The sequence below is a fragment of the Acyrthosiphon pisum genome, chromosome A1 (genome assembly GCF_005508785.2).
Source record: "Acyrthosiphon pisum isolate AL4f chromosome A1, pea_aphid_22Mar2018_4r6ur, whole genome shotgun sequence".
Classification (NCBI taxonomy): Eukaryota; Metazoa; Arthropoda; class Insecta; order Hemiptera; family Aphididae; genus Acyrthosiphon; species Acyrthosiphon pisum.
The window spans coordinates 44,364,802-44,567,891 of record NC_042494.1 but is presented as its reverse complement, the minus strand read 5'-3'; the positions used below and the strand labels follow the sequence as shown (position 1 = coordinate 44,567,891).

Below are 203,090 nucleotides of genomic sequence, written 5' to 3'. Positions count from 1 at the left end.
TGAATGTTAATTAATGTTTGTAATTAATATAGTTAGAGAAATATACATTTTTTATTACATTTTATTATATTATTAATTATTATTATTTTTTTCGATAATATATATTTTGAATTCTTTATCACATATTTATGTACATATTTTTATTGTATAAATACATATATATCCGAGCCCTACTTATAATAGTACAGATTTTTCCTGTAATAATTATTCTTCGTGATCACGAAGTAATATTGAATAAAATCCAAATTTTTATTAAAACTGTGTATTTATAAGTGTAACTTTATAAATAAAAAATATATATAATTATAATTATTGAAATTATCAATTTATATTTCCTGCAAGAAAAACTACGATTTACCATATAATACTATGAAATATAAATTACCTTCATATATAGAACACATTCATCTTATAGAGAGAGTCTTCAACACATTAAAAATATCTGAGTAGTATATTATAATTTCATAACCAAACCAAAACCTTACAAAGAAAAAAAATGCACTACATGGATCAAAATATGTACCAGAACATATTATTTGCGTAAAAAATTAGTTTTTTTTTACTGTTCATTTACAGACGAGTTTATAGAACATTTTTAGTATATCAAACCAACTATTATGCAAACCTTGCGTACGTAGGATTAATGTCCTGTGGTTAGATTTTTTACCTAAAAATATATTAATCATAGACCCGCGGGTGTTGTCACCTCATCCCATTATCTAATTAACCAAACTAATAAATAATGCCGACATAAAATTAAAAAAAATTAAAATATATATATATATTATATTTACGTATTTCTCTTAATTCTAATATTTTATATTTAATCTTCAAAAAATAACATATTTAAAATATGTTAATAATATGTAACATGTTTATAACCAACATACGATAAATCAAAAAATAATAAAAAATGTTGTTTAATCTGCCATGTGAGTAAGTGTATGATTTGATTATAATTATTAATTAAAATCATAAAGTTATCATCATTATAACGTCGAATTGGATAAACTATAATAATTTTCTTACAATATAATAATAACTAATAAGTAATTAATTTGTTGTGTACTTGTGTTTAGGCGACGTCTTGATTTAAGCAGATAAAAGTAAAATGTTTGTCTATGGATCTGAGTATCATATTAAGTTCGGTAAACGCATATTATAAAAACATTTGGTTTAATTTAAATATGACTTGAAAATTATATAGTTTTTGAAATCATATTTGTTTTTATTATTGTGTGATTTTACTATTTATTTACATATAAATATAAGTTTTGGAAAAGAAGTAAGCTTGTTTAACTCACAAAATAGGAGTGTTATATGAATATTGGAGACATAATTATATTTTTATAATTTATTTTATAAATAATAAACAATATTGTGTTTGCATTGGAAGCAACAGACTGTAAAATTACTTTTGACATGAGTCACAAAGTTTCAGCACCTTGAAACAATTTGTAAGTTGTTCTTTATTTTCGAGTTAAATGATCGATATCTTTCTTCAGACTTCATTAGGCTAGTAGGTTTGATTTACGATCCACTTCTCTCAAAACTTACAAAACCAATAGAAAAACTTTTAGGATCTAAGTACATTATCGTATTTTCATTACTTATTTGATCTGTAACATTTCACATTTTACCCATCTGTTATTTACTTTATAGTTTTAAATTTAATTGTTTTGTTTATTATGTACAATTTTATGGAATATTTATTAAATTTATTAAAGTTAAAATGTTGATTTTTTTTTTTAATGTATTTCAATACTGATTGAATAGCATAAACCATTGACGGTAAATTATGATTTTTTTCACTATACCATATATAATATATAGGTACAATTGTTCACTCTTACGATTATAATACAATTTAACTGAATTTGTTTATTTGAAATAATAATACTATTGATTGATGATAATATTATTAATTCCACAAAAAAACCGGTAACATAAATTGTTTGAATATATATAAAAAAAAATATTTACTTTTGACGTCCATGCAGAAAATATGAGTAAATAGTTAGGTACCTATCGCATGCGCATCACAACAGACACCACCCTTCGGGGGGAGGATAGATTATAGAAAACGTGTTCGGCAATAAATAATGCATACGGTGTGTTATTTCACTTCCGTTTTTATATTTTTATTTCTTTGAATATAGTATATTCTAAATGTGTATTATACATTCACACGAATACGACACTTTTATGTTATACCGTATGGTTCAAAGTGACAATAATAGTGCACTTACCTATGAGTTCAATTTGACGACGTGCATTATAGATTACAAAAATATGGGTAGATATTGCACTAAAGTAGTATGCATATTATTGAATGTGTATATAATATGTATGTGTGCACTGTAAGCATAATACTCGGTGTTCACGACATATTATTTTGTGTAATGTTTCAACGTGTAGGTATATATTGTTCACCTTCCTATTATGTTCATTAATATGATACTTATTGGTACCTATATACTATAGTACAGGTTAACATTATATTTATAAATAAACATATATTTAATGTACATTAATGCATGTTAAATATTTAATTAGATACATATTTGTATTAATAAATGTGTTAATAACACGCATACTTCTATAAACTACAGCACCTATTGTCTATTACCGAACCGCCTCTATATAATTGTCATCATAAAGGACTAAATTAATAATGGGTACCGACCCCACAACCGTATTATGTGTGGTTGTAAATAACTTCCACATAGACATTCCAATTTTATCTCATTGGATTTATTTTAATATTGAACAACGATAGTTTTATTGGGTTAGAAAGTCTCAAGAGACTAAAAGTTTTGACCGAACGAGCTTATGTTGTTTTTACCTTTATTAGCTGTTGTTGCTATTTGGTCCGAAGAAAAGTAAAGGTTATTTTCTTATCTTGATTTAGAAAGAAAAATATTACAAGTTTAAATTCAATTCCTTTATGGAGTTTGTTTTCATGTTCCACTTTAACCTTCATCTGACCACATTATAACGACTTTTATATTTTTTTATTTCTTCTTGAAACATATTATTGCACGGGACACGCAACATAATCATTTTATTATAATTTAGAAATTATAATACCTACAATGATTAGTATGGATACATTTTCATATAAAACTCAAAACTAAGTATACATGGTAAATAGTTACATAATTTTTGGATACATATTATTATTACTACGATTTATAATGCAATGAGTTAATTATTTTCATATATCTAAATGGGAATAATTTGTGTGTATAACCTAAGTATAGGTATTACAATTCACAACGTTGAACGACTTACTCGTCATTTACTTAAGAGAGGGAACAATGACGAGCGCCTCTATTCGATTATTTGTGTTTGTTTGTATACATTTTTTTTATATTTGCGAAATTTGTATAATATAATGTTAGTATTTATTTTATGGAAATATGTATTGCATAATGTATATTTTTTTTACTTTTTATATGATATATGAAATCCACAAAACAATAAGCTGAACGATAAGCATACCTACATGATATTGGAGGAAAGGAAACATAAGGAAGCATTAGTGACTTGAAGAAAAAGCCGCCCCCAACCGACGATAGGATTTTAACGCTTTGGTACGATTTATTTTTACATTATTGATATAAGTGAGATTTTTGCGAGGGTTGTAAGATGATTTTTTAAGAAATTAAAGTACAGTATATGATAATGAAGCGCATTCTTGTTTTGTTTTCCAAGTGAAAGTCCAAGTGAGAATGCTTAAATATTATGTTTTGTATACCTATGTAGCTTGATTTTTTTTTAATATTTATTTTTTTTCATAGCTCTAGATTTGGAGACCGTGTGTACATATTATAGGATTTATTATAAGTTTGTATTGCTTTAGCTTTTTACTTTGGAATGTTTTTTAGTTAGGTACCTAACCAAAATATAACAAAAACAACAAAAATATATTAATTTGGTACCTACTGTAAATTCACGTATACGTAAATTCTGAGATAAGTGACATTATATTATTAGTTGGTCATTACACTACAAATTATGACTCAAGTGTTTTCGAAATATCAAATACTGTAATTTCCTCGTAAACTCGTGTTAATAATAAACTTCATCACCGCATTATCCTTAAAATATATTGAAAACATTGAGTTTAGTTGAAACTCGACTTTGTTTTCTAATAATATATGCTTTCAAGCCATCAATAACAATTTAAATCCCCATGAAACGTTCCATTGAAAATTATGCAATATAATATGTTTTTCGGTTCGTAAATAGAAATTCAAACACTGCATTATTACTATTTCTGAATTACTTTTCATTTCTCACTTATTATCCACTATTATAGTACACTCGATTCCTATTCATTTTGTTGATGAAGTGACGGGACTACAGTGGAAGTTTGTCAGTGTGCAACTCTACACGCGTCCCCAAATACCATTATCGGTATTATATGATAATTGCATAATATGATATTATGAATGAAAGGAAAAATGGCCGCGACAATGGTCGTGTTATTGTAATGACGTGTAACAGTTATTATTATTTTGGTTATTATCGTTTTGTTTGTACGCAAAAGGGTCGTTTCGCGTGTCTATATATCCCGCAAGGGTTGGGCTATAGTGTAGTAGCATATAGGACATTGACAGTGGTGGTGATGGAAATAATTATATTGAAATCGTCACACGCGCAACGGAAAATGTTCGCTCTTTACAATAAATAACGTAATTAACGTCGACGTGTTTGTGTGTTCACATCTCCCCCACGGTGATCGGTGATAGTATATTATCTTATTGTATTATAAACGGTGTTATTGATTTACGTTGTATTTTTAATCTCACCGAATATTTACACGTGTAAACAAGCCCTCCCCCCCCCCCGCAAACGCGTGTGCGATATGTTTTTTCAAAAGGCGTACTCATAGGGATGATGCTTTTTTCCCGTCGAACACAAAATCGTTTTTCTCGTCTCGTTTTTATCGCGATACACCTGCATATTAAATATTCACTGCTCCCCTGGCTTATATATTATTTACAAACAATTTTATAGCTCCCGAATAGTAATGGACGTGAAGTTTGTGGAGTAAGAAAAAAAAATTTAGGGCATTTGGGAGCAATAAAAATATCGAAAAGCATAGGAGTATATAAATATATATACAATATACATAGTCTGGGGTGGGTGGATGCGTTTGGGAAGTGCCATGTTATTGCAGTAAAGTCTTCACGATGTCTATAGGTAGTAACTACTTGTAGATAAAAAAAAAAATAGCTATTGCATTTCTCCTGCAATACCAATTAATGACTTTTTTTTAATGCCGTTATTTCTCGTTACATAAAGTGAATTTTTAAAATTTCACCGTGCGATAAATGTTTTAGTCTTAAAGGTTTAAATAAGTTAAGGTTTTTTTTTTAAAAAACTCAATGTATACATAATATACAAAGTAACTTTTTATAGTATCAGCGAGAATGCATCTTGAATAATATTCATATATTTTACTATTTTTTTTTTTTTTTTTATAATAATCCTACCTACGACGAAGCTATTATCATATTATTAACTAAAAGAGTAGGTATTAAATTTAAACTTTCAAATGCCAATCAACTACACAATTGGGAAAGTCCCTCATTAAATTATTGTAATGTTTGGGTTAAATTTGAATACGAAAAACGATTCTGAACGTAGACCGTCAGCTAACTTATTTTTCAATAAGGGTAGTTTATTATATTCAATATATATTGCTATTAGTAATTCATTATCCCGTTGGTACCTAAATATAATATATGTTTTTTTCCAAAAACACATCGAATATTTGTTATATTATAACAAAAGATAAAAATTATAATATTATTTCAAATAAGCTACTACCTATATGTATAGCTAGTTACTAGCTGTTATTTACTTATAATTCAACACTGACTAAAACGTGTCCGTAAAACAGTGTTAAGTTTCGTGGCACAAATATCTAGATTGAAATGAATCACAGTATTTTTAAAAAATCATCGTGTGTAATAAATAATAATATGCGTAGTGTCAAAAAATGTCATGGCCATACGAATAATATTTTTCAAGTTACAACAAAAGAACTTAAATCGTTAATTTTCGTTAATACATCCAATCGCATAATGTATAAACAAAAAAAATTACATATACTTATATTTTTGAGATTATTAAGTTTCTGCAAGAAAAACTTATGGGAAACTTTGCACTGAATTCTCATTGTTCATGACTAAGCTATTATAGTTAAACATTTTATGCATTTTTAACTACTAAATAATATTTTAGTGATTTTGAATTTTGTTTAAAAGAATTGTTTTTATACATATTTGATATTTTTATTGTGTTATGTACAATTTATGAATAATTTGTACTAATTTTTCAAATGATTTTCTTTAGTCTTCCGTAAAATAAAAAAAAACTAAACAATTTTTAAAATTCATGGTTCTTGTGCCATAAGTATTCAATCACCTTCCTCGTTAATTTAGGTTAGGTTAGTCTAGCTCCGCTTAGCATATTAATAAAAGAAAAATAATAAATATTAAGAACATACCACGCTATTATAGTTTGAATTACAATTATGTCAAATTCATTTGTTTATGTTCAATATACATTATCTACAACATTAACAATTTGTTGGTGTTTTCGAGTACCTATCAATTATTTTAATAGGACCATAAAATGGCTGTATTTAAAAAAAAAAAATTGAGCAATTTAAAGTGACACAGCTATAAAATACATTATCTTTAAAGCAATTAATTACTAAACATGAAAAAGTAAAATTAAACATGATTAAAATTAATGAAAGTATCAAACTATATTATTTTGTTACTATAATAACTCATTCAGGGAGATATTGATAGATACATAAAACATTATACTACCTATATTATTATTTATAAGGATGCTAAAAACAACATTTTTATTTGATAAATTATCAATAGTATATAGATAAGTGATCACTTTATAGTCTATAGTTTTACTTAGAAATGTATAACATAGAATTGAAGTCGATTGAATTGATTTAATATTTTACGAGTCTTTGAAATTTCTATAGCTAGTAGAAAAAACTTAAAAACTCTGTTCATATAATTATAATTATAATCGATTGAAAAATGTAATACTGTTTTGTACTTTATTGTATAATGTCTAAAAATGACTAAAAGTGAAATATTTTTAAATGTTTACTGTTGCTTCAACATTTAATGCTACAATAAATTATTTATTGATCATATATTGATATATTTAAATTGATCGTATCCCATAGGTATAGAATAATTAGTATAGGTATTTAAAAATATAGTATGTACTGGTAAACTGCGCATAATACATGTGTACTTATAGGGATTCCATCACATCCGTAATTGTTTGTATTTTTTTTTAAATATTTCAAATAACCCCCACCATCCCCACCAAAAAAAAAAAAACAAGTTTTTGTTTACGCTTGAATTGATATTATATTATGGGTCATAATATGTTGGTCTATAACGTATTATAGAATTATTATAATTAATATTAAGGGTGTCGGTGCCAGTATTTCCAATTTTCGAAATTTCTATGCTATTTGAATATTATGTCTTATATTTTAGTTTGTTTATTGCCTTAATTATAATACTTTTCCACTAATTTACAGCTCGATACTTATTTAGAAGGGGTCCATATGGTGTATTATATCAACGAAACGGGAAAAACTCTCATGCCCTGTAGAATTATCGGATTTTGTTAATTTTTTTTTTATCTGAAAGACGAGAAGTTTCTACAGGTCGGATCAAAGCTCGATTTTTTTATTTTACTTTGAATAGTAGTGTAACGAGCTGTGACTACGTAATCAATTAATATATTTAAATACGCCAGCTAGTGGCATCCATTAATAGGAATAATATATCTAATTGCTACAAAAAGCGCCTAACCCCGGCGGCGCGCATAGGTGGACATAATAGTAATAATACAATGGTACCGCACGACGCGCTACGAAACACGTGATAGGTATTCCATGGTAGATACGAATATTCTAGGAAAACCTAATCGCTGAGCAGTATAAAAATTATGGTTTTGTACAAAATAATATAATCTAGAAATAGTATGATTATTTGAATGACGTCCGAAATGACCTCAGGTGTATGCGGCACGTAGGTACACCATTTGTATACTAAAAATGCCATAGTAGGGATTTAATAGAACTACCCGACGAGATACGTCGATGGACAAGTGTCCATCAGACGAGCAGCCAGCCTTAACTCGAACAGACATCTATTGTAAATACGCAGTCACATCTCGTTTACTATAATTTAAATAAAGTGAACTTAGAAATTATTATAATATTATTTTACTGAATTAAATAAACTTCAATTTATTACTACTTCGGTTTGGTCATTCCAAAATACATCCTACTTTGCAACTGTTGACGGTGGCTCGTTACAGTAGTAGAAAAATACGTTTGAAAAAGGACAAATATTATGCATTTTTCAAATGCATATTCCAGTTTCTATAATTATAGTTTTCAAAATTGGGCTTTCATCCGACCTATAAAATGTTCTCTACTTAAAGATAAAAAAAAATTAACGAAATCCGACAATTCTACAGGTTGTGAGAGTTTTTCCTGTAAGACATATTTTTGTACCAACAAATGCACCGGCACCAACACCCTTAAATATTTTAACTATATTAAAAACATACGTGTACCTATTAAAATATAAAATTTTGTTATCAAATGACCTATAAATGGAAAAATAATTGGAAACATATTTAGTTTAGAAATTGGTTCTGTGTAGTTATAAAATATTAAAAAATGTTTTCATTATACATTATAAAGTATCCATGCATTTTTTTTACCGTGTTCGTTTTTATTTTAGTGCATCATTCTAAAATGTAGAGGAATTTGTATCATACATTTGTAATAAACATCATTACAAAGGTAAGTGTAATATTTTAATTATTGATATTAGTACAATAATAATTGTTATAAGAGCTGCGAAGTACCTATTTAGAGGTTCTATTGACAACTGTTTTTAATGAAGTATAAACAATCCCGTTGGTAAAAGATAATAAATAAGTTAAAACACAAATACCAAATTATTTGCATCGTAACGTCTTTTTAAGATGTAAAATACATTGTGAATGTATTGTATCAATATTAATAAGCTCAATTAATATTATAGGTATTCTAGAAATTCATTCGCAATACTATTATTTAATTAATATGTTGAATACCTATGCATTGTGCATACTATTTATGTAGTATATAATATAAATACAATACGTTCTTTTATACAATATATTTAATATTTATGTAATGTCAGTAGGTACATTGATTAATAATTTAACGAATTTACAATTATTATTATGTATTATACATAACGTCATTACCATGAATAAATATTCGTAATTTGTAGTCATTTCTTATTAAACGTCAAAAATACATTTGATTTACCTGACCTATTTATTATTTAAATTTTGAAAGAAATTTTAATTGAATTTATATTTTACTAGATTTAAGTCTACAGGCTATACCTAGACGAAATAAAACTGGACGCGTACGTAATAAATTGTATTTCTTTAAACATAATAAGTATCTGTACTATTGAATATTTAATATTTTAGTTTATCTTTTATACAATACAGGTAGGACATAATCAAATATTTTTTTTTTTACCTTTTTTGTACTCTTAAAAAAATGACTTACTTTATTATTCATGAAGACATTTATAATTGTTGATAGGTAATGTAAAAATAAAATTATGTTTACGTTCAATTGGTATGATAATCGATAAAACACTAAGGTATTTTGTTTGGTCAGACTAAATTAATTCGTTTTACCCAATATAAAATTCCATATAAAATTATAAGCACATCGAGCCTGATCTTGGATTACAAAGAGGATTAAAGCAAACAAAAACAACAACAATAATAATAGTTATAATCTTGCAAATATTATTATAAAGTTTTAATCGAAAATCCATCCTTTGTTTATTTTTAATTAAATACCTAATAAGTATTTTGGCGGTTACGGTCTGTTTGTTATCAACAGTCGTCGGTCGTCCAAACGTGTTTGATAAATTGAATAGGGTGTGCGCCATAATTTGAATACGTCCGTGTCTCAACATTGCCGTTACCCTAACGGTCTGACTGAAATATTAAACGTCAGTAAAAACTAATAACAAATCGTGTGTTCTCCCAAACAATCGTAACTATGTAATATTTAAAAGTTAGCAATACTCGTCACTGTCTAGTTAGCACCAACTGAAATATAGAGGACTGGAAACGATATGATGGGTGGGTGAAAGGAATACGAAATTGCCTCGGTACCTTATGCCCTTCCCTCCCCAAATTGGTACACGGCTAACATGTACGCTATCTGCTTGGTAAAATATCAACTACTTGCATTTTGATTTTTCATTGATTTTTATTATTTTCATTCTTATCATCATTAAACTTTCCATCCAGCCACTGGGTAGCGTTAAACCCAACTTATGTGCTGCGGAAATCAGCAGAGGCACTTTGGACCCGTTAGAAATTTGCTCGTTTCCAGTCCTCTCTATCTCAGTTAGTCGTCAAACGTGAGTCCTGAGTTTGTGTATTTAGCGTAAAATTAATATATTTTTTTTAATTTCGTCGATCAGTGAATTACAAGTACCTACCTATTACAATTGAAATGTTTGCGTTACTCTTGATTTGCAATATTATATGATATATTAGGTATAGTACCAGCAGGTATTTAGTAAAATATTGTTAAGCTTATGTAATAATATCTATACGAACATGTTCATTAGGGCCCATTATCTTCTAGGGCTAGTGGTATTTCAAATGTTGATACCGGTATCTGGTATTTGTTTATTACCGGTATCTACGATATTACCGGTTATACGGTATTACCGGAAATATCATAGGTACTTCAACAAATTTGTTAGTGATTCAAAGTTTCGAATGTTAATGCATCATCATATAGAACAATCGAAATAACCTCGGTTTGATTGAAATTACTCGTATTATCCTTAATAATATAAGTTAATGGATACACGTAATCAGGTCAATACTATAACGATTTTAAAAGCACTGCCAGGATTTATGATATCCTTAAGGATTCTATAAAGTGCTTGGTCGAGTGCTCAACTGATTGACATTTGAAACATGTCTAGTGTTGTAGGTACGTACAACAATATTATAAAAGAATCGCAACTATATTTTCGATTCAACGAAAACCTACCGGTAATCAAATAAGTATCAGTTTGTATTACACAAATGACGACGGTCCATTCTCAGGATAACTTATCACGATTCATCGTATTTCTCATGAATCGAAATTCCCGTATGACCTTTTTCGCCAATGGTATTTTCACCAAAAGTCCATTAATCCGATAAAAAGGATTTTCCCGAAAGCCTTTTCTTCAATGGTTATTGTTTCCGAAATGAAAAAAATTCAAATAAAATTCACACGAAGTGTAAATACATAAGGTAAACGAATGTAACAATATTTACTCCACGGCTGAGGTTGTTTACGTCAGTTAGCTGTCAGTTTATTTATTTGATGTAATTATCATGGTTGAATTTTTAATGTTCACAGTGACAAAACCATGGTAGTTTATTTACACGTGCTTTAAATTACCTACTGGTAAATCCCAAAACATATTGGGAGTGTCCAACATTACGTAAGGAAGAATGCTAAGTGACAATTCTTATGGTATAAATGACATTTTTGTTTTATAGTATTATTTGAATAAACATTTTTATATTTTTATATTTTGTTGGTATAAATCACGTAAGTCGAAACTATAACTCACTATCAATGAAATTTATTTTGGTCTAAACTCTAAACATTTTAAGTCGCATTATATTGGATACAAAACACGTATGTCTAGTTAAGAATTGAGAATCTGACAGAAAAAATGGTCTTAATATCTTAAGTCAAGCTTAGTAATAATTTTAAATGCATGCCCTAATAGCGTAAGTCATATGAAATAAATATCCAATTATCTTAATGTCAGCTTAAAAATATTGAAGAATTGATTTTAAATTTCTACTTAATAGCAAATAGTTCACATTAAAGTTGGTACATTGAATATTAAATTAAATTAATTATCAGCCCAGACACTATTGTCTACAATTTTGAATGATTTTTAAATGTTTAATCTTCCTGAAAACTATAGTCGTTTTTGACTTAAGAAATTTATACTATACGCCAACGAATTATCACTGTGTTTGATATTAATGAAAATAAAGATTATTTTGTATGCATTTTTGGACGATCTCGATCATGTTCCTAACCAGAGTGTGAGGTAGATATCATCAAATATTCGTTAAAGCGGAAGGCTGAGTAGCAGCCATAGTGAAAACCTGCTCAAATATTACATGGAAATAGAACATGATGCAAACAGCGTGGTGTTCATGGCATAGTTGCTGCTGTGTGATTTATGTTCAGTATGCCCCTGCCCTTATAGAAGTACAATATTATTTTGACGAGTACAGGATCTCTAGTGCACCGACTAACATCACGACTCTGATATGAGCCTATGAAGAATTTTTTCCAAACTCACCTCTCAATTGTTACTTTTTCATCTTGACTAGTAAATTTATCGATAAATTCAGTCTGCCGGACTTCAAGCAGCATACTGCAATGATCTGATGATTGTTTATTGAAAGTCTATACTCATATGATGATATCGTTGGCATTCGTGTCTTTGACGAAAATCCATGGAATTTTCTTTCTTTTGGAGGATGATGCACCTCAAGATCTTCTGACAATTTTTGATCATTTTGAAGAGTATTTGGTTTTTGGGATGCCAGCTCGAGATTAAAGACTTCCACGTTACCCACCAGTAATTTGAAGCTAGCAGAAAATAGTTCTTATTGGTTTGCATAAGACTAATAATATGAGCAAGAGGTGGCTTAATTGCTTTCAGTTCGGTATTGACAAACATCAACCTGACCTTTACTTTGCTCTTGCTGAATTTTAAAAGGTGCAAACGGGTGCAGAGATAATGATCGCAGAACTGAGTCTAGGACAATATTTATGAGCTCAGCCAAAAAGTAAATGGCAGTATTTTAGAAGGAGAATTATGTCAATTACTACTGATTTTGACATTTACCAGGAGTTAGAATTTTTGAGAGCAATTGCGTATATTATTGTTTTGTAAATTTACAATGAATATTTTTTACTTTACTGAATTTTTTTTGAATTTTTTTTTCAACAATTTTGAAAAAGTGTTTCGAGTTTATTGACTTTTAGAAAATAATACAATTTGGAAACAAGCCGTTCGGAACTTTTCAATTTTGAAAAAGGATCTTTCATATTGATTCGGTAAAAGGGGGGGGGGGGTGTACCACTTATTAGTTATTACTAAACTCAGCTGAATAATTTTTATTTCGATATTATTATAATCATAAAAAAAATAAATTCCAATGCATTCTTATCGTAAAATTATAATCAAAGTATATTTACATGGAGTTGTAACTTGTAGAATGTAGATGGACTACTAAGTTATGTTTTCTGATAGGTATTATGATACTTTATGTATCGTGTTGTAGATTTTTTCGTTAATTCACGATGAGATAATTATTTATTAATTTTCAGGAAACCGTAATTTATTTTCTAATACTATAATATATTTAATGTAAATATGTACATATTTTCAATGAAAACAATACACATACGTATATTTTTAACGTTGACATTTCAATGGTGGTTGTAGGCAGTCTCGACATTCATATTACACTATAGTGTTGTTTTGTATATGTAATGTAAAACTATATTGTACGTGTAATAATTATATGGTATTATACTGCATGCGGTTGCGGTAGTTAGGTACCATAATTAGGTATATGTATAAAAAGTCGAAATAATAATATTGAAAAATAATGATAACACGTGTGGTAGTACAGTAAAATATACTTTACACATTTGATAAGTAAGATCATGTAGTATGAAAATTTACCGTAAAAATATTTACAACGCTATTCATGTAGCATTTTGTTTGTAAAATAAATTGCGATATTATCTGATATATACCATTTATGAAAAATAAAATATGTTTATGGTCTGTAGAAGGTATTGAATGTGTGAGGAAAAATAAAAGTAAATATGTCTGGATTACAAGATTATAGTACGTAACGTATTATGTGTGCCGTGTATTATAGACTTTTTAAACAGAGAGCGTTAGAAACTTTTTGAGTTCACCGAGATAGTAGGGACGTTTTCACGTTAAAAAACGATCAACCTGTTTAATAATAACGCACGTGTAAAAATATCACAACCAACGATATTATAATAATCTAGGGTAGTGTTGAAACTATATAGGTGGGTTAGGTTGTGTACTCTTGTTTGTTCGTAGGTTTTTTTTTATCTCGTCGAAACAATATTTAAAAAATATATACATATACGCGTACGGGAAACACGGGATTTACCAAGCGGAAGTGTTCATTTTTTGGGATCACTGGCGGAAATTGATAAAATATATTATTTCAAACAACGGGATTTCAACTCACAACAGCTGTGTTGAGGACGACGGCGGTGACCGTTCCTGTCCAGGACAAAAAGGCTCTAACACGAGTGTCAACTTAATCCAACGAACTTTTATACCCGTTAGTGTTATGACCAGTTTATATATATATGTATTAAATACCATGCACGAAAGGTATATTGTGACTGCTATACTCATTGCGACGCTGCGCTGCATTCGGGAAGGAGGCTAATCCGATGTGACGTTTGTTGTTTTCTAACCCATTTGTGGATAATATAATTTAATAACAGCCGTCATGATATCGTTCTTACTCTTGACACGGTTAAACGGAAAACGTAATATGTACGACGTGCGTGTATCATCACACGAGCATTGTTTCACACAAACAATAATCGAATGTCTACAAATACGTTATCCGATTTCGTGGGTTCGTGTTACGGATTGAGTACCTATACAATAGTGCACTATGTTTACTTGTGTGCAGTGAGTGACACATTCGAGTTTCAAATATTATGTTTATATATAGTCACCTTTCACCGCACGTCGTTGGCGATGGACATAGCGGTAACTGCGTATTAATTTCCTCTGCAAGTTCCATATATTATTATATCGAGAGCATTACTTCGGGCGACAGTTACCAGTTCGAATATTTTAGCTCGGAGGTCATATTGTGTTCGAATGCAAACTGACCGAATGGTCATATTATAATGTTAGAAATGTTTAGTGTACGAGAGATCGAGTGTTAAAAATATAAAAATATTTAAAAGATGTTTGTATTTTTGTCAACCTTAAAAATTAAACATTAGGTATTTCGAAATTTAAATTTGAAAATTGTGGTCAATCTTAAAAAAATCTACATTAGGAATTTACGAATTTAAACTTAAATATTAAAATATTAAACATTTAAATGATGTGATTTAAATGATGGGTGATTGACACGCAAATATTTTAATGTATAGTAATTTTTATTTAAAAGATTATAGGCATGAATTTATTTTAATCTTAAATTTGATTCTATAATTTATTTTCTTCGTTTTTTTTGTTCTTCGTCCACAGGCACAAACTAACATCTCTATATTGTCACTTCAGTTTGCATTTGATATTTTTGCAATATTGTGGTATGCATTTATCATTTATGTAAACATAAAAACAAATACAATTAGAAAAATGCCTGAATTTATGCATTCTATTTATCTTTCTGTGACTATCTATCGTATTTATCGTTCTATGCAAATCTCGGATTAATCGTTCTGACACTGACCACATTTCTGGAGGGAAGATTGGTGGGTTGTAATTATTGTATAGTCTAGGTTTTCCTTTCGTTAGTATCTCCAAAAAGTGTTTTAAAAATAATCAGTATTTCTTGAACCTAACCAAGAAATTAAAATAAAATAATCTATACCTAACAATATATATTTAATTTTTCTTTAATATTTTCTATTTATATAATATATACGCTTAACCTTTTTTATATACATAACTAACGGGAAAAATGCCATAGCTGGCAAATGTGTGGGAAGTAAATTAAATTCTACGAAAAAAAAAATTAAAAAGAAAAAGACATTTATTCTTACTGAAAGCCCAATTTCTTGAATTGTTTGATGAATGTTTTGAGAAAATTGTAAAAAAACTTGTTGAATGAATTTAAAATGGAAAAATGTTATCTATAGAATTAATTTCTAAATTAAATAAATTAATAAATTTCTAAATTTGCATTCGTTGTTACATTTATATTATTTTGTGTACAGTATACACATTAATAATTAATGAAAAAATTTGCGTATATAATTCTTGATTTTTCACGGTCATCAAGGCAAATACTAGAGGGATGAATATTTTTTTAATCTGTACTTGATAAGAGAGTTTTGGACATACTTTAAACAAGTAGACAAGTTGAAGTGCCAGCAATATTGATGTTGGTAATCGGAATCACGTGTGATCATTTTTATTTTTATTTAATTTTTTGACCTAAGCTACAGGATCAGAACCATGATAATGTTCAGGTATTGAGCAGTATTTTTCAAAGATATGTTTTCCATCACGAGACTTGATAATTTTTATTTTAGCGCCAAACATATATTAACACATTTTTCGAATAGATTTTTCTAATTAGGTACCCACATTTTTATTTTTATACATATTATGACAATATTTAAACTTAAAATAATACTTTAATTAATTATTAGGTTTAATTTGAATACTGTCAACACTCGTATTAAATAAGATTAAATTAATTTTTTACAATAAATAATATAAATCAAAATCAAATGATATAGCAATACATTTAGAACACAATATCAAATAAACTGAAATACTTATGCAAGGATACTATTTGGTCTCCGTTTAGAATCTTTTTTTATGACGTCCATTAAATTATTTTGAAAAATGTTGTTGTTGAATGATAATTTCTGGTGCCATAATAGCACATTTACTAGGTTGTCATTTTGAAACGAAGAAGTGGAATATATACACCTTTAACTTTTAAGATAGTAATCTTTCAATTATATTTATGAGGAAAATTCGTTATGTTTTAAAAAAAAAACAATATAAATAACCCCTGCACGGTTACACACCAAAATACTGAATAACAGCAATGAATCTAAAAAATATCACCAAGGTTGGGTTGGAGGTAAATATAATACATACTTACGTTAACATATAACGAGTGTTTAGTGTTTGCAAACTCAAATTATCATCAAATTCAAATGGTCCACTGAAAACATTTATGACGGTAGTTTAACTGAAACGATCCCAACATTTACATTTCTTATCTTTGTTTTTCACACGCTTAGCAGAGCAAAACGATATCTCGTGTAAGTACATAATACTATTATAGTTAACTTTATGTTAACGTTTATGCTGATTAAACAATTTTTAAATATAAAGAGAAAAATGTATTCCAATATTGATGGTGAATACCTATCATATTTTTATAAATGGCTCTTAACGATAAATCAAAAGTAAATTCTAGTCTTTATTTTTAAAGTTTAAAAATAAATTAATACTAAATAGGTATTTATATTTAAAAATGAAAGTATGTAATTAATACGACTTGATTTAAATGATTTGATTAAGTAGGTACAACCAAAATTATAAAATGTACTTTAGGAGAACCTATTGTAATTATTAATGACTAATGCGATATATAATTTAATAGTATGACATTTTAAATGAATCATTTAAAAAAACATTTAAATACAATTTTCTTAAATACATAACATTTAACCAGAATATTAGAGTACCTGCTCATAATATGTTAATATAATTTTTAAATAGCATAATAATATTCCAGTGTTTAAATGTCGAATAAGGGTTTCACCGTGATCTATAATATAAGTATGTTATGCAATTGTTTAACTCGTTGGACATCTCTCTCTTTCTCAACAATGAAATTTTCCATAAGTGTCAAAGAGAGACAGCTAGAATTAATTATATATTAAATATGTCTTCGTCTTCTTGTGAATCATAATTTAATTTATTTTCTATGAATTTGGGACTTTTTTATAATATAATAATATTTAAATAATTTTATACAAATGGTCTTAGAATTGTCATTAAAAAAGTTTATAGAAACCATAAATTGTTAATACATATTTGTTAGGTAGGTACTGTGATATTAATATATATATATATTTGTTTAAGTAGCCTATAAACATTGTGAATGTGAAAAGGTAAAATACTAATCTCTTTCGACTGATCCTGCAAGAAATTAATCGTTGGTAATCATAAATGATTGAAATCCAAAGATGTTGCCGGGAACCGTTTGTCGGTTCAACAAACGTATTCACGGGGTGTCAAATGGGTAACTTCCGGGGATGTGCCTACGTTTTATGCTATCAGTATAATGATAATGTGCAATATTGACTGTAATACCTTTGATAACGTTTCTACGTAGTTTAGAACGAATAAGAACAGAATAACGGATATTCTCATTTGGTCCACGAAATCCCACCGGGATAGTCCATTATCTATTTCCGCATGAATTTCGGTTGTGTTGTTAATACTATTAAAACCTAAATGGATTATGATGTAACACTGTAATGTTGTTTAATAGTGTATTTGTATTTCATTTATAATCAAAGCATTATGGCAAGCTCATTCTTATAATAATTTATTTATTTAATGTGAAATGTTTATTTCTAACAAATTACGCACAATAAACAAGTTTAACACAATACTAAATAAGCAACTTTGCAAATTAATATTTCCTCTTAGGATAATAAATTAAATAGAGTATTAACATTTTGGTTTTTTTGGACTTAACATATTATAATATAATATTAACCAAAAATAATGGTAACATATACATTATACATACAATTAGTACTTTAAAACATTCACAGAGTCATTCAATACCAGGAATGTTGATAAATTGATGACACTGGGAACATTCATTAAAAATCTGTCTTTAGTGTCTTATGCCAATGAAAACTCTACTCCGTTTTCTACTTTAAATTTTTAAATTTTTTATACAATAATACAAAAATTCATATTTATCGTAATCCGTTGACTTTATTTGATAAAGCAAAAATGAGGTTACATTATAAGTTATATTAAATATAATGTATTAAATTTAAACAATAAATTGTGCATATTAATAATATTCTTGAGTTACACATTTTGTTTAAGCAATCTTCGAATTATATTGATAGTAAATACACAGAGAAATAATTGCTATTTTAACAGTAATAAATATTATTTTATCAATATATTTAATATTAGATATTATTTATTTCGAAAAGTATTTGCTTTTATGAAAGGTATCGGTGTATCACAATTTATAGTAACACGATGTAGTTTTCAGACAAAACAGTTATAAATGTTATTAGTAAAAGTTTGTTGAAATGGATTCAGCATAAACGTTGTGAATAACATGAAATTGAATTTATTTTACTAAATTAGAAATTCATATAACAATAGCTCATTGGTTCGCGATCAACGAAAATGTCTCCTTTATGTCTCGCCGTATACTCTTCGGTTGAACTTTCCTTTCTTTCCAGCGCACTACTCTATTCGGCCTTTTAAATTCATACAATTTTCCAACCACTCTATACCTTGTATTCGGTACCAACTTGATACTGAACATGTAATTAATTACATAAACTCTTTAATTCTGGAGACTGGTATTTCTATTAAAATTTCTTATCGTTCTGTTACACTGATGTACATTTATAATTTTCTATTTGTGTACCTACATATTTGTCTTAGCTTTATTTAAATTGTATTGTATAACAAACCATTGTACTATATATTGGTAAGAGTTTAAATAAAACGGATTTATTAGAGTTAAAATATAGAATAAAGACTCGTCTTAAATGTAATATTTACAATAATATTAAAACTATTATATATTTTTGTGGAAATCAGAAATGTTATTGCATTATAGTAGGTACATAAATTATTATTAAGTACAAACTGATACTGATTTACGTGTTTGCCATGTTATGTTTTGTGGTTGGTTAAACGAGGTACTCCAATATTAATATAATTTAATAATTAAATGTAGAGTAGGTACCAACCTATATTTTTTTCTGAAATATATTATGTAAACAATATAATATGAATGATATAATATATTTGTTGATTTTTTTTTCTACCGACATTTGTAATATTTTAAGATAAAATGCCATTATTACTTCAAACACAATTGATAAATAATTAAATATCTTATATCAGGGTAAATACAATGTTACTATAACGTATAATGTATGTATTCTAAGCTTAAAATCTGTTCACGGAACTGAAATAAAGTCATGGTGGAACACGGGTTGTATTAAGTAACCCTTGCTTCACATAGTTAAGACTAGACTGCAGTTGAGTGTATATGAAATATTTACTCTGTATAATAATGAAAACATTCAGCATACACTCTTTTAAATAAGGGTGTATCGTGTATAATATCACAACATCACATACTATTGAATGTACCTAAATAAAACAAATTGAGCGACCCATTACCCGACGAATCTTCAAGTGATTATTTTTTGATGGTTATCGGTCTCGATGTTATCGGATTCATGTATAGGTACTTTATATTATAATATAGTTCAACATTAAAATATAATATATACATTCAGACGGAAAAAACACAATGTTCACTATTGTCGATTCGTTATAAAAATAACAGACTGTTGACAGGCGATTCGAAAAAAAACGATAGGCTTAGTAGAGCGTATAAAAATATATATACATATAATCGTCTTGGTGAGGGTGCTACTTTTTTTTTTTTTTAACAATTCCGATTGACACGGGACATACGTACGAATTTATATATACACATTACATAAATACAGTATATATAATATATATATATATAAGAAACATGGGGTTTTTTTTCAGTCCGTTTATCCAGACGGACAATGATAGAGGGGTCGTGTGACTTGAGCGCCGCCACTCGGGAGCTAAACAACCCTCCGCGGTATCGTTGGGCCGCGCGAGTCGTCAGCCCGCGCACACGCCGCGCACAGTTACGTACCGCACGCCGTTTCGCGACAACGCATCCGCCAGACGTAACGAGTCCGGGCTTGTCGAAACACGACGTCTCGCACGCGCGAAAATCGTAAACAATTATTGTAAACCGTTTTCGAAAAAAAAATTTAAAAATACCTAACACGCAGTAAGTCTGATCGTATTACAATTAGGTACGCACCGTCCCATTGCCTTCAGGTGGTGACACAGTTCACCCGCGACACGATGTCCGTCTCGTAGTAGACATCCCGTCCAGTTTTTTGAGAACGACAAACAATATCGTTTTCGAATTAATTTTTCGCTCGAAATCTCTCCGGGCCGTCGCCCGCGCTTCGGCTGCTACCGGTATAGGAGACCGCGCGCGCCATGGTCGGCTACCACCACCGCGTGTCACGTCCGTAACCGACAGCGACCGTGGACGCAACTCTGCTACGACAGCTATACTACTCGCCGTCGCCGTCGAAGTGAGAATAATATTTTAATAATATAAATAATAATATTAGATACCATAACACTATATTATTAAATATTAAGATTTATCGGTATATTATTCGTGCAGTAGTTATTATTTACGTTGTGTGTGTTTGTGTGTGTGTGTGTGTGTATGTGTGTGTTGAATACAAGGTCTTGTCGATCACAGGAAAACCATTATTCGATTTCGATGTTCTTCGTGACGACGACGATGGTGTTCTATTTGATTCACTTATTTTGTAAAATTATAGATGTATAATAAATTCAGCTACATGCCTTATAGTGGCTATATGATATTCGTGCTCAACAAGCATTGTGACAATATACCCGATGCACCACACTATACATATTGGAATTAAATTGAAATACATCTAATTTAAACTTGAAATATAGGTTTAATATTAATTGTACATTAAACCTTTAAAATCTTTGTCCTCAAGAACACAATTTTAATAACTGTTATTTTATAAGCTGTAAAACCAATAAAATTCAAAATTTTACTTTCAGAACAAAATGTATTACATAATCAATATATTTTGTTTAAATATATAAATGCGTTTCTTCAGATTTGATTACATAATATTAATTGATATTTTAAATTTAAATAGATTCATTATTATTATTTAATACAAATAAAAGAAAAGTATAAATTTTAATTTTAACAAATTAGCGTTTTATTTATTTTGTTACTTAACTTGTTTTTACCTCTTAATTATTGTCTATTTAGTGAAACAAAATGTATTTGTGTGTATTTGAATTGACTTAAAAAAAAATAAACCAGATAACTAATAAAACTACATTTATAACTTAAATAAAAGTAAAACATTCAATACATTTATTAGAAAATTCAGGAATCTAAAACTGTTAATAATTTTTTTTCCATCTTGATTTTGAACTAATTAAGTACCCACACCACAGTTATGAATCGGGTATGAATTTATATGATAATTTATAAGGACACTTGTATTAACTTAATGATTAATGATATTAATTTTGAAATAGTACATTTTATGCAATTCTAATTTATTTATTACTAGCTGAACCCGTGCACTTCGTTGCCCATTAAGTGTACCAACTATATGTGACTCAAAATTTGTTCAATTCGTTATTTAATATTCGGTGTATGGTTTCAAAATTAATCTTAACTTTTCCTAGCTCGGAATAAGAATTCTGATTCGCAGCAGTACATTATCATTTATCAGGTAGGCAATCTACCTGCGGTAGATCACGGACCCTGTGCTGTATATACGTTAGTGTATAATTTAACTCTAAAGTATCAAAGTTACACCAAGTTTGTCGTATTCTGCCTATGGTGGATTTATATACCTAATCAATTAATACAAAATCTTAACTTAACCTAACCGTACTAAAATCAGATGAATAAAAGCAAACGCATACAAAAAATGCATTCAAATCGGTCTAACCATTTAGGAGGAGTTCAGTCACAACACACGTACAGTAGAATTATTGCGCTTAGCAACACATTCTGCGATTCATTTTTATATTATATGAAATCAACAAACATGCCCGATTAACCAATATCATCCAATATAATATAATGCACTGTTGCGCCACTGTTGTATTTTTGACATACAGATTTGAGATTTCCTACCTTTCCGGTGGATTTTCCTAAAATTTTATTTCGTAAAAACCTTCTCCTAGCAGTTACGAACATCTTAAAAAAAATTGGACCAGCCGTTTTAGCGTTCTCGATTGATGAACTGTTATACATTTTTGCACTTCGTTGCCCGTTAAATGGTACCTACTCTATATTACCCTAACTTTGTACAATTCGTTATTTAATATTCGGTGTATGGTGTTCAAAATGTATCTTAACTTTTCCGTTTCCCGGAATAAAAATTCTGATTCGCAGCAGTATATTATCAGGTTGGCAATCTACCTACGGTAGATCGCGGACAACGTGCTATTTGTACGTAGGTATGACTTAACTCTAAAGTGTCAAAGTTTTACCAAGTTCGTTGTATTCCACCTTTGGTGGATTAATATAATCAATTAATACAAAATCCTAACCTAACATAACTACTAATATCAGATGAATAAAAAAAAAACCAAATCTAACCATTCCTAAATTAGTATGTCTTCTTTCCTGAGGTTTAATCTACACACAAACATTCATACAAAGCTGAACCCGTGCACTCAGTTGTCCATAACAAATTCCAACTTAAAAAAATTATGATTGTTCAACTGTTTTTGAGTGTAACTTGCTGCAATGTTCAATAATTTGATTTAGTGCTAGCTTGTACCTGATTTGCCCAAATAACCAATGGAAACCAATAATAAATAAATACTAATTTCTACTGTAGACTGTAACCAATGGCAACTATTTAAAAAATAAAATTTCCAATTTCCATCGTGAACCTCAAGATCCCTGTTTGAGCACCTCTTTAAAATGTGAATTTCGAAAAATCCTTTCTTAGTGCGCCTATACATGGTAATAAGTACATTTACTAAAAATTTCATAACCATAGCTTCAGCAGTTCCGGCTAGGCGATGATGAATCACCCAGGACAAGTCTTTTTATATATACAGATAATTCAGAAAGATTGATAAATTGAACATATATTATAGTGTTGTTACTTAATGGTATTATTTGTATCTGTTTTATATAATATAATATAATTAATAATTATTGGTGAATTCAAGTTGTTGATATTTTTGTTGATTTATACTTATACAATATTGCTGTAAGTATACCTACTAATAATGTCAATAACATTGTTTATTGTCGTGGATGCCTACTGTAATATATTATAATGTTACATTTCTTATAGTAAGTTTACAATATGTTTGAACATCTGGTTCAACTATTATGTAATACATAATTTTTCTTATATTTTCTGAATGGATTTCTTTTACATGTTTACAATTATTATAATGAGCAGGACGCATTATTCTGAATTCTATCTAAATATCATTAGCACTATTAGGCCAACGTCAATTTGTTCGACTAACAGACCAAAAACGTTAGGTTATGATAAAGGAAAAAAGTGTCAACTGTTTTAACTGTCTTCAAATGTTTTAATAAATTACATAATAATTAAAAATATGTGCAATTCAGTTGATAGATATAATAGGTATTTTATTTATAACAATTATATTCTCAACGAACATACTATATTATTATATTCTCAATTATTCATCAAGAATAAAACTATTAAAATATATACCTATGTCCTATATAAATATATGAAATATAACAAATATACCTACTGATAAATTATCTAAAAAAAAAAAAATAAAATCGAATATAGGTCTATGAATTTATAATATATAATAAGTTCAATAAATAAGTTGATGAAAATATTTTAGGTATTGAATGTTTTTGTTTAATTATAAATTGGCAATAATGTATTTACAATAATGTTCTATATCGAGCTTAGAGAAATCAGGTGTACAATTTGTCCAACTTCAATATATAAACCGTGGTACCTACTTGTATTGAATAGGTACTCTTCTTATTTTCTTAATGGTATTATAATTAATATAATTACATAATTTAAGAAAAATAAAGTTTTTAATACATACAATTTACTTGATAATTTGTTAGAATTTTGTATTTTTATGGATAATAAGCATATTTTGACAATCATTTTTGGAAATGATTTTTTTATGTAAGAGTATTCAAAATGTATAAACATGTTTTAAAATTACACTTTGAAAATAATTTATACGATTTTATTCAGAGCGTAAGTCCTGATTTTTAACGATTTGTTCATTTTTAGAATACATTATTTAAATATATTACTCAGTTTAATAAATGCCTGAAATAATAGTAGACTAAAATTACAATGACTTAAATTAGCAATTATATACTAAGCTTTACACCCGAATACGTTCAGGAATTCAAAACACTCGTTTATTGTTATTTATTAGTATTATCAGTACTCAGATTTTAGTCATTTATCTTGTTTCTTCGAGTTTAGACCGTTTGAAGTCACGAAGACTAATGTATCTGCTACCCAACTGTTTGCTAAAAGTAATCAAATGTCAAACGTGTTTAAAAGTGTTTTTACTTATTATTGGATTATTAATGAGCTATTGTTCTTACATACTTACGTACACACGTTTCAAATTATTATGTTTATGTAATAATAAAATATTAATTATTTCGTACACTGTTTTCACTGATTTCATTATAAGTCTCCAACTCGGAACGAAAAAGGAAATCATTTTTAAAATAAAAATTTTTAAATAGTTTATGTTTTTTTTTATAATAAGTTTTTTGCTTTGTGTTCATGTGATTGTATTTGATTGAGTGCACAAACATAATATTATTATACGTCTGTTGTACCTATACTTGTACACGCTTTTATATAGACATAGTTATAGGAGAAAAACAAATTTATAAAATTCGCATATTATATTGCGTGTAGGTATTTTATATTTGTTCCGTGAATAGCGGCAATAAGGACTAGGTGGAGAAAAATAACTTATCGCCCCCCCCCTCCTACCCTGAAAAGTGTGACAAATATGCCACTAGTTGCGGTTTACCATTATGACATGGATACGGACGAGCACCGAAACTTTATGAGACTGTATCATATAGGTAGTAACCAAGTTAATACAACCATATAAAATATCGATTTAACTTTTACACTATACACTTATTTGTATTTTGGATCGTAAAAATATAATACAGTTTACAATAATAATAATAACGATGATGATGTCACCATTATTGAATTCATTCGTATACTAACGTTCAAATCATATTCATATAATATAAATTTTCTGATTAAAAATAAAATGTTTGTTATAATATTGTTGATGCTACACATTAAATACAGTTATTTTGCATCTATCTAAAACACGCACATTTGCATGATCTTATAAAAGTTTTTGTCAATTATGAGATTGTTTCATAAATGTATAACTTTCATAAAATTTGCAATTAATAAACATAAATAATATTACATAGGTATAATAACAAAAACATTTTTTTCTATAAAATCCAAAAGTGTATTATTGTATTATTAAAATAGGGTTGTTTAGCAGGTATGATATTAATATTAAACAAATACCAAATTATCAATTTAAATTCATATTTTGAACAATTGAAAAATGCGATTTCATAGAGGAATTTTATTCAAAAATTACTTACTTTGGTTAGCTCACTTTAGATATATTTTTGAGCAAAATGAGAAGAATAGATTTACTATTTAGTCATGGAGTTTATATATCTTATGAGTTTATAGAATATAGAGTACAATATGTTAAATTGATAATAATATTTAATAACTGAACCTAACCTAACCTAACCTATTGAATACAATGACATGTAGCTTAATTATTAGTGCTTTTTGTATTTTAATACAATATATTATTTATCCGATACATTGTAATAAATGTCAGTACAGATAAAGCAAACAGACATTTATCTGATATTTTATATTTATTAAGCTACAACAGCTACAGTATAAATTTAAGAACATATATTATATATTTTAGGGATTTTAATCCTAAACAAACACGTCGAATCGATCGTGTTGATATTTTCTAGCGATTTTCCTCTCCGGACCTGTGCATAATGTGTATAAGATATTATGTTTCGCGGACGATCCTAAATAATCGTTTTGACGTTTGACGAACCGAAATCTGGAAAACATAAAATAAAAACGTGGCGATTGTCCGTTATATAATATATAATACAGCAATGATTTTGTCGATGGTCGGTAAAAGGACTTCGCACAAGACAAAGACCACATTAAATCCACAGGTACAATACGTGGATTCACACCGAAATCCGTACAATATTATCAGTGGCAGGATCGCAGTCCCGGGTAGCCAAAAACTTCACGTGGGTGTCGAGTGATAAAAGTATATACCTATATAATATGTATGTATCTCTGTTTGGACTCTCGAATACCGCCGCCGCCACCGTTACTGATAACATCGTGAAAGTTGGCACACATTCGCCTCCACCAGGCCTAATCATGTACACTGGTATTAGCGGGTACACTGCAGTACGTATTAATGTATTATACTCTCGAAATTTTTTTTTATAAAATCATTGGTGCAATACGTCTTGAGCAATTTGCGAGTAAAGAAGTCGTTAAATCGTTAAAACAAATCTGAGCCGATGGTAACATTAAATCTCGTCCGATCGTGTCGACTTTGAAATGCAGAAAATAATAGAATGAATCTGCTTTGAAAAGTTTAATATATTTTATCGTTTTTCATGAATTTCATATAGAAAAATAATTTAATTTCAATTTTATTTGTAATCATTAACAACTGTCTGGCACCTCTCCGCTTCATAATATAATATTAATCATGAAAAAATTTCACGTTTTTAAGTCGACTTGGTATGATTACAAACAAATTTTTTTGGAAACATTGCTGCCTATAGGTATTATATCATTATTATGATAATAACAATTATTATTTTTATAGTCATGCAAATCGGATAGATTTTATACCGTCGTCGTTCCAAAAATCAAAATACTACAGAAAATAGCATACGCCAAGTGTCGACGAAACTTTTTTTAATGGTCGTCAACGGTCGACTCAATGGAATTTTAACCTCTTTATTTTACCCTGAATCCTCGTCGTTCCTGCTGCCACACCGCCCGAACTGTGCAGTGTCTGCGTAACAGTATGTTTTTGTCCTATCTACTTATTATAGGTCTATACAGTGTTATAATTTATTTTATTATTTTATTCACGGAAATTAATAAAAACTGCGGTAAAAGGGGAGGAATTAAAAATAAAAGCACCGCCGAAAGAAGAATTGAAATATCTACTCGAGCCAACGAAGGGACCGCCGCCACCGCCGCATCCACGACATAGGAAATTAATATGTTTATTAATTTCGTCGTTTTTCCCGCGGTTAATTGGTGCTCGTCTGAAGTTCCGTATACATTATATATAAAAATATATGTATACGTCTATATAATATATTATGGCCGACACCACAGTTTCCTCTTTTGTTTATGGATAATAATGTAGGGGGGGGGGCGAGTCTGAGAGACTGCCGAGGCGCGGTGCGGTCTGCTCATGTCTCGCGAGCGAAAATTGTGTATACAAGAATAGCGGCGGATCTAATTAAAACACTCGTTTTCGCGCCTCTGCCATGGTGGATGTGTACCCAGAAAAACAAACGGCCGTTTCCGAGGACAGGAATGGTGGGTGATAGGGTAGTCATGGAGGGAAAACAATGTGTACCTATACAATAAAATAATAATAAGCGTGTGTAATGGGGAGCGCGCGCACGCACTCTGTGGTTCGAGTGGGTATAGAGGCGAAGTCGTCGACGACGGATGCTAATTGAAACGGTGGCACGGTGGGTGATTTTAATTGTGGCGTTTAAAGAGCTCAGAATTATTTTGGGTCAGCATATTATAATTTTAGAGTTCGCAGATAGGCGACGAGAAGGGATTTCCGTGGTACCTACAAGGACGACGTGCGATATCGCAATTATGGTGTGGGCTATATATGTGAAATAACATAGTATTATTATATTACAATACTCGTACGAGTGACGTGCAAGTGCCGAGGTGTAAAAGTGTCTGTCCAGTCAAAAGTAATTATCATTTTTGTGTTCCCCGGAGAGACGGATAATTATAACCGACCGTTCAGTTTAGTCTGTCACTCATATCTTAGTCCGTAGGATTTTGATATTATTTAAATATAATACGCTGCAGTCTTCGGACTACTGATTTTTTTTTTAAAATCAAGACGGTTTCCTAGTTCCAATACGAACTATAGACAGATTATACGCGGCTAAACGACTAAACACCTAACCGGAGATGCACACCTCTCGTATTTTTTAAGGTATAGTATATAAGTCCCGTCTGCTATATTTCCGATCAACCTCGCCATCGTATACTCTGCGTCCGTCCATCGCAACACAACCGATCCTTTGATCGAGACATACAAATGGTTTCAGGATCCGTATATGTCTATTGTTTACTCACGAACCGTCTGTAATAGGTCGATTGATTTATTCACTTTATATATTATGCACCAAAGAAGCAGATGATTGGCTTATAGTGTCTATACGATTGCCGGCCGAAGTACGGTTTGTCGCGTGTCAATACAGAATTAAAAGCCCTTATTATATTATTGATAACTAATCCCGAAAGCTCTAACTAGCGTTTAGTATTTAAATATAATTAAAAACCCACGAATGCACAATATCTAAAATAGACAATGCATATATAATACATAACCAGAAAACGGTAGATACTTATTATAAATTAAAATACAACTTATTCTACCAGTTAGTCGTGTTAGCACCAATATGTGACGACTGTTGTATACCATGTCATACCAGTTATTTTATTTTACAATAAAAAATGTTTTGATACATATCAGCAAAATGGACTGACGTATTTTTATAATTTCACTGTTGTATGTCTACTATATCGAACCTTTGGAAATTCGCTTTTCTAAATCAAACGCCACTGTTTGAATAATTGTGAATTCATTAACTACATGGGTACACTATATTATACACTGGCAACAGCCTATATGTACACGGTCACGCTTACTGTAAGTAATAACGTAGGATTTGGTCGAATTAGTCAAACATTCGTGTTAAACTTCTAAGTTGTTTTAATTACACGCGTTACACGTCAAATACTTTACAACAAGTTTATTTAAAACACGTTTTACGGTGCACACACGGGAATCGTTTGCTGTTGGGAAAAAGTTCATTTTAATATTTATCATTCCCACTGCTGCCGAGTTCCTCGAACGTAATAAAAAGAATAAATCATCGCAGTTTTTGCAAATATGACAGGTTAAGGCAATATTCAAAGATTTACTTTTTGGCTGCCTTAAATCCAAAACCATTATCCATTTTACTTTTTGTTTCTCTTTATTTATTTATATTTTTTTTTAACTACCGACCGAACAGACAGCAGTAGATTGATGTGATCGAATGAGCTAACTGTAATAATAATATAACCCACACGCATTCGAACGAATCCCTGTAGAATATTTTAATACCGCCTTCGTGTGTTTTTGACAATATATTTTTTTCGGACGAATATTCCGTCGCATTGCGTTCAGCCTGAAATAATATTGCTGTTACATACCAGCTACCACATACGCGTACGATAAGTTAAAAATTATAATATGTTGTTGTTGTTTGAAGCATACTAAAGCTGCAGCGCGTGTGTCCGGCGCACTACGCGTATTTCGTGCATGCGCGTATAGTACGCGAAAGCCAGAAAGAGGCGGTAAATCGAAATTAAATTTTTCGCACACGCGCCCTCCGCAAACGTTTCCGGTTCTGTTGTAGACGGTTTTCGGTGTCTGCCACGACTTCCGGTCGCGTGTGTGCGCATCTTGCAGGTTCCTCTCGCGCCGGTGCATATCAAATATATAATATAGCAATGATAATAAAGTCGTTGTTGCAGTGGTAGTAGTAGTAGTTACCTTAGTAGTTGTAGCTTGTAGCAGTTGCAGCAGTTGTAATTTCACGGGCAACCCCTCTTGTCAACATATATAGTGACGGCGACGGCTGCGACAGCGGTAGCTATAGGTATATAATAATATGTAATATAATATTACAGGGTCTCTCGCGTGCGGTCTTTGGCGAATAAAGCCGTGCACGAGCTCTTGGGGTGCATTCCGCCGGCGGCGCTTAAATCTGCGGCCGGTTTTATTATGTATGTGTATGTACACTTATTGGAAAACAGAAATTCGCTTCCAAGACGTTTTATTAAATCTCCATTATGAGAGAGAATGACTATATATTCTGCGTCACGTCGCCCCACCCCTGCATCGCCGACTATATACACCGTGTATGCAGTAAGCACACACACATATGCAGCTATGGGGTACACCGTACACACACAACCCACACTGCACAAACTAGATCTCATATATATTGAACGCGGCACTCGCGACCCCCCCCTCCCTGGACATATTGTGTACCTCGCCACATCTAGAGTGCGGGATGTAAGAGCCTTTATTATGTGAAGGAGGTAGAGGATCAGCTAAACGCGCGTGGTACCGTTTCCACGGGAAATTGTGTTTTAAATTTTTTATCCGTAAACGTTTTCGGCAACAGATCGCACAGCTCCACACCACCGCTCTTGCCATTTCGACGGAATTATTATTTTCATTTTTACGCCAACCTCCCTTTCACCCCCGTGTGTGTGATGCATGTATTGTGTAGAGCTAATATAATAACAACAACGCGTGGTGTCCTCTTTAATACTAATGTAGCGTAAACCATTAATTATTACGACACGTGATTCTATTTGCGTTTTATTCAATATATTGACAATGCGTGTTGAAACCCAACAGATTTTCAAGTATTTTAATATTCATAATTCTTTTCAATATTATTATACTCTATTCGGGCATAGTGTCGGTTTGAATTTTAAATGTACATGGGTTGAACACATGGAAAATACCAGCTATATATAGTATCAATATTTTGTAACTAATTTTAAACTGATTAAAGTATATTAAGCTGTTTACCAAAAAGCTGTCTTCTTTCTTCTATCCTATTGATTTTATATTATATTTTTAAAAGTATAATGGCGTTAATACAGATATAAATAATTTACAGGATTACAGGATGTTTGAAAATATGTATACCACTGACAAATGTTTCTAAATTTCCAATGTTGAATATTATTAAAAACCAAAGTCCCAAGTCCGTTGGAACACCAACTATGTACAAACAATTATACATTTACCGCTCCACTACAAATTTAATAAATTGATTATTTGATAGGTACATTAAACTATTTTAATCATGGCTTCATGTATATTTCGCATGACTAAAGCTTTCAATTTTTAAGTAAGTATACCTATGCATTTAATAATTTTGATGTCAATATAGGTACTCCAAATTCATGAATGTATATTGTATATAATGTAGATTTTGTCGACCACTTTTTATTAGACCTTGGGCTTATGTAAGCAACTTAATTTTATTATTCTAAACCTAATATTATAATTGATTGAAAATTTCTCTTGTAGTTATTAACTGACTTATAAGTGTTTATAGCTATAAACAAACAACTATAACAACTATAATATTTTACTATTGTCTTAAATATTGATTAGCTCCATTTAATAAATGAATAAATAATTGTTATTATTTTTATAAAGTTAACTACCAACTTTATTACGTTTTATTCAAAGTAATAATATCATATTATTATTACAATATTCAAAATATAACATTATATTATTTTATATAGGTATTTTACAACCTAACAATTCGTAGTAACAAATGACGTAGGTATATTAACAATTTTCATAAATAACACGCAAATAGGTTATTATTATTATACTCATGAAGCAAAGTTAGGTAGGTAGGTACTTTACGCATTACCTTCTATATCCTGATGACATTACCTATATCATGCGATTATATTTAATTTACATCGATATATACATAATAATATATTGTATAATGTTATTATATTGTGCACATCGTGTACAGTTAAAAAGCGAGATTAAAACGTATTTATACTCGAATGGAGTCTTAAAACAATGTTTCTCGGTAATTTATATTGAGTTGTTTTAATTGGTACGTAAAGTGCCAACACAACAAACGTCTGCACTGTACATTTCAGCCATTGCGACCACACATAAGTATGGCGATGTTCTATATTCGAACGTCTTAAGTTAAAACGACCACGTACGAAAGTTTCGTATCGGAGTTCGGGAAACTGTATTATTATGGTCTCGGAGGGTTTCAAAGAAGTGATACATAAACTTCAGTGGAGTCATTTTCGAAAAAAAAACACGTTAGTTTGGCACTTCTGCCAACAAAAACTTAGCGATGCTGCTTTAGTATTTATGCACCGAAACATATTGAAACTACGCGTGCAATTTTTTTTTTATTCGACACGAGTTTCATGGTAAATAAGAGTGGACGATATTCGATGTAGGTAACATAATAACGTTGGTACGGCAATAGTTTATTTCATTGGTGTTTGAATTGCGTTTTAAAATCGTTCTACCTATATGACATCGATATTTTACGATGATTTTTCGACCTTCTTGCAGGGGGTATAGTGATTACTGTAAATCATATTGTACGTCATATTATTATAATACGTCTAACTGCATAATCGTGTAATGGGACTATATACATATACATATTTATGTATTTGTTCGGGCCGTCCCTAGAGCGCGATAAATTAAATATAAATTACTTTAACGATTCGTGTGTTATAATATTCATAGTTTTCTTTGTGATTTACCGCAGACAAGGTGTATAAAAAATAATGTATTTTGGTATACAATATTATAGTGTATTATTTCTGTGGATTGGAAAGAAAGTGAGAAATGTAATAATATAAGTTAATACCTAGTTAGTTGTTATTGATTAGACTAATAAATTAGTGTTCATATTGTCTTTTTTTTTCGTTGTTTATTGTTAAGGTATTGATTTACCATAAACAATAAACATGCTTATACCTAATACGTTTAAATGCATAATGTATATTATATAATATGTAGTATTGTACATTTAGTTTGAAAATACGATATAACATTTAAAAGTGTTATTTTTACTGTTAATAATTCGATAAGAGCATCGTATTATAATTTCAAATTTAACTGCGTTTATAAAACACATATTTATTGTACAAAATATTTCTACTACCAATTTGTAAACACATTACGTTTTATAATTGTTGGAAATGTTTTCAATAGTGTTGAAATACTTTTACGAATTTCTGTGTTAATTAGTTTTGCATGCATTTGTAGCGAACTAAACATTCAACTGCAATAAAAGTCAACAAATATGTGAAATATTATCTCGCCAAAATCCCGTTACCACATTGTGTCCCCCCCCCCCCCCCCCACTTGATTAGATGAACAACGTTGCATTTCGTTTAAAATAAATGGTCCGAAAAAAATGTGCAACAGCTCGTAACTAATCGAAATTATATACTTTTTGTCGTTCTGAAACTAATTAACATATTAATTGAAATGGAAATGCATGAGGTACCTAATACAGGTACCTACTAGTATTTATTGTTTAATGGTTTTCATTCCTCTCTTGAGCATAAGATTACTTTTTATATAAAATATAATTGTGTAGAACACACATTTCGTATAATAATATTCAACTAATTACAATTTGATTTTTTTTTTAAACGTATTTATGTTTACGAACATTTAAAAATATAAGAAAACCACGTTCGATACTTTAGGCACAATGTAATCGGACATTTATTCAGGAAAATTATTGTATTAATTGATAAAACGTTTTTATAACAAGTTTTCTAACCTTAAATACTACAACTGTAGTTACGAGAATAGTAAGCGATCATCTTTGTGAGTTTCTTCAGCATCGCCTGCATATTCGACACACGCAATGAAATATTATTTCCATTGCATTTAAAACTATTTAATATGTTGTTCCTACAAGAAAGCTATTTAAATAAATGTAGACCTAAAGGCCTAAAGGGGAAAATTGTTATTCTTACACAGAATGATGGGATTTAAACCATCCAAAAATATATGAGCTTATATATAAGCTTTTTTTCTAGTTATTTGAGGAAGTAGTTTTTTTAAATATTTTTTAGAAAAAAATACGAAATACCACCGATATCCATAGTAAAAACTAAAAAGTAATATTAGTAGAAGTATTGGTTAGTAGTAGTTGTAGTTGTAAAATTGTAGCTATAACAAATAAATGTACATTGGGTGGTTCTGGAGGGTATATTCCTTGTAGTCCTTTCGGCCAATCTACGAAATCGTCCCTTACTTACCTACCTACCTAAACCTACCTGTTGTATTTCTCCTTAGCCCGTTTTCGGTTGAGACTTGGGATATGCAAATCCTCTCTCGTGGAGACAAATCCCGGTAATCAAATACCGACAACAATTCGGTTCCCTGTGCCTGCGAATCGTTGATCCTCCTTACACCCCCCATTGTGCACGGACCAAAGCTACTCTGACAGTTCCTGCGTAACCCTCCTACGTGTAGCTGACGAAAACCTGAGGATTTTACATCCTATTGTGGTGTTGTTGACCTCGGAAGCTACGTCGTTTGTAAGGATTTACTTGCATCCCTTCTTAGTTCCTACCCGGACCAAGGATGTAAAGGCCCCGTCGTCGAAAACGTTTGAAGGTTACGTGTATAACATGTCCAAACAATCCAGTTTTTACGTTTACTGAAAAATAATTATATTGTTATAAATTATAATTCATAATTCAAAATTAATTATTTATTGTATTGTGTAGGTAATTAATATAGTTGTTTAAAATTAGTCATTTTTGTACGATTATAATAATACTTTTTTGGGTTAAAATGAATTGTTATTTAAAGAATACTATATGCTGTAAATTGGAAATTCGAAAGTATAATTTGATACAAAATATGAAATATTAAATGAGAGATTACTGTATTTAGTTTTAAGAGAATATTGTTTAGTTATTTCTTTATTTGAAAAAATATGTACACAGGTAAGCAATATAATTTACAATTAATAAGCTATTTGCATTCAGCTTATCAAAACTTTAAGATGCATATTTCATATAACCATTTTAACAAGTAGATTGTGCTTGCATTAATCCGTCTCTTAAACCATAGTTACAAAAATAATTTATTTTAATTAAAATATTTGTTTATTTATTTTTAAACTTTCAAACACTTAAAAGTTAAAACTTATTTTACTTTAATTAGAATATCTAACTTTTTAAAAAGAGTTCTGTGAACCGTTCTGAGTTTCACCTGTTTGAGTTGCAAATATATTCTATTTGTTGTATTTGGAATTAATCATAAATCCACTTTAAGTTATGCTCTGTGAGCATATTTTTAAAGCTCAAAGTGTCTTTAAAAACAACATCAAATAAAATTTAAAATCATAACATCAAATGGGGAACGTGTCATAACTCATATAGTCATTTTTATATCTATATTTCATTAAATTATGCCACACATATTATATTGTCTAAATTATTGAAATCAAAACATACCTAATATTTTCTAAAATACACATTTAAAGATTGGATGTGGGAATATGCAGAATGTATAGGTACTAAAATGTATTAACAGCTTGATTATTTAATTAAATATTTCTCTAATTATATAAAAAAAATGAAGTATGTACTAAAATATATTTAAGTTATAATATTACCACCCACATGGAATTCATTCAGAAAAGTGTTGTAATTTAGGGCAGCTAATTTATATTTTATATTTTATTAAAATCCATCATATTATTAGGCTAATGAAACCATTTGCGGTTTAGTATATTTTATCTCTTGTTAAATCATTTCAAAAATAATAATATGAATTTATACATTTTTTTTTTGTTTGTACTTTGATTGTTTTTCTGTTTTGCGTTTTCTTAAATTATGTATTTTAAGATAACTATATTATATGTTGTACAGTGACCAAACTTATAATTTATAAGTTATAAGCTATACTGAACAAAGGGGTAAAATTATATGGTACGTTTGAAAAATCTAACAAATATCCTGGAGCAAGTAGCTATTATCAAGCAATATCTGAGGACTTCGAAGTAAATTGTTATGGCTAAAAATAAAATTGGTAAATTGCCAGAAAGTTTACTGACTATTCTTAAGGGTTATAATCCATATAGGCATACGAATTTAAATCAATCCAGTTATTTGTTACTCGTAAACTGCGCCGAGGGTGGTGAATTTAATATATGTGCAAAAAAAAAATATATTTATAAATTCAACAAACTTCTTGAGAAAATGTGCCAACTTTAAACAACGACATGCCGTTAAATCATTACTTGAAAAAAATGTATGGACAGTTCACCAATATTTAAAAAAATTTAATTAATGCTAATTAAACATTAATATATAGGTATATTTAGTTATTTTGATGAGTTTTCTTGTTAAATCAGCTGTAGTATTATCTATTTTTTATTTGATTTCAGAGTTATATAAACCTAAATCCTAAAATGTTTATAAAAAATATTTTGATGATTTGTTTTTATCATTTATAAATGTTTTTAAGTCATAAACTATATATACAGACATAATGTTAGTATTTATTTATTATTGAATATATTCTGTAGATACATATTAGAGGTGGATCAGGTTTTTTGGTATTGAACTAAAAATTGTAATTTATATGATACATAGGTACCTACATATACAAATTAACTAACTAGCTACACCAAAAAAGTACTATTTTTTTTTCAAATTAAACATATTTATACATTTTTGCATAGATATAATATCTTTTTACAATCGTTGAAACGCATTCCTTAATTAATTATAGCAACATGTTTATGTATATTGGTATATATATTATAACCTAGTGTGTCCCACCCAAGTTAACCACTATTTATTTTTTATTATATATAATTAAAATGGAATATGTCCGATAAAAATGTCGCTTTTAATGAATAATGGAGGAATAAAAGTTTAATTACGTAAAAAGTATAAAATTGAATATATATTATATATATATTATTATGTAGGTAGGTAGGTTCATGTATTATATTCAATTGACTGTTCGCGAAATAAATATCCGCATTAACTAAATTGCTAATTTAGCGAGGAATTATATTAATAAATTCTATACATTTTAGAGTTATTTCGTTATAGAAACTATAAGCAGTAGTGATGGAAAATAATATACTATTTTAATACTAATCAGCAAAAAGTTTAGTGCATTTAAGAGTATGACTGTCATTCAATAGTAACGCGTGTCAAAAATGTATTTGAGAGGCATTTTTAGTTGTTATTTCAGCCACGGAAATAGTTTCCGTAAGTATAATATAATTTATAATTTTAATCATGTAAAAAGGTTCGTGTTAGTATACCAACAACACCCCATTTTTGATTAGGTATTCACCCCCTTGCCTCGTATGTACACCCTAACCGTTAAGGTGAATAATAATAATAATAATAATAATAATAATATGGTAAACACAAATATTGGACAAGACCGGTAAAACGAATTCCGTACAAAATAATATGATATAACAAAAATTGCTTATGCCGTGTTTCCTGCGCAGTATCTAAATAAGGGATACGGCGTTATCTATATATCTATGTAGAGTAAGTCGAGGTGTACCGTGGCAGAAGGACAACCGGTGCTGATGCTGAGGGGTTTTCCGAAGCAATGTTGTCCGAAGCCAAATATTAAAATAATTTAATATTATAATACACCCACGATCCACACGTACACCCACTCACACCCCCCTCCCCCCCCCCACACACACACACACACACACACACACACACACAAATTCACCTTGTACGATGTTCATGTACATAACGCTGGTTCTATATATACGAGAAAAGCACTTCATTAAATTTACACGGCCCGTTGGGTGCTAAACAATCGACCGCCTCCGTGAATAATTTTTTTTGTACGTACAACAACAACTGCCATCGCCACTGCCATTACTGCGAGAGACTTTTGCAGACGGTAAAACAACACGCGAAGCAAACATTATACGAGTGCCACCGATGTTTTACGTATTTATATTTCCACTCAGATCCGGTTCCTCTGATTTCGCCGCGTTTGTCGAGATCAAACATGCACAAACTCGTTCAGTGTCTGTGAAAAATTAATTTGCGGCATTTCGATGAGAAAAAAAAAAAAAAAGTAAAAAAAAGTAGAAAATTTTTTCCGAGTTTTTAATTTCTCTCTCTCTACATATATTTATATTTCAACCTTTGTATTTATTATTATTTTTTTCCAGTGATACGAGGTCGACAATCGTTTTTCTGTTTGCTCGTTTCCATAATTTTGTTTGACAAACTAAACGGTGATAACGCGTATTTTAACGTTTGACGTACACCAGTAAAACAGTACATAATATATATATACGCCACGCATAATTTATGTTTAAATAAATACACCAAAATATGAAGAACTTGATAATTTAAAATATTCAATAACTCTGCAACGACAAACATATTATAATATCATAGGTACGCATAGCATTTTCTCTGAATATTTCACACCATGGATGCACACAAGTGTGAATTCGATTGGCTTTCCGATACATTTTATATTGTTTTTGATATTATTTTTTTTTAATGTTCGATATTCTATAATGATGCCGTATCATCATTTATATAAGATACGTTATCTTTCAAAATGCTTTGTGGTAGGGATATTTCAATAAAATTGTTATAAAATATATAAATGTTCAACCATATGACTGGTTTGTACATTATATAATATATTACAAGTGCTACCATGAAATAAAAACGAGACATTTTAAAAATTATTTTTCACAATATAAAATTATTTATAGTTTGTTAAAAAAAAAAAGGAAAAACCATAAACATTCTCAATTGTCATAGAATAATAATTATTATACAACACAATATAAATCGAAATTCGTGTACAATATAATCATAATATGTTACATTATCTTTAATACAGACATACAGCAGTGGAGGTTATAATTCGAACGAGAATGAATGTTTTCATAAAATATATTTACTAGAAATATATAAAGTAATAATTTTCTTGTTCTTTTGGCATGGTTACGCAACCAACACACACGGAAACAAACTTAATATCGAATTAGTCAGTATTTCGTATACTTCGTACATGTCGTGTCTGATAGTATCAATCCCATTATTTTTAAATAACGTTAAAATGAAATAATCTGTAAAATACTATTTATAAAACTCTCGAGCTAAAAACGTGTTTCTATCATTATTTCAATCGCGTAACACTATAAGACCGTATTGTTGAAAATTTGATTAGGTTACTCAAAGAGTGTCCGATTTTTATATTACTTTAACGTTCTTTTGCACACACGTACTACACTATGGAATTTTACACAAAAACGTATGCGGAGGAGTCCTCTTCTGTAAACTGGACAAAATAATACTATCCTTCAGCAAAAGCAAAAGAAACGAAAACAAATAAATATTAAAAAAAAAAAAAGGGAATGCGAGTGAACGTGAGTATTTTCACTAAGACTTCCATTAGAAAAAAACACGTCTCGCAGTCACATATCAGCTTTGCACACTTTGAGAATATGGTCTTCGAAATATTTATAGCACTGGAATAAAAATAAATAATAATAAAAGTTATATATATTTTAAATAATCGACGACAATCCGTTCCCTTAAAATATTTCAGTTATGCGTTCTATAATACTGTGAAAACTATAACTCAGATTTTATTTCACACTGGACGGTTGGATAAATATTACACATATGACTACCACTGGAAATTATATGTTGTGGTTCCTCGTCAGCTTAAGATAACGTTACCAACTATATTTAACGTCTTTAATTCGTCCGATACGCATGGACTATGGACTGTATGAACCAAATAGGCTGAATAGACTCGAATTAATGTTATTCGATAAAGCTTTTGTCTAAAGTAAATTGTGTGCTTCACAGATCGAGTGTCGCTTTAGTTAATTTATTCTGGGAAATGGTCCCGTTTTCACGAAGGCGTCACAATTCAACTGGGGATGACTAGAATGACTTATTGTACTATATTCAAATATATGTGCAGTGTGTACAATACATGCTAACGATAATATCCATATTTAAAATCTTTCCCTCGTCGTTTAGTAAAGTAATTGTTTCAAATGTCTAATAATATTATGTTTTGACGTTTTCGACCTGCAATGATGTATTGTAAATGTATAATAATGTTAATTTTCTCAATTGATTTTCCCATTTTGAAATAATTCATGTGACTCTCTCAAAACAATACCAAAACAACTTACTTAGAAAACGATCATTGTGATTAAAATATTTGTTTGATATTTCCTCAGTTTATGCGATAGGTGCATATGACATAATAAAAAATAAACCGGCAGTAAATTTAATGGCATGCAGAAGATTTGTGTAATATACAATATACAATATAATATTATATTATGTATTTTATAATAATATGTGCACATATTATAAAGTAATACTTCCGTATTACTGCAAACTTTTATAAGTTTTCCTAGAAAACGTTCCAGCAATATTGAAATTTCTTCATCCATCCAATAATCTGAACATTATTTTGTTCGTCATCGTTCTTCCATAGTATTCAATTATAATCTATGATGTCGTATTCTCAGTACTAAATATTATAGGTGCTATTCCAAACAATAAACTATACCTTTGTACCTCTTATAATACCAAGTATATAAACATATATTTTGGATTTCGTTTTCGAAATTAACTTTTGATTCAATAATCATTATTTTACATAAATTATTATAAATTATTTTACATTCTCTGAAATTGTTCATCGTTTATTAAAACATAACAATATTAAGAACAATGGTGGAAGTAATGTATACATTCAAGAGCTAAAATATTAAAAATCGTTGATGAACGATAATAATAAAAAAAAAAATCGATTTTAAAATTGTTTATTAACTAGTACCTCTCTAAAAGAAATACAAATCGTGGAAAAAATCTAAAATCGCGAAAACCGACCGAGGAAATGACAGTGAAGAATATCGCGGTGTACAATTTTTTGTATTTTACACCAAGCTTTCGGTGACACGAATGAAAGTTCAATTTTTCCGACAAATTATTCTTTTGTCCCGACCGAAATAATAACTATCGTCGGACTTGGTCTCGAGCAATTATATGCGGGGGACACGATGAAAAGTGGCGACGGCGGTCGTGGCGGTGGATGGGGGTACGGTGGCGATGGCGGTGGCGATGGTTTGCACCCTACCCCTAGACACTCGGTGTTTACAGTCCGAGAGAGACCCATGATTGCTGTCGTAATTAATCTGTGAACTTGGCGGTCGGGGTGTGTGTGTGTGTGTGTGTGTGTAGGGGTCGACGAGGTCGGCGGCGTCGGCGAATCGGCTTAATCGTCCGGTTTTCCGTGTTGCTGCGCTTTTGTGCCGGCGTGCGTATATGAATTAATTTTAATATCTCCTTTACATCTCTTTCCGTCGAGGCAACGCGAGACCATTGTGCGCCCCGACGACGCCGTAGAGTTTTGTGCGGGCGCTTAACGAGTCCGGCCCGACCGTGCACCCACGACCCCCCTCCCCTCCCTTAAAGTCTGCTCAAAACCCACCACCCTATCTGGCCGAGCAGCTGGTGGTGGTGGTAGTGGCGAGGAATAAACAGGTCTAATTAATCGCTCGCGACGAAAAGCTTACGGCGTGGAGGTGGTTATACATAGTTTTACGAACGGTATTGTTTGTTCTGTCGTCCCCGCATATAATAATATATTATTATTATACGTGTGTGTGTGTGTGTGTGTGTATTTTCCGCGGTCGGTGGGCGGCTGAGGCGAAACCGTACATACAATACATACGCGAGTACCTACACATTAACGTGTATATATTTATACATGATATATATATATATAACGTTTGAGTGTAGTGTGTGTGTGTGTGTTTTGTGTGCTGGCGAAAAAATAATATTTATTCAAATGCCCTTCCAGTTGACGAGACCTCTGACGACATGTCCGCACGCCGTCGGGAATATAAACGAAAAAAAAATATATAAAATATATACCGCCCCCCCCCCCCATGCACGCTTAGTGTTTTGTCTACTACTCCGCGACTTTTTCTCTTATCCGAGACATTCCGCGCGGAATTACGTCTCTCCCGGAGCGTAACTCGAAATCGGATCCGTTTACACGCGACCGAATTCAATAATACCGTCGCCGTATGCTCTCTTCAGCCACTTGTGCCGCCGCCGCCGCCAGCAAACACAGCCAACGGTTACTATATACACTCCGAACGTGCACGTGTACACACGATATCGTCTCGCGAGTTGTTAAAATATTTTATTTTCGTGTCCTATATATATATTTATTTTTTATACGTCACACCATATCTGCTACGGTATACATATTATTATAATGTATATAGAGTGACTACGTGACAAATGACGAGTCAACCTACACCCCGCCGAACGGCGCTAATGGTGAACAAATTTATGCAAACCCAATAATATGCCCCGTAAGAATGTATACATGGTTTGTGTTTATGGTTTATTTGATTTTCCAGGTAGTCGAGCTCAAACAAATGTAAATTCCCACCCCTGTGTTTCTTCGCCGACGCACCTACCTGCACCCCCTTCAATCGACGTCGTCGGGCCGAACACGCTCCCCTATTGATTTTTTTTTTTTATGTTCTCATCACAATTGAACGGCACATAGGTACCCCGAGGTCATGGAGGTAGGGAAAAAAAGAAATAATACTGAATAACTAATTGAAATCCATCCGTCGTTCCGTTTTATCAATACGACCACCGACTGTTTTCAGAACAATGCACCATGGTGAAGTAGTTCGACGAACGACGTTCGTTTGACGTTTAAAATTAAAGCACAAGTCGACCATTATAATATTATTATATTACGCTTAACATCAGTTCCGACAATGAAACTTGTAATAGTGCGTCATGTACGCTGAAAAGTTTAAGGAACGGAACTGAACGGTTTCAGTTCTCCGTGGGGTCTTCATTCAAAACTATTCCAAACAGAAACCGTTTGTTTATTTTTACTTATATTATAGCTACAAGTATGAACACTATTGAAGCACCCTTATTAAAATTATGCAAACAATTTTGGGATTACCTATGTAAATATCTCGTTATAATTTAACGGTGTACAGTAAGTAAGTATTGCAGACATTGACAACAAAGTTACTACGAATGTATATGACCAGAAAGCCGATTACGGCACTCTAAAAATATTATATAGGTAATAGCCGATAATAGTAATAACATTAACTGGTCCTGTTAATTTATTCGTTTCACCAAGGCTTGTTTATCAGAAACATGATATGCTTATATATACTTTTATTGGATTTAAGAGTTAAGTATTGGTTATACGATCCATAAGACACATATAACATTTTGCGGCGCTAGCAAAACGACGGGGACTCGTGGGGTAGGTTTTATATCCGGTAGCCGGAAAAAGGCCACCGTAGAGATAATGGTTTTTCTGTCTTATTATTATTATTATTATTATTTTTTTTTTTTTTGAAAACGGTGGAAATAAATGTTTATAACGGTGGCTGTGGACCACAAGTACGTACGGGCTGAGTGTGGTAAAACAGCGGTTGATTGGATTACGAACGGACAGAAATCGATACGGAATTCTTTTCCTCTCTTCTTTCTCGTCCATTCTGTTTGACCACACGATAATTTCGAAGAGGAATTTTACCCTCGGACGCAATTTTGCCCACACACAGGACCACTACCTGTACATGCTTGTATGTACGTGCGTAAGTGTGCGTCGTGTGTGTGGTTTTCGTTAGGAACAGCCACGGCGTTCAAGACCTGAATCTCAATTAATGCCTTTTGATGGGATTGTTTAAGTGGCGGGACCCGGTGCGAAACAACACTACACATCCAACAATACACCCTGCCACGGTGTGCCCTTTCGCGATTTCCTTGTGTTTTTACCCTAGAAAATAACGACTGCCGGGAACATACGTTTTACTTCGGCCCTTAATGATTATTAAAAACCGACCCTTTTGCACGCGATTGAAATAAACGCCTCCTTGATACGTTCCTGAGGGGTAAGGTGTGGTCGACTACGTGGTGTATGGAGACTCACCACGCAATCAACGGGATTGCATTACAACAGAGATAAGAGATTGATTAAATTTCTCTCGAGTCTTGGGAGTTGGGAACAGTCATATCCGCTGCATCACTCTGCACCGACGGAGCTTTCTGTCTTTTGCCTTTTTCCACCACATTTGCACGACGTGTGACGACTTAAAAGGAAAACGAGCCGTTGAATAATAATAAATAATACACAGGCACAGACACACATACACGCGCGCACACGTACCTACACATATATAATATATTATATAATAGGGTGATTTTTTTTTCATATACGTTAATACGTTATTATAAGGATACGCAATATATTATAATTTTTTTGAAGAATAATAGGTTCCAAAAACGAAATTACCTTGGAAATTATTTCATATGCCACATTAGTTTAATCTTCATGATAAATAAGATGTGAGCGCCATGTAGGTAAAATTATAAATTATAATATGAAATAATGTATTAATATAGGTAGGTACGTGAACATTATTTTAAGTCACATTGAATGTTTTCTGATTAACTGAAGAATAATATTATATAGAATAGATGTTATAAATGTATATTGTTATTAATAGTGTTGTGGCAATATAACTATTCAGTGCCACTACGGTTAAAATATATAATAATACTTTCCACCATATTGGAAAAATATTTTTCCGAATATCACTGAAATAATGTGATCCAAAATAATAATGAATATGTATATTATATTCTTTAAATTACAAATAATAAATTCTGGATCGACAATTTAAGTAAACATTTTAGTTACATAAATATAGTTTACTTGGATTTTGTAACCAAATTCTTGTAAATCAATTACATATTTGAGTATTGGATTTATGTATCTACAGAAATTAATATAATATATATATATTCACTATGTGGGTGCACTCTAATTTTATTAATACATAGTAGCTAATTAATTTCATAAAAACATTATAGGCATATTATGTATAAATAAACGAATAAAATATACTCACAAACAAATATATACATTATTTAACACACAAATATTACACAATAATGAAAGCCTAAGACCTCATTTCAAAACCAAATGAAATATCCATGATGAATAATTGTAGTCGAGGTTTCAGATATTATGAAGTCATGGATATCAGTAATAAATATAATAACAATTAATTGTGTACAGTATAACATTATGGAATAAAATAAGAAGCAATAGAGTTTTCAGAATATATTTTACTTATAATATAGATATTCGGTGTGTAATGCTTTCACTGTTTTTTAATTTTATAACACTATGAAAACAAAATTCTCTCGACACCAGAGTTTACTTTGCACTTCACAAAACGCGTATAATATAAATAATATAAATATTGTAATATAAAATGTGTCAAAACCACTAGAAAACTATATTATATATTATTTCCACTACTTCTAGTGTTTAATGTTACATAACTTCATACAACGTTATCCTTTGTTATATACATATATATATATTTAAATAAACAATTTAAGAAAAGTATGATTTTATAATTACCTAATGGTTCTTAAAAGTTTTAAAAATAAGTGTAACGATGCAATGTATAAATCATTTTTATTTTATAAAAAAAAAAAAAAGAGTTCAGTAGAACTAAAATACAGTCTATTTTAGGTCAAAATTATTATGAGTTCACCAGCATATTATATTTATACTAACAAATAAATTTTGTATTCCCGCGATTTCTACATATTACATTATTTTAAAATTCTTTTGATATGATAACTTTTTTATAAAATGATAACTTATGAATTGATATCAAAATATATATTATAATATTACGCTTACATATTATATTACAATATATTATAATAACTACTGTAGTTAAGTCAATGAGATGGACTATTATTTGTCTGTATGATTTGTTAGGTAAGTAAAAATACCAATTTATCAACGACCTATTTTACAACATCGACTTGGTCAGTCGAAAGTTTTCATATGTATATATATATATATATATATATAATGTACGGTTCTTAGACAGCAGGTGTATCTATATCTACTATGTGTGAGAGGGTGCGGGAGTCAGTGGAGTGCGAACGTCGAGCGGTGAACAAGGCGAGAGCGAGAGAAACGGAGAGTCTCTGACGACGCGTCGTAATCGCAATTCCTATATATAGTGACGTTAATCGTTTCTCGAATCGCGAACGGGTAGCGAGGGATAGGGTAGTGGACGACAAGAACAAATGTGACAAAAAAAAAAAGAGAAAAAAAGACCAAAAGCAGTCGATTTGTAGATGGACGAGGTAACGGCGTGGCACGCGTGACGGTAGTGGCGGATTCATTTCCGGGTACATAGTTTCCGGTGTGGCGTGTCGTCGGGGAAAGAATAAAGTCTCTCCCACCGTATAGTCGTTGTCCCGGTGCCGGTGTTGGTGCTGCTGTCCACATTCGGCGGATTGATTGTCGAGTGATTAGACACGCGGGGACGTAATCGCGATTAAATGCACACTGCAGAGTTGTTACCAGGACACATTAATCTTCTCTTAATTCCCGGGTAAGGCGATTTAGCGGTGGGAGGAGCGGAGGTAAAATTACAGACGAGCAACGAACGGCAATTTGTCGCCGGTTTGAATTTGACAATATATATATATATATATATATAGTGTTTTAGCAGCCAGCTAACCTCCTCAATCGTTTTCTATCCATCTCTATCTCTCCCTCTCTCTCTGTGTCTGTTTGTCAGTCTCTCTCTCTCTCTCTTTGTGTCTGTCATTCTGTTTCTTTATTTTTTCTATCTCACACTCTTTCGCTTTCTTCCTCTTTAGATATTTTCTCTCTCGTTTTCGCCGGTACCATAATATCTCTTTTAACCGTATCTCACGCGTGAGGTGTTTTGCGTGCTCAGTTTGTTGTCTTTTCCCATTCACATTTATCGATACATTATTTATTTTACAATAACAATTCGTACATCGTTTTAAAAAAATATATATAACATTTATATTTTTATTTTTACCGTTTGTTCCGGACTGCTTTGTAATGTTTATCTAAATCGGTTTTCGGTTATAAAGCGATGTCGTCGATTTATGTTTATAATAATAATAATAATAATAATAATATGTACGCGTAATATATAATCCTATACCCCGGTCGGTCGTTTATCGTATGTTTTTAGAAGATTTTCAGGAAATGTCGTTAATAAATAATTCGATTGGAACCCTACTCTAACGCTCTCTCCGCCAACAGCCCACCCCTCTTATATTTCCGTGTGCATGTACCGTAACCGAATACTGTGGACTTATATATTTACCATTTCTACATTGAGTTAAAATTCACTTGAAAATATCGCTGAGGACCGTGAAGCGATAATATTATTATTGTTAAAATTATAATTCGTCTCAGTCTTTGCGGGAAAATAAGACTTAGCTGTTATAACCGCTTAAACTCGATTACGACGTTACGGCGTACCTAAATTATAACGTGTAAGACATATATTCCATAGTAGTACTGAACATCATCTAATTTGTCCACGTGCCACTGTATTGCAATATTATAATAATATTATATTGTACACCACGATGGGTTGCGTTTTTATTGATTCGCGCCCTTTCTATAGGGTCTCCATTAACGGCGGCAATTTGTTCAGAGGGGTTAGTATATTTTAAGGGGTAAAGACCTTGTCAGGTGGAAGGAGAGGTTGTGCAGATATACCGTTGACGGTCAAAACGGCAACCGGCTACCGATTCTTACGTGTGATAACGGTCGCAGGGGGGTAAGTGGGCGGAACACGACGCAGACCGACACGCAACAACGGACCGGACGAATTCCGGTGAATGTTATTTGTTAAGGGCGGCGGGAAAAATACGTAAAAAATAAATATTATTTTAATAATAATCTAGTGTAAAAAAAAATAAACATAATATATACATCGATAGGTAGGTATGTTAAAGATTAAAATCCATAGAAGTAAAATATTATAATAGTCCATATTTTAAGTTGTTTTCTCGATGGTGGTTCTAAGCCGGCGTTTCGGTTATGCAATTTCAGTACACTTCAGAATTCCAACGCCGAGCACCGGCGAGTGTAATAATATTATTATACTTTCCCGTTAAAGTTTCATATTCTTTATTGCAGTTGGTGATAATATCATATTTTATTTATACATTTAATATTAATATATATATTTTTAATAAACAGTTGAAAATAATTTTATATTATTATATTATGTTTTTCTTTATTTTTATATTACTTTTTTTATACCATTCCGATTTTAATTCAAACTTTTTAAATTATTGGTTCTACTCAATTTTTTCGCATAAAAGAATTTTAGCGCCAAACTGAATAAAAAATTATGTATAATGTCTGGACGAATTTTATTATCTCACAATTATTTTTATATTTATTAAGTTATTATAGATCACATTATTATATTATAGTATATTTATTTAAAACTCCAAGTAAAGTTTCATAAATTACCACAAAATATTTCACTATACTTTCACTTTTGGTAAATTATAAATTACATTTTAACATTTAAAATACTGTTACAGTATTAAAAAAAAAAAAAGTATTATTCAAAGAGACCCGGTATTAATAAATACCTACATGGCAGTGTAATTTACAAAAATGATCCATTATAACAACGGGTATTTTATTATTGTGCAACAAAATAAACTTTTTAAACATCCTATGTACTTATTATACTAATGTAAACAATATATTATAATATAAAGGTACCTATATTTAAAAATACCAAACAAATAAATTTAAAATATCTCAATTGATTCGCAACTGCTCTAATTAAAAAAAAACAAATGGGTATAAAAGCAACTGAAAAATACAGCGATAAAATTTTACTTGACCTGAATCACACGCAATATAATACGTGACGATGTATCATGAAGGTATTGCTGCAGTATAAAAAATGCTTACACTGACGTATCCAGTACGCTTGCAAAACTCAGGAAATTTTGTGAGTGAAAATAAATTTCAATTCAAGGCAATTGAAAAAGCAGCGTATTTTTTCACGATTTAGAAAACTCTGATAAAATAACTTCTACGTACCTAGACGAATGTCATCTAAAATCTGTAAAAATTGTTTATTATTTTTAATTTATTGTGTGAAAAATGTTGAAACAGTGATTCGAAAATTAATTTCAATAAAAGTCTGGAAATATTTTCAATGAGCAATTAACAACTTCTATAGAATTGAAATTTTATTTTAAGTCTGTGTAATTTTATAAAACCATACTTAGGTCTAAAATCATGTCTAAAATAATTTAAGATAGTTTCTCGTAGGAACAAAATATTTGTTTTTTTTTTAAATATATTGATGACATAATATATGGTACGCTTGCCAAATACGGACACTGAATCAAATTATCGTTTATTCTCTACACAACTGCAGTACTATACTACGAGCGTTAAAACAGATGTATGTGTAATATTCTTAAGAAAATGTGCATATCCCCAATGAGTAGTTATATTATATAACTTGACATTTTTACTGGCCAACAATATCACTTCTGTTACCGTAAAATTAATATGTCTGTAATTGGGTTATTAGAAATGGTAACGATTACCGCAGATCACTCTCGAAAAAAGCTAAAAATACGATTTTTTTCTCATCCCATCGAATAATAAATGTATTTATACATAGGTATACTTCCTACGCGTATTATTATTTTTATAATTATACTAAGTAGGTTCAACTACAAAATATTTTCGGTTGGACCGGATATAGATGAGATTTTTATTTCGTATCGAAATGCATCGATTAAAAAATCTGACATCCGACGATTTTGGACGGTATACACGTATATATTTTGTAATGAGAAAAGCGGAAAGAACCTCTACACGACAACCACGCGTGTGAAGTGTAATATGAATTTCAGTGTTTTCCTATACACACACATACACATATACATATATACCGAAACGACGTTCTAGTTAGGGCGTATAATATAACAATAACGATATATAATATATATGTGGCCCAGTGTAATGTACCGATTCGTATTTTGTGCAGACATTATCAACCGATCTATTGATACGTTCACTGCTCGTACACATGTACGTGTATGAAGCTGGGTATACACTATATATATAATATATATAAGATACGGTTGCTTTCGAGTACAACTTACTGGATGAGTGTTTGTTTCGACCCTATTTACAGAGTAGGAAAATAATATTGTAGAACTACGATTGAAGTTAAATACATTGTAAATATCGTGATTAATATTTTCTCGCACCGATGGGAAATAGACCTTGGCCACGTCGATCGAATAATATTTGAGTATATTATAATACTATCACGTATATTATTTTATCAATCACTCGTATCACGACACCACATGTAATTGATGCATAATATCACACCTGATCTCGTTTGTCTTATAGGTCACGGTCCAAAATAAATAATAATATAACCATTAACACAGGCGTAGTGGGCTGCGGGCACCTCATATTGTTATATTATTACAGCTTGCCATAATTGCAACGATCGTATTCGCGAGTTATATGTGTGTCATTCTAAAATAGGTACTGCCACATCTGTCCTATATTATAATTATACGTAGGTACGATCTAAACCAGAGATGGTTAACCTTTTCGTATAGTTGTACGTAAAATAATATTATTGTATATTAAGTTGTAATTTTTTTTCCAGCTGCGCGGTACTGTCTGTATAAAATGAATATTTATAAAAAGAAATATAATACACGTTGCAGCCTTTTTCCACCACGGTGCTCAAAGTATAGTCGGCCGTTGGCAAATGGAAAAACAATTTTAATAAATCTTAGAAATTAGAAATTATTGGATAGTAAAAATAATTAAATTTCTTGAAATTCAGTTTGGCAAATCGTGCACGATTCACGGATTCCCCATCCGCCGCTGCTGTGGATATGTTCACCCTATCATGCGATGTTGGCTGTAATTAATTTGAGCACATAATATCAAATACATAACATTATAATCGATATACGATATTATATTGTTATAGAATGGGTGGGCGCGTGTGATTCCGCCGACGCTGAACGGGTCCGTCATAAATTGCCCAAGCCAATGTGTTTTCAATCGGTTTCTATTAAATGACTGTGTTGGCGAAATCGCCTAATGGGTTCCGGTACGATGATTTTTTTCCTCACTTTCGTCGCATATATATATATATATATATAAATGCGTGTGTGTGATTCGCGTGCCGTTTTATCAATTTTTATTTATTTATTTATTTTTTTTTGCACAATATACTGACCCCGTGCGAGAACGACGACTGGAATTCGTTATTACGGTCCATTGGTTTCCCTTATTCCCGCACAACTGCAGCGCAGTATATAATATATACGCCTCGTCTCTCCCATGCGAGCCTACGCCCCCCCCCCCCCCCGACCAGCCACTCTCGCTATATACGCGTCTACGAGCGACCCCGGAACGGAGAGAGCTTATATTATTGCCGCCGACAAGAATAACCACAATCAAAATTTCCAGTGAGTTAATTGCTGCGGTTTTTGACTCGAGTGGCAATGAGGGCGAATCTCGTACGGAAAACGAATTATATCGTTGATACCCATTTTGACATGTCACCGCCGCACAGCTGTAGGAAATACGGCGGGGGGAAAAAACACAAACATTGTTTAGCCATCATGAGTTAATTGCTAAGCCAATTGATTTAATTCCGGTTTGTATTTCCGTTTGTATTCCAATAAAAATACGTATAGACAAGTGATATAATGCAATGCAATTATTATTCTGCTAAAGATAAGACTAAAATTGCTTCGGGGATTATTGAATGTATTATGACGTACATTCTACTTGAAACGTTCATCTGTGAACATATATAGACACACAGTGAATATTTGAATACGTCATACCCAGCCATTGAGATATATGAATGTTTTATAATAATATTAAATATTAATTGAGTTAAAATCAGAAAATGATTAAATTGTTTGCATTCATTCGATGGTAATTTATTTATTTTCATTAATAAAATTACAAGTAATATTAAGCTTATAAGGAAGTTAATAAACAAATGTGTTTTTTTTTTCAGATATGTCACCAACGATAAAATTTCAATGCGTGTAAAATATTGACACTTCAAAGTTATCGAAAAGTCATAAATACATATTAAAGTACGTATACCTATTTTATATTATTTCATTTAAAATTAAATATTAAAATAAAAATAGAATAAAGTTGGAGCTTTATATGAACGGTTTTAATCTACAACAATTTTATTATTATACATTAAATTATGTTTTAAAATAAAAAAAAATTAACAGTTGAATTTTCATCATATTTTATTAATTAGGTAATGAAACTGCACATAGGTAACTTAAGTTTGTATTAATAACTTATTTATTAACTGAGAGTTCTAAGACTTTTTTCTTGAGAACAATTTAAGACCAAAAGATTCTTAAAAGAAGAAACATAAATTACACGAATTATAATAAAATAAGAAAGTATTAGTTAGTTTTGGTACTTAAAGGTAACTTTTTTATTTATTTATATTTTATTATACACGATATTAAAGTAAATAGTAGATTTAAATTGTTTATACTTCTATAATATACTTCTAATAAACTATAAAATTATTAATATATAATTAGAATAATTAAAAATAACTTGTAAATATATATATACTGGTAATTCAGTTCCTATACACTCAGTGTATTACACTGTATAAACAACGTAAAAAAACACTAAACTAAATTAGAATATAAAAAGGTGCATCTGTATCCCAATTACATTTCTATTTTAACAATTAATATAACATTAACGTGTTATCATTATTAGATTAGTAGGTAACGTACATTTGCAGGTACAATAAAAAATATTTTAGAATACATTGAAAATATAAAAACAATTTAGTATATTGTACCACTAAATGGTACCAACAATAAATAATGTAATTTTACGCGTTGATAATCTAATATAAATACCTAATTACAATTTATTTAAAAACCAAATTATTTACATACACTGATGTTTTCAGAAAAAAATTACAAAAAATAAACACACCCCGGTATTATAGCCTAAGGACAACTCACACAGTGAAATAAAAGTCCATGCGAGTGCCATATAGTAATATTGTAGGTATATTTAGGTAAAGGTAGTATGATTTTTTTATTATTTTATAGCTAAATATTCTTTTGGTTATACCGTAAAATTGAACATTATTGAACTTTAGAAGTAAGTACTGTTTACTACTCGAACTACCAAGTGAACACTATATAGTGTGGCAGTACATATTTTTTAATACTAAAATTCCAATTTTAAAGGATGTACGATATTATTATAACTTTTAATAAATTGCATTTTTATAACCCCACTGTGATAACAATTTTGATGTTTTGACTGGTTTGAGCAAAGTAAAGTTTACTTGATTTATTTTATTAGTTATCTACATAGATATACTTGTATCTCTTAGTTGCTAGATAAAAGTCGCTGCACAGAAGAATATTATTATGTATTGACTTGTACCTTGTAATTTAGTTTTTAGGTCACTATACGTATTGGATGTATATATTTCAGCGATAAAATCTTGATTCCTTAGAGCAATTTAAATTAAATTTAAATAACAATATTCTACAAAAATATTATTCGGTGGATGGGTTTTTTGTTCCGTGGGCTTTTTTTCCCGTGTAAATATTTTTCCGTAGGTTATTTTCCTTGGGTTTTTTCCGTGGAAATTTATTCCACGATTCAATAATTTCAATTTCAAATATAGACATCTCCCTTATACCAACTGCACATCCATAATATATTCGAACATAATATGGTACGCCGTAGGCCAATATGTACATAAACTCTTCATCACCGAGTGGGATAATTATGTTCGCAATATAGTAGTATCATTAGGTTTCAGTGTTTGATCAGGCGATGTCAGATATGTACATAGTCCAGAACGGCCTTCAACTGATGATAATATTGTTTTCAGGGCCAAACCCAAAGCCAATATTATATAATATATTATGTGTATATGTATATATATTTAGGGTAGATACACTCTCTCTCTATATGTATACATTAAATTATAATTTTCACGATTTTCTCGTGACTGGTCTGAATAAAAAATAAAAATAATAATATACATTGTTTACGCAATAGTAATATATAATAATTTATTATTATACATACTTACTATACATTTGCGATTAGGTGACCGTAACTAATGGCCGTCTAGATAGTAATAAATCAATTGAGTTAAGTCGTACATAACAATATAAATTAAAGAACAAAATATACATTTTTCAATTCACCAAAATCTTGAATTCTCTTAGGTATATAACCTGTGTTATTTATCCATTTAGACCATCGAATGCCTCTATATTATTTAAGACTAGTATTTCAACGGTTCAAAATGTTCTGCGACGCCTTTTGGACGTAAGTAAACTGGGGACCGAAATTTCCCTCGCACCGGTGTCCAGTTAATTTTGACTTTTTCCATTTGCGTAGTGCAGTGTGCATACGACGCACCCTCGGTAGTCATCGTCCCTCGGTCCTACCCGAAGGTTCTTCGTAATAATGATATAATAGTATGGCTATTATACTATAGTATAGTTTGAATCAACCATTATTTTATTGCGCACTTAGACGATTACACACACACACACACACACACACACACACACAAACACACACTAATAATCAGTGCCTGGACTTCAATGTTCTAACCATATGTATGCAGTTATGCACTTAAAAGCTCAAAGCACTACACCCATTCTAGTTTTGGATTTGCATGTTTTTACATCGATCATTATAATTGGTTATTAAATAGGTTACTTTAACTAGGTACTAAGCTATTCACGTAATCTATAATCAATACTTGACATTGTAAAATAAATTTATCATAACAAAGGTTTTATATAATGTAATGCTGCGAAAAACACAAAAATAAAAGATATTTCAAATTCAAAATAATTCATATTTAGTTTAATAAAACGTTGCATGCTGTATGAATAGACTAAATAGTTTTAATTTAATACTAATTAATGAAATGATTATAATTGGTATAATTTCATTGTAATTCGCAATTTTTATGCTTTGAAACGTCAAATGTCATTCATATAAATAAATAACAAACTTTCAATGAGGTTGTTATTTAATATTTATGGATAATTAATAGTATCAAATAATAAAAGTTCTGGTTTATGGCAAATTCCGGTTGAGTACCGTAAAATAAAAATGTTAATCGCATTACAAATTTACATTAAAAGCACGTGTTGTAAACAAAGTTACCTATATAAGTCGTATTGTAATAAGATCGAAGGTTCAATTGTATTACAATTCAAGGGTTCTATTGTTTTACTGTTTTGAATATAAGGCAAATTCAATCAAGTTTTTTGTTATAGAACATTAAAGTAGAATACGTGCAGAGGTGCAAGTACAACTATAGCTAATTTTATTTTTGTGTATTATAATAAATTTACGTTTACAATAACAATAACATAAACAAATAATCAACAGTGTTTAAAATTTAATTTAAATAAAAAATTATATGTCTTTCAAATTATGTAAATTATATTTTTAATATATCGTAATTATTTAATAAATAAATTGCCAACACCTCTTTCAATATTAAATACCTAATCAACATTTGATAAAAAGTCTAGCAGCTCAATATTATTTTTAGCCAATAGTGCTTCATTGAAGTAAACATATTTCGTGACTTATAATCCATTTGACCGTTTACCATCATATATTTGGCGATCCACTCCAAGATCCTACCTAGATGCACACAATGCACGTTTGAGTCTTTGAATTAAAATTTAACTAATTTACTTGATACAATTAAAATTAAATCTTCAGCATTATGAAAGTTAAACCAACAATACAAATCGGTGTCAGATAAAAAAAATATAGGGGTACTTTAATATTTGTTTCAATATTTTGATATATAGATGCGTTTGTGATAACAATCATCATAATACCAAATAATATGTATAATATTGCTAAATCGTCAATTATTACTTGTTTATGATGCATATTTATGTTTATTGCAGGCACGGTTATTTAAAACTTATTGCATTTAACATAGTGTTAATCTAATTAAATGTTTTGATTTTTTATTACTAAAAAATGTATATTTTTTTTTTAAAATAAATTGAAATTAACTATATAAATATATATTATATACAAACTTAAAATTATCCTTTTATTTGATTTAATAAATAATTCTTGAAATATAGTGTCAACGAATTGTCCAAGGGGAGCGGACCAAGCGTAAGTGCATTATAGAATAAAGTATTCCCCAGGCACAAAACAAAATATAAATAAATAAAATAATATCACGCATACATGCTGAGTTTTATCTTCAAGGACTGTAAGCAAATTGTACATGTATAATATGGTAACCATGTTTTTGCCTCATTAAAACTAAAATCGTTAAGCAAATACTAAAATGTAGAAATGTTAACCGAGCATAGACATTAAAAAAAAATAATATTTTTTGTGGGTAAAAAAAAATTGTAAACATAATTATTTTTAAATAAATACATTTTTAAATATTATAGAGTTGCTTTCATATTTTAATGTACTCATTTAAAAATTATTCTTTCTCTTACCACCTTTTGCAGATTTACCACGTTTTAGTACAAACTCCACCACGCCCTGTAAAATTATGATTTACTTGCGCTCTCGACAAAATGGTGTTTTTGTCGTTTAATTACGGTGAATAGTACAATTTAATAAATTATACTCTTTCAGTTCATTGTAGTGACAGTAATATTTGAGGGGTGTCCCAATATGTTTTGTTGCGGTTTCAATGACTGTATTTTTAAAATCATAAAGTGGACAACTTGTTTTTAAAGGTGCACCGAGGTTTTTGTTGGTCGAATAACAGTGTAGCTATAAATGTATTTTTCGTTGGTTCTTGTTGAAAACACTAGTGGAAAAAAAGACGTCTGTGCTGCAGGAATGCATTTGATAGATGACTTTTGTTTTATGGAGTATGGGAGGGGGTGTAAGTGAGAGGTGAAGAAAACCTAGGGTACCCAAAAAGGTCCTTATGGAAATAAATATTTCTTTTTCTCTTATAATATACATATTTATATTTTATATTTATACATATACGTTTTTTTTCTCATCCACCGGCCATAGAAAAAACGGGGTCGCGTCATTTCAATACTGCGTGCACGCCATTTGGCCAAGTTAATAAAATACCTCTAAGTAGAATGTATAAAGAAACTTCTGAACAACTCGTTCTCTACGTTTAAATTTATAGAATTTTACGTGGAACGAAGGTTATAATCTTATGACATTAACATGGGCCGAAATATCTAACGCATTAGAGTCGCTGGATCTATAACAGGATTAGTCTTTGAATAGGTTTCCATAAGTTATTAGCAAGGTATGAATTACCATATTTGATGTGGGCGTGAATTAAAATTGCATAGTTTTGGAAACAATGAATTTTAAACTAGAAAGTGCTTCACCGCGTCTATCGCCATAACCATTCCAGTCACACGAACGCCACTTTAGCTTATAATTTATGAATGGGCCATCTACCATTTTCTTCTGTGTATATAATGTATTTACGTGCACGTGTACGCATTTTAGCGAAAAATGTTGTTGTCTATTTCATCCATTGCCGTCGTTGCATTCCCGTAAAAGCTAATTCAATTGTGAAAAAATGTACATTTAATCCATAATTTTGCAGCGTCGTATGAATTGTCTACTGTACAGAAATCTCTTCAAAGCAAAAAAATTGTATTTTTAAATAAAATTAATGACGTTCTCCGGTTATGTTATATTTTCTCAGTACTTAGTTTTTTTCTTTTTATCTTAAAAGGTTGCAATAGTTGAGCATAAAAGATGTGTCAAAATACGTTTACTGTTGTTTAACAAAAGCTTCTTTTTTCCATACTGCACTGACCCTTATGCCATCACCCCCTTTACTTTACTACCACCGTCTGTCTACCGATCAACCCTTAATGCCGTCTGATCCTTTAAAAGGATGTGTCCGCAAAGGATGTCGGGATGGTGTAATGGGACCACCGATGTCCTTATTCTTTTGACTATAATGTGAGGCCAGGAAGTCATAATGACGGCATGCTTTTATTTCCTTCACATTGAATCGATCTCATTGCTAAATGGTTAAATCACAATATAAAATAAGTTCGAAATAAAATGGTAATATTATTAAAACACATGCAAGCAACACAGTAGTTATAGCCTACTTATAGGTGGTATAACATGCATTATTGTTGAAATCCGAATAATAATACTGTTACAAAATATAAAATATAAAATATACAACTCACGCAGAAGTATAGATATCGATAATCACAGTTTCCTGTGAAAATCACTTATTGTTATATGCATAACAAATCCATTACACTCGTCAGATTTCCATTATATCTAATCTGTAGCGCGTTGATTTATTTCCCTTCGATTTCCAACTTATGATTGAATAGGCTTTTTAATATTTTATATTGACTTAAGATAAACCTCTTAGCTTATAAGAATATAAGATTATAGATAGATAATAATATTGAATAATATACGTATTCTTTTGTATCGAACACTCAAACTGATCCATCACAATAAATGGTTATGTACACTATACACACATCGTTTATCACACTTTAGGTAGTATAATAGTGTGAATGTATAAGGAAAATTCAAATTTTTATGCAATTTATTTAAATCAAAATAATTTTGATGTGTTGTAAGTATTATGATTATATTTGATTGAAGAAGATGTACGATATAGGTATCTATAGAAAACAAAATACAAGTCTTTCAGATGCGTGGAATGCACCTAAACAATTGTCTGAGGTTAAAAGTTAATCAATACAATACACTGAGAATATATAAAATATAATAGTAAGAAAATATGTTTAATGAGGCAAAAAATTTTTTTTAACTCTACAAATATACATATACCTAATAATAGTAATAATAAAATAAATCAAACTGTATTTTGTTTTAAATAAATAATGAACCAATATAATAAATTATGATTTCAAACATAAGTTTAACTATCTTATCATTTAACACATAACGTGTTATGTTATCTGTTGATGTGTTATACCTATATTTAATAATTTTTGAAACTCTATCGTGATCGAATTCCCTACTATCATCGTCTATTTTTACAGTTTGAACAATTGTTATCTCACGTTAATCTTTGGTCGTTTCCAATTTCCTCCGACAAACAGTCCCAGGAGAAATTACTGACGATCTGACCAAACTTGAATGGCACTCTGGCATCTTCAATTCGTAGACCATTCTGTGGTTATATACTTGTTTTATACTGACTTTTTTTCCACGAAATCGATATTAAACGAACGCCATTATATCTTTGGTGAGCTTTAAAAAACACTTGAAAATTCGTCATTTTGTATTCACATTATTAGTTATTCCAAATAAACTTTTTAGTTATTCATATTTATTGGCAGGTATTGAAGTATTTTATTAATTTTAAATTTAAATTTCTCCAATAATTAAAAATTTAAAAAAATGCATACTCTTATTATATTCAGTATTTCAGTCATTTAAACAAATATTGAAATATATATAGGTAGTTTATAAAAAGACAATTTAAAAACCGTATAATTAATGTTTGAATTTTGTTGACTCCCTCTACGAATTACGAGTTTACGAATGCCTTAAAAGAAATAAATCACTTCGTTCTCGGTTAGTCATTAAATTTATGAATTTACAAAATTAAATAATACTGAATGTATGCATACATATTTTATCTGTGAATAAATAAATTTCACAGAAATAAGCCTATTTACGAGTGTAATTAACCGAACGTATTACTTACGGATTTATAATGTCTGAGATGATTTAGAAACCAATGAATGTAAAAATGCATACCTATAAACCTATTTTATAAAGCCAGGTGAACAAATATAATATTCTAAAATAGGATGAATAATTTCCGGTCAAAACATATATATCACAGTAAATAGTGAGACACATATATATATATATATTATACAAATATAAGCAAGCTTATGAAAAAAAAAGTCAACGTTATTTGGTTCAGTTAAAGTGAAGTTGTAATTTAACTAACTCAACTCTAAAAAATCTTTAAGTAATAATTATTTTTAATTAGATAGGTACCAAGTGTTTGTACAATATCCAAAAGGTTTAAATAAGACATGAATAAATTATTATTTCGTCAAACATTAATTTATTTTCCACAATAATATAACCTATCTTAATATTATGTCTGTGCATTAATCTTACAATAGATGCATACAGCTGTAGTGCAGTAGACAGTGGTTAGGCAATTACGTGTTAGTATATCAAATAAATTATTTAATCGATAAATATTAATCGGTTGATTTAGATTTAAAATCATTAAATTGTACAACATGATTAGATACAAAAAAATATTAAATGCATTTTTAATTTTAACTAAGGTATGTAAATTGCGTATAAATATGTGTAACCTATACGTATAAATATGAGTTCAATATTATGATATTTTCATATCATTTTTCTAATAAGGCGAATGAAAAAAAGCAATATTTCGATGGAAACTGTAATCATTTATACACAATTAAAACAGCCACCTTTATGTATTTGTTCTATTGTACATACAACAGTATATATATACACCTAATACTATGTACGTCATTACAGAACGTGTGGAAAGTCTGAGTACGAGGCTATCCTGTACTTATATTGTTATATAATATAGTTATGGTATATATTTTGTTTCATGTATATAATATATTACGATACTGACACGTACACAAAAAAAATCGGGGGTGGGGGTGGTCTATATATATAAACAATTTACACAAATATTAATTTTCGGGGGGAGAGGGTTGAACCCCCAAAACTCTCCCCTGTATACGTGCCAGTTATGATATGTGCCACAGTCGTCAGTTACATTACATGTGATATAAATATTCATCATCCGCGTCTGCATTTTTTCGCGTAGAAACGCAATATGATATTATTTATTTTGTTATTATTATTATTATTATTATTATTATTATTGTATACCCAAATATCAGAGAAAACCGGTGACTGTGCCGGCCTGATGGCTATAATATTATTATGTTGTATCGTTCAACGATGTCTGCAGTATGGTCTGTCGTTTATATAATAATATATATATAAATGTATAAAAAAATGTATATTATTATTATTATTATTATTATTATTGTACGAACGCTGTGTTTTTGGTTTTGCAGTATACACACGCTGGGACAGCAAGACGACGAGGGGAGGAAATAAAGGATATAATATACGAATCACCACCGCACAGCCATCATGCGACGCGGAGGGGTTCGTGATTTTTCCATCGTCCTGGCCGTATTCACCGCTTGTTTTATCGGCCAACTGACGCTCGGCATCCACATAAGTAAGTCGTATATAACAATATTATATATTACATCGGTACACCTCACCGTCATCGCCGCAGTACGGTATATATAATATAACGTCGTGAGAGAGAAGCGGTCCGAGTCCATCTGGCGAGAGATCGTCATCGTTCCCCGCGCGCTTTATTTGCCGCGACCACCATCGTCGTCGTCGCCGGCTGTTGGCCACCCCTTTGCTCGCTCAATCGCAATCTCTCTCTTTTCGTCCGTCTCGCTCACTTCTCCGTATAGGTTAATAACGAAACAATAAAAACTTTTCCTGCGCGAGTGTGCGGTGTCGCTATATATGGGTAGGTGAGCGTACGGCGAGAGGGTGGATTTTTCACGTCCAAACGCGCCCGCGGACGATCGTTGTCCGCACGCTCTATATACCCTGCACGGCACACGGTTCCGGAAATCCGATTTCGGGGTCGGTCGGTAGGTGGTGAAATTTTAGCGGTCTCCTCTCCCCTTCCCGGAATAATAAAGCCGTTTTGCTCCCGTAACCATTAAATCCAAAGTGCACCACCGTCGTCACCGTAGTGCAGGATATCGTATAACGCTCTGTATATATATCCCCGACCATTCCTATATTATGTATTAGGTAAGCACTCGGCGTCTTATGTTATGCTATACCTACGCTGAGCGTCGCGTTTTGGTGAACGTCGTGGTCATGATCGGCATGCGTATTTCGTTTTATTTTTCTTCTCAGAAACGACCGGTTCAATATGGACCATGAAAACTGCATGTAAGAAAAAAAAATGTCCAAAAAACACACCATACTAAATTAATATCAACCTAATAATGATAATTTTCAAATATTTACGACCAACCATAATTGTTGTAGCCACTATCTGTAGTATAGTATACTCTTAGTACTGTCGTGGTTAAAATGTTCCATGTATCGTAAATTATATTATTATTTTAAACATGTTTTGATGTTCAAATTTTAAAAACTATATAACAGTTAGCTTATCTATTATAGTTCAAAAACTATAATCCATAAAATAATGGTAATATACTAGTAAAATAATGAAACATAATTTCCTAACTACAAAATATCATCAGTATAATATACTATATTATGCATGTTGTATAATGTAAATTGTAAATATTATTATATTTACAACTAATCAGAGGAGGACTGAAATAATATACCTACACAATAGTTTCATTATTTAAAAATAATTCACATCAGCTGATGATGGCTAGTAATATATATTTATTTTAATTCAAAATAAAAATAACACTAGGCATCTTGGCCATTGAGAGTTCATTGTTTTTAAAAAAATATTTTGCGTTATTGGTGTGGGTAACATTTTTTTCTCTATATAATAAGAATACTTTCCTTCCCAGTTCATATATTTTTTTTTTTTTGCTTCTGAGAAGAGCGATGAGTGCTTTGTTCGGATTTTTAGGCAATGGTCTTATAAAACAAATTGCAATGTTAGATGATATTCGTTTCAAATAAAAATTATGATATATCATTTATTTTTATCACAAATTTGATATTATTGAGGATAATAAAACGAATGACGACGGTTTATTGGTATATTACGTCTTATACCTACCCTACCGGAGTGACTGTTGTGTTTGATTAGGTATTTTATGTGGAACCGTAAAAAACGTTGAACTGATGTGGTCGGAAAACAACAAATATTATCGGTGTGAGAATAAAAAAAATAAAAAAAAAATAAAGCTCATCCGAGCCGCGGTGTTCCCAATAAGTCGGTTTGTTAATTATTTAAAACATCCTGGGCGACGGCTAGACTATAGCAGGGACCGTATAGGATGATTGTCCGGGAGGACAACAATTCCGAATAATAAGCTTATAACTCTTTGCCAGGATTAAAATTAGGGTCCTTCGAAGGGTCGTGTTGCGAACGGACACACAGCACACGTATATTATATAGTCACACATAATGGATTTCCGCAAACACGAGTTAGTTTGTGAATATGCGCGTGCGTGCGTGAACGTGTGTAGTGTGTGTGTGTGTGTGTGTGTGTGTGTGGGTAGGTGTGTGTAGGCTATGTTTCGCTGCGTTTTATATTATTATCGCCCGGGCGGCCTTTGAATAATTTAACCGACTTCGTTATTACGGCCACGAGATATACAAGTGTCCGTTAATCTGATCGCATAAGAGGATTTCGGATTATATACGAAACGCACGCGCGCGTGTGTATATTATATTGTTTTTAAGTCTGGGAAAGAGTAAGAGCGGGAGGACATATGTAAATGGACACAAAGGCGATGGTGGGGTTTTATTTACAAAGTATATGTATAAAAAAAAACCAAGGGCCCTCTACTTTTATTATGCGTACGGGACATAATGAAATATATGATGGAAAAAAATGTATACATTATGCACTCGCTTTATTTGCTGCGCGAGTATTTTTTCACGCGTTTTCCTTCCTTCGGGGCACGGCAACTGTAGACGGGTGGAAAAAATGCTGAGAGAAAATCCCTTCAGTAGCAGCTGGACGTTCAAAAGCGACTCGGCGTGTGAGGGATGAAAAACACTGCAGCAGAAGCAGTGGTGTTGGTGATGATGGTAAGGGTGCAGGTGGCGGTATAAGTATAACGGAATTGGTAGTAGTAGTATTGGTTTGGCTGGTTTGGGCATTCAGTGCAGTTTTCTAAATGGTTTTTCACAAATTTAACGTTCAAAATGGTTTATGCGTAGTACCTAAACTGCCTGTTTCGGTTTTTTTTTCACTATTTTTATTTCAATTATTATTATTATCTTAAACGAGAAATACATATTGGGTTTACTGGAGAACTCGATAATTCACCACGTGGGTAATTGAATTAACCACTCGACTCTAAAGGGCCTTGTGACACATGACCCGAAAAAATATCTGCGGGTGGATGGACGAGAAGAGAAACGCCGCCAAAGTGCTTTATCTTAATAGTTTTCTGTCACCCTCGAACATTGTGTCAACTTACTGATAGTAGCCACGCACAACCACCATAGCTAACGCTGTCTCTCCCAGCATAAAAAACCCTCAAAAGCAAATTTCCCCGCCAAAGATTTTCGAAACAAAAAAAACTCAACTAAAACTTTTAGTTTTTAATTTTTCCAATTTATTGAACCGCGAAATTTGAGTGGGAAACCGAGTGCAGCTGTCGTACCATTTACTAATTAAGAATGGGGTGGTTCACTAGTACAAAAAAGTGACATAAAACTTATCATCTTATAGTCTATTTTAATGATTTCTCATACCCGGCTGTAATTTTTAAAAAAATGTGTGTCTTAAATAATATAGTTGTATTTTTTCTTCAAAAGATATTTTTGTTGACGTTTTTTGTTACAACATTAATTCGTTTAAACTTTAATACAGCTTTTTTAGTTTCAAAGCGAATTGAAAAATTTATTGATTATAAAATAATATGTGTTTTTTGTATTCACCATCACATTTTGGAGCATTAATATTTTTAACTTCAACTTTTAGAGTGGTTTCTGGCTGCTACTTAGATCTAATTGATACTTTGGGAAGTAAAAAGTAAAGAATTCACCGTAAGTATTAATAATAGTAAAAAACTAAAAAATATTTTAGAGAAAGATTAACTATTAAAATATTGTGCTGCTCCAGTTTTTTACTGAATTAACTTGAATATTTTTATATTAATTTAAAAAAGAATAACTGTAGAGACTAGACATTTTTACCAAATATAACATTTTCTAGACATGATATAAATTTCAAAATATTTTTGTTTTTATTAGATACTTATAGACATCCTTATGAAATATTAATAAAACCTTAAACTTTTTTTGTAGTGAATTTTAATTAATTTAATAAAAGAACTGCAGAGCGACTCCCTTAGTACTATTTTGTATTTCAAACTGCCATAAATTCTTATTTTTAAATTTCCATAAAAATAATCTACAAAAAATAATTTTTTATAAATTGTTTATAGATAGGACTCGTTTGGATAGGTAATTAAAACAGTTCTCTAGTATTGTAATAATAAATCTCGTTTGAACAATAGCAATATTTTGAACGATCAGTGAAAAAAAATGTTCCGGTCTAGTTTCCAAAACTTACATTATTCCACGTTACGCCACAAATTACGTATAGGTAATACCTACTCTATGCTACCGATGACGAGGTGGTATAGCTCGTTGCAATTCTTGTGGCAAAAAATATCTATTTTAAATAACGAATCGATGTGGCCGTGAGTAATACGTCATTGTCATAATACTATATGTAGAGCAAAAACGTGGGATGGCATAGTACGTGATCCAGACATCCGGTGTTAGTGATGCAGATTTCAGACAAAGCTGCGCCGAAAGCGGTAGAAAAAGAATTTTTTCGAGACTATGTTGTTAACTGGCAACACAACACTAAACATAAATTCACACTCGACAATGGTGACGTGAAATCAGTTTTTTGTCGCACTGCACGCGGAGATGTGAACGCCAAAAAGCAAAATCCAAAAAACCTATACCTACCTTCTAATGGAAAACAGACGAAAACTGTGTAATCGAGACGTGACGGCGGAGACGGATGCTGGAGACGAACCACTGCGGTATAAAAGAGCGATACCAAACATGAGTTCCACCACACCATGTCGCGTTCCGTATATTATTATTATGAGCGAGTGTGATTAATACGCAGGACACACGCGTTACCTACGAGTCAAGCATATTCGACTTTACATATTACACTTTACCGGTGTAATATGTTACGGCTTCTGCGAGCTCAACTGCAGCACATTGGGCTAACTGTCCAAACTCATCGTTTTCACAGTGAAAACGCCTTTCCATAAGTCGGAAGAGCCGGCTGGATAACACCGCGAAAACGGTGTAATCGAGGCGTGACGGCGGAGACGGATATTCTGAGAAAACTAACCGCGGTATAAAAGAGCGATACCAAACATCGCGGTTCCGCGAGAATTACCATAAACCGCTGATGGTTTCCACCAAACCGTGTCGCGTTCCGTATATTAATATTATGAGCGAGTGTTATCAATGCGCAGGTCATATATTATACTTTACCGGCGTAATATTGTATGGAAACCCGTGACTTCTGCGAGCTCAACTTCAGCACGTCGTGCTAAATGTTAAGACCCCCCCTCGCAGACCTGCACTGTCCGAACTCATCGGTTTCACCATGAAAACGCCTTTTCATAAGTCAGCAGAGCCAGTTCCGACTATGCCGACCATTATACTATGTTGTACGACAATCGTATATATATATACCTCGGTGCCCGTGACCGCGGTAATCGTTTTTACGAAATAGTCGAAGTTTTTTTCCGAGCCCGCTTCCGAATATTCTCAACCGAAATCGTTTAAACTTCTGTCTGATTTCCGCGTCCGCTCGTGATACGTACGTGCAGTAGGTGTACACGATTCTGGTCGGAAATATCGATCTCTAACCGACGACCGTTGTTGCGTCTGCCAGTTTATTTATTTAGTGATGTTGTACACTACTATAGTAATATGTGACAACGTTTCTGTGAAACAAGTCTGAACCACCATATTATTATTATTATTATTATTATCTCCTGCTGGGCGTAACGCGCTATTCGTTTTCTAAAATGTACGCCACGGGCTGCTTGTGTAAAGGTAGAATATGCACATCAGTTACCTACCTATATTATTCACAGGTTCCTTGTACTTACTTTGTAGTCATAGCGACGATGTGATATTATGCCTCTATGACGCTAATTTATAATGTATTACATTTACGTACACTTCACGTCATATATTTTAGAGATTTAGAAAATAGCCTTGTTAAAATAGCCACGTGACAGATATAATATATTAATTATTATTATTGTGCACTATCGCTGCTTCGTATTATTCATATGCATAATAATATATTGTGCGTACTATAGATCTACAGCGTTATTATAGTAACGTTATAGGCTGTATAGCAGTACACTCGGATAGAGTGCGAATTTCGTAGGCAATAAGATTTTATAAGGATCCTCCAGTATAGTCGTTTACTATTTTTAGATAATAGTGCAACTTTGTACTATCTGTCCACTTGAAATAACTTTGATAGGGTATGTATCTACTTATACATTTCCGATCGAGGGATAGCTTTTTTTATGTATTAATTGTGAAAAAAAATAACTCACCGTGTGTGTATCATGCCTGTAAACAATACGCATATCAATAATATTTGATAACAATCAACGATTAACAGACAAAATATAGTTATTTAGTTAACTAAATATTATAAATATTTTCCAAAATAAATAATTATTGATAATCCTAGCGAGTTGCAATTATTCAGTATGATTTTTTCAAATCGGCCTTAACTTTGCCATATTTTTTTTTTCTTACAAAGTACCTATATTCGGAAAAACTGTTTGAAATATTACAATGTTCTTTATTTTTCTTCAAAAAAAAAAAAAAGAAAAGAATGATCACTTTGCATTAAAAGGATATGGTATCGAAAAACTAGAAGGAAAAACCCAATAGTTGTATATATATTATGTGTGTCCATCATGATTTTCTTTAGTAAGAGTATTTATTCTAAAAAAAAAAGAAACAAATCACTCCAGTGTGCGCACGTAACTGGCCATCTCTGTTGATGCATCGTAAATTATTATGTGAATTGCTTTTTACTGAGAAAAATAATATCCATAATATTCTCTCGCCGTAGCTGTTTATCAAATAACGCTCCGGTATAATATTTTTGTTTTATTATATTATTATTAAGTTAAAAAATCTGTCTGATATACCAAATAATATTGAACGAATTAAAAATTACGTTGGGTGGCTTTAATTTTTCTCGAAGAGTTGAACCATATTTGAACGTATTCCCTGTACTACACATATTATTGGAACAATGTTACAGTATACATCTCATGTAAACTACATAGTTTTTCAGTTTAAATTTGTATTTGCGCAAATAAATTACCATTATCTTGTATGATTTATGTCGGGAAGATGTATTTCGATTGTATCAGAAAAATATCCGAAAAGTATTGTTTGATCGCCGTCACTTTTCGTGAAGAGGTCATACGCACACTTCTTCGTCGTTTTCGATTTATTGTTTACACGACGAACGAACCACCTTCCCGAAATATTGACCGAAGCAGATTGTTTACAATTTATTCTTCGCTGTTATACTCAGCGTGTTTGTTTAGCTGATTGACAGCAGGCGCCGTCTAAGTCGGCGAGCTCCATCCGTCCGATAAAATGCAACGACGCGTTCGACGGATGTGTTGAGATTTTGTATTTATTTGGTTCTATAATTCGCATGACTAACGAATTTCGTTCCAAAAATATTTACGTTTGAACTTTTTAAATACTCCGATACTATAGTAGAAATTGTTTGAAAACTATTACTGCATAGTAGCAGTGTAGTAGTTATTGTAGTTGTAACGGATTTACATAAGTAATTCAATGATTTCGGTTAATTAATCATTAGCTTTGACTGAACAGAAACATAACTATTTCGGAATGTTTGAATATAGTTCTATAATATGAGCGCTCGTGATGGAAAATGATAATTTTAATTTTGATATCTCTGCGCAAGTTTACCGTGACTCGAGTCACAAATACATTTGGCGGGAAGTTTATATAGCCAAATATTATTATATAATATTATCATTCTACTGAGTTCCTACATTATAGTAGTTTAAACTGTACCTACTCGATTATTTCGCAGAGTAATGGTTATTATAATATATACAGTGCTGTTTTGTAGCATTGTTACGCGAGGTATCCAAGTTTGAGACCACAATATATATAATTCATTGGTATGTGTTTTAAATACTTAGAAAAAAAATGCAATAATTTTTGCAAATATTAATTTATCCTGCGCGAATATACTGATTTTAAAATACAGACCACAAGCAATCATCGTGACGTATGAGATTCGTTTGACGTAATAATTAACTTTAACTAAAAGATAAACAGACAAACAGTGCACTGTTAAAATATTAACACAGAAGTACTTGGAGATTTATATTTCCTACTAGCAGAACCTAGAGTTATATTCATTATTTTGGAAATGAAAATTTAACACACCCCAGAGTGATTTTAGAAACTTTGATGACTTACTGATGGAAACCTCTGGGACGTTTTGTTGTTGTACAAAAGTTTCTAATTAAAATTACTACGTAAATTATCATACCCGAGTAGGTAAAAGTGCACACGGTACGCTTTTCAGTGACGTTTATGATGATAGAAATACACGTGTGGCCAATTTTTCGTACTGCGACTGCAGCAGGTGTACCTGCGGCATGAAAGTATAGGTATGAAACAAAACGTTAATAGTTATTAATTATTATTATGACGTTAAAACATTATGAAATTTTAAAAGGAGTAGCGGTTTAACACAGCAGTATACGAGTTAATTTAGCTTTTTGCCGAATTCCGTACGGTATAAATGAAGTGCCACCGTGTATATTGTCTTCTTGTGTTAGGTTAAGTATCGATTGTTGACTGTAACGTCCAACAGGCACGCTACCCGTAATCACTTGTTCGCACCGACATGGGAGCAGGGGGATTATTTATTGTGCTCTAACGCCGAAGAGAGAAACAATTTTTTTCGTTCTTTTTTTTCAATTATTGCTTCAACGAAATGTACGCCTCTCTTGTCGCGATGCCTTTTTCTTTTCTTTTTTTTCTGCTGCTTTCTTTTATCACCTCAGACACGAATACACAACACCCCTCCACGTTTTTAGTGTCAAACGACCTAGAGATAAATAATCTACCCTGTTTTAAAATGCTCATTCGATTTATCTAAATTGAGGTTGTTTCGTAAACTAGGGCCTGGAGAAGGGTCAGAATTGACGATTTAATGTATTAGATTAAAAAAAAAGATCCTCTTTTGATGTTAGGTAGGTACTTGTAAAAACACAATAAATCTAGGTGACAAAATCTTAGGTTGTGTCCAATGATCGTTTCTTTAACAATTTAAATATTTTTTTTAAGTTAATAAGGTATTTCATTTAATGGAAGTTTTATAAAGATACATTTATTTTCAGTATTCAATATAATTAAATGCAATTTACGTTTAAAATTGTGAATTTATAACGTAGTAATTTATTCAAAAATCAATGTCGACAATAATCGAAAACACAAGTTGTTTTTCTGTTTATATAAATTATTATAATATTATATCTGATCACAAATATGGTAAATATTTAAATCCATAAGATTATTTCTTCAATAATCAAGGGACTATGAGCCCTAAATACTGTATTTCAAAATATGCAAGACTCAAAATAAACACGTAATTTAGTAGGTACCTAACGATGATCGTATTTATTCTCATATAAATGCAGTTAATTATATTATACCCAATGTCCCGATAGCTCGAAGATTTGTCGAAAGCAACTAGGTACGATATAGGTACTATATAATATACAAAATAACGTGTTCCGTCTTCGGCCGATATATACCGACACGTATTCTCGGTTACAATGGGGTGCAGCTCAACAATAGAGACTTTGTTCGAGGATTCAGACAATAATAATAATATTATACAACAATTATTATTATCGCTGGTTATAACAACTATTATAGTTATACGCGCGCAAGTTGCACTATAGGTGTATTGTTATGCGAGTTCGGCAATAATATACCAACCGTATGCAACGCTCGGCCGATTTGAATTCGAGAACGTTTCCGATTTTTCACATTGCGACCGGAAACAAAGGAGATACCAGAGTAGATACTGAAAAGCTGCGCGCTTGGGTGGGTGGAGAAGCGGAGGACCTGTTAATGACCGTATACCGGATTCCTGGCGAGACCCATATATGGTCCGCACCAGACGTCGAAAAGGCCGCCGTAGGATGGTTCGCATAGTTTTAACGGAATTCCGTGGTTGTGGCGGGCGCACGCGTAAGTGTGTGAATGTGTGTGAGTGTGTGTGTTTGCTTCTATACGATATCGTCCTATGGCGTACAGTTTATATTATATCGTATACAGTTCCACTGCAGCAGTGTTTATAAGAGTGAGTGGCCGCGTGTACGGAACCTTTGCGGGGGGCGGCACATAGTCGCACGGTGATAAAGATGAAACTAAAACGCCGACGATGAAAACTCGGAGAACGTCGTCGTCGGCCCCTTTGACAATGAAATCCGACCAGCGGCGCAAGCAAGCAAGAGGACTCGGGCATTCCACCAAAGTTGCTACGGTCGCCGTCGTCCGCGGTCCTCCGAACCGGAAACACGGTAAACCGCACTCGCGGTACCTACGCACTCATATACCTAATATATACCTACTTTGTTTTCGGGGTCCGACCGGTGACCGCGGGGTTAACGCAAACAAATCAATTGAGCGGTCTCCATTTTCAGTACGTATACGCAACTGTTCTTGCGGGGGTTTCAAACTTTCGAAAACGATGGCATTATAAGTCCTCTTTTATAGCTGGTTGGTAGGCACACCCGGAAGGTTACACGACCCTATATACGTGAATATACTTAGCACCCCCAACGAAATGTTCTAGAAAATTGTATAGACATTTTGACTTTTGTATAATAAAATATTAAATTGATAATCAAACCTAATTCATTGAGACTAGGAATCTAGAAATTATTCACTCTTATACTCTAGCAATGCCATATAAAATGCACTATGAATTGCAAAAAGATTAAAAATGTCAAAACATTCAGTATGACGTCGTGTACCTACTCCTGTAATATATTACATGTAAGTATTCATAAGAATAATAATTTAAAAAATATAAAACCCGGAGAAACTGTTTTATATTAAAGATATTATTAATTGAGTACCACGTCCGTACAGAACGTGTAGAATATTTATATTTATAAAGACGAAAATTAAAATAATAATTCATAAATTTTGGTGTAAAAAGTTTTAATTGATGGAAATTATTAAGAATATAAAAAAAATAATAATAATAAAAACCATAAAATGACACAAAAAGAATAAAAAATATCTAAAAATTAAAAATGTCAAAATTGCAAAATAAAAGTTTCAAAATTAAATTAATTAGTTCCTAATTCAAACTTTTTGTTAAAAAAGTTTATTGTATGCTAAAAATAATGCATTTTCTACAAATCCTCAGCATAATTTATCACTATTTTATTATATTATTATCAGCTATTACTTATATATTGTGATTGTACTGTAAATCACTAACTGACAATAAGTCCACATCTACATAATTAAATATGATCAGTTTGATAGTCAAATTTAACCACATATTATATTAAATACTCTTTAAAATTAATATTTTGCACTGTAGTGTCTTTGAGAAAGTTTAATATAAATTACTAAAATGATTCCTTAATCTATTCTATAATAAAAAGAATAAAATTTACCACTCCAGTGGTTGAATTTAAAATGTAGGATATATAATTTTCAGAAATTAGCAATAACAATAGGTAACTACAATATGTAATTACATTATGTTATTTGTATAGCCAAAAAATAGTCATATGTTTTTAAATTAAATTATAAAAAAACAATTTCTTCCGGAGGAAGGTCAGGCAGCTAGTAATATAATAATTTTTTCAAGTGTGTCTCACGAACACAACTAAAATATAGTATCGGAAATTGAATAACAATATTATTATATTATTAGTTGTTTTCATTTCAATTTTTATTATTGCATAATTTTGTATTTTATACAATATTATTATAATATATAAATCACGCACATTAATCGTTACAGGTACTTAAGCTAGGTACCTATAATCGTTTATTTTAGTTTAATTAATTTTGTTGATAAAACAATGTTATACATACATGTATAGGATTTATTTTTGTGAAACAATATCGAAATATCCAAGTTTTAATTCTCGAGATTCAGGAATGTTTTGAAAGTTTAAAAGCGTCCGAGTTATTGTATTTTCAATATAGGTAGATAAAAAAATGTATTCTTCATTTTTGAATTTTAAAATAAAAACTAAAACTATTTTCAAATTTTATTAGTGCTTTTGCCTTTCATATAATATGTTAGTTTTTTGATAACTGTGAATAAAACATGGCGTAGGTGCAATTAATAATATTTATTGTACCTTTTAATGCTCGATTTCTTTGTTTTAGTTAATAACTTGTTCATTTTCTTCCGTCTTCGCATATTATATTGTAAATTGTATATCTGTTATTAATAACATTGGTGGAAAAGCCCTATTATGTTTTATATTTTAATTATATCAAGTGTAATATAAAATCACAATTCAAATCAAAATCAATAGATGGCATCAGTCTATGATAATTTATTTATTATCATCAATCTACAATTGATATCTATGGACTACTTGTGTTACTGATATTATAATATATACGTTTCTTTGTTATGTTTTGCTCAAATCTTGTAGGTTATGTTTGTACACTTGTACCAACTTGCATCAACATTCATTAAATCGTAATATTTCAATTTAGTCTTGTTATCAACTCAGTGATTTGAGGATGATTAAAAACAATTAAAAAACAACATTTAACTAAAATATTTATTCAATAAAATAACTTTAAGTAAAATAATACATTTTGTTCCTTCTAAAATTGTATTTTTCTATTATTAAATATTATTTACTTTTACTGTAAAAACCTATAAAATGATTCGTTTTACTATTTATTCAAACTAATAACGATAATGTATAATTACTTACTATTAGGTACTATAAAACTATAACAATTATTTAATATATTTTGATTTTTAATTAAAAATAACGAATAGCGCACTTTCGTAAAAGAACAAAATATTCAATCTACAAAGTACAACAATATTCTATAAGTACTTTCTGTATTTTACAAACTGCAAAATATATCTTACTACAATTTTGACATTGTAATAATTGCTCTATTATCTTATAAGATATTAAATTCATTAAACGATGTATGTCGTGCATTGATATTACAGTGATGAACGTAATGGAAAATGTTAATACCAGATTAATTTATATTTTATGATAAAATAATATTATATTGTGATACATCAAATAAGTTTATATATACATATTATCAATACGACGAAGTGAAGCCTTTTTTTAAACCTTCTTAATTGAATCTTGATGTTACATATTATTATATTATAATATTCAAGCTAAAGGTACTGTAAATATTTAGTTTATTTTTTTTAATATTGATAGTTATATTCTTATATTCAGTTTTTAGAATATATAATACTTAACATAATTTCGCGCTCTAATGTTTCCATACTTTTAACACGAGATATTAAAATATTATTAAGAATAGTTTTGTAAATTAAGCTTAATATTTTCCTATTAACTTGTAGTTTTGTATTAAGTAAGTTATTCATAAAATACCTATTTCCATCTTCTATAATATTATGTTTGTGTAACTGACACGTTTACATTTCAGTATGTGATTCTGGATGACTCAATCATGTATTCGTGTGTACAAAGACACAGACCTTTCTTGGTTTAGACACCTGTATGTTCTAAAAAAAAAACAAATACAAATAAATTTGATACTAGGTACTGTGTACACATTTTAAAGGTGTCAGATATCTCAATTGGATTTTGTGGATCTTAAGTTGAACAGAGAAATTCGTTTATTTAAACCGTTTACAACTGGGTAAACATATCTATAATGGGACTCACTATTGTTACATTCATATACAATTCAAGACTTGTGCGTAAATAATGTGTTCAAATGATCAAATTAAAATTAATATAATACGTAGAATTGTTAAAACTTGAAATTACGTAAATAACGCTTCGTGAAATGTTGATTTACACCTAAGTCTAATTTAGTAGTGAGTGTTAATACATAATATAGTAAATTTAAATAGTTTTCGAGAGCTTTCTATGAGGTACCGACAAGATAACTCCGAGCACTCACTGTTGCACACTTTAATGAGCTTATTCAACCTACTCGTATAAGCTAATGTGAATATTTTTAAATTTAAATGTTGAACATGTATTATAATCTTTTGGTCGATAATTCTCTAGAGACTTAAATCTGTGAGTAAATAAACTTTAAAACCCGTATTATCGTAAAATACAACAAAATAATATTTTTTTCCCTCAAAAAACCAGAGCAACATGGTAACCTATTTATGATAATGCTTGCATCGACTAATGTAAAGAAAAAAATCAAGTTCCGGACAAATATAACACCTATGCCAGCTATATAGAATAAAAATTAGAAAACGATATATTTTTTCTAAGATTCAGTTGTATAACTTTTCAAAGAAAGTTATATCGTATAAACGAGATCACCAAATTTCGTTTAACTGCCCATGATTTGACTCGATTATAGGTATATACATTGCGTAAAATTAAAAAAAAAATAAATTAAATAGGTATTCTTCTTTCGTCGTAGGTAATTCCAATAAATTGAATGCATTTTGAATAATGAAATAAAAATAATTTTCATATTACGACTTATAAATAATTTTTTTTTCAAAACGAAAATTGAATAGACATTACTGAGATTGATCGTACAATAATATAGTATGGTCGTTCCAGTTCAACGAAAAATTTAGCTTCCGAGAGATGTTTTACGACAGGCCCCAAATAGGTACTCTAAACCCAACGAGGTGAGTTGAGAAATTAAGCATTAGCGGGATCGAAACAATACAAATGTTTGGAAACTTAAGCCATACGTGCAGAATTCGCAAAAAGGTAATTCAATTATATCGTACTCAACCCGCACAGGTCCACAGCTGTCTGTTACCACTTACCGTGGCCGTATTTTTTTCAGAAATTTGTTTTTTATACAATATTTTACGAAAACAACATTTTGACGATTAAATCTAATGACTTGCTCGGTCATTTTTTTATACCGTAAGTCTAGACTCTAGAATTTCAACTACGTGGTTTTTATCTTATGCATATATTATGCCATTAATACAACCGGATAAAATGTGCACCTACAAACAAAACATAATTTAATAGCGGACATGCTGTACACAGTTGTGTAAAACGGCCCTAAACATTCAACGAATGAATATAATATTATGCGGGTGATACAATTTAAAATTGCGGTAATTTTCCCAGTGACAATCAACGTTTTGCAGCAAAAAAAAAGATGTTTAAAAAAATGAAATTCAATAGTTAAAACATAATATTTTTCTCGAACGTAATTAAATTTTCGGAAATATGTATTTGTTATCAAAACAAAATAATATCATCTGTTACGAATGTATAATACACAAAAATTAAAATGTAACTTACAAATGAAAACTTTGTTTTATAAAACAGTGTTTATGATTTTTCTGAAATCATTCTTTAGTTAACTCGGTCAAATTTCTCGTTCGGGTTCAACGAATTTCTCTGTTATATACTTGTATAACGTCGGGCCCAGCAGGTTAAAAGTGACTAATTGCAACTGTTCCGGGTTACGAGTTGGCTTCGTAATTAAAGGTCGTTTTCGCAGAAACAAAATCCTTTCACCTTTTTTTTCTTTTTTTTTTGTCCCTCATACTGCGCGCACCCACGGCCCACACACATATACCTCGATTCGTCGTCACGGTCCAAAGACTTGTGGTGAGCCCGTTAGTTCGGCCAAGTAATTGCTTAGGGGACCATTAGCCATTGAATTATCTGACCTAAATCCGATATCTGATTCCTGTAATCTTGTCGCCCAAATCGTTTGTGAAAAAAATTATTTCTGGACGGCACGCATTATTCCTTGATCGCCGCATAATATACTAAAGACGTCCAGGCATACAATCACAACTTTACGATTTGCGATATTATTGTAAACCGTTTTGGTATTTTGAGACGTGATTAATACACGGCATTGCTCTGGAAATAATGTCGAGCGTTAAGTTTCCGCGACATTCAAATTACGAATTCTCGCCCGTACAGACATCGACGACTAATTATATTGTTTGGCCGTAAAATGCGCCGCTTACATTATTGTACAAAATAATATAACTTTAAACTCACTGCAGTAGGTACTCAAAATATAACTTTAGGATTAATTATAGTACAATGCGAATATCGTGAAGTATAGTAGGCAGAAGCAGTTAAAAAATGTAGAATCTATAATATTAATGTGCAAATATTCAAATAATATACAATTGGTGTAGAAGGTGTTTTTACGTAAAATATTATGATGTGAACTATATTGTTTTTCCTTAATCGGAAATTCAACGTATCTATAGTGTTTTCTTCGAAATCTATTACAGCACCACTGCTATCGTGTGTTAATCGTATTTTATATGGCACTATCAGAGAACGCATTCCCCCTCGAAAATATCAACTATTCACCCTCGTCCACTTCGTAAAAGTAGAAAAACGTGTCGAATTCCGATGCCAAGTGTACGTTGGAACTTATATAGTACGCCCTCCCACCGAATTGGTTTACATCGTCGAGTTCTTTACGGTACAAAATAGAATAGATACAGGATAAACGACCCAAATAGAAAAATCAGACCAAAGTTCTCCTATAAACTTTTACCCGTTACGATCCATTCCCCTGAGAGTTTAAATATCTCGGAAGTTGAAGCAAAAATATATTATATATTTTTTTTTTATTATTTTAACGTTGTACGCTATTGAATTTATAGAACACGCACGTTGGGAATACAAAAAGTATGAGTAATATATCAAAATATTTCTGTAAATAAAATATACTATCATATCAAAGCCATTGAATAAAAAATGTATTTATAAAGTAACGAGAAATATTATGAAATAACTAATTAACATTATAGCAATAACTAATAATTCGTTCTTAAATGATGATATTTTTATATTGTTTTCATAATTTTTACCTATATATTGTATTGATTTATAAAATTATAATTAAAATTTAGATTGGTGAATAATAATCACTTATACATTGGTTATATATTAATTATTATCTGAATAGATTATCATCAAAGAAAATAATGGAAAGTATAATATAGTATCTAATAAACATACTCACGTCTCACACATATATCTATATCGTTTATGAGTTATGATAAAAATATAAAATATACAATAATAATTTATAATATCACCCACGATTTATACTTGTAATATGATTTCAAGTAATTGTAATTGCCTATATTGTAGTTTCGTACTTGACCACTTGTTTAAGAGTTTTGATAGGACTTCCGTCGTTGTAATCCACGATAATAATATTATTATGTTCGTAGAGTGCAATGGTTAGAATAGGTAGCTAATGGTTGTGGTGGAGAGGATGAGAACAATATTGTACACGTCATATTATTAACATCATTGTTATAATACCTATGTGGTTGGACACTCGAAATCGGTGAGCGTGACTAATCATCTGGTTATCAGTGGAAGAGGTTTGAACCACTCCACGACATCATCACCCCATCTAGACCTGGATCTCTGCAGTGTATTTGGCGTCAAGGTTGATGGGTTTTGAATTAGTTTGCACATAACGCGATGATGGCCTTTGACGTGGGTTTTCCTCTTCCGGGAAAGGTAGACGTTTCTAACGTGTCAAGTCGTTTGTGTTATCACTTATAATAGTATGGACTCCATACGACCGGACAATAGTGTGTTTATACACAAATACAATATAGGATGCCTGTTTTCAAGAGATCCGTTCTCAACAGTGGTGTTAATGAAAAATGCATATTAATCCCTTAGGGTACGAGAAAGGCTGGGTCATTCACAATTTCCCAATAGAGCTTAATTATTTTAAATTGAATAAAACTGGTACCTTTCTAAAATATAATAAATAAGAATTGTGATAACCTAAATAAATCTACGAACAATACATAAATTAATTAACCATAGCAATATGATAACAAAAAATAGCAATTTAAGGTCGAAACAAGTTAAACATACGCCATACAGTATCTATTTCACTTAAATTTAAAGACATTCTTGACTATAATTGATTATATTTTAACATAACGTCTGAATAGATAATATAACGTGACAGATTAATGATGAACAATAATAAAAGAAAGCTATTTAAATCAAAACAAAAAAAAAAACAATATTATCATGCCGATGCGCAATCAAAACAAGAGCAGGAGTCATTTAACATAATTCCAGAAACGGAGAGACCCTCCCGCCGCCACAGGCCGCAGCTAACGATAATCCCCGTCGACGGTGGAACAAGGTCTACTCGTACATGACCGCTGCTGCAGCTGTATTGGCCAGCGAGGAGTCGTTGTCGCCAGGAGGGAAATTATTATATTATTGCGTGTGTGCGTTTGGGTGTGCGTGTGTGGCATGCGTATACATACGGGTGCTGCGAGTATTATATTAATCCGATAAAGGCTTCTCACACGCATGGTCGCCTTTGCACACGGTAGCCGCCGGACACGGTATACCAATTAAATCTGTACGTCCGAGCCCGGTAATAATCAACTTAACGGACCGGCCACTTCACTCTTCGGGCGGTGTGTGTGTTGTTTTTGCGCCGCACACACACGTCGCTCGTGTAGTCCATTAGTTTGCACACAGAGCTGGCAGGACGCGAAAGAGAGTGGAACGAACATACAACAACTATATTGCCACCCCCTCCCGTGGGCAATAATACGCTTATTTATACAGTGCCGCCGACAGACCTCGAGGCGCTCGTCCCGACCGTCGCCGCGTGAATTTCCTACGCCGACGGAGTCTACTCATCGAGGCCGTCGGCGCTTTTTGTTCGTCACGACCCCGATCCGCCGAGACACTCGCCGCAGCGGTTGTTTGCGGTATGCTCTGTGGTATACCGTGCGTGAGTGAGTTCGCGGGGGGAGGGGACCAAAATACTGGCTTTCGTCCCCGTCTGTTTTGTTTTCGAATTAGATATTTGGCTTTATTTTCGCCCGCCTCGACGAATCCGAGAGTATTTACTAGATATTCGAAAGCATAACAAATAACTACAGTACCTACCTATTGTTCATTAACGGAGTATAGCTATAATAATTGCCGTGTTGACATATCATTTGACTTTACCCGATATGACATATCATCATAATATAGTTTTATCGTAAAATTATTTGCGCTTATAGTTGTGTGGCATATACGTGATTATTTCAGTCAACTATATTGGTGTATAATAGTAAGCCGATCTGTGAAGTATAAATTCAGTGTTATCCGCCCACGATAATTAATAGCCAATAGATTAGTAATAAATATGTGTTGTTGAGTGTTGTCAAACGATTCGGAATCAAAAGGAACAAGCGGAAAAAAATGCGCAATTCCTCTCATAATTTTTTAATGTGTACAATATACACGTGCATTTAAATACAAATCAAAAAAACTGTACTCTAATACCTACTATAAAACTGGTTCACGTAAATATAGTTGGCTAATTTGTATGAAATTATATTAAAAAATTGTATAGGTAACATTTAATAAGTGTTCTCGATGTAGTTTAAAAATCAGTATGTTATTAAATATAATAATAGACTAGGTATATAAATAACACTTATTATTCGTATATATATATATATTAATATATTTTGTCGTATTAAATAAACTAAACAAACCTACTATAATAAAATAGGTACTTTATTTTGAGACTTCTGATACCCAACTGATAAAATAATCAACGCTAAAACCTAACATCACAAACTTATTTGACCTGCGTTTTTCAAATCATTAAAACTTTTATTTGTTCAACGGAAAAACGAAAATTACAAAAAATCGTTATTAATTTATTATTTAAAAGTGTTATAAGCTTTAAAAGGTTTTAAAGTTCTGACCCGGAGAATTACAATTAGTTATACTAGTAACATGGTAAAAAACTTTTTGTTACGATTATTCTCAGTAGTTTTGGCTCACAATGAACTCTGACAATGAATTCAATCTGATGGATCATAATGTCAGGTATCCATCAGTTTCTACAGTATACCTAAGTATATTTGAGTAATATACAAAGATTTTAACGAACGCTTTAGAACATGATCAAATAATTATAAAAACTATTTAGTCAGCTGACAAAGTCAATAATTCCGATTCAGTTTGTTTTAAATTCTTATACACTGCAATTTTTTTTAAATAACAGATATTAAGTATAGGTATTGCACTTATTAGATACTTAAAATTATCAATGTAAATCTCATTTTATTTGTAAATGTTCAGTGAAAATAACACTCCCGAATAAAATAATACCTATACTATATTGACTTATTCCCTGTGATGTTAAAACGTTGTTTATTATAAATTTGACAGGCGGTTTTGCGAATCGAACTATCAGACGATTACATTTCTCGTATCAATTTTACGATTTTCCAAGTATAATTTAAGATTTAAAAGTCGACGCAATTCGAAATTGGCGTTAAATAAAAAATATAAATAAATAAAATAATAATAAAATAGTAATTGCGTTCGGAATTTGGTTTTTACAAGTAGGCGAGCGGTGTCGAACATGATGAGGGGATAAACGATAAACAAGAAGGAAATGAATCGGGTGCAGAGGAAACTGCAACGGCTCTCTCTGTCTCTGTCTCTCACTCTCTCTGTCTCTCTCACACACTATCGTTCCTTCCCCTTTCTGTCTCTTAAGACAGTCGAGCTGGGTAGGACACACGCGTATAAGGTATAAATATATATATTATGTACTCGACAAATTATGTGCTGTCCGATCGATTTTTCACTGGTAGCGCCCCGAAAACTGTATATACACACACCCATCCTGCCATCCCGCCACACAGGTGATATTTTTAGTTTAAGTTTTTCCAGGAGCGTTTTCCGCCCGGCACGTAATAATAATATACGTGTCCGTTATTGTGTATGTGCGTCCGAGATTCGACCCGATTTTGATGGGCGCCGGTGCAAATAGATAGGTGTGTGTACGTATATATATTATATATATAGGAATATTTGTATTCAACTCTCGCGTCGGCCCATTTACTGCCGCTCTAGAACGCGGGTGAACTTCAGTGCCATCGTTCGGGTGGTGTCAGTGGTAGTGGTTGAGGCGAGGGATGTGGAAAAAAAGGTCACATTCCTTTAAAAATAACGTTGATGAGTGGGAAGGGTTGGGGGACCGGTACTCTGCTATCATACTTCGTCTCACCCCTCCCCCCCCCATCCTAACCAGCTAGCAGCAACACCAAGAATCTACACACCGCTCCCCTACACCGGAAACGCAACGCGTGAGTGTTTTTATCAACGTTCGGGCACCGCCGCCACCTCTGCCGGGCGTGTTTGAGACGAGACTCGTGTTTTATACTCGGCCCCCTCACGAAACTGCATCGCTCGCACCGCCGCCGCGTGATGGATAGCGACGCGCCGGTACTTCCGCCGCCTCGTCCAACCCCCGCCACCTGATCGTTTCAGTCTTATCGGAAATATTTCACGAGACCGTCTCCTCCCCTGACTTTGCCGCTACAACCGCCTCCACCCAACCACCACCACATATTATCCCGACTGCCACGCCGCGTCGATCTACCATACGCCACCAACCCCCCCCCCCCTAACACCCACCAAACGCGAACACCGCGCACCATTGCAGATTGTTATGAGAGCCGCCTGCACCCGCGGTGTATAGTGTGATTGATGCGAAAGCAGTGGAAGTGCACCGCCGCCGCTTAGTCCCGAACTGTATAATAGGTACTATGATGGTACACGCGCACCTTGCGAATGCGATTATCGCGGTCGGCTACTTTTTTTTTTTATCACTCTAACACGTAAACGATATGGTAGTTTAATACTGTTGTACGCGTCAAAACGACGGTAAATTAAGATGATAAAATGCGTTTTAAAATACGACCTAGAATAACAGACCGTTTTGACGCTTGAACATCATTTTAAACATAAAAATCGTGCGTATTATTATTGAAATATTTAGAACATCTCGGAAAAAATAGTTTTAATAAATCACCCAAACTGCTGAAAGATGAATATTTACGACGACTATTGAGCACGTTATATTTTTCAAAACTACGATCAGTATCGGGTATAATATAATATAAGTAGGAAGATTACATAGTGGTTATTATGTAAGTACTATAATACATTCGTTTTATAAGGGTTCTTTCTCACATGAATATATTATTTTAAGAACCAACTATGTGCGCATTTGATGGGTATACTGTATAAAACAAAATATTATTTTATATTTTATCGAAATGATTCAGCATAAATTAAATTGTGAAAATTGTCGAAAGAATATTACATTGTTTTTGATTTTACTTGATATTTGTGCATAATTCAATAAATAGGCCGAAAGAAAAATATCCAAGTAGTATCAAGTATAGGTACCTACTTCCTATTATATTGCTGACAGAATATTGAGAAATATTATTATTTATTTTGAATATAATTTGGTGTATCGACCAGGCATGTAACGTATCAGTGGACAATCGTCAACATAAAAATTAATTTCTCAAATATACTTTTATTTGGTATATAAATATTTACCCTCTCAAATTAGTATTTTCATCCTATGCTAAAGTATAAAGTATATGATTTACTATTCATCTAGTCTACGGTATTCTCAAAAAAGCACACCTACACCTAAATATAATTTGATGTATTCTTTGATCATAATATCTAAATTATTGAATTTCAAATTGTAAATATTATAGTAAATATTATGAGCAATATTAATTTACACAAGTTATATATTGTTATTGAGGTTTCATATTATATAAATTAAAAATAAAAATGTCATGTTGGACATTCTATCTTGAATCATTATATTTATTATTTTTTTACCAATATTGTACAAAAATAATTACATTTTATAAATTTCATAAAATACTGAAATCAATCAATTATACACTATACATATTTAATATATTATATTATACACGTATTGTATTTCATTAATGTGTTACTAATGTGAATTTAATTAATATTTATACTGAGCATAATATAGTATTTTTTTTGATTAGTTATTGTGATTGAAAAACGATTTATACGTTGAGTTCAAATACTAATGTAAGCTATTTTTTAATTATACCGAAAAGTTGATTTGGGTTTGAAGTTCAATCAATTTATATTCAAGAATAAATATTGTATATACCATTACCTATTTATTATTAATTTTACTAATTCTGATTATAGGGCAAAGGGGAAAAAATCAGCTATCAATAACATTTTAAATTAAAAATTGTTCATAATATTTTGTTTGCAATAAAGTATATCGACACAATTTATACTAAATAAAAGTATAAAACATCAATGGGACGTACTGGAAATACTAAAGTCAGTACGTGTTTATAAATAATAAAGCAAAGTTCCGCCTTAACGAGATTATTTCTAAGCAATATTATTATTTTTATTACATGTGACGTAAGTATAGAAATCATTTTATTGGTAATTATAAATTTATTCCTTCTGTGATCTCGGTGAGTAATAATATTATTCAAACTATCTAAGCAACGACCGAATTTCATCCAATCTCATTTCAAAGCTTTTTTCCCCATACTACCACGACAAACATGAAACTACCTGACCATCTGTGTATATTATAATTATAGTTATAGTTTTAATAGTATAATAACGAATTATTTATAATTTTACAGTAAGTACTTACATTTTTAATAGGTAATTACAATATTAAACTTTCGATACATGCTGTATTGTCATCGGATAAGCATTGTATTACATTTTTAATTATATTAATTGCTTACGAAAACATTTGTTATTCTTTTACAGCTTTGTACCTATTTCATAATGACTATTGTGTTCTGATTGTCGTCACTCGTCAGTGTATTGGTCGTTAATCATAACTTAATGTTATAATATAAACATTACACGTATAAAAGCAACTGACAAAAATTCGACAAATTTATAGAAATCGTATGATACTCTATAGTTCTAAACCTTGTGTTGTGAATCGATTGGTAGTGTATTCGTGGTTTGTTTGAGCCGTGCAGGAAAAGACGATTTTTGTTTAATTTACGTAAAACGCACCAACAAACCAGGATATCTTTTGAAACATTTTCTATTTTCTCCACTATTTCTCTATACACACAACCGACCGTATTTTTCTCTTTTAACTCTGGTTGACGATATCCTCGGAAGACGGCGGCACGGCGAGCCTTTTTGTGCACAGATGCTCGTTACTAATCAAGAATATTCGTCAAAGCGTTTCACTTCAGAGCTCCGGGGTTTTAATCACGGTATACCGCCTGTACCGGCACAGTATTCTTAAAAGGACCTGGAAATGATTAGAAGCGAGTCTCTCTGCCATTAATGTATTTGTGTGTGTATGTATGTGTATACATGATTTGCGCACATCACGGAAAATCTGTTTTCGCAGTATTTCTAGAAAGCTTTTTGGTCCAAAAACCATCTGGATGTAGATCGAAGGTGCGCCTGGTTGCGGTGGTGAAGGGTTGTCTTTTGAGCTGTATCTACCGGTGTTAGAGTGGGTGTGGTGTGGTAGAGGAGACGCCTTGACAATCTATCATTTGGCCGACGGACCGACAAATGGACCCGACAAAAGCGAAAAGTCGGGCGACATTGCAGAAAAAAAAATAAAAAACGAAATAAATAAATAAAAAGACTAGAGGTATTTTTCCTCCTCGTCTAGAAATACGAGACGTGCACCTTCACTTCCCCGGCACTCCTCCGGGTAAACGATTATATGTGACCTTTTTGGTGCGTAACGAACCTTTGCAAAGGGTCCGTGGTCGTCGTCGGATACCCTATACAAAATAAACGCATTAGTCATCACAGCTGTACATAATAATAATAATAATAATACGATGACGCGATATTCCCTTATAATTCTTGTCACCGGACACATTTTTTTCCCCGTTTCTTTCTTATATTATATTAAATAACATTTGCCACCGTTGCCTGTTGCTAAAAGCGTCGGTTTCTCTTTCACGAGTTTGCTGCCTCCTAGTCGATTCGTAATAATTGTAACCCCAACAAATATTCAACAGACCCAGAAACGAAAAAAAAAGAATAAATGGAGTGTATATTATATAGTCACTATCTATCGCGACTTATCGGCCTGACCGATATGTTTTTTTTTTTAAATCGGATTCCGTCACGTACACGACGGCGAACGTGTTATTATTTATTTCGACCAATCAGTTTTATTTTTTTTCAACTTCGTGTCATTAATATTCCTTTACGTTCGGATTGCAAGTACGGTTTACAAATGATTTTTCATTCTTGAGTAGTGCGCGCCGCCGCGAGAGAAAAAAAATATGACAACCACCCGTATAATACTGTTGCTGCTTCTGCACCAGCTAACTAATGGACGCCGATTTGTCAGCACGCAGTTTTGACTCTTCTGACGAGATGACTCTTTAACAAAGGACCTTTTGAATTATTACTCGGCCCAACTTCCTCGGAATTCCGATGTTCACCACTGCAACCATCAACGACGAAAACTCATTGAATTTTCAACGCGTTTTACGTTTTCTCTATTGAAATATTGAATGATTTTGGTCACACTACGTTGAACGACTGTGCCAATAAACTTCAATTACAAAAGTCTACGTAAAAGTTCACACAATTTTCGAGGCGATTGGGATTTCACATGGGAAATCTCAAAACTCTATATGTAATCAAATTTAAGACAAAAGTAAACTTAATGTAATTCTCACCTATATTATTACTTGATTTTATATTACATAGTGTACATTGTAATATACGATGAAAATATATATAACACATATTATAGTGTGAAAGTGTTGATAGTCAACTTGAATCTAATTATATTTCAATACATAATTTTTAAATATTGTAATTGTATAGACAAAATGCATAGATGACAGGTATTTATTTATTTATAAATTGACTAGTAAGAGACATACATTTATTAAACATTAAAAATATGCATATATTTACATAGTTATTTAATAGCAATTTATAGTTTAGCAGGAGTAGGTAACTCAAAAGTTGATTTGAATGATTTTCGTAGGTACTTATTATAATATAGTATACTATATATTATTGTTCGTTAAATATTCGAATGACACCTTTGAGAATTCTATACAATTATTTTACCTTATTTTATGACCCACAGTCAATACTTAAAATAATTTTAATTATCATTTGGAAAAATCTACATATTTACCCTGTAAATTGTTATGCTTTTTTCCCAATTGTCGAGGACATTTTATTTTATCGTTTATTACTCAATTCATCAAATTGTCTCTAATTAACTTCCTACAATTTATTTTTAGCCAATATAAAATAAGTAATTATTAGTGGTCTGCCTATAGTTTCAATTATATTGAAATGATGTAGTGAATAATATTTGTATTTGTAGTACCTACTAATATTCATCAACATACTCTATAGTTTTCATAGAATCTGCATAATTTTTACAAAACAATTCTATAATATGTTATATTTATTGTAATTGTCGAACTATCATAGTTTTTACTAATAGTTCTAAAGAAAAAAAAAAAGAAAAAAAATATGTTATATTTCGAAATCTAATTTGTCTGGATAATAATTTATTTGAAAATAAAATTATATTGGACTAGAATTATAGCCATAGTATTATAAGTTAATTTTGTACAACAGATAACTACAAATTTAAATCACGCCTTTTAAATTGTTTATTATTGTAATACAATTATCATGCAAATACTTTTAACTATTTAAATATAATAACAATAATTTAATAATTGTAAACGTTTTAAACATAATATATCCGATAAATTGCCTAATTTATGATGTCAAATAGTTCGCGTTAAGTAATTTTAATACATACGAACGCTGCACGTTATTGTTTGACATTACAATCTAACTGCTCAGGAGATAGATGGGATGAAACGTATTAACCGACCATATAAATTACTATCAATAATGATTAGGAGGTGCCTTTAATAAAAATTAATAAACTATGTGTATTATACCTACTCTAAGAATAGACTGCAATTATTAATGTAGAACGTGCTCGGGACCGACAGAACATCGACATCGCGATTTACAAAGTGAATAAATTGTAGATCAAATTTACGGAAGTCTAATGTGTACCATTAACCCAGTGAAAGTTCATTAAACGGTAATGGCACGTAATGGTAGCGGAGGTAAACGCGTCCGTGGTGGCAGGGTAAAGTGTAGTTTCTCGACGTTTACGGTTTACATAACAAATGCGTTTTGTGTTTTCACCCGGCAAATGTGAGAGTAAAACAGTTTCAAGTTTTTGGCCGGTTTTTTGGTTGTGAAAGGAGGTTTAGTAGTAGCAATAAAAATCTTTGTCCAAACATGAGCTGCATACCGTGACCAGGTTACCGAAAAACCTTTAACTGCATGTGATCGATAAAAAAAATAATAATTTGAAATGCTCAATAACAGCTGAGCAATTTTTTACCCGGAGTATGACGTCAAGGTTTTTATCTGATTTTAAATGATTGTATAATATGTTAACGGTACGCCATAATATTATTCATTATATTAAACACATCGTATTTCAACTCTATCAAAAATAAAATCATTATTGGATTGGCTAATATGTCAAAATGAATGGTAAAATACTTACAAACAATTTTGGAAGCTTATTGTGGAGCATCCAACAACAATACAACATCAACCCACAATAGTGGCCGTTGATATTGCAAGTATTTAACTTATTTATGAACGATAAAATAAACTTAGATTTTTGCATGAAATAACGCAAAAATGCAACAATGTATTTTATATTTACTCGTATATTCAAGTAAATTATATTTGAGTGTTTATTTCAAAAATCATTTGTAATAATTTACTTTTAAAAAGCGTAGTTATACTGCTATTATGATTCCTGATAAAATATCCACCCATATGCTTTTACAATTTTACGAACTCAAATAGATTTTAAAATTTGTAATACGATTTTAAAACGAGTAATTATTGGAACGTCAATAAATAATTAATTGAAAATCGAGATAAAATAATATATTATATTACCTAAACCGGTATAGTTTTAAATACGATGTAATCCCTGTAAATTGTATTGCTCTAGCTTTCGAGGATATATTTTTTTTTAAATACATTTGAAATTAATCCCTGTTTGTACATTGCAAAGCATTAATCATTTTGTCGATTCCCATTTAGGAATTTTAAATCCGGCTTTCATAAAATTAATTTAAAGTTTGAAATAAACTTTAAAATAATATCAGGATTTTGAGTTTAACATATTATTATTATACTGATATAATCTGTCTGAGGTACGTATTTAATTACAACGTGAAATCAATGCGTTTCCGTGCAGAACTCATTTCGTTCAACGATCCAGTCGATAAATCTAAAACGGTATAGACTTGAAGTGGATTTCTTCGAGACGTCCTAACAAACTTAACTCGTGATTTAAAATTAAACTTGACGAGCTGCGAGACGACAAGACTCACTCGGTCTGGATAGACATTGGGTTTTTGGAGTAAGCCTACCAATATATGGTGTATATGTGATCGGAAACCGGCGTCATTATTCACGTTTATACTATACATTTTATACGTTATTTATTATATTTCGATTTCGATCACGCATGAGACGACGTCATTTCCCGAACAAGTATATATATATATATACATCAAATCAGTTCAAAAATATCACGAAGACGCGAGTTAGAAATCTCGACGCGAATAAAATTAATATTATAATATATTATATATTTTTATATACTTATATATGACGGGAACGGTTGGCCTTTTCGCATTCCCACTCCACGATGCACCTACCTATATATATATTATATTATGCATGGTGAAATAAGCGAAGGCGAATCTCTCCGACCCAAATGCCATGGCGTGTATCCCATCACTCCCCCCGCCCACACGCACCACCACTCGTCACCGCCAACGGTGCCAAACCGCCTCCGTTCGATCATTCAACGTACGATCGTAAATCGGAAAACCCGCCGGGCGTAGCCGGTTTAACGTGAGGCTATTTTTCGCAAGACGGTCGTATGCGTGCAACACTGTATATAATAATAATAATAATAAGTGTACGTGTTATATTTTACTTTTTTTTTGCCTCCTTCCCATACTGCACTCACATCGCGCACTCGACGTACACGCGTATTTGATTTATGCTGCCACTGACTTTGCTCGATCTTCCTGTACACCGACTGCAGGGGATTTTACGTGGACGGAAGGAATATTATTCTTCGCGCAACACCGACTTATGGTGATGTACACGCCAGCTGTGTGGCCAGAAATATTATATTACAAATATAAGAGTGTACCTATGTATTGTATATAATATAGTATTGTATTTGAAAAAAATCGATTTTAGTTTATTGCATTGTAATCGACGTGGTTTTATGGATTAGAGACAGCTGATCATTCAGTTATTGGCATGAAAAAACTTCAATAATTTTAGTCATTTCACAAACTCTTCTGTTGTACAATACGCTCTTATAGGTACTTCAAAATCGTTATCGAATGTGTTCATTGACTTTTGCTTTCAAATGCATAGTAATATTGAACTCCCGCCACCGCGAGGTATTTAATGACGTGCTACCGATAATCGGTGTTTTGAATTTTTGATACGTTTTGTCTAACACACGTTTCTCTCTAGCTGTTTTTCAACGGAATGCATGTTAGACGGCGTATCGTATAGGCAAAATAGATACAATTTTCCTCGTATGTGTCCAAGGCATATTATTATGCTGCTATCTATGCGCACGTTATTCTTTATCATATTATAATAATATCATTAAATTATTTAGTTGGGATATTCAAATGCATGATTACTTAACGGTCTCGTGGAGTATTTGCATCAATAAAAAATCATGGACATAAATCCGTAGTATATTGAAAATATCGTCACGTATTCAGTGCAGATATTTAGTGATTTCATATGTGTTTGATTTTATCTCTGTTTTGAGACCAAGTGTGGTGAGTATACAATAATTACATTTTTATTTTTATTTTTTACTTTACAACTGTTTGGTTGGTTCGATAACGGTCTTATTTATTTTAAACAATTTAAAATGTTGTACACCAGAGATGGAATAGTACTGTGCAGTAGTTTTTCGCTGCTTTCTGCACAGGGGATATGGCGGTTTCTCTCACTAACTGGACAATCTCCTGCCCAGAGAGAGAGAGAGAGAGAGAGAGAGATGTTTTTCGTGGTCGATTGGATTCTAAACCACGACGGTCCGTGTTGGGACTGACACCTAATTCCCCCGAACATAATATACTACCTATTTTTTTTTTTTTTTTAAACGAATCAAAAATACAATATAATTTACTACGTATATCATAAACATACCTAGCATAACCGTTATGGTTTAACGGTATCAAGTTTGTCATAACAACATTTGACGCGTTTCTATCATTAGTTGTCGTACAAAATACAACAGTCATTGTCTGAAATCGGCTGCACTTTTGTACCTACACATGGTAGATAATAATAATATGGTAGTTTTATGCGCATATTATTCGAAACCGTTAATCGTTACCATATGAATGTGGTTATATTATATAGACGTTACTCTTATATTTTAAATGTTTGTATTTAATGGTACGTTTAATGTCATATTTATATTATACGTCGTTATAACATGGCAACTATACAGCGTGCATTGATTTTATATTAATATATTTTATTCGATTCTTGTTAATGTCACATATTAAATTATATAGCGGTCTATAGTAGTATTACCGAACTATCGCAACCACGTATACCATACAATCGCATTTGCGTGTTTCACAACTCAATCTCGACAAACCGTATATTTTAATGAAATTTTTGCAAAAAAATGTATAAAGTTGAGGCTATTATATACCACAATAATAATAATCGTTGTAAAGTTTTACAACATTTATGTCGATATGGTTTACAATTTAAAATCGCGTGCGCTTTCAACGTTTTAACACACGCCCACGTGTCCGTATATATGTATTTGTTTTTGACGTTCGAAAAGGTCGTATGAAGTTTCATTTAGAACAGTAAATGTTATCAAATTATATTATATTTTAACGTGAACAAATATGTCAAACCAATAATACAATGCAATATGCACGCATAACTGAGAAACGTCCAAAATCCGTAGTAATTAAATGTTCCTATTGAAAAAGAGGGAACTTTTGCTAATAGACGCAATAACAATAATTTTAAACCATATTTTAATTAAGTTAATCGAAAGACAAATATATTTAAATATGGTCGATAATACAACGAGAAATAGCAATTAATTTAACACTCATGTATTGTTGCATAAAGGGTTCAGCCCAAAAAAACATATAATATATTGGTTAGGTTATATATAATATGTTATTGTGTATATTATTAGTGGTACTAGATCACTAAGGGATCATTTTTATTACCAACGCTTCCAATATTATACATTTTATATTTTTTAAGTAAGTATAATGATACTGTGTAATATTGTGTTAAAGTTAATATTATTATTGCTTTCATTAATTAAATGCAGTATCATTATAACTAATTAAATATGAAAAACACTGTACTGCAGTTCTATAAATTTGAATGTTTCTGATTTTAAAATTGAATTTAAATTAAGTAATAATACGGATTTAACATAATTAATACTTAGCACAATAAACATTATAATAACAAATATTATATAAATTTTTGAAACTCCTCACCACGTGATTTAAAAGTTTATGACTTATGGCAATAAAAAATTAAATACTTTACCATATAAATAAAACGTTTAATTTGTGATTTTCATATCAAAATGTGTATAACCCTAAGTCGTATGTACGTTGTTTGTAAAATCTATCTATAAATCTTGTCAATTCTGTCATATCATTAAAATTTAATCGGATCTCAAAAGATTCTATGATATTTTTATGTTATATAAACAGTTAAAAAATAATTCATAAAAGAGTATTTTATTCCGATCAATAACAATAAACCGTTTTCATCAATTTGCACTTGAATGACTCCTTTAATGTACTCTAATTAAAAGCGTTATTCATCACGTATTTAAAACCCATAAACTGGAATAGGTTGGACAAATAGTATACTTATTAGCAACAAACAATAACAAAGTATCATACAAAATAGAATGATATAAAAACAAACTAATTGGTTGAAAATGCTCAGCAAAATAATATTATTTACTTTTAATCAGAAAACAAATCATAACATTTAACGAATATACAAAATATATACTAAATAGTATATGGGTACAAACATTTAAAAATAACATCATTTTTATATTATATTATTATATTATTATTATGATTGTATTATTCTTTTACACGTATTAATTGGATATAATATTGTATTCTGCAAGTGACTATAGTTGATACGGTTATAGTCTTGTTTTGTTTTATGAAGGAAAATCAGCACGAATCAGAAGTAAAGGCCTTAAAATAATAAATAAACCGTAAACGGATTTACACTGCAATCTATGATAATATTATTATTACTATCACTATCGCGCCGTCGTTTTAAAACAATAAATTATTATAATAACACATTGCGAACTGGTGGTAAATTTGCTCGGACCTATCGTCCCGTATAATACATTTACAATAATAATAACAATAGTAATGACGTTATATAGGCCGTACACGCTCCTCGCCTTACATTTAATATAATTATAATAATCACACCAGTCCGCTGCGTGGAGACGACGACGTTGTGCACGGCCGACGGGTCCCAAAGAAAAACTTCACGTCGACGGCTTCGCTCAAAATTAAATATATTCATCGACGGTGCAGGCGATCGGCATAATAATATTACCATCAAAATATTGTATACATGCGCTGTACTATATACATAATAATAATATTATATAACGCCTCCCCCCCACCAGCAAACAGTTATCAGCAGTACTGCCACCGTCGTCGCTGATATCGTAATTCCATTATTATTATGATTATGATTACGACTGTTATAATATATTATTATTACTATTACTGTCATTATCTTCATCGCAGTGTGTATATATAATATATGCATATTATGCATGATAGGAGAGGTCCGCAAAATCAAAACCCCGAAAAGAGTTTACGCTCGGAGACGGGCGATGTTGTTATATTATTATTATTATTATTATTATTATATAGCCGGGCGCGAACGACGTCGACGGGATTTGAATTTAAATCGAGCAAGCCGACGACGACACCCACCGACACGCGCGTCGGGTGTAAAAGAACAACAAGACCAAAAATCACCACCCGCGCCTGCCACCACCGCCGGTCCTACCCACCCAGTCTACTATAGTATAGACGACCACTATAGGATTCTGCCGGAGGGCGGACGCCCGTATACATAGCTATGTATGCAAATCCTCCGGATTAATTATTCATAAAGGAAATTAGAACGTAGTTAACAAACGCGACTGGTGAACCGGTATACCTATATTTTGTGCAGTACACCTTGATTCGAGAGCACATATACCCGGTATCGTGGAAAATACGAGAGCCCGATTACCGTGACAGCAATCCCGGTTACGCATGTTTTATATTATTACACGACGTCCACGAATTCGTTTAGATGAGTGGCAATGAAACGATCAAGGTGGGTTTCCACTTCATACGTGTGTACGTTTACGTGCATATGTTGACCGGATACGTTCGATATGAACGGTCTCACAAATGTTCCCCATCGGTTAATATGGATTAGATCGGTTAGGATTAGTAACAATTTAGTTATCTCATATATTCTTATGTTTTCAATATTGTTATCAATATAGAGCCGTGTACGCGTGAAAAGTTGAGCTGGATCCAACTTCATGGTATCATGGTCAAGCCTGCGGTAAGAACGTTTAACACTCTAGTATACCAAAAGCTTACCATGTATACCAACCAATCACAGAGAAGTATTTTTACGCACAAACACGTACACGGATCTAGTGGAAACCCAACTTTATATAGAACATTAAACTGCAGTGCGGTCTATAACAATGAACAACTTATTCGAAATTAGATGAGTACCTATGTATGGTATTATACTACATCACTATAAATACGGCGATGGTGATTCGTTTGATCTCTCATTTATCATGTTCATCGAAAAATTTGTGAGTTTTAATTCAATAATTTTATCTTGTAATCGTACGCAGCGCTATAATTTTCGAGATTAGGTATAATGTACTAGTATAATATTATATAGTATACAATCACATGACCAACCATCATATGTTGGTATTGTAACCACTATAACCATAATAATTCAACAAAAAGATCTCATAAGATCTCAAAAATCATTTATCGACATATTTTTCATCCTTTTATAGATTAATTTGTGTAAAATGTATGTAATAGATTAACTGTATGAATATTGAGCTTTATAATTTTAGCAGAACTTTATTATCACAATGTATCACGAGATATTTTTCACCGAATTCAGTCGTTTTTGAGAAAAGTCTTTACGCGAACTTTATATGCGCGTTTATAATATTACGTTGTCGTATGACGTATACAAATTATTATAATACAATATATATATATATATATATATATATATATATATATTATACCTGTTACAATATATTATTATAATGATGTAGCGATTGAAAAATAAAATACCGGAAAATGCGTCCACGAGTTTTCCTATTATTCCGCCGTGGAAAACTATTAGATATTTTCATTTTCCGACAGAGCTTCCGGCGATGACTTTGTATCATGCGCGGTTAGTGGTGTGCTCGGGCGCGGCGTGTTTGTGTATATTATTATTATATAACATTATCATCCGCTTCCTCGTCGGGTCGTGTCGACGCACGCTAAAAATAAATAGCCAATGACTTTTGATCAAAAAACGCATTTCACCCCGAAACGGTCCATTTGATTTCAATACACTCACCGTGAGTGTATTTATTTTCACTACACCTTTGTACGATATATATATTGTATATGTATATATACTGCTATAACAGATTTTTTTTTTTTGCGGTCCGGTGGGAGTTCTGTAGAGCTCTGAAAGAATTTCTCTCACTCTCTCTGCCTCTGTCTCTCTGTCTCTCTCCTCTCTCTTCCTCTCTTTTTCTCTCTCTCCCATACTCCCTCTGTGTGGTGTACGTCTCTTGATAAATGTATTGTCACGTGTATTAAAGCTCTTGCAATTTCATTTCATCAGCGTGGCTCGCCGTTTTCGCCGAAACTACGGGTGTTGTATGTCCGCGCAGCTGACCACGGATGTGTATATATCGATTTCGTGCACTATTATGGGTGATGATTATTTTTCCATCCCCAAATACAATATACATATTTATTACCTACCACGAGGTAAAATATTGTTTTTAACTGTCATGATACTGCAGATGCTCGAAATTCGTGAGAGTTTGGTTTCTGTGCGCGCTTCAAAATTATTTTTGTTGCACGCAGCCAAAGCGGTGAATTTTAAAACGGCCACGTAACTTTTCGCTGGATTTCCAGTGCGTTGCGTGGATTTTTTAATTTAGTTGTGCTATTCATTATTAATTTTAGTGAATAAAATACACCGTTCGAAACGATCCTCAGCCAAACTTGAGGTAAATTTAATTCATAATAATTTTAAAACGCTTAACGTTATTCATAAATTCATAATTTATTTGATTTTTGAGAATTTTGTGCATAATTTATCTGATAACTCCTACAACTTTCAAACCCTGTTATTATCATAATTAATTCTTAAACATTTTCAAATCAGACTACCCTCGTATATATTTATTTAAATAAAACTTAAAATGTACTTAATAATACGACTTTTAAATAACTTTTAATATTATTTTTTATTTTTTGTAACATTCATTTATTTTTCACCGTATCGATTGATATCGGATTGAACTGAAATCAATCTAATACGTATACCTAATATAACTGTACCCGTCAATTTTCTCGTCTCAAAATAAATATTAAATATTTGTGTTGCATTTTACGTGTCAAATTATTATTATTGACTTTTAGATTAATTTTCGAACGTCTACGTATAATATTTGATAATTCTAAAAGTTTGTTTTTTATTATAATATGTTTATGATGAAAATTTATTTTACCATGAACCAACCTTTTTTTCTTCTTCGAAATCGTAATCTACTAGCTAGGTACTCGCATACCTCTATACCTATAATAGTTGAGCACAATATTGTTATAAATACAATTTCAAACAAAACTCGTCTCTTTTGTTCATAATTGTTTGATATTAATATTATAATATACGATAACCCACGTTATAATATTTTATAAAATAAATATTTGAGCATTTATTTTTTTAATATGACAGCGTTTCTAGGAAACCTAAAAGGTCAACTGTGCATAATATTAAACGCTGTAAAACGTTAGCAACATTCGGGCAATTAAAAATATATAAAATGCTAATTAATCTGACCATGTCGTGTTGTCCTGTGCATTATAATATGCAATGGCATTATTAAGTCGTAATAATGGAAATAAGTAAATTATTATCGTGCACAGATGGATTTATTGTACAATAACACGTATGCATGACTGCAGTGGTACTTATACACAGTATAATACATGTTACATAAAGTTCACGATTAGACTAACATAATATAACGCCAAAAAAAAAAAATAATATTATTATATATTATTATGTATTATATTGGTATAATATTATTGTAAATCAACAACCAATTTATCATTATATACCACAGGGCACGGTTTGATTGTCAATTGACGTAAATTTAAACGATTCGTGATATATATATAAGCAGTAACCATCGTTCATGTACCTGTATATTATGTGTTATCATATATATTTATTGGCATTCGGCAAACTTTTCAAATAAATATACTTCAAGTTGGCACGATAATATTATTGCTTTTTGAAATTACTTGATGATGATAATAATAATAATAATATTATAATACGACATTTTAAACGATCGATAGCATTGCGTTGACATACATTAATCATTCATAAATAATTACATCGGTAGCCCCAAAAACTAATGTATTTAATAACGTTGCTCTTTTAAAACACACCTTACGGCTTGCACACCCCTATTATATTACTATTATTATTAGTTATCGCACAAAAAAAACGGTCGTTATTTATATTATAATAATATCTTGGCGTTTATCAAAATTCAAAACCATTAATACATCGCAGACGGCTTCACAAACTCTTCGGCGGGTTAACGTTTTCGTTTTCAATGTCCGTTTTCTGTGGTGTATTATTTAGACAAAATCCATTCGTTCGAACGAAAATAATAAACAAAATCTGACAGAATGCTGTACATTGGGAAGTATTGTAATAGCTGACAGCCACACGGAATCGCTTTTCTGGAAACGTTTCTTTATTTTTAAAGAATCACATGAACTCTTTGTTTTTAGCTGTAATTAATAATGTATGTTATTAGGTGTAAAATATAATAAATAGATAATTAATGATTATAATATTACTCATAGACGAAACTGTTTTATTTTTATACCGCGAAATTGTCTACCTCGGTAACCTACCATAAAAGTACATACGCAGCTGTCGAGCATAAAAAGCAGAAATAACTATCATGAAATTAAAATTAAAATCTAATATTAATGTCTAATAATCTAAAATCGATATCGTGGAAACAAAAATTAAATCCTTTGGTAAAATATAATATAGTGAATCACTAAAATTATTACAGGTTATGGGTTATTAATAATAATCAATATACTGATTAAATAGTGCATGAATACGAACAGTAAATATAATATTATTTCGATTAGGAAATAAATTTATTAAAATATTGAATAAATAATCATATTATATTATACGTGAGTTGAATATATATTAAACATTGACGAAAATTCTGAAGTGCCATCACCATGTTTGACTGTTTAATGATATAAAGTTGGAATATTAATTTTCAGCATATTATTACAATAATGGCTCAATATTATAATATTATATAAATATTATTGTCGATCCTAAAGTAAAAAGTTAAAAAAAAAAACCGAAGCGAATTCGACGCATGCAGTAACGTCACACATAATGATCGCCACTATGTATAATAATATAATAAACTAACGCAGCCAATTTATAAAATAGCATCGTAAATAAATTATAACGGTTTGGACGTTTCCGTGAGTAAGTGATGAACAGGAAACATTATTTTCAAAGAGTCGAATACGAAGGGTGGCTCTTATAATACGTGCGCGGAATACCACATATAGGTGCACCTTAATTTTTGATAAGAAATCTAAGGCCAGCAGCAAACTGCAGCAGTTTTATAAACAACATTTTTACGTGGAATCGTTCGTAAACCTTATCGTTTCGATAAAATATAGTACAGTAGTCGCCTACACGGATATGTTACCCGTTAAAAAAATAAAAACATGAAAATAAATAAAGAAAAGTGCCGTGCATCGTTCCTCTCTATACGCGCGCGACCGTTGTAAATCACATACAGACCTATACAATATTATACGTACATGTGTAAGAGGTATTTTTGTTTTTACGAATCGTATAATTTTACGACTTTTTCCTCTTCCTCTCGCTGCAGCGTGACGTGATTTGGAGGGTAGTTAGGGGTGCCTGGTGTGCCTGGTGTGTATGTGTACATAGTATAATATATATGTGTATAATCGGACCTCCAAACAAGAGTAGGTTTGTGACATGCAACGGGAAAACGACACGCAAGGCATAGTCTATAAAGTATATAGAACTATATTTCCCTATCCATGGTATATTATTATTATTATTATTATTATACACGATATGATATGGCTCTAAAGCTGTATAGTGTGTGTGTGTGTGTGTGTGTGTAAGGAGATATATTTTTTCGCCCTCCAACCGTACTGTACGATTCACAATCCATTAATTTTGCCATGTATAATCACCTCGAGCCATACGACATAACGTATATTTTATAGGTGAGTTATGCGCTTATACCGATAACGTAAATGTTAACAGTTTGTGCGTATCTATCCGATATTATGTATACATCGTATATATGAAAATGTACCTATATATTTTTAGTTTCTTGTCGATAATTTTGCCTACACAAGTGTAATAGAATTATTAAAATTTAGATAGAAAGTGCACATTTTATTATTGTTATTACTATTATTTTATACTGACTATATAATACTGCAGAGTATAGACATTAGACACGAAAACACACATATTGTTAATCAGTTAAATCAACATTTACCTACGACAGATTAAGAATATATATACAGAACAAATAGTATTATTATATAATGTAGGTACAAAGCAAACACGAAATAAGGGTTTAGTTCAATTTCACCACAAATCTATGGCTAAACGTTAAAAAAAAAACCAACAGAATACCTAGTAGTTGTATACTGTAAACTCCATGACCTAGTCGCTTTCGGCAGTCTTTATGTAGGATCGATTGGGTGACATTAAAATTATGGGTCCCAGAAGTGCTATATTTCATAGTAAGAACGCTATTATATAAAGTACCTTCCACAACGAAGCCGTCAAAAAAATTGTTGTAAAACTGTAAAGAACGTTTAGTAACAGTTTAAATAAAGGAGAAAACTTGGTAAAAAATTATCCATTCTATTGCGTTTTAATTTTTAAGTAATACATCGAAGATGGTAATTTATTATTCAATCAATTTCTAAGCTTTTAACCAATGTCTGACAGCTTTTCTTTAGATATACCATCACTTTAATATCATTATGTTTACCAAATAAATCAATCATTACCCGCCAATTTAATTATTTACAAATGTAAACAATACTTTTGCGAAAATTTTATATCCGTACAAATCAACTTAATCATAATATCATTCATATAATTTGATGTACCTGCGTGATATTTACATCAAAACTCGAAAAAAATATATATATATATATATTCACCGCAATGGTGTAATTAATAATTATGCTTTGAATTCAAAGGATTTAAAAAGTTTATGCCAAGATGGGGTAATTAAAAAACAATAGAAATCATAATAGGTTTCACCCTTGAAAAAATGTTCAGCGAACTCCGAAGAAACGTGAAGTCTAATTTATTCGGTCTTATGATAAAGGACCAGCGGTGAAGGACAATAGCGAATAACTAGCGGTGGAAACGAATATTTGTTTTTCCCCTTAAAATTACCAACACAAAGAGGATCATTATACGTTCGGGACCTTACAAGATTTCGAAGCATTTTCACTCATAACCACGTAGATAGCCGAGTGGCATTCCTTCGAACATTGCAGACAAAACACTTCATTGCAGCGCAGTCTGCAAGATGTCTACCTTACGCGTTTGATGACGTTCTCGATGCCCAAAACTTTTCAAACTCCGTAATTATTCAAACAACAAGATTTTCAACTTGGACTATAGTTTTGCTTCAATCAAAGCCCCCCGTGCACAGCCCTACTATATATATATATAACAATAGTTGTTAATAATATAAAAGTCGGGAAACTATAACAGAAATCCTTATATTGGCCTAACTCACTAAGATAATTACTGTTGTATTGAAGTAAGCCGAGTACGTCAAATAATTACTTAGCTAAAATCATATTTTAATTAGTCTTGTCGTTTTGTTAAGTATTATTACTTTACATAAATAATTGCAATCAATATAATGTGATATTTAGTATATTGTAAAGACTAAAGGTATAATATCCATACTGAAAAAATGTTCTTTTATTATCATCCGTCAACAGTAAAATCCTCGATTGAATATTACCTAAAAAGATAATAGTGATTCTATAGATGATTCAGTGAGAAATAATAAATCCCTATTTAAATATTGTATGGTTATAACTAATCACTACCTATTTACTATGATTTAGTGATAATTTAAATTAACTATGAAAGTATATATACTATAATAACTAGTATTGAGATTTGAAACTATGAAATACAAGGTGATCCATTTAAGTGTCTATACATTTAATATTTGAAAAAGTTTTAACTTTATTTAAAGTTTATTTTTACATAATATAATTTGATGTAATAAAAATAATATTTTTACAATTTTATATCATTATAATTGTTTAAGTTTTAGTTTTTTGAATAACTACATACTTTTCATAACAGAATACTTTTTTGGACAATTTCTTTATACTGGGATTTCGATCGAGTAGTTAATGAGTAACTTTTCATAACAGAATACTTTTTGGACAATTTCTTTATACTGGAATTTCGATCGAGTAGTTAATGAGTTATATTAAAATGAATTTAAAGAATAAACAAAATGAAACAGAGTGAGTAGGGTATTTTACAAAATATTGGTCCATTACTATGCTCATCAATACCCTGAATATTTATAAGTTGTAACTAGTTATAACTCGTTTGAAACTCAAGTTTTAAGTATACGATTACCCAAAAAATATTTCTTCACAAAAACACCGTAAAAAACTTACATACATACTGAATTTCGAATATATCTCGACACAAGAACACCTCTTATCTTCTCCAATCGATAGCCGAAATTCTATACAATCATCCTCAGTAAACCCCAATCATCTGTAATTTCGTCACTGCCGTCAAACTGCAATCCAAAATCTAAATAACATTTATGTAAAGTACATGATATAATTATGTCCCTAATGTATATAGTTAAAATATTAAATATAAATTCATAAGTATGTAAAAACCCTTTGAAGTTTTGTACACGAATTTTGCCCAGTTTTGTCATGTGGCCGAGGGCCTTTTAAATAAAAAAAAATTTATGTTATTATTCAAAAAATAAAAAACTTAATAAGTTTTAATTAGTGGATGGACTAGATTGTCATTCAAATATTTCAATGATTATCAGAATTAAATGGATGAGCTTGTATATTTGGAAATTATTTACGGTATCTGTGATGTTAAAATATTCTTAATTTAATATTAAATCCGAAAATATATACAATAGAAAATCGTAAAAATACATAATATACATACAATTAATCCGTTTTTGAATCCTTATACTCCTAATTATCTTTCTAATATTTTCAATGTGAAAAAATCTCAGTTTTCGCTGGAGGTGACTTTGCCCGGGCAACGCCGAGTGCGACAGCTAGTATTTTATATATGATAACATTTATAAATCGTATTTTAATATTATTATATTTTTATACATATACGAGTTTGTTCTTCGTTTTTTTTTCTTTCGTGAAATATGGACTAGATACAAACTTTGTGAACAATATGAAACTTAATAAACAGTGAACGACATTTCTATCATTCGACGTTCATAAACGATAAGCATTAGTTTGTATTAAATTTTCAAAAAAAATCATCTGTGTTTCTTGTTTGCTCACTGTCGTCTGCGCCACGCGAAGTTGTAAAAAGTTTTGACGAACATTATTCTGGCAAACTCGCGTCTTTCGGGTCGGGCCATTACCAGAATTCGCAAGTTATTTACAATGTTTACGAAATTAAAAGTTTTTTTTTTTCCCAGACTGTTATTCTTATACACGTCACGTGAAAGTTACATGCAGTCCTCTCTCTTAGACATGACGTGATTTGATATACCATGTTTTGTAAATCTGTAAAAACTTTAAAGACGATTATTAATCATTTTTTTTTCTCATTTTTACAGGAGAATGCGATGAAGCTCTGGGTATGGAATCCGGTGCCATCCCGGATTCGGCGATCACGGCTAGCTCGTCATACAACGTGCCAAATGTCGGACCCAGCAATGGGAGGTAGGAACGCATAATAACAACATTATCATGTATATTATTACTATGTACTGACAATTACCAAAATAATCAGACTATAAGCTCTGTTCACGCGTATATCCGAAACAACGATGGTAACACATGTTATTTATGACTAAAACGTCTAAAACCATTAATTTTACAGGGCAGTTATTTACAAAAAAAAAAAAAAATGTGTACACACGTCACGGCGGTAGATAACTTATTTGAACCCATCGCTATATATATGTACACCGTATAATATATACATATGTATAGATATATATATATATATATACGCGAGGGTCTATAAACCTGACGATATATATGTGTATGGATGGGAGTTATACTGTGTACAGTATTAGATTGATCACTCTGAGAGTACCTTTGGAACGAGTGATAATAGATACGTATATATTTGTATTCCGAAAACGACATCACGGCAATCCCGCGAAATCGTGTCCTCTTGCGTGAAGAATCTTGTTTTTTTTTATCATATATATATATATATATATATAATATATGTATTTGTTATCTTCGCTGTTCGAGACGTCCTTCCGTCTCTCAGCACCTACAAAAACTATTTCCCACGATTTCCTTATTGCCAACCATCGTTTCCCATTATTATAGGTACAAATACCTAAGATTTGTATGCGTCTGTGTGTGACTATTTTGTTCATTTATCGATATTGTTCTTTTGTGCTACCTATTCTATATTTCTCTATTCTCCATAATATCATATTATTATGGTGTATTGCAGCCCAGATAATCATTTATATTTCATGTCATATTTATTTTTCATAGAATTTTGTATTCATTAGAATATCAATATAATATGCAGTTATTTGTGTATAATAAAATGTAATATGAACTATGACTATGAATAAATTCAAATAATAAAGTATATATCACGCGTTTTTATAGGACATCGTCGTATTTATGAGATATTTAAAATGTATAATATTGAAATGTCGCAACTGTTAATATTCCTGTCTAACGTCATAAGCAATAAAAAATAATATAAACGTATTATCATTATATGTTATGATATTGAATATGGAATAATAGGTTATGCGTGTTATTGTTGGTTGGACTCAAAAGTTCAAAGAAAACAACGAAGAGCACTTATAACACAATTCGTAAATATTTTCCATCACATAATTCATTAAACTTTAAGTAGATTCGTGGTTTGTAATAACGTGTTTGATTTATGTTTACAAAATAAAAAGTCGAGACAAAAATATTGGTTTATCAGGTTAAAAATAAAATATGACTTGAATACTTAGTAAGTACGAAGTACTTATCGTAAAAAAAATATTATATATAAAGTAAAAATGGCCAAGTTGACGCTCAGTTTTTATAAATACCATACCGTCGGTTAATTTATTATTGTGCTGTGTAGAGTGTACTCCAAGGTCGAACAATACGATTTTATTTTTACTTTGGAAAATTTAGTCTGTTGTTCTGTGTAAAAAATTCGATCTCTTTTACTGGAATGTGTTATGATTTTATGAAGGATTTTTGATTATTTTTTCACTCTAAGTATACGTCTACAAGTTGTAATGAGATTAACAATGATCTCAATAATATAATTTGATAGTGCGTGGCATAAAAGTTTCTAATAAAACAATGTCTATATAAATTCATTATATACCTACCGCGCGTAGATACTTATAAAGTACGCATTAGTAGAAAATAATAAGTTTAAAATAAATAAATTCGAACGTATTATTGGCAAATAATATAATAGGTCTGCAAAATGCAATATTCTACTGTATACGATGTATGTCATAAAGGATAGATTTTTATACATATTGTGCACATTCTTTATAGTTAACTTTATAGAGGGCAAAGTATATTATAATACTTGTTGTATGACTTATTTTAACAAATTTGGCACATTTTAGGGCATATAACAGGGGTGGCAAATTATTTTGAAGCTACGTGCCAAAAATTACCTTTTTTTTCAAGCGTGCCATTAAATTATGAAAGAAGGTACCTACATAGAAAATAGAAACTGAGGTATATTTTATGAACATACGACTATTCATCGGTCAATAACGATTATTCAATTGTATGTGTAGATATTAATATAATAATATACATTGTGACGTTATTTATTATTAGAAATACAAATTATATAATTTATATAATATAAATATTTTAATTTTTAGCGTACCCTTAAAATTTTTTTGCGTCCCACCTTGGGCACGCGTGCCATGAATTTGCCATCCCTGACATATATAATATGATATATGATTTTTTCATCAGATCTGGTATGTTTTTTTTGGCAATACAAATATTTTTGATTACATTTTGTCATCCTTAAAATCCTTTCTCAGTGTACCAATACATGATGGTACGCAAAACTGTCAAAATATCAAATCCCTAGATACAGTTTAGGCTCTACATTGAGCAGTCAGTCAGAACACGTCCGATTATATTATGTGTACTATAATATATTATAAAGTAATAATAGTGGTATTTAGTTTATCGCCACTAAACGGGAAAACTATTTTTAATTGATTTTCCTGAATTTTTGCAAGGATATTCTTGATATTCACCTGAAGGTTCTCGTACCGATTTTAGCCCCTCAACAGCTCTCCCTAAACAAGTTTTTAGGTAAAAAAAAAAAAAATAATCAAATTATTTTTGTTGATTTACCTTGGTAACACGGCTCAATAAATTATTTCGTTATTTTGTTGGCATGTGTCAAATTTAGTCATGTTGTAATCTTACTAATATAAACAAAGAAACACTGCGATTTGCGTTGTTTCTTGTTGTACCTACCTATTATCTATTTACTAACTTTTTTGAGAACGACGGGTACATATGTATAATATTGGGTTTGGATGATATGGGGCTATTATGGACATTTTATCGAGGAATTAATATTACTAACAAAAGGCAATGCTTGTGTGTGTGTATGTGATCCACAGCCAATATAGGTGTATCGCAATTCTGAAATCTGATACAAACTACAAAAAGGCAAACACATACCCGAGGATGTGCACCTGGAGGCCAAACTTTTTAAACCCGTATTTTATATTTGGCCAAAACCGCACAAATGACTGTGTTAGAAATATGTGGTGTTTATATTTAACGGATAGCTTAAGAATATGGGTAAATTCACGGGCAATTAATTTGTCAATGCCGTGCTGGATTAATCACTAATATATTATGATATACATTATATAATAGCTAAAGGTACTATCAGCAGTATAATATTCGTATTTAGTGCTCATCGACGCGATAGTCCTTCTCGTGAGCCATATATAATATGGTGACTCGGCCACTTCACACCACTTATCATCGGGGTACACATGGAAATATAATATAATCCGCGTGGTACCTATGTGTATATGTTCGTTTTATCTAATTGATCCTGAAACCTTGAGAGACACATTGCAGTTCGGTTGATCGTCGAATGCAATTATTTGCACTTGCGCGTAAAATGCACATATTATTATAGTATATGCACACGATACTATATTATGCTTATGTTTGATTATTGCGAACCGAAGCCGTTCGACCTAACTGCAGCGGACGACAGCTTAGCTTTTAGCGCCGGACGATACGATAGTGAGAGATGATGACTGCAAATTGCACTCCACCGGGCGTTCAATTTTCTGTTGTCACGCGGGGCCGTTATTGTTGAGAGGCATCCTAATGTTTTAGTTTGGAATTGGGTTTCTAATGCGTCATTGGCCAGCATCAAATGTGTAATACGGTAATAATTTATTTACATATGAATCGCAAACGCGCGTTTATTGGCGGGCAGCCGTCGTTCGAAAACTAAACCCAAACAAATAAATCTCAACTGCAGTTGGAATAATTTGGATAATAGGTTGATATTATAATATACCGATTGGCGGCTGACCGAGAGACGAATTATTTAATTCACACAGTTTAGTTTCGTTTGTCCTCGGATCGATTGCTTTTAAAATGTTTCAATATAGCTGAATTATATGGCTACTATAATAATATGGTGTTCACTGCTGTACTGCCACGCATGCGTACTAGACCTTGTTGGAAATATAGGCACTGAAAGATGTGTATCTTAAAAATCTTTCGATTGACAATAATTTCATTTGCGATTTCTACCAATATGGCATTCGTCATCTGTATACGCGTCGTTGGTTACATTTTTACTAAAAAACAAATCTTCATAAGCGGGTAAAACACGCGTGGTAAATTGTTCCACCATTTTTTATTTATTTTTGCCATACATACACACGTTGATACTACGCTTATACAATTTTATAATACAGTTTGATGTTATACGGTAGAAAGTCGGTCTTACAAATATCCCGCTCAAATGCAGCACCTGCAGTGCGCTGATTAAAAATGTACTTAGAGATCGAACTGGGCTCCCCGTCTCCGGTCCCTCAAAGGTGAAATAATAATAAATCGATCGCGCACAAACTACCAGGTCCTATATATGGGTTGCTTACCTATGGATGATATACGCACCGTTTAAAAGTCCACTGGGCTCGACTTACTATATACCTACGCGGTTTCCCCCCCCCCCCCCCGAGTGAAATGGAATTCGGAGGCGGCGCTCAAAATTATTATACATCTCGTACTATATGCACTTCATCAGAACTCCCGCGATCCATATAATATGTATATATATATAATTATATTTATAAGGTTCTTAGTCGCGTGTACGCCATAAATTGCGTTTTAAGCATTATTATATACGCGCGGCCCATCACCGTAAATGCAGCCGACCGTGAAACGTACACGTCGAAACACGTATATATATATATATATATATATATATATTAATTAACCACGTTTTAATACCTGCAGAGGCAGCAGTAACAGCCGCCCCACGTTGTTATAATAATATACACCACCTACAGCAGCAGCAGCTGTGAGCTACAGACGACCGGAGAAGCCAATTTGTTATAATTAGCCGTATACCTATACGCATAATGATACTATATTGGTTTAAGACGTCGCGGTTTTTGGGCCGAGGGAAAAAAAGAGGAAAACGACGAGCGGTTTGCTCCCGTAGCGTGCGTATATATTATTATAATAATATTATATTATACAATATTATAAAATGATATGATAATATACGCGTCTATACGTCATTGTATTCGCATGCATAAAATATACACGGGGCAGGGCTGAGTTTTTTTTAACGACAAACACTCGTTATTTCAAAAAATATTGATGTTTCTGAAAATATTTTTTATAATTTTTTGTAATTTGTATGCGGTTACAACAAAACGTTTTTGTGTTTAAACTGTAAAGTTTTATATTTTTTAAACACTTCATAATATTATTTTTATCATCCGCTAATTTAAATGGTGCGACACACGAATACTCCCGCAAAATGTCGGTCCACAAAACATTTTTAAACATTTGAATTGCGAGCAAAATATTCTGGTGTAGAATATTAAAATAAAAATATATGCCTCCGTTCAGGAAAGTAAAAAGACTTAAAAATGATGACGATAATAAATCGTGAAAAATTAAGCCAAAAATGTTTTCAATAATGCTGTTCCATATACGAAACCCAAGCCAACTCGGGCCAATGACTTACAATTACGCAAAATAAATACCATCAAAAACGTTAGTACTATTCGAGATAATGAGAGTTTACTGTTAAAAGAATCACCCAGCAGTAGGTATATATACTTATGTGTATGTATATTATGTGTGTGTTTGTGCGGTCTCATATATTATGGTGCTTATAATATATATATTGTGTGTATGTATAGAGGAGATTAAAAATAAAACACAAAAAATACAAAGTACTTATATATAGGTATATAATCCCGCGGGGAAAAACAACACCACATGACTTTTATTGCTACCGGTGCCGACCCGGATTTGATTAAATTAAGCGACCTTCCTGGCATTATTTCATAATTAGCAGGGACTTGGCCGCGGCAACAATACAATCTTCTGACTTGCCCGGCTTAAGCACGCCTCTGTCTGCCCGCTGTTTTTAAGGTCGGGGTTATTCTACGCGTTGTGGACGGTTTCCAAAAAAAAAAAAAAAAAAACTAAATAAAATAAAACTATGGCGAACAAACAATAATTAACCTAGAAAAAAAACAACACCGGAACTTTGATACATTATAATAATATTATTATGACGTGTAATTTAAAATCGGATCAAATCGACTTGGCGTTTAAATTTGACTGACATATTTCTAATTATGGTTATTACGCTCTGTATTCCTTCTGAACACTATAGGTACTTACCTAATACCTATATAATATAATAGGGCATACCTACGATGGAAATGAAAAATAACCGATTTGAATTAGTAATTTTCCGTAACGTTGTGTCATGACAATATTTCACATAGAGTTAGAGATGCGCGTGTCTCTCTAATATTTGAGATCCATACTTAAAAACCCCCCAAATAGTTTCCACATTCCAATAAAACAGTATAGTATACATTGATACATTTTTTTTTTTGGTTAAATACATTATTATACGATCCTTTATATCAGGTATAAAGACGTGACTGAATGAATTAGTAATTACATAATTATAAAATTATTCAATTGCCAATTATAAATCACACTATGATATTTATCAAATACACTACTCATTAAAAACGTGATGCTTGTTTGTACACAATTTAATTTAATTTTGTTTGCAAATATAAATAAATATTGATAAAAACGAATCATTATTTTGAATAAAAAACTATTAATTTATTATGACACAAATCTTAAGCACTCCGAGTTTGAAATAATTAATAATATTATGTTTATGATATACTCCTGGTAATACGATTTTCTCAAAAACGTTTTAATCCGTAAGAATAGAATTATGTTTACTTTAAACTTCACTAAAGACTTTGGTTCAGATTTAATTTAGAATGAAAAATCTATAAATTTGAAATAGAATGTACAATTTTGATTTTTTCTTAAATGGATGTAACGCATCCAGTAATGGATATAGTATTAGTACTATAAATATGAAGTTTATTTAATATATTATATGTACTACAAACTTGTGGTATTTTGTGTGTGTGCGCGCGCAAGATTTAATGATTTATTAGTTCAATAGTACTATATCATATTGATTAAAATATTTTAGTTGAACGAGTTGATATTAAAAAAAAATTACTGTTATAATATTATTATATACTAGTTAACTTGCCATACATTACAGCTACATGTCGTGATGGTGAAATTGTCCCTACTAACTAAGTGTTTATATTATAAGTATGTATTTTCGTTAAGAAAATTAATAAAAATCAGTTATAAGTTAATAATATATTAACATCAGTTGCAAAAATCAATACATATCGTAAAATAATAAATTGATTATAATATTATTATGTATACACAAAATTTTCAAATAGCTTTATACTTTGTATTCTTACCAATAAATTTTGTTTCATTATTTTATACAAATTCAAATAATTGTAACACTTATAACACTTTGAAATTCATCGTAAAATCTAAAACGTATTATAATTTTTTTCCCATCGAGTTTATTAAAACACAACTAACTTTGAAAGTTATTTTGATTCATAAATTGAAAGTAATCGATAAATTTATATGAGTGTATGTTCTTAGAAATATATGGTATAAACTTTAACACGGACGTGTTGCGGATTATATAAGTTCCTTTTAAACATTCGAACTTAAAATGAAACACCATCTAAGACATATGTTTTGTAGTTGAGTATAATATTAACATCATTTCACAGTTTCACACAGCTGAAACGTAATAATAATTTTTAAAACTAATATTTTAACTTTCATTTTCGCGAACATGTATCCATGCACTTCTCCCTGTTATAAATTATAATTCATTTGGTGTGTTTTTTTTAGACTCTGCTCTTATGTTCTGCATAATATTATTTAATCTTTATTTATACGAGTAGATTATTAAATTATTATTTAAATAAATAAAGAACGCAACTCCACGTAGGAACACAAAACGCGGTATAGCTGGTGAATGCGTATAAAATAATATAGTAATATAACGCTAATATTACATAATATTCGTTGTATTATATTATTATTTAAAATGAAACCTATAGGCATATATACGGGTAGGTAGGTAGGTAGGCACTATTGAAAACGCGAATATATTAAAATATTATAAAAGAGTCACGCACACATGGTATAGTATAAAGAACGCCGGTGTGTAGGTAAATGTGGTATTTTTTCTTTTCATTTTTACCGGTTAAACAATATTTCCATATTTCCATAAACATTTCCACGGGATCCAATGGTTTCTCTCGCTCGGCGTCTGTGTGTCTGTCTGTCTTGTTCGGATGACGTTCGTCACGTGTATAATACTCGTCGTCTCGTCCGCACCGACTCGGCTACTAATTAGACCAGTGAATCGTATTATATACAACGAGAATACACAAACTCACACACAAACACATACACACACACTCGCGTGAGATCTATGTATATATTATATAATATATATACATAATACATATATATAATATATATATACGATATTATAATGCGTATTATACGCGAGTGGGTACGACGCACTTAAGATTTACCTTTACGAGAAGCTGAACATATATATATATATTATATATAGGTGTGTGTGTGTGTGTGTGTGTGTGCGCGTAGCAGAGGGACCGTATAATATGCTAACGAGTGTAACTGGGCCACTTTGTAGACATTCGCCGCCGGTGTAGTCACCGCACGACCGTCGTCGTCTCTCTCACCGTCACCGCCGATCCGGCACATATTATATTATATATAACATCGCATAAACCTCATCGTCGTGCGCCCCTAAGTGATATTTGGTGTAGCCGAGAGTAATTGTAAATTAGACAGACAGCTCGCAGAGACACAATGTGCGGCACCCGTCATCGTTGTTTTGATACGGAGGCATACCCACGCGCGTATATACGGATAAGTATGATAATAATCATGAAAATAATATACAGAGTGATTCACCGTGTTCGACCTCTTGTTTTCCTAAGTGTACATATTTTGTTAACCGATAGACTACTCTTGTTTTAATTTTGAATTGAGGACATTAATGTTTTAAAAATGATTACCAAATAATTTACATTGCCTAATAACTGGAGGGGGCGAGGATGTCATTCGAAAAACAGAAGTCTGAATCCCGACGGGACTCTTAAACTGCTTGAGCAGTAGAAAAAAGAATCTGTAAATAGTATTATCTTTGACGAGACGCGTATATTTAAAAATTGCAAAAATCAGAAGAACTTGAACAAGCAAAGTGTGAAAGGGAATAATGGTCGAGTGAGCACATCAACATGTCTGTTATATACGAATCACCCTGTATACGCGCACAAGTTGTTGACGTGCTGCCGTGTCGTTTGTACAGTGTCGCGCACTGCACATATGTCGCGTGGAAATGTCTGTTTATAAGACGACAGCAGCTACTATTGCCCTAAAAGTTTGGACATGCGAGCGAGATGCGTCCGTCGGGGCGCGACAGAAACACGCGTGCCCGCCGCCGAGTTTAATTTCCCGTCGACGTATATATAATTTGTGCTCCTCTCCGCGATTTTCCGACTGATGATGACTGTCTCGGCGGTGGCATGCGGGTGGCGTACGATTCGGAGCGGGTTCGGCGGTGGAAAAACTTCGACCGGAAACTTAAAACGCTTTTCCCGCGGATTTTTTATGGCCGAGGGTGGCGGCGTCGTTTCGTGTAGTGTTTGTTTTTCACGAGCGGTCGGGCGGATGTGTGGATTAGGTAGGTGTATAACACACGGTGACGTACGCGTACCTTCCTATATGTGCGTTATTGTGTATTAATATAATTATGTAGGTGTATGCACATGACGGATAAAAAGAGAGTATAATAATATGATAAGAGAGAAACGAAATTATTATCCCGACGAGTATGCTACAGCACATTTTACATTTTTACCTTCCAATTATTGCAAGCAGCTATAACTGTACGCAGGTAAAAAATATATAAATTTAAAACCAACTCTCCACGATATTCGCTCGAAATTTAATTCGTTTATTTATTATATATATACTATATACCTATATTCGCATAATATAATATACTCGTTCAACTACAAATTATATAGTCGTACGCGGGTCTGAAATATACAATATCATTGTATCGCAAGCGTGTATTTGTACATTTATTATTCATTTTCAATTAAATAAATTACGAATTAATATCATATTATACCTGGTACGTCGGCTGTACGGCTCTTCTCGATTTCACATGTTGAAATTTTAAATTATAATAGCGACCGTTATAAACCTAAGGCCGGCTATACTATGATAAATAAATCATTCGGGCACCACCTACAACCCGAGCCGTATAATAAAATAAACATACCTATCTATATAATATAAGTATCGACTGTATAATAATATATAAGCCAATGACGGACTGTTTCCTATTATACGAGACAATGAAATGATGTCGTATAATATAATATGCGTCTATAGGGTATTTTTGGTTAAAAAAAATAGACGTTTTATGTGGTCACATTTAGTATTTAAATTTATGTAATAAGATATAATATTAATGTTTTTTTTAAATGTTTAATAAAGTCGCTTTTTCAACGTACGTCAATATCGTGGTGCATTAAAAATTAATTGGTAATGAATATAATATTATAATGGTTTAGCGCTACCTACGTTACATTGTGTATTACATCGTATAGTCATTCTACAACGTATATAGATAGCACTATACCTTATATATCACTAAATTTAAGGCATTTTATAGAAAGCTGAAAATATCCGTCAAAAATTGAACAGTTGTTGTAGTGGGAGGGAGAAGCATTTCTGAATGAAAAATATTGTTTCATACTCGATACACCTTGGAATATCGTGTCTTAAATATAAAAATATATAATACAGTAAAACTTCCATGTAACGGTTACCGAAGGGCAGACAATAATTACCGCTATTTAGAGGTGACCGACGACCGTTAGTAGAAGCAGTGCAACACTCTCAGATGACCGCTGTATAGAGTGCTTAAAAAAAACCAAATGCATACACAACAATAATATGCACATACTAAAAAATGTATTTAAAACAAGAGTTATTTACTTATAGTATTAATATATATGTTCAATTTTTTTTTTTTGATTTCACAAAAGTATATACACAATCTATACAATTTAGTGCACAATAAGTCATATAAGTCAAGGGCTATACAGTACCTATACATAACGCATGATTACTTGAATAAGAAACCACCTTTTATTGGCAATTGGCTGGGGGTTACGTAGGTACAATTTAAAATTTTAAAATTGTATATATTATTATAAACATGTAGGTACATAATATGTATGTATATTAAAATTAAAAATATCGAGTAATATTAGTTTATTTTACATTTTTATCGCATGAAATAATTTTTTTCTAAATGAATTTCTGCTGTTTTTAATAAATTAAAACCGTCTACGTCACTTTTTTGAAGAATAAAATGATCTAATTGTTTTATTTGATTAACAAACGCTGAATAATTGTATACACTGCACACAGGTTCTTCAGTCTGTTCAGCTTCCTGGGTTTCTTCATTACATTTCTCCTCATCATTATCTCAAGTGATAATATAGTAATGTAAGCATATATTATTTAATACACATACCCTATATTATGTATACGAAAAAATGTGCGTTCAAAATGAGCGTAAACGTATATCATGAGTATAAGTTGTCTCTTCCTAAAATATGTTCTTTTCGACACACTACCTATTTAGTTTGGACGTTACCAGAACTGATATATTTGTATCGTATCCCACCCACCGCGGATTCAAATGATAAAATACAATATTATCATACAAATATTATATTAAAAATATAGTAATACGTAAATATATGAACCCTATACTCTATTTCTACGATTTGTTCGTAAATTGTAAGAGTTAACACAAGCACATTATGTTATTAGTCAGCACCGGTAGTATACTTTAGTCTAAATCCTTCGCGTACAGTACTACATATATATATATATTATATATACCTATATAGATGCATAATATTGTATACATACATACAATTCAACAGCACCGCAGTGAAACATTTTATGGTCTGTATAATATAAGTATATAATATTATATAGGTAGTTTCAAAAACATATTAAACATAATATATATATAATATTCGATATTACCTAAAACATACACGCACACTACACATAATAGTATTTAACAAACAAAGGTTTATAATTCGAGCTTATACTTATTGGAACATTATTCGTATATGTACATTTTACACAAAAATGTTGGCCGTTCGCTGCGCGCGCACTCGATACTATCCGCTTCAGGCTAAACACACTGATGCGTACTATTTTCCTATGTTTAAAACGCCTGTTGAATAGACCGATTAACCGAATAAAATCCCAGGCATTGCATTTAGCAATGCTTTCACTAACACCCCCCCCCCCCCCCACCATCAATACCCTCTCTTTCACTCCGACCCTTTTCCTGTGCGTACGTCACTCCAGCCGTCGCCGTCGCCTCTGCCACCATTTTCCAAAGCTTTTGCACTTTAATTAGGAATATTAAAGTGGTAATACTATTTATGTATTAATAGAGATCAGCGGACACGTATTCTAATAATCTAATGTCATGTGTTCCAATTCGGTCGGTCCAAATAAAATGTGTTTCATTAAATTTTTTTTTTATCAATAAATAATGATTTATTCAAATAGCTATATTATTTTTAAAGGTCACATAATACTCAAATCTAAAATCATATAAATTAACAGTTAAAGTTATAGGTACGAATGTACAAATAATTTAGGCACAAGGTTATTTTTCAATGAAAAAGATTAATTTGAGTTATAGTTGAGGTAAGTCAACGTTAACGACATCAGGATATAAGTTGATAGTAAATAAACAGTATATAGTTTCTATAAAAATATGTACTTCTAAAATTGTAATGTTAATGTGGAGAAAATTATTGAAATGACGTGTTAAAACTATAGAATATTTGTAATGATATAATTTGTATATAACTGAACTTATCTGATATGAGTCTAGAATCTAGAAGATAATATTGTTTCATCTATATCTTTAACAAGATGACATTTTTGCTAGTTACAAGTTAGGTAATCTTAATAACGATTATTGACTTAATAAATATTTTATTAGTATTAATTATTTATTAACTTTTTTTTTTTATCTCATATACAACTCGGTGGCAGAGTCCATTATTTATTATTATACGTTACATTCTTAATTTGACAAAACGATTATATTTTGTCTATTAAATTAGTTATTTTTAGAAATATCAGGCTTTTCTTGTTCTGGTCTAGGTTGGGTCCGAGGGTCGAGTCGAGAGTTTCGGTCAAGTTGAGGTAAATTCGCTCCTGTTCCACTTACACTATTCTTGTACATATACAATCAACTATTTCGTTTAGGTATTATGTATATATAAGCAGCAATCAGCGTGGTCCCTGAAGAAAGTTTCAACTACCTTACTATATATAATATTATGTTCGTGATATTGTATTATCTACCTAATCTTGTAAAATATTATGATCATTAAAATAAAAATATTTATCTCAAACTTTATCAAATGATAATATCGTGATAGATAATAATATCATTATATGTATACGTTTCGAACAACAGCACGTTGGTCTCAAAAGTATAATACAAGTACCAGCTATAACGAGGGTCCATCCCAAACAGTCTGATGTAATAACACTTATACTTAAAATATGATATACAAGCGCAGTGGCTAATATGAAAGATGATCGTATGGCGTGGTGGTTACTTGATCTTCTATGATGGGAAACGAAGGGAGCCGAGGTTAAAAAGAAGTAGGTAGGTTGTAGGTAGGTATACCCACTATCTTATTAAAAAAAAATATATATACATTCACCTTCACTCTTCCTATAGGTCAAATAATATTATACCGGCACTGTGGGTATTCATTAGAACAGGTCCTGCTAATATAATATTATAACGTCGACCTTGTAATAATCATTATTAATAACAGAATAAAATATATTATTATAATGATATGGTCACGTGAGGGAACTATAGTTTTATGTCCGCTTCGATACGACGACAACGACCAAGACGGTTCAGTGCGCGCACAAAACTTCTTGGGCACGGCGAAACTTTGGTTTTAACCGGTATAACCACTGCTTATCCGACTCTTATGTCACGGCGAGTCGACAATATTGTGTGTGTAGGGTGCTTCGAGTAAACTATACAGTATACAGTATCTATTACAATATAATATACGAAAATACCTCAGACGCTAATATAATATATATATAGGTAATAGGTATAATGAGATACATACCTGATATAAATTATTTGTATAACTAAATATGCAGTTATTTTCTCGGTAAATACAAAATGTGTGTATCTATATTTGAAAAAAAAATGTTTTCATATTTTAAATCATCCCGCTAGTGCCTACTTCTATTGTGAATAAAACTTTTTTTTACTATTTTCTATATTATTAATTTTTTTTTTTTGAAGTCTTACTTTATAAATGACAATATATTATAAGTATACATTTTCAATTTCTCAGTGCTAAATAGAATATTTTTCCGAGGACTTTTATACCTAGAAATATAATTTTGAATTAGGTATACAAATAGTTAGACTTATACGAATAATTGTGTGTGCGAGCGTTTTCCGCAATATACGAGTCAGTATTGCGCGTCATAATATACCTACGTCGATGACGATCATATTCGCCCGACGAAGCTTCTGTTCTATATTATAATATAATCGTAGTAGTAATAACTAGTAAATAATTTTAACGTTTTAATACGACATGCGTGTGCTCGCCCGTGGCATTCGTTTCAATTCGTGTAGTTATTGACTTTATACTTTTATTTTATCTTATTTTTTTTTTTACTTTCAACTCCCAGATCGTCGGAATGTTTAATCTGAATAATGGAAAGATGATATTCGGTATCTACTTCAGCCCGTTGCTCGAGTTTTAAGAAAATATACATAAATACAAAAATATACGTATGCGAGCGTATATTTTATAGTTATCTTTAATGGTAAGATATCGCGGTATTTATGCAGTCGGGTAAAGGTTTATCATAATCACGGCCTAGCTGCGCATAACCAATGTATTACATTTTTACTACAAAGGCTATTATAATCGGCTTAATAACGCTGATGGGATACTTATTTTTGTAATAGCACTGCACATTATATTATAATATTATTATATTTTATTATTATACTAGCAAGAGAAATTATATAAATATCATAATACGTCACGAATTTAATGTCGCATGAAATAAATAATACTTAATAATATCAACTGATAAAATATCTTGAAGTCTATATGAAGCTTACAATTTCCTTTATTATTGTATACGATGATTCGTTATTTATTTGAACTTTTATAATATTCACTGTCGAATTTGGAATACTAAACTTATGAATAATTATGATTTATGCTCAAAAATTAATTAAATCGAATTTTTATTTATTTAAAACTATTTATTTATTTTATTTTATCTGACATAGTTATGTATATTCTAGAATAATATTTGACAAATGATAGTGAATAATGAATATTTTATTTAGTTTTTATGTGTGTGTTGGTTTATAAATCTGTATATTAACATTAAATGTTCCCGAATATATGTTCATATTTTTATCAAATATTGACTATTTAAAGGTGGATAGAGGATACCAAATGACTGAAGATACCCTATAATTATTATCTTAAATTTAATCTTGCGAAGACCAATGTGCTCTCATTTGTTGGTTTCTTCAACAAATATACATGTCTTTATTCTATTCTATTTGCACTTATGCGTATTGTGTACCACTAATGCACGGACTTTGAATGATTAAAATAAAAAAAAAAAAACATTGAATTCTAATGCTAAGAATTCTTAATGTAAATGCCAATAATAAAGGTATTTATAAAAAACAAAAATGTTATATACCTATAAAATAGTCAATTGAATTTTATCATAAATCTGAAATGATGCAAGATTTTTTTTGAAAAAAAATATAGAATGGTATGTTACAGAAATAATATTTTATCGTCAAGTTTAAAGAAAAAAATAATTTAATATAATACTGATTTTACTAATATATAATATATTCATTATTCATGGAATTTTATTTTTTATATTATATTTTTTTTTACAAAATGAACATTTGGGTTTTAATCGTTTGTATTGAATATAATTTTAGTACTTGACGCTGGTCGCTGGAGATAAATTATTAAAAATGTTTAGATAGGTAAATTATTTTTTTTTAATAGGGTTCATATAAATTGAAATTTGGTTCTTCAATCATCTTTATTAAATATAAAAGTTCATATTATATGCGTTTTTATTCAATGGAGATAATGGTATTATACATGTATAAACATAATAGTATGTGTAATATAATACTTGTATATTATGAGTATGTACATTATATTCATATTATAAACATTCAAATTTAACTTGTTCATAGCTGCGGGTGAAATGAAGGCAAGTCTTCCAAACAAGTTGAGCTTATTCTGGTGTGTTCGGATTATTGTTTTCTTCAAAAATAAAAAAATAAAAATACTACCGTATAGCCTATAGGTACACACCAAACGGAAATAATAATAATTGTACGGAGATCGAGTGCGATGTATATTTTTATAAGTTTTTAATATACATGAGTGCGCCGGAAGAAATAAAAAATTTATAAAACCCAAACAGTTTTGTTTTATTGTGTACGGACTCTTGTGTACATATATATACTAGACTATACTATGTACATATTTTTCTATACATATAGATTCATATAATTTTTTTTCACACTCATTCTGCTGTCATTAACGACGCGTCAGTGGGTTTATTTGTCGACGGTACTTACGCAATAGTGTCCTGTGCGCATATTGAATACCTACTGCCAACTTCTTTTAAATAATTATATATATATGCATATATCTACACATCTTTTACTGTATTATAACTATATGTCATTTACATAGACCTCTATATACATAATTCATATACACACATATATATATAATATATATGTATAATAAACGTGGATGTGTGGTGGCATTTGTTCGTCGGACGCCTGAGCGAAAATGCAAATGCAACACGAATTCGCCATTAAAATCACCGTACAGACGTTCACACGTGGGCACACAAACAAAATAGACTCGAGAGAGAAGAATACGTCGTAGTATAATATGCGTATACTATTTTACCTGCGATATGTGTTGACGAGGAAGGGCATTAGGGATGATATCGATAACACCCCGTCTGTTATTGTTATACTATTATATTGTATATAATAATATTCGTACAGAGTTAAAGGTCACGCTGAATATTGTTGTGGTACGAGTGTACGACCTTCATTTCGAATGAGATTTCTTTTTATATAAGGTGCAGGTAACATTGTATTTTTTTAAGTATATTTTTCACACTCGCAATATGATAAGAGCAGGTGCGAAAAAACTGTTTGTAGATGATACAATGAACCAACGATAGTTTTTGAAAATAGATTAATAAGTGGATTTTGACAGTCATTAATAACATATAATATCATAAAATCCGAATGGGATGAATATTGAGATAGAGTTTTACTCCCGAGTGTTTTCCATTTTTCTCAAACATTGTAAACCACCATTTGTTTGGGAAATCTGCAGCGATTGAACGTCACAAGCTTCTTTTCAACCGCAAAGCGCACGTACCCGAGGTAAACGTGAGAGCGATGAGTAAAACTGTAAGTAGGAAATTTTAATTATAGATACTAACTATATTATTAATACGATCTATATATGCGTGAATTATAGTTTTATTTTATTCCGATTCAATCACACATGCACTGCAGCGTAATAACGCGTCGCACCTGAATCATTAGAATTATACCTAGCGGTAGGTATATATCGGTGCGACGTGCCTATTCGATACCGCCCCATATACCGCAGTATACCGCATACCTATAATATTTCAGGAGCTGCCGCTGAAATCGATTTCGCAGGAAAGTGTGTAGCAGCTAATGAACGACGCGTACCTATATTATAATAATATTATCATCATAACGATGTCGTATAATACCGAAACTTCAGTATATTATAGCAGTCGTCACTATATATTATTATTTCGTCTCATCCGGAGGAACAACTCAAGTGCAAATCGAGTTTTGACGGCGGCGCGTGCTCGGGCGACTGTGTGCAAATAAACGCCACATGTCTCGCGGATAACAATAACGACGACGACGAAAACCAAGACGGCGGTGTGCTCGCGTGAGGTTATAGGCGTTGGAAACCATTCGGCGGATAAGCCCTGACATTATACACGCGGTGGAGTGGAGATTTATATAATACATTATTAAGCCAACCGCTGGAAAAGATAATAATAGGATTCCGAGGAAGAGCCCATGATATATATATAATAATATATTCGTGGGCCCAGGGTATAAGGTGTAACGCACGCCCCGTATCGGTTAATATAATAATATGTATATATTATATATATATCATGTGTGTATACTATATTTAATATTATACACAGTGTAGTATTATATCGATTGTCGTCGACCGTGCACTGTACATACCATTATAATTTATATAATATGTGTATAGTACCTATATGGATAGACAGTAGTAATTATCCGTCTTACTAGTGGGTATGATTATAATAATATCCTGATGTCTTTTGTACAAAGGATTTCGATCAAATGTCAACATATTTTTTTAACAAATAAATCGAAAAAGCTTGCACTTTTAAAAGGTATTGATAGTATATTTAAAAAATATTTAGTTATTAATAACATGTTCAATCCTTCAAACTGCTCAAAACTAACAACTGTTTCTAACTGAAGTCGTTGTCGTTTGTACCAGGCATCTGAATATAATATAATATGTGACCTGACTTATTATACTCAGACACCCTTTGAACTCCCATATCATCTAGTATATTATGATTGTATACACATAATAATATATTATAATATCTCATCAAATGTGTGCTATGCATGATGCCTGCCTACGAAACATTTTTTTTCTGAACATTTACACCGAACTTTATTGCCTATTATAGTGTATATCATAATTATTGTTTTACACAAAATATTGTTAAAATATTTTCTTTCCCTCCAAAAAATGATTTTAAAATATAAATTTATACAATTATGTTGTTATACTTTTTTAATACAAATTAGACTAGTGCTGCAATCCAAATCTAGACTGAATCCAAATTCGTTCCAATACCTGAAAATTGACAAGCAAATCAGTTCCCGATATGTTTGCATCAAACATGCAAATTTCAAACATGATTTTTATAAAAGAAAACGACTAAATGTAACGTTATATATTTTGTTTATAATACAGAACATCTAATTAATATTTCACATAATTTACGTATGTCCCAAATGTATGTATATAAATCACAAATAAATTAGAATCAAATAAATCTATCATAATTTTTAAGTTTTTAATCATTCCTTCCAAGTGTAGACAGTCCTTATTAATCTGTATACAACAGGAAAACAAATTAAAATTTCGCTTTACCGATTCGATATACCTCTTGTAACAACCAGGAAACCAATTTTATTCGTACACACATCATACTCTTCGTAACAACACGTGATGTCTAATCTGTACATTTCGGAACAAATTCGTATATTCTGGAATTCAATCGCCAGGCAAACATCACTAATTCGTCGACTAGGTCGCAATATTAACAATAAATATTCGAAATTGTGGCACAGATCATATCCAGGTCCCACATAATATAAAATACTATATAGTAGCTGAAGTCAAACAACGTTATTGTTATCCACCTGTGTTTTGTGCATTATTATTATATTCATACTGAAATGTATAACGCTCATTTGTTTTGTCTTAATATTAAATTATAAATTCAATCTACAAATATCCGAGTTTAAAACAAAATCTATGTACATTTTATAACTTGAAAACGATGTTCGTAAAGCTTAAGAAATTGCATTGCATAAAACATTATGTTATACTATCATTTGAGAACAATAATTATAGCAACATGCCAACATCAAACGATATAATATTATACACAATTTATTTTATTTTTGCATTAATATGCATAGCATCACTCGTGTATTTTCACAAAGACGACACTAATAAATAATAATACATATATTATATATAACACACCCAGTACATGTGTTTGTGTGTGTTTTGGAAGTATACCTAATTGTATTATAATAATGACTAATGAAGAATTCGAAAGCCAGGAAAACTTAAATTAAAACAAAAAATATATATATATTTTTTTTTTTCAAAGTGATTCTCTTTGGCATGCGTTCTTTTCCATTTTTATAATTATTTACCTTTGTGGTTTTTCGACTACGTAACACGCCACTTTCAAATAATATTGCCTAAAGTTGTTATTATTGTCACGTATTTATTTAGTCATATTAGTAGCAACGGTCGGAAGCCATGGCTATAACGTCTGAATAAAACCAAGAAACGTCGTGCTATATCCGCGTTGTATTCATAATAACCAGAGATAAGACATTTGATTAAGTATTTATTACGCTGAAATCTTAAATAATTAATATTTACGAGAGGGTAAAAAAAAAACGAACATTTAGTCCCCGAGAAAACTTAGTAGTCCCAATGCGCGGTGGCATCGGCAACAGCGAGTAGTCACATGTTTTATTTATAAGATATTAATAATGGAAAAAAAAATTTATGATAATGCGCTTATTATACTAAAATCCGTGAATAATCGTACCAATAAAACCAACGTAATACGACTATAATAAAAGCAAAAGTATGTTTATGAATACACAAATATTGTATCATTAATATTGAAGCAATACGCAGCCGACCGAAGTTACGAGGACACGAACGTTATTTTATTTAGGTTTTACTTTGGCGCACCTATATCCTAAGTACTTACAAACTTCAACTGAGTACACTACGGTATTATAATAGTACAATATAATATAATATAGGTACTACTCGTAAAATATCAAAATGTGCATGTGAGTGCAGAGAAGTAAAGTTGTGCGCTTCGGCATAATAGCGTAACGTGTTGCACGCACTCACATCATTGACTGGGCACACACAATGTCACAATCATACGGCTCGTGCACTGTACGATAAATAAATGCAACACCAAGTGAGTACCTTCTGACATAGAGACCTATTGAACTCCTCAGACCGTTTGCGATCCATAGTGTTATAATAATATAATGTTATGTGTGCGGGTACTATACGGGGTCTACGTCATTATATTATGATGCACATTGTAATGTTGCGGCGGTCGACTTCGGTGAAGTGCATTACTCACCTGCGGCTGGGAACATAATGTTATATGATTATTACCCAACGGTGTACCAGATACCAGAAACGCGTCGAATTCGCTTCATAATAATATTCGACTATAATATATACCTATAATGTCACGGGATCGTATTGTAAACCGTCTCGATTAAGTCTCTCGTCGTGCACATCACACACACATACACACACCCGCGCCATAATGTATTATTTATATAATACAATATTATGTTGTACAGCGTATCGTGTTTACCGTATACGACTAAACTTGTACTGCGCACGTCACATCGCGTTTTACGAGAAAATTGAATCATTCGTATGACGACAATATTATGCCGGCAGTGCATGATATACGTACAATAATAATATATGTATGCGGTGCGTCTCACGCGTGTGTCTTCGGGCGGAAATTCTACGTCAGAATTATGCCATTTGATACGTTTTCTTCTGCAGCATACATTCGTTTTGTGCGAATTCAGCGCATTAAAATTAAATTACAAAAATTTCCGATCACACTCGCGCTTATCCCATTATATTATTCTTTTCCGGTGACAGATAAACTCACTCACACCCTCTTAAACCCTCACACTGTGCATCCCCGCGCCCCAATCACTCTCTCTCTCTTCCAAGATGGCATGTGAACGTGTCGGAGCGTTTTTAGCAAACTCGATTTAAAACACGTATGTGACTGTATCGGGTATGTACATAGTAATAATAATATGTACAGTTCAATAGCATGTATTTGCAGTGTATAGCCGTTTTGCGTGTAGTACGCGACCATGTCCTACGAAAATATAAAATGAAATAATAAAAAATATCGCACACGCCATACGAAAACGATTCGGATCGTTAAAAAAACATAACAATATGTCGTCGTCAGAGCGTTATTCGTACCTATGTAATGTGAAGACACGAGACCCGCCCAAACGTCCACCCGCTCATCGCATAATATAATCTTTAATATAATAATAAATAATAATATATAGGTACCATTGTTATCAGACGAGCGTATAATACTATTATTTATTATTATATTATTATTATTATTATTATTATTATTATATTATTATTATTGTGTTCATGCGGACGCGCAGTTATTGTAATACGAAACCGATCGACTGTATTAGTATTACCTGTTATAGGAACTATATTATTTGCATATCATTGGAAAAATAGGTCAGGTTAGGATTGAATTATGTCACGAGTAATATTTTTATGCAGCCTGCAGGGCTGAAATGACCGATAATGACTAACATGCTTATTGCAGAGACGCGTAGTCTGGTGATTATTTTGGGTCGGGTTCAGGTGTATTACAATTATAGGCATCAATAGTTGATGATGTTGAACTTTTTTATGTGTTAAATATTATATATTCAATGTGTATTATTATTATTAAACATTGTCAAAATTAGTAGGAATATTAGGGCACTGGTATAAGATAGTAAACTACGCTCAAAAGCTTGTAGATACTACAGTATACATATTATTTAATGGACGACGAATTATATGCAATACAACAAAAATTAATGTACATTCAATTTAAACGTGAATATTGTGTTCTATACAATTCTATATGTACCTACATGACACGTGTTTATATCAATTACCTTAATGTAGAAAAAAATTTATTAACATATCAATATAAAAAGCCAAGTTTAAAATAGATAAAGTGATATACCTAGTCTGTTAAAGTAAAAGAAATGCACATTTTACCTATTTTTTGTTTAATAATTTTGGTGACCTGACTGTCAATCATAACAAAACGTAAAAGAAAGTTATTATTTTTAACTGATAGCTGAGCTTGTAATTTGCTTTGTCTTCGTAAATTAAATTAATTTGTTTTTGACAATAAGCTTAACGCTCAATTGTTCATTAACTAATTAATTACTGTCTGTTGGTCTTTGTTTGCACGTAAACAATAATTATTATGATTTAATGATAATTATTATGGACTTTCTATTTCGAGGGACCTATGTAGTGGATAACCGCAAAGCTAGCAGTTCCCTGTTAGTCTATTTTGATAGTTCATACTATAGGTACTCACACAAAACAAATTATTAAAATGCCTCCCTCTAAAACTTACTTGACCTCAAACGAATAATCAGATGAAAATATAATAGGTTTTATTTTATTTTAGTAGATATTATAGCATGAGTCTTCATTGGATCTTGGTCGTTGTATTTTATATTTTTATAGTTTAAAATTATATCGGTAGTTTTGTTGAATAATATTTATAATATTTAATGCGACACATTAAATATATTCAAAGATGAAGAAACAAGGACACACATTTAAAAAATTAATATAAATTCATGTATTTTTCGTTCTTTTCTGTTGTTTGTTATAGGAAATTGTTTTATAATATATTTATAAAAACATAAAGGTTTAAATTGAAAAATATCAGGTTATATTAAATTACTTAAAAGTTGAAAAATATTGTGTACTAAGTACCAATTCATCGAAAATATTTCTTTTAAAGGATTTAAAAAGTAATGATTTTAATTTGATGTATGAAAAAAATTCAATTGTTTTTCATATAATCCTTATACCTATCATCTATATTAGACAAAAATTAGTTTTAAACTTTTAAAATGTTAACCTATGAGGTAATTTCGTGGTATTTGATAAAGCAATATACCTCATATTTTCTTATAAAGAAACAAAGCCTATTAAAAAAAAAACATATAAGTATACCTGAGTAAAAAATTTTGCTTGCAATATTTACTTAATCTGACAAATTATGAAAAAGATAAATTTTAATATATAAAAAAAATATACCAAAAACGTTTTTTTATACATTTGACATTGTAAATGTTTAAGGAAATTTGGTTTTAAACGTAAAATTTTAAATCAATATATTATTATTCATGTTTTATAAACAATCAGATGAATATTATAATTATTAGTAAACAGTATAATGTATTCAAAACACAATGTCGTTTTTTATATCTGTATTTTCAACTTTTGTTCTTTATACAATGCAGACAACTTTCTTCTCTACTATAGAATTTATGAAAATAAACCTGACCTATATTTAGCTTGATATCTCGATGAAAATGTGGTTTTGAATATCTTTCAAATTATACAGAATGGTTTTAACATAATAATATGCCATTGTTATATGGACACCGCTATGTTCCTGGTGTTAAATGCGTTTTATTTAAAAGAAAACATTATAATATAGTTACTTTGAATACGTATTAGTGTATAACTCATAATAAATTCCACTTATACAATGCAATAATGTATTAATCTGAAAACGCATTTAAACTGTTATAGTAGTGAGTTGTACATGAAAAAAAAAATATGAAACATTGTTCTCGTACGAACACAAAAACCATTCTAATTGTTAAGTGAACCACATAACGTTCGTACTGAGGTACCTAGATTATATTATTTTTAATAGTGAACACTCATTATCTCGGCTTAATGTTGTGTTTTTTAAAAACATTTTAAATACACATAGTTAAATAAAAATTTAAAAGTGCACGACATAATATTTTGTGAAAAAAACTAATTTTCATAAAATGTATTCCTACAGTGGTGTTTCTGGTAATCTAACTACATTTCGTTATTTTAATATAGTGCCAACTACTTTATGCCATAATAATACATTGCTTTCAAAATCGCGAAATTTGACCGATTTAATTTATGATCACTGCTAAAATAATAATCACTCAGAATTTACTTGACAATATAATATACTATACATGTTTCAAATTTAACTGTTGCCCGAATCATGACGTATAAAATAGTATAATTACTTCGTGTAATGCACCTTTGGAATTTGATACACACCAAGAACTTTATTGAATTATTACATGCTACCTTGATGTGCAAATGACGTGCGTTTCGGTTGTTTTTGTGCGTTTGCCGAGAAACTTTTTGACAAAAACCCACCAACAGTGGAGTGGCTGGCGGCTGCGTATTATTATTATTACAATAAATACCGTGGCAGAGGTGTTAGATATAACTGTTAAAATAATAGTATGATAATTTAATTACACGGGATATAATAGCGTGATTAGCTGATTAATGTTCGGTTTAAGTCGCAATAAAAACAACGAAAGGAGCTTGTAAGGGATATTATTGGAAAAATGTCCTTACAGCAATACATCTGTCACCGTGATAGTTCCCTCTTTGTATTGTCCACATAATAGTTTGTCGATTGTTTGTCCGTCGACAAAAGGGTCGAAAAACTGTTAACCATTATAGTCGGTTTAGGTACACCGAGAAAGTTTAATTAAAGTAGCAATTTTTAATCCAAACACTTATCGCAAGCCAAATAATTCTCGAGGAGAGTAACAAAAACAACGTTTCATTAAATTCTTCAAGTGGGTATACAACGATGTACGTTGGTTTGAAGTCACGGTCGGACTGACGGTTTTGCTAATCGCTACTACTTATTTGTACATAAATTTAATTTAAACTTGTTTTATTCAAAAGTTGTGTTCGACGACTTTCAAAAATTTGTAACGAAAACACTTTCAGTGATTAAAGAATTATCTATGTTAGTATCGCGTTTAACGAACATTGCTATCTTTATTCCTTGTACACCTTTGTCAATTTACGAAATTGAACTTTATTAATTTTAAACTCTCGTATCGTTAAATTAGTGATTTGTGTAAATTATTAATTTATAATATTAACCAAGGAAAATAACAAAACAATTTGTAAATGATAAGATACCTATACAATAATAAAACATTTTAAAACACTTGAGTAGGTAGTAGCATAATAAATTAATATTGTATAAGCTAAACTGGAAAAAATAGGATCTATTTTGATATGGAAAAAAGTCACTAATTTAATAAAAAAAAAAAGGAACATAGGTAATTACATATATTACCTATAATATAGTAAAAGACACGCACAGCGTTACAAAATATATGTTACAAATTCTACTGATAAAATAAAATAAGCTATAATTTATTTCCCATGTCAATAATTAATTGTTAGACGTATCAATTATATATTTGATCCCCCAATAAAATTGTATCAAACACGAACACTCACCCACATAGTATATAATATTATGATTATAATTATATTTTAATATTTAATTTAGTACCGACGGAAAATATATAAATTATAATAATATTGATTTTGACTATCCTTTATTATATAGAGGTGATTTTATTATATGTTATATTGAGTAGTTTTATTTCTTAGAATTATCTTTTCAACAGACATAACGACTAAACAATTGTGTAAGAGTAAATAAATGTTTATTTTGATTTATATTTTATCCGATCCGTACTGATAATTGATAACTATTAAATGTTTGAATGTTTCATAACTGCAGTAGATACATATTATTATGGTTTATGTAGCCAAATTGTATTATTATCTGTTATCACTTTACGATACGTTGATAAGCATCGGTGGTCCTCCGAAAAAATACTTGGTGTGTACTATACACATTAAACACATACCCCTCGTGTAAATGTAAAACGGTCATAATATTATATGTCTGATCTGTTCACAGGTTAAAAGTGGAACGTGCTGGGGGTGGTTGGTGCCCCAAACCTCCGGTGGAACAAGGCGTCCGCGAGTGGCTGCAAGTGAACTTTGAGACGGTGCACATGATCACGGGAGTGCAAACGCAGGGGCGATTTGGCCACGGCCGTGGACTCGAGTATGCCGAAGAGTACACGTTGGAGTACTGGAGGCCAGGGATGGCTGAATGGAAACCGTACAAGAGATGGGACGGAAAACAGGTGAGGACCGAACGATTGATATTTCAAATTTCTATCATTATTATAATTTTTAAGGTTAAAGTTATTCAGAATGTTCAGACTTTTCTTCTGGTTAACAGTGTTTTCAATATTACACTACCTAGTTGAAAATTTTCATGTATAACAATGAATATACGTTAGGATTAGGCTCATACTAATGCTAGATAACTAGGTACTAGGTAGGCACATACTAATGCACTATACTGATCCAATCGGCACCAAATCGTAAATACTTATTATTCTTTGGCCCTCTGGGTGTGTCAATAGCGTCATCAGTTACACCTGTATAGATTGCAATAATTATTAAGGCTTATACACGAATTTTGATTTTGTTCACAGACATCGAATATTTTTTTGTATATAATATTATAATATAGGGTGCCATTGACTACTGTTTGTATATTTGTAGGCTGTAGACTCAAAAACAACTCAGCTGATTTTTATGAAAATGTCATAAATTGTTTTTAAAGAAATCAGGAAAGTTTAGAGTATAGTTTTAACCACATTCAAATGTAATTCAAGTGGTATATACAATCCGACACAGAGTAGGATTGCCCTTCTCAGTCCATTTAGTTCATAATGCGAAGTATAGGTACCAATATAGCACTGCAGTATTTTATATTTGTTTATTTTTTTCCCAGGTGAAGTCGGATTATAGTCAGCTAGTAATATTATAAAACGTCACGTTATGCATTAGCACCATATTACTTTTATAAAAACAGCATTTTTTTTAAAAAATAATAATATTTAAACTTAAATAAGCTTATCAGGACGTGTCCAGACAATATAATATTTCATTGTTATTATGGCATAGTGTATTCTGTTTGCGGCGATAATCGCGCTTTTATAACCTCCGTCGCGTCGTCTGAGTAAAGTTGGATTTAAAATATATTATGACGTTGTACGTCGTGATTGTTAACACTGTTACACCAACGATAACGATAAATTATACTTCACAATATATTTTCAATATCTCTTGACGTATAGGTAGCTACAACTGTCATCGTCAGTAAAATTGTTGTGCGAGTATCATTATTTTCTTAATAATAATATATTAATGCCGACGAACCGCGACGGACGCGTTACCAAAAACACTCGATCGGTCGGCTTCAGAAAATTATCACCAAATTTAAAATGTATATTATTAATGATAATATTTTCTTATACTCTATACTTACATTATAAATGCTATAATGGTGTAAAAACACAAATAATAATTAATAATAAATATTTCCTCGTGAAAAATTAAAACTTCTCACGATTCACGAAAATGACTTTCTGCGGCCGTATGAATCTATACGTATTTCAGCTTGATATTATTATTATGTTGATCAGCTTAGGTACATACATTTTTGTTTCATTGTTTTCCCTAAAACGATTAAAATAAAAATAAAAATTACTTTCGTCGACAATAGATTCAACGGTCCCAGACGTTTAACGCGTTATTATTTTAGTTTTAGGGGGGCAGAGAGTAGTTATTTATTCGAGCCAAAAACAATGACGACATCGAGTACATGGTGAATACAGCAGTGGACAAAATGTTTTACGAGTTTCATAAGGAAACTTTAGTCCGTGATAGCGATGGCGATGGCGGTGGTAGCTGTGGCGGTGACAGTGGTGGTGGTGGTGGCAGCGGCAAAAGACTTAGGGACCCAGAGCACGTTATTAAAAACACCGGGAAATTTATGGAACGATAACAATAATATCGACCTGCCCTGTTATCTCTCCTCTGCCTTCGAGGTCGACGTTAGCGGACAATAGTTCCGAAACGAAAACTTTCACACCCTGAGTACAGTTACACCATCGTGTGTTTTGAAATTTTGCGACCTTTTTTTTCTTAAAACATATTTACGACGTCTTTACTGCAGTTTCTGCTAAGAAGCTATAATATAAAGCCACTTTCGTTGTTTTCTGTCCATTCGATAAAAAAGCACAACCTAAATACATACGTATTATGCCACATTTTAATTGTCTTATTTCATATTAGGCTACCAAATTGTACCTTTGTAATTATGATAACAATTCGAATATATACAATGTTGTCTAGATAGTAATATAAATCTATTTATAGTAAATTAACATGTTTATGTTTAGTAATAACTAATAATATTTAAAACATTGAACAAATAAAAATGAATAATTATAAATAATTATTTAAGACACCTTATAATAACTAAGCATCACGTATAGACGTTGAATAATATTTGTTTAAATATAAATCAATTTATTCTTATTATGTATTACTTAAAAAAATGTTAAACTATAGATCATACACACATAAAAAAATGTGGTAAATAAATTTAGCTTAGTTCATCATAGTTTTCAAGAAGCAATGAAACTTCCCAACACCCTATCACTGCTGTCTATTTTATTTGAGTCCGACTTTATTAACACATTAGTTGTCTGGCGCAATGTATAGGCAATACAGCTACATTTATGCGTATATTATTTTTTGTAGTAAAATTACATAATGGTATCAGCTATATTACTGAATACAATAAAAATATTATTATTTTATGTTTTTAATTGTTTTAAATAATATAGACATATAGCTAAGACATTATATTACATAAATTGTAGGTATGCTTTTATACAAGATTACATGATTTTTAAATGTTCATACATGTTTCATACATGTTTTTTTTTTTTTATTAATATATTGAAGTATATTCATTAAATTCTACTTTTTTTTTATAAATTATTACTATTATTTAGTAGGAAAAAATGAAATTAATAAAATAAAATAAATATAGGTTAGTCGAATATATAACTATAACCTTCTATAAAGGATAATATTTTATACAAAGAAAATCAATAGTAAAGGGAAACTCGGTAGGAGGCCAAGACAGAGGTTTATGGACCTCGTCGAGTTGACAAAATAAGTATTTCAGATTAACTGCAGAAGATAGAAACCAATGGATAATTATCATTGCGTACCAGGAATAACAAACGTGAAAATAAATTAAGTACGTACCGTTGGAAAATTAGTAGAAGTGCATACTTATCTCCATTTTTATTTTATGTAAGTATATAGTGTCGTTTAATATTATGTATTCATTTTATTTTTCACATCTCTATGAGGAATAAATTATATTTTTTCCTAAATGTTTGTATTTATAATTATTGTCAAACACTGTAATATCACTACTAGAGGAGCAGCGGCGTTGACAAATTTACAATTTTCACACTACCTACATAGTACAAAATATATGATTGTTTCAGTATTCAATTATTAGTACACATTTAGTACATTTAGTACACATTCATGTGTTAGAATAGTATACTAATATACATACGAATATTATTGTTTTTTTACTAGAGCGAGTATCAGCGTATGGATCCTGCGATGAGATTCTGAGTATAGGTACTCATATCATAATAATAATAATAATAATACCGTACAACAATATAAACGGCCGTAATATAATATAGCCGCACTATATACATACGAAATATTGGAAACCACCACTGTGTACGATACGCATTAACAGTCGATCCCGGTTTATGGTATACGTTAACTTTTCTATTATCCCCGTGGACGTGCCCACTTGACCGTTTCGAGCGGAAAATATTAAACGCCCGCGTTCTCGCTATCGGCGATTGTGTAAATCGTGTGTGTGTGTGTGTGTGGCACGGTCGAATTAACGAAACTCGATGTAGCCTGTAAATATAACGTGCGAGTGTACCTTTCCGGAGAAATATTATGTTGGCTAAATGTGTTCGAAAAAATATATAGGTTTATATATATATATATATTTAGAGAACAGGAAAATGCTTTTTCCCTGAACACGCAACAAAGGTTTTTTGATGATTTTATAACTCGTATAAATGCTAAACCTTGTACGTCTGTCATGCGTCGTTCATCGTCATTCGGCGGCGGGCCATTTGCCCGCAACCACTTAACGTTTCGATATTTTATGTAGGTGTTTATATTTATATATATATATATTTTATATATTTATGTACAAACGTGAGCCCAGTCGCCCTTGAACGGGTTTAAAAGCAAATCCGAAAAAAATATAATATATTATTTATAATTTTCAATAACATCGCACAAACGTACATAATAATAATAATATATAACTCCCTTTTACACCCTTTTGGTGTAGTCGGTTGGCGTATTTGCGTGGGTGTGACATAAATTGCATTAGTTCGACTACAACATTACTGCAAATGGAAAACATAACACGATTTACCGTCAATATTATATATTATTATAAAGTTATACCAATACGATATTATTTTTAACTAAAATGTGTTCATGTGACAGTTATATAACTTACTGTATTATACACATTTATGTATAAGGTCAAAGGTGTCAAATAAGAAATAACTATTCACCATGAAATTCAAACGGGTATTTTAGGCTTCAGCTATCCATCCGTAGAAGTATATAATGTTACGTTTCACTGTGGCTATAATTCCTAAATTCAAAGTACGGAATAAGTAATAATTAATTTTTAGAGTAATCCCATGTCAAAACAAAAGTTGTATTATATTAATATAGTTTTGAAAGTTAAACAGAAGTGGTTAACTCTTTCAATTTTTAGTTTCGTTAAGTACATTTTACGCATCGTGCTAAGCTTAGTATAAATCTATTTAAAAAGCTGTCTGTCAACTTTTTATCCGTAATTCTTGTTCAAACAAACATAAACTTTTCTAGTGACTTTCAATAGTATAAACGCACACGATTTACATGTTAAATATATATTTATATAACATATTGTAACGAATTGTTCAAAAAATGAAATCTCTGTCAAAACCAAAATCGTATTCCTCGATATTTGTCAGTAGGTACAGTATTAAATATTAATGTATCATTATAAATATGTATTATTATAATATTATTATATCAATAAAAAATCGATAGGGTTTTATTTTTTAAAAACCGATTATTTTGCACCCATGTTCACCATTATAAGACAAGATAATGCAATACTGTTCGTTAATGACGATGATTTTCAATAATACTGATTTATATCCAATAAAAAAGTATACAACAAGTAAACTATTATACAGATTACGACAATATCTATAGTCTATAACACTATGATGATTAAGATCAGATATATAATAAGCACCTCTAATATTTTATTACGACATTCCTGTCATAAATTCTTACGCTATAACAAACACTGTTCAATTTTACTAAGTTTTTCTGATTAAATATTTACCAAACATTAAAATGTGTGCTCGTTATTCCTCGTACGAAAAACATAAAAAAAAATGTATTCAGTTATTTGTATTCGTGCTAAAATATTCACAATTCGAATGTTTATAAATTATAAATTCTATAGGTTTATAAACGTCAACGTTTTAAAGACGTTGGATTCATAAATTATGAGCTATTTAAAAAAAAAATGATTTAGGTACCTACGCTGGGTTCTGAGACACAATAACTGGAACTAATGTCTGTCGATTGTTCGTTCCCACGAACGTGTACATTTATACAAATATGCATTTTTATATAAAACTGAAATGAAAAATCATTAACGATTGTTTTGAGAGTCGAGACGATCGATAGACGAGCAGATCCATGGTCATAATATATTTACGTGTCTTAACTGTATAATATAATATATAAAAAGATAGAGATGGAGCATGTTATACAATATAATATATAGTATTACTTTCAGTTCGGAACGCGCCTGCGCTGCACAAAGCTGGCCGACCGACCCAGTTTGTTTCGGAATTTATCGGAGAGTTCGGATTCGAGTCAGGGTCGGGCGCCCCGCGCCGGCCCGTCTGGCCCCGGAACCGTAGTCGTTCTTTCCGATTTATCCGAGCAATTACGCAGAAGTTGGCCCGAAAGACAAATCGCCCAGCACTCTCGGGCGACCCGTCTGCCCGCGTACACGCATTATATATGTGTGTATGGAAATTTCGACGTGTCCTCCGTCCCACTAACCCCACCGACGTCGACATCCCTCGTGGACGACCGAAAACGCAAACTCGCACGACGTACATACTTATACAGTTATACGCATATATTCTATAGGCGTGTGTGTGTGTGTGTGTGTGTGTGTGTGTGGGTGGGTGTGTACGGTCTTATATAAATTCACATTGAAACGGTGGCGTGGCGCGCGCGACTATTACATTACACCCGGAAGGCACTACTTTTGTAATTCCGGAAACTTTGCAGCGATCTCGGCGGGTATAAAAGTGCGACGTTTACGTTTCAATTGATCATCCCCCGTCGCCATCCGTTCCGCGTCGTGACCACCCTTACACACACACACAAACTTGAGAGTGTGTGTGTGTGTGTGTGTGCGTGTAATATATATCACCGGCGACAAGTTTCAGTAGGTCAATATCGGTTAGCGCGTAACAAGTGTGCGCGGGCGGGACCCGCGTTTGGATTACTACGACAAATCTCCGATAATTTGTACGTTTTACGCCACCATGCGAACCTACTTCTTACCCAGCTCCTTTGAGCAGTGGGACAATGCAACAGCGATCGAAAGTTTACGGTTTTTAACGGGTCCCAATCGTTTCCGATTGAAACGATAATATTTTATCTACATTTTAAACTAATATTATACCTATAGGTTATACCTATAAGTTATACCTATAAGGTTATAACATTATAATATTATTAAGATTACCGTAACCATATAAACAATGTTCAACAAGCGATACAACGGTTTCGTAATTTACATAATACCTATTATACTCAATATATAAATTGAAACGGACCAATTGTTTTTCATGATTTTCGTGATTTGTTTTACATCTTACTTTTAATGATATAGACTTTTTTAAAACATTTTTGAACAAAATTATTGTTTTATAAATGTTGACAGAAATTATACGTCGAGGAAATGAAATTCGGCTTTTTATTGCCAAACCAAGCATGCTTTCTTATAAAGACCTTACAATATATAATTTATCATAATTCGGTGACATTTTTCTTCTGAATTCAAAAACTTACCGTTGTATGCACACTTATATTATAATTGTTTACACTCGTAAGTCCAACTTATGTGACACGACGGTGTATGTGTAACGTTTTAAAAAATCAATTCGTGAGATGTCTGACATGAAACTTGATGTGCTACTCATTGTTGATGTATATACCTATTATAGCGTGATTTACAATAATTACAACCACTGGTAATATTTTGCGTTATTACAAATAAAATAAGTAGGAAATTGCATTGACATACATTTCGATAATTCTCATAGGATTTAAAAAACGTTTATTTACACTGCGTATACTCTTGTTTATATACAAATATACAATTGTTAATGCGCATTGAGTTAACTCGGGAATTAAGTGCATACAAATGACTTTTTAATTCACATTAGGCTAATGCACATTAATTATTTAATTCCATTGATAAAATCGAATTGACTCCAACTAAGGGATTGAAAAATACATACAAACTGTCTAATACAAATTAATATTTTCGGTAGATATTTCAAAATTCCCATTTATAATATAATAGCAATAACCTGTTACTTAAACATAGTTATTCTTAAGGTGTCATGAATTATGATTTACTTTAATTTAATTACCTATACAATATTGGTAATAATGAAAAAAAATCTGATAATTGATTATTGTTTTTTAAGTTTTGGATTTTCAAGAATTTTCATATTTATTAGCTGTAACGATTGAACTAAATTAACATTCTTTAATTTATTAATTTATTAATTTATTAATTCATTAATGTAAATCATCACAAAAACAGTTTAAATGTAATATTAAAACCATTCATCTCCATTACACATGCAATTTATTTTACAGTCAGGTATCTATTCACATATTAATTTAATTTTAAACAAAATATGTAAAAAGTATTTCAAAATCTTACCCTATACATTTAATAGCGCTGATTTAAGTACATTTTATTCTCAATTAAAACAATTTAAATAGTAAATACATTAGTATGGATTTTGCAATGTGTCATGCTAAATCTAACGTATAGACAAAGTGAAATATTCATGTTCATGTAATTTTATTTTGAATTCATTGTTACAGAGCAAAACATCTAAATTTCTTAAATACGCAAATTAATAAAAAAAATTGAGTGGTAAAAAATCAAGTAAAATTGTTGCCTTTGAAAATTAAAAAAATAACTCATTAAAGACTGGATTTTAATTTTCTGCCAACCGAAATTAACGAATTATCCATCTCGGGTCATACTGATGGTGTTTTATACCATACCCAAGGGAAACCCCGAAAATTCCAGACATGAATGCTAAGTGCCTGGGTTTTTTAAAATATTTTATTAATAGTATTCAAATTATAGAAATAATCAGATGTATTAAATTAAATTTAAAAAATCGTACAAATTATAATGTAAAACATTATTTATTTTGGTCATAACATCTTTTAGAACTACATTTTCTTTGAAAGTTGTTATATAGATTGGTATTTACCGCCATTGTAAATATCTACATAATATATATTTTTATAATATTATGCGGTGCGTGATCCAGCTAGGTACTTATTTTGTTTATTCGTACAATAATGGCGCATGATGTGTTATGATTATATTTGGGTTTTTCAATTCCCAGTGATGTTATAATAATAATACCTAATAATAATATAATATATGCGTTGACTTCGCATCGGGGGGGGGGGGGGGGGGGAAACCACCGTTCTGACCGTAAATAATTTTATGCTCCGTACAATAATATAGGCTGCAGCTATCACATTATACCTAGCTGCCGTATGTATATTATGTTATTATTCGGAATAGAAAACCGAATGCACCTATTGAAAATTGCTGAAGGCATGTATACGTTTGATTTATTTCAGATAATGTCCGGCAACACGGATACCTCGACCGTGGTCTTGCACCATCTGCTTCCGCCGGTCTACGCATCGCAAGTACGCATATTGCCGTACAGCGTTCACCGTCGCACCGTTTGCTTGAGGGCAGAGATCAGAGGATGCCCGTCCGACCGTGAGTAATAATCGTAGACTTCTATTATATCAACGACGACGGCGCAGTCGTATAATAATAGTATATATATATATAGTGACTGTATAGTTGTACATCTCCGTGTGCGTTTGTATGTATTTATATGAATATATGTGTAGAGAGAGAGAGAGAGAGAGAGAGAGAGAGATACGAAGACTTTTCCGGCGCAAACAACATATTGTGCACGTATATGCACCGCGTATATATATTTATAGAAAGGGGCACAGTACATTCAAATCGATATCGTCGAAATCAAAATCACGAGGGAGTACATACAGTGAGTCTTCCACTTATATATATTAGGTATATACGTACAAGTGTATTTAGTGTATAAGACGCATATATCGTTGTAATTCTGTCTTCGCGCAGAAGACCGAAAAACGTCCGGATAAAATACACATTATTAATAAAACCTAGGTTCACTATTTCATATATAAGTTGGTTGGTCGTATGGACTCGCACACACACACACACACACACACACGGTATATAATTGGTGTAATATAATTATCATACACACGAGACGATTTACGAATCGTATGATCGTCACAATATTATGTGATCCGAGTGAGTTCGTAATAATACGATTTGCACGAGAGATGAAAAAAAAAACGCAATTTACGTCAATTGTCACGGACAAATCGGGGCGATTTTTTTGTATCCGATAAAAACTGCTCTGCGCAATAAACGCTGTAGACGAGTGTCGTACGTGCGCCAAAATGCCAAACGACGTCGCTGACAATATTGTTTGTGATTTTAAAATAACAATTGTTAATGTTATTTCCGGTAACAATCCCCACAAAAACGTAATTATAACGAGACACTATCGGAAATTATACGTTGTCGAACAGTGAAGCGCACGCACGCGCACACTCAAACTCAATGTGTTAATCATTTTCATGCGCTCGAAACGTTCGTCGCTCAAATTACTCCTCCACATTCGCCGTGTCACTATAATATAACGAAGTCGTTGATTCAAACGATCCAGGTCACAGAGATATGACACTGTACAATTATTTATGTGTGTGTGTGTGTGTGTGTGTGTTACGTTCAAATACTTAGGTACCTTTCCTCGCGGCGCGACTCGTGGAATAAACAAATAGGCTTCTTGTCGAAACGCGTGGTCTAATTAACGGGTAAGGCCCGGTGTTAGTGCACAAAGATGTATAAGTGAATTAAGTGATAGGATTGAGTAGAATTAAATTACCTACTTAAATTATAAATTCAGTGCACACTGTCGGTCGGCAGACCTTAACCGTACGATTACTATTGTACAATTTTCAGACGATTGTGATATATTGAAATGATACGTCATCAGCAGTTATCGTATCGTGCCTGCTAGGGTGGCAGCCGGCGGATGAGCGATCTCCACCTAGGTCTGATGAAAATTTTTGCTGCTTGAATAAATTTGGGCCAATAACTTATAAATATTTTATTACTAGCCCAAAATTCAACCGAATTTTTTGTATCCCCGGGGCCAATTTTTATTACCAGTCCGCCCCTGTATCGTACACATTTATTTTTATCATACTCAGCCCTGGTCTGAGTATCTGACCCACCCAGTAATTGTGCAGGAGGGAGGTCTTGCATAATTTTCAAAATTGGGGGCCCAAGGCCAAATAGGAAAATGTATGTTTAAATTACTAAGAGTCACCACTAGGACATTTCGAATTCTTGTCAAATAATTACAAATGTTGTTTTTTCAGCACATTCTGCATATCATTCGAATACATTTTTAAAATTCCATGTAGGTACACGTCATGATAAATGTGAACAAACAATTTCAAAACATAAAAAATAAGAAACTTAGATATTCGATAAGCCAAGTTTCATTTCAACTTGTCTGCTTCTTGAAGAAGACATTATATCAATATTATTGATTATAATTGTTTTTTTAATAATTATAATAACAAATTATATTTTATTTAAAAATAAAATAATTATATTGCAATTTAGGTATTAAAATATACTTAATTTGTTTTTTTTAATATGTAATCCATTAAAAATTACTGGGCCATGGTCACTATCATGAGCCAGACCGACACTGATCATACAGTAATAACAATTATAATTTATGTCTGTATAATGCATATTATTATTATTATTAATTTATTTCTCAAGATAAGAATACTGTATACACGTATATAAACAAATTTGTACATTTATGCTAATATTCTATTCTAATTACTTAAAATTACATATTATAAAGACTCGACATGTACCATGGGATTTGTGTGCATGGGATTTCACAGATCTTTTTATGCAGTAATATTTATAACTAATAATATTTGTGCAAACTATACATTTGCTAAATGTACAGCTGCAATACGTCATATAACCCAATTATAATCACTGAAATTTTATAATAATTAATTAAGTGAACTTGAGCTATATACTGAAAATCAGGATTGGAATCGATTATTAATTACATGTAAATTGTAATTATTAACCAAATTATTCCAATGTTTGAAATAAGTATTACTCGAGGGTCTCACGCGCTCACAAAAATCAATAAAATTGTTATTTATGACCCATTTAACGCGCACATAATGTGTAGGTACATACAAACATTTCATATTATATTTGGTACGGTTTTGATACAATGCATATCGGTATGAACTCCAATATCGGAAATAATTATATAAAATCTGTTAGAAATTTTAAAAAAATAAGAGATTATTTATCAAAGAACATATTTTCCCTCATTTAAAGTAGGTATAATACAATTATATTATATTATATGCCGTTAAGTTTCTGCAATATATATATTGAAGTTTAAAGATCTCACACCCGTCATTTGACACAAAATAAAATCAATTTCGGCGTTACGAGTGTAAAATAACACTGAAGGCTGTGTCATATTATTGTTGTCCATACTCCATATTCGGGATTATCGACGAACATTTTCGTTGATGTCGTTAATATAAAAAAAAAAAAACATTTTGAAAAATATTATTATATTATATTGTACTTTTTCTCGTTGACGTTAAGTTTAATGTATTTGTGATAAGTCCGTTATTATATTAGTGAACACGCATTCGTATAGTATACCTACACCAAAACATTGTTACTATTGCACTACCTATCTTAATAAACGGTTATTTTTTTCCACACAAATACAAATCGATTTTTTTTTAAAAATAAAAACAGTTTAGCCTTAACATTTAAGATTAAGCTATATTGTTACAGAACTCTGTACAATATTTGAACAATGCATCCTATCTTAAGTTAAATACATTTCAGTCCAACGATTTAATCATATTTCAATGTGTTTTCTTATTTAAGAAAAAAATACAAAATATACAAAGCGTGTATAGTGTATACACTCCGCACTCGTATAATAAATATAATATATATTTATATTTTATATATAAAAGCCTTGCCCATTACAAAATTGCATGCAATATTATTTAAAAACATAAGTTTAGAATTGAATTTGTTTGCATGAAGGAAAAAAATAAAATGAAAACATGGCGTGTATTGATTTTGCAAGATTTACTTATTCAAACAACAATATGCAGAATGCAAAAGTACTTTAGCAAGCGTTGTTGGGTGAATCAAAACTCAAAAATGTTATTGTTTGTACTGTAGTCTATAATATAAATGGATGGCGCACGTGTCTCTGAGATTTTAGCTTCTATTCTGTTGATATTTACCGATAGATACGTGTCGGTGGCTGGAGGAGAAATAATACAAATGGAAAATAGGAATTGGAGAATAACAGGTGAAATGTTCTTTTTTCGCCCTTTTTCATTTTATCAAACAATTTTTTGCCCGAGAACGTATTGGCCGTTACCGAGACCCAGTTGAATTCTTTGCACGCGTGTTTCGATGTGCACGGCACCTAAAAGCCTTTGGTCCGCAAAAGACCATTGGTATAATAATATATTATTTCCCCGCTACATTTACCACCGACACCTTTGATAGTTGTGGCTAACGAGAAATTGTACCCCCAAAGGCTTACTCGTTTTAACAAAAACCCTTTTTACGTTCATCGTCGTTTTTTTTTTATTGCACTTTCAGAGTACATCCTACTGTGCGTACGGTGACTGCTTTATCCATCTTATCAATATATGAACTATAAAGCATTAAGGCATATTGCCCTTATTCTCGATTTGTCTGAACTCTCCGAGCGTGTATACGTCTCGTTATTTACCGACCAGATTACATACAAATGTATAATATGAAGAACGTCTAATTATTATTTAATAATTTGATTTAACTTACATTACATTAAGTACGTAATAAGTCACTCATACGGTGTCATTCTAGTGACAGCAGCAGACTTTTCATATTATACGTCATGTGATATACATATTATAATATACATAATATTATTGTAGTTTTAACTATATGTTTACATTGTGACAACGGCGTGCAACGACATTGGAACGAACGGCAAATAAATATATCCCATATCAGTAGAAGTGTGTGTGCCACAGATAGCTGTTGAAAAGTGCCACCGCGTTTTTGAAATCGTCAATAGCCAAACAGCGATTTTGCCCAGCAATCGACCGCGGACCAACGAGTTTCGCCTACGGACGTTTAAACCGCTATGTATATGGCCCTAAGTGGCGTGAATCCGTGATGTGTACGAAATTCCAACACCTCTGACTTTTAAAATATACGTATTGCGCAGTTGCTATCCACCGGTCGAGTTCGCGCGACGAGAGCCGGCCGGCCTGCCGTTCATTTAGGTTTGTCGATTCATAACGGAACGGCAATAATTCATTTTAAAATTTATAACCTATAGCGAATATAGTGTCGGCGAGGGGAAAAAATTGGCTCTTAATGCAATATATGGATACGAGATTTCCGTACGTGACGGCAATATTCTTCTAACCATAACTGTCTGCGTGTTGTACCACTGCTGCAGTCTCTATATTATACCCACTGTACACTATATAGTTTACAGTATATTGTATATACATACCGTAGCAAAAACGAAGGAAAATATGGGCGGCCACGCACTCCCCCCTCCCCATCCTTCCTAACAAACATCGTCTGCCGACAAACACACCGCGGTTCGCAATATTCTACAACCGAACGACCGACCGGAATTTCGATTAATCACGCTGGACACGTTTCGCCATGCGGTGTACCTACACTACTCCGAGTACCAAAGTTTCAGCAAACGCCAAAATAATAACCAGCATTCGACCCCTAACAGTTACCTGGGGTTAGGATTTTTTTCCTCCCTCGCCCGCCGCGCATATATCCGATACAGACAAATCCTTAACGGATTATAATGCGCCTCGTGTTGGCTTGTATTAATCGGACGTTGAAAAGGGTCGGCTGGTCGGATATTAAACATAATATTGAAAATATAATTGTGATGATCCGGCTAATTGACTCTGAATGCCAGTGATAATTTTTTTTAAAAAACATCACGAATCACATAAATAATTATAATATCGCGTATGATATCGTATGATAATAAGTTTTATTTGGATGGATATCCACTCTACAATTACTTTTTTTTAATTATTAATTTATATCGTTTCGCTTAAAAAAAAACTCTGTTTTACATTTGTAATGCGTATCGATTTTATTGTGTATTGCGTATTTTCATACTATTTTTACTATAACCATCGATCTGATATTTTAAATAACTTTCCCTCTAATCTAATAACTTTCTAAAACATTCGAATTTTACAAAATATTTTTACTATACTAGATTTATTAAATATTTAAAACTTTAATAACTATATATATTAGACATTACCCTGTGCCTATTAAATAAACGAATATTTAAATTAATATTATTCCGTTACCTATTATTGATTTATAAGAAATAAAAAATAATATCATTGTAAGTACAGACTACAGACTGTGGTATACAATTTAAATTCAAAATAACATCCTATGCATTTTCTTATTATTCTTCCAACCGATTCCATCATAAAAATATTACCTGATTTACTGTTGAATCAATAACAATATAGATTAATCTTTATCAATTTCAATTTCAAATAATTGAATATACATATTATTCATAGTTTTGATAAAAGTAGTGAAAATCCATCCGTACTTTAATAATGTTTCAATTCTTTAAATCACCAATGAGTTTATGTTGAATTACTTGAATTTCTAGGGTCCCCGAAGTTTAAAACTGTGTGATAAATCCTAATTACTGCAGTAGTGTAGTGTTCCTAGATATTATGTTTAATCTTCTAAACAATAGCTCACTGAAACCTTGAAATCAAATAACATCCTTGAGAATAAAGAATATTATGATTCCTGCACCTAAACAATATTCTAATAAATATTAAAATCATATATCAGGTTGGTCCTTTAGAAATAGTAATTAAAATTATCCACTTTGATCGATTTTAATAAATGTATAAGATACCAATATAATATTAATATTTTTTTTTTACAAATCAAAATATTGATATTACCATAGTAGGTAATGTATTAAGAAAACATTTCCTCTTTCATACCTAAATATCTACCCAACTGATAATATAACAATATTATGGTAAATCATAAATATTATTTGTCGAGTATTTTAAACAAATATTGTAGAATAAACTGACGTTCGTCCGTAGTTAATTGTTAACCGAATAATACCATTTCGTAGCAATATTTATTACAATTGAGTGTAGCGATATTATCATATCATATTACTCAATGGTAAATGTAATGTAATTAAAAAAACGTCTAAGTCGTGTAACTATAACATCTTTACATTAGAAATACAGTTTTTTTCGCCTGTCCCGCTATATTATTATTATTATTATTTACATTATTGTGAATAGTGATCAGCTCGAATACACTATAGTACTTTATGACGACGATTTTCAAAACCAATATTAATCGCTCAGAATAAACAATAATAAAACGAAGAAGAATGATCGCAAGTTGAAGAAAAAAAGGATGAAAAACTTAGCCATTGCGTGCAAACGTAATTGAAAAGTTTCCTGTCGGTGGACGGGTTTTTTCTTTCTCCTCGTCTTTTCCAATCCTGTGTTATTGTTTCAACGAATGCAAACTTTTAGGGGCGACTAACGGTTTATATATATAATCCGTTATAATATAAGTGTATATATATATTGTATACATTTTTTTTCTTTTAATTAATTGGCAACAATGGTAGCCACAATCAATATATAAAGAGTGAGACAGTAGCTTTCCATTTAAATATTGTAATACTAACAGGAAATTAGCGATAAAAGTGTTTCGTGTTTCTTTTTAATGATCGGCGCAGATATGAACAATTTGAAATCGTTTATCCACACGTAATTTATTAAATTATTGTTTATTTTTAAACAAATAAAACAATAAAATTTCATTTAAATAATTATATAATCAATAGATGAAATCAATCCAGTTACATTCAATCCACAATTGACATCTACAGAGTTTAGGTATTATTAGATTACTAATAATACATATAATAGTATTTTTGAATAATATGAAATGGGTGTTATCAAAATAAAGCAATCTAGAACTATTACTACATAAATCTACATCTACGTATACCTGCAATAACTTGACAGGTCCTTTAAAAATATTATCTTATTAGCAAAAGCATACGATAATAATATAATGATTCAGAGGGCGTAATTCGATAACCGAAGTTCTTGACGGAGAAAGCGCTCAATTAATCGATCAGCTAATTAATAAACTATGTGGGAATTTTGGTTGATCGTCGGACATTTTGACCGTAGTCGTATTTGCAGAGACGGTAATAATAAAGTGAATAATTGACTTAAGCTTGTCCGTTTCGCCGATGAACACAAATTGGCTTTGTCGGGTAACTTAATATAAAACGTCCGCGTTTCTGGTTCTCGACCGTGTTATGAGCCTCTTACAGCAAATGCTATTGTTACTGTTACAATGCCCATACAATGGCCAACTTGTTGACCTTTTGCGATAGTAAAAAACTGAACGTGTTTGATCTAAGCCGTTTGTATTAATCATGATAATTGAAGAACTATAATATTAATATTATTCATAAAATATCTCAAACGTATGTACGATTTTAATATAAATATTACGTTTTTTTCTTCAGTTGATAATTATATAGGGCGTATTAGTACCATCAACATATAATATAAATAATAAAATATAATTTATATTATATAAAAATAAATTAAAAATACTCCGAGATTTATTTTCCATAATATGCGATGTTTGATCGTTCAAAATAAATATTAAAAACTATTTAACAAACGCCGTGCTGCAAACATTATTAGAAAAGTTACATTAATATAAACTCATTGATTTTTTTCAAAATATAAGAATATTTTTTAAGAATGTTAGATATTACATTAGTGTTTTTAGTTATTTATCAATATTAAATATTAATACGATGGCAATAAACAAATTGCCGAATAAATAAAGCATTGCAATTTGAAACGTACGTGGGATTGTCAATTTTAAAAATTCGTCAAAATGAATATGGATTAGATTAAAGTATGTATATGTATTAAATAAATATTAGCTATTTGTTTACGTCGTGGTCGTAGGTACAGAAACAAAATATATTATAGTAGATTTGTTCCGAATTGAACGTATCAAATATTTAGCAACCTTCAATTCAGTAAAAATATATGAATCTAATAGAATTGTAAATTTTAATAATTCAATAGCCTTGGACAAAGATAAGTCAAAAAAAGATTGGCTCGATAATTAAAATTAAAAAAACCATTAGTATTTTGTTGTTTATTACTGACCTTTAGTAAACTGTAAGCATTAGCTTATAAAGATGCCAAAAATATTTATATAACAATATCAAAACTTTTGAATTGACATTTTTCTTTATTTGTAATTTTTATTATTATTATTATTATTTTCAGAAGGTAGGTACTTAAAGAATTTATATTAAACCTTTACAAATTCCTGCTTCGTTTCACTGAAAACTTGTATATTATAAAATTATATTATATATATATTTTTAACTTTTTTTCTCCGGATGACTCGGAAATTAAACGTATATTGATTGACATTTGAAAATTAAATTTTTTTCAGCCATTATCATTAAAAATGGAAGTTAAGAGGTTATGTTCGATTTTCCATTCAGTGGAGCTATTGGGCTTAAGTTTCTGACAGTTTAATTATAAAGCCACACCGTTAGTGAATGATATTGTTTAAAATTAAAGAAAATATAAACGAATACAAGTTTAAAGTTAAACGTCGTAACTTTGCTGAAAAGCCTACATAAATTTCACAAAATAATATTTTATTAATGATTATAAAATCATTCAGGTATATTAAATTCTAAATAGAGTCAAACTAAATTATTAACTGCGTAACTCTGTATGTAGGTCGTAATACATATGCCATAAATCTAGAATTAAATTATTTAACTCAGTAGGTACGTATGAAAAAGTTTCATCGAGTTTTAATATTTCATTTAGTGAAAAATAATTTAGTTATTGATTATAATTAATAATATATTAGTTTATGTAGTACGTTAATACTATATTATTATCATCCGACGTTAAAATCGAATATAACCTTGTATAGGTACCTACCTAAGTATCAATATGTAAATGTTAAAATTTAAATGGTATTTTGTATTTTAATTATTATTATTATTTATACAAATTACTAATCTGAATGATCTTAATTCTGCCATCTACATTTTTTAGCATAAATACAAAATCATTTATATTTTAAAATATGAAGTATCTTAATAGGACTAATACAGTTAGTTAGTAATATTTATACAACGATATGGTGAACTACACATTTTAAAACTGTAAATATAAAAAATATATTTTTTTTTTACTAATTTTTAAGGCATCAACTGCAAGGTTATTAGCCTGCAAAGAAATATATTTTATTGTTACCTATGTGTGTCACATGGTTTGTATCATAAACATAATCTTATTATTTTCATATCCATATCATTTTGAACCTTAGTTGCATAATATAATATTACTAAACATTAAACAACTACTAAATCATGTGGAAAATCTGCATTACATTGCAAGCTATTATCCTACACCTACTCATTAAATTTAACTGAATAATAACTTCAAAGAGAAGTAAATCCGATAAATCCCCTATGGGTTCGAAGTATCCAGGTTCGGCTGTTTAATTAGTATAAACTATAAACGTGCTAAATTAGTCATTTAATTATTTACATAATTGATAATATTATTGTTATTATAAATGATTATGAATAATGATATAAACAAATTTTAAAAAAAAATTAAAATATAAGGTTGATTAATTGAATAAAGACACTTATGTATGGCGTTACATAGAAAACACGACGTACACAGAAGATCAAATTGTCACTCATTTTTTTAATTAAAGTATTTAATAACTACTAATAGTTTAATGGGGATTAAACGGTTTTAAAAAATCATCATAAAACTTAAATGGATCTTTAAAAAATCTCAAATCTAAAGTGTAAGTGTATTATTATATAAGAAGTTATGCTTTCAGCGAATATCTAAAACTGGTGAAGTATAGCAGAAAACCTATAATTATTAAATTAGATCATGGCCTAAGTTATTATTAAACGGATGATGTGATTAGTCATAATATAACAAATCCCCTTAGGCACTACATCTGGACCTTTGTCGCTTTAAGTTGACTTGTTTCTGGTTTCAAGTGTTTTGGATGTTTTACTAGAGCAAACTTCGTCAAAGACACACAAGTTTGAATCACACTCGAAACAGTTTCTCCGATAAATGGATAATCTCTTGGCAGGTTTTTAAGATGTCAAAATATGTGCTCACCTATTCTGCTCGGAAAACTTAGTTTGAGATAACAACGGTGGTTCTTAGAAAACTTAGTAGTAGATAAAAACAACTTGATATATACTTTGAATGTGCGTTGCGCATTATTCGTGATAATAATCGGTTTATAGCGATGGAAGTCTGAAACTCGTTACGCCTATAGTTTCTTAGGTGAAAAACAATACAAATATATTTGCAGAACACGCAGACAACATAATTTTATATTAAAGAGAGAAAAAAATAATATTGTCATTATTTCATTTTTTGTACTTAAGACCACCAATGTATATATGTACCTGCAAACTTATATAATACATATTATGATTGTCTCAGATTTCTATAGGTACTCTTCGAATAATTACAATATATATGTAATTTAAATGGTAAGTGAAATATGTATTTCATTGTAATAAAATACCGATTGAAATTATTTGAGTCTGTGTCCTTTCGTATAATAATATTATATTTAGTTACCTGAATTCATAAATTTATTTACCGGTCGTCTTAATGTGCCATAACTATAATATTGTAAGTTTTCTTAAATATCAAATGTTAATTTAAAAGCACATTAATTTATCTTTGACAATTTCCAAAAATACCAATAAGAAATTCGCTAAGTTTCTTAACGCATCAACTATTATATTCTAACCAAAATCGTTCTAAATGATTCTAATACATTCTATAACAGTATAACAAATCGTATAAACTAAATTATACTGTGGATATATTTAACGTGAACCAGATATTATTACTTTTAAAAATATTCATATATTTTAATTTTAATTCCAAAATGACTATAATTAGTAGTACCTATGCGGGGCCCTGCAGATTGTTTGCAATTTAAATTGTTTATATCTCACAAGGAATTCCTTGTGCTATTATAGGACATAGGTTTCTATTCGATTCTTAATTTAGAAATTCAATTATCTAATCATGCAATCCAAACTTAAAAATAGTTACTGGTATTTATAATAACAGGCAATATCCACCCATCGTTATTCCGGCGTATAAGATCACAGTTGATCAAAAAAACCCTCCTCCATTGTTTTGAATCAATATTATTAATACCAGAACAATGGTTACCATCTAAAGCTCAATGATTCCCCCTTTCCCGCATCGAAGTTTTAATCAAATAATTACAAACACTGTAAAAATATTGTTAAAATATGTGGATGACAATAATTAAATTATTTAACTCTGTGTAAATTCACACGGGTTAATATCATAACTCATAGCATGGCATATTACGATATAGGTACGTGTTCATTATGGTATGTGCACCAGACATAATATTATACTTTATTGAGATTAAATGGGAACGATAATGTATATTTACAAAACTAGCAGGCTGGTTAAAAAAAAAATAACCTTTCAAAAACAAAATATTTGCACAATGGGGGTTTGTTAATTCTCATGGTAATGTGTTGTAATTTTATTGTGTATCAAATAACTTAGTCGCGAATTGAATTCCCCACGCATACAAATACTTATGTACATTTAATTTTAATATTTTTTCAAGTAAGTTTCTGTAAGTCGCATACACTCAACCACGTTTTCGCTTCCCGTTTAAGCTCTAAGTTTCCAGACGATAAAGAGTATTATTGGACTCAGCGAAGCAACTACTTGGTACGCCGGATATATGCGGATATAGACGAGTATACCCAAGTTCCGTGGTCTTTAAATTATATTCAAAGATAATAATTAATAGTTATACATTAGAAACCATACGTAAACATGCGTGGTGACTACCACAAATATGTTAATATGTGTGGTTAATGTGCGTAATCACCACTTGTTTGTGCTCAGATTATGGCCCGGTACATACTGTAACCGCGTGGGGTGTCCGTCGAGATTACTGTTTAATGTATGGTAGCTTATAATAAATGTATTTTTCACTTTTACACACTATTAGGTATATATTTTATAAAAGTGCAGATTATTTTTGATAGAATTTGTCAAAAATTTTACCGGGAGAATGCGGGAATGGCGCAAAACTCCCCGCTGGCTGGTCCCTTTGGCGTTTAGTAAAACTCAGTAAAGGTTTTACGATGGGGTGGTGGAAGTGGCGGTACTGCGGTATTTAAAATATACAATTTGCTTCCATAAGATTGAAAAACTTCCCACTACAGAGCTATTTCCTAGGCACATGGACGCCGGCTTTGACTAAACCTATCTATATACCTACATGTATATATACAGTGACAGCTGCTCTGCGTGGTCGGTGAAAATTCGTAACGGCAAAACCGCACCCAAATGGCGTTGCTGACGACGTATATTATGACGTCCCTGGGAGTTTGGGTTATATATATATTATATACGGTGGCTTTGAAGAATTTAATATATTATTACATACACCTACAGACCGACCAGCGGCGTCGGTGCGACGGGGTGCTACTACCCCTTCTCAGTCCTCTCCCGGTCGCGTACAACACACATCCCGCGACGGACGTCCTCCCTTCCTCCCTCCCTCCGACCATCCATCCATTCCCTAACCACGCCAATCTCACCTGCCACCCCTCTGATGTGGCACGCGCAGCGACCTCCCTTTCCCCACACCGGTCATTTGCACCACTATCCCATTACCACGAAATTCGTTCGTATAATATACTTACTCCGTACGAAGGAGTCGAGCGCGTTCACGATGAACTCCGATAGGGTCGGAAGTCGCGGCCGGGGAGCCGATGTTATATATATTATATTATATACTTTATGCCTTTAAGGACCTATAATATGCGTGCATGTACATTAAAATAATACACTTCCATATACAATTTTTATTTATGTAACTCGCGTCCTAGAGTGAAATGCTTTCCAGAAAATAAATGGTAACAGTCATTCTTAGACCTGCACGCGTCCTGCGTACAAGACGAATAAGATAAATAACATTATATGAATATTGTATATTGTAATAACTATTAAGGTTATAGCATGTTATTGTAGGTACTCCGTTATAGTACCTACGTTGGATATATATTTTATACGCAAATACAATAATAATATAATATAATCTCATTATCATTTTATTCAAGTGAATTGAAAAACGAATAGATATTTCAGGTAAAATTTAATGAAAATTATAGTTCTAAGTATATGTTTGTTTAATTTATTCGAAGGCATGGATGTGATGGTTGTTAAATTTTAGAAACGCGTTTAGACCAATATCATCGTTCAAACACAAATAGTACCGTTGCAGGTTATGTTCGTGCACAGTACAATTTAGAGTTATGTAACTATGCGTTATAATACATACCTACACTATAATACATATATTATACGCCTGTTACGAAATTTTAGGAAAATAAACATTTTCCCGTATACCATGTGCGGACATGCAATAGGTACTACACAGTTTAGTGTGTGTGTGTGTGTGTGTGTGTGTGTGTGTGTGTGTGTGTGTGTGTGTGTATATTTCCTCTCGGTGAAAAAAATACCCATCAAAAACGTGACACCCCTACACCCCCCTCGGCCCACAATACCACAGTAATCTGCTCATAACGATCATTATGCAACCGGACAACGCTGTGTGGAATGTTCTCTTTCGCGGTTCCGTCACACACCCACACGACCCTTTTCCCGCTGACGTACGCACATACCATATAATATTATATATTATTTTGCCATTCAGACGTAATGATGGACGCGCGTTCGAGTTTTGGGTACTATATCATATATTGTCAATATACCTACAACTTGCCGTTTGGCGATGCGGTGTCAATTTTCGTTCAATTATTATATACTTCGTACGAGTTTGATTTTTCTGTCACACCATCCTTCTGGTCCTCCGTTCTACCGAAAACTTTTCACGTGAAACTTCCCCGCTGTCCGCGAGTATAGTTTTTCGTGGTCCATCAGCTTTTCGCGTTTGGTTTTTAATAAACGAACTACCCATATATACTACACGGCTGAGTGTGTGTGAGAGAGAGAGAGTAGAGATGGATATGCGCGCAAGCCAATACGATATATTATTTTCGTTCAAACGCTCGGGGTGTCCATCACTCACGGACGTCGCGTTTTCCCTAGTTCCCTGTATATTATTTAGGAAGGCAGGTCGTACCTATACCGTAAAAATTCCAAACCCGACATGCGCATATATCCTCGAACCACCTTTTCAACTAAAGGTCGACTCCGTTGTTGACGTATGCGTATACATACATATAATATCTTCGCGGGTGGTTCAAAATCGTCAGTTTTGTGTATATCGAAATCTGACCTGTAAAAAATCATCACGCGTGATCATTATAATCGAACCGTATTTCTACCCGTTACAGTTGTAATATTAAGCATGTTAAAATAATTTTATATATATTTTTACAGACGGAATAATCAGCTACACGATCCCGTTGGACGGATCTGGGAATGACAGCACGGACATGGCGGACCTTTCTTACGACGGTGTGGTTCGTGGCGACAAAATTCAAGGAGGTCTCGGACGTTTGGTCGATGGTGTGCGCGGAGAGGACAACTATAAAATGGATATCGGTTACGGAAAAGGTAACATAATATATAATTACTTTATACAAAAGCTGTATTGTGTACGTCGATTAAAACAATAATTGAACTGTTCAGAAACTGCATTATTATAACGAACGAACTGAATTGGTATAATGTAAGGACACTGTGTAAATAAAAATATTACTTTTATGATTGATAAATAGTTTTATATAATTGTTTCATAAAATGTTTCAGTTATATAATACAAATCACTTAAGTCTGTGCGATTAACTAAACCGTGTTTTTTTATTATTTTCACCGTTATAATATTATATTGTTTTTAATGTATATATATATTACATACAAACATTAAATTTATTAATTAAATACTCAACTTTTAAGTAATAACCATTTTTGACTACGGTGCACCGCTGGTACTATATTGTGACTAATACCCGTATAATAGAGTTAATTAATCTAATCTGTATATTTTATGATGCAATATAACGGCATCCGTTTAACCGATAAAATATACCAAAAAGTAAAACCTCATCCTCCAAAATATATATTATCCAGGAACGGTAAGCACGTAATATTAATCCAAGCGACAGCAGTGTTCTTATACGTAATCGCTCACGAACGACCCATTGTTATATATATATTATATTACGAGCACCTAAATATCTGTCTAATTTTATAGCTCGTTGTCGAATAATAATTTTACTTCTTCTGTATTGCAGCAGTGTTCGACGGCAGAAAGTATCGAGCAGTTATATTAATAACAATAATAATATATTATATAGTTTACTATAAAGACCAACGACTACGCGATGATGACGATGATAATAATACAGTAACAGTAATAGTAATAATAATGATAATAGTCACTTATTTCAATATTGGCATAGTGAATATTTTACAGTGTTAGGCCGTATAATATTATACAATATTATTATTATTCGCGTATATTATTATTATGATTGTTGTTATTAACATCGCGGGCATCTGAGGGTGTGACGGCAACGGACCGTTTTATTCAATTAATATATTTTTCATGCGCGCTAAACTTTCGGAGCGCAGCCGGTTTGTGCTCGCGGAATGTGACGTTTGTAAAAGCTAATGATATGGACGTTTTAATAAGCCCCGGCAAAGTTGCACGCTGCAGTCTCCGCGTGTATATAAATAATAATTCATGTTTCAAAATCCCCGGCAATAACAATAACAAATAAACGTGCGTAACTTCGGAAAACGCGAAAGCCTTATAATATTTTGCACCAGCGACGGCGGGGGGGGGGGGGGTGATCGGCGCGAGGAGAGGTGGCGAGCGGGGTGCGTCGTGGGCGATGGAGGAGAGGGTGGTGGTGGCGGATGGTTGGACGGAAACGTAGGGGTTCATTATAACAGAACGGAGGTGAACGTATATATATATATCGTATACAATATGTATAATAATATATATATATATTGTTATACGCGTATAATTTTGAATATTACGACTCTCCGAGCATGACATGAAATACGATAAAGTAAATCGGGGAAAAACTATATATACTAATGGAACAACGGGTAATGACTGCGGGCTCCCCTCTCCCCCACACCGCGTCACAGCCGCATTCTAAGAGTTATTTAACTTTAACCCTTGAGCCTTCTACCGCATATCCCTCCCCGTTTCGTTTTTTTTTTTTTTTTTATATATACACATAATATAATTATTTTTATTATTTATTTCCCCGAAGTATATATATATTGTGTGTGGGTTACATATATAGTATACATCATTGAAATTTTTGATACAGTATATAATGAGAAAACCATAATAACTGTGACGGGGTGAGGGTCATAATAAATTTACACAGCACAGTGGCGTATTATAAGTATAAACCGCCGTGACTATATCACACACAAGCTCCCTAAATAATTTATACCGAAATGTCTGTGTCGTAGAAATAAAATAAAATTTAAATTCACACTTATATACATATATAATGTATAATAATATAAAAATAATAGTAAATTGTATCGTTACTTTTCCGGTGCCGAGTACGGTAAATGCCGTAGAAATAATAATAATACAGTATTATAGTTTAACGCATATAAGACAAATAAAAAGCGACATGTCATTAAAACGTTGTGAAAAGTTTTTTAACGACTCTAATAGTTGAGTATCATTGATTTTTACGATGTGCACTGTCTGTGAAGACGTGTAATGTACCTAATATACCTATGGCAAAGATGAACAAAATAGATATAAAATAATTTTTATAGGTACAAAACCAAAATAGATTTGATAACGATTAAAATAAATCATGTTGAATGAATAACCAGACAAATTTAAAACATTAAATAATAAATTACATTTTAAACGATGAAGTAAAATAGAAACTAGATGGCTAAAAAAAATTTAAGTGATGATACATAATATTTGAAATTTTAATGTATTGATTTGTGAAAAAATAACTATCGTAACATTCTTAAATAATATTCATTTGTCAGTAATTAATCATTATGTTTCTCCTGATTATTGTTATATGTTCAAATTAGTTCAACTCACATTTTATACCTATATATGTCCTCGGAAAGTCATTTAAACACTTTAAAGAAAATAAAGCATATTCATATGTTTATTATGATTTATATGCTAGTTGGTATTGGTATACCTAGGTAACACAATTATATCATATTATGTGTGGTTAATATTTAACAATTAATACTCTTTGTTATAACTTATAAGGGACCGAAAAATAAAAAAATAAATATTTGGTATTTTGTATTTTAAAAAGTTATTTTTTCTCTGATTTAGTGTGTATAATATAATTATATTTACATTATGTACTAGGTATTTAAGGCAACCACATAGCTTTTGAAACTCATTAAAATACTATACTTAAAGCATTGATTAAAATATAAAATACGTTTAGGATAACTGTATAAAAAATAATCACATAAATATCATAATCTCATACTGAATATCAATGCCACTATTTGTAGGTGGCAAATTATTAGTTATTACCATATCGGTAATATATATTATATATAATATATATATATTATCGGTTTTTATATAAAATAATATTGTCTGTATCTACACGGTTTTCATCAAATTGAAATATAATAATAGATATTATTACTATAATAATTATTATCAACGTACTTTTGTGTTATAAAAATATTAATTTTAATAAAATGAAATGATTGATTCAGAAGTAAAATTGACAATTATAAGCGGTTATATTTCAATTTTAAATTAATGATAAATTATTGCATTTGAAAAATGATTCGGTGTGGAGAATGGTCATGACTCATGATGTTGATAAAACCGATACTTTCTAACATTTCACTACATATTTTTATGTTATTTTTTCCTATTTTTTTTTCCGAAAACTACTTGGAAATTCGAAAGACGACCAGCTTAAAGTACATTCTGTATTAACTTTCCAATCTACAAAGGCACTACCTTAAACTGTTCGATTTTTTTACTGCCATAAAAAATGTAAACAGAAAACAAAAACAAGTAAAAAAAAAAATCTTATTATAAAACCAGTATAGTTTCTGTCCTCTGCTCAGAATCTAAATTAGTCATAAAAATATTTATGTCCAAATTATTTATCTAGTGTTGCACTATTTATGTCGTCAATCAAACATAAAACATTTTTTATTCATTGTATATTCGATGTATAAACATTATTATTAATTTAATTTATTTTAAATTTTAACAGTGTACAAATACTACTTATTATTTCAGTGGAGTATTATACTTTAAAATGTTATAAAAAGAGTTAGTTGTAAAATAGGGCAAACCTAGGATGGGGTGGTTGGGTGGTCATAATAATTTGTTTTATTAATTTTTCAGTTGGTCATTTATGAAAAAATAAATAACTGTATATAACGGCCGATTGATTTGAATAAAATTGTGTTAGTGATGTTGATTAAAAGTTATGGGTGAAGGGGATTATAAATTCCAATGTAATTAGGTACAAGCCAACCAAACGTAGTTGTCTTGATGTCTCCTATGGAAATTAATTGATTATGTACAAGTTTTCTCTACTGGCTAGCGGACCAAAGAAAAATTAAGAAAAATTGGAATAATGATGCAAAACCAGTTATAGACAAATGTTGTTTTTTGTAGTAAATCTAAAACGAATGATCTTGGATACTAGATCCTTTTACCAAATGATGATATGATCATTTTCCGTTCAACATAAGATTTTCAAAATATTTTGACTCTTTTTCAACTATGTATGATTATTTACTTCAAATTTTCAATTATTTTTTCTTTTTCTATAAAAGTCGGGAACAAATTTTTTTGCTCGGTCAAAAAGTTTGAAAATGTATACGAAGTTTCTCCATAAATTGTTCATAGATATACCAATTAAAAAATATTGGAAATACTTTGGTACGATTTTTTTATGAGCATTTGAAGTTCAAATGTAGACACCATTTATCAAAATCATAATTATAACTTAACACATTCAGGGGTCACCCTTTTCCAACAAGTGGGCTATATTAAACATTTTAAATACCTGGTGATCGACCACTATTTGTTTAGGTATATTATTAATATTATTACATATTTACATTCAGCATAATAATTTTCTTTTATTATTTCTCCATAGGAAAATTGTGTTTTTCTTCTCTACTAAATAATTTACTTTATACCTATAATCAATATAAAGCGTAAAAGTTATACGATTGCGCACGCAATCAACGGTTATTGGTATAATTAATTTTTAATACGATCGCCCAATACTCCTCTAAAGATTGATCAGGTCTATACCGGGTAGTAAAATGATTTGTAAAAAATACATGACGCATGATCTAATATGCTTTTTACCTACTTATATTTTATAATACAATTTCAATCTCAGCTAATATTGTACCATTAAATAATCTATAATATTAATGGTGTAATAATGTGTGTTTTTATTTGATTTAGGTAACGGATGGGTCGGATGGCGTAAAGAATCTTTCTCAAAGGGATTTGTGGAACTAGTATTTGAATTTAGCGAAGTAAGAAATTTTTCGGCTGTGCACATATTCACCAACAATTTTTTCAGCAAAAACGTACAGGTGAGTAATTTTATGAAATTCTCAGAATGTTCTTTTTTACGTTATTCGAAATACACATCAGAGTTATTTCATTTTGTTATACAAAGGGGAATTTTCATAATAAATCCTAAAACTAGTGAAAACCTGCTGGCTATGGCTTAATGATCTCTTAGAAATAATATAAAAATCGTAAGTTTCAAGCACTGTTGAAGTATGTTGTACAAACTTCTTCATCCTTAAAACGGGATGAATCTGTGTGTGTGTGTGTGTGTGTGTGTGTGTGCGCACGCGTATGTGTTCGTGTGTGTAAAAAAAATATACTTATAACAATAAAAACTCGGAGCTTATATGGCTGCGTGTTCGCACACCACACTTTAACATGCTAACTTAAAACAATAGAGGAATAACAACAATAATGTGCTAATGAACCTCATAATATACATACATAATTTTTAGTTTTAATTATTTAAAAACAAAATCAATAGAAATAACACGAAATTGACCTCTACAAACTATTTTTATTTATTTTGGAATGCTTCAAATATAATTATTTAAACCCAAAAACTTCGCATAGTGATCTTTAAATATGTTTTAAGAAAACTGAAAATATTTTGACAACCTGTCGCAAAATGAAATTTAATAATAACACACTATAATACACTCATCTCAATAAATTATACAATAAGCACCAATTACGGCGAGACGTTAATCGTATCTTGGTAACTTAGATAATAATAACAAAGGTGTACGAAATATTATGTTGAATAAATCAAAATAAATATGAGCTAACCATGTATACAAGTATCTTATACCATTATATATGTATATATAAATATATATATACGTAATTGGGCAATTATCATCGATATAGGCTTATGGTAATTGCATGTGTATAAATCGCAGTTTAATGTGTATTCACTGGATGCGGCCAACTCAATTAAATGTTTAATTAAAAATTTAACTTTGGAGTTATGCCTTTAACGGATTATTATAACTATATTGAGGGAATTAAATCATTATTATAACTTTGTAAAAGCAAGTATATAAAATGTCCACTTTCCACGTACTCGATGATAAAGAGTTGATACCTATCAATTAAAAATCATGTTTTTCCTACCTATGTTTACAACAATAAAGTTTTCAAACCATAAATTAATTATCATATTTTTATTTTCCATGATAAACCGTACGTATAATGTTATGTTGACAGTTTCTAAAAAATAAAAATGCCAACCATTTGTTTAATAAAAATTAAACTTTGTTAAAATTGTTAATTTTCGATGAAATAATACTTGTTTTATTGTAGGGGGTTGTAATAATATTAATTTGTACCAAATTCCTTCTGAAGAACTTTTAAGTAACTTAAATGAAATTGAATAATAATATAATATACTGTTTAATAACTTTTATTATTTTTTCATATATTTTTTAGTTCTTAGATTATTTCAAGGTATAAATTTCTCATTTTAATACTCATTAGTCATTATCTATCAGAAATATAATTATTCAGTTTTTAACTTTTATTTTGAATCAAATTCTTTTATTGCTCATTATTATTGGACACTATGCGAATAGGGTTCTGGATTTCAAAATCAATAGTGTCACTTCATGAAATATTTCAATGAAATTATAAAAAAAAATATACATTTTATTTTCATATACTTACCCTTATATAGACAATTAGTTTTAATTAGTAATTCAACATCGCAAACATTGATCATGCGACTGATTTATCATCGTCGATAGCCGTGGTTCAAGAATAACTTTATATTATATTACTATTTATTTATTAATAGGATCTTTACAATTCGTTGTTTTGGAGCCAAGTGATGGCACTGACGTATGTAATCTTTAAAAATACACCTACAGTACCCATTAAGTATTTGCATATTAATTAATTATTAAAAAATAATAAATAATAAATATCAAACATATTATATTTCTTATTTAAAATATGATATGATGTTATGAGTTAAGCCTATAAATACTTAGAATAGGTACCTATAGGCAGTAGCCACTAGGTACCATATACTTTAGGTTTTATATAGTATAATATAATTATAATTTATAAGTAACTATAATTATATAAATAAAAAATAGTTTATTGATACTTGAAAGTAAATCATATAAATATATAATAATACGATTATGACTAACTCATAGTGAAATTTAATTAAAGTATAACTTTCTGTGTGTGTTAGAATTATTGAATTCGATACTATATCGACGTCCTTTCTCTGCTTTAAAAACAGAATAGACATTTATTAAAATCTATATGAGATGATACGATAGTACCATACCTATTAGACAGCCGCATAGATTCTCACAACATTCTATTTATCATAATTAGAATTCTGACATTTATCATTTTTTAGTTTTTAGTATAGTATAAGAATACAATAAATATAGGTATATAACATAAATTACGAACACTATAATTAATCAAAGCGTACAATGCATGCATCTCGTATTATTTACATACTAATATTTAGTGATGCCAAAATTATTTAAAATTATTATATTACTAACTGCCTTTTAGTGAAACGAAAAATTGAAGAATTCATCTAAAAAAATTAAAATCAAAGAAACGTCTACCAAAACAATGACTAAAAATATAAATAATTAGAATGTTAATATTTTTACAATTTATAATTTTATCAAGTTCGTTTATTACTCGAAAAGATTTCCAAAATAATACGTTTGATAAAGTATTTAATAAATAAAATTTTGAAACACATTTAATATATTATATATGCACACATTATCCAAATGACAATAGTTATTGCACAATTTTAATTGGGCGGGTTTACTGCAATAAGTATACGTAATTTATTCGACCGTCGATTTACACGAATATACCAAAGAGTATAATAATATAATATTAAGACTATGATTTAGTATTAGCGTTTCATAATTTTAGTTAAACAGTTTATTTTTGTTTTATTATCGTTTTCCAGATTTTCACCCCACGCATTAACTTCCACCCCTTGGAGTTTCAGTTTATTTTTAATATCTTTATACACGCGCTATTAGTACATAAACAATTTTATTTTTTTTAATGAAAAATGTATACCAATTACGTTTGATGCCTGAACTAGTGTATATTACATATATATGTGTGCACGCGTGTGTGTGTTTAAAAGCGATATGGGGCGCTGAAATAGGGTCCACGAGACTCCATTAAACGGCCGGTTTCGTTTTTTTTGGTTTTGACAAAAATTTATAGCCTCGCGGTAGGTAAGACCTTTTAAGGCCTGACCGCGTAATGCCAGTGACAGATTTATGAATCGTATATGTTTCATTTACTCCAGAAATATAATAACAACAATAAACGGTTACTAGGCGAATAAAACATACCTTGCATGACGTGATATACGATGTGCTTGTATTGTGCTTACCCGAAAGAGATGGTACTAACATTTTTCTGCCTATGACCATGACCCACTGATTATATATATATATTATATGTGGACACATTCGATACTATGATCTCACCTATTTATGATAACCAGTAACCACATAGGTATTTGATTGTTAGGGTTTTTAATAATTTGTATAATATTGTATTATAACGCAACACCACGACGTATATGAAGTAATAATAAAAACACCAATTCATTAAAATAATATTATTATGTCCTATTCATTAAAATATCAAAGATATTATATAGAAATAAATAAAATGGTGCTTTAAAATAATGAATACTCATTTATGTTAACCATACCAAATCGAACCATTTGTTGTAGTCAAAAACTGCAACCGTGTAAAATGTTTTGCAAGGCTTAGGAATTAGGGTTAACACACGCATATTACATGTTATTATAGTCATCAGTGTTGCGGAAAATTTTCATAGGTACCTACTTCTTGAAATAACTTGAAATTTATAAACCTAACCCGACATTAAGGACTGTACTAAAACAACAAAGGTATTTACCGCGACCCTTGTGTGTAGTAATTATATAGTATAGGCCAACAATAATGTATATTTAAACACATTTTAAATAATGAGAAACATTATATTACATTGTGTTCAGATATAATCTACATTTTTATATAACACAACGTCACGAATAGGAAATTGTCCTTCAATGATGAATATTATTTTGCTGTCATTTTATATCCATTATGTTTTTAACAATATATTCCAATCAAAAAACATAAAATATTATTTGAAATAATATCAAAAAAATAATTCCAACCAAATTGTAATACTGAATGATACTGAATATTTGACTATTGAATGGTTAAAAATTATTATTTAATACGTATATTTTTTTCTCCAATTATTTATGAGATACCCGCAGTGTTCACCCAACTAAAATATAATATAATATCTAGGTAAAATAAATTTTACTATACATTTTAGCTTACATATTAGGTTGCTGATTGCGTGCTAATATGACTCAATAGTATACATTAGGTAGGTTGGTAGGTAGGTGATACCTATATTAACTTTTATACCTATGTATATTGAATATCTGCATGTCCTAGTTTGTGTACATGATCACATTATAGATATAACTGACCGAAGATTATCATCTTTAATCACTTGTAATAGTATAAATTATCAATACATACATTTCCATCTAATATTATATTGTAATCAAAACCGACACGAACAGACTCGCATCATACAAGACATAAAAAAATATTGATATTAAAATATTACGTAAGTGCGTTTATTCCGTGATCAATATGTGTGTAAAAAGAACTTATCACAATAACGAATAATACAATTTAACAATAGCTAATAATAAATAGTTAAATGTATAATAATGATTATTTTCACTAAAGAGTTTTTTAACCCACTCTTTGACATTGTTTCGTATTATTTACAATTTTACATTATGCATTATTTTATTTCTGTATAGTTACACTTCATACCTATATGTTTGATTTGTTTTTAATATATTTGTGTATTCAATACATTGTAATACATGATACATAAATCCATCATGTAGAAGACAATAAACAATACAATCCTAAAATATTATACGTATGTAGTACAATATTCATATAAGAATGTGATCAAATTTGATGTACGTATTATGTTTATACAAAAACTAGCAAGTTTATTAAACAAACGTATACGTAGATGGTAGATACAACAATTTTATTCTTTGTATTTAAAATTTTACAGTGCTTTATAACTCAATATACATCGATTTTCAACAAAGACTTATATAATTATAATTTTTTTTAAAATTATATATATATAAATGATAAACATCTAAAAAAAACCATCAGTCTGAAATATACTTTTAATTTTCCATTATTCTGATGTTTTATGAGTAATATTATGCTTTTTACTAATAGTTATCTCTCTTGATCGTTGACCAATAAATATAAGAAAAAATTTTAATTTTGAAATAAATATAACTTATGTCATAACTCCTATTTGTAAAAATATAATAATATATATTATATAAGAAAACATTTTTAAAAATAATTATTTTTATAGAAATTCTGTAAAACATCAAACTTAGAAACATTATATTATACATTTTTAAATCATTGATTTACTTATGTAAATATGAATGCCGCATTGGCAAACATTTTTAACTGTCACAATAATTAGTTCGTTCTATCATTTTACTTAATTTATTTTTACAACAAAATTTTAATGACAACAATTTGGTATTTAGTGGTAGCGTGGTGCGAGGTCTATAGAAAAGGGTGCTTAAAGTAAAATGGCTTTAGGCGATGCAGTATAAATTTGCGCCTGGTATAAATATTTAAATAAGCATAATTTAATTATTACTTTTCTCGCACAGCAATGTACCTAGCTGTTATTACCAAAATAATAAATCTACCTTTGGTGGTAATTATTTTCTGCAACTTTTTAATATCTATTGAATCAAGTATGACGATTCTGCAAATAACAAAAATTATTTCGTCCCAATATATAATAATTATTGTTAAAATCGTTAACAAATATATTTTTCTAACCTTCAATTGATGATGGAAATTCCTTTAACTATCACAATTCTATTGTTTATAGACAATTCTTCATATTTCAGTGGTATTCAACCATAAACTATCACTGTTAAACTTAAAACAAAATGAAAACATTGTGGGAAATTTCCAGTGCATTTAGATCATCAAATTATTAAAATTGAACACAAAATATAGTATCCTTATAGTATCCTATTATTTTAAATATTTAATTCACTTAAAATTATAAATAACTCTTACAGAAAAATTTAATGAAGAATGCATTTACAATTGTTAGGTAACGAATTTAATCGCATTTGTGTTTTGAAATAAAATAAAATATTAATATAGATAGTTTTTACTATTTTCTATTATTTACTTTGATGATAAAATAAACTATTAAATTATTAGTTATTATACTATAGTAAATCCTATGTATTTGGCTGAAGTAGTTCAATATACCGTATTCTTACTAAAAAAAAAAAAAAATAATAATAAATAAAAACGAATTATCTACTAATAGTTACCTATATGAATAATAATTTTACAAAATTATTGGAAGTAGATACTCAGTGCTGACTCTTCATTTTTAAACATATAAAAATTGTTCGTATCTATTTAATAACCTATCAAATTTATCTCATCAATATTACTGACCAATTTCAATGATGAAGAATACTTAAAACCTACTATACAGCTTCGGTTTTTAATAAGTATAATTTTATAGCCAATTTTTCCATATCATGTTGTTTTTCAGTCAACATCTAATCAGCATTATTTTTAACGGGTTTTCTTCCATAGCTGTAGTTATAATAAATATTTTTTATTGGATATCTTTTTATTCACCTGTACCACGACTTATACAGTTTTTTCTTCAATCCCACAAGGTTTTTTCAAAAGCGAGGGTACAGTTCAGCGTGGGAGGACTACACTATCACGGACGTTCGGTTTGGTATACATACATGCCGGACACTGTGTTGGAAAATGCCAGAGATGTCGACATACAGTTGCATAATCACGTTGGCAAATACGTGAAAATACAACTTTACTTCTACAGCAAATGGATAATGATCAGTGAAGTGAAGTTTGATTCCGGTGAGAACTCCATAAGATCATAATTTATTTTTATATAATAAAACGCCGAACTCCGCGACAACGTACTTAAACGTACCGTACTCACAGGGTAACACGGATGGTAACACGGAGCCTTGAATAGGCAATTTAGCTACACCACGGTCGTGTACACACTTCCGGTATTTGTGGTATTTTCTTATAATTAATTTGCATTTTAATAACAAACATGTAACTTCCGCTCTCAACCCCGCCTCTCTCTGAACCACTAAAACATCTGCGTTTGTAGGTTAAGTAGCCAATCGCATAATTGCATGTTGGTAGTACTGTGGCAGTGTTCGGATAACTGTGTAGTAATATATACAAGCAATTTTCAAAATATTTTGTTGTTTAACCGATCATATTAATATTGTTTGATTTTTCAAATTATTATAATATAGTATTCACACAGGCATTGACAGTATTACATTTATTTTTCAAGTAATATTTTATACGTGGATTTTGTTTCGAACATATTTGCCTGCAATAGTGCGTGTCGTGTAATAATTCGTTGTATGCGTATGTGTCGAAAATCGCGTGAATCGTTAACGGAATCAACGTAGTCATAGTTTAGAATTACAATTTTACACTTGAACCACTGTTTTCTGTATTTCTAAATGCATAAAATATTGTGAAATACTTTTCAAAAAAAAATTTACGAATACATTTCGTATATTGAATGATTTTTTTAAAAATTATTATTAGTTATTAGTAGGCGTTAAACGTTTAGATGAGTAACGTGACGCAACACAAATTTCATAGGACTCACCTTGCTTCTCGCTGCTCTTTTACGAATAGTTTTCAAAATGACGAGTTTTTAATGTTAAAACAATCGACCTGTAATTGTATGAACGCAATCGCAGTGTGTTAATGGTGTATTATGCTAACGACAATTAGAACTTTAACCATGTAGAACACATGCAAATCAAACCCAGACACAACTGCATATGACGTTAATATACGATCAAATAGAGTTCAATACAATATTATTATTAAATTCTTAATAGCGCTTGACAGACAACTGACATGTTCAGGTTGGCGTCTTTGAATAATGTCGTGAGCGCCGGCACAGTGGCACCGAACCGTCGTCGTATGCGTACAGATCGAGGAATTAGTCATTTTAATCGGTTTTAATCAGAATTGGGCTAGTGAATTATAATATACTTTTGGTGGTTGAGGTTAAGTTTCCAGGTTTTAAGACATTTTTAATTTGAAACCTAAAACTTTAATAGTCTATACTGAGATTTTTTTAACACAAAACCCAAAACCTAATTAAGTTTTTTATTTTGAATTGGAACTTTAAGTATACCTACCAAAGTTTATTTTTTAAATATAACATTTCTGCACATTAACCTTCAAAATAATAATCTCACAAACACATGAATTACTTACTATTAATAAATTGTGTTTATTATAAATACGTTTTTCATAATTAAATACGTATGCACAATACAATATTATAATATTACAATATTATAATTGTATATATTATAATGGCGCAAAACGTCGGAAAATCTTTTCGTATTCCAGTATGTAATGCTAAGTACTCTGAAAAACAGTGCAATTTATATAATATTAAGTTGGTATCTAAACGTTAATTGACAAACCGACAATAACGAGAATTTAAAAGCGTAAAAAAGTAGACACATTATAATAATAAACTCAAAATTCTCGGATGGAATATTTTTTTAAAAAAATCGTATATAACAGGCGTATACAAATACACTGGTTCGCTTGAAACACCGATTTATATTTCACTCGAATAATTCGTTATTAAAAATGTATAGAACTTGAAACCAACAATAATTTTTACGGAGAAACCCCTTCGAAGTTCTATCCATATACTACATTTATATTGTACGAATCGTGTATTGCCGGCGGCAATAAGCTTATAATCATGAAATTTATTACGTCGTTTATCAACGTATAAAAAGTTTCGTTCTGCGTACCATATCCGAAACCACGCGGGCCGAAAGAGGATGAGATCTCTTGCAGCAAGACAATAATATGCATTTTCCGCCGGACTTTTTGTACACACCGTCAATACAAAGTACAAACTGCACGTCGAGTAATAATAAAGATGCGCACGCAACGCGAATCTCAATATTAACAGAGTAAGATCGACAGCCGTATTCATTTGAAACGTTTTATAATTTATGTATTATCGGGTAAACACACTTAAAGTAACAAAGAACGTTATTATAAATTTAATGTAATCATCGTTTTATTATTAAAAAATAAAACCTTTGTGCAACAAAGATTCGTTCTGTGTACAATATTCGTACGTAAATATTTGCCCTGAAATTTAATATCCCCATTCATATTCGAACGAATAATAACGTCATAATATATAATATATTAATTGTACACATATTATATAATCAAATACACGTATTTTGTGTAATTCATGGATACGTATGAGTAGTGATAGGGTGTTTAACGACTACAATTATTAACGTCAAATGTATCGGTCAAAACGACCAGTGAGATCCAAAATAAATAAACTTGGTATTGAATATCAGAATATATCATTATCCAAGTGTGACACTCATTGACAAAATATGATAGGTACATAACGGTTATTTTAATAATGATTTCGATTGATTGACCAAATGACTGTAGTTTGAATGTCATCAAACACACGAAACGTTATTGAAATTAAAAAGGAGCTTAAAGAAAAAAATAATTCGTTTTTGACATAATATAAATTATCAATGACAATCGCATGCGTTCAATAACAATTTTTTTTTTTTTTTAACTATTTTGCTCTAGACTTTTCTGGAGCACAAATGATCAAAGTCACTAAATATGAGCATATAACGGTATATACTATATTATATTTTTCACGAGCGGCATATACATATAATATACAACCAGCAGCAGCAGCTGCAGCGGTAATGGTTAACAGTCACAATATTCCGAGACCTTGACAGCTGAGAGACTTCACGCGCGCGCGACACGCGGAGGCAAGTTTAAGTCTTCCGTCTCCGACGGGGGGCAGGCACGACGGTCGCATTTAGGTTTAAGCGGTTTCATAAAATACATATATTATATTACACAATAATATACGTGTATACGTTATATTATATGCACGCCGCCATACTACAGTTTCGAAAAAGTTTGCGATTTTCTTTTTTTTCTTTTTTATTATCATTTTGTCTTTCTCTCAGCGCTGCACATCCGTCCCACCCGGCGCTGACTCGCGCACGCACACACAATACGTACGAAAGCTGAATCATTTATTCGACCGCTGAGCACCGTACACACACATAACATACACATACCATACATATGTGTGTGTGTGTGTGTGTATAAGTTATGACCGAGTACCGGGTATACCTCTCTCGTTTCTTTATAAGCGGGTTATTTATGGGGCGGGGATTATGCGAAAGTATATATAGGAACTCGTCTTATGAAGCTATTTATTTCCGGCACAGCGGACTCAGTTTTATTTAAATGCAGGCTCCCCGCAAACCTCTCCATCCATCCCGCCACAGCTCGGCCTTAAAGACCGCAAAAACCCGCGAGCGACGACTCGATCGCGGGCTGTAACGGTGTATGTGATGTGACCGTGTGTTATAGGTTATAAGTGCGCAAATTTTATTATTTACATCAATAATAACGTCATAATATAGATTTCCGACCTGTAACGAAGGGACGAGTAATGAACAGAACACGTGTAAGCTCAGCTAGGTCAAAATAATTATGACTGTAAGTAAACTATGAGAAAAAAAATTACCCAACTGCTCGTCACGTAATTTTAAAATTTTGGAATTTTATAATTCAGTATTTGTTTTAATTATTATAATCATTATTACTATCTGAGCACGTATAAAATTTATAACTCTGGCAGGCCGTCGTGGAACGTCTTACGTCTACAAGAAAATTAAAAATAATTTAATTATCTAACCACGAAGCGCGACGTACTAAAAAAAACCTCGATTGACGTCATTATATTCGTTGACCGTTTTTGCATACAATTTACTGTTTATTAAAAGTTAATTACTTTTACGTCGAGTTTTTATTTTTTTTTAATTTCATTTTTTTGCTCCGCGGCAACTCTTGAACAGCCTCAATTTAATACAATCACCGACAATTTAATACACAGCCCCGACGATATAGAGAGTCGTTGTTGTTGTTGTTCGTAAACCATTTCAGTAATTATATAATTCTAGTATAATACACAATGCAAACTAAATCACACGCACCGTGCGCGCTAACGCGTACTAATTTCTCGACGACTGCACAATTTATTACAATGCGGTTTTTGTTCATCACGCGTACGATATACAATTCACAATAATATATTCAGCAACGAGTGTCAATATTTTTTTTCGTCCAAATCATTGGCCGACAAATCCACTATGCCGTCATACGTATCTATATACACACAAAGGCAGGTCGTATGCGTGTGATTTATTACCTTATGTATGTATCATATGATATTATGATAGAGAGAGAAAGTGAGAGATAGAAGAAGAAAAGGGGGACGCCGTCCCCGGGATGGTGCGCAATGATTTACAGAGTGTCCGTCGCGTTTACTCGCACGCATAAATCGCCACAAATCGCATTCGCGTCTCGGATTGAATATTGTACGAGTGTTTTGTGGAATTTATTTCTCAGCTCTCGAGTTTTTTTTTCATTTATTTATTTGTTTTTTTTTTTTGCAGAACCGTTGGCTCAGAACGTGACGGTGGACGCAGACGCGCCGTTCGAGGACGAGCAGCTGGTCGGAGGAGCGGTGGATCCGCCTTGGGACTCGCCCGACACCAGTAAGTGTTTTTAATATATTCATGTGGCCGTTGTTGTTTTTATTTTTTTTTATTCGATTTACCCTAGGCGGGGAGGTAAAGGGAAGGTTGGAAGTGGGATTGGGTGGCATCATTTATTAACGAGGCACGATCCCTGGAGGGACGACTGACTCCATATTCGGACTGGGAATGCAACTATGAGGTACATATATATTATATATGAGAATACCTGCTGTAGAACGGCCGTCGTTATATTATATCGTTTCTTTTTTATTCATTTTTCCCGCTATACCCTTAAAAGCACACCACTCGTCTTACACCTTATTCTGTGTCGGCCGGAGATTCCTATACCACTATAACACCACTCATTCTTTCCCAAGAGGTCTTTTCTATTGGTTAGATAAATACGAACATTTCACAAAAATCTGTAAGACAGCACCAGGAACTGGTAACTGTTTTAGCGTGATCTTCCAGTCAGGGATCGTGTATTAACCTGGCCAATGAGACCATGCAAATAGACCATAAAGTCTCGATCCAGTATGGTAGTCGAATCGCATGCCACGTTGTAAGTCTAACTGCACTCGGGTGGTCCGAAAACACAGAGTTTTTATTCAGTTTGTTACTTAATAAAAATATTTTTCAACTTAAATAATTTGAAGTCTTTACTCCTTAGCGAGTACCTACGTTTCAACAGAAATATGAGTAAACGGAATAACTTAAAAATAAAAATTTATTCATTTGCACTTTTGGTCATGTTAAATATTTGTCCAATTTTGGCTAACCGATCTGAGTGCAATTCGAACAAAACTTTTTTTAAACTCGAATGCAATTTGAACTTAACCTTTTTAACCTGAGTGCAACCGGACTAGAAAAAAGTTCAATCCTATACCTGTCCCCGGGCTGAGCAAGATGCTATTGACGGGTGGTTCCATTTTAAACGGAAAATCCCGCAGAGGCGGACTTTTCGTATGCTATCCCCGTGGGAGATACATCCCCTGCATCCATAAGGTATGAATATTATTTTACTTACATCCGGGAAAATGCAATAAACACCTATAAACGTACAAGTCTCGAGCACAGAACATATTGTGCACTAAGTAAAACACGTCCATTTTAACAGCTGCACACAAGGAAAAGGATGACAGGACTGGTGGAGGGCTAGTGGAAGTGCTCATCGGCGTGCTGACGGCCGCCACACTCATCTTGCTTGGGATTTGCGCGATTGTGTTAGCTTTGAGCCGCCGTAAGAAGCATCAGACGATCAGCACTTCGATATTTAAAAAGCCGTTTGGTGTGGCCATAAACATGAAGGACATATTTATGAACCTGTCACCGCACAACAACAACACTACTGGCATCAACAACAACAACAACCATAACCACGGTTCGGGAATCGGAGGCGGTAATCGGCACATCACCGAGAACCCGTTGGTGGTCGGCGAACAGATGCGCAGTGACAGTTTCACGTCGGATGCTTACGACAAATCGCAACACGTCGTTTACGAAACACCATTGTTGGCCCGCAAAGAATACGAGACAATTCGCAATAGCAAAGGTATGTACCTAGCGACAGTATATTAAGTATAATCATCTTACGTGGTACATAACAAGAAGTTGGCTCATTTTTTTGTCAATTTTTTTACAATATTATATTTTTTGTTAAAAGTCACTTCTTGCCACTACGACAAAAAAAGAAGATGGAAATATTTTGCCCAGTTGTGTATTTATGAGTCGTAATTCTAAAGAATTACAAATACTATGCATACAACCGTACAAATTGAAAAAAATCGACTCTCATAATAATAATAATATAATATTTACAACATAATATTCTGAACAATTTTTTTTTGTTTCTCTCGAAATGTTTATCTCCGTTTAACCGACTAAAAAAATATAAACCGCCGTTATCTATTTCCGTAGTATCCGATTATTGTGTGCATAAGGGTCTTTTTCTCCCTAAAACTATATATGAGAACAATGAGTTCGCTCGACAGTGAGTGCAGTATAATAATTAATCACAAACGTGATCTTCCAACATCACACGTCATTATTATTTTATATATAATATTATATATAACATCAAAATAATATTTCAAAGATACATAAACACACTAATACGTGTACCTACTACTGCGCGTAAAACTTTAGAATTAAACAAAGCCACTCGTATTTTGGAAACAATATAATAATTAATTCTCCCCGAGAAAACTCCTCTCGTTTGTTTGTTCTGTGTAGGTAAATCGACAGGTAAATAAAGTATAAGTCCGCATGAACTATTGTATCGTGCTTTTGAATACGATTATTATCGGTACGTGGAATAAACGGATTTGAATCAGAACACAACAAAATCTGCTCGGGTTTATATGAGACCATTCGGGATTATTCTATTCTGAATACCACGTGCTGCGCGTGAGGACAGAGTGAACAAATGTATTTTCATAGGTCCAAGGGCATACAGCTTTAAACAGAAGATAATATTAAACCATAACGATATTAAAAAATAATACAAATTAACCTATCCTAACTTGAATCATTTCATTTAAAAAATCTCGTAAATCCTTCCCACCGCCACATCGTGTGCATGAAAAAAATATCACATTTGTTAGACAATTAATATCTAGTGAAACTTGAGATTGTTATCATTGAAAAGGGGCGAAATTTGATAAACAATTTTTACTAGTTTACGGTAGGTGGAGCTCGAGGTAAAAAAAAAAACTCGAATGAATACCTAACCTAACCTAAAATAAGGCATTAACGACGCCCGTTTCGGTTGTAGACGCGAGGAGTACGATTTCCGGAAAAGAGTTTTGTCGCAGCGACTCGGAACGCGGATCACTCAGCAGTCTGGACACCGACGTCCGTGCCGCCGAATATTCGACAAGGGACAGCGTCACTTCGCTGCACTACCGAAGCCTGCAGAGCCAACCACCGCCGCCACCTGTGCCGGTTCAAGTTGACGCCCCAATTCGGCCCAAACACCTCCAGTGCAGCACCGCCACCGACTTACCGGCGACCAGGAAAAGGTTTCACACGGCACCCCGCGAAAAGCACAGAGTAAGTAAACACTTAACCCACCCGAACCAGTACCGTAGTATGCGCAGAATTCGTGTACTCGCAGTGCGCAGCTTTTGCTGCCGGTTTGTTGTAGACATTTTACTTATATAGACCGGCCCACCATAATATACATTTATATGGTGCAGTGATGCAGTCCGTTTCGTATAAATACATAGTGTGTATGTATATATAATATTATATATGTTTTTTCACCGTGTCAGAGTAAAGTTACTCGGTAACCGAAAATCGCCACCTATCTTGACAAGGTGGAAACGTGAAGAGAACCGGTAAAAGGTAAAAGGTCTACGGTTATACCTGTCCGTCGATGGTCGACTGTTGGAATTAAAATATATTTTTTTCAAATATCAGTTGATACTTACGTAGTTCGTATTTCATTATTGTTTTTTTTTTTATCATATTATTTGTTCGGAGATCGTGCCACCGTTTCAGAAATAATACAGTACGAGTTTACGACATTACATTTAAAATAAAAAAAAACTCAAGTAATAGCTGATTGAACGCCCACGATATAATATTTATACGTATATAAATGACAAAGGACGACATCTATATTATATACCTATTACCTAGTATACAGTTATATAGTCTATATACCTCCATTACTATTCCTTTGCTATGAAAAGTATCGAGTTATATTTTTCGTAGAAAAGGCATCCCCATTCAATAATAACGAAACAAATTATGTTTCTGATATTAGATGCCTGCCTATTATATTATCGAAAGAACGGATTGAAACTATGTAGCAATAAAGACGTAATTGATGGGATGAAATTTTAATCTATATTATTTTTTTGAACACATAATTCCTCGAACAAACTAATAACATTTAGCTTCCACAAATTATTACCTTTCTGTATTTAATACTGCTTACTAAAAGCAATTTACCTACATGATTTATACTAGGCACAGAACTAATTGTATGGTGAAACAATTTTATTTTTATGGAAAAAAATAAGTAACATAAATAAATAAATAATAAGACATGCATTGGTATATAACTGTTTTTATATCTGTTTACATATTATATATCTTAATGATTTGTATCAATATACTATGTTTACTACGATGAAATTATTTCTGGTATTATGCATCATTATATAGGTATACTACATAGAAATTTTATGCGTCGTGTAATAACAATAATATTATTTCATATTTTGCGTTGTGTAAGTAGGGATTAATAACAATATGAACTAGCTAATTGATATGTAGGTATTTCATTGAACATAATTATTTCTAGATCAAATGATGTTTGTTGTATTATACGAAACGAAAGAAAATATCAGTTCTAGGCAGCACAAATAAGTTTTTTTATTTTGTATGGCTTTACTGGCCTTTCCCTAACAGGCTTACCCTCACCCGAAAATAAATTACTATGCAATATAAAAATTATGAAATAAAGTAGAATATACATGGGCTTTAATATTGAAACTGATTTTAAAGCCAAATTTTAATTCACATTCTGCCACTAAAATATAGTGACTAAATTATAATCAGTTTAATGAAAATACAGTGTTTACTATCTAGACCATCACTATTCACTACTGTATACTGTATAGTTATCGATTAATCATTTTATCGTTTCATTTGCATTAAACACAAGCACGTGAAATAATATGCGTTCGGTATTGATTTTAATTCACTGTCGCATGGATAAAGTAATTATTACATACAAAATATAATATATTATACCGAAATACCTGATGATTTTTGTGCTGGTATTATAACATTTTTATGAAATGCATTAAAATTTATACATATTATTACAATACCGGATTATTGACATTATAATATACCAATATATATACCTATAAAAAATTATATTTGTGATATACATACATATATATATTTCTCGTTTGAGTTAGGTAGTTATTGTTATTTAAACCAAACACAATTATGATATTCGGGATTTCATATTTTTATCTGAAAATTAATTTATACAAACAATCTATACCCATACTATTTTAAATATTAATAAACCGTACAAATACGGTTTATATTATGTGTTGTTATAAAACATATTATGTTCGGTCAAGATGATCCTCGCAGTTTTTGCATAATAATTGAAGTTCTATCTTTGCCATTAGAAATCCGTGTGTTATCATTATTGTGTTTCCGAATCGCATAGTCCATTTAATATTGTTTTTCTTTTCCTATATTTAAATTAGGATTTGGCCATTCGTGAATCGTACCAACTTAAATTTGAAATCCTATCCCTGTATACTCTATATTATAGTCTATACCATACGGTTGCTTTCAGATGGCGCCCCCTTCGGTGTCGTGGAACATTAGTCCCAGCATGGGCCAAGTGTACAAGTGCCGGGAAGCGGACATTGTGCAGATACCACGGTACTGTTTGAACGTGGTCAGTAAGCTGGGCGGCTCGCACCTTGGGGAGGTGGCCGTGTGCGAGACGACAATGGACGTCCGCTTGACGGACAACGGACGCGTGGCGGCCAAGACTTGCAACTCCGACTCGACCAGGGAAGTCAAGTTCCTGTGCAGCCTGCTCGATCCGAACTTAGTGCGCGTGTTTGGAGTGTGTGCTAACGAGTCTCCACCGTGGTTGATCACTGAGTACCCGGCTGAGCTTGGCGACCTGGTCATAGTGTTGAGGACGCATTCTGCGCTCACGTAAGTCAATCGCCTGCCCTGTATTTATCAGTATTCATTTAACACATTGATATGATAATATTATGTTCTATAAATACATATAATATCATTACACTATTATTATCGTTTCCACGTTTTTTTTTATATCTATTCGTGTATAAAACATGTATTGTGTATATAATATATTATATCATTTATTAGTTAGAAATTTATTAATATATAATATTTTGAAAAAATACTAAAAATTTTTAATTTATTGTTTACTATTTGTATAATACCCATAATTTTAAATTGTAATAATAATTAAAAATGTATAATATATAAAATATCCCATTACTCTTTAGGCATATATGCATTAAGTAGATACTCGTACATAATTCAATATAAATTCAGAATTTTTATCAATATAATATAACAATAAAAAACGTTTATAACGTGTTATTTAAATTTTATTTTTAATTTAAAGTCCTAAAGCACACTTACATGCAAATTTGAATTCTTCTTGCATAGTAGTTTCATCGTGTTTGTTAATTTCGTAATAATAATGAACATATTACTCAAATGAATGTATGAAATAGAAGTTTAATACTTTCAAAAACTTTTGTAATTTGTGAATCAGTTTTTTTCATATCACTGAAAACCTAAAACCAATCGTTAGTGCAAAAAAAAGTTCGTTGGTCCTATTATCCCTATATGAACATATTCCAAAGTTCTCGCTTTTATATGGATATCGTATGGATAACGAATAAGAATTTTATTGTTATAGGTACTAATTAAAAATAGTATACGATGCAACTTGTGGGACCTAAATAATTAAAATTTAAACATGCATCTAAGACGAAATTCTTGGAAAATAGTCTTTAATTATTTTATAATGTTATTAGTTATATTATTAATTATTACTTATATATTCATCAAAAACAGTTTAATTTTGTCTCCGTCTATAATATATATAAAAAAATGTAGGGACCGTTAAAAAAAAATGATTAATTTTTGGCATCCATATAAAATCCCATTGCTTCGAGCGATTTTTGTAACATGGCAATTATTTTTAAATTTAAACTTTGATTCGTTGTGGTGTATTAAAATTTTTCAAACGCATCATTTTTCTCAACTATATAATGGCTTTTTCTCCTGAACAACGCCTAAAGAACTGTTCCTCCGTGGCGTCCCCGTCGTACAACAGTTAAAAACGCATCACATTTTCTATTTCGTTTTCATCAGAAACTTTGTCTCATGTTTAAATATTTAAAAATGTTTAAATCGATGGTTGAATGTGTTTTGTTTCTGAATACTTATGATAACGTCTATTCAATTTTTCTTCTATACATGAACATACATAGTAAATTATAGACTATACAAATGTGTAGTTATTTTCATTATCATTTTAATTTAAATCAAACGTAAACGTAAAATTAGTATACCACCAGCTTTTATGGTACCTATATTGATGTTAATAAAATGCAGTGGTATGTTTCATACCTTCTAAAACTTATTATTGTTGTTATATAAAATGCCGTTTAGCGTTTATTATAATAAATAAAACAGATGAATTATTAGTAAATTATTAGCAATTTTTTTTAAAATATAATTATTTAGACTTTGAAATTAGTTTTGCTAATTCTTATGTATGCCTAAAATGCTACGCATTTCCTAAAATTTAAATAAATATACACAAAATAACGCTCAATTTGTACCTATTATAATTAATAGAATCAGATTATTCGCTGGAATGTTCTGTAGTAAATTATCTAATAAGTTAAGTGGTTAATTTGCCAAATTCCAAATAATATATAATAATTAACGAAAAATATTTAGAATATGGAGTATTTGACGATCTTTGCAATGCAAATATTGAAATATTCCGTTAAAACATATTTTTGCCACAAATTATATTATCGATGGTTACTTGAAGGTAAAAAAAAAATCGCAACCTTTGAACAGTTAATAACAGCATTAATGGTGTAAACCATTGTATTTTTGACACAGTTTTAAATAAAAAAACGACTTTTCACGTTCTAAAGTGTGGTTATTTTTTTCTGTAGGTATACGACGCTAATGTTCATGGCCACTCAAATCGCATCGGCCATGAAGTATCTGGAATCCAAGAACGTGGTGCACAAAGATTTGGCGGCCAGGTAAGCTGAAGTCGTTTTTCTTACAAACCTTTTAAAATATTGTTAATTGTTATCATGCGCTTCAATTAGACATGATATTGATGTTTGTATGAATACAATATAATATTATGACCGCAATCCGTTTAATGTCTATTGTTATTGTTTACCCGGAAAACAGAAACTGTCTGGTTTCGAGAGGCTATTCGATCAAAGTGGCTGACGTGGCAGTGTGCAATCCGGCTTACAAAAAGGACTATAGTGAAATCGGAAATAGACCTCCAGCACCAATTCGATGGCTTCCATGGGAAAGCATACTACTGGTAATATTACATATAATAATTAATTGGTATTATGATTGTGTATAGAGCATAAATATGCGTTATAAATGATGATGATGACTATTGTTATAACTCGTTTATTCATCATCTCTAAACACTCCAACTAAAAACTGCAATATCGATGATAAAACAAAAAACATATAAAACTAATACGCGCAGCTTGTAAATACCTGGAAAATATCCTAGAGTAGGTATATAAGAATAAAATATCTTGGTATTATATTTTTGTTTTTACCTTAAAACTTTTAGATAACTACCTACACAATTTTTTTATTCTTATTATAAGTAGGTATATCCTGTATCAAATATGAACTATTATGTGTAACTATTAAATGTACAACTGTACTATGTGCCAATCGTCGGGTTTAATATTCTAAAACTAAAAATGAATTTAACAATATATTATTATACATAAATATCATTCAGTCTCGAATAAATTTCAACAAAGATTTCGTTCGAGCAATGCTTTCTAAGTATATAAATACGTAACTATATGGCATTTCTTGTAGTAGGCAGGTGCTTCATAGAAAATTGTTTTCTTACCGTAGTGTTTGATTTAAATAGCAAAACGAATGTATGAATACAAATTTGATTTCGCGTTTGTTGTACTTTTGAAGTTTTAAGTGCTTCAGTAGTGCATTAACTAAAATAATTGCTTATAATTACATTACGTAACTTTTTCAATCAAATTTTTCTGGCTCATACTTTATTATTGTGGCATATAACATAATATTATAATATTATTCCCACTATAGTGAATTGTTAATATTATTATTATTATTTTTATTTTTTTTTTTGAGAAAATGGGAGGTCTCAGGTAGATGGTCGGATATTATCAAGCAGCACCTGTGTACCCGTGTCTATAGTTACACTTAGTTGCGATTGTAAGAATAATTTCATACTTATATTTTTTTTTCTCCAAATAGGATCGATACACGTGTCCGAGCACGGTATGGTCATTTGCCGTAACAATGTGGGAACTGTTGAACATGGCCAGAGATAAACCATTCCCGCACCTCACCAACGAGCAGGTCATACACAATGCTGAGCAGATGTACTACGGAGGAGAGCTACAAGTGAGTCTAAACCGGTGACTAAAATATACACTGTGTATGCACTATATGCTTACACCATCAGCACACGACACTACAGTTATTATTACATAAATACCCGAAATTACTAACATTTATATTACGTCTTATACCGCTGAAACAGCGAGAGCTATAAATGGTAAAACGGATGATATCATTATCAGGTATAATGTATAAAAATAAATGTTTAATATATTGTATAAAATATAATCATTGTACTGAAGTAATTATCCTTTTCATAATATAATAAGTGTAAGTACAGACAACATGTTCATAGAGAAAAATTATAAACTATTTGGGTGCTATAATAGTCCGTTCCAGTACCTACTCTATCGAAATGTTTATGGAATTTAAATAACATCTTACTCGCTCATTCGCCTCGTCTCATTTGTATACATATCTATATATATTTTTTTTTTTGGTACAGAGTATATAAAACATCTTAATCCAATTTTAGTTTTATTTTCTATATCACATTCGGTTTATTACGACGGGCATGTGAGAGTGTTCGTGGAAGTGTGCAGGCACATAGGCGTATTGAACGCCCTTCATTTATTTCTTTTAATATACGTTTATTATATTAGTCTGTGTTTTACGTGTACCCCCCCCCCCCTCAAAAAAAAAAACTTTGAGGACCGGAACCTGCCGTGTAAGAGGGATACTGTTATAGTGATAAACCGATAACCTGCAGTGAAAAGGTCCAGGCTTAGAAAATAAAAAAAATATTTGGATGTTATATATACAATGTTTAGTTTTTATCTATTATTATTATTATTCACCGACACGTATATACGACATCAAAGTTATATCTATATAACTATACGGGTATACTAAATGTGTTTATAAACTAAAAAGGGTTTCTGGTGGGATTCGAAAGTTGAGTAAAGCGACTGAAATGAGTGTGTTTAAATTTTAAAACAATGATAAATCATTTCGTTTGAAGGTGGTTCTGAAGAGAGCTTGGCTTACTGTAGTTAAATTAATATATTATAATAATATTAAATAATGACAACCGTGGCCATGGATTAAAATGTCAAGTCTTAATAACACTCAAAACTATATACATTTTATTAGAAAAGTCCAAAAATCGTAAGTATTCTGTTAGAAAACTAAATCTCTATTAAATAAAATAAAATTGATTAAAAATAATAAATATTATTCTGCAGATAGTTACTCTACTCCATAGTTATTAAAATTATCGAGACGCGTATTGTCAGTTATAATTAATAAACCTGTCACTCTAATATTGTATGTATTAATAATGCATTTTTAAGAAACTGGTGTTGAATAATCGCATTTTGCTTTTCAATAATATACACTAAAATAATTTTATTGAGTAATAAAAAACAATTATTGTGAAAACACCACTTTTTAATAATTAATTTTGGCAAATCACTGCCGGCACCGGCTTAGTCAGGTCTTTTTGATACACTGTGAATATGAAAGAAATAAATCATATTTCCGGACGATTCCAATTGTACTTTTTAGTTATTATACCTAGCGTACCTACCTAGCTAATATAATCAATAGGTAATCATTATTACTCCACAATAAAATATTATGTACCTATGGTATGTAGTACGAATGTACGATATTATAATATATTAGGTATTTAGTTTCCGATGGTTAAATTATCGAATAACTTGTGTTTCCAGGTACTACTACCCAAACCTAACCTGTGCCCCACCGAGATTTACGAGCTCATGTGCCAATGCTGGAAGCGCGATCAAAACCTAAGGCCCACGTTCAAACAACTTTACCATTTCCTGAAACGCAATCACACAACGTACTCGTGCGAGATTGATAAGCAACTGCACAACATTTCACCGATATAATAAATCGTATTGTTAGATTATATAATGTAAACCGTAATAATATTATTTATTATCATTATTATTATTTATTATTATTATTACTATTATTGTTTGTAATCAATTGTAATATTTGTATAGGAACTAGTGTATTGCATGTGTATTATGTATAATATGTGTGTACGCATGACGTATATGTGTAAAATATTATGTATGAAGAATGTAAATTTTCTTGTTGAACCTATTTTCTTTACCCGCTCTGTTCAAAAAAATTCTCTCTCGATTTGCAGCATTCAACGAAATAGATTATAATATGATACCTATATAGGTTAACCGTATATAAAGTGAGAACAGGGTTTTGCTTCGTCTACTACTTTGTGATAAAAACTTTTTTTGAAAAATCACTTTTTTTTTCTAACTCCACAACCGGCCGAGACCGCCGGACAAACGCTTCGTGACAATTTATTTCCATAAACTATTTCATATCGTGTATTTTTCTAATTCGTGTATACTTTTATAAGAATAAATATATATACCTATATTATGTAATTAATATTAATATTATGTTGTATAATCGAAAACGTTGTTAGCTAGACAATCAATGTGGTAGGGTACATATAATATATTATATTGTATATAATATGTTGGAATGGGTTGTAATTTCGATGTCATCTTTGTAATATATTATTATATATTATATTATTAAAAACGTTATTTTATAATAGGCCTAATTACTTCGGTAGGGTCTTACTATTTAGGCTTAATATTAATTATGTAACAATAAACTGTATTATATAGTAATGATTAGTGTTATAATAATATATTATACATAGTATTTTAATACATAAGATCGGCTTATGACGTGCAATAATGAACATTATATACACTATTGTTTAGTTAATATTAAATATTCTAATGTTCTTTTTTTTTTTAATTCGTTAGTTAATGTGATTAAAACGACCTGTAAACATGTTTCTCTGTGAGTGTTTCTTTGGGGTTTTTTTTACATTTTATAGTAAAAATATACATCTATTATATTTTTGTTTATAAAAATCTTTAAGACGCCACATTTGTGTCTCCACAAAGAAATTAGAGACACAGCTTTATCCCAAAACAAATACAATATAATATACGGTATATTATATACAATATTAATGTAGAAAAAATAATTTATCTGTGATTAATATTTTAAACATTTGAAAAAAATTGAATTACGTTATTTAGCATTTTGGATATAGATATTATACTATTATTCATAATAATATGATATTTGTTTTGTATAGTATATTAGTATGACTCCAAAATTACAATTAAAAATGTAATTTAGTTTAAAAAAAAAACTGAAAAACATCAGATTATTAAAATTCTATACGCATTGCCCACAGACCAAAAATAAATATTAACGATAATAAATAATTATGATCTCAGTTGTTTATAAAAGTAATATATGTACCTACGCGATATTTTCGCATAATAAAAATATATTTATCATCGTTACTTTAATGTTATATACCTATTGAGTAGTGTTAGACTGTTATACTTTATAATAGATTAGGTTAGGTTAGGAGGACCTAAGGTCCTCCTATACATAGGTTACTCGTTCGACTTTAAGCGTTCATATTTAATGTATAGTTATAATAACTTTTATTTTACTTTGAGTAAATTTTTAATTTCAAAATCCAAGTTAAGAATTTAGTATTTATTTTTAGTATGCACTATATGCTTACGTATTTCAGAATTCCATGCCTAAAAACCATATTTAAAAAAGATGGACAAGTTCTGTACAGTATTTGTCGAGTATGTCATCGTAATGGCTGTGTTTGATTTGAATTCGATGATAAATCAGTGCAAACGAAAAACTATTCTGAGCGGAGACGGTGTGTCATCCTCGCATATACTTACCTACATGTATAAATAACCAAATTTAATAATTAAAAACCGTTAGCATTGCAAATATCGTAATATATCGTATTTTACATACAAAACATTCATTTGCTAAGCTCATAATCTAAAAATAAATAATTTAATTGTCAAGACTCAAGACTAATTATAAATTCGTAGTGAAACTAAATGAAGCAATGGATTATGAACATCCACAATTTTTCACCAATTGGCACCAAATTTTGCACACATATTATTTGGGATCCCGGACTGGTCGTATTAGATTATAAGCCACGGTTATAACAACAGCTGTTATATTATATTGTAGAATGCATAGTTTATGACAGAGGCTTATAAAATCAAAAAATACTTGACTAGTTTTGACGATTCGAGGATGGCTTGGACAGTGCAACTACACATTTTGGGGCTGATGTGCAAATCTTAATTTTGGGCCTAAATATGCAAAATTTAAATAAATTATTATATTAAGCTATCTAAACAAAAATATGTAATTGTATAATTGCTACATAAAAATAGTATTATAGTATAATATCAACACATTTGTAATTTATCTAACAAAATTGTTTTTTCCTCACTTTTGCGTTTGAAAAGTCGTCAATGATTATCTCTGCATCTATCTCGGAAATTCTTCTCCTTCCTATGTTCAGTATGGAAATGCCACGAAACGTTCTTGACTTATAGAATTGCGCAAAAAATTTTCGATTATGGATATTGGATGACGTAGGTAGACCACGGGCCCGCATTATTCTCTTATTTTTGTTCTGAGGATCAGTATTACATTTGGCCGCATTGCCAACGAGTGAACAAGTTTGGTATGATATTTTATTACAATAAATTATAAATATTTAATAATATTATGATCAAATCTGTTTTTTTTATTCTTCATTTTACTTAAATTTTCTTGTGTATCAAAGTGCATCATTTTTTGGGTCATCAATGCTTTACAAGAACATAATTTGTTTCATGAAACAGATACTTCATGCAACAGTGAAACTTTTATTTTGCATTTTTCGGTAATTTTGTTAGTTTAAATGCATTTTTATACTTATAAGCAGTCCTGTAGAGAATACTTTTAAAAAGTACTTGAGTAAATACTCAAATACATTTTTTTTAAGTATTTAAGATACTTTTCAAATACTTTTGGTTTTTTGAGTGGGTTTCTAATTATCGTTATATAAACAGATAGGAAGTAGGTAATCTAATAGTTATCTAATAGTTTTAAATAAGGGAATATTGTTATTCAATATTCAATAACTTTTTTTAGAAATCTGGTTTTCAGAAATCTTTGGGCTTCGGCTAGCACAGAAATACAGAATATTAAATAAAACTATTATTCTATTATTGTAGTTGACAATATTATTTGTCCAACCAATTATTTCGAATAAAAATAAAATGTTCGAAATAAAAACCAAATTATTCAATACAAAAAAAATATTTAAAATACCATTCAAAATACTTCATGCTGAAAGTATTTAAAAAGTTATTCAATACTTAAAAAAAGTATTTGAATACTTTTACTCAAATACTTTTACTTAAATACTTTACAGGACTGCTTATAGGTATTATATACGACTTAACTAATGGCTTTGACTAGTCTTCAAGTAGGGAGGGAGGTGGGGTAATATCCTTTTGGTCCAAAAATTCTACTTTTAACTATTTACCCACCTAGGCCTATACAGGGGAAAACATCTATCTAATAGTAAAATTTGTATAAGCCGTGATTATAATATTAATAAACACTCTGAACTTTTAATCAAATTTCAAATTTTTTTTTTCAATAAATGTTTAGTAAATTATTTTAAATTGATTGGACGTTTTAAATTAGGTGAACCTAATATAACATTGCATTGAAAAAATAATTATTTTATATGTAAATTTTTAAGGGCATTATTCCGGTAAAATACAATTTCAGCCACTTTTTAGAGCACACATTTCGACGGCTTTTGGAGCATTTAAATCCGGGCCCTGAGTGTATATACAATATATTATTATACATTGCATACGTGTGTGCGCGTGTTACGTGCATGTCGGGTGTGATTTTTAAAACGCTAAACGGCTAAACAAACAATACGACAACAGACAATCGATCGTGCTGAGGGTTGTAAAACCGGAGTTTGGCCACAATATAATATAATATAATAATATATAATTTTATATATGTCTCTACTACTATAATATAGTAGATATAACGTAAGCCATCGAGTCTATAATCGATCCTACTCGTAGAAGTTTACACGTAACGATGGTTATAGGTAGATAATATATTATACAACTCACGGGACTCGGTGGTATATATTGTACAACTCTCACGCGTGATCAATCACAACAAATTATCAACAAAATTCAAAGTAGTTTGATAGTATAGGAAGGTATAGGTTTGTATAATATAATACATAGGTACGGGTATATAATAGGTAATCAATGTTCACGCAGGAAATATTTACCCTTTTAATTTGACTTAATACCTATATATACAGTCACTGCATGTAGTAAATATATTTTATAATGCATAAATCGAATTCGCTATAGTGCTGCAGGTTTTTCAAATTGTCAGCAATACTAAAAAAATTGAAAATTATATTTTATATTTTAATTGCCATCTTAATCATAAAATAACATTCCATTAATCTACTGCCCGATAACTATTTAGGAGTTGGGAGGGAGTTTATGGTGTATTATTATATCAACAAAAAAATGAATTCACAGGAAACATTTTCAGGCATTGGTCCTATTGTAGAATTGTCAGATTTTGAAACGTTTTTTTTTTGTATCTGAGAGAAAAAGATTTTCTACAGGCACCATTAAACTCTGATTTTTATTTCATTTCAAATGATGGTGTTGATGAAAAAAAGAATAAAGTCATCGGTTTTGTTCATCGTGTGTGGACTGTATATTTTATTTGAGCAAAAATGTGGTTGTGCATATCAAGCAAAAAAAAAAACAAAGTTGCGACATTTGTACATAACCTTACAATGATAAGAATGATAACAATCGTGATAACTACATGTTACGTAACACCGCCCGCCTTAAGCGACAGTCTCAAAAGGAAGAATTACAATATAAGTCATAAAAATATAAAAAAAAATATAACATATAAGTATAAAATACATAACAGTGGAGAATTATTCCCTTATAAACAAAATAATTTACTTAATACATATTTAGGCAATAGGAACAACATGTGGCTCAGCCTCTGACGGAAGTGGGAGTCGGATGATCTTGGTGATCGGTCTGGTTTAAGTGGAGGTTTGGGTCTTGACCGTGACAACACGTACCAAGTGATCGTGTGCACTTGGGTGTACAGCAGTGATTCGTGCTAAGGGCCAATGGTTTGGTGGTGTGTTTTAATTTTTTAGGACAACAAGATCCCCGACTTGAAATTCCTGTTGAGGTGTTCTCCATTTTTGACGGTGTTGCAGTGTTAATAAGTAGTCCGAAGACCACAACTTCCAGAAACGCTGTTGCTGTTGTTGCAGAAGATTCCATCTAGTCAGCCTGTTGGGCTGAGTGGTAGAGTAGTCTTCACTTGGAAGAGCTGTTAGAGCCCGTCCGATCAAAAAATGCCCAGATGTTAGAGTATCGCAGTCGTTGCTGTCAGTGGACAGCGCACATAGAGGTCTGGAATTCATAATTGCCTCTATCTGAGTAAATAATGTGCACAGTTCTTCTTGAGTGTACACCTGAATGCCAGTAATCCTTTTGAAAATGGACTTACATGATTTGATATTGGCCTCCCATAACCCTCCAAAGTGGAGTGTGGCTGGTGGAATAAATTCCCAATGGATATCATGTGGCAAACAAAAGGCATTAATTTGTACCATGGACTCGGTGCGTTTTAAGAACTCATAAACTTCACGTAGCGTGTTTTGCGCACCCACAGAATTAGTGCCATTGTCACTCAGAATGGTAGATGGATATCCACGACGAGAGACGAAGCGTCGCAAAGCTGCAATGAACACTTGAGTAGTCAGGTTGCTTACGGTCTCCAAATGGACAGCCTTTGTGGTGAAACACACAAATAAAGCCGGATAGCTCTTGAAAGTGGTCCGGGTGCGTCCTGATGGTAGGCGAGTGATGAATGGACCCGTGTAGTCAATCCCACAGCGTGTAAATGGAGGTGAGATAGTTACACGCGATGATGGAAGATCCGCCATGAGTTGTTGACTATGAATCGATCGAAAACGATGACAGCTAATGCATTGGTGTATGATTCGCTTGATAGTATTTCTGGCATGTATTATCCAATACGTTTGGCGCAAGATGGACATAGTGACGTTTAGACTTGAATGTAAATTGTGACAATGTGTTTGGCGTATGATTAACTCAGTGAGATGATAAGTCTTTGGCAAAATAATTAGATGCTTTTGCTCGTAAGAAAGCGTGGAGCGATCTAGTCGGCCGCCAACTCTTAGTATACCGTCGCTGTCCATACGCGGATTCAGGCTGCTGAGTGCGCTAGTCTTCTTCACAGGAACCTGTCGATGTAGGCAGTCTTTCTCGACTGAAAATTCAATTTGTTGGACATATTTTATCCAAAAGTAAAGTGCCTGTTTCCGTTCACCGACACTGACGAGTCCTATCTTTCGATGAAGTGTAGGTGACTGGCAGTTTCTTATGAAACGGAACACATAAGATGTAACTCTTAATGAACGTTCTAAATTAGAATGATGTAATAATAAATCCGTTACTAACACGGTGGGTAACGATACTTGTATATTTGTGTCCCGTTCTTCAGGTATGGATGTGAGAATTGGTAGTGTTGAAGGTGGCCAGCTGGTTTCTCTGATTAGCCAGGCTGGTCCCTGCCACCATTACAATTTAACTGCCTCAGCACATTTGCTTCCCTGGCCTACATTACAAATATGATTACTATTTTATATACATAGTCACCTAATACTACATAAGAATGATAACAATCGTGATAACTACATGTTACGTAACAGATGGTATAAAATAATTTATAAAAAAAAGCTTAAAATTTCTTATTCTTAAAGACATAGAATAATACATATAGATAGGTATTATAAGGTTTGAAATTAAAATAATAATAAACAGAGTTCAATGTAACCTATAAATTGTATAATATTAACTACCTAACCCTCTATTAGTTAAAAAAAATCTATCAAATTTGGTTGTTTCTACAGGACAAGATAAATATTCCCGTAAAGTATTTTTGTGGTTAAAATGACACTGACACTGGTACACACTGGCACACTGGACGACTTACGTTTTAAACTCGACATTTAATAAATAGTTTTGTCGTATAATTAACTTAATAATTTGCTTAATTTAGGAGACTGGGTACAATTTTAACAGTTTTCATAAAATTATTTTTTTCTAACAAAATTCAAAATTGTTTGTTTCGTCTACACTTTCAATTAGTAATAGGTAAGTTATTACCTTTAAAATGATGTGTGTATTGAATCTTTATTTCCACATGTTGTGTAAATATAGAAAAAAAATTTTACAATTGTACCCAATACAGGGTATTGAGTTAGAAATTCATAAAAAAGTTTATATTTAAATTTAATATTTGAAAATGTAATACACGATTCCTCATAAGTTTGCCTACAATCATCTAAAAAAAAATTCTATTAAATGTCAGTTACGCTATATTTAGAACACATCGGCGGCCATCAGCAGCTGACCATTGTTTACGTCGGCGTAAGTTTCTTCGTAATAGTCGTTCAGTACTCGCGTACCCACGCACCACCAATTTTGGAAGACACGGACGCTTGCGATTGGGATAGGCCACTGTCCGGGGACAACATTGCTAGCTTCAGGGCTATGTAAATATCCACGAACAGCCAGCCGGTACACAACAGTCCAAGCTCCAGTCGACCACGAATCAGGGCGAGACCGTGCGCATATAGAATGACAAACTTTTCAAAGCCGCCGCGGATCAAAAAAATATTTCGACGTAATCGTTATACCGATTGGTTTAAACGAGCGAAACGAAAACGTTCGAGTCACGTTGGCTGGCGCTGTAAGCTACCATGGCGCAGTTCTTCACGGAACAGCGTACAACTGCAGCCGCCACACAATTTTGAAATCCCGCGGCTTATCAATCACCCGTCACCCGTACACGTTATCACTCGCACACATGATGGCTACCAGTCGGCTTGGTCGTTCGAGTAGGTACAATGTAGTCAGTTCCATTGCCACCGTAAATGAACGACCATTTTTCAACGACCACTCGGGTCAAACGGGAAGGGCGTCCCGCTACCCGTCATACGCTGCACGCGCGCAGGGACGATCGGTGATAATACAGTACATGGTCTTGGACACAGCTAAATTTGCAGTACCTGAGTGCTACGCGAAACAAGGGCCGAGTACCTCGTCCGGTTTTTAGACAACACCGAGTCGTTACTCACGTAAGCGCGTTGACACCAAAACGTCCACACAATCGCTTACGGAATTTGTACTGATTTAAACAAGCTCGCGCCCCGCACGTAAATAATGGACTATCCGAATCGGAGTCGGTAGGTGTTATCGTCCGGCGAACGCGCGACACTTTCCGTAGGTACACATATTCAGCTACATAGAACATTTACGTTCAGCGTGCTTCGACGCATTGCAGACGTTTTTGACTTCATGTCGGATATCTCCATTCTCCACTCACTTATCGTCACCATTCATTATATATTTTCAATAGTACGGACGGAGAAAAATTATGCCATCATCACGCACGTAGTTCGGTAATTCGTAACAACGAAAAACCAACTAAGAAATTTTTCCGTCACCACACCATCTATCCGGTACCCACTCTTAAATCCCAAACCTATACCATACCACCACACTCACCCCACCTGTGATACGTGTCGTCAACATCAACGGCTTATGGGGCAGCCGTAGGTGTAGGGACAGAGGTAACAGAGCAACAAGTGTTCATCTGCACAGGTGACGGGGGCACAAGCACACACACTTCGCACACCCCCGAATCAGGTCATTCTGTACACGTAAGACATCAGGCGAGCACAGAGACAACCGATAGGGACAGGTTGTTCATCGCGGTTAACACCGACCACCAATCAGTCTCTGCCACGGTTCAGAACCAGTTGCCCGGCTCGACCGATTGCAATACGTCTAATAACGTCACGCGAACACGCCGGACATAATTCCAACCCACCGCGGTCGAACATGAATTTCCGTCAGGCTTCGTAACGGCGCTATTAGATTCACAGACACACAAATCGTACGTAAACCCGACCATATCCCGTAAATACAGCAAACCCCTCCATGGACCAACCAACACAGTCCGAATGGCGGACGATCACTTGCAACAACCAGAGCAGTGCACCATGGGCAACCGTCGCAGCCATACCACCCGTATGGTGGTTTGGTAACGGCAGTCGGCAAGGCAGGACAGGGGACCGTGTCGCGAAGTGTCAGCAAAGTGACAACGGTCAGTGGAATAGGCGATTCCAGTATCCATCACCGGACTGTTGGACCGATAGCATCAGGGCAGTGCCGCAATAACTGGGGGTGCTAGGGGTGCGAAGAACCCCTTGGCCCCTCGTTAAATCATAAAAATGGGTCCCGGGGCCAGTGGCCGAACTATTTGGAACTTTTTTCTTTTAAGGTGTTTCACAAAGTGGTATCTTACTATCTTATTATTTAATCAAAAAATAGAAACTAATGAATACATTAGAATCATAATTATTATTATACCTAATATAAAACAAAGTCCTAACTATATTTATAACAAAATATTAAAAATAATAATTTCGAATGGCAGGGGGCTGAATTATACCACTATAATACCATATTTTCGAATTTCTTAATTTTGCTATGTTGTGATGGCTGATGGTTTATTGCATTTAAATTGGGACAAAAAAGAAAATAAATGGTTTTAAGAGGTTGCATACCATTTTGTTCCTTAGTCCTTACGATATTTGTACTATCACTACAGTGTACAATGTGTTCAATGCTCTTCACCTATCTGTAAGCAGTATAGCAGTGTATACCTATTACCTATACATATTATATATATTATATTAACTGCATAACATAATTGTATTTAGCTAAAAACAAAAAGCAATATGCAGCCCACCTAACAAAATTATTAATTTAAAATAATCTATAAACAGCTTATATTTAAATAAATAAGAAATGTTTTTTGGAGGGGTCTGAATCGTAGTCAGGGGGGGGGGGGCTAAAGCTCTCCCCTCGACTATAATTGCGCCTCTATACTTGGGCCCTATTTATTGGTCGCACACCCACCAATATGTACCAAGTGGCGGCACTGCATCAGGGCCTGATTTAGGGGAGTACCTGGGTGACTAGTCACCCGTCCCCAATTTTGGATCAGCCCTCATATTTTTTGCTAGTTTGTAATTTTTTTGAATATTAAAATTTTGTAATTATTGCAATAATTCAATGCAACATTGAATATTTTTTTTTTGAAGAATCATAAAATTAAAAAAAAAGAATGATACATATTGTCATAAATCATAATAATTAATATTATTATATAATTTTAAATATTATCTATGATATCAACATTTCTGTTATAACCACGGCTATAGATAGTATGGTTGCCCATCGACGTATGATTCTCATACTTGAAAAGTGTCTACCGAAATGAATCTCTATACTCCGCGCGGAATAAGAACGTACCCGGGCGGCAGACCAAAACAGGTTTGCCGCGCGCAAGTTGGGCTTATGACTATAACTATATTATGTTTATAACTATGACAAGGTTGCGGGGGGAACCGGTCGCCGCCTGCGCGACGAGGTGCGTTCTTATTCCGCGCGGAGTATATAATCAGTATTAAAGTTGAATTAAGCAGCTGGAAACTTCAGCACTAGCGCTTATATATCATAGTGGCTATCACGGAACTACAATTTACATTTGAAAGGTAATTTATTGCCAAGGTGTATTTATCGATAAATACACCTTGCCACCTTGGTAATTGCATTTAGAATCACTATAAAAAATAAGCGCTAGAGCGTAAATTTCCAGCTGTTTAATACTGATAATGGAGATTCATTTCCGTAGACACTTTTCTAGATTCGATGGGCAACCATACCACAGAATAACATCTGTGACCATACTATCTTTAATCGTGGGTGATACCACTGCGGTGATACAGACCACGAACTACTACATGTAGTAGTTCGTGATACAGACCACGGATATAGATACTATATCCGTGATATAGACACAGAATAGTGACAAGGATAACAGATAAGTGTTAACGCGTTGTGTACTTGTGTCACAGACTTCTATACTACCAATAGACAATACTAATTTATATACTATAATATGGAAATCTTTGACTTGTCCGACTTGGTATTCACTATTCATCGCGAAAAAATTGAGACATTATAATATCTCTATGATGGTCATATTTTCATAATGTTCATCTTACGGCTGTAAAATGTAAATATTTATCATCTACCTATATACAATTGTAATTTATAGGTAGTACTATCTAATATTTTATTGAACATTGGGATTGAGAAGCTTACTTAATATATTTTGTATTCAACTCTTGAGTACAGTTAAATTGTTGTTTTGTGGTTCAACTTACAATGTGTATTTTCAGATAGGTACCTAGTAGAAGGCATTACATTGTAAAAATAGACCTATCAACTAGTCAATAAGTCTATCGTCCATGTTTGGATTATTGGAACTTTAACTTAAAACATTATCATGTCCGTTGATGAAGAAGCAATATCAAAAAGGGTTACCAGTGTACTGGAGACACATTTAGAAAGTGACAAGGTAATTTTTTGTTTTTATTGTTGTTTTTTATAACAATATAGTTCAACTACGTTGAAGGAACGTTTTGTTTAAGGAACACCCCAAAATTAAAAAAAAATTGAAATATATATTTTGTTCATTGTTGTACACTATGTGGCCTTTAACATTATAATTTAATATGTATGTACCATTTTAAGGGTATATTGTTAAAATAAATATATATTATATTTATTTTAGCATGTAAGTCGCTATCATGGGTATGGCCCGAGAATCAAAATGTGCAGAGGCGTCATAATATTTTGTTATTTAATACTGTTTCTACTGTAGAATTTAACACGAGTGTGTGTGCATGGAAGTCATATTATGTGGAAAGGTGAACAGCTATTATACCAGCCAATAATGAGATATTATTTTAGTTTGTTTTGAATGTAGTAAAATTATACCTTACATTGTGTAAAACTTGTTTGAAGTTCTACCTTCATGACTGAACTATTTCAGGGTATTAATTTCACAATAGGTCTAAATTGATTAGATGATAAAAATATGTCATCGTACTTCTCCTTAAGGACAGTGATGGCTAAATTGAATTTTGGATAGAGTCATTAACTTAAAGTGTACGAGGATAAGATGTAGAATTTAACACGTGTCACTTAACATGACTAAAAGTGTGATACACCATAGTGTAAAAAATAAAAATATTCAGTTATGCTAAAATATTACATGTTTATTAAAAAGCACTTTAGGAATAGCTGTTTACAAGCTAAAACATATCCTGGTGCCGATATCGAATCAGATCATAATCCTTTGGTTGGTAGTTTCAGAATTAGATTTAAAAAATGTATTAAAACAATATAAGAAAAAATGGTATATGAAAAGATTGAAAGAAAACAAAACATATGTAAAAATGTCAAAAGATATAGGGAACGTTTGCAGAGTTTTAGAAAGGGAAAACAACAATGAAGAGGAAACTGTTCAAAAATTGACAAAGGCACTAGAGAACATTGGCAAAGACAATTTTGACAATTTAGAAATGGATAAAAATATGTAAAAGAAATTGATGACGGAGAAAATATTGCAAATGATGGAAGAAAGAATAACATTGAAGAATGACCCAGACAAATATAAAGATAGTCAAAAATGTATAAACAGACAAATATGTAAAGCAAAAGAATTGTGGATCAAAAATCAATGTGTAGAAATTGAAATGTTGGAAAGAAAACATGATAATTACAATTTACATAAAAAAGTAAAGGAAGCAGCAGGGATGTAAAAGTCAAACACGATGAGGAAATTACATGATGAAAATGACAAAATCATTGTAGACAAAGAAGAGACAATGAATACTTGGAGAAATAACATTGAACGCTTTTAATTAGATACAAGTAGACCAGAAAGGGTACCTGATTTTGATCAGGTGGACAACTTACCTATAATGAAAGAAGAACTAGAAAGAGCTATGTAACAAATTAAAAAGGACAAATCTCCTGGTGCAGATAATATATATGGTGAAATCTTAAAGTTAATAGATGAAGAGGTTTATCATGGCTCACTAAGTTATTCAATAGAACATATGCTTCCGGGGAGATACCTCAAGTATGGCTAAAGGCTACATTTGTTACATTGCCTAAAAAACCAATTGCAAAACGTTGTAACGATTTTTGTACTATCAGTCTTATGAGTCACTTGCTAAAACTATTTTTAAAAATAATTCATCAGAGGATCTTTAGAATATGTGAAGAACAAATGAGCAACACACAGTTTGGTTTCAGAAATGCTATTGGAACAAGAGAAGCTATTTTCAGCCTACAAATATTATTTCAAAGAGCAAGAGATGTTAATCAGAACATATAATATGCATGTTTCATTGATTATCAAAAGGCGTTTGATAATGTAAAACATGACAAGCTCATAGAAATACTGGATAATGTTGGGGTGGATAAAGGAGATTTGAGAATTATAAGTAATCTATATTTGAATCAAATAGCAGTTATACGCGTCGATGGTGAACTCTCGGAGGAGATATTAATTAAGCGTGGAGTGAGGCAGGGTTGTGTTTTATCTCCACTGTTATTTAATATATATTCGGAATTTATTTTCCATAAAGCTCTAGAAGGAATTGAAGAGGGCATTAAGGTTAACGGGAATGTTTAAATAACATTAGATACGCTGACGACACAGTAATTTTTACGAATAACATTGTGGGTTTACAATACTTAATGGACAGTGTAGTAGAAGTTAGAGAAAGACGAGGAGAAAGACATGGCTCGATTCTAAATACACAGAAACCAAAGTTTATAATAATATTAAAAAATCATAACTTAGGGAGACATTTAATAATTAAAAATAAACGTATAGAATAGGTACAACAATTTAGGTACCTCGGAACAACAATAAATGAAGATTAGGATCAATCATTAGAAATAAAATGTCGAATTGAAATAGCTAGGGAAGCATTTTGAAAAAATGTTGAAGGTTTTCAAGTGTCATGATTTGTCTTTTGCTACAAAAATCATACTGTTAAGGTATTATGTGTTCTCTGTATTATTATATAGAGTCAAAACCTGGACATTCACAGAATTAACAAGCAAAAAAATTGAAGCCTTTGAAATGTGGTTGTATAGGTGTATGTTAAAAATGTCATGGACAGATCGAATTAATAACCAAAGGGTATTAAAAAAGATGGGTAAACAGAAGGAGCTATTAACTACAATAAAAACACGGAACCTTTAATACATTGGACACATTATGAGAAATAATCAACGATACAATATACTCCAGCTTATATTACAAGGAAAAATAGAAGGAAAAAGAAGTGTCGGAAGAAGTCGAATATCTTGGATGAAGAATCTCCGCGACTGGTACAATACAACATCGATTGATTTATTTCGGGCATCACTTGACAGGAATGACATTGCAAATATGATATCTAACATTCGGAACGGATAGGAACTCGTAGAAGAAAATATGATACCCAATGTTTATTTTTGCAAAATCTTAAACATGCAGCATCAGATTTTAGACATTTTAAAAGTGTATAGTTACACCACTTTATTTAATTTAAAAAATCATATTTTTGGCATAAGCTTTTTTTATAACTATTTGTGTTGACAATGAAGGGACTTTTATATATTTTTAAATGGCACCTGAGAATCTTATAATTGTTATAGCTGCCTTAAATACTTTCTTCATTATAGCTGAACCATATTTTTATTATGATTTATACATTTATATATCTTGCATATGTATACCTACTAACTGGCCTAGACATTTTTATAAATTTAAATTATGTAAAATGTTATAGGATGCACTAGAAGCGTTAAAAGAGATTTCAGAGTTTTATACTGAAAATACCTTGGAATGTAGAAGAGGTTTAAGAACTAAAATAGAAAAAAGAAGTCTCGCATTGAATGAAGTAAGTTTTTTTGAATAAATATTGTACAAAATGTAATGTTTATTATTAGTACTTTTATTATAATATTATATTAGATATTACTATACTCTGTCCCACAAGAGAACATGCCTTGGCTCGACCAAAATTGGTTATTCTACACATCCCCATGCGACACCCTGCCATAGGGGAACCGGTTTTTATAACAGTGTGACATGGAGGGATGCTCAGAACCAGCATTTTCTCTCGTGGGACAGAGTAGATAATTGAATAATATGTTATATTACAGTGGTCCCCAACCTTTTCTAACAAGTGACCTACATTAAACAGTTTAAGTATCTGATGATCGACTACTTTTTATTTTGGTGAATGCCTCTTTTATTATTTAATCATCGAAAAATAGTATTTATTCTTTGCTAATAAATACTTTATTTTGTATGTAAAGCATACAAACATGCTTTTAATTATATCATGATTGACCAATAGTGGTATAATTTTTATTACGATCGACCAATATTCCTCTAAAGATTGACCATTCTAGCGATTGATTGATTGGTAACCTATGTTTATAATTATATCCTATATGTTTACCTATTACCTAATTTTTTTTCTAAAAGATTATAATATTATAATATATTATAAAATATGTACCTACTTATACAATTTATTTGTTAATTTATCACTCATATATTTAAGGTATTATTATTGTACTTACTGTTCTCTTAATATTTTATTATTTTTAGAATTTTTTGGCATCTTTTGAAAAAGTGAAAAATGCTGTAAATGCTTTACACGACAATGTGAATTCTTTAAATACATCTGTCATGTCTATGTCATCACAATTGAAAGATACTAAAACAGACACTCAGAACTTAATTGAACTCACAAAACGATTGCAACTCGAAAGGTATGTTTCATAGAGAAATCGATATTTATATTTGAATTAAGTAATTTATTTATTATTTAATAAAAAAACATTTCTAAACATTATTTTATTTTTGTATTTAGGAAAAGTGTGTCCAACCAACAATTATTGGCAAATGCTTATGTGAAAACATTCCAGTTGAATTCTTCAGAAGTGGCTTGCCTTCGATCTAACAATGTCACTCCTGAATTTTTTACAGCTCTACGCAAAACCCAAAATATTAGCAATAATTGTAAAGTGCTTATGCAAGCTGGTCATCAAACATCAGCACTTAGTTTGATGGAACAGATTTCTACCTACCAGGTAATATTTATTTTTTAATAATAACATTTATCATGAATTAACACTTAATCTTGAGTAGGCAATAGAGAGTTACAGACTAGATGCAATATGATAAGCAGTTAAAATTATAAAAAAATACTAATGGAGATTTAAGAGTGTTGTCTCCGTCTTACAAACGCGTAACATACCAAATGTACGCTCAGCAGTTCATGTTCTATGCCATTAGCTTAAAAATTAGAGTGAATTGACCTATTGTAAAACTTGATGGTAAGAACATTATCTGTGTTTTGATGGAAGTTTTTTACAACAATTCAGTTTTTAATTGAGTTATGAGCATTTTTAATTTACATTTATTATATACGCATAACTCACCTAAAAACTGAATTATTGTAAAAAAAATTTCTATCAAAACATAGATAATGTTCTTACCATCAAGTTTCACAATAAGTCGATTCACTCTAATTTTTAAGCCAACGGCATAAAACGTGAACTGCTAAGCGTAAATTTGGTATGTTACACGTTTGTTAGATGGAGACAACACATGCAGGTGTGGCGTCCTCTTAAGAATATATTATATCAAAAAACAAAGAATAAATATAGGTACTATGTTATATTTATATTTACACTCATTAAGTATTGCATTACTATTATAGCAAATGGCGATGGATGTATTATATAGATGGAGCCAGCTGTATTGTAAAGACATTGAGTCCACAGTTACTGGTCCTCTACTCGTATTTGCCATGGAAGTGTTGCAAGACCGACCAGTATTATTTAAGTAAGTCTTAATCCTGAGTCCTGACTACTTATTCTCTCAATTAATATAATATTTATTACAATCGTATCAGTTTCCACTGAGATTGCCTTTAATTTTTACCTTATAACAATATAACAGTTCTTATTACACATTTGTTTCATGTGTAATATATGTTTACGAATAAACTATAAAGTATTCTTTTTTAGTATATGTATTAGAAGAGTACTGTACAGTTAGACAATCTGTAGTCGCACAAAGATTCATAGATGCTCTGGCAGCAAACAGTTCAAATGATACTTCATTGAAAACGTTTTCAAAAGATATACGGCAGTACATTAACAACATATTATCATGGTTGATTGATCATGTTCCAATTGAAAGGAAGTATCTCACATATCTGTTGAAAAATTGTGATAAATTAAGTAAGAATACTGTTATGCTTTCATTCTTGGTATATAATTTAATACAAAACATGGAAAGTATTTCTATACAATTTCAATATTGACGTAGATGTTGATGAAGAAATATCATTATGTATGAGTAGCATAACTGAAGGATTGTGCAGTCCTTTAGCATCACGTGTAGAGAGTGTACTGCATATGAATGAAAACCCAATTGACCTCTACGGTGTCGCTAGTTCACTGAAATTCTATCTCCAAATAGTAATTAAAGTAAGTTTACAAATAAACCTAACTTAATGACTTATAAGTTGCTGTAATTCATAAATCTTAAAGGTGAATGCTAGAGCGGATTCAGCTTAAAGAAAAATCTGGATCTTTCCTGGATGCTCAGTCTTGATGTGGGCTTTTTAATAAATAATACTTTTGATTGATAATATTTTATGACAAATAAACTTTTTTTATAAATATAACAACAATATTATGAACAAATTTACAATATATTCCTACTTAAAATTAAATCGACCATGCATTAACAACAAGGAACTTAACTATTAAGTGTCAGATGTTATATAATTAAACTCTTTGAATGTATCATATTATTTATTAATTTGTTAGACGTTTGTATTGCATTGGCGTATGCCCATATTTAACTATGAAGTTATAAGTTTTTAGCTAATTTATCACTTATAACTAGGAATCGGATTTTAAAGCATATGCTTCTTTTTTATATATGAGATAGAAATCTAGTTTTTATACATAAATTCGTTTCATGTCATTCTGATTCCAAATATATTTTTGTTTTTTTTGTGTAAATGCTTTTTTTTAATTATTCCAATCCGTTGAATTTTAATGTTTATTAATTATTATGCTACAGTAAAAAAAAAAAAAAATTATTTAATTAATAAGAAATGTAAAAATCAGGAATACCAACTAAATGGATTATTATTGTTTTCATTCATAGACTTGATTATTAAATGTATTAAACATAATGTTATCGATGATAGCTTATCGACCTACAGACATACCGCAAATAATGGCAAAATATAAGGTTGCTAATACTTTTTTTAATTTAAATTCATTTTTCAATATTTTTATTCAATTTTATGCCTATATGGTATCATAAGTACTGGTCAGTGGTGTCTGATCGTAAATGTTTGAACGCCCATTTCTTTTTGGTGGAACGATAACAGACCAGTACTGTATTATGTTTTTCTTCAATTACAATTAAGCCATACAATTTTGTTAATCAAATGAAAATTTTGGTTTCAGACAGTACCCTCTGGACAACTGTGTCAAACAATTGAAGAATTGCATAAAACTATGGAATGTGTATTTTTAAACAAACTTCAAAACTTAGTACGTGATACTCTCTTGGAGCGTATTGAAGCACCACCATTAGATTTGTCCCCATCACCTGGTATTGGACATTTATTAAATATCCTCAGGCAAGTGTTGTCAGTGGCTGCAGTAACTGAAGACAAACAAGAAGACACATCCATGGTATGATGGATACAAATCAATACTGTGAATTTAATGTTGAACTTTAATTATTTTGGTTTTAGATAGTATCTTGCGTTTTGGAACCATTACTTCAAGCAATCAATTTAAGTGCTTCGCGACTAACCCCATTAGACATGGCCGTTTACCATCTTAATTGCTTATATGACATACATGAGACACTAAGGCAGTACCAGTATGTTGAAGACAAACTTGAAAAATTACAGGTGTGTTAACTAACATTAGGTAGTAGTTATATTTTAGCACAACATTTATCTTATATTGTTAATCATGCTTCAAGGCTCAAATGGCTGTGCAAATAGAAATTGTTTCTACTGAACAAGCAAACTACCTTGTCACACATTTAAATCTTGAGGAAATCCAAACCATTTTACAAGGCCATGGAGCAAATATTCCACTGTCTCAGATCCAAGGAATGGAAGCTGAAAATTTGATAAATTTTTTGGTAATTGCACATGATTGATCAATATAATATTGTGTAATTTGTATAACCCTTAATATATAATGAAGATTACATGCTACACTTAAGTGTCACAAGACACATTAACTTGGGTCCACGCATAAACAATAAAACAGTATTTGGGTTTTTAAAATTAATGTAGATTGGCCTGTCTAATGGGAAAGTTGAGTATTTGTTTTCATTTTATAATGTGTGGACCTGGCATAATAGATACCTATATATTGAGTTCAATTAATCTCTGATATTATACTCTGTCTGGCAAAAACACACATCGTGGCCGAACAAAAATTATTTCTTCCATTTATCCCCGTGCAATACCCTGCCATAGTGGAACCAGGTACGATAGCGAATATCACTTGGGGATGCCCAAAATCAGCATAATTTATAGATGATTAGAAGGTAAAAGAGCGTATGTGCAAATTTCAAAATTGTTAGGGAAAGCCGAAAAACATATATTTTCACATAAACTGTGTTACAACCCTAAAACATCGTATAACAAATCGTTTTGAGACTTAATATAGGATATAATGAGTTTTTAAGTGTATTTTTTATTGATTAATTCACTTAATTGTTTGTAATAATAATATATTTGTGTATTTAAGAGGACGTCGCACCCACATGTG

The 203,090-nt window shown here is 31.3% G+C and overlaps 3 protein-coding genes and 1 long non-coding RNA gene across 5 annotated transcripts in view; 2 read left to right on the top strand and 2 right to left on the bottom strand.

The window, feature by feature from the left end:
• The first annotated feature begins 20,872 nt into the window (after nucleotides 1-20,872).
• LOC100571057 (discoidin domain-containing receptor 2) lies at nucleotides 20,873-184,099 on the top strand. Its single transcript, XM_003247137.4, has 17 exons — nucleotides 20,873-21,355; nucleotides 52,813-52,894; nucleotides 61,925-62,094; nucleotides 104,164-104,269; nucleotides 130,925-131,156; nucleotides 139,942-140,089; nucleotides 155,122-155,298; nucleotides 160,172-160,305; nucleotides 167,107-167,314; nucleotides 172,000-172,101; nucleotides 173,201-173,635; nucleotides 174,857-175,134; nucleotides 177,416-177,789; nucleotides 179,814-179,906; nucleotides 180,064-180,205; nucleotides 181,150-181,299; nucleotides 182,970-184,099. Exons 3-17 carry the CDS (start codon nucleotides 62,004-62,006, stop codon nucleotides 183,147-183,149), a joined length of 2,850 nt encoding a protein of 949 aa, XP_003247185.1. The 5' UTR covers nucleotides 20,873-21,355; nucleotides 52,813-52,894; nucleotides 61,925-62,003; the 3' UTR covers nucleotides 183,150-184,099.
• LOC107884786 lies at nucleotides 96,232-104,155 on the bottom strand. Its single transcript, XR_003839020.1, has 3 exons — nucleotides 103,524-104,155; nucleotides 103,009-103,142; nucleotides 96,232-102,321 (listed from the first exon to the last, which is right to left on the bottom strand). It is a non-coding gene; the product is annotated as an uncharacterized LOC107884786 (long non-coding RNA).
• Nucleotides 184,100-188,371: 4,272 nt separating the features above from the next.
• LOC103310445 lies at nucleotides 188,372-190,798 on the bottom strand. The gene is made up of 2 exons (XM_008188747.1): nucleotides 190,730-190,798; nucleotides 188,372-189,829 (listed from the first exon to the last, which is right to left on the bottom strand). Exons 1-2 carry the CDS (start codon nucleotides 190,796-190,798, stop codon nucleotides 188,372-188,374), a joined length of 1,527 nt encoding a protein of 508 aa, XP_008186969.1.
• Nucleotides 190,799-194,202: 3,404 nt separating this feature from the next.
• The window catches only part of Cog6 (component of oligomeric golgi complex 6), a 10,439-nt gene continuing 1,551 nt past the window's right edge, over nucleotides 194,203-203,090 (top strand). The window contains exons 1-11 of one of the 2 annotated variants that reach the window (XM_008188746.3): nucleotides 194,203-194,412; nucleotides 194,583-194,757; nucleotides 198,038-198,148; nucleotides 198,868-199,031; nucleotides 199,133-199,352; nucleotides 199,985-200,109; nucleotides 200,296-200,510; nucleotides 200,599-200,759; nucleotides 201,759-201,989; nucleotides 202,052-202,213; nucleotides 202,288-202,452. In XM_008188746.3, the coding sequence (XP_008186968.1) occupies nucleotides 194,686-194,757; nucleotides 198,038-198,148; nucleotides 198,868-199,031; nucleotides 199,133-199,352; nucleotides 199,985-200,109; nucleotides 200,296-200,510; nucleotides 200,599-200,759; nucleotides 201,759-201,989; nucleotides 202,052-202,213; nucleotides 202,288-202,452 (1,626 nt within the window). In that variant the 5' untranslated portion in view covers nucleotides 194,203-194,412; nucleotides 194,583-194,685. 2 annotated transcript variants of the gene reach the window in all.

What these genes read in the sequence shown, in the direction of transcription:
- LOC100571057 (XM_003247137.4), top strand. Translation starts at nt 62,004, where the DNA reads ATGCGACGCGGAGGGGTTCGTGATTTTTCCATCGTCCTGGCCGTATTC. An exon ending in CAGAGGATGCCCGTCCGACC is followed by an intron (nt 140,090 to 155,121) that starts GTGAGTAATAAT and finishes ATATTTTTACAG; the next exon opens with ACGGAATAATCAGCTACACG. An exon ending in TTGGGACTCGCCCGACACCA is followed by an intron (nt 172,102 to 173,200) that starts GTAAGTGTTTTT and finishes CCATTTTAACAG; the next exon opens with CTGCACACAAGGAAAAGGAT.
- LOC103310445 (XM_008188747.1), bottom strand. Translation starts at nt 190,798, where the DNA reads ATGTTGTCCCCGGACAGTGGCCTATCCCAATCGCAAGCGTCCGTGTCT. An exon ending in CCAAAATTGGTGGTGCGTGG is followed by an intron (nt 189,830 to 190,729) that starts GTACGCGAGTAC and finishes TAATGGTGGCAG; the next exon opens with GGACCAGCCTGGCTAATCAG.